The sequence below is a fragment of the Microcaecilia unicolor genome, chromosome 2 (assembly GCF_901765095.1).
Source record: "Microcaecilia unicolor chromosome 2, aMicUni1.1, whole genome shotgun sequence".
NCBI lineage: Eukaryota > Metazoa > Chordata > Amphibia > Gymnophiona > Siphonopidae > Microcaecilia > Microcaecilia unicolor.
The window spans coordinates 486,363,081-486,651,438 of record NC_044032.1 but is presented as its reverse complement, the minus strand read 5'-3'; the positions used below and the strand labels follow the sequence as shown (position 1 = coordinate 486,651,438).

The window sequence follows — 288,358 nt, the reverse complement described above, 5'->3', positions numbered from 1 at the left end:
TCACCTGGACCAGATGGCATGGATCCAAGAGTACTGAAAGGACTCAGATGTGAAATTGCTGGTTAGTAATCTGTCATTAAAATCATCCACAGTACATGGAGATTGGAGGATGGCCAAAGTAATGCTGATTTTTACAGAGGGTTCCAGAGGTGATCTGAGAAAAAAAAGACCGGTAAACTTGACTTCAGTGCCGGTAAAATAATGGAAACTATTATAAAGAATAAAATTATGGAACACGTGGAGGGGCATAATTGAACGGGGACGACCATCTCTAAGGGCGTCCATTTCTAAGGACGTTCCTGCGAAGGGGTGGGGAAACCCATATTATCGAAACAAGAAGGACGTCCATCTTTCGTTTCGATAATACGGTCGGGGACGCCCAAATCTCAACATTTAGGTCGACCTTAGAGATGGTCGTCCCCGGTTTTCGGCCATAATGCAAACCAAGGATGCCCATCTCAAAAACGACCAAATCCAAGCCCTTTGGTCATGGGAGGAGCCAGCACTCGTAGTGCACTGGTCCTCTTCACATGCCAGGACACCAACCGGGCACCCTAGGGGGCACTGCAGTGGACTTCGCAAATTGCTTCCAGGTGCATAGCTCCCTTACTTTGAGTGCTGAGCCCCACAACCCCCTCCCCCCCAACCCACTACCCACAACTGTACAACACTACCATAGCCCTTAGGGATGAAGGGGGGCACCTACATGTGGGTACAGTGGGTTTTGTGTGGGTTTTGGAGGGCTCACATTTACCACCACAAGTGTAACAGGTGGGGGGGGGATGGGCCTGGGTCCACCTGCCTGAAGTGCACTGCACCCACTAAAAACTGCTCCAGGGACCTGCATACTGCTGTGATGGAGCTGGGTATGACATTTGAGGCTGGCATAGAGACTGGAAAAAAATGTTTTTTATTTTTATTTTTTAGGGTGGGAGGGGGTTGGTGACCACTGGGGGAGTAAGGGGAGGTCATCCTCGATTCCCTCTGCTGGTCATCTGGTCAGTTCGGGCAGCTTTTCTAGGCTTGGTCGTGAAAAAAAAGGGACCAAGTAAAGTCGACCAAATGCTCGTGAGGGACGCCCTTCTTTTTTTCATTATCGGCCGAGGGCGCCCATCTCTTACCCACACCCCTGTCCCGCCTTCGGTACACTGCTGACACGCCCCCGTGAACTTTGGTTATCCCCGTGATGGAAAGCAGTTGAGGACGCAAAAAATCGGCTTTCGATTATGCCGATTTGGGCATACTCGGGAGAAGGACACCCATCTCCCGATTTGTGTCAGAAGATGGGCGTCCTTCCCTTTCGAAACTAAGCTAGATAGATAAACATGGTTTAATTGGACAGAGTCAGCATGGTTTCAGCCAAGGGAACTCTTGCCTCACCAATTTGCTTCATTTCTTTGAAGGCGTGAATAAGCATGTCGATAAAGGTGAGCCAGTTGATGTAGTGTGTCTAGATTTTCAGAAAGCTTTTAAAAAAGTTCCTCATGAGAGACTCCTGAGAAAATTAAAAAGTCACGGGACAGGAGGCAATTTTCTGTTGTGGATTATGAATTGGTTATTTGCCAGAAAACAGAGGGAAGGCTAAATGATCATTTCTCTCAGTGGAGGAGGGTGAATAGTGTTGTACCAAAGGGATCTGCACTGGGACCTGTGCTATTTGACATATTTATAAGTGATCTGGATATCGAAAGGAAAAGTGAAGTGATTAAATGTACAGATGACACAAAACTATTAACAATTGTTAAAACACATGCGGACTGTGAAAAATTGCAGGAAGACCTTAGGGCATTCATATGGCAGATGAATTTAATGTGGACAAATGCAAAGTGATGCACATTGGGAAGAATAATCCAAATCGTAGTTACCTGATGCTAGGGTCCACCTTGGGAATCAGCAACCAAGAAAAAGATCTAGGTGTCATTGTAGACAATACGCTGAAATCTTCTACCTAGTATGTAGCAGCGGCCAAAAAAAGTAAACAGGATGCTAGGAATTATTAGGAAAGGGATGGAAAAAAAGACCGAGAATACTATAATGCCTGTGTATCACTGCATGGTGTGATCTCACTTTGAGTACTGTGTTCAGTTTTGGTCACTGTATCTCAAAAAAGATATAGCGGAATTAGGAAAGGTTCAAAGAAGAGTGACCAAAATGATAGAGGGGATGGAACTCCTCTCATATGTGGAAAGGTACGGCTGAGGGGAGATATGATTGAGGTCTACATAAAACTGAGTGGTGTAGAATGGGTAGAAGTGAATCAATTTTTTACTCTTTGAAAAAGTCCAAAGACTAGGGGACACTCAATGAAGCTACATGGAAATACTTTCAAAACAAATAGGAATAAATATTTTTCACTCAACGAATAGTTAAGCTGTGGAGGATGTAGTAACAGCGGTTAGCATATATGGGTTTAAAAGAGGTTTGGACAAGTTCCTGGAGGAAAAGTCCATAGTTTGCTATTGAGATAGACATGGGGGAAGCCACTGCTTGTCCTAGGAATGGTAACATGGAATGTTGTTACTATTTGGGTTTTTGCCAGGTACTTGTGACCTGGTTTGGCCACTGTTGGAAACAGGATACTGGGCCAGATGGACCATTTTTTTGACCCAGTATTACTATTCTTATGTTCTTATCACCTCTCACATACGCAACATGGGCCTCTATTAACTGTAAGTAAAATTTATCACCCTACCGAGTCACAGAATCAAATGTAAAGGAACATAGGGGTCCTTTTACTAAGGTGCACTAATGGATTTAGCACACTCTAATGAATTAGCATGCATTAAGTGCCATGCACCCTATTTTATTCCTATGGGCTTCTTGCATTTAGTAAGTGCTAAATCTGTTAGTACACCTTAGTAAAAGGAGCCCATAGAGACTTACTTGTAAGAAGTTCAGGGCTGATGATGTTTTTATTAATGGTAGTTGTGCTATTTATTCCCTCAAATAAAAAAAACAATGGAAATTAATTATTTGAGGGAGAAGTAAATCATCTGAAAGTCTTCGTTTGCTAGAAGTGGTCTTTGGACCTTTCCTAAAAAGCCAGAGAGAAAAGGTTTGTGTCTTTCATGAACTGTGGCCCCCAGGCCTTCCTGTGCTTTCTTAACAGATTCCCCAAGGACTCCCAACATGAAGTTTCTTTGCCTTATTATTTTTATGACTTGCTTGTTTAAACCACTTCAGTAAAAAAAGAATATAGTGAAGTAAGACAACCTGTCCAATTAGTTTAAGGTTTCCATTGAAATGATTGCTGAAGAATATTCTAGCCAGTGTTCTTCATTGCAAGGTCCCATCAACCCTAAGTATGGTTCCATGACTCTCTTCCTTTAATGCACAAATTTTGTCAGCCTCTAAACACTGTTCTCTCTAAGCTGAGCAGGAATCCTCCAGCTGCATTCCTACCAGTGGGAGGTGGTGTTTCAATACTGTATTTTCAATTGCTAGGGGACAGGCGGGATCCATGGAGTCCTGCAGAGCTTGCCTATAATGTGATAGTGAAACTGCACCTTCCACTGGTAGGAATGCTGTTGGAGGATTCCCGCTCAGCTTAGAGGGAACAGTGTTTAGAGGTTGACCGAATTTCAGTTTTGTTTTCCGTTACAGTGCTAGAGGAGTGTGGTAGCCGTGTTAGTCCACTCTTAAGGTTATTAATAGAAATCAAACAAAATAAAACATGGAAAAGAAAATAAGATGATACCTTTTTTATTGGACATAACTTAATACATTTCTTGATTAGCTTTCGAAGGTTGCCCTTCTTCGTCAGATCGGAAATAAGCAAATGTGGTAGCACCTACCAACACCCATCCTGTTAGAATATCAATGAAATGCTTTGATGTCCCCATGCATACCCCCACCCTCCCACCCTGTCAGACTGTCAAAGTAATGCTTGGATGTTTCACTTATATATACTATCTGCTACCACATTTGCTTATTTCCGATCTGACGAAGAAGGGCAACCTTCGAAAGCTAATCAAGAAATGTATTAAGTTATGTCCAATAAAAAAGGTATCATCTTATTTTCTTTTCCATGTTTTATTTTGTTTGATTTCTATTGATAACGTTACAGTGCTGAAACTGGCTTAAAATCCTTTTCCTGCACAGTTTTAGTTTCAGTTTGTAGCCTCCCTCTGCTGAGAGCAGAAACTCAGTCTTACTTTTCCGTTTGTATTATTAAATAGCCAAGTTACCTCAGACTGATTCAGCTTTCAGGAAGGAGGTGATGCAAAAGAAATTACTTCATCCAATCAAATTTAAAGATGGATGAAAACTAGAATAAACAGATTTGAGTGTGTGTGTATTCTTGGTGTTCAAGAGAATCAATCAATGTTACAAAGATTTTGGAGTTTCTGATGTAAATATATGCACACTGTATTAAAAGCCAATCCAAATAATATAATTTAATGCACAAGTATTTTTAAAAGTTTAAAAAGTATAATAAATATTTTAAAAACAGATTAAAAAGACTTCCTACTGATCAAGTTAAATACAATTCTAAGTTTATTTAAATCAGTAGTAAAGTGAAGATTACATCAAATATCAGGTAAGTATAATCTATTTTTTGTTTTCTTATTCAGATACGTATATGTTCTAAGAATTGTTACATAAAAATAATTTTTATCTTTTCTTTTTACAGAGTTTCAATAAGTTTCTCTATGTGCAGTGAGTAGAATTCTAGTTATTAAAAATAAAACTAAATGTAAGTTTAGAGTTTGAATTTGTTCCTTTTTCTTTCAGGATTGTCTAACAACACTGAATGGTACGTAGAGGTAAGTATACCATCCACCTTATAATTGAAAGAGAAAAACGCCTAGATTTCGACCCAAATCGGGAGATAGACGTTTATCTCACAAAAACGAATAAATCGGTATAATGGAAAGCCGATTTTGGACGTTTTCAACTGCACTCCATAGCGGAAGTGTACAAAGTTGACGGGGGTGTGTCGCAGGCGTGGCGAAGGTGGAACTGGGGCGTGGTTATCGGCCGAGGAGAGATGGGCGCCTTTCGCCGATAATGGAAAAAAAGTATGCGTTTGTAGCTAGAATTTAGGGCACTTTTCCTGGACCCTGTTTTTTCACGAATAAGGCCCCAAAAAGTGCCGTAACTGACCAGATTACCACCAGAGGGAATCGGGGATGACCTCCCCTGACTCCCCCAGTGGTCACTAACCCCCTCCCACCACAAAACATGATGTTTCACAACTTTTTATTTTCACCCTCAAATGTCATACCCACCTCCTTGGCAGCAGTATGCAGGTCCCTGGAGCAGTTGTTAGGGGGTGCAGTGGACTTCAGGCAGGTGGACCCAGGCCCATCCCCCCCACCTGTTACAATTGTGCTGCTTAATGCTTAGTCGTCCAACCCCCCCAAACCCACTGTACCCACATGTAGGTGCCCCCCTTCACCCCTTAGGGCTATAGTAATGGTGTAGACTTGTGGGCAGTGGGTTTTGAGGGGGATTTGGGGGGGGCTCAACACACAAGGGAAGGGTGCTATGCACCTGGGAGCTCTTTTACCTTTTTTTGGTTTTTGTAAAAGTGCCCCCTAGGGTGCCCGGTTGGTGTCCTGGCATGTGAGGGGGACCAGTGCACTACGAATCCTGGCCCCTCCCATGAACAAATGCCTTGGATTTATTCGTTTTTGAGCTGGGCGCTTTCATTTTCCATTATCACTGAAAAACAAAAACGCCCAGCTCACAAATTGTCGAATAAAACATGGACGTCTATTTTTTTCGAAAATACGGTTTGGTCCGCCCCTTCACGGACCCGTTCTCGGAGATAAACGCCCATGGAGATAGACGTTTTCGTTCAATTATGCCCCTCCATATGTATTTTCTCTTTTTAAAGAGTCAGAGGGCCAGATGCACTAAACCTAATGAGCCAGCAACGTGGTTTTTAAACTAGTTCTATCCGGTTTAGCGAGCAAGGAGTTAAACGCGGCATGCACAAAAGGGCTCTCTCCTATCACGGTAGTAGCTAACGAAAACGGAATGCAAAGCTATTATAATGAGCTAATTACTATACAAATGTGCTAGCAAGGCAATGCACAGCCGTTTTCTGACTGGATGCACAGAAGCAAACCCTACCTTCAGCGCTGAAATCGTAACGTGAGGTCTGGAGCGGTCCTGACAGTTCCACACCCACCTTTGCCACTCTGCAGGAGGAGAAGGACACTGGAGAGAGGAGACACGACGGAGCAGGGAAGGCAGGTACAGTGGGGGAAATAAGTATTTGATCCCTTGCTGATTTTGTAAGTTTGCCCACTGACAAAGACATGAGCAGCCCATAATTGAAGGGTAGGTTATTGGTAACAGTGAGAGATAGCACATCACAAATTAAATCCGGAAAATCACATTGTGGAAAGTATATGAATTTATTTGCATTCTGCAGAGGGAAATAAGTATTTGATCCCCCACCAACCAGTAAGAGATCTGGCCCCTACAGACCAGGTAGATGCTCCAAATCAACTCGTTACCTGCATGACAGACAGCTGTCGGCAATGGTCACCTGTATGAAAGACACCTGTCCACAGACTCAGTGAATCAGTCAGACTCTAACCTCTACAAAATGGCCAAGAGCAAGGAGCTGTCTAAGGATGTCAGGGACAAGATCATACACCTGCACAAGGCTGGAATGGGCTACAAAACCATCAGTAAGACGCTGGGCGAGAAGGAGACAACTGTTGGTGCCATAGTAAGAAAATGGAAGAAGTACAAAATGACTGTCAATCGACAAAGATCTGGGGCTCCACGCAAAATCTCACCTCGTGGGGTATCCTTGATCATGAGGAAGGTTAGAAATCAGCCTACAACTACAAGGGGGGAACTTGTCAATGATCTCAAGGCAGCTGGGACCACTGTCACCACGAAAACCATTGGTAACACATTACGACATAACGGATTGCAATCCTGCAGTGCCCGCAAGGTCCCCCTGCTCCGGAAGGCACATGTGACGGCCCGTCTGAAGTTTGCCAGTGAACACCTGGATGATGCCGAGAGTGATTGGGAGAAGGTGCTGTGGTCAGATGAGACAAAAATTGAGCTCTTTGGCATGAACTCAACTCGCCGTGTTTGGAGGAAGAGAAATGCTGCCTATGACCCAAAGAACACCGTCCCCACTGTCAAGCATGGAGGTGGAAATGTTATGTTTTGGGGGTGTTTCTCTGCTAAGGGCACAGGACTACTTCACCGCATCAATGGGAGAATGGATGGGGCCATGTACCGTACAATTCTGAGTGACAACCTCCTTCTCTCCGCCAGGGCCTTAAAAATGGGTCGTGGCTGGGTCTTCCAGCACGACAATGACCCAAAACATACAGCCAAGGCAACAAAGGAGTGGCTCAGGAAGAAGCACATTAGGGTCATGGAGTGGCCTAGCCAGTCACCAGACCTTAATACCATTGAAAACTTATGGAGGGAGCTGAAGCTGCGAGTTGCCAAGCGACAGCCCAGAACTCTTAATGATTTAGAGATGATCTGCAAAGAGGAGTGGACCAAAATTCCTCCTGACATGTGTGCAAACCTCATCATCAACTACAGAAGACGTCTGACCGCTGTGCTTGCCAACAAGGGTTTTGCCACCAAGTATTAGGTCTTGTTTGCCAGAGGGATTAAATACTTATTTCCCTCTGCAGAATGCAAATAAATTCATATACTTTCCACAATGTGATTTTCCGGATTTAATTTGTGATGTGCTATCTCTCACTGTTACCAATAACCTACCCTTCAATTATGGGCTGCTCATGTCTTTGTCAGTGGGCAAACTTGCAAAATCAGCAAGGGATCAAATACTTATTTCCCCCACTGTAAGTGTTTGGAGCCCGGAGGGATAAAAATGCCTGCTAAAGACTGCCTTCCATTTGTGTTTAGCATGCATTTCTGTTTGCTGCCCCTCAAACACATCAGTTTAAAAAAAAAAAGTTTTGCACGTCTCGGCTACAAATTCCCCACTTCGAAACTCTCCTGCGTGTTCTAGCTCCTCGTGTTCCAGCAGCCAATCACAGCAAGTTCAGCTACAAATTCTACAAATCCCCCACTCTGGAGCTCTCCTGCTTGTTCCGCCTCCTCGTGTTCCAGCAGCCAATCACAGCGTGTTTAGCTTCTCTGGTGTCAGCTAAGCTTGCTGTAATTGGCTGGCAGCAGGATCTTCTCATAGTAACTGGAGGAGTGATTTGCTGCCTCGTCTCTTTGCTGTATGCTGCGCGGCACAGTTTTCAAGAACAAAGAAGGAAAAAAGAAGTTTTATACGGCTTTCATATATGCAGCTTCTGTGCCTGTATGAAAGACGCTCTGAGCATGCGCAGATCAGCTGCGCTTAGCGATTGGTTGATCTGCGCATACTCAGCTGACCGACTGGCTACCCCCTCAAAGAAGGAAATTGCATTAAAGTGAGCTAACAGCGAGCAGCTCATTTGCATGCGATTTCCTTCATGCATGCCTGGCTTTTTTAAAATTGGTTCACAGCAACGAGGATCGCTAAGGTAAGAGCTTTTTGCAGGGGTTTTAGTGCATCTGGCTCAGAGTGTCTAATCTTCTTTACTTATCTGTTCAAGCTTTCTTTAATCTTCAGCACTTCATCTATCTTGGTTGACTTTCTCTGTATCTTCTTCCATCCTGTAAAGAATCTTCCTCCCTGTGTGTGAGTGTTACTAAAATATAAGCCTGCCTGTCACAGGATACCTATACCGAAATGGTCAAACTAAGAAAAATAAAAATTGTTTCTCAGATAAATTCTGTCTATATGTTCTTACTATACTATTTCAATACTTTCCCTATGTTAAGTAATAGGAGAGCAGGCTAGCTTTTTTTTGAGTTCTGGATTGTCTTCAGGGATAACATACTTAGATTCATACCACATTCATTTCTTTAAATAGATTAAGAAAATCTAAATAAAGAAAGATTCTCTATAGTACAAAGGAATCTCTTTTATCTTTGAAAATAAGAAGCTCCTTTGTTTTTAGGAAATCAGTTTCTCATAACTTTCAAAGTTGATTAATAAAATAAATTCTTTCTTAGTGTTTTTATTTTTCTTCTGAAAATGAATTCTCTTTACTTAAACATTTAGGGCCCTGTTAACTAAGCAGCGCTAAGGGCACGTTGGCGTTTTTAGCGAGTGCTAATGATGAGCATGTGGTAAACGCTAAGTTGCCCATAGGAACATATGGGCAACTCTAGCTTTTAGTGCAACTGATTCTCATAACACGATATCTGTTTTGGTGGCCCTTTACTAGATGAAAATATCTCTGCACCAATACAGTGCCTGCTAGGGTGTCTGTATAACCAGCCCCTCAAAATGACACACTGATTACGATTTTGAAGTAATTATTACTCTAACCAATGATAGGTTATTCTGTTCTGACAGATCCTTTGTGTACATCCGTTTGCTGCACAAGCTGACATGTTTCTGTAACTGAGATGAAAAAAAAAAGTACTACCAACAAGCATGGAGCAGAGCATAGCTTGTTTTGGTGTATCCAATATGGCGGCTGTGCGGGGAAGGGGGGCAGCTTCAACTTTTTGATGTCATGCGATCTCCTGTCATTAAACCTCCATGAGTTTAACATTCTTACCCTCCCCCCTATGCTTACTAAGCCACGCGGCAATGCCAACCAGGGGCGTAGCTACATGGTGCCATGGGGGCCTGGGCCCCTATAGATTTGGCCCTGGACCCCCCCCCTGCAGATGACCCTCTCGACCCCCCCCTTCCGCCGTCAACCTGCCGTCACCTACCTTTGCTGGCGGGGGACCCCAACCCCCGCCAGCCGAGGTCCTCTTCTTCCTTCGTTCTGTTTCTGAGTCTGACATCCTCAGAAACAGAACGAAGGAAGAAGAGGACCTCGTCTGGCGGGGGTTGGGGTCCTCCGCCAGCAAAGGTAGGTGACGGCGGATTGACGGCGGGTGGCGGGGGGGGGGGGGTGTCGGCAGCACCGGGGGGGGGCTAAAATGTGCCCCCTCACCTTGGGGTCTGGACCCCCCTCCCGCCGACGTCTGGCTACGCCCCTGATGCTAACACAGCCCATTCAAAGTGAAGGCATTAGCACACGGCAGCTGGTAGCATGGCTTAGTAAACTTGTGGGTTAAATTGTAATAATCTACTATTGTAAAACTCACCCTCAACGTTCTGAGGACACTGACGTCAGTGAAGCCAAGCTCTGACTTCCTTCAAAAAGGTTCGAAGGTTCGTGGTGGTGAAGCCACCAAAATCGCTCCAGGCCCTGCCCTTGAGGGTGGAGCAATGGCACAACGAAGGGGTTGTCAGGGAGGGAGGCAGGGAGGCGGGGTGGGAAATCGCTCCGGGCCCCGCCCTTGAGGGCGGAGCAATGGCAGAACAACGAAAGGGTTAGCAGGGAGGGAGGCGGGGGGGGGGGGGATTGATGGGTTGGCAGGGAGGGAGGCGGGGGTGGGTGGGAAATTGCTCCAGGCCCTGCCCTCGCATCAAACGTTATGACATTGGGGGCGGAGCAATGCCAGAACAACGAAGGGGTTGGCCTGGGGGGGGGGGGGGGTGTTGGCGAAGAAAACCTTGCTAGCACCCGTTTCATTTGCTCTGAAACGGGCTTCTTTTACTAGTGTTTCATAATGTATGAACCTTGCCCGTGTATATGCTGTTTTGAATACTGAAAATCAGATATCTCTGCAGGAAAAGCTGCTGGGTCAATTCCATTGTTTTAGATTTAAAACCTTCTAAAGTGGAATACACATGCCGTAAATACTGACTAATTGGTAAGCTAGCCTTCAGTTTGCATGGATGATGCCTATGAAATTGAAAATAATTGTTTTGATCTACTTCCTTATTGAAAAGTATTGTTGCAATACTATTACCATCCTTAACGATCCAAAAGTTCTACAAATGCTGGTGTGGTGAAAAGTGATAATGAATTGCAAATTAGGTTCAATCCATTTAGCCAATTTGTAAATTCCATTAACTTGTTCTTTGATGCAGTCCAGATACAAATCGAAATATCCTTTCTATGGTAAAATATATTGAAGCTATTCAGATACAGTAGTTGCTTTTCTTCTAGACTAGCTCACTACCAAGGACTGTCACTGCAGTAGCTAAGCCTTAGGAGAGAGTTAGTGGTTATAAAATAAACATATACATTAAAAAAAATTCTAGGATTAATTTCCATTTAATGTTAACGTGTTTTGCAAATTTTAAAATTTTATCTTTGTGTACATCTATTTACAAAGATAATGTTCAGTGTAACTCTAAGAAAATAAATGAAGTATTCTCTAATCCCCAAATTCTATATTTGGCGTCTTAAGTTGTGTGTGCTAATTTGGCCAAATTGCATGCACAACTTAATTAACAAAGCAATCAGCACCAATAATTGGTACCTAACAACCAATTAGAGGCACTAATTGGCTTTAATTAGAATATATATGCTCACAACTTTCTAGGCATATTCTATAACGCGGCGTGAGTAAAATCTCATGCGCACAGTTGAAAGGGGGCGTGGCCATGGGTGTGGAATGGGTGGGTTGTAGGCATTTAAAAAAAACCTATTCGCACTATTATGGAATACACCTGATCTGCGCCTAACTTAGGTGCAGGTATTTAGTCCTGGTTTTAGGTGGCCTAAATGGGTGCGCCTAAATTTTAGTCGCAAGAGCGGTGCGTGATCATATTTTGTAAACTACGCCTAACTTTAGGTGTCATTTATAGAATCACGCTAATCATGTGGGTTTTTTTGGAGCAGATTTTTAAGGCACCATTTATAGGATTTGATCCTAAGTAAAATGACAGTTAAGGTTCTGTGTCTTTAAAGACATTTCTACACTCTGCTCTGGTTCTGAATGCATTTGGCCTCTGCCTTCAAGCATCAAAATGCACTCAAGGCATAGAAGTATAATATGGCAGTTTTAAAGACACCCTGAGCTCCTGGCATTTGAGAATAGCAATATCTTTCAGGTACCTCATTTTAAGGAGGCATAGGCCTCCCAGTCAGCCTAATTCCAAAGAACTGCACAATAAAAGTACTAAAAATATAAGCAACTGTAAAATGGCTATTTGATATAAATATTTTCTAAGGTATGCAATCTGTCTCCAGCTTTCTTCATAATTTTGGTTTCTGTTGGCTCTATTTGACACTACATGTTGCTCCTGTGGCCATATTTCCTACTATTTTCCATGGAACATGGCCATAGAACAGGCAGTGCTGAATGGAGCCCTATGTTGGTAATAAATTTATGCTTGTGAAAAGTTCAGGTACCGTGTCAGAAATGAGCCCTGAATAACGCTGTTTTTATTCTGCTCAGCTCAGATGTTCATCCGTGCGTGCCTGGTAGCCAAATACACTTATGATTTGTTTTTATTCTTGTTCAAAATTAAAGATGAATCAGTGCCTCCCCTGAGGCTGTGATTAAATGTTAAATTCAGAAATGAGAAGTTAGCAGTTGCTTGAGTTGATAATTAAAAATGTTTTCCAAGCCAGAAGAGCCACCCAGTCCTTCAAGGAAAGGAAAGCAAGCACAGGTCAGAACAACTTGGGACTTAAACACTTTAACTGATACACCATGCAAAGAAAAGAATGTTTCTGCTTCCTTTTAAACCTACACATAATTTCTGAAATGAAAAATACACAGGCCCTACCATCTGACCCACATCAACCCTGCCAAGCTGAGCTAGTTCTGGTTTAACTCCCATTACACCTATGGATTTGTTCCCATTTCTCCAAGAAAAATAAGACTCTAAGTTGACAGATGAAATTGAGCAAAACTAAGACTGAACTAGCCTGTTAGGGATAACCTAGATCAAGCTGCATTCATACAGCAGTAAAATGCATTCATGCTATAAAATGGTATGCTGGAATCTGTTCACTCTAGTTTGCATTAACCAGCTGTTTAGTGTTGACTGATTTGAATGAACTGGACCAGTGAAGAGAAGATTAAGTAAAATCCCTTTGGTTGGTGTAGACTCTTCATACTTTGACTCCAGGACCAACGTTTATCTTATCTCAGGTAGATTGTGCAGGTCCTGCCTCCACCCATAGGAAAGGAAATTGTGGGAGGAAGTTTCCTCTCAGCAGATACTATACTACTGTACTACATTCAGGTTTATATTCTGCTTATTCCAGATACAATTCTAAGCGGATAACACCAAGGTGGTCATGTCAATCGATAGAAGATACCTTAGTATATAATTTTAACAAAGAAATTATATTAGTCAACCAACATTATGTCCGGGAGAACAAATATGTTTTAAGGCTTTGCAAAAAAGATTGTAAAATGGCAACATTCTGGACTAAAATAGAAAGTTATTCCAAATTCTTACACCATAGAAAGGAAACGTTTCTAAATGTGTTTTATACATAACTAGTAAAAAAGGCCCGTTTCCGAAACCAATGAAATGGGCGCTAGCATGTGGCTTTTTTTGTGTGTGTGTGTGTGTGTATGTGTCACAGAGTTATTTTGTGTGTGTGTGTGTGTGTGTGTGTGTGTGAGTGTGTGAGGGTGCGGTGTGTGTGCAGGTTGTTGATGTGTGTCTTTTTTTGTTTTGTTTTTTGCTTGGGGGTTGTGGGATGTGCTGTGCCGGTCTATTTTTGCACATACCCACAGCAGGAATATTCTTCTCTCGTTCCAGCGGTGGTTCTGTGCTTTCCGTGCTGCACATATAATGAGCCATTCTGCTGGGGAATGCTCCTCCCTTATTGTCACGTAGTTTCCTCTGATTGGTCCGTCTTACGTTGCCTAGTGTTGCCTGGGAACGGTGTTGTGATGGTCCTTTGTGTTTCAGAATGTTGAGGGTGGTTTTTCTGATTGGTCCATCATGTGAGGGCGGGGCAGAGAGACATGGTCAGTGTTGTGGCTTCACCACCATGAATCCATGAACCCTTCAGGGAGTGACTGAGTGACTTCAGAACGTTGTCTTCAGAACGTTGAGGGTGAGTTTTATTATAGTAGATACCCTGCACTGTTGGACAGTTAAGCTTCAATGTCTGGGTGGGTATTCCTTGATGTTAGCCAATTATCTGTCAAAGATAACAGCTCAGGCCTTCAGAATTTAAACCATAAAAGGCTTTACAAATTAAACAATTTTGAAATTGACTCTTATCTACTGGGAGCCAGTGCAAGGCAACCAATAATGGAGAGGTTTGCTCAAACTTGCCCAAAGAGAATATCAACCTTGCAGCTTGTATTCTTTAGAAGTTGAAGCCTTCCCTGCAATCTAGAGGATATAGTCCTGTATAACGAATTGCAATAGTCTAATTGTGGAAGTAGTACAGATTGAGCAACAAACCTGAAACTATTTTTTTCTGAGTGAGGATCTGATCGCCCTAATTTTGCTAGATGTCAATGTCTATGCTTTAACTAGTGTGGAGGGGCATTATCGAACGTCGCCGGCGATCTATTTTGGTGGCGGTGCAACAGCTGCCCGGAACCGTATTATTGAAAAAAATGGCCAGCCATCTTTTTTTCGATAATACGGTTTACGCCTGCCAAATGCCAGAGTTTACCGGGTTTGAGATCGCCGGTTTTGTGTTTCAGCGATAATGGAAAAAAATGCTGGCCATCCCGAACCCGGCGAAATCCAAGGCATTTGGTCATGGGAGGAGCCAGCATTTGTAGTGCACTGGTCCCCCTGACATGCCAGGACACCAACCGGGCACCCTAGGGGGCACGTCTAAAAATTAAAAAAAAATATACAAATAGCTCCCAGGTGCATAGCTCCCTTACCTTGGGTGCTAAGCCCTCCAATTCCCCCCAAACCCACTCCCCACAACTCTATACTATTACCATAGCCCTTATGGCTGAAGGGGGGCACATATATGTGGGTACAGTGAGTTTTGGGGGGGGGGGGTTGGAGGGTAGCACCACAAGTGTAACAGGTAGGAGGGGGTGGACCTGGTCTGCCTGCCTGAAGTGCACTGCACCCATTAAAAACTGCACCAGGGACCTGCATACTGCTGTCAGGGAGCTGGGTATGACATTTGAGGCTGGCATAGAGGCTGGCAAAAAAGTGTTTTATTTTAATTTTTTTTAGTGTGGGAGTTGGTGACCACTGGGGGAGTATGGGGAGGTCATCCCCCATTCCCTCCAGTGGTCATCTGGTCAATTGGGGCACCTTTTTGAGGCTTGGTTGTGAAAATTAAAGGACCAAGTAAACCCGGCGAAATACTGCTTAACGCCGCTGTTTTTTTCCCATTATTCGCGAAAGCCGGCCATCTGGTAGCCATGCCTATGCCCGCCCTTGTCCCGCCTTTGCTTCACCGCCGACACACCCCCTTGCACTTTCGCCGGCGTGGCGACGGGAAAGCGGCGATGGTGTCAAAAATGTGGCTTTTGATTATACCGATTTCGCCGCTTTTGCGAAATCGCTGACTATCTCCCGATTTATGTCAGAAGATGGCCAGCGATCACTTTCGAAAATAAGTGTGATTGACTCATAATCCCCAAACCACAAGATCTTAGTCTTGGATTTGTTTAACTTCAAAAAATTCTCTTGGGACCAAGATTCTGAGATATTTTGTCTTAAGCTTAGAAATGTATCATTGTAGGAGTTCTGTTCTGGACAGAGCAAAAATATGTCATTGGCATAATATATAAGTGCTCAGGTATGGTGACAGCTCATTCAGCAGCTCCCATCCTCCACAATATGGGCATTCTGCCTACAGCTACCTGTGGCACTGTCTGTGTTACACCTGGGCCAGGGACCTTTACCATATTGAGAGACCTTAGACATGAGCTATACATAGACAGGGAGTCCATGGTGTATGGATTTGACACTGCAGTGTTACGTGCCTGCACCTCCAGCTGGTGTCTTGCCCCCTGCACAAAGTCCTGCTTGCGCTGCCACAGGTACCAATTTCCTTAAGTCTTATGTCTGTAGGGAAAGAAAGGGTAGAGAGGGAGAGGGAGATTGAGTGGCAGGTACATGCAAATGTTTCACAATGCTACTTAACTATTAAACAGTGGGGACTGACATAACCATATTAGGTTACTCCTCCTGCCTACACATGCCATGCTGTTGTAGATATATTTACCACCTGGCATGGAGGAAGAGGCTGTTGTGGTGGCTCCAGTATTCAGTTTCAGGGCATGACATATATGGCAGAAGTGGTATATAAACAGTGGGTTGTTGTAGGTTAGAACAGCTAAGATTACATTTAAGGGTGGCAGGTTCAAACCCCACTAGTGCTGCCCTTCACTTCACCCTCCATTGCTACAGATTCAGCAGTGTCCTGCAAATAATGGTTTGTTGTGCTGGAGATCACAACTGGCTGATGCAAGCAAAATTTGTACTGGGCACAGTACGCTGCTTATATGTTTACTTACCTACATAAGTACATAAGTATTGCCATATTGGGAAAGACCAAAGGTCCATCAAGCCCAGCATCCTGTTTCCAACAGTGGCCAATCCAGATCACAAATACCTGGCAAGATCCCAAAAAAGTACAAAACATTTTATACTGCTTATCCCAGAAATAGTGGATTTTCCCCAAGTCCATTTAATAACGGTCTATGGACTTTTCCTTTAGGAAGCCGTCCAAACCTTTTTTAAACTCTGCTAAGCTAACTGCCTTTACCACATTCTCTGGCAACGAATTCCAGAGTTTAATTACATGTTGAGTGAAGAAATATTTTCTCTGATTCGTTTTAAATTTACTACATTGTAGCTTCATCGCATGCCCCCTAGTCCTAGTATTTTTGGAAAGCGTGAACAGACGCTTCACATCTACCCGTTCAACTCCACTCATTATTTTATAGACCTCTATCATATCTCCCCTCAGCTGCCTTTTCTCCAAGCTGAAGAGCCCTAGCCACTTTAGCCTTTCCTCATAGGGAAGTTGTCCCATCCCCTTTATCATTTTCATCGCCCTTCTCTGCACCTTTTCTAATTCCACCATGTATACCTCTCTAGGGAAGGAGGCTTGCTTATTGTAGGTAACAGTGAGGCACTGCCAGGCCCTCCTATATGAGTTATAGCTCCTCCTCCTGTGGCCTGCCATGATAAAATATCATTGCTTTTTCCATGGAAGAGTCTTGCCAGGAAGAGAGTGTCTGGCTCAGTGAAAGTTTGCTGCCTCCCTTCTTGATGCTATATTGCCTACTGTCCCCACGCGGATGACAGCATCACGCATTGGTGTGCCAATATCGGCACAGAAATAGTGCACATTTTTAAAGCAGCCTCTGGAATATGCATGCAAAAAAGATTGGAGCTGAAATTTATTCTATAAACGGGGTACTCTGTGACTTTCTGAGCCTATCCTATAAAGGACTCAGAACTCTGTCTTATATAGAATGCCATTCAGTGCCGAGGTTTTTTTTTTTGTGCCAAATTTTGAATGCCATATATAGAATCTGGCCATGAAAGTAAAGCTCTCCCGATTATCATCAAGAGGTTATCTCTCTGTGAGTATTCTGGCATTGGTTTTCCTTGAAGAACATTTTATTCTTTTAGCATGTTATTTTTGTTCCTGCAGAATGTGTCAACCAAAGGGTTTAGCCCTTGCCTGTAGTGTGGGAGAAAGGTCCAGAATTTTAGTGCCTGCTCTAAATTTATAATCTATTTTGGCTCCAACCATAACCAAGCTAACTAGAAGCAATATGGTCATATGTCTCCATGAGACTGGAAAGACCACCTTAACTAACGTTGAGAACATTGTGAGACAGAAAAAAGGCTGCTATTAGCATGAAAGCAAAAGAAGGTCTTTCTTGGAGACAATTATCCAAATAAGTTAGTTTTATGAATGCCATGACAGGAATGAACCTCACTCCTATGTCAGGGTATGTGGAGTATGATCTCAGTTTCTTAAACATAAGTACATAAGTAATGCCATACTGGGAAAAGACCAAGGGTCCATCGAGCCCAGCATCCTGTCCACGATAGCGGCCAATCCAGGCCAAGGGCACCTGGCAAGCTTCCCAAACGTACAAACATTCTATACATGTTATTCCTGGAATTTGGGAGTTTTCCAAGTCCGTTTAGTAGCGGTTTATGGACTTGTCCTTTAGGAAACCGTCCAACCCCTTTTTAAACTCTGCTAAGCTAACTGCCTTCACCACTTTCTCCGGCAACGAATTCCAGAGTTTAATTACACGTTGGGTGAAGAAAATTTTTCTCCGATTTGTTTTAAATTTACTACACTGTAGTTTCATCGCATGCCCTCTAGTCCTAGTATTTTTGGAAAGCGTGAACAGAAGCTTCACATCCACCTGTTCCACTCCACTCATTATTTTATATACCTCTATCATGTCTCCCCTCAGCCGTCTCTTCTCCAAGCTGTATAGCCCTAGCCTCCTTAGTCTTTCTTCATAGGGAAGTCGTCCCATCCCCGCTATCATTTTAGTCGCCCTTCGCTGCACCTTTTCCAATTCTACTATATCTTTCTTGAGATGCGGCGACCAGAATTGAACACAATACTCAAGGTGCGGTCGCACCATGGAGCGATACAACGGCATTATAACATCCTCACACCTGTTTTCCATACCTTTCCTAATAAAACTGACTGCTAACGTTTGCCATGGTACTTGCATTATACTAAACAGAGTTTTTTTCTGGAGTTCATAAGATGTAACATGTATAGGCAACTTATCCAGGTACGCTTGGAAGTTCTTTTCAATCAAGCTGTAGCATGATATGTCAGTTCAATTGTCAGAATTCAATATGCAGCAGAATTAAATATGTAGAATTGTGCTAAATCAGGTACCAATATAAAAATACAGTTTTAAAGGACTGCAGCAGAGAAACTGGTCTGGCTTTATGGTCTGGCTTTCATCTCCCCCCTTCCTCCCCCTAACAAAAGACTACTGATCAAAACCATTGTGGGTGTAAATATCAACACAGCAAAGGATCAAAGATGGATAGCAGAAAACCAGACCCAGGAGTTACTACAATAAACTCTCTGCTAGGATGCTTGCAATAAACCAACAGGAAGCCATAAAAACTTTTTGCCTGCTTGCTGGCTACAGACAAAGGACCCAGCACACATGTGCAGAAGATAAAGACTTATCATGTTACAACTACACACCAACCAATGAAACCAGGACCATAATGCTTTGCAAATACCCAGAGTCCAGTACAAACCAGGAAGCAAATGATCCAGGGCATGCACTCATTTCTCCCTGCAAACTAAGAATATAAAAGGAAGAAGTGTTCCACACAACAGAGATTTCTTCTCTTCAACTGCGACTCAGATCCATCTCTGCAGAAGCTGTGAGGATGTCCAGCCTCCTGCTATGCCTCTGCCACCTGGCTCATCACTCAGCTGAATAATGGAACTTTTCCAAAAGACTTTTTTTCTCTCAGCTGCCATAATATGGACTTGTAAGTAACTTGTGATTTAAGTCTGTTGTGTTGTTTCCTAAGCACAAATTCTTCTGTTCTAAGATCCCTAAGGTAGCTCTTGCTTGTAGCATAACTAATTTTGCATTATAAATAAAACTTTTGAAATTAAACGAATGGTCGTTTTTTATGTCCTGAGCACATGTGTTTTAAAAACTTGTTATGCAGATTAAAGCAAGATCGCCTTAAAACTCAGTGCTGTACTTGGAGCAATTTCCCCCTGTTCTTAACATCATATTAGAACTGTGACATTTTTGTAACATTTTTAATGGATATTAAGAACATTTAAATTATATCCGGTAACATTTTAATTGTGGAGAATGCGGGCAGAAGATATTGTGCTTAGCGCAAAATAGCAGATTTATTCTTAAATTGTATTTTTGATTTTGCTGTTTTATAATAGAAAATAAATTTCCAAGTGATAAATTGATAAGGTTTTCAGGGCATTTAGAATATTTAGAATGCTGTGCTTGTTGTGTTTTTAAAACTTGTTATGCAGATTAAAGCAAGATTGCCTTAAAACTCAGTGCTATACTTGGAGCAATTTCCCCCTGTTCTTAACATCATATTAGAACTGTGACATTTTTGTAACATTTTTAATGGATATTAAGAACATTTAAATTATATACGGTAACAAAGCCTGTGGCACCCAAAATGATGGGAAATGTTTCTGTATCTTTCTGCCACATGTCCTTAGTTTCAGACTGCATTTCTTGGTACTTGAGGATCTTCCCTCTCTCCATGCAATTCACCGAGTAATTGCTTGGGATTGACACCTCTATAATCAATGTTGTTCTGCTGTTTTTCTATTTTACTACTATATCCGGTCTTTCTCTGTGCAGAGATTAACTTGACTCAGCACATTCCAGCAAATTCTCTTTGGCTGAAGTCCCATGCATCTCCTCGTGAAGTGACTTCAAAAGTCCCACTGAAAAAAAGCAGCTCCAGAAATTACAGTGCCAAAAAGTTCCTTGGATGTTGCCAGGCCTAAAGCAAAGTCATCCTCCGAATTCTCGTAAAGGCGTGAAGTGAAGGCATCTTCCATGACCCTTTACAGGATAAGCACAAACACTGAGATGCCTCAAGACGTACAATATTCTGTTTTGGGGATATTGATTGGTTAGAACTTTGTTCACAGGTGTCTGTAGGGAATACTTATGTTATAATTCTATATGTCAATTTTATGTCTTTTTATTTTATATAATCTCAAGATATCTTCCTTTCTATTTATGCATTTATACTGTGTCAAGATATAATTATGTTTCATTGATCTGTTTTTAAATTTGATGTTATTTATTATTTTTTATATACATGTATTTTTTAGACTCCTGAGGAAGGCCTTTTTTGGCAGAAACATGACTTGTGTCACATTTCGGATGTTGTGATAAAGCTCCAACACAGTATACATCGTCTGCTGTTCCCATCATTTGTCACCCTTAATGTGTTTGACTTGTCTGTGTGAATGCAAGGTTTGCTGTTCTTCTGTCTTTTGCCTGGAATATAATGTTGCCATTGGTTGCATTTTTGAAGATTTTAGGAGTGATTTTAGAAGATGATGGGATTGATTCACACCAAACATTGCAAGTAGTAAAGCAGGTATATTTGAAGAATGTAGTTAGGAAATTAAAGTCATTTTTGATTGAGGATTTATTTAGAACAGTTATGTAGACAATTGTTTTATGCTCTTTATTATTGTAATGCATTGTATATAGGACTTGCTTAGAAATTATTAAGGAACCTTCAGGTGGCCCAGAATGCCATGGTATGGTTTCTTATTATGAATAAGAAGGGATGAAGTGCAACACAGTTGCTATATTGGCTGCATCAGTTAACTATGTGAGAACGAGGTGTTTCTGAAAACTATGATGTCAAACCTGGGTTTCAGAAAAGACTTTAAAGTTTTATTTATTTTTTCTAAGAGAAATATTTGTAATTTTAAAGTGATTGATTTTGATTTATTGCCGATTGTTTTTTTTTTACACTTTGTACACTATCTTGAATGGTGATAACCAAGAAAAAGGATATATAAAGGTTTATAAATAAATATAATAAAATAAAAGAAATAATGTCATGCTTGCACATCCATCTTCAGCACAGTCGATTCCATCAACAAGACAGTGCAAGGTCAGTATTGACATATTCTGGTCTCTGTTAGTATAACTTTTCAACCAATAGATCATACACAGCTAGATTCAGCACAGGAGTGCTTTTGTTTTTAAAAGCAGGTAGTGTACAGGACTTTTTTGGCTTTCCAATATTGCCTCAAGCCTTTCCTGTGCAATGGCTGCTAGATGAGCCTCCGAACCCTGCATAATATAATCTCTAACTATCTGTAACAAATTGTATTTCCAACATTCAAATCATATTGTAAGCCACACTGAACCCGCAAAAAGGTGGGAAAATGTGGGATACAAATGCAATAAATAAATAAATAAATAAACAAACTCCAATACTAGTTACAGTAGTGGACAAGGCATCTCCATCAGCTTCACTGATTCTTATGGAACAACCTCATTCGTTCATAAAAAAGATGTTCCAGTCAAGACCAACACATAAAACATTCTTCAGCTTCTCCAGATTGCTTCTCATTCTGGCTAACTCCCTCAGGCATATCCATTCTATTTCCATTCCTTGGGTCATCCATAACAAGACAGTTCTTTCCCTTTTAATACCCTTTGCAATGTCGCTTACAAAGCCATCCCTGCAAGGCGGATCCATGAGGCACTTCACAAATCATCTTTATTTCTTCGGAGTGAATTCCATTTCCCACTATCCTCTCTTTTCTATCAATCAACAAGTTTCTAATTCAGACCACCACCTTAGGACCCAACCCAAAGCTGCTCAGTCTATGTCTGAGTCTCCTATGAAGGCCAGTATCCAAAGGTTTGCTGAAAACTAAGCAAGTCACTACTTTTGTTCTAATTCTCTAGTCACCCAATTGAAAAAAAAAGAAAGAAAGAAAAAAGAATCAAGTTAATTTGACTTGATTTTCCTCTGGTAAAACTGCTGTCTTGGATCCTGCAACCTGTTTGCTTGTAGATATTTCACTATTCTATCCTTATTCAATAAAGTCTTCTTTATGAAGGCAATTGTAGGAGAGTTACGTGCCATATTTACATGCAGAAGTTGGCAAGCAGGTGTAAATAGTGTTTTTAGAGGGACTATAATAATATATACGTTGTAATATACATAAATTTCAAAGAGGTATAGCCTGGGCGATCTTTCCAAGTATTCATGTATTCTGTGTTTTATAACGGCAATACATGTACAGTGGGGGAAATAAGTATTTGATCCCTTGCTGATTTTGTAAGTTTGCCCACTGACAAAGACATGAGCAGCCCATAATTGAAGGGTAGGTTATTGGTAACAGTGAGAGATAGCACATCACAAATTAAATCCGGAAAATCACATTGTGGAAAGTATATGAATTTATTTGCATTCTGCAGAGGGAAATAAGTATTTAATCCCTCTGGCAAACAAGACCTAATACTTGGTGGCAAAACCCTTGTTGGCAAGCATAGCGGTCAGACGTCTTCTGTAGTTGATGATGAGGTTTGCACACATGTCAGGAGGAATTTTGGTCCACTCCTCTTTGCAGATCATCTCTAAATCATTAAGAGTTCTGGGCTGTCGCTTGGCAACTCGCAGCTTCAGCTCCCTCCATAAGTTTTCAATGGGATTAAGGTCTGGTGACTGGCTAGGCCACTCCATGACCCTAATGTGCTTCTTCCTGAGCCACTCCTTTGTTGCCTTGGCTGTATGTTTTGGGTCATTGTCGTGCTGGAAGACCCAGCCATGACCCATTTTTAAGGCCCTGGCGGAGAGAAGGAGGTTGTCACTCAGAATTGTACGGTACATGGCCCCATCCATTCTCCCATTGATGCGGTGAAGTAGTCCTGTGCCCTTAGCAGAGAAACACCCCCAAAACATAACATTTCCACCTCCATGCTTGACAGTGGGGACGGTGTTCTTTGGGTCATAGGCAGCATTTCTCTTCCTCCAAACACGGCGAGTTGAGTTCATGCCAAAGAGCTCAATTTTTGTCTCATCTGACCACAGCACCTTCTCCCAATCACTCTCGGCATCATCCAGGTGTTCACTGGCAAACTTCAGACGGGCCGTCACATGTGCCTTCCGGAGCAGGGGGACCTTGCGGGCACTGCAGGATTGCAATCCGTTATGTCGTAATGTGTTACCAATGGTTTTCGTGGTGACAGTGGTCCCAGCTGCCTTGAGATCATTGACAAGTTCCCCCCTTGTAGTTGTAGGCTGATTTCTAACCTTCCTCATGATCAAGGATACCCCACGAGGTGAGATTTTGCGTGGAGCCCCAGATCTTTGTCGATTGACAGTCATTTTGTACTTCTTCCATTTTCTTACTATGGCACCAACAGTTGTCTCCTTCTCGCCCAGCGTCTTACTGATGGTTTTGTAGCCCATTCCAGCCTTGTGCAGGTGTATGATCTTGTCCCTGACATCCTTAGACAGCTCCTTGCTCTTGGCCATTTTGTAGAGGTTAGAGTCTGACTGATTCACTGAGTCTGTGGACAGGTGTCTTTCATACAGGTGACCATTGCCGACAGCTGTCTGTCATGCAGGTAACGAGTTGATTTGGAGCATCTACCTGGTCTGTAGGGGCCAGATCTCTTACTGGTTGGTGGGGGATCAAATACTTATTTCCCTCTGCAGAATGCAAATAAATTCATATACTTTCCACAATGTGATTTTCCGGATTTAATTTGTGATGTGCTATCTCTCACTGTTACCAATAACCTACCCTTCAATTATGGGCTGCTCATGTCTTTGTCAGTGGGCAAACTTACAAAATCAGCAAGGGATCAAATACTTATTTCCCCCACTGTATATCTTTAAAAAATTTCCCCATCAGCATTTACACAGCATTCACAGAAAATGAATGATATAAAAAACAAAACTTAAAGGGTTGTATATGTATTTGCTTAGATGGCAACTCTGGCTGTATCAACTAAGGCTGGTGCTGGGCTGCCTTACACGGTTTGAGTCACGCATATAGCAATGTGATTGTAGGATAGGCTGGAGAGAGCTTTGACAGAAACTACAGTAATTTGGAATGTGAGGACAGTGCCGGGCAGACTTTTATGGTCTGTTTCCTGCAAATAACAAGATGAATTTGGATAGGCTGGAGTGGGCTTTGACAGCAACTCCAGTAGTTGGAACATAAGGACAGAGCTGGGTGGACTTCTACAGTCTATGTCTCAGAAACACCAAAAGAAATACTATGATCAGGTATATAATATCACGTTCATTGTTGATTTAATCTAGAATTGAGAATGAAAGTGATTGTTGGGCAGACTGGATGGATCATTCAGGTCTTTATCTGCCATTACTCACTATGTTACTTGCTTCGAGTTATTTTTGGTTAACTTTTTCATTTGGACATGGGTTTAGGAGAGCTTGCAGTGGGACTAGTGCTTTCCTTTCTGGCTTCAAAACCACTTAGAGCTGTCAAACGTTTGAGTTTTGGAGGGTGGTTTCATGCACATGCAGATATCCAAAGTTTGCTACTTGTACAGGCGAATGGCACCATGTAGATATTTCAGCAGCAAATTTTCAACTTATATTCATGTAGAAATACTTACATATGTAAAATCAACAGGGGTCCTTTTACTAAACCATGGTATAAAGTGGCACACTATGGTCATATTTACCATAGCATCAAAATGGCCAATTTTTTTCAATTAATGGCTATGCGCTTATGTGATATGTACCAGAAGAATATTACAACCACAAAAATCAAATCACACAATAAAATAAAAAATGCAGTAGATGAGGACTCCACAACTGTTATTAAAAAATATTGAAATATCAAAAATGTGGAGAAAAAAAAGAGAAACCTCAGTAAGACATAAGTTGATTAAAAAAACAAATGCTGCTAAACCATCACAGGTCTCCCAGAACTCCACACATCTTATTAGAGTAACGCCACTCTCAACATATACTGACACCAGAACAGTTCAAGAGCTGTCCATCAATTCACTGTCCATCTCCAAATAAATGCCTGCTGCCTGAAGAGTCTATAAACATTTTAATTCCTCAATGCCTGGCAGAAAGATGCATTCCTTGACCCAGCCTCCTCTCAATTTTAGAGATTCCTTACAATAGTGATTTGAGTATGGTAATAATACTACATCAGGGTTTTCCTTGTTAACATAAATGAAAAACTTTTAATAATTGGATGATTCATCACATTCATATTCAGAAATACCACCGAATTTAGATATAGGCATCCTTCCCACATACACTTACTGTTGTGATTTCCACACCCACATTTAAATCAAATTTTACGCAGCTGGTTATAACATAAGCCAATATAGCATTGTTTTAGAATCAGCAACCAACATACCCCAAGTGTCTGCAATGTTTGCAATTGAATCCTCTCAGAATAAACTATAAACTGTAAGATTACCCTAGAGCAAACAGGCCCCGTGAATTGAATTTAGAAGACTTGCAAGAGGAATCTGTTATCCAACCTCTTCTTCCTATTCTCTACATTCCCATGAAATACTGTAGTTGCTCCTAATAGGTTGATAAACTTGAATCTAACAATAAGGAACTTGTGCCTCAAAACTCACACTAAAATACTTGGAGCACAGTATTACTTAAAATTTCCATGAAAATGTTTGATATGGAAACAATGTTAAGTACGTCTTTTTTGAGCCTTCACAATTAACTTTCTTATTGTCTTCTAAAAGCCCTGGGACACCCTTGTTGGAAAGTGTATTTCTGAGTGCCTTCCTGATATAGATAGATGACTTGGTGGCATCATTTTCAAAAGCGAAAAATGTCCAAAAAGTGTCATAAAGCATCACTTGGACGGATTTCTTCTCTAAACGTCCAAATTGGCATTTTCGAAACCTGTTTTGCAGACATTTATCTATGCATTTTGTCCGCAGTGCATCCAAATCACAAGAGGGCATTTCAAAGGACAGGCTTAGGGCGTGCCTAACACATAGATGTTTTACAGCCATAATGGAACAAAACAAAATTGTCTAGGGTGAAAACTTCAATGTTTTCAGAATGAATAAGGCACAAAAAGGTGCCCTAAATGACCAGACAACCACTGGAGGGAATCAGGGATGACCTCCCTTACTCCCCCAGTGGTCACTGACCCCCTCATACCCCCCAAAAATGTGAATAAAAATAGTACTCACCAGCCTCTATGACAGCCTCAGATGTTGTAGCCAGGTCCATTAAAGCAGCATGTAGGTCCCTAGAGCAGTGTAGTGGTACCTGTTACACTTCTGGTAGAAACTGTGAGCTCTCTAAAACTCACCAAAAACCCACTGTATCCACACACAGGTGACCCCTTCACCCATAAGGGCTAGTGTAGTGGTGTACAGTTGGGGGTAGTGATGGGTTTTGGAGGGCTTAGCCGACAAGATAAGGGAGCAATGTGTACCTGGAAGCATTTATATAAAGTTCATAGCAGTGCCCCCTAGGGTGCCCTATTGCTCTCCTGGGATGTCTGGGAGACCAGTCTACTAAAAATGATGGCCCCTCCTACATCACAATGGCTTGATTTTCTATATTTTTCACTTGTACGTTTTGTTTTCAAAAATGGCCTGAAAAGATAAACATACAGAGCACAAAACCTTGTTGCAAATGGTATGCTCGGAAAAAAAAGTTAAACGTTTTTTCTATTCGGATTTGGGACGTTTAGTGCAAAATATCCAAAATCCGACTTAGACATGTCGAAAATGCCCCTCAAGGATTCCAGCTAGTAGTCTGTATTTTTCCTAATATTTTTTCTTTTTTGTTTTACTCAGTCTCCTGTTTAATATTTCTCTGTCCCCTTTATTTAGTGGACTTAGTAAGAACGTGTTATTTTCCTGTATTTATTTTACTTCTTTTTTTATGTTTTTAAAAAAATTATCTATTATCGTACTCTCTTTTTCTTTACAAACTGATGCTTGGTTGTATTACTAGAAATTGCATAACTAATAATAATAATTAAAAAATACATTTACTGGTTAATATTCAGCCTTAGGTGGTGAGGATTTTGTTAAACATTTACCATTGCTGGTGTAAACCCCCTGGTGGCAGAGCAAGGTATTACAATGATGGTACCAAATATGTCACAGTGTTTCCCCAAAATGACTCAACACCAACCAGGGAGTTTAACAATAAAAAGAAAATATTTTTTTATTATTTGAATTTTATTTAAATGTTAATGAAATTTTACCAACTTGCAAATTTAACATATGTATTTCAATTACAGGTTTGCAACACAAATCAGTTTAGAAACATTGGGAGCATTTTCAGATAAGTATAAATATTAGGTACATAAATCATTTAAGCACATTCAATTTTACAAAACACAAGATTCTTTAACATTTCTTTTCTCCTGTCTTTCAGATTTCCATAGACCCTCAAGGATCTCAACATGCAACTCTATTTTTTTTCCTTAGTTATCTCTCACTTATTGTTCAGGTTTCCTTTACTATTTTCTCTTATGTGCACTTTTTAAAAATAGTTTCAGTCACTTAGCTGTTCTTTTTGTTTTCTCTCTGGCTCTCTTGAACGGTGGGCGCCTTTTCTTTCAGGTGATGATCTCCAGCATCAACTTTCTTCCAGTCTTATCCTAGTAACATGTTCTCACCAATACAGCTCCTTCCCAACTGCCAGCCTGAGCTGTTTGTCACTCACCTGAGAGTTCCATCAGCATGCGGAACACTCAGCGCATGCACCCAGACTACTCAGTTTCACTGCACTGCTCACTATCTCTACACCAGATCTAGAAGGAGCCAGGTAATCTTTTAAAATTTAACCCATAGGGTTACATTGGCTAAGTTAGACCTGCTTATTCAGTGCTGAGCCATGTGCAGGCAATGACATTGAATACAGGGTGGACTAGATAGAAGGCACTTGCTGGTACTTGGGCGAGTCTCAGCCAATATTTGGCTGGATACAAGACACTTATGTGGGACCTGGCTGAATATCAACTTGGACCAGCATACGGGTTTCTGGTCAGATTCCCTCACCCCTCCCCCTTCCACAAGAACATAGGCTCCTCCAATCTAATCTCTCTTTCCCTTCCCCCATTCCCAAGAGACAAGACTCTAATCCTATCCCCCTTCCCCCATCTCTAAGAACAAAGGCCCCTCCAATCTGATCCCCTTCTTCCTTTCCCAAGAACAAAGGCCAGACCCTGAATCTGGGCAAGTCACTTAACCCTCCATTGCCCCATGTAAGCTGCATTGAGCCTGCCATGAGTGGGAAAGCGCGAGGTACAAATGTAACAACAAAAAAATCTAATCACTCTCCCCTTCTCAAGAGCCCTGTAGCCCCCAACATGCGCTTTGGCCTCTCTTTCAAATCCTTGTTGGTCTAGGGGTCAATGAGGTATGAATGATCCACGTGTGCTCCTACCCAATGTGGCTCCAGATTCAAAATGGCTGCTATGACCTCTAATGGAGGTCTTGTGGTACTAGCAGTTAATGACCTAAGCACTAAGTGGGTAATTGTATAAGGTTTGTTTGCACATAAAACAGTTTTAGGTACAGAAATAGGCACAGATGGAAAGCATGATCCATTGTAGTTTCATGTGTGAGATATCTACAGGTTAAATCCCTCATTAAAGCAGGGGTGGGCAACCTCGGTCTTCGAGGGCCCCAACCCAGTCGGGTGTTCAGGATTTTCCCAATGAATATGCATGAGATCTATTTGCTTACAATAGAGACCGTACATGCAAAAAGATCTCATGCATATTCATTGGGGAAATCCAGAAAACCTGACTGGGTTACAGCCCTTGAGAACCAAGGTTACCTACCTCTACATTAAAGTATATGCTGCCAGTTCACAGTGTATACTTTTATATGGTATATGATAGTCATTTTCCAGGGGTAGAAGTTTGGCAGAACTGGGGTAGAGTTGTGAGATAGGTATGTGGTAAAATGTGTAGATATCCACACATACCTAAGTAGAAAAAGTCATGCCTGCTTTGGAGCAGATGTAAATTTGTGCAGGATCTTTTGGGGAAGGAATTTTATAAGTGCCTTCACATCCTAGAAGACTTCTCATTAGAGTGTACTATACTCTCTGAAGCAACAGCACTTCTGAAGTGTATTAGCTGGACTGCCTGGAAGTCAGATTTTCAGGGCTTAATAAAAGCTTACTGACCTCAGAAAACTCTGCCTTCCTGAAAGGAATACATTGCAAACTGAGGTAAAATTTCTTTTTGCTTTGTTTTTTTTTTTACATCAAATGCTCTGACTTTTTTAAGGGAATTTTTTTAAATTCAATTTTTATATTGCTGAGTTAGTTGTTCAGTTATTTTCTTTAATAGAAGGGGATTTGTTTTGTTTTATTTTTAAGGATTTTATTTGCTGGCTATAGGGCCTCCAGTTCCAAGAGTGAGACAAACTAATTATACTCTTTGGAGCCAGATTTTCTGAGGTGTTGGTTCCCTTCCTTTCAACCTCAACTCCCAAATCTTGCTATGTAGATACACTCATCAGTCTGCTGAATTGAATTAGATTGAAGTGTTTGGTGATGGCTGAAAGGGAAAATCAAGGAATTAAATGGTTAAATTTTAGTTGTTATCTTTTTTATTGCATTATACAATCATTAATAATGAAAGAAAAGATAAGAAAAGACGCACAAGAAAACATGTGAGTCAATCAAACCTAATCAGTTATTACAAGTCCATATTGTGGGAGTAACTTAACTGACAAGGAGGAAATAGAAGCCACAATAGTAACTTGTAGCCCAAAATTCTACTTAACCTTTTATTTACCACATTCAGTTTACCACTAAATCAGGAAGCAGTGGCTGACCATTCGGAAAGGAAGCTTTCCAAATGAACTGGATCCATAAAAACATAGTGATTATTCCCATAAGTAATCAGGCATTTACAGGGAAACTTTAAAAAGAACGCAGCTAGGTTTTAAAGCCAAAAAAAGCTTTCCTTTTAATTTGAGTATGCCTGGCTACACCCGGGCAATTAATAATTCATGGACACAAAAAGCAGCTTTCTTAGGGAAATATTGCATTACATTAAAAAACGTTTCTATCCCACATTAGCCATAAAGTTCAATGTGGCTTACAGAGTTAAACAATAATAAACAAAAGAAATAACTATTGAGCAGAAAGTGTCATGCAATGAAGATTATGGCAAAAACCATAAAACCTCATGATATAGACAAGAACTTTCGAAATAAAAAAGTCTTTAGCTGTTTCTGAAATATAACATAATAATCCAGGACATGTATCTCAAGAGGAAGAATATTCCACTGTTTTGAAGCTAGGTAAGGAAAGTATACTGAATGAAACCGTTTATATACAATTTTTCTGGAACTGGGAAAATAGAGTGTAAGACATTTCCTAGACTGCATAGTTGCATTTCTATCTGACAGATTAAATAAACCTTGCATGTAACTTGGTACAGTACCATAGATTATCTGAAATATGAACTCACAAAGCTTAAAAACTGAACCTGCCTTGACTGGTAGCCAGTGCAATCTTGCCTCTGAAGGCAAAGCCCTTTCAAATTTGGATACTCTGTAAATCAAACGAGCAGCGATATTTTGAACTGTCTGCAGTTTTGCCAACAAGGTTTTCTTACAGCCAGCATAAATAACATTGCAGTAGTCTAAATTAGTAAGTAGCAGAGAGACTGAACTAACATATGATAGCCTTCTTTTGAGAAACAATTTCTTATCTGTCTCAATTTCCACATAGTTCTAAAAACCTGCAGATCAAACATCAGATGAGTATCCAACACACCACCAAGGGGTCCTTTTAGAAAGTTGTGGTAAAAAGTGGTCTTTGGTAGTGTGGGCGTATCTTTTAGGCACACCCTGGGCCATTTTTTACCCCGGCTGGGAAAAAGGTAATTTTTTTAATGGGCTGGGAAATGAGCGTGCACTAATATTAAAACCAGTGCATGCCTATTTATGGCCTGAGCCATTACCACCACCCATTGACCTAGAGGCAGGGTCTCTTGTGCTACCCATGTGATAACCATGCAGCACTCGCCAACGTGGGTGCACTGCTGGTTACTGCCGGGAACGCCCCTGTGGTAGAAAATAGAAAATTATTTTCTACCACGGGATTCGGCATGCGTGAAAATTGGAATTACTGCCGGGCACACATGCTACCCTGGTGGTAGTGCGAATTGGGCGTTAGCCCTCCTGCACTTTGTAAAAGGGCCCCCTAATATTTTTAAACTGTTTTCCAGTTTGTAGGTTACAGCGTCATTGGAAAACTGTGATCAGAAACTGATTGAAATGGACTGCTAACAACTAGAAATTTGGTTTTATCCCGATTTAAGTTTGAATGTTGTAGCTCAGTTTTCCAGGGTATCAAGGCCACATTTTATATCTCTTAGAATTTTATTGACAGTATTATGAAATGGAATGTACAGAGTGACATCATCAGCATAAATGAATGGATGTAGTCCAAGGGAGGCCAACCTTTTCCCCAGTGGGACCATGATGCTATTGAACAAAACTGGGGAAATAGGCGAACACTGTGGTACCCCACATTCTGATCTCCACTTAGATGACAAAGAGCCGGATAATTTCACCCTATATGATCTACTGTTCATAAAACTCTAAACCCACCTATGGACATTTGTCACTATGCCCACATGATCAAAAAGATCTACTAAAATGTTATGATCCACTATATCAAAGGCACTGGACATATCAAACTGTAGGATAATTATTTTATTGCCTAAGCTACTTCCTGCCTCAATTCTGATACCAATGTAGCAAACACAGTCTCTGTACTAAATTTAGGTCTGAAGCCAGATTGACTCAAAGTATATTATGGATATCAAGAAACTCCATTAATTGCTGAGCAACCAGACCCTCCATCACCTTATTTAAAAGGAGAATAGAGGATACTGGGTGATAGTTCGACACATCACTTCATTTTAAATTTGGGTTCTTAGGTATAGGTGTCAACAATATAGCCCCTTTCTCCACTGGAAATAAACCTTGCTTTTAGCATAAAATTTGAATAAAATTCAAATTGTAAAACAATAGACAAATTTTGATGGTGCCGCTTTCAACAAACAATTAGGATAAGTATCCAACAAACAAGACTGGCAGAAAATGGTGTAAATATTGACTTTGTCTGCTGGCATCCTGCCATGTCAGCTAAAGGGGTGTCACAACTGTCAGGAAGTCCGGAGTAGTGAGCCCTTGGACCACTGCCAGTGACTGGCAGCAGCAGGTGAACCACCCAAACAGGAAGCTAGGCTGAACACAGACTGGCTGGTACAAGCAGGACCGGAGCTAGCAAGATTGGAACTGAAGCTGTTGGTAGGCAGGGCTGGAATAAGCAGGACTGGAATAGGATTCAGGATTCTCGAACAGGCCTGGCTGGAACCGGATGCTGGAACGGACTTGGCTTGGCTGCAACCAGATGCTGGAACAGACTTGGCTTGGCTGGAACCGGATACTGGAACAGACTTGGATTGGCCTGGCTGGAACCAGATGCTGGAACAGACTTGGCTTGGCTTGGCTGGAACCGGATGCTGGAACGGACTTGGCTTGGCTGGAACTGGATGCTGGATTTTCAAACAGGGTTCAGGATTCTCAAACAAGCTTGGCTGGAACAGGATTCAGGATTCTCACACTAGCTTGGCTGGAACAAGATTCAGAATTCTTACACAAGCTTGGTTGGAACAGGATTCAGGATTCTTAAACAAACAGGATTCAGGATTCTCAAACAGGGTGGACACATGCAGGGTCAGAACTAAAGCTGAAGGCTTGCAGGGCAGTCACAAGCAGGATGGGAACCGAAGCTAAAGACAAACAGGGCAGACACAAGCAGGATGGGAACTGAAGCAAACACACACAGATGAAAGCTCCTTGAAAGACCTCTGTTGCAAAGGCAAGCCTGAAAGTTCCCAGGTGCTTAATAAAGGCAATTACAGATGAGGTCACAGGTGAGGCTTGGCAGCAGGAACACTAGGGCAAGTCTGGAGTGCTGGAACACCAGAACTGGAATGAACTTTGAAACATTTCTGGGAGACAGGAAGAAGACAGTCCACAGCAGCCATAGTGCCTGGTCACCAGGAAGTGAGGTGAGTATAGACATGGGATAAAGTCACAACCGTGACAGTTGATTTTCTTTGTTTGCTATGATTACTACATTAAAGGACAGTTGGATTAAGAATTGAGGGGCCCTTTTACAAAGAGTCGTTAGAGCTACCTCACATGTAGTGTGTGCCAAATTGACACTACCACCTGGTTAGCACGCCCAAAGTTGGTGCATGCTGTTTACCACAGCAGAAAATATTTTTCTATTTTCTACCACGGGGTTGTTCCTGGCAGTAATCGGCAGTATTCCTGGCAGCCCTCACGGAAATAGGAAGTTACATCAGAGGAGGGCGGGACACAGTAAGGAAAGGCCCACCCGAAGCTATCTGCCGCTTTCACACAGAAGGCGCTGCGCTGCCGATTTTGAGATTTTTTTTTTTAATGAAGGGGGTCGAATGGCAGAGAGAAGGGAGCTGAGGGAAGGTAGGTGGAGACTGGGGACTGCGGCGCCGGTGGCCTTGCAGCAGAAGAGGGCGAGAAACCCTGGTGCTGGGCCCTCCTTGGAGTCCTGGGCCTGGTTTGTCCCCCCTGCCCCCCTCTCGGCAACCCTGCAATGAATATGCATGAAAGAGATTTGCATATAATGGAGGCAGTGTATGCAATCAAGTTCATGCATATTCATTGTGGATATCCTGAAAACCTGACTGGTAAGGGATACTCCAGGACTGGACTTGTGAAACACTGCCCTAAACTGTACAGTTCCCTTGGGGTTTTTTAGCCCAAATGCATGGACCTGCATTTTTTAGCATTCAATCTAAGCTGCCAAATTCCAGACTATTCCTCTAGCTTTGCTAAATCCTTCCTCATGTTATCCACACCATCAGGTGTGTCTACCCTATTGCAGATTTTGGTATCACCCACAAAGCGGCAACCTTACCAGACAGCCCTTCAGCAATATCGCTTATAAAAATACTAAAAAGAAATGGCCCAAGAACCAAACCTTGTGGCACACCACTGATAACACCCTTTTTCTCAGAATGAGCTCCATTTATCACTACCTTCTGTTGCCTTCCACTCAACCAATTCCTAACCCAGTCAGCCACTTTAAGGCCCATACCAAGGGCACTCAGTTTACTTATTAGTCGTCTATGCGGAACCGTGTCAAAGGCTTTGCTAAAATCTAAATACATCACATCTAGTGCTCTCCCTTGATCCAGCTCTCTGGTAACCCAGTCAAATAAATCAATCAGATTTGTCTGACAAGACCAGCCTCTAGTGAAACCATGTTGCTTTCTGTAATCCACTGGATTCCAAAAACTTTACTATTCTCTGTTTTAAAAGTTTTTCCATTAATTTACTTACCACAGAAGTCAGACTTACCGACCTGTAGTTCCCAACCTCTTCCTTACCTCTGCTTTTGTAGAGAGGGTCCACATCTGCTCTTCTCCAATCCTCCGGGACCACTCCCAACTCTAGAGAAGCTTTGAAAAGGTCAGCCAGCGGAGACACTAGAACTTTTCTAAGTTCCTTTGACACCCTCAGATGTATGCCATCTGGCCCCATCACTTTGCCCACCTTTAGTTTAGCCAGCTGCTCACAAGCACGGTCCTCTGAAAATCATTCATAGTGTTGAGAAATGGGGGGGTCCCGAGCCCCCCAAGAAGGCTAGAGTGACCTCAATCTGACTCCATCTGTAAATAACACTAGTACTGGGGTAATCCAGGAGTTATGAGGTTTTGGAAGGAATTGCCACTGAGAGAGACGTTAGGTCTCAAATACCCGCATTAGTCCGCCTCTCAGCACTGGCAAGGAATAGATACCAGCCTTATGACAAACTGGATTTAGGCTACAGGTTATATAATGCAGCGAATGATAGCCTGATGTAGCAAAAGCATTTGTACTTACAGCCTTTCATCATTAAGTGAAGCCCACAAACCATCATTTAGAATGAAGAGTTTATTTGCATATCAGACTTTAATCAGGTATATTCATCAGACAAATTCTGGATTCAGCTGACCGGAGCTCTGCTGCTTCCGAGGCGTTGGAGAAAAGTACTCCCGAGGGCTTGCATGCACCCTGCTTTTATACAATTTGGTCACTATACAAGTCTATGGAGAGGGATTTTTTTCTCTAATATTGCTTAATCTATGAGTCATGACCTCCGGCCAGGTGCTCTTCCGTTTTAGTATTGCAACTTGTTGTGCAACTTCCCTTTTTGTAAACACTTCCTTAGATACGGACATCCAAACATCAAAACATGAACAAAACAACTTTTTTATGAAGATATCTAAATTTGGATATATTAGGTTCATATCATTTTGTGATCTGGGTTAGGATTTTAGCCATCAATTCCTTGATCTTGGCTTTTGCACTGCTTTTGAATGTCACACCAAATTCTAATGAGGCCTAGTCAGTGCCTTTTAGCAGTTTAAGCTGTTTAAGGTATGTAAATTGACCCACCACTATTCCAGTGGATGGATCCCAAGCGGGGACACATATTAACTTACAGGTAAAGCACGTCCTTGCTCAGCCAGTCATAGATTTTTAAACCTAGCTGGTATTTTTACAGCCTGAGTCCTAAAATCTGGCCTTCCACCCTTCCGGTGGGCATCCAGTGAGGGCCTCTTGCTGTAGTATAATTATACATTCCCCACTTGTCACCCCCTCTGGAGAGGGGTGACACAAAGCTCGTCAAGCTCGTCATCATCCATTCCAGAAGGTGGCAAGCTATCAAACGAGAGGGGGAGTTTTGCTTTTATGGATTGCTAGCAGATATTATGCAAGACAGAAAACTTCATTCTTAGGTGGTATATTTTTGGGCATATGGAATTCCCTTTATATTACCCCACCCCTTGGGCTTAATCCTGATGACATCTCTCTTGAGGTTTTATGAATGGGACAAATCCATGAGTTCATCTACAAAATCCCCATGAAGTATAGGTATGCGGGTACTAGCAATTTCAGGTGGATCATACTAATAAATACTTTCAGGTCTTGCTATGACTTCTATTGTATCTGTTGCGTAGTACATGGGGAGATAATCTAATGTATCTATCTCAGTGGTCCTCGGAAGGAATAGTGGTTTTGATTAAGCATTGTTATGGTGGCTCAACAAATATATGGTTAGCACTCAGATTGCAGGCTGTTTTAGGTTGTAGGTATTCAGAATCCTTAAACAAGTCGGAATTCTTGGACCTTACTATTACTCATCATTAGCATCCAATCATGAGCACTAAAAAAGTGGATAGCAAGTATGAGGTTGCCTTATACAGCAAAAATGGTCAATCCTAGGAAAATGTATATTAACAAAGGTCATGCATGGATTTTGACATATGCATAATGACCTGGAAGTATGGGAAGCATTTTATATATCCGTTACCCCACTTGGAGCTTAGTCAAACCTACAGAAAGACATGCAGCTTAAGTAAGACTACACCAAAGTTAAACAAATGCATAACAGGTTGATACTAACAGGGTTTACACCTACATTATGATATCATAGCCAGTATGAGGGTTTGATGTTACCCTTGTGTCTGAGCAATATCAACTTCAATTTAAATTACATAAACAGAAATAACGGGAAAACTCTTAAAAAAACAATTAGAACAATAAAGGAAATAATAGGAAAATAAAAATAAAACCTTTTCAATATCTAGACAGGATTACTGCTAAACTGAAAATAAAACAAAATATGAATCTATAATGTCCATAAACAGCAACAGTAATTCTCAAATGAAGTATCAGTTCTTAATCCTCTTTCATCAATCATGGTTGAGGCGGTGGAAGCGCTGAAGAATCTGGACGGAGATCTGGGTTTTCAGGCTGGCCTGCTGAAGGAAGTGGCTGGTCTTGAGATGGTTAGGCTGGTAACCTCAGGTCCTGTGGCTGAGTAAACCCGTATATCTTTCACATGGACCCAGGACTTGTGGTCCAGTAGTTTGCAAGGTGAAAAGATTATTGCCACAACCTTGGGGAATCTAACATCATTTGGGCCTGGATAGATCTTGAAGACGTACTTATGGTGTACAAACTTGGATTTTTCCATGTCTTTATTCTAGGCATGCACAATCATAATTAGTCCATCAAGAGTCAGAGTTTGGCAAAGGAATAAGCAAAATGACTGTATGCCTGAAGGATACATTGCTATATCTTGGTGGGCATAATCAGCGTGAACTGAATAAGCAAAAATAATATATAGATGTCAAGAGATATGAAAGACAATGTAAACATGGAGAAAACAGTGCTAATTAAGTGCAAAAACAAAAGGGAAACCAATTTACATAAATAGGTAAGGATCAGAGCTTCAAGTTAATTTTACTTAAAATTAAATTTTAAAATTGGGAATTGGGATTTGGAATTGGGATTTGCAATTGGGATTTGGAATTTGGAATTGGGATTTGCATAATATATCCCCACTTCTGGCTTGCATAATGTGCGAGACAGATTGGTAATTATTACGAAGACATGATCAAATAACAATGGTTAAGTATATGGAACAAAAGAAAAGAGTAAAAATTAAAATTTAGAGATGATGGTAAATGTTCAAGTTATTGATGTATGGAGGGCAATGTGTTGCAATCTATTGCCAATAGATATGGAATCTTCACCTGCGATGACTAACATTCACCAAGGGTTGGGCCCTCAGCTGCAGGAGGCCAGCAGGACTTACGAGTTAGATGATTCAGAAAGAAGGGTAGATTAGCAAATAGTCATAGTCAAAGCAGAAGACTAATGTGCAGAAATTTAAAACTTATAAGTAGTCCAGGTGATGGAAGTATCTTCTGGAATCACGATCGCTGTCTGTTGTAATAGAGAGCTCATATGTAAAGTGTCATGTAGGTTCTGGAAAAGAGGAGCCCTCAAAAATATTTAATATAGCAGAATATTTAAGAGCATAACCAAAAAGGTCTAAATTAATGACATCATCTGGACAAAAGAAATTTCCCATTGGAGAAGGTAGCGCTTCTTTTTCTTGTCAGAGGTCAGTTGTAGCAGAAGTACCAAACTGGAATAGGCGGTAGATCAGAAATTGGATTAGCAGTCTTCACTTAACCTACAGGACTTAATAAATAGAGCTAATATAAGAAGTAATATCTAGTAGTCAAATCTCTGCACAGGACCATTAGAAAGAAAAAAGTCAAAGAATGCATTGTTAGTTCCTTGGGGCACCAGTAGGTGGAGCATAGTTTCAATATATAAAATCATAAGTTAAAAGTAGAAAACAATTTTTCTCTGTCGATTAGATGTTGCTGGCACAGGAAGTCAGCAGAGTCTGAGGAAACATTGTGGTCAGAGTGTGCTCTAGGAAAATGCAGACTTTAACATGATATTTTAAAAGATAGAGAAAAGCCACTATCAAAAAAGAAAGATGTAAAAACTATATATTTCTATGAGGCCTCCTCACGTGACCTTTACAAGGTTTAAATAGGTCAAATGAGAAGGACAATAACCTATAGTCCTCTGTAATAGTTCACAGCCAATTTGGAAAATAAAAATTATATTAAATTTTAATTTGATCATTTCTATGCTTTCACAATTTGGGCCCTAAATTATGACAGCATATCAAGATTCACATACAGAGGGATAGCTAGAAATAAGCTTATATATTCCCAAGAATCAATTTACAATTTAGAGTATATTTTCAATACAGAGGAGGAGCCGCTTTATAAGCAGAAGACAAGAAGTAGGAGCATTTTTTTAAACATTTTAGTAACATTCAAAAATCAAGAATATAATAACAATTTTTATTAATGCAATAAATGCACAAATTGACCATTAGGATATGTGCATATAGACCAGTATGATAAATGGAACAGCTTGTAAGCCAACATTGTAAATTGAATTCTAAACAAAGAGTTGCAAGGATAACACAGAATCACAGAAAAACCCATCTAGTTATTAAAAACTTGAAACACGTAATGAATTCCTGTATCATATACTGAGTCCAAAGCATTTGTAAAGATGAACTCTAGAAAAAATAAGAACTACAAGGGTTAATCTCTGTCAATATGTCTTAAGGAAATCACGAAATAACGGTGTTTCCTGTGTCTAATTTGAGTTTACTGCTCACTGAAAGCATTGCATATTATGGTGACTGAAAATAGGGCTATACATCAGACAAAAACTGTAAGTTGACATTTTTATATTAATATTTAATGCTGGTGTAATAAGTCATCATAGAATTAATACTTCAGGAGAGGAAAACAATGTAATTACTTGATCTGCTTCCAGAGGTACGGTTCTCAATAAAAAGGGAATTTGGCAACTGTAGCCAGTCTTATCTGAACATAGCTCTGAAATAATAATAACCTGAATTTCTTTAGTTCGGATTTATCAGTTAGTTATGTTATGCAAGGGTTAATCTCCAAACCCTATTGAGAACCAGAAATGCTGGAACTCTATCGTAAAACTATAAATCTTTAAGAGGCAGGGAAGGAAGTTTGAAAGTAGTATTTAAGACGTGGAAAGAAAAATTAAAACACTTAATACATTCTTACGGAACACATCCCCAATAAAGAGCCAGGAAGTGAACATCAGCACTAGTTATTTTAAACAACGTCACAAATAAACAGTGTTTTTGATGGCATATAATATAGAACCTTTCATAGTAAATACCTGGAATAATTAAGCAATTTTCAAAGAACACATACAAAGACACACACCTATAAAATTAAAACAAAAAAGTGCTTGCATTTCCAGTGAAAGCAATTTACCAGAAGTCAAAAACAATCAGGTATTTAACATCACGTCACAAATCAAACAAACATTGCTCAAATGAAATAATATACAATCCTGAAAGAAAAAACACTCCTTTGAGATTTACTACCACTGCAGTTGATAGGCAATCTCGCAGAGTAACCTTAAAGCATTAATTTAAAACTAAAGAAATGATTCCTTAATAATTAGCTTGTTTAGTTTATGCCATTTATCACAGGACACACAGCAACATATAGACATAAAATTAAAACAGTAACCTAATCCTGATAAGTAGAAAACTCAAAGCTTAGAAGAGGAAGCAAGATATTTCTAAATGTAGTTCAAAACCAATCATTGGAATTGTGTACAGGTAGGGTTTTTAAAACAACAAATATGAAAATAAATATTCCAGTAGCCAATCACAAGTCACAGCACACAGACAGAAAAGGAAAACCACACTCATACACAGACACAGTTATTGTCCCACATAAAGAGGTCCCTCTGTATTGAGGACAAAATCTTAATCCTAAATTTGGTAAAATAAAACATTTAAATTAGAGCTAATCCAACAGGCCATGAAAGTATACAAAGGCAAGCTTAATAGTAACACATACAATAAATGAAAATATACTCACGATTCATGCAATGTAATTTCCAGCGTAGAAAATCAATTGAGAAAGAGAACAGTTGGCAGGATCACTATGCCCTTCCGAACTCTCGGTGGCATAGGGAGGTCAACCGCAAAATAGAAAGGTTTGTTTCGGACGGAAAGTCCTTACCAGAGATCTGAATAGATGTCAGATCACCAGTATCTGGTGTTGGGTGCGGAGAGGAAGATATGATATAATGGGTAGTGAACATCATCACCCAATATGTATAATAACGGGACCTAATGAGCAGGTGGTCTACAAATAAGCTTCAGACCTGTAACATGCTATAGAAAAATGAACTAGATTAGTAATAATATATATTGACCAGACCTAGAACCTGGTACAAGGTTAGTGGTTCAAAAGGCAGCTTCAGAGATAACAAGGAGACCTAGAAATGATAATTTGTTAACAGTTTACAAAAACATGTGATGATTATCCTGATAGTAGAACATGCAGAGACATAACACAATCATACTCACGCATCTGCTAATGTACTCCAACATAGAGACCCAAAAATAAAAATTACCAATTGGCGGAAAGCTCAATGCTTTTACCGCAGGTGACATTAACAGAGAAATAAAAACAGCAAACAGGGAGGTACCCAAAGAGTGTGTGAATAAGTGGATAAATACCTAGTGTCAGCTATTATATATTTATACTACTCTACCCCTAATTAATGAAAACTACTCTCCAGAGTGTGCTTCTAAAGGCATTAAGAAACCCGGTTTCCCAGCCAGCCAAGAACTATCCCGTATACATGGTAGAGCCCCCAAAAAGGGACATTGCAAACACTCCCGAAAAGGACTCACGAAACCAGCGAATAAGGTGTCATGAATCGTAGAGTAGCGGTCCAATGGGTTTCCGCTGATTATTGAACTTCCCGTGTACGATTGAACTTCTCGTATGCGACTAATCACCCCAAAGGACCTGTAGTTTGAGAACTTCTCGTGTACAACAACTCACTCAAAATTTTGTGGTTAGGAAACATCTCGTATATGACTAACCAGTCTAGAACGTTGAAAAGTTAGGAAAACTTCCCGTATAAAACTAACCCTCCAAGAATATTGAATGCCCGAGTCAACCTGTATACAATCTCAACCAATGTCTTAGGCGTCCCTTTATTGTCACGGCGATCATGTATACAAGTAACCCCAATGTGGGCAATAACGCCGAATCCGCAGGCCACTCCGAAAATGGAATGGAATTCTGCTTTAAATCTAATAATTGAGATACCGTCATCCATTGAAGGATCACCTCCAATGGGTGTAAGCCCCAGGCATCGATATCAAACCCAATGGTTATAGCGTGACACTAGTAGAAAATAATAAATAAAAAGGAGGGAAAAGAAAGAACAAAAGTATGACATATCCCTAGGAAGAACCCCTGAAACCTACTTCAGAGGTAGCAAGAAAGAATAATAAAAAAAGAAATAAAACACATGTAAGCTCTTCGGGGAAGGTACTACCATAAAAAAGTCATTAGTTGGAACACATTAGTCAGAACAAAAAATGTGAAAAATTACACGTTCATCATTCGCTAGACAATATGTTTTCCACTCAACAAACCACGAGAAGGAAACTCAAGAGCATTAAAGAGGACACAAGAAATTGAGCAAGGACGGGGCAAATAATAAAAATAAATTCATCCATACAGTTATACCTGTAGTACAACAGGAAAGTATTTTATATGTAAAGATAAAGTGGAGAAATAAAAAAGTTGTGTAGCAATGACCATAAAATTAAAACACAAAACTTGAGCACGAGCATAAAAGTCTGAAAAATATCTGACATGCAGAAAATGGGGAAGTGGGTGGGACTTAGAGATTGATGGACAGGCATTGCGGACCATTAATCAAGCAGCTTTATATTCTCCCTAGTACCGGGGAGTAAAGGAACGAGCAATAAACAAACAAAATAAACATATAGAGTATATATTAAAAAAAAGAAAGGAAACAGACTGTGGGGATAACCATATATGTTATTGAGACACCGATTTCAACAAAAGGCAAGAAAGGCATTGTAACATGTGTAGTCCAGAGCTATACCCCTAGAATAAATGAAATAAAGGAAAATACATATTAAATGCTTTTGGGGCGGGTACCAGATAGATTGGAAGTAGCATCTAAACAGGAAAATATAAGAGAAGCATATAATTCAATAAATTGTGAAACAGGACACCAGAATCGTGGTGCAAATATCACAAGTTAATAGCCATAAATATGACAAATTAATACCCATAAACTCAGAAAAGGAACATAGTAAATAAAATAAACCCGAATGCGATGGCAGGAAGCTTCTGTGCCTAAACAGGTGAAAGGGGGAAAAAAACAAATTAAAGCATGTGCTTCTTACACCAAGAACTTCCAACGATACGGCATAAAACATACATACTAATCAGTGACTGAAATGACTTGTCTAAATGATGACAAACAGAACAGCTGCAGCATTAGAAGGAAAGAGAAGGTGGGTTGGGTTATAAAGAACCAACAGGAAATAACTGAAGAAGTGAAGCAACGCTGTATTCTCATGGCACGCAGGCATCATATTCTCAACCGGAAAGGTAAAACTTATTTTATATACATATCAATTAAGGTAAAAGCAAAGAAATGCTTCTATATAGTACATAATACTTCTACTATCATATAAGTAATATAAGGGGTTATCTAGCTCTTAATGTAACAATAAACCATTGTAATTTCAAGCTACTTTCTGTGTTACATCCTAGTTCACAATGCTGTCGAGCAAAAACAGAAAACTTGTTATAAAGACTTACACAATTTAAATCATTATAGAACCATATTATTTAAAAGTGATTGTCATTCTCAGATATCAGTCCAGGCTGTATGCACTTGGAGGACGAAAACCACAATGCAAGCGAGGAAGTGCAGTATTTCCTGTAGATAACGTTATAATGTAGTCAGACTCACTGATTATTAAAATTATTAAAAAGCTTCATTAAAATGAGACTTAAATATGAGTACAATTTATAATTCTGACAATCTATAATACTGTTCAAAACCAGGATTCAAAAACCCATGTTTCCTGAAGATAAGCAGGCTTGTGGTATTACTTAAAGTCAAACCATAAACTAACACGATAGCACGGTGCAGGGGCTGTTACTTATATGTCTTTTAAACGAGTACACCATTAAGACAGAGCACAAGAAACCAGAACTATATGAGTATCGGAAATGCAAAGTATATGAGAATCTTACCTAGAGGGTGAATAAGATCTCCTCATATTTAGCGCAGTATAACATAAACAGTAAAATGTCCATATATAGTACAAGCAATTGAAGCTGATGGGCGGGGACAGCATAACGCCTAGCTTATAACGAGAGCAGGATATAATCTATATAGTGTTTAAACAGCAAACTGTAAAGATATGTTTCCTAATTATGTCACAATAAAGCCCCATTTCAAACTGCTAGTTCAGGAAAACCTCAGCAATTATATATGAAATTATGCACAGCTTGGGAGAAAGAAACATCGGCTGGCATTGTCAACAATAGGAAACCTTAAAATAAAAGTGAATTCAGAACCGATTACACAAGCTAGAAATGACCAAAAGCAAAAAGCAAATAAGAATAAATGAACAGAATTAATAAAATAAAACCAGGTTGTAAATTAATGTTCTGGAAGGGTTAAAATCGGATAGGAAAATAAATAAAATTATGTAAGAGGAGAGCATCAGAGAGGAGGGCCGTGAGGTGTTAGCCAAAGTGAGAGCCCAAAGCATATCCAAGACATAAATAAGGAAAATAAATGACAAATCTGAGGCATTATTAATTAAAAATATAACATTGTCCCAAAACAAATTATAAATTAAAAGGGTGTGATAACAGCTACTAGGTTAAGTACAAATTTAAAATTACAACTGTAAAAGGAGAAGAAAAAGCATTAATCAGACCGGAAGATGGCCGTATAGTTTGATAGCCAGCCATAAGTTACAGTATAAAGCACTGACAATACATGAAGGAGAAGAGAATGCTTCTGAAGTCCAGATAGCTTAGAAAAACAAGTCACAGAGCCAGGGGACAGGAGAATGCTGTATAATGGACAAGAGACCTTTTGCAAGGAGAAAGTATAGGTGGAAGTGAGATAAATTTAACAGTCTTACAGCCGAGGCTGTGGCAGGAGAGAGGGGGTACAGGAAAAAAAAAAAAAGTGGCAAATTCACTCAGAGAAGCAGTAACAACGGGAGCTTAAGGCAGACAACTGTCAGGATTAGTGCAGGACCTTTGGGACTTTTAGCAAAGACAAAATACAAAGGTAGAAGACTTGGAGCGTAATAACAGTTTCATATATAGTGAGTATGACAGAAAGGTGCCGAAAGTGGCAGAGACAGGGTCTATACAGCGAAAATTAAACCCGGAAATGCAGCTAAAAGTGGCTACGGGGAACAGAGACGGAATACAGACCGGGACTTCTCAAGCGAAGAGTTATAATGTCATGAAAGTTTCAGACGGGGGGTTTCCAAAGCAGGCATAGAAATAAATGTGGTTTATCAAGTATAAAGCTGTATGACAGGAAGGAAGGGGGGGGGGGGAAAGAAAGAGTTATCAAAGCGAAAGATGGTGACAGTCCGTCAAAAGTAATGGCACAAAACATTTACAGCACACGAACGGACAGCAAGCAAGCATGAGACGCACTTGCAAAATAGCCGTAGCAGTAACCAACGGAGGCAAATACAAAGTACAGGGCAAGACATTATTACAAAAGATTATTAGAAATAGGATTTAATAATAGATTCCAGAGCTAAAGATTAGCATATACGAGAGGGAGAAAGTGCAGAGAAGAGGAAGGAAGCGGGCGCCGTCCAAGAAGCCAGGCAGTTACAGAAGAAAAGAGGAAGATAAGCAGCTATGCACTTGTAAATTGAGAGAGTCAGTGAGAGACTTAAAGAATCGGAAGAAATGGGACCGCAAATGAGTGCAAAATATAAAGAAAAGAAATAAAGTGCGAAGAAAAACCACAGCCGTATAGGAAACCGGCATCTCCTTCATAGTCAAAAGTATTAGGCCAATAAGTGGCTAGGATGATGAGCGCCGTTAACAGAAGCTTGCAGTTAACATAGTGACAGTAAAAGGTAACTCAATCTAACACCCGATTGAGTCAGAATTAAGCAGTTGAAGGTCAGACAGAGGTAACAAAAGCGTATAGGCGAGAGCGAGCATCTGGGGGAGCAGGAACAGAGGTGGGGGCAAGCCTGTCAGTGTTGAAGCATAGTTCTAATGCTGCCCATAGAGCTTGGCAATAACAGCAAAATAAGGAAGCAGAAAATAGTGAAGTGCAGCTAAGAAGCTGACAAAGAATTGTTAGGTTTCACAAAGACACATCAGGAAAATTTCTAACAAGGGTGGGGAGAAGTCAATATTGATAGCACTCTCCGTTCAAGATGACAAAACCAAGTACGGAGAAAGGAGCGGAGAAAGCATAGAGTGCACTGCAGGATATGCGAAGGTTATAGAGTTCACTGACAGTAATAGAAAAGTATAACGGAAGAGCAAGTGGCGAGGAGATAACCACAGGAAAAAGTGAAATTATAGAGAGTAGGAGAAAAAAACTTATATAACGGACATGAAGGAACAGAAAGTATACATCAGCAATCCGGGTCAGAGAAACAAGTGTGCCAGTCCAGCGCAGGAGAATAAGGCGTGCAGGGAACAGAGGAAGAAGGCAGAAAGATAGAAAAGTATTTGAGGGAGGGGTTAGAAAAGGAGCGGACTGAATACCAGTTCCCAGTACCCCTCAAATGGGCACTTTTCACCAGGGTATATGCCAGTCCAGTGAAATTAAAGCAGAAGAATAGCGTTAGTAGACATTCATAAGATACATAACGCTAACTACACAAAATAGGCAAGTGAAAGCAGAAGTGAAAAGGTGGGGGCTGTCAGTGGTGAGCTGTCAGTTTTGAAGAACAGAGAAACCAAAATGATTTTAAAGGAGAGATATAGGATTTCAGGGAACTGCAGTGAATCACAGTTACGGGTACGGGGGGGGGGGGGGGGGGGGAAGAAGGGACTCCGGGACGACTAAGAGAGCTCATCAAGGACACAGGTAGAGGCAGAAAAAGTTAGGGTGAAGGAGAACAGAGAAAGGGATGGGGAAGGGGAGTAAGCCTGGCAAAAGAAGAAAGAACATCCGTAGGGAGCCAGAAAGAAAGAACAGAATACATAGAACAAGAGAACAGGGATTCAAAAAGGAGGGATTAAGACAGAGCGTAGTGGTGGGAAGGAAAAATAAAACAACAGAATTTTAGTCAAGAGCTAGAATCAACCCCCACTTTGACAAAAATTCTCATGGCGTGTTTAAATCGAACGGAGGGGTCACCAATGTTGAGAAATGGGGGGGGTCCCGAGCCCCCCAAGAAGGCTAGAGTGACCTCAATCTGACTCCATCTGTAAATAACACTAGTACTGGGGTAATCCAGGAGTTATGAGGTTTTGGAAGGAATTGCCACTGAGAGAGACGTTAGGTCTCAAATACCCGCATTAGTCCGCCTCTCAGCACTGGCAAGGAATAGATACCAGCCTTATGACAAACTGGATTTAGGCTACAGGTTATATAATGCAGCGAATGATAGCCTGATGTAGCAAAAGCATTTGTACTTACAGCCTTTCATCATTAAGTGAAGCCCACAAACCATCATTTAGAATGAAGAGTTTATTTGCATATCAGACTTTAATCAGGTATATTCATCAGACAAATTCTGGATTCAGCTGACCGGAGCTCTGCTGCTTCCGAGGCGTTGGAGAAAAGTACTCCCGAGGGCTTGCATGCACCCTGCTTTTATACAATTTGGTCACTATACAAGTCTATGGAGAGGGATTTTTTTCTCTAATATTGCTTAATCTATGAGTCATGACCTCCGGCCAGGTGCTCTTCCGTTTTAGTATTGCAACTTGTTGTGCAACTTCCCTTTTTGTAAACACTTCCTTAGATACGGACATCCAAACATCAAAACATGAACAAAACAACTTTTTTATGAAGATATCTAAATTTGGATATATTAGGTTCATATCATTTTGTGATCTGGGTTAGGATTTTAGCCATCAATTCCTTGATCTTGGCTTTTGCACTGCTTTTGAATGTCACACCAAATTCTAATGAGGCCTAGTCAGTGCCTTTTAGCAGTTTAAGCTGTTTAAGGTATGTAAATTGACCCACCACTATTCCAGTGGATGGATCCCAAGCGGGGACACATATTAACTTACAGGTAAAGCACGTCCTTGCTCAGCCAGTCATAGATTTTTAAACCTAGCTGGTATTTTTACAGCCTGAGTCCTAAAATCTGGCCTTCCACCCTTCCGGTGGGCATCCAGTGAGGGCCTCTTGCTGTAGTATAATTATACAATAGACTACCACCCCTCTGTTCCTATTTGTGTTTGTCTTCTGCGGTCCTACTCCCAGTCCTTCAGCTATGAACACAGAACAGAAATATTCCATCTTACCTTTATCAGCTTCTACATATTCCCCCACTTCACCTTTGAGTCTCACAATGCCACTTTTGCACTTCCACCTATCACTAACATATCTAAAAAATGCCTTATTTCCTGTCCTCCCATTTTGAATCTTTGCTTTCCTGACTACTCTACAGCTTCTTTTAGCTTTTCCAGGTATTGCCGCCTGTCTTCCTCTTTCTGTGATCTCTTGTAGTTTATAAAGGCTAACCTCTTTTTCCTTACCTTTTCAGCTACTACTTTTGAGAACCAAAATGGCCTCCTTTTCCTCTTACTTTTATTTACTTTCCTTAGAAAAAGGTTTGTTGCCCTTACAATAGCTCCTTTCAGTTTTGCCCACTGCTTTCCATCTTCTTCCAGATGCTTCCATCCAGACAGTAATTCCTTGAAGTAATACCCCATCTGAATAAAGTTAGTTTTTTTTGATGTCTAGAACCTTCATTTTTTTTAATGAACTCTCTCCATACCTATCTTAATATTAAGCTACACCATCTGTTGATTACCTACTATAACATCAGAAAAACTCTAACCATTAGCAAGCACTAAGGGGTCCTTTTACTAAGCCGCGGTAAAAAGTGGCCTGCGGTAGTGTAGGTGCGAGTTATGGGTGCTCGCAGAATTATTTTTAAGCGCGCCTGTAAAAAAGGCCTCTCCCCCCCCCCCTGAAAATGGATGTGCGGCAAAATCAAAATTGCTGCGTGTACATTTTGGGTCTGAGACCTTACCGCCACCCATAGACCTAGCAGTACAGAATTTGTGCGGTAATGACCTGCGCGCGTCCGCTGCACGCGGCAGAAAATAAAAACTATTTTTCAGACGTGCGTAGGGGACATGCACCAAAAATGAAATTACCGCAAGAGCCACTTGGTAGTCGGGCAGTAGGTCCGTTTTGGAACTCGTTGGGCACGCGTAGACGCTTACGCAGTTTAGTAAAAGGGGCCCTAAGTCCAGTACAGCCCCATCCTGCGTGGGTTCTATTACCAACTGTTAGAACATTTCTCCCTGTAGAGAATCCAGGACCTCCTTGCTTCTAAAAGACCCTGCAAATAGAGATACCCCAATCAACATCTGGCATATTAAAATCACCTATTAGTAGTACTTCTACTTTCACAGTTATAGTTTGAATGTCTTCAATTAAATCTCTGTCCACTTCTGTCCATGAAGGAGGTTGGTATAGCACACTAATGTAAATACATTTACTATTCTCTCTTTCCAGAATGACTCACAGTGCCTTTGCCTTACCCTGTAGGTCCAGCAATTGTGTGGCTTTACATATAATGCCACTCCCCCGCCCTTTCTTCCTACCCTGTCTTTTCCAGGTTCAACTATATCCCAGTCATGGTTCTCTATGAACCATGTCTCTGTGATTGCCACTAAATCCAAATCAGCCTCTTCCATCACAGCACCTTATTTCCCATACCTCGGGCATTTGTATATACTATATTCCAGTGATGTCTCTTTTTCCCATTTGTGTAGAGGTATTTAATGCTTCACCTTCCTGAGGGCTTGTACTTACCTGGGAGCTTTGATCACCCTGCCCCAATGATTCTAGTTTAAAGCCTAGAATCATTGGGGCAGGGTGATCTACTACTACTACTATAAATCATTTCTATAGCTTTACAATTGAACTTGAAGAAAAGACAGTCCCTGCTCCCCCACCCCCTGGGCAGCAACAGTTCCATGAAGGGTCTCAGTACTGTCTGAGGCACTGGAAGAGTCCTCTGTCACCATGTCTGCTACCCTAGAAGCTTGAGCAAATGGTGGGACCACCAGAGGGGATGTTGAGGGTCCTGTCTCTGTAATAATGTGCATTTCCTTGCTGCCTGTGTGTCTTGGATGTCCCCAGGAATCCTCAGCATAAGCTCTTCACTTGTGACAGTGAATGGCCTCATGGAGGCAGTATGGCTCCCCTGCCGTTGCCATGCAGCCATGGGATGGGTAGGTGGTGAGGTATGGCTGGTGGTCGCTGTGCTGTCAGGAGGGTGCAGGCCCATAGTGGTTTTACATGGGCTAACCACTCATTCATTGTTTCCATCCTGCAGCAAAGGGTCCACATAATGCCCATCATGCCACATCTCAGCTCCATGTGCTCTGTGCTTTCTGCTACCTGCAGATCCATCATGTTCACTTCCTCAGAGGAGAGCTTTCCCTTGCAGGACATGAGCTGCTGTTTTGGAGCCATTACAAGCCTTCCCTATGCAAGTACTTGCAGAGATTGTAAAATTGTAAGCTGTTTGTTTAAATATGTGTTATAAAGACACCTAGGTTTAAACATTGAGAGTTTGTACTTTAAGGTTTCTGAAATTGGCAGCCATTGAAAACGTTTAGGGCTGCAAAATGTCAAACATTTAGGGGAATTACTGGCAGGTTTAAACGTTTTCTGAGTAAATAAATATCTATGCCTGCCATTTGACAAGGAACTGGAGCAGGACCGCGATGGACTGGAAAAAGTACAAATGAAAATGGAGTGGATACAGCATCATTTACAGAAGAGAGTGTGTATGAACAACTTGTAAAGCTAAAGGTGGACAAAGCCATGGGACCGGACGGGATCAACCCCAGGATAATGAGGGAGCTCAGAGAGGTTCTGGCGGGTCCTCTTAAAGATTTGTTTAAAAAATCCTTGGAGACGGGAGAGGTTCCGAGGGATTGGAGAATGGCAGAGGTGGTCCCTCTTCACAAAAGTGGTGATAGGGAAGTAGCTGGAAACTACAGGCCGGTAAGCCTCACTTCGGTTATTGGAAAAGTAATAGAAGTGATGCTGAAGGAAAGGATAGTGAATTTCCTGGAAGCCAATAAGTTGCAAGATCCCAGACAACATGGTTTTACCAAAGGGAAATCGTGCCAAACGAATCTCATTGAGTTTTTTGATTGGGTGACAGAAGAATTGAATTAGGGACGAGCTATGGATGTAATCTACTTAGATTTCAGCAAAGCTTTTGACACGGTTCCCCACAGGAGGCTTTTAAATAAACTGGATGGGCTGAAGATAGGACCTAAAGTGGTGAACTGGATTAGGAACTGGTTGATGGACAGACGCCAGAGGGTGGTGGTGAATGGAGTTAGCTCAGAGGAGGGAAAGGTGAGTAGTGGAGTGCCTCAAGGATCGGTGCTGGGGCCGATTCTGTTCAACATATTTGTGAGTGACCTTGCCGAAGGGTTAGAAGGTAAAGTTTGCCTATTTGCGGATGATACTAAGATCTGTAACAGAGTGGACACCCCGGAGGGAGTGGAAAACATGAAAAAGGATCTGAAGAAGCTAAAACAATGGTCTAAGGTCTGGAAATTAAAATTCAATACCAAGAAATGCAAAGTGATGCACTTAGGGAATAGAAATCCACGGGAGACGTACATGTTAGGTGGCGAGAGTCTGATAGGTACGGACGGGGAGAGGGATCTTGGGGTGATAGTATCTGAGGATTTGAAGGCGACGAAACAGTGTGACAAGGCGGTGGCTATATCTAGAAGGTTGTTGGGCTGTATAGAGAGAGGTGTGACCAGCAGAAGAAAGGGAGTGTTGATGCCCCTGTATAAGTCATTGGTGAGGCCCCATCTGGAGTATTGTGTTCAGTTTTGGAGGCCGTATCTTGCTAAGGATGTAAAAAGAATCGAAGCGGTGCAAAGAAAAGCTACGAGAATGGTATGGGATTTGCATAACAAGATGTATGAGGAGAGACTTGCTGACCTGAACATGTATACCCTGGAGGAAAGGAGAAACAGGGGTGATATGATACAGACGTTCAAATATTTGAAAGGTATTAATCCGCAAACGAACCTTTTCCGGAGATACGAAGGCGGTAGAATGAGAGGACATGAAATGAGATTGAAGGGGGGCAGACTAAAGAAAAATGTCAGGAAGTATTTCTTCACGGAGAGAGTGGTGGATGCTTGGAATGCCCTCCCGTGGGAGGTGGTGGAGATGAAAACAGTAACGGAATTCAAACATGAGTGGGATAAACATAAAGGAATCCTGTTCAGAAGGAATGGATCCTCAGGAGCTTAACCGAGATTGGATAGCAGAGCCGGTAGTGGGAGGCGGGGCTGGAGGGGATAGTGCGGGGCAGACTTATATGGTCTGTGCCAGAGCCAGTGGTGGGAGGCGGGACTGGAGGTTGGGAGGCAGGGATAGTGCTGGGCAGACTTATACGGTCTGTGCCCTGAAGAGCATAGGTACAAATCAAAGTAGGGTATACACAAAAAGTAGCACACATGAGTTGTCTTGTTGGGCAGACTGGATGGACCGTGCAGGTCTTTTTCTGCCGTCATCTACTATGTTACTATGTAATAAATGCAATTGTTACATTGGAGAGAATTTATTTATTTATTTGTAGCATTTGTATCCCACATTTTCCCACCAATTTGCAGGCTCAATGTGGCTTACATTTGCCGTAATGGCGGTTGCCATTTCCGGTTAACATGATTACAGATGGTATTGCGTTAATGTGCATACATTCATGGTAACATACATGGAACATAATATATATGGAACAGATCATGGTATATATATATATACCATGTGTGTACATACATGGTAAAGAAGAATACATTATGGTATTGCAAGAAGGTTCCTGAATAATAAATTGGGTTGTAACATACATTAGGTCATCGGCTATAGAGAGACCCTATTCGACATAAGGTTTAAAGTGGTAGTGCTTGATCATTAAAAGCAAAGAGGTTAAGCAGTCAGGCGATAAAAGTTCGGTTTTGTATAGATCGTATATAATGGTATCGCTTAGTATTTAAGATGGATGTTGATGGTATGCCTTCTTGAAAAGATCTGTTTTCAGTAGCCTTCGGAAGATGGTTAGGTCTTGCGTTGTTTTTATGGCCTTCGGTAGAGCATTCCATAGCTGCGTGCAGATGTACAAGAAACTGGTCGCGTATGTGGATTTGTATTTGAGCCCTTTACAATTAGGATAGTGGAGATTGAGGAATGTGCGTGATGATCTTTTTGCGTTCCTAATAGGCAAGTCTTTAAGGTCTGACATGTAGGTTGGGGCTTCCCCGTAGACGATTTTGTGGACCAGGGTACAGACTTTGAATGTAATTCATTCTTTTAGTGGAAGCCAGTGTAGTTTTTCTCTTAGGGGTTTGGCGCTTTCATATTTCGCTTTCCCAAATACGAGTCATCCCAAGTCTGGCATTGCAGTAATCTAGATGACTTAACACCATTGATTGTACTAGGCTGCAGAATACTTCCCTTGGGAAGAAAGGTTTGATTCTTTTGAGTTTCCACATTGAGTAGAACATTTTCTTTGCTGTTTTTTTCACATGGTCTTCGAGTATGAGGTTTCGGTCAATTGTGACTCCCAGGATTTTCAGGCTATGTAGACCGGAAGTGTGTAGTCCGGAGTGTTTATGGTCTTGGGTTTGTTTGCGTTGTATTGTGAGGACAGGATAAGACATTGTATTTTTTCTGCTTTTAGCTTTAGTTGGAATGCGTCCGCCCATGAGTTCATTATTTGGAGGCTGTGTGTGATTTCATTTGTGATTTCGATTATGTCCCCAAAGTACACCAACCAAACAAAGCAAAACAAAAGAAGCACAAATGGACCTTCAGGAACAAGACAATTGAAGATTCTTTATTGAGAAGACGCGATATGGGCCATGTTTCAGCGATGAATCGCCTGCATCAGAGGTCACATAATCACGATCCCACTACGAATGTCGATATATGCACTGAAAAAAACATATAAACGCAAGAAACCATGGGTTTTTTTCAGCAAGCGCTTTTTAGTACTGGCGGGGCTTAGGCAGTTCTTTACATTTATATGCTTCTTCAGTGCATATATTGACATTTGTAGTGGGATTGTGATTATGTGACCGCTGATGCAGGCGATTCATTGCTCAAACACAGCCTGTGTTAGGTTTTCTCAATAAAGAGTTCCTGATGGTCCATTTGTGCTTCTTTTGTTTTGCATTGTTACATTGGACACATAACCTGTATGAAGCAGCATTGGTGCCTAGACCATGTGCTTACTTACAAGATTTGCTATCCCCCAATAGCTTGGCCAATGAAGCATACCTAACAACTTTATGCACAGCTGTAGGGCACTCTGATTGCCATGACTCACCTGGGAGCTTTATAGGCATTATGGTGGAGGATGTACCTCCATGTGTATTTGTTCCCAGAACTTTGCCAGTACTAGATGTGATTTGATGACACCATCAGGTCACCGTTGTCAGCATTCGTTGCCTAGGTATGGTCCCGGGTCCAGACCGTAGAGGCAATGGGTTCTCAATAATGCACAATCCACATGGGTTTGGATAGAAAGTATATTATATTTGCATATATATATAGGCTCACAGCACTTAGTACAGATAAATATTGCAATTCTGTATCTGGGTGTGTGTTTAGATGAGAATCAATGAAAGAAAAGTAAGGGTAGGGGTGTTCAGGGGAAAAGAGAGGGGGAGAACGGCTAAAGATGTGGGTGTGCAGAGAAAGAGAGAGAGAGCAGAGAAAGCAGAGCCATGTGCTCTGAGAGAGAAAGAGAGAGAGCTAAGAAAGCAGAGCCATGTGCTCTGAGAGAGAAAGAGAGAGAGAGAGAGACGAGCTTCGGGGTAGGGCTGAAGGAGAAGAGGGGCTCTGGTGGCTGGAGATGGGGGTATGCAGAGAAAGAGAAAGGAAGACCAGAGCAGAGCCATGTGCTCTGACTTTTATATACCTAACAGGCCCAGAGAGGGATCAAATAACTTTCTTTCCCAGCCTTTGTTATCAGCTCTTTCCTTTGCAAACTCCAGTTTAATTTCTTGATGTAAGGAAGGTGAGCATTTTCACAGGTTTTAGTCTTTGAAGTCCCTAGTTTTGAAGCCTCTCTGTCTGGCTTTCATTATTCTCAGAGAGCCCTGCTCCCAGATGCCCAGAGAGGACAAAGGTATGTTAATTAGGGGAACTTGCGAAAACAAAGGGCTAGCAGGCAGCTGGGCAACGTTTTGTACATTTGCCATCCTCCGGGCTTCCTGAGGGAGGGAGGAGTTATCAGAAGCTGGTTTCATATTAATCTAAGTATGTGCGGCAATCCTGACAACCATCAGGTGAGACATTTTCTCTAAAAATACTTATGTCTGCCTTGTCCTATTTCACAGATCCCAGAGTGGAGCAAAGGGTCCATTGGACATCTGATAGCTGTACTGACCAATGCTAGGCAGGACTGGACAGAGGTGGTGATGGGGATGGGGGGAGGGAGGGAGGGAAGTGTAAATAGTTTTTCAGTGTTTAGTTTGTAATGTTTCCTACAACCAGTGGGAAAATGTGGGATATAAATTGTGAAGCTGGCCACCCTTCCAGGACCCGGCCAGGGCTGACCCTGCTTAGCTTCTCTCACAGACAGTCACTGCTGGGTTCTTCCCTGCTCAGCCACACACCAGGACTCGGCCTCACACACTGGGGAGCTTGCTGCCTCCTCTTTTCTCTTCAACATAAATGTTCACCAACACCAGGCTTCTTAGAGTTAAGGGTTTTATTAATGGCCATTTAACACACTCCTTATGGCTTGTTGCTTCTTTAACATAAACATTTTCTCTTTAACTCAAACACAACAAAAGGGCCCTTTACTCAGAGCCTGCTGGATAAACCCTTCTCAACTTAAGACAGTTTCTTAAACTCAAACAGTCAAACAGAAGTCTTTACTTTCCTTCTCCAGTTGTCAGCGTTTCCAGAGAGAGCTGCTCCAGTATTTCCATCTACTCCAACTCCTTACAGCTTTCCACCCCTCTCTTAATGAAGCTGCCTCAAACCCTCTCACAGCTGGTTCAATTTTCCAATTAACTTCTGGCTTTACCCTCTCCTGCCTAGAGTCCTCCCCCCTGACTCTGGCTCTCTTGCTGCTGCAGTGCATTCTGGTCCTTGTAGTTGCCTGCTTCCTCACAAAATGCTTTAAATAAATAAATAAATGTTAGTATGTTGGTTTGGGGTGGTTTGTACATAGCTGTTTAGAGTTTACATGTTAATATTAGTCTGTAGGTTGGAGGGGGGGGGGCCTTTCAATAGGACTTAGTATGTTTCTTCTTTGATTTTATCAGTTGTGGGTTGTTAATTCAGGACAGGTAGCGTGATGTGCTACCTGGGGATGGGATGCCTACACTATGTGGAATGGTAGATGGATAGCAGCAGAGTAACTCATGGTTTAATAATGGGGCTGCAGATTTAAAAATGAGGAAACATGCACTCAGGTGTATGGCATAACATGTATAACATCTGTATTGTGAAAAATAAACGTATGTATCCCTTACATTAGTGTTTCCCAAGTCCAGTTCTGGAGTACCACTTGCCAGTCAGGTTTTCAGGATATCCACAATGAATATGCATGAACCTGATTTGCATACACTACCTCCATTATATGTAAATCTCTTTCATGCATAATCATTGAAAATATTCAAGAAAACTATTGAAGAACTATCCTGCTTATTGTCGAACGAGAAGGCCGGCCATCTCCTGAAGCCGGCGAAATCGGTTTAATTGAAAGCCAATTTTCACCAGCTTCAACTGCTTTTTGTCGCAGGGCTGGCCAAAGTCCAAGGGGGCGTTTCGGCAGGGTATGGAAGACGGGAAGGGGGCGTGGTTATGAGATGGCTGGCTTCGGCCGATAATGGAAAAAAGAAGGCCTGCTCCTCTTCTTCCATTTATTTTTAGGACCAAGCCTCCAAAAAGTGCCCGAAATGACCAGAGGACCACCGGAGGGAATGGGGGATCACCTCCCCTTACTCCCCCAGTGGTCACTAACCCCCTCCCACCCAAAAAAAAATTAAAAATTATTTTTTCCAGCCTCTGTGCCAGCCTGAAATGTCATACTCAGCTCCATGACAGCAGTATGCAGGTCCCTGGAGCAGTTTGTAGTGGGTGCAGTGCACTTCAGGCAGGTGGACCCAGGCCCATCCCCCCCTACCTGTTACACTTGTGGTGGTAAATGAGAGTCTTTATTGGTAAATTAAAAGCTCCCAGGAGTTCAACCTACAGTGCCCGACATGGCCATGTTTCGCCAGAATTACAGGCTGCATCAGGGGCAATGGTTATGGTAAATATAAAATTACAAAGAACACTCAGACATTGACCATAAGAGTAAAATATAAACATGAATCAAATAATTAAGAGGAACTCCTTCAAAAACATCTCAAAATATGCAACTCAGCACTAAAACAGAGCATCTAAATAATAAAAACAGTAGTGTAAAAGAGAAGGGACTGTGAAAACTTCATAGAAACAGTTAAAATGAGAGGCTTACCTAACTGGTGAAAAACTTCAAAAGTCACCTGGGCTGGTCCAACTGATAAAACGTGACAAACACTACAGATGTAGAGATAAAAATGTCCTCCATTGTAATAAAAACCAACACTAGGCTAAAAGACAACTTAAAAAGAGATATGAGCCATAAAACAAGTCGTGTACTCATATGCTTCTGTTCCTGGAAGCATTCAACTTAAATCACACTGATGTCATGCATGCATAATGAATGTAAAAACATATAATGCAAAAAACATCTCAAAAGAAGTATTTAAAAGTACAAAAACATCATGTAAAGTGATGTTAAAAACCATATTGGCAGCTTAAATTATGACATAAAAGTAGTGCTGGCAACTGATTTGCATCGCTAAAACTGTTCAAACCCATAATGTAAAATAAACATCTTGAGATGTTCCAGGATCCATAACAACTAAAATTGGTGTGAAGAAACAACTAAAAAGTCCTTACAAACAATAAAAACAATAAAACACGTGGTGGAACTCATTGGAGGCGATTCTATGCATTCTAATGACCTCAATGCATTTCAATGATGTCATCAATGCATTCCAAGCACGGAAGAAATCTCAAAGTGTAAAAAAATCCATAAAACACATGAGGAACACCTTAAAAACATCTACAAAGGTAATGGACCTACTAGAACAGAATCAAATGACCTTTTCACCACTACTCAATTACCTCCCCTTGTTCCTTCTCACCCTGTACTTCCCTCGCCCTTAATTGTCTTGTCTGTCTGTATTATTTTTAGATTGTAAGCTCTATTGAGCAGGGACTGTCTCTCTATGTCAGGTGTTCAGCACTGCGTGCGTCTGGTAGCACTATACAAATGTTAATAATAATAATATTATGGATTCTACCAGACCATAAAGGTTAAAATAAATGACTAGAAAATCACAGTTAGAATCTGGGTAAGCCTCCCCTTAAAAATCATTCAAATCAGTGTAAAAGTGATGTGGTTTTGATAAAAAGCAATGTAAAAGTATAAAAAAACAACAGGAATAAACTCAAAATACCCACATGCACATACAACACTGGTATAATACAGGATCCAGATATTATCTTAAAAATAAAGCACAGATAGACCATAAAAATTACAGGAAGACTGAGAAATCAAGGTCTTGATTCAGCCCATGTATTAAGCTTCTATACAAAATTTTGTTCTGTCTGTAGTAAAAATTTGTCAAAATCACCCCCTCTCCATGAGGGATGTGGAGGGGCATAATCGAACGCGAACGCCTATCTCCATGGGCGTCTATGTCCAAAAACGGGTACGTGAAGAGGCGGGACAGACCGTATTTTCGAAAAAATGGACGTTTTTCAGCTGGGCGTTTGTTTTTTTTTTTTTTGCGATAATGGAAACTAAAAACGCCCAGCTCAAAAACGTCCTAATTCGAGCGATTTGGTCATGGGAGGGGCCACGATTCGTAGTACACTCGCCCCCCTGACATGCCAGGACACCAACTGGGCACCCTAGAGGTCAGTGCGGTGGACTTCAGACAATGCTCCCACATGCATAGCTCCTTTACCACAGGTGCTGAGCCCCAACCCCCCTCCCCCAAAACCCACTACCCACAAATGTACAACACTACCATAGCTCTTAGGGGTGAAGGGGGTACCTACATGTGGGTACAGTGGGTTTTGCAGACCTCCCATTTACCAGCACAAGTTTTACAGGTAGGGGGGGATGGGCCTGGGTCCGCCTGGCTGAAGTGCACTGCGGTACCCACTAAAAGTGCTCCAGGGACCTGCATACACGCAGGCCTCTAGGACTGGTTGCTGCTATATAACATTGGCACACCAGTTGACACCTGAAGACTAATCTCTCCGAAAACGTCCTTTATTGGAATAAGCACGCTTACTCACAATTAACTGCAGATCAGAGGTTGTGCCCCACTGGCAACGAGTCTCTCTGGTACTGAGATGAGCAGTAGGTCAGAGCTGGCAGAATGGTGTACAATGCCCTCTTTCAGCCACATTCAAGGTAAGAAACGTGGCTAACACGTGAAAGGGATCTAAAACTGGCTTACAAAAATGGTCACTACCTCATGGACTACCGGAAACGAAACAGGGCACACTCTGACCCAGTAAGCAGGGGGAAAAGCACCATGGGAGTAGAGCCTACCAACTACCAACATCGTGAGCATGTGGCACAAGGTAGTGGAATCATGGAGCCCAATACCCTACACCCACAACAATGCATTGCTGATGTGACTCTGCAGTGCGCATAACAGAAAAGGTGTCACACTCACCCGAGAGCCACATCAGAACCAGGGAAAGGCTGTCACAGGATAGAACACATTCTGCTGTTATGGAGGTGGGTACGGCATTTGAGGCTGGCATAGAGGCTGGAAAAAAAGTTTGTAAAGTGGGTTTTTTTTGGTGGGAGGGAGTTAGTGACCACTGGGGGAGTCCAGGGAGGTCATCCCCGATTCCCTCCAGTGGTCATCTGGTCAGTTGGGGCACTTTTTTGGGACCTGTTCATGAAAAAAAAGGGTCCAAAAAAAGTGACCCAAAATCGCGGTAAAAATGCCTTTTTTTCGATTATCAGCTAAAGACGCCCATCTCTCCTCGGCCGATAACCACGCCCCAGTTTCGCCTTCACCACGCCTCCAACATGCCCCTGTCAACTTTACCCGTTTACGCGACAGATTGCAGTTGGAAACGCCCAAAATCGGCTTTCGATTATACCGATTTGGGCGCCCACGGGAGAAAGACGCCCATCTCCCGATTTGGGTCGCAATATAGGCGTTTTTCTCTTTCAATTATAAGCTGGATAGCATGTTAAGAACAAAAAAACAGTAATCTCTTTTTGTTTGGAGTGCTGTACCAGCGGTTTCTCCAGTACTTTTCTCATGAGTGCACTTTTGTGCTCCAAAATGCATTTATTCAAAGGTCATATGGTTTTACCTATATAAAGCAAGCCACATGGATACTTTGAAACATAAATAATGCCTGAGCTCTCACACTTAGTAAAGCTCCTCAGTTCATATCTACAGAGCTACCAAGGGGTCCCAGTTTTTGAGAGGGAGATTTTTAGTACACACCTCCACCCACTCTGCCTTGGCTCCACCTACTCTACATGGCTCCGCCCCTGACACACCTCAATCCCACAGCCATTTCAGAAAATATATTTTTTTAATAGCCTAATACCCTTTTCAGTTAGCTTTCAGAGGCCAAACCTTCCTGCCTCAGGTCAGGTGAGGACACTCTGTCCAGATTTAATTCATTCTTTCTATCCATTCTTTAATTTCCCTCTTTTTACTTCATCTACCTATGACTTTTCATTTTTTCCTCACTTTTGTTCTCCCCATGCTCCTTCCTCTTATTCTCCAGTCTTTCACTAACTCTATCCTCTCCCCCTTTCCATCCAGCATCTCCCCTCTTTCTCTCCCCATCCTTCCATTGTCTCCCCCTCTCTCTCTGCATCCTTCCATCCAGCACCTTCTCTCTTTTTCTCGTACCCTTCCATTCAGTGTCATCCCTCTTTCTCTCTCTGTCCTTCCATTCAGTGTCATCCCTCTTTCTCTATCCATCCTTCCATTCAGTGTCATCACTCTTTCTCTCTCCATTGCCCTCTCCCAATCCTTCCATCCATTGTCGCCAGTTCCGGTATGAACAAATACAAGGTGTTATTGTGGTAGAATAAGGTTCATGTGTGGTAGATATATCGGGAAACTTAGAGAGGAAGAGGGAAGTTGGATGTGTCCGTTACGATCTATGGTTTTGTTGTGTTGCAGGTACTCAGACTTTTATGTTGGGTCGGTGGGATATGCCTTCCTGAACAGGTTTGTTTTTAGTTCTTTCTGGAAATTTAGGTGGTCGTACGTTGTTTTTACTACTTTTGGCAGAGCGTTCCATAGTTGTGCGCTTAAGTAGGAAAAGCTGGATGCATATGTTGATTTGAGTGGAGGAGTGGCCTAGTGGTTAGGATGGAGGAGTGGCCTAGTGGTTAGGGTGGTGGACTTTGGTCCTGGGGAACTGAGGAACTGAGTTCAATTCCCACTTCAGGCACAGGCAGCTCCTTGTGACTCTGGGCAAGTCACTTATCCCTCCATTGCCCCAGGTACAAATAAGTACCTGTATACAATATGTAAGCCACATTGAGCCTGCCATGAGTGGGAAAGTGCGGGGTACAAATGTAACAAAAATTTGTATTTGAGTCCTTTGCTGCTTGGGTAGTGAAGATTTAGGTATGTTCTTGTTGATCTTGTTGTGTTTCTGGTTGGCTGGTCTATGAGGTCTGTCATGTATCCCAGGGCTTCACTGTAGATTATTTTATGAACCAGGGTGCAGATTTTGAAAGCGATATGTTCTTTGATTGGGAGCCAATGCAGTTTTTCTCGGAGGGGTTTGGCACTTTCAAAACGCGTTTTTCCAAATATAAGCCTGGCTGCTGTGTTTTGAGCGGTCTGAAGTTTCTTTATAATTTGTTCTTTGCAACCCGCATAGATTCCATTGCAGTAATCTGCATGGCTTAGTACCATTGATTGTGTTAGGTTGCGGAATATTTCCCTCGGGAAGAATGGTTTCACACGTTTAACTAGTGAGAGGTTCCGGTCGATTGTTACTCTGAGAATTTTCAGGCTGTCTGCGATAGGGAGGGTGTAACCTGGAGTGTTGATGTGTGTGGGTTTATATGTGTTGTATTGGGATGATATGATGAGGCAGTGTGTTTCTTCTGTGTTGTTTTAGTTGGAATGCATTTGCCCATGAGTCCATGATGTTTAAACAGCTTGATTTCATTGGTAATTTCTGCCAGATAGTGTTTGTATGGGATATATATTGTGACGTCATCAGCATATATGAATGGGTTAAGGCCTTGAATGGATAAGGACTTGGTTAGTGGGGTCACAATGAGGTTGAAAAGGATTGGTGATAGTGGTGATCCCTGCGGTACTCTGCAGTCTGGTTTCCAAGGTGATGATATGTTTTTGCTAGCTTTCACTTGATATGTTCTTGTGGTTAGGAAACCCTTGATCCATTTGAGTGTATTTCCACTGATTCCGAAGTAATCTAGGAGTCGTGAGTAATATATTATGATTGACCATGTCGAATGCACTGGACATGTCAAATTATAGGAGAAGTATACTTTTACCTATTGCTATTTCCTGCTTGAATTTAGTTAAGAGAGTAAGTAATACTGTTTCGGTGCTGTGTAGGGGGCGGAATCCTGATTGTGATTCGTGTAGTATTGTGAATTTGTCTATGTATTCATTAAGTTGTTTGGTTACCAAGCCTTCCATTAATTTGACTACCAGTGGAATAGATGCTACTGGATGGTAGTTGGTAATGTCATTTGCTTTTTTCTTGGTGTCTTTTGGTATTGGGGTGAGTAGGATGTTGCCTTTTTCTTTAGGAAAGGTACCTTGTCGAAGCATGAAATTTAAGTGGGATGTGAGGTCTGTTATGAAGCGGTGGGGGGCGGATTTTATTAGGTAGCTGGGGCAGGTATCCAATTGACAGTGACTGTTGGAGTACCTCTTAATCGCCTGGGTAACTGTATTGGCTGTGAGGAGAGCAAAATTTGACCAGGTGGTGGGTCCAGTTTCTTGATGAAGTTTTGGATGTCTGTGTTGTACTGAGGTAGCGTTTTGCATAGGTTTGCAATTTTTTCGTTGAAGTATTTAGAAAGGTTGCCCAAAAGTTGGGAAAGAAAGGAGAGGTGCTGTTGCTGGGAGATTTCAATCTGCCAGATGTGGATTGGAACGTTCCATCTGCGGAATCAGAAAGAAGTAGAGAGATCGTGGATGCTTTTCAATGTGCTCTGCTCAGACAAATGGTGACAGAACGCACGAGGGAGGGAGCAACACTGGATCTGGTGCTCACAAATGGGGATATTGTGTTAAATGTCCGAGTGGGTGCCCACCTGGGCAGCAATGACCATCAAACAGTTTGGTTTGATATAACAGCTGAAGTGGAGGGCAGCCACTCAAAACAAAGTCCTGGATTTCAAGCATTCTGACTTTAGTAAAATGGCAGAATACCTGAGGAAGGAGCTGATGGTCTGGGAGGACATATGAGAAGTGGAAGGGCAGTGGTCCAGGCTGAAAGAAGCTATAAATATGGCCACAAACCTTTATGTAAGGACAGTAAATAAAAGCAAGAGAAAAAGGAAACCAATATGGTTCTCTAAGCAAGTGGCTGAGAAAATAAAGTCTAAAGAGTTGCCATTCATGAAATACAGAAAAACTCAAGAACACAGAGAGGAATACCGAATGAAACTGAAAGAAGACAAGAGAGAGATACCTCTGGCGAAAGCGCAAGTGGAAGAACAAATGGTTAGAAATGTAAGGAGGGGTGACAAAAATTTCTACAGGTATATTAGTGAAAGGAGGGAGACTAAAAATGGAATTGTGAGACTGAAAGATGCTGCGAACTGCTATATGGATAATGATGAAGAAAAAGCAAATTTGCTAAACAAATACTTTTGTTCTGTTTTCACTGAAGAAAATCCTGGAGAAGGACCACGATTGACTGGCAAAAGAACATATGAGAATGGAGCAGATATAGCACTGTTCACCGAAGAGAGTGTGTATGAACAACTTGAAAATCTAAAGGTAGACAAAGCTATGGGACCGGACGGGATCCACCCCAGGATATTGAGGGAGCTTAGAGAGGTTATGGCGGATCCTCTTAAAGATTTGTTTAATAAATCCTTGGAGACTGGAGAGGTTCCGTGGGATTGAAGAAGAGCGGATGTGGTCCCTCTTCACAAAAGTGGTGATAAGTAAGAACCTGGAAACTACAGGCCGGTAAGCCTCACTTCGGTTATTGGAAAAGTAATGGACGCGATGCTGAAGGAAAGGATAGTGAATTTCCTGGAAGCCAATAAGTTGCAAGATCCGAGACAACATAGTTTTTACCAAAGGTAAATCGTGCCAAACGAATCTCATTGAATTCTTTGACTGGGTGACCAGAGAACTGAATCAAGGACATGCTATAGATGTAACCTACTTAGATTTCACCAAAGCTTTTGACACGGTTCCCCACAGGAGGCTTTTGAATAAACTTGACAGGCTGAAGATAGGACCCAACGTGGTGAACTGGATTAGGAACTGGTTGACAGACAGACGCCAGAGGGTGGTGGTTAATGGAATTCACTCAGATGAGGGAAAGGTGAGTAGTGGAGTGCCTCAGGGATTGGTGCTGGAACTGATTCTGTTCAATATATTTGTGAGGTAAAGTGCCTTTTTGTGGATGATACCAAGATTTGTAACAGATTGGACACCCCGAAGGGAGTGGAAAACATGAAAAAGGATCTGCAGAAGCTAGAAGAATGGTCTAATGTTTGGCAATTAAAATTCAATGCAAAGAAATGCAAAGTGATGCATTTAGGGAGTAGAAATCCACGGGAGACGTATGTGTTAGGTGGTGAGAGTCTGATATGTACAGACAGGGAGAGGGATCTTGGGGTGATAGCATCTGAGGACTTGAAAGCAATAAAACAGTGTGACAAGGCGGTGGCCGTAGCCAGAAGGTTGCTAGACTGTATAGAGAGAGGTGTGACCAGCAGAAGAAATGAAGTGTTGATGCCCCTGTACAAGTCATTGGTGAGGCCCTTCTTGGAGTATTGTGTTCAGTTTTGGAGGCCATATCTTACTAAGGATGTAAAAAAAAAAATTGAAGCAGTGCAAAGAAAAGCTACAAAAATGGTATGGGATTTGCGTTACAAGACGTATGAGGAGAGACTTGTTGTCCTGAATATGTATATCTTGGAGGAAAGGAGAAACAGGGGTGATATGATACAGACATTCAAATATTTGAAAGGTATTAATCCGCAAACAAACCTTTTCCATAGACGGGAAGGTGGTAGAATTAGAGGACATGAAATGAGGTTGAAGGGGGACAGACTCAAGAAAAATGTTAGGAAGTATTTTTTCATGGAGAGTGGTGGATACTTGGAATGCCCTCCTGCGGGCGGTGGTGGAGATAAAAATGGTAACGGAATTCAAAAATGCGTGGGATAACCATAAAGGAATCCTGTTCAGAAGGAATGGATCCTCAGAAGCTTAGCAGAGATTGGATGGCAGCACCAGTGGTTGGGAGGTGGGGCTAGTACTGGGCAGACTTCTACGGTATGTGCCCTGAAAATGGCAGGGACAAATCAAGGTCAGGTATACATATAAAGTAGCACATATGAGTTTATCTTGTTGGGCAGACTGGATGGACCATACAGGTCTTTCTCTGCTGTCATCTACTATGCAAACTATGTAAAAGCACGCTGCCTTTGTGCGTCCCAAAAGCCTTCTCTCTGCAGCGAGCAACCTGCCTACACAGAAACAGAAAGTCGCAATAGAGAGAAGGCTTCCGGACTGCGCAAAGGCAGCATGCTTACATTGCTACCGCTGCCGGCAGCCTGGAAGATGGAAAGGCTGCAGCAGAAGAAGAGTAGAGACGAGAAGGAGTGACACCAGAACCTGCAGGAAGGAGTTGGAAGGAGAGAGAGACAGATGCCGCCATGCAAGCTGTTTGGGGAGGGGGGCAATGCCCCACTCACCCCCCCCAAACTACACCCACGAAATAGCTGCATATTATCACAGTGGTATGTGCTGTTTTTTTCTTACTACATATGCTTTGTAATGCAGCATTCATTTGCATGCCATTAATTTACTACATTGAGGAACAAAATTGTGTGTTCAGCTTGCGTTAGAAGCCATGAGTGCATGGCTCTAACGTAAGCTTTCTGCATTAGCTCCAGAGCTAGAAGGATGTTGAATGCTATTCACTGAACAATCAGATTTTAACATAGGAACATATTATATGATAGCATATAAAGACCAGTATGACCATCTGTGAAGAAACAGTGTGTTTTAAGCCAGTAAAATGTATTGAATATTTTCCTGTCTTAAATATGTCTGAAGTGTATTTCTCCTGTTTGGCCAGCAGGTGGTGCAGGTGCATGTTTATATGAAAGTTGGCACACAGATAATAGGAAGTGCCTGTAGTGATGGAACCAGTTTTTATTTGAAACTTGACTGTTCTGGGCTCTGATTGGCCTGGATTTTGAAATTTATTTATTTATTTATTTATTATTTATTTATTGCATTTGTATCCCACATTTTCCCACCTCTTTGCAGGCTCAATGTGGCTTACAATACATCATGAGTAGTGAAAAGTATATAAGAAGATTGACATTTGGTATCGCAAAAGGATCTTGGGTAACATGATAATGATAAAACATGATACTAGTGTAACAAGCAAATATTGTAAGACAATTCTGGATATGTGTGTAGGAGTTCACATTTGTTGATCTTCATGGTATGCCTTGTTAAAGAGATGGGTCTTCAGTAGTTTGCAGAAGTTGGTTAGTTCGTAGATCGTTCTTAGGTTGCGTGGCAGCGCGTTCCAGAATTGTGTACTTAAATAGGAAAAGGTTGACGCATGCATTAACTTGTATTTTAGCCCTTTGCAGTTGGGAAAGTGAAGATCAAGGAATGTGCGGGATGATTTTTTAGCATTCCTAGGTGGTAGGTCTATCAGGTCCGACATGTAGGCTGGGGCAGATGCTGGCTGTTGCTTCAGTTTCAGCCCAGGAGAAGGAGCGAGAGATCTCTTTGCTGAAGCTCTGTGAACAGATATATGTCCTGATCTCCCTAGGTACTTTCTAGGAAATATGCAAATGTTTAGTTAGTTTTCTGATTGATCCATTTTTCAGTTACTTGTTACTGTTTGCAAATTTTTTTTGTTCCACTGTCCAATATTTTTAAAGAGAATAACATAATTGTTTGTTCGCCCTGTTTGTCTGGACTGATAAAGAATCCTGGTGGTTTGTGTGTTAGGTCTGTGAATGCTTTCTGGGAACTGTGGAACCATTGGGAGTATGGCCCCAGTAACCTAGAAATCACAGGGGATAATTTGAGAGTGGGAGACTCTCCCAGAGGCGGTTGTGACCCAGTCGGTGGGAAGAGGGTGCTAGTGTAGAGCACAAGCGGTTGGTGCAGGTGGACCTGAGCTATGCTGGGGATAGACCCTCTAAATGGCCACGGGGTAACCCCAGGAAGGTGGCTAGGCATTTCGTAACACTGTCCTAGTCTGCCTAGTAAGACAGGTACGGTTGTAAATGCTGTTCCATGCAGGTCATCCCTTCCATGCCTTTTATTTTGAAGTGAAAGTCATTTCAATTTTGCTTAGAGTGGAAATGCTCTATGCTTTGATTTCATCCTAATGCTATAGAGATTCCACACCTTTTTCAGCTCCACTACTCTTTTTGTCTCCACCACCTCCACCAGGTAGGCATTTCAGACATTTGTCACCCTTTCTATGAAAGAGTATTTCCTAGTATTGCTATTAAGTTCATCTTTTTGAAGCTTCATTACATGTCTACAGCTCCCTAGTCTTTGGAAAAGGTTCATTATTTCATTAATACTTTTCACCAAGTATTAAAACACCATTGCCGGACCAACAGAGCCTGGCAAATCAGTGGGAATTTCTTAATGTTAGATTGTACTTTGGGCAATTAGAGCATGCCTGTGGCATGAGACATGCTTTTGGAGTAAAACTGTCACAAGAACAAGACCTTGAAATTCCTAAACTACTTAATGAATTGTAACCCTGGATGGCTAGTGAACAGCATTTAGTAGAACAATACAGAAAGAGAAAATGATGAGGTGAAAATCAAAAGCAATTTAATTAAAAATTGATTTCTGTGGTTCTTTGAAGCAGTGAATCATGCTTAAATTCTGTTTGTGAAAGCCAAATGACCATTAGTTTTAATTAGACTTATTTAAGATTGTTTTCTTCCTTACTCATGCTCCTGGTACCTGAATACATCAAAGATTTTTTTTTTAATTTAATGGGTTTCAATTGACTCTTGCTTGATACTTAGAAATGTAGAGACTCCTACGACTCTACTAGGAGAAATTTGGGTATTTGCTGAACTATTTGAAGAAGAAAGGTTCCCTGCTATGAGAAAAATGTTGAATGATTGGCAGGCCATCCCCAAGGTCAGAGGTAGAGTATAAAGGATGGCTCCATGAGTCACAGAGTAGGCCCAAGGAGCTTTGGTTGAAAGGAGTTGAGACAGCAGAATGGCGTGGGCTACTGGTGTCATGGTTCAGTCAACGTTTTGCCCCACACAGTATCAGTATCTAGGAAGCTTGGGGGAGAGCAGGTGTGGAGATTAGTTCTGGTGTCTCCAACCAAAGTGTTCCACTTCCCCTGAGCTCTCCAGGCTCCAACAGGTTGAGAAGCAGCTGTGAGCTGTGCCTTCCTGTCCCGCTGTGTTGGTGAGCTGCTCAATTTTACGTTGCTGAGAAAGGCTGGAGGAGCTCCAAGAGACACTCATCTGCTCAGTGTAGTCTTGAAGCCAGGCAATACAAAGCGCTGATACACATTAGTTTGTCTAGAGATGAAGAATGGCAACCAAGGTTTTTACTAAGAATTCTGTCTATAGAAGACTGGGAGACAAGAATTTTCAGAAAGGGTTCTAGTATAATAGAGTCCTAAGGGAACATCAGGGAGTGAAGGAGCAGCCCACTGGTTAGTGCAGTGTACTTTGATCCTGGGGAACTGGGTTCAATTCCCACTGAAGCTCCTTGTGACTCTGGGCAAGTCATGTAACCCTCCATTTCTCCAGGTACAGATAAGTACCTGTATATACTATGTAGTTGCAAAAAAAAAAAACAACAACCCCACAGAAAGGCAGTATATCAAGTCCCATTCCCTTTCTCTAATATTCTTAAGTAGAGGAGTGTGGAAGCTTTCCTAAGAAGGTTGAGAAGTACTATAGTGTGGATCTGATATTATTATGCTATTGAACTGTGTACATCCGTGAACTTTGGATTAAGTAAAACTGTAAACTTCTACTATTCAATTGACTTTCTCTGTACACCTTTTGCTGATTTTAGACTTTGGTAAACTTTATTTTATTTTCTTTTAAGTTTTCGAATAAGGCTCAAGTGTATGAAGCATTTTTATGGCGTCTGAGTGAGCGATCCTCTAGGACTTCACAATGTATGCTGTTTATCAGTCCAGTATCCTTGACTCTGCAACTAGTTGTTTTTAGACTGTAGCCTCTGAAGGTGTCTTCTAGGTTGATAAGAAATACCCTGCAACAGGGGAGTTTGCCATCTCCAGTGTTTTGAAAGGCTGTTGAAGTGCTTCACAGAGCACAAAATCAGGCCTCATAAAATGTGTATAATGCTTGTGAGCAGATTGTGAGGAGTTGAAAAAGGACCTTGTAAGACTGAAAGATGGGCATCTACATGAGAGATGAAATTTAATGTGGACAAGTGCAAAGTTATGCATATAGTTGTAACTCCACCCAGGGTTGTGAGCTCTAAAATGATAGATTCCCCTTCTGCTAATAGACTTATGAGGATTGTTGTTCCTGACATGAGCATTCCAGCAGTATAACTAACACCTGTAACTGAGAGCTAGTGAACATACTAAGGTAAAAACAATATAATTGTTTATTTCAGAATGCATGGTTGGAATAAAAGAGTTGCACATAAACAGTTAACCATCGACAAGTATGAACATCAATACACAGTGCATAGCAATCTACATTATACCCGGCCCTTAGGACAATAAACTATGAATAATATATAGCTATCTTATATTTACTGGTATAAGGCCTGGTATGAAGTAAACAAAAGAGTGGAAGTAAAATGTTCCAAGATCAATCAGGCAAAAAACAGAAGTCCAAGCTTCTAAAAGTCTATTTATTTTATTTATTTATTTGCTGCACTTGTATCCCACATTTTCCCACCTATTTGCAGGCTCAATGTGGCTCACAAAATGTTATAGCAACATGTACACATTATAGGATAAGAATTTCAAAATTTAGATACAGGTGGGTACATAGAATATCAAAGCAATCATAATAACGGAATAATAATTTTACAATTATTACTGTTATTCTTAATAGTAGTACAATCTTGACCCGCCACAGGCGCAATTAAACTTGATTCAATAGCAGTAACAAATCGGTGTTGACATAGGAGCCGACTCTGTGGGTGCTGTGGGTGTTTGAGCACCCCCAATATTGAGAAAATTCCTTGTATGTGTCCAAGGAAGGGTTATTTCCACTGGGCTTAGCACCCCCAATAATTTTGAAAAGTTGGATCCTATGGGTGTTGAACCTTTGTAAAACTATACCAAAAAACACTTGGAACACCAATTACTTATGCTCCATAGTCATGGAATTCCCTTCTATCTATACTTTATTTTTATTTATTTTTTGTTAAGGGAAAAAAAGGAGACCTCAGAGATCCAAGGGAAAACCCTTCGGACAAGAACCAGTTTGACTTATACTGGCTTATACTTTCTTTCATCGGTCTCTAAAAAACTTCCCAGGACCGGTTTATTTAAAGCAACCTGGTATCAAACAAGATGCTTACAATTGCAGTACTTTGCTTAAGTTCAAAGACCAGCACTTAGCTTAAGTTCGACGGGGTCTCTGTTTCATCCCCCTGTGGCTTCTTCAGGAATCCATTAATTCAGATTTGACAACTTAATTCAAAGGAGGCGCCATCTTTGAATTAAGTTGTCAAATCTGAATTAATGGATTCTTTCTTTCCACAGATTGAATTAAGCCGGAGTTCTTACAGCACGAGTTCCTGAAGAAGCCACAGGGGGGTGAAATGGAGGTCCCGTCGAACTTAAGCTAAGTGCTGGTCTTTGAACTTAAGCAGAGTACTGCAATTGTAGGCATCTTGTTTGATACCAGGTTGCTTTAAATAAACCGGTCCTGGGGAGTTTTTTGGAGACCGATGGAAGAAAGTATAAGCCAGTATAAGTCAAACTGGTTCTTGTCCAAAGGGTTTTCCCTTGGATCTCTGAGGTGTCTTTTTCTCCGTTAACAAAAATAAAAAATAAAAATAAAGTATAGATAGAGGGGAATTCCATGACTATGGAGCATAAATAATTGGTGTTCCAAGTGGAATTAAACCTCACACAACATGGGCCGTGTTTCGGCAAAAAGCCTTCCTCAGGGGTCAATAATGTCAAATACTGACAGATTATGCTTATATAAAAAAAAGCACCAGTCTTGGGGTGAAAATGGTAGTGAGCTTCAAGCTGAAACTTCCTAATAAATGTTGCTAGTATTGTATCACTTTCCCAACTCTGCTAAAGAATTTGCAGCATCTCAAATCCAATGTCAAGAACACAGAAAGCGCTCAAATACCATGTATGCTGCAGTTGCCTGCAAACACTCTATAAGGCTGCAAATATCAGAAATACTATATTTATTTTAAAACTGATGAATGCTATATGGTCCAACAAAGAGGTCATTTATGTGCATATGAGGCCGCATATGTGCTGAAATGACTTTACACTTGTAAAATTACCTCCCTAATGGTTGGATGTATTATCCCACTTTGTTTCATTGTATTGTCCATTCCAAACCAATGGAATGTCTCTCTCTCTCTCACACACACTGCATGCTTTCTCCAACATGTTTATTTATTGGGATTTATTAACCACCTTTATGAAGAGATTCACCCAAGGCGCTGTACAATTTTTGTAGCTAATCTATACGCAGCATATGTTCCACACATTGGGTTGTAATTATAAGCATGGACCCTGCAGCTGATTAAAGTGCTTCCAAATTGTGCTGCAATTCTGCAATACATTTTCATATATTTGCATATATTTACATAACAAATTAGATATATGATATTTCATTTAAAAAGCCATTTTCTGGCATTTTGTACCTTCCCAGTTATTTTATCAGGCCTTTTTTTTTGAAGGGGAGGGAGAAGAGATTTGACTGATTGATGCTAAAAAGAGAGGAGGGGATAGAAAATAGGGAAATGGGGATCTGGGGGGAAAGGGAGACAGGAAGAAATCTCAGAAGGAAATAAAAAAGGGATCTCAAACAAGGGATATGGGGACAGAAGGACAAGGAGAATCAAAGAATAGGGGAAGGAGAAAGAGTGGAGGGAGAGAAGGAAAGCATGCTGGCAAGCATGACCAGCCATGCTGCCTCCGACATGTAGTCTACATTGAAGGGGCCAGGAAACTGCAGGCCTGGAGCATACATGGACACCCAAAGGCCCTATGCTGTATTTCCTGTGCAAATGTTGAGGGTTTCTCCTGATTTGTAGGACACTGGGGCAGATAACTGTTTCATTGTGTGTGCAATGAATAAGTATGTAGATTGAAGTGTGGGCAGGCATTATTGGCTTCTTGTTTTTAATTTGTACTAACATCACAGCCTGAATATACTCAGTGTATTTCCTCACCTTTTTCTGTATAGTGAAAAAGGGTTAATGACGGTCATGTACATTGTAATTCGTCTGATAATATATTCCACAGATGGGCTTGCAATTATATGCTCATTAGTGGTGTGCAGCCCAAAAAGTTTTACTTCATATTGCTTCTCATGTGGTTTACAGGAATTCTTGTCTCATTCAGGGTTTTTGTTTTGTTTTGTTTTTTGTTTCAGGAGCAATATCATTAATTAATTATTTTATTTTATTTTATTTTATTTATTAGGATTTATTTACCGCCTTTTTGAAGGAATTCACTTAAGGCGGTGTACAGTAAGAATAGATCAAACATGAGCAGGAAGCAATTAGAGCAGTAAAAATATTCGAACAGCATTACAAAGTATGGCAAGGTATACTACTTGCAATGACAACACTATATGTACTAGAACATTATAATTGGTAGTGAGGGGTAAGGCAAAGTTGTAACATATAGATGAGTAAGAAAGTAGGAAGAATTAGAGAGTAAGGTGACTGATTTGAAGAAAGTTAAGAGTGCCTTTTTCATAAAGAGTGTGCACTCTTTCCCAATAGTGCATGCATGCACAACCGTTTGCATATGTGTACATTATTAAGAAAGAGCCTGTACTTTTTTCTGGAAAGAGTACACTATTCATGACCACTGTTCCCTCTTAGCTGAGCAGAAGTCCTCCAACTGCACTGCTACCAGCAGGGGGTGCTGGTTCAATATTGTGTTGTCAGTTGCTCTAGGGATAATCTCTAGAATACTGCAGCTCTTGCCTGTCCCTCACTATTGAACATATGATAGTGAAAGAGCACACCCCCCCCCCCCCCCCCCCCATTGTCAGGGCTGTAGGTGGAGGACTCCTGCTCAGCTTAGAATGTTGGGTTTGTACTGTCATTTTGGAAAAAAAATGACATGAAACTACAAGGGAAATGTCATTTCAAAGAATGCATATCCGTGGTGCTCATTATCACCCATTTTGTTACTAAACACCTCCCAAACAGTTTTAAATTTCAAATATTTTTATTTCAACATTGGTGTGGAATCACAAAATCTTACAGGGGGCAGCCATAAGAAGTGGAAGTGCTGTCCTCATATAATAGCCCCGATAGTTTGGACTCTGAAGCAGCTAAGCGAAATGCTGGCCATTGTTGGTACAGGGTGTTTGGAGAATGGTTGAAGAAGCAGGCTCTATATTTGCTGCTTAAAGATAAGTGCATTTGATATTTGGATCAGTAAAGCTGATGGTTTTTCACTGAATATAGTAGAGCCGTGGATTGCCTTTACTGAACATATGAAAGAAGTGACTTTAATATTGGTATATATTGAAAAATGAAAAAAAAATGTTGTATGGAAGGTTTTTACCGATGATGAACAGTAGATCTTAGGGGTCCTTTTACTAAGTTGTGCTGAAAAATGTCCTGTGTTAGTGAAGACGCAGGTTTTGGGCGTGCGCAGAATCATTATTCAGCACACCTGTAAAAAAGGCCTTTTAAACATTTTTGCCGAAAATGGAGGTGCGGGAAAATCAAAATTGCCGTGTGCCTGTTTTGGGTCTGAGACCTTACCGCCAGCCATTGACCTAGTGGTAAAGTCTCACGCGGTAACCGGGCGGTAATGACCTATGTGCAACAAATGCCACTTGGCATGCGTCCGATACGCACAGCAGAAAATAAAAATTATTTTTCGGCCGCGCTTATTGGATGTGCTTCAAAAATGAAATGACTGCAAGAGCCACACGGTAGCTGTGTAGTAACTCCATTTTGGTGCACGTTGAGCACATGTAGATGCTTACTTATGCTACAAATGCTCTCACTCTGCTGCTCCTCCTTACCTCTCCACCCTCATCTCCCCCTACATTCCTACCCGGAATCTCCGCTCACTGGACAAATCCCTCCTTTCTGCTCCCTTCTCCACCTCTGCTAACTCCAGACTCCGCCCTTTCTGCCTCGCTTCACCCTTTGCCTGGAATAGACTTCCTGAACTGATACGTCAGGCCCCATCCCTTCCCATCTTCAAATCCTTGCTCAAAGCCCATCTTTTTGACTCTGCTTTTGGCACTTAACCTAACCATTGCTCCTCTATTGAATACCACTACCAATTTGTCTGTATTATGCATTTGCATACCTTAATCGTCTTTAGCTGTTTAGATCTATTAGTCTGTCCCTATGAACTATTGTGTAATCAGATGCACTAAGCTGTCCTAATTTGATTGTCTCTGTTGTTATGTCCTTTAGATTGTAAGCTGTTTTGAGCAGGGACTGTCTCTCTTCATGTTTGACTGTACAGCGCTGCGTAAGTCTGGTAGCGCTTTAGAAATGTTGAGTAGTGGTAGTAGTACATGGCTTAGAAAAAGGGCCCCTTAGTCATCACACTTAGCTGTATCAATGTTTGGATTTGAAGCTCTTTGAGGCTTTTCCTTCTTTTTTTTTTATATAAATCTCTATTTTTGAGTGGATCATTTTGTTTGTAAGCTATCATCAAATATTTTTATTTGCCACCTTGTGGGAAGAAATATTTGCTGCTGCTTTCTTTCTGGCCTCCACTGGGAAGAACTTGAGCCCAGGACAGAGAGACGAGGACATGCAAAGGAGATTTGGCTAGACCTTACAAACCATTCCTGTGTTTGGTTTTTAAATATACAAAAAAGCAGACAACCAACTATGCAAAGTGGATCTGTAGAGGGTGAGAGGTTCTGGATCCTGGGTATAGAATTTATTTCACACTCTTCTGGCTATATTATCCCACATTGTTGACCGTGGGTTTCTGTATTTTTCCATTTGTAACCATGTCTGTTTGCTTGTTTTTGGTGTGCGTGTTTTGACTGGGGAAATGGGTGTAACTATGTATGAGTTAGGGAAGCATAATTTATTTCATTTAAACCACATTCATTTACATTTAAAAATAAAGGCAGATTAAAATAAATGTCTGCCCAGTTTATGTTCCTCTGTTTAATCCACTTATTACAGGAAACAGGGCTCCTTGTTTACAACATCTTTTCAATCACTGTCTCTCTCTCTTTTTTTTTTTTTTTTGCTGGGCCCGCTGTTAACTAACACTAAGGAAATTAACATAGGCAAGGTATACATTAAATATTACTGGCTTGGTTTGTCACAAAAAAAATCATTTTTCTTACCATTAGCAGTGAAAATAGGTGTGTATAGGGCAAGCAGCATGTACTAAATAGCCCTCTAATAAGATCTGGTAACCCCTTTCCATTTGGATGAAGAGCCACATCCTTTGCACTCCATTGCTCAGTGGATCTGGTTTGCATCAGTACAAAACTAAAAAAAAGTACAATGAAGGCTTAGAATTTTCCAACACAGCAAGCATCTGTGAAATTTTACTCATACAAGATGGAACTTTCTTAATTTCTGGTGGAATGGCCTAGAACACAGTCCCACCATTTCTTTCCAGAGTAGCAGGGGGTGTTTTGCTCTAGCCCCTGCCTTCCAAGCATCCTGGCTTGCCAACCCCCTCCCCTGTCTTCACAGTTCACCTCCTTCAACTCCGGTCACACTATATAGAATCCCGGTGTTAGTGTGTGAAAAACACGTTTTGTGATATTTTGCCTGCTAGCACACACTAACTCACATGTTAGCTATTGTATCAAAATATTTTGGGGGCAGGGCATGTCATGGTTAGAGAATGAGCGTGGCAGTGTTAACCAGCTAGCACGTTCACATTAGCATGTGCTAACTGGCTAATGAAGAGTTAACACAGCCAGGAGCACTTAGCACCTTCTAAATAGGAGATGACAAGTGCTCATATATTAACTTTCTACAGGTAACACTTGCTAATGTGAACATTAGTGCACAACCTGAAAAGAAATGATTAAAAAATGCCTTAAATTATGCTGCTTTGAATTTGGGCTTAATGTGTGGGGAAAGTCCTGCTTTAAGACATACTAAGCCCAGATTCTAACACCCTTTAGAAAAAGGGCCCCTGAGTGGAGGAGTGGCCTAGTGGTTAGGGTGGTGGACTCTGGTCCTGAGGAACTGAGTTCAATTCCCCCTTCAGGCACAGGCAGCTCCTTTTGACTCTGGGCAAGTCACTTAACCCTCCATTGCCCCAGGTACAAATAAGTACCTGTATATAATATGTAGGCTGCATTGAGCCTGCCATAAGTGGGAAAGCAAGGGGTACAAATGTAACAAAAAAAAAAAAAAATAATGAGTTCTCCCAGTTGGTTGAGACAGTGGATCAGATAAGTAATGTGGTGTCAAGGGTGAAAAATTGGTTGCGGGTCCTCTGATTTTTGTTAGGCACCTTCCAGATAAAGTTACCTTCATAGTCAACTCCCTTTTGGAAGAGGACTGCTTGCCAGAAATATTGAGAAAGACAATTATCAGGCCATTAAAGTCAGATGCTATTCAGGATAATAAGCTTAGAAGCCATAGGCCAATTGTAAATCTATCATTCTGAAAGCAAGTAATTGAGCAGTTAGTGTGGAAGCAAATCCAGGAGTTTCTGGAAGATCAGGGGATTTTGGATGCTTATAAATCAGGGTACTTAGTACAGAAACACTGCTATAGTCCCTCATGGACATTGTTGTGGGGGATGGATACTGGCAAAACCTATGTGTTATTTATGTTGGATGCACTGATCGTAACTGCATAGATATGGATGGGCTGGAGTGTAAATTTTAAGGGGCTTCGATGTTAGCTTCAGAACTTTTAGTACAAGAACAGTGCTGGGCAGACTTCTACAGTCTGTGCCCTGAGAATGGCAAGGAGAAATCAAACTCGGGTATACATATAAAGTATCACATACCATGTAAAATGAGTTTATCTTTTTGGGCAGACTGGATGGACCATACAGGTCTTTATCTGTCGTCATTTACTATGTTACTATGTAATTGCAACACTTTACACTGTCAAGCACAGGCTATTGCAAACATAGCATGAATATGCAGTACAAACAATACAAAAGAGAGGAAAATAAGGTGATACCATTTTTATTGGACTAACTCAATACATTTTTTGACAAACTAATGTAGGTAGATCCTTTATCTTCCAATCACGTATGAACAAAAGATGACAATAATCAGAATCTATACAAGTAGAACAAGAAAAGCATTCCAAACCCATACTGCCCATACCATTGTCTGAATGTTGGATGTAACAGTCAGGTTTAGAACTGGTTTGATTCAAAAGAACTCAAACATGAAATTGCTGATCTGCTGAACTTGAACATGAAATTGCAGATACTACTACTACTAACATTTCTAGAGCGCTACTAGGGTTACGCAGCGCTGTACAATTTAACAGAGAGAGACAGTCCCTGCTCAAAGAGCTTACAATCTAATAGACAAGTGAACGGTCGGTCCGATAGGCTAGAAAACAAACCAAAACAATGTATCAATGTTATTATGGTGAAAATGCTAAAACAAAACTTTAAGACAATCCAGGAACGCAAGACCTTTGAAGTCAGAATGATTAAATATTTTGACACCCACCAGACAGGACTTAACAAAGATCTTAGGGGCCCTTTTACAAAGGCGTGCTGAAAAATGGCCTGCGGTAGTGTAGATGCGTGTTTTGGGTGCGCGCAGAATCATTTTTCAGCGCATCTGTAAAAATAGCCTTTTAAAAATTTTTCCTGAAAACGGACGTGTGGTAAAATGAAAATTGCAGCACATCCATTTAGGGTCTGAGACCTTACTGCCAGCCATTGACCTAACGGTAAAGTCTCACGTGGTAATAATTGGGCACTAATTATTATTGGCATTAATTGCCAACAATTTGTATTTGTGCACACATCTTGCTAAGTGCTATTCTAGAAAGATCCATGCACAAATCTTACATTGTGAAGCTCAAAAGGGACATGGCCATGGGAGGAGCATGGACATCAAGATTTACACCAGGTTTAAGTTGGAGCATTGTTTATAAAATAGCACTCTGCGCTCATTTTTTTTTTTGGTGCCCAAATTTAGACACCACTTACTGAATCTAGTCCAGTATGGGTATGGTGTGGGTGGACATTCAATAAATATGCATATTTTACATTTTAGAAAGGGGCTTCACATGTATTTCAAAAGATTTCCATGTCAGCATTTACACCTCCTATAAATCAAGTATACAGTACATGCTCTTCAGTCCCACAGACTTCTACCTGTCCTTGAACCTTGGATTCCTATACGAGAGAAAGAGAGAGAGAGAGAAAGAGAGAGAGAGAGAGAGAGAAGATTTCTACTACTTGGGTGCCACACCTTAGGACATGTCTAACACCACAGTCCTTCGATGGTCTCATAGGCACATGCTTGCTATTAAAGAACTTGTGGGTACCCTTACAGATTTGAAAACAGACTTCTAGGGTCTAATGCCACTTTAAAGAGCATGAGTCCTGGTGTGGACATAATTCGCATACTGAAGCCACACTATGAATGAATTGGTTTTGTTTCCAGCTGAAAGTATCTTTTCCTATATGCTTCCACTATTTATGATGTATTGTAAGCCACATTGAGCCTGCAAAGAGGTGGGAAAATGTGGGATACAAATGCAATAAATAAATAAAATAAATAAATAAATAAATAAAGTGACTGCACAACTGTTCAAAGTAATCATGAGCTGGAGGCTTGGTGATCTTCTGAAGTAGAGCCTAGAGGATAGCACATCGTTCCTTAGTGACTACTTTTACTTGAGCAGAAAGCCACTACAGTTTGGGCCAAGGCTATAATAATGAGCTTCTTTAAATTCCTGTGATGTTGACTAGGTTGAGACAAATGTGGAGGGGAATTTTCAAAATGACATCCAAGTGGCAAAAAAAAAAAAAATGTTTATCGGAAAACATGCAAAATATCAAGTCCATAATGGAAGAGGTAAATACACATTTTCTTATATTTGAAAATATACTAAAAAATGTTTAATAAAAAAGACTCACCGTAAATGTCGTAGACATTTTGAGATAAACATCTCTGCCAATCGGAAATACACTATGCAAAGTGTGCAAAGGCAGTACCGGTCCCCGCATTGAGAAAATATCCATGGCAACGGCAGGACGTTCTCTTCACATGCAAAACGTGCATATATACCTGTTCTCATAGGAGACAGTTCCTCAGTATACACAGCAATGTTTCTGCGAAGGGAGCCAAAAAATCATCCAGAGACTTTCTTGTATTGCACTTCCCTCAATGTAATAAAATCAAATATAAAACTATCAATGCTGGATTTTCATACCAAAGTACAACCAGATGGAACTCTTTACCCAAGAAACTCCGTCAAACTGAAGATTATCTCATGTTTCATAAACTACTGAGAATTCACTTATATCTAACAACAGGGGCGTAGCCAGACTCTGGCGGGAGGGGGGTCCAGAGCCCAAGGTGAGGGGGCACTTTTTGACCCCCCCCCCACCGCCGCCACCACCACCACCATCACCAACGTACGTGCAGGACGTCAGACTCACAGAAACAGAACGAAGCCTTGCACCGGAAGAAGAGGACCTCGGCTGGCGGGAGTTGGGGTCCCCGCCAGCAAAGGTAGCCGATGGAGGCAGTGGGGGAGGGTTGGCGGCAGGAGGGGGGGTCGAGAGGGTCATTGGCAGGGGGGTCCAGCACCAAATCTACAGGTGCCCAGGCCCCCGTGGCCCCACGTAGCTACGACACTGTCTAACAATAGAAATAACTAACCCCCTAACTAAACTGCAACAACAGTTCTGTCCACATTCACATTCTATGCTATGTATTACAAACATGCTATATGATCAGAATTTCATGTTTTGATGTTATTAGTAATTTTGTGTATAGATAGATAGATAGATAGATAGATAGATAGATAGATAGATAGATAGATAGATAGATAGATAGATATAGTGAGCCTGGAAGCTTGGAAGCCTGCAGAGTGGGGCAGGGGTGGAGAGAGGAGGGAAAGCAATGCCAGACCACAGGGGAAAGGGAAAGAGGGGTGGAGATAGGACGATGCAATGCCAGATCAAAGGGGAAGGGGTGGATAGGAGGGAGAGTGATGCCAGACCACAGGGGAAGGGAAAAGGAAAGGGGATGGAGAGAGGAGGGAGAGCAATATGATGCCAGACCACAAGGGAAGGGGAAAAGGGTAGAAAGAGTATGGCGAGCGATGCTGCACCAAAGGGGAAGGAGGAAGTGAGAGCAAGAATGAAGAGAGAGGAGGGCGGAAGCTGGATCCACTGGGAGTGGTAGGGGAGGGGAGGGGAAAGGTGGGACGCATGAGAGAGGGGAGACTGGGAAGAAGCTGGATCTGTGGAAGGGGAGAACGAGATGCAGAACTATGGGCGGGGAGAGAAGAGGGAGAGATGCTCCTCATTCCTTCTTTCTTCCTGGCTCCTATACTCCCACCCCAGTGCCAGCAACATGGGAACAGAGAGGGGGAGGGATGGGAACACAGAAGGCAGATGCTGAACATGGGGGGGATAGGAATAGGGGCACAGAGGGGAGGTTATGGACAAGAGAGATAGGGAGCCAGAGGGGATGATGGTGGACAGGAAGAGAGAAAAAAGTCAAATAGACAGGAGATACTGGAAAGCAGAAGATGGAACAGAGGAGAGATAAAGATGAATAGAGGGGGAGATGCTGGAATGCATCGTGTAAAAAGGAGAGAGGGACACAGGCTGGATGGAAGGGAAAGAAAGGGCAGGCAGTGGATAGAAGGAGAAGAGAAATCAGGCAGACACCATATGGAATATGGAAAGGGGGAGAGGGCAGACACAGGATGGAAGAGAGAAAGGGCAGACACTGGGTTGAAGGCAGAGAGAGAGAGAGAGAGAGAGAGAGAAGACGCTGGATGGAATGGAGAGAGAGAAATAGGGCAAATGCTGGATGGAAGGGAGAGAGTTAACAGAAGATGAGGAAAGCAGAAACCAGAGACAACAAAGGTAGAAAAAAGATATATTTTTTTGATTTAGGATAAAGTAGTATTGTAGCTGTGGTAATAGAAAATGAAAATAAGGTGATCTTTTTATTGGACTAATTTTAATACATTTTTGACTAACTTTCAGGGACCAAAACCTCCATCCTCAGGTTAGGACAGGATACCGTAATGACAGTATACTGTACTAACCTGAGGAAGGAGGTTTTGACTTCTGAAAGCTAATAGAAAAATGTATTAGTCCAATAAAATGGTATCTCAATTTCCATTTTTTGTTTTATTTCTGTTAATTTTTAAAGTGGTGATTGGAATTTGATAGTATTTTTATTTTCAAATTTACATCTGCATTACTGTTTCTGTGGTGTTACATTATATGCACAATTTGGCTTCTTGGGGGAGTCAGTAATATTTTTCTATATATTCCTATTATTAGTTTGTGGTTACTTATTCTATTACTGGGTGAGGATGTATCTGTGTTCTATGTTTGTGAAAAAGACATGGTTTTCTGTTGGCAGGATCATCGTTACTAATCTGACTTGTTTAGTTTTACAGTGGGTGTATTGATGTTCTAGTGCTCACTGTAATGTTTAATATGCTGCCTTTTCCTAGGTACACCCTTGTTGTGTCACTCATGGATTATTGCTAAAAATTATTTTTTCATATAGAGGAGGAGGGTGTTAAAAAATGATCACCCCCGGGTGTCAAATATGCTAGGTACGCTACTGGCAAAAAGCACTCACTCTCCCAGCACCAACAAACAAGTCTTCACACACACAGCAGCACGAAGCACTCACTCTCCCAGAAACAGCACAGAACCATCACACAAACAGCAGCAGCACAAAGCACAGTGACAAACTGGAACTGGACAAACAAAGCAACAATGAGAGAAAGATGACAAGCAGGAAGGGATATAGAATGGGAGGTGTGGGGATTTGGGGACAGTTAGGGTTTGGTGGGGGAAGGGGGGCAGATACAGAGCAAGGGATGGGTGTGGCTGGGGGGCTTGCAGGTGTGGGCAAGAACTTAAGGAGGTGAGACAGTGATAAGGCAAGGCAAGAAATGTGAGGGTCAAAAGGTTCAGACTGGGACAAACAAACAAATGTAACAAATCACTCAGCATCTCTCCACTATTTCTCACAACCAGTTCAACCTCTCTACTCTCCAGCTCAGCAAATTCACAAGTAGGTCCAAAGATAGGTTTGGCCTTGACCTAAATGCTTATAAAGCAGGTCTAAATCATGACGTTTTCCTTTCTGACCCCAGAAAATTGTTTTGCTATCCATTATCACAAAAAAAAAGTCTATCATGTAATGCCGCTGTCATGTCCCTGAAACTCCCTTTCTCAAGATCTTTTGCTTTTGGCGAATATCAGACTTTTTTTTGTATGTTTGATTATATGATTTAATACTACTACTATTTAGCATTTCTATAGCGCTACAAGGCGTACGCAGCGCTGCACAAACATAGAAGAAAGACAGTCCCTGCTCAAAGAGCGTACAATCTAATGGACAAAAAATAAATAAAGTAAGCAAATCAAATCAATTAATGTGAACGGGAAGGAAGAGAGGAGGGTAGGTGGAGGCGATTTGTTACGAGTCAAAAGCAATGTTAAAGAGGTGGGCTTTCAGTCTAGATTTAAAGGTGACCAAGGATGGGGCAAGACGTAGGGGCTCAGGAAGTTTATTCCAGGTGTAGGGTGCAGCGAGACAGAAGGCGCGAAGTCTGGAGTTGGCAGTAGTGGAGAAGGGAACAGATAAGAAGGATTTATCCATGGAGTGGAGTGCACGGGAAGGGATGTAGGGAAGGACGAGTGTGAAGAGATACTGGGGAGCAGCAGAGTGAGTACATTTATAGGTTAGTAGAAGAAGTTTGAACAGGATGCGAAAACGGATAGGGAGCCAGTGAAGGGTCTTGAGGAGAGGGGTAGTATGAGTAAAGCGACCCTGGCGGAAGATGAGACGGGCAGCAGAGTTTTGAACCGACTGGAGAGGGGAGAGGTGACTAAGTGGGAGGCCAGCAAGAAGCAGATTTCAGTAGTCTAAACGAGAGGTGACAAGGGTGTGGATGAGGGTTTTGGTAGAGTGCTCGGAAAGAAAGGGGCGGATTTTACGGATGTTGTAAAGAAAGAAACGACAGGTCTTGGCAATCTGCTGCATATGAGCAGAGAAGGAGAGAGAAGAGTCAAAGATGACCCCAAGGTTTCAAGCTGAGGAGACAGGGAGAATGAGAGAGCCATCAACAGAAATAGAAAACGGGGGGAGCGGGGAGGTGGGTTTGGGGGGGAAAATGAGAAGCTCGGTTTTGGTCATATTTAATTTCAGGTGGCGTTGAGACATCCAGACAGCAATGTCAGGCAAGCACGCTGAAACTTTGGTTTGGATGCAAGGTGAGATATCAGGGGTAGAAAGGTAGATTTGGGAGTCATCAGCATAGAGATGGTAGGAAAAGCCATGGGATGAGATTAATGAACCAAGGGAAGAAGTGTAGATAGAAAAGAGGAGGGGACCAAGAACAGAACCCTGAGGTACGCCGACAGGCAGAGGGATAGAAGTAGAAGAGGATCCACCAGAGTGAACACTAAAGGTGCGGAGGGAGAGGTAGGAAGAGAACCAGGAAAGGACAGAGCCCTGAAATCCAAGTGAGGACAGGGTATCGAGAAGTATGCTGTGATCGACAGTGTCAAAAGCAGCGGAAAGATCAAGAAGAATGAGGATGGAATATTGACCTCTGGATTTAGCCAGTAATAGGTCATTGGAGACTTTAGTAAGCGCAGTTTCGGTTGAGTGGAGAGGGCGAAAACCAGATTGTAGTGGGTCAAGAACAGCATGTGAGGAGATAAACTCAAGGCAGCGGCGGTGAACAGCACGCTCAAGTAATTTGGAGAGAAAAGGAAGGAGGGAGATGGGTCGGTAATTAGAGGGACAAGTAGGGTCGAGTGAAGGCTTCTTAAGGCTTCTTAAGGAGAGGTGTGACCACAGATTTAATGTTTTTTTGTGAGAAACAAATCCATCTGCCACTTAAACCATATTTTGGATGTTCTTTTCCTTTTGATTATGAGCCCCACAATATATTCCATAAAATTTAATTTTTCAAGGCTGGTTTTGGAATTTTAGGTAGAGCAGATCAGAATCAGAAAAATTATAGGTCCCTTTTATCAAACTGCAGTAAAAGGTTGCCTCAGCAAACTCATACGGGTCTGTCCCACGCATTGAGGCCATTTTTATCACAGCAGTAAAATAGCTGAAAATCCTATTTTCTGTATTAATAGCGACATGCTAATTTTCCTATTAATAATGGTCATTAGTGCTTGAACCCTTACTGTCACCTATTTTGTAGGTGGTAAGGGCTCACATGCTAATCCCACACTAATTGGTTAGCACACAGCAATATAGCTGTGCTAACTGCTAACTGATTAACACAGAACATGCCTATTCTCCACCCCTGACTTGCCCCCAGCGTTAAAAAATAAAGTTTGTATTTTAACGTGTGGGAAGCGAATGCAGAGTGCAAAATTACTTTAGGGTGCCTGAGTGTTCCATACAGTAAGCACTTTTTTTACTGCTGTACGCCTGCACTAGTGCTTACCGTAGCTTAGTAAAACAGTCCCTAAATGTAACCTTTGAAAGGAAGGTGCACAAATTTATTCTCCTCCCCCGCTCCCCCCCCCTCTCCATACTGGCATGGGACAGTACAGGGAAGTTAGGTAATCTTTCATTTCCATTTGTCAAGTTATTCTAAGACACACATTATCATAAGCTCATAATTTATCTAGGAGGAACATTTAGCTTCCCGTTTACTTTCTCGAATTTACTTGCCTGGTCGTATGACAAGGAATTCAGAGACTAGTATGTGCCAACAACATAGTTTGCATCTTTTGAACAGCTGCCACCAAAATAGAAAGCTTTATCACCATAACAAGGTTTTATTTGCATGCCATGACAACTCATTTACAATTTTTCAGCTTTGCTTGGAAAACACTCCGGGGAAACTACTACATGGAATATGTAGGTGCAAGTTCACAAATATTGCGAAAGAAGAAAGTAAATTGCTCTATTTGTTTTTTACATTACGGCACACGGTGTTGTATTTCAGTTGGATTGAAATGGTACATACGTGATGTGTTAGTGGCACGTATCCTTTTCCTGCTATTATTTTTCTTTAGTATTAACTTGACATGTCTTTCTTTCTTTGATTGTCTTCCTTTGACTTTGATGAATATTTTAGGAAACTATGCAGACATGTGTAATGCTAAGAAGACAAGCAACACAACAAACCCACGCATGTGATTTATGCTTCAGTGCTTATGTGATAATGATCTATATCCAGAAGAGTTTAAGAAAAATGAATTAATAGGACATCTGCGCTATGATTTTACTAGACGTGACAGAATTTGAGTAACTTTTGATTCTGGATTCCTGGACCCCTATCCAGTTTTAGGCTCTTCACAATTAAGGAGTAAGTGGGATAGGACGTAATGAGGCATATTTTCAAAGCACTTAACCTTCCAAAGTTCCATAGGTTTCTATGGAACTTTGGAAGGCTAAGTATGTGGATTAAAAACTGGTTAAAAGAGAGACAACAGAGAGTAGGGTTAAATGGTCAGTATTCTCAATGGAGAAGGGTAGATAGTGGGAGGGGTCTGTGCTGGGACCGCTGCTTTTTAACATATTTATAAATAGATTGCAATAACTAGTGAGATAATTAAATTTGCTGATAACACAGTTATTCAAAGTTGCTAAATTGCAACATGCCCATACTTTAAAAAATTACCCTCAAGTTGGCACCTTTCTTTCTTCGCCTTCTATTCTACCACAACATTATGCCTATGAGAAGATTTTGCTGATTCATATGAATTGAATGTGAAGGAAGGTTTGGAGTTTGGAGTTCCCACTACTAGCCAACTTCAAAAAGAAAATCTCAAAAAGAAAAAACATCCTCCTCCTACAGTTCGACATGTCAAGTGCATTTGACATCGTCGATCACCAAATCCTTTGACGAATACTCAACAAAATTGTCATTGGAAGGAAAGTACTCAAATGGTACATGGGATTCCTGACTGTCAGATCTTACCAAGTAAAGTTAAATTCCATAATCTCCTCCCCATGGAAAGTGGACTGGGGGATCTCTCAGGGATCACCACTGTCACCCATATTGTTCAATTTAATGATGGCTCCCCTGACATGATCATTGGCCAAGCAAGGCTTCAACACCTTCATATATGCCAACGACGTGCCTCTCTACATCCCTTTAAACAAGGACCTGTTCAAAATAACAACCAGGATCACTGACGACATAAACACCATGGAATCCTGGGCCTCAGCATTCGAGCTGAAATTGAATAGAGAAAAAACACACTGCTTGATACTCGCATCACCACACAACATCACATGCTTCACAAATATCAATACTATGGGAACGGACAATACTAGGAGTCACCATAGACCGCTACCTAACCTTTGACAATCAGGTCTCAAATACTAAGAAAAAAATGTTTTACACAATGTGGAAACTGAAACACATTTTCAGAAATGTCCTCACTCATGTAGATTATTGCAATGGAATCTACACATGATGCAAAGAAAAAACACTAATGAGGCTACAAATAGCACAAAATACAGCAGCAAGACTGATATTCAGAAAAAATCAATTTGAAAGTGCAAAACCACTACTTCAAAATCTACACTGGCTCCCTATCAAAGTATAACCTTCAAGTTATGTTCTTTGGCCTACAGAATAATCTTTGGCCTCGCACCAGAATATATGACAAACCTGATAGAATTGTCAGCGCGCAACGCAATTAAGGGCCCAAGAACCTATCTCATCCTTCATTTCCGCAGATGTCAAGGGCTGAAATACAAATCAATCTATACAACTAACTTCACACAGTGGCTTACCTAGGGTAGTTGACACCCGGGGCTGGTAATTTTTTAACACCCCCCTTCAAAATCCAGTACTAGGCATACCGAGAATACAAACACTCAGGACCTAAAGAGCAATTCTACCATACCATAAGCAATCATTTCTACGAGTCACACAAGGAAAAGGAAAGCATTTAAACACTACATTGAGCACTAGAACATCAATTCACCTATTGTAAAACAAAACCAGACAGTATAGCACAGATCGTTGATCCTGCACAGTCAATGCCAACTGAAAGACATATCTTTTTCACAAATACAGATACATCCTAATCCACTATAGAATAAGTAATCATAAACTTTCTATTTAGACAAAAATTAAACTGAACCCCCAAGATGCCACACTCTGCATACAATGCAACACCATAGAAACAGAAAATGTCCCCTAGTACTGTGCAAAATATAGAGACAGCAGATGTAAATTTGAAAAACCTAACAAATACCAATCACCACTTTACAAATTAACAAATAGAAATAAAATAAATATAGAAAATAAAATAATACCATTTTATTGGACTAATACATTTAGCTTTCAGAGGCCAAAACCTTCTTCCTCAGGTCAATACAGTATAGTGCTGTTACAGTATCCTATCCTGACCTGAGGAAGGGGGTTTTGTTCTCCGAAAGTTAGTCAAAATGTATTAAAAAAGATTACCTTATTTACATGTTCTATTTATAAACATTTATTAACACATTTACAATACTACTTTATCCTAAAGCGAAAAAATAAAAAAATATATTTTATTTACAATTTGCTGTCTCTGGTTTCTGCTTTCCTCATCTTCTTTTCACTGTCTTCCTTCCATCCAGCATCTGTCTTCGCTCTCTCTCTCTCTGCCATCCAGTGTCTGCCCTCTCTGCTGTCCCCTCCATCCAATGTCTGCCTTCTCTCCCTGCCCCTTCCATCCACTGTCTGCCCTCTCTCTCCCTTCCATCCAAATCTGCCCACTATCTCTGCCCCTTCCATCCACCATCTGCCTGTCTGCCCTCTCTCTCTCCCCCTTCCATTCACTGTCTGCCCTTTCTATCCCTTCTATCCACTGTCTGCCCTTTCTCTCTGCCCCTTCAATCCACCATTTGCCCTCCCTCTCCCATCCATCCAGGGTCTGCCCTCCCTCTTGCTCCCCCTTCCATCCAGGGTCTGCCCTCCCTCTCGCTCCTCCTTCCATCCAGGACTTTCCCCTCTCTTTCTCTCTCTCTCTCTACCTACTCTTTTCAGCCCCCAGTTCCAGCCCCATTATCCCACCTGCCTCTAGTTCCAGCCCCAGCCCACTTCTCCCACCTGCCCCCCCTATTCAGCCCCACTATCCCACCAGTCCCCAGTTTCAGCCCCAGCCCTTTTCTCCCACCAGTCCTGAGCTTCAGCCCCAGCCACTTTCTCCCTGTCCCCTTTTTAGCCCCCAATTCCAGTACTAGCCCCCTTATCCCACCTACCCTCCTTTTCAGCCTCCAGTTCCAGTCCCCGTCATCCACATGCCTTGCATTAGGGCCCCACTTTTCAGCCCCAGACCCATTCTCCCACCTGCCCCAGGCATGGCCCCATTCTCCCTCCTGTCCCCTTCTCAGACCCCAGTTCCAGCTCCAGGCCCCTTCTCCTAGGGTTACCATATGTCTGGATTTTGAGGACATTTCTGGGCGTCTGGGTGGGTTTTGCCAGTCCGCCCATTTGTCCGGATTTCTGGACAAATGGGTGTGCGGGCGGACTGACCTATCCTAGCCTCCCCTTCCCTTACTTACTATCTACTGCCCTGGTGGTCTAGTGACCTCTTAATTGGGACAGGAAAGAGCCCCCTCTTTCCTGCCCAGAGCGCTGCCCTTGCCTCCATCCTGTTGCTGTGTGATGGTGTTGGGATTCAAAATGGCCACCGAGAGTTGAAGCAGCCTCGTGAGACTTCAACTCTCGGTGGCCATTTTGAATCCCGAGACCATCACAGCAACAGGATGCAGGACAAGGACAGCGCTCTGGGCAGGAAAGAGGGGGCTCTTTCTTGCCCCAAAGAGGTCACTAGACCACCAGGACAGTAGATAGTAAATAAGGGGAGGGAAGGGGAGGTGACGGGGGCAGGGGAGGGGAATATGTGACAGGGGGCAGGGTGAGAGCAAGAAAGGGTGGGGCGAGGATGTGAAAGGGGTGTGGTATGGGCGTGGGCTGGGCAGGGGGCGTGACATGTGTCCTCTTTTTCAGAGGACAAAATATGGTAACCCTACCTTCTCCCATCTGAGCCCCCCCCCAGTCCCAGTCCCCACCTGCCTACCAGCTCCGTCGACAGACGGCCCTCTTCTCCTGCCACCTGGCACCCAGCCTTTAAAAAAAATTTGTGAAGTGGTGACGCTGCGCCTCGTGTCTACTCTGCATGTAAAAGAAGCAAATTGCCTCGTTGTGTTGGCCCTTCCCTCAATGTGTCCCGCCCTCTGATGTAACTTCCAATTTCCGCGAGGGCGAGACATAGTGAGGGAAGGGCCGATGCGACGAGGTGATTTGCTTCTTTTACATGCAGAGCAGATGCGAGGCGCTGTGACGCTGCTTCACAGATTTTTTTTAAAGGCAGGGTGTTGGGTGGCAGGAAAAGAGGTTTGTCTGTCGATGGAGCTGGTAGGCAGGTGGGGACTGCGGCGCCAGCGGAGCACCCCCCCCCCCACCTGCTGACACCCGGGGCAGACCACCCCCACCGCCCTTCACATACTTATGCACCAGAGCCTGGAACACATTCCCAAAAGACCTAAAATGCACAAACAACTATCTAACATTTAGAAAACTCCTGAAAGGCCACTTCTTCAAGAAATTCTTCTTCAATGAATCCACTTAATCGAGTTCAACACCAGCCAACACACCACGATCTAGAAATGCTGACAGAATTGAACATTGTCTATATACGATCCTAAAATGCTATGTAACATTTCCAAAATAACCCAACTGTAAGACACATTGAATTAACTGTAAGCCACATTGAACCTACACTAGTTGGAAAGTGTAGGGTACAAATGCTGAAATTAATACAATTTTACAAAGCCTTATCTCAGAGAAAATCTCCAGGCTTTGATGGGTTTACCAATGCTTTTAACAAGACCTTTCAATATCAATTAGTATCTCTATTAATCCGGGTATTTAATTCCCTATCTAAAGGGCAGAGCTTGGCACCTGCTATGAACACAGCTGGCATTACTATCCTTTGGGAGCCTGGATGAGATCCCACATGTTGCGAATCTTATAGACCCATTTTGTTAATTAATGCAGACCTGAAGATCCTGGCTAAACTCTTAGGGTCCCTTTTACTAAGCTGTGTAGGTGCCTACGTGCACCCAACGTGTGTCAATTTGGCATTACCACCCGGCTACCGCATGGCCTGGGCAGTAATTTCATTTTTTACGTGTGTCCACTACATGTGCCAGAAAATTATTTTTATTTTCTGGTGCGTGGTGCTACCGGGCAGTAAAAGGCATTCTATTACAGCCTGGTTAACACATGACACCCTACTGCTAAGTCACTGGGTGGCAGTAAGGTCTCAGACCCAAAATGGACGCATGCCAATTTTCATTTTGCCACACGTCCATTTTTGGCTAAAATAAAAGTATTTTTTTACAGGTGTGCTGAAAAATGGATCTGCTCGCATCCAAAACACGCACTTACACTAGCGCAGGCCATTTTTCGGCACACCTTAGTAAAAGGACCCCTTAGTGAATAGGTTAGGCCCACAGATGCCTAAACTGATAAATTCAGACCAAGATGGATTTATTTCAGGGTGGCAGGCTATGGATAATATTAAAGTTGCCTAGAGAGAATGCATTCCATTTCTGCTAATAGCGGTGGATGCAGAAAATACATTTGATCACATACCTTGGGCATTTATGTTTGCCGTACTTCAGAAGGTGGGGGTGGGACCCATATTTCTATCCTTGCTTACTTCTCTTTATATCCGTCCAGTGACTTGTATTAAAATTAACGGGATATATACAAGGAGCTTTGTTCTGGGATGAGGTACTTGCCAAGGTTGCCTGTTATTGCTGCTTCTATTTGCCCTGGTGATGGAGCCCTTTGTTCAGTGGATTTGGGATGCAGTAGATATGGGGGTGGGGGGTGTGGGACTGATGACTCATAAGATTTTTTTTATTTGCTCAGGATGTTATCTTGTCAGTTTAGGTCACATCTTTCCCTCCTGTCGCTTCTGAAGGCAATTAAACTTTATGACTTTATCTCTGGATTTGAAGCCAACTTAGATATGACTGAGGTGCTTAGTATTAATCTTGAGGGTGAGGAGCTGCAGCGCACTAAGGACAATTTTCCCTTTAAATGGGTGCATGCTCATCTGAAATACCTGGGGTTAAGATTTCTAATGATCTTTGTAACCTGTATGATCTTAATTATGTCCCTTTGCTTAAAAAGCTGCAGGAGGATCTCAAGAGTTGGGCTAAAGGAACTCTGTCTTTATTGGGGAGATTTGCTATCATAAAGATGAATATCCTACCTAGATTACTTTTGGACTCATTTTTGAAAGAGAAGGACGTCCATCTTTCTACATAAATCGGAAGATGGATGTCCTTCTCCCAGACAATTCCAAATCGGTATAATCGAAATCCAATTTTGGATGTCTCCAGCTGTAGTCCGTAGCAAGGACGTCCAAATTTCAGGGGGGCGTGTTGGAGGCATAGCAAAGGCAAGACTTGGGTGTGCCTAACACTTGGACATCTTTGACGCATAATCGAAAAAAGCAAGGACTTCCCTGACGAACACTTGGACGTTTTCTCCGGACGTGTTTTTTCTACGAATAAGGCACAAAAAGGTGCCCGAAATGACCAGATGACCACCGGAGGGAATCGGGGATGACCTCCTGTTACTCCCCAAGTGGTCACTAACCCCCTTACTATGATCTGGCAGTAGCCTGTTCAACTCTGACTGGTTGAACTTGTGAAATTTCTTTGATAATGGAAGAGTCCTCAGAAACCAAAGTTGTGTAACTTGGTCTAAACACTTCGACAATTTTAATCTATAACAGATTTTGTCAGTGTTTGATTTCTATCATAGGACCTCTGTTTCCATGAACAATTATATGTTTGTCTTTTTCTTAAATAATAACTGGACTTCTTTTAAAGCATTTAAATAACAATTTTCTAATCCGCAGCAAAAAAAGAAGAAAGTCACTTAGCTTACAAGATTCAAGCAGCGAAAACAACGCTGTGTTCAAGAGGCACCCGATTTAAAGTTTTACGGGGCCCAATCGTTTCACCCTTGTCCGGGCTTCTTCAGGAGCAATGTGCTTCAATAACGCCGCTCAAATGATCTAGTTTTAGAAAATTGTAACAGTTAATGCCTATCCACTCACAAAACACCACTCACAAAACACTCAGTTGACTCACGTATAGCATTTACTGGCTTATCTTCTCTCATTCAAAAAATGGCTCTGCAACGTCACACGCCATGAAGGGTGGATTTATATGGTGTCATCAATCATTACAAAATTTAAAGGTATAGTGTAACAAGATTGGTATTGGTCTCTTCATGATAATTTCTAGGAATACATTAATAAAATACATGCCAATCTATTGAACTGTTTAACCCCCTAGGTTCCAAAGTTTGAAGTCAGTAAATCCATTTGACTTCTTTGTGCTGTAATAATAATTTTCTATTACTTCCTCTTCTTGACGGCTCCACCTTGTCAATAACACAACATTGCAGTTCATCAAATGTGTGTTTGAATTGTATGCAGTGCTCAACTAAAGGCTCCTTCCTAACTAATCTACGGATATTAGATCTATGCTCTAGAATCCTGACTTTTAATGATCTCGTGGACATGCCCACATAAATTTTTTGACATGGACACAAAATTGTATAAACCACATAATCGGACAGGCAATTGGAAAAAAACTTAAGATTATATGTGGTATCAGTACTAGCATTGTAGAAAGTTTTTGTTTGATTCGTAATTCGACAAACCTGACATGTTCCACACTTATAGTGCCCAACAGTTAGTCTTTCTAGTTTCTTACTGCCTATATCTGCAGGACTGAGTTTTTCTTTTAGATTGCTCCCTCTCGAGAAAGCAATGTGAAGCATTTTGTTCTGAAATCTGGGGACAGATTGCAGAATGTCCCACCGTTTTTTAATGATGTTTGCAATGTAATGGCCTGCCTCGCTATACTGCATTACCATTGTTAAATGGTCTTTATCTGTTTCTCTGATATTTGTACTTGACAATAAGAGCTCTCTATTGTTATATTTAGCTCTTCTATAAGCTCTTTTTAGTATTCTATTAGGGTACTCATGTTCCTTCAACTTAGACATAAGGTGATTTGCTTGTACTTTAAATGTTGACATGTCCACACATATTCTGCGTATTCACAACATTTGGGAAAACGGAAGACTGTTCTTCAAATGAACCGGGTGGCAGCTCTTATGATGTAAAATGGTGTTCCTATCCGTGACTTTATTGTACACCTTGGTTATAAAGTTGTTGGAGGATACAGTGATAGCTACATCAAGATAATTAATATTAGTGTAGGAATATTGTGCTGTGAATTGGATCTTACAATCACAGCTATTCAGCCAATCCAAAAATGAATGAAATTGTGATATTGTCCCTTTCCACAACATAAAAAAAGGCATCTCAGGTACATAGTTGCCCACCCCAGTGTAAATATGGCGAGGTGCCTGTCCCAGGAATGCATGGTAGAGTTCTCCTTTGCTCCTCTCGTAGTATTATTTCCACACTGTATATAAGACCATGCCATTATGGCTAACAATTGGAGGAAGCAGAGGATTGTTCAGGTTTCTCAATTGATTTCAGGGGGTCAGCTGATTATCTTCGAGTTCCTAAACAGGCATATGGGCTGGGTCAGTGGCAGCCCTGCCGTTAGGCCAACTGAGGTGGGGACCTCAGGTGGCACTCTTCAGGGAGCAGCATATCTCCCCACACCGGCCGTTGTCTGGCTTTTCTCTTCCTTCTTCAGTCCTCTTCCCCAAGCCTACATTTGTTTACTAAAAGTCATGGTCAGCTGCGATTCCCATAGGCTGCCCTGCTGCTGGCACCGGCCTCTTCTCTGTATAGCGACCTGTCTCTCTGATGTAACTTCCTGTTTTCTCAGAGGTGGGCCACTGTAGAGAGAGGAGGCCAGTGCTGGCGGCAGGGCAGTCTATGGGAATCGCTGCCGCTGTTGTCTTTTGGGAAACAAAGGTAGGCTTTGGGCCGCCCCTGGGCTGGGTCATTCTGATTTTTTATTTTATCTATAATTTAGGCACAGTCTATTGAGTGGACTATTTAAAGTGATTTTAACTAGGGAGATAAGCTCCTTTGAACTGTTATGGGACCAACGCACTGAGGCAAGGGGACTGAATTCTGGTTTATATAAATACCTCAGAGGGCATGAGATGATAAAACTCCCATATATGAGCCAGTGGGAAGGGGATCTCCATCATGTCCTGGATCTATCTAGCTGGATGGAGATCATTACCAGGGCCTCTATATCTTGAGGGAATGTAATTATAAGGGTCTTATGCACTGATATTTGACCCCTGAGAGACTTCATAAATTCTTTCATATGTGGTGGTCCTGTTTCAGGGTACAACCCTTATAGCTCCACTACCAGAATTATTTCTGTTGCTGGGAGTGGGGGTGGGGGCTTGGGCACTATCCTGAGCATCAACAAAAAATTGTTACTGCATGCCTCCTAGCGGCAAAATATGCTGTAGCACGGGAATAGAAGTCTTTTGCTCCTCTGACTGTTGGAGCTTGGCATTTAAAGCTCAGATTTGTGGTCCTGATGGAGAGGCTCGTGGCACAAAGGAAGCAAGCTACACAGAAGTTCCTAGAATGGGGAGCACTTCTTCAAAAGTATTTGGATTTAGCTTAAGCCTCTTCATTGGTTATTAAATGCTATTGGATGTTTAGCTCTTGGGATATACGGACTTTGTATTTTCTATATCCTCACTAATTTTCTATATTTAGATGTATAGCTTCCTTGGGAAAGTGCCATGGGGGGAGGGGCGGTGTTCAGGTGGTAGAGGGAGTTATTCTTTTCAGAGTTATTTACTGTCATAGTATAACATACAATTGTCCAAATAGGTACGCTCTCCATTCCATTTATTAACTTTCTATACTGCCTTTGCTGACTGGCAGACCAAAGCGGTTTATAACCTAAAAATTACAATAAAAAAAACAAAGAATGAAAGGAACTACAATATTGGATAGGAAAGGAAAGGTGCAGTTATAATGAGTAATTGAAAAAGACATAGAACCAACAAACGATGTGAAAGCAAGATGAAAGAACCAAGCCTGAAGGTCAATTTTAAATTCTTTTAGCGAGGATTCAGCATGAAGAGATAGGGGCATTGAATTCCAGAGAGCAATAATGTAAAAGCAACAGTCAAATGCAAAGTATAAAATTTTAATACTCATCTGGCAGTCACCCCGTAGCAGACCAGTGACTGCCAGATGAGTATTAAAGTTTTATACTTTACATGTGACTGCTGCTGTTACAAATTGTTCACTGTTTATTATTGTGACTGACCATATGCCTTTTGAAGTGGCATGAACATTGTCCCAATGTGATGTCGAATTGCTTTTTCTGGATTGATTTTTTGAGTGGAGTTTTTTTTCTGACCTATGATTATTGGAGAGCATACCTATGTGGACAATTATATGTTGCTGTGGTATGACTCCCTGTTGACTGAGGTCTTTCTTCTCCACTATATTTGAAGATTTCACCATCCTAGCTTCACATTGGAAGAGAGTGGAGTATAGAGAATAGAGTATTTTGATTTCATTTGCACCAATATTGATTGCATAGATGCTACATCAGGGAGTTAAATTCTTATATGTAACGAATAAATGCTTCTTGGAGCAACTAGTCCAAGAATCGACATGAAGGGGAGCTATTTTAGATCTAGTCCTTAGTAGGATACAGGCAGTGCTTTTTTTGTAGAAAAAAAAGGTGCTGGTACTCATTATGGGTGGGGTCACCACATATGACCCCACCCATATGATAGCCACACCCACATTAGCCACATCCCTTATACCAGCCATGGCGCATATAAACAGACATCATTGAAAATATTATACTAGTATAGGAGAAAAAAAATAACGTGATTTTTTTTTTTCATTATAAATAATTTCTGTAAGCTGTTACAGCTCCAGTATACCCAGTGCAAAATAAGACAGCAGATGTAAATTCTCAAAATTGGACATATTCCAAACATTAAAATGAAAATAAAATGATTTTTTCTACCTTTGTTGTCTGGTGACTGTTTTTCTAATCATGTTGGTCCCAGTCTCTGATTCTGCTGCTATCTGTTCTCTTAACTCCGTTTCCAGGGCTTCCTTTCCACTTATTTCTTTACTTTCCTCCTTTCTTCTTCAATTCTTGCCCTACATCCATAAGGAAAAGCTGAGTACTCCTCCGTGGAATTGACTGGAGGAGGTATAATGTGGATCCAGCATTTGCCTATTTTCTCCATCCATGTGCAGCTTTCTCTTCCCTTTCCCTCATCTCCATCCATGTGCGACTTCTTTTTTTCTTTCCTCCCCTCCATCCATGTCCAGCACTTCTCCGCTCTCCTCCCCTCCATCCACATCCAGCATTTCTCCTCTCTCTTCCCTCCCCTGTATCCTTATAAAGCAATAATTCTCTCTCCCCTCTCCTCCGTCCAAGTCCAGCATTTCTCCTCTATCTCCTGCTCTCCTCTCCATCCATTTCCAGCATTTCTCCTCTCTCCCCTGCCCTCCCCTCCCACCCATGTGCATCTCCTTCCTGTCTTCCCTCCCCTCCATCCATGTCCAGCATGTCTCCTCTCTCCCCTGCCCTCCGCTCCCATCCATGTCCAGCAATTCTCTCTTCCCTGCCCTCCCCTCCCATCCATGTCCAGCATGTCTCCTCTCTCCTCTGTCCTCCCCTCCCATCCGTGTCCAGTGATTCTCCTCTCTCCCCTGCCCTCCCATCCATGTCCAGTGATTCTCCTCTCTCCCCTGCCCTCCCCTCCCATCCATGTCCAGCGATTCTCCTCTCTCCCCTCCATGTCCAGCGATTCTCTTTTGCCCCCTATCCTCCCCCTCCCTTCCATGTCCACTGACTCGCACCAGCCTCCACCTGCCCATGAGATCGTTCAAACCCCAGCCCCACCTGTCTGCCCTCACCTGCCCGCTCCCTTCTGTTTGTGCACCCGGCTGTGCTCCCTATGTTGAAAATCTTTTGTTTACCCAAAATCGCGGTGAACCGGCAGTGAAGGCAGCAGGCAGGCAGGCTCGCTTCCTCGTCGCTTCCCTTCCAGTCTCAGCACATCCCACCCTCGCAGAAAGGAAATTACATCAGAGGAGGGCGGGACGCGCTGAGACTGGAAGGGAAGCAACGAGGAGGCAAGCCTGCCTGCTTGCTGCCTTCACTGCTGGTTCACCGCGACTTCGGATAAACAAAAGATTTTCAACGCAGGGAGCATGGCCGGGTGGATGAACGGAAGGGAGGGGGCAGGTAAGCCGGACCACACAAAAAAGGTGCCGGTACGCTGTACCAGCGCGTACCAACACAAAAAAAAGCACTGGATACGGGGCATGGTACAAGAGGTAACAGTATTGGATACACTGGGAAACAGTGATTATAACATGATCAAATTTGAGCTGATATCTGGAGTGAAGTCACTAAAGAAATCTACTGTAGCAGCATCCATTTTTTTAAAAGGGTGACTTTGACAAAATGAGGAAAATGGTTAAAAAGAGGCTGAAAGGGTCGGCCGTAAAATGAGGTGATTAAATTTACAGATGACACAAAACTATTCAAAATTGTCAAAATGTAAGCAGATTGTGAAAATTTGGAGGAAGACTAGGCATCCAAATGTCAGATGAAATTTAATGTGAACAAATGCAAAGTGGTGCACATTGGGAAGAATAATCCAAATCATAGTGACCTGATGCTAGGGTCCTCCTTAGCAGTCAGCACTCAAAAAAAAGGTCTAGGTGTCATTGTAGACAATATGCTGAAATCTTCTGCCCAGTGTGCAGCGACAGCTAAAAAAGCAAACAGGATGCTAGGAATTATTAGGAAAGGAATGCAAAATAGGACCAAGAATATTATAATGCCTCTGTATCGCTCCATGGTACGACCGCACCTTGAGTATTGGATTCAATTCTGGTCGTTGTATCTCAAACAAGATATAGTAGAATTAGAAAAGGGTCAAAGAAGAGTGACCAGATTGATAAAGGGGATGGAACTCCTCCTCCTTCCTTTCAGCTTGGAAAAGAGACTACTAATACTACTTATCATTTCTATACGCTACTAGATGTACGCAGCGCTGTTCACTTAAACATGAAGACACCGTCCCTGCTCAACAGAGTTTACAATTTAATCAGTCCAGACAAACAGGACAAATAAGAGATAAGGGAATTACTTAAGGTGGGAATGATAAAACAAACATAGGTACTGAACAAGTGAATAGGGTTTAGGAGTTAAAAGCAGCCTCAAAAAGGTAGGCTTTTAGCCTAGATTTGAAGATGGCCAGAGATGGAGCTTGATGTACTGGCTCAGGAAGTCTATTCCAGGTATAAGGGGCAGCAAGATAAAAGGAATGGCTGAGGGGGGATATGATTGAGATCTATAAAGTCCTGAGTGGTGTAGAACGGGTAGAAGTGAATAGATTTTTCACTGTTTCAAAAAGTAAAAAGAGCAGGGGACACTTAATGAAATTACATGGAAATAATTTTAAAACAAATAGGAGAAAATATATTTTCACTCAAACAATAGTTACGCTCTGGAACTCACTGCCAGAGGATGTGGTAACAGTGGTTAGCGTATCTGGGTTTAAAAAAGTTTGGACAAGTTCCTGGAGGAAAAATCCATAGTCTCTTATTGAGATGGACATGGGGGAAGCCATTGCTTGCCTTGGGATTGGTAGCATGGAATATTGTTACTAATTGGGTTTCTGCCAGGTACTTGTTACCTGGATTGCCCATTGTTTGAAGCAGGATACTGGGCTAGATGGACCATCGGTCTGACCCAGTATGGCTGGTCTTATGTTTTTATGCAGGGGAGGTTGATTTGGTCCTGGCTTTACACCAAAGCATGCAAGGGTTTATAATTCTGTTTTGTCTAGTGCATTCTCTAAAAAAAAAAAAAAAAGCAAGATTAAAGGTCCCTGCATGCTGTGAGGTAAAACCAGGTCAGAATCAACCTGTCCTGAAAACCTGGAGTTAGGTAGCAACCCTAAAAGAGATCAAATACAGGGCCAACATAGGAGGATTTTTTCTTCTGCTGTCTTCAGATGTCAGATATATGCCTTCCCTGTGATGTCTTTTGCAGCAGTAGCTTCTTGATTGCTAGGTCTGAGAGATGGTTCTTCCCTTCAGAGTGCTACCTTTAAGCCTGAGAGGGGTACATAATCAAGCAGAGATTACAAAGAGGTTGACCCTGCATCTCTCCCAGGTTTTGTGCAATTACCTGTGACTAGGTTGAAGCCTGGAGTGGAAGAGTAGCCTAGTGGTTAGTGCACTGGACTTTGATCCTGGGGAACTGAGCTCAATTCCCACTGCAGCTCCTTGTGACTCTGGGCAAGTCACTTAACCCTCCATTGCCCCTGGTACAAAATAAGTACCTGAATATATGTAAACCACCTTGAATGTAGTTGCAAAAACCTCAGAAAGGCAGTATATCAAGTCCTGTTTCCCTTTCCCCTATAGACACAGACAGTGTGCTGGAGAGCTTCCAGAGCCAAGAAGTTACCTAGTTCCAGGAAGGAGACTCTCTGGCCATTTCTGATTTTAAATTTACATTCCAAAGCAACATCCCATGTTCTTCCCATTGAAATCAGTGCTCCAGGTCCCATAATGCATCAGTACAAGGTTGTCAGAAATCCAGGACTGGCCCAAAATTTTCCTGGAAATGAGCAGCTTGGCAGCTCTGGAATTTCAATGGTATCAATGATGGCTTAAAGGTGTGCTTGGCAGTGGTTGCAGTTTTAGAAGATTTGGCGTCACAAAATTTGAGAAAGTTGACTTTGGAAACATTTTAATGGGACAGGCAACTGTTGTATATTCCCAGCCAGAGGAAACAACTTTGCAGGCTGTTTAGGTGGTTTTGATGAGAGCGAGTCAGCTGGAAATGCCAATATGAATATAACAAAAATACTGGCTGAAAATTAGAGATTCATTCATTACAACAGATGAGGCAATAGTTGGATTTGAGTAAAGGAATCAGACTCTTGAGGAAAAAACTGATACTTCCAAGTTCCTTTCCAGTCACCTACTTAAAGCTAATCTGGTTATGAAGGGTGAATTTAGAAAATTCTATAAAATATAGGAATCTAAGGATATTAGTTTTTGAAAAGTTAATGTTATTTCTCCAATTAAATTATTTAAATAATATTTGTTAGAAGCTTTATTGATTCTCACAGAGGCCTTACTACCAGTTCAGGCACTATAGTGGTTATTTTAGAAACCCTATTTGCAATTTGGATGTGCAAAAACTGATATTTAGAACATAATTTTAGAAAGTTGGGATATTCACATCCAAATTGAGAATGCGTGTATATGTCAAGAAAACATGGTCTGTGTGTCTTTTGGGTGGGGCTAAAAATACATATATATTCTCCATTTCAAAAGGGTATGTCATCAACATTGCAATTAACATTTTATTTCTTATTTCCTTGTCCCTTATTGTACCCATTTACCCTACCTTACTTGACCCTTTTTCTAATTGTATTTGTTTAATACTTACCGTACTTGGCGTTCACCATTACGGTATTTTATAAGCCACATTGAGCCTGCTAATATGTGGGAAAATGCGGGATACCAATGTTACAAATAAATAAAATAAATAAGTAAATCCGAGAACAAATTTTAGATTTGCAGCTGCTCATGGGGATGTCTAGGATAATTAAAGGTGCACACTTTGATTATTGCTCCACTGCAGAGATTAGGGGAAGTCACCCTTTGTCCCCTCCAAAAGAGATACTGGGAAATGATAGGTTTTGTGCAGGTTGGGGAAACAGATACGCAGGTTTCTAAAATGGAAAACAAACACATGTATTTTCTGAAATACATACACATGTATGTGCTACATAAATACATAAGTATTGCCATACTGGGAAAGACCAAAGGTCCATCAAGCCCAGCATCCTGTTTCCAACAGTGGCCAATCCAGGTTACAAATACCTCGCAAGATCCCCAAAAAATTCAAAACATTTTATACTGTTTATCCCAGAAATAGTGGATTTTCCCCAAGTCCATTTAATAATGATCTATGGACTTTTCCTTTAGGAAGCCGTCCAAACCTTTTTTAAACTCCGCTAAGCTAACCGCCTTTACCACATTCTCTGGCAATGAATTCCAGAGTTTAATTACAAGTTGAATGCAGAAACATTTTCTCCAATTCATTTTAAATTTACTACATTGTAGCTTCATCACATGCCCCTTAGTCCTAGTATTTTTGGAAAGCGTAAACAGACGCTTCACATCTACCCATTCAAGTCCACTCATTATTTTATAGACCTCTATCATATCTCCCCTCAGCCGCCTTTTCTCGACAAGTTCAAGAGCCCTAGCTGCTTTAGCCTTTCCTCATAGGGAAGTCGTCCCATCCCCTTTAACATTTTTGTTGCCCTTCTCTGCACCTTTTCTAATTCCACTATATCTTTTTTGAGATGTGGCGACCAGAATTGAACACAATATTTGAGGTGCGGTCGCACCATGGAGCGATTCAAAGGCATTATAACATCCTCATTTTTGTTTTCCATTCCTTTCCTAATAATACCTAACATTCTATTTGTTTTCTTAGCCGCAGCAGCATACTAAGCAGAAGGTTTCAACGTATCATCAACGATGACACCTAGATCCCTTTCTTGGTCCGTGACTCCTAACGTGGAACCTTGCATGACGTAGCTATAATTCAGGTTTCTCTTTCCCACATGCATCACTTTGCACTTGCTCACATTAAACGTCATCTGCCATTTAGACGCCCAGTCTCCCAGTCTCGTAAGGTACTCTTGTAATTTTTCACAATCCTCTCGCGATTTAACGACTTTGAATAACTTTGTGTCATCAGCAAATGTAATTATCTCACTAGTTACTCCCATTTCTAGGTCATTTATAAATATGTTAAAAAGCAGCGGTCCCAGCACAGACCCCTGGGGAACCCCACTAACTACCCTTCTCCATTGAGAATACTGACCATTTAACCCTACTCTCTGTTTTCTATCTTTTAACCAGTTTTGAATCCACAATAGAACACTACCTCCTATCCCATGACTCTCCAATTTCCTCTGGAGTCTTTCATGAAGTACTTTGTCAAACGTCTTCTGAAAATCCAGATACACAATATCAACCGGCTCACCTTTATCTACATGTTTGTTCATCCCTTGAAAGAAATGTAGTAGATTGGTGAGGCAAGATTTCCCTTCACTAAATCCATGTTGACTTTGTCTCATTAATCCATGCTTTTGAATATGCTCTGTAATTTTGTTCTTAATAATAGTCTCTACCATTTTGCCCGGCACCGACATCAGACTCACCGGTCTATAATTTCCTGCATCTCCTCTGGAACCTTTTTAAAAAATCGGCGTTACATTGGCCACCTTCCAATCTTCTGGTACCAAGCTCGATTTTAAGGATAAATGACATATTACTAACAATAGCTCTGCAAGCTCATTTTTCAGTTCTATCAGTACTCTGGGATGAATACCATCTGGTCCAGGAGATTTACTACTCTTCAGTTTGTAGAACTGCCCCATTACATCCTCCAGGTTTACAGAGAATTCATTAAGTTTCTTCGACTCGTCAACTTTGAGTACCATTTCCGGCACTGGTATCCCACCCAAATCTTCATCGGTGAAGACCGAAGCAAAGAATTCATTTAATCTCTCCACTATGGCTTTGTCTTCCCTGTTCGCCCCTTTTACTCCTTGGTCATCTAGCGGTCCAACTGATTCTTTTGCTGGCTTCCTGCTTGTAATATACATAAAAAAATTCTACTATGTGTTTTTGCCTCCAACGCAATCTTTTTTTCAAAGTCACTCTTAGCCTTCGTTATCAACGCTTTGCATTTGACTTGACATTCCTTATGCCGTTTCTTATTATTTTCAGTTGGTTCCTTCTTCCATTTTCTGAAGGATTTTCTTTTAGCTCTAATTGCTTCCTTCACCTCACATTTTAACCACGTCGGCTGTCGTTTGGTCATCCATCCTCCTTTTTTAATACGTGGAATATATTTGGCCTGGGCTTCCAGGATGGTGTTTTTGAACAGCATCCATGCCTGATGTAAATTTTTGACCCTTGCAGTCGCTCCTCTAAGTCTTTTTTTCACCATTCTTCTCATTTTATCATAGTCTCCTTTTTTAAAGTTAAACGCTAACATATTTGATTTCCTATGTATATTTACTTCAAAGCTAATATCAAATCTGATCATTTTATGATCACTGTTATCAAGCGGCCCCAGCACCATTACCTCCCGCACCCGATCATGCGCTCCACTAAGGACTAGATCTAGAATTTTTCCTTCTCTCATCGGCTCCTGTACCAGCTGTTCTATAAAGCTGTCCTTGATTTCATCAAGGAATTTTACCTCCCTAGCGTGCCCCGATGTTATATTTATCCAGTCAATATCGGGGTAATTGAAATCACCCATTATTATCGTGGTGCCCAGTTTGTTTGCGTCCCTAATTTCCTTTAACATTTCTGCATCCGTCTGTTCATCCTGGCCAGGCGGACAGTCCTATCACTATCCTTTTCCGCTTTACACATGGAGTTTCAATCTACAGTGATTCCAAGAAGTGTTTTGTTTCCTGCAGAATTTTCAATCTATTTGATTCAAAGCTCTCGTTAATATGCAATGCTACCCCTCCACCAATTCGATCCACCCTATCACTACGATATAATTTGTACCCCGGTATGACAGTGTCCCACTGGTTATCTTCCTTCCACCAGGTCTCAGAGATGCCTATGAGATCTAATTTTTCTTTTAGTGCAATATATTCAAACTCTCCCATCTTATTTCTTAGGCTCCTGGCATTCGCATATAGACATTTCAAAGTATGTTTGTTGTTCCTATTTACATGATGCTTAGTACTTGACAGTATTAATTTGCAATCTTTTGTCTAATTTTTATTTGTATTTAAGGACACCTGATCTACTATGGTCTCTTTTGCAACCTCACTATCAGGATACCCTATCTTCCCTGTTTTGGTGATATCTTTGAAAGATACCTTATCCCGAACCATGCGCTTTTGAGCGACTGTCGGCCTTCCCCCCCCCCCCCCCCCCCCCCCCCGTTTCTTGTTTAAAAGCTGCTCTATCTCCTTTTTAAATGCCAATGCCAGCAGCCTGGTCCCACCCTGGTTAAGGTGGAGCTCATCCTTTCAGAATAGGCTTCCCCTTCCCCAGAATGTTGCCCAGTTCCTAACAAATCTAAAACCCTCCTCCCTGCACCATCATCTCATCCATGCATTGAGACTCCGGAGCTCTGCCTGTCTCTTGGGCCCTGTGTGTGGAACGGGTAGCGTTTCAGAAAATGCTACCCTAGAGGATCTGGATTTGAGCTTCTACCTAAGAGACTAAATTTGGCTTCCAGAACCTCTCTCCTACATTTTCCTATGTCATTGGTACCCACATGTACCAAGACAGCCGGCTCCTCCCCAGCACTATCTAAAATCCTATCTAGGTGACGCGTGAGGTCCGCCACCTTCGAACCAGGCAGGCAAGTCACCAGGCGATCCTCACGTCCACCAGCCACTCAGCTATCTATATGCCTAGTGATCGAATCACCAACTACATCAGCTGTCCTAACCTTTCCCTCCCAGGCAGCACTTGGAGACATATCCTCGGTGCAAGACGAAAGTAGCTGCAGTGGGAATTGAACCCAATTCCCCAGGAACAAAGTCTGCTGCATTAACCACTAGGCTACTCCTCCACTCCACATATGTATCTGCATAGCTGCATTCTTTTTGTTGATGTCATCCATGTTCATCTTTATAAAATGGGTGCTCCTGCTGCATGTACCTGGAGCGCACAGGTTTATTCCTGCATGTACATCAGCAGATCCTGTTCAAAAAATACTACTGGAATTATACAGGTTTTGACCTGGATGTTCCACTTCTCTCCAGGTCCAGCATCCTCTTCTCTCTCTCAACCCTTCCTACCAGGGGCATAGCCAGACACCCAATTTTGGGTGGGCCTGGGCTCAAATGGGTGGTCAGAAGAACTCCGCCTTGTCCTACAAGTGATTTGGCTTCTCTCCCTCTCTCGCCTGCATGCCATATGGTCTCTCAAACATCCCCCCCTCCCCATACCAGATTTTCACAGGCAGCAAGCATCAACTAATACACACCAGTGGCGTAGCCACAGGCGGGCCTGGGTGGGCCGGGGCCCACCCAATTAGGGCTCAGGCCCACCCAACAGCAGCACACGTATTAGCGGTAGCAGGTGGGGATCCCAAGCTCCGCCAGCAGAAGGCTTCCCTCTGATGGTAATGAAAACGCTATTCTCCAGGATACCAGCATCTGCGCATGCTCAGTTTTCAGCGTGTGCCTGCTGCAGACTGCTAAGGTGGAAAGAAGCGTTTTCCTGCCAACTGAGATTTTTTTTTGGTGGTGGGTGAAGGGGAGAACACTTGGTGCCCACCCACTTCTTGCCAAGGCCCACCCAAAATCTGTTTTCTGGCTACGCCCCTGATAAACACTGGTTATGTTGGTACCACAGCCTTCCCTCTGATGCAACTTCCTGTTTCCGCATAGGTGGGAATACATCAGAGGGAGGGCTGTGGGGCCGGTGCGAGCAGTATGTATCAGTCACTGCTCAATGCAGGCGAAGATCTGCTATTTACAAGGTATGCAGGAGGGAGAGTTGTTGGGAGTTTTCGGCCGATGGGGCTTGGGGATCCCTGCCAGCCGCATCATAGGTGTGCTGCTGCTGGGTGGGCCTGAGCCCACCCGGGCCCACCCTTGGCTACGCCACTGCTTCTTACCCTCAAGGCAGGACTGGCATCTCTCTCTTCTTGTTCACTCCCCCTACCAAATGGGGGTCTGTCATCTGTCTCTGCTACCCCCCCCCCCCCCCATGTATATCTGGCATATCTCTCTGCTATCCCCTTCCCTGTGCATGTCTGACCTCTCTCTCTGCTCTCTCTCTCCCTCTGCGGTCATCCAGGGTCCTGGCAAGTGACCGGCAGAGACAGTGATTTGATCAGACTGCCTGCGACTGGCCTCTCTGCTGCCACATCCTGCCATTTCGCCTATTCAGAGGCTGCTTCAGGATATATGGGACAAACCAACAGTTATGACAGCTATCTGCTCACCAGCTTATGCTCCTTCATAAATGTTGATGTGTCCCATATAAGCTGTAGCATGAATAGATGAAATTCTGGCCATTGTTGGTGATGGGATTCGACATTTGAATTTTGCAAAGCTTGCCCTTTTGATGCTGTTCTTTAGAATTCTCCATAAATTATTAATGGAGAACTTTGAAGTCGAGAACCTTGAATTTCATATAAGCTTTTGAACATTGAGAGCCATGTTTACTAAGGTGCACTAGCGGTTTTAGTGAGTGCTAAAAATTAGCACATGCTAAACGCTAGAGATGCCCATATATCCTATGGGAGTCTGTAGCGTTTGGCACACACTAATCATTAGCACACACTAAAACCGCTAGCGCACCTCTAGTAAACAGGGCCCTGAATGATTTGAAAATTAAAAATAAACTATTTAAATATTGAACTCTTTTAAAACACTACATTCGGTGGAAGAGATTTGTGCCTACGAGGAGCCTCTTGTTAAACTGTGAGAACTGTTGAGTTCCGGATTGGGGTCTGAGACAGTCTTTTATTTAGGCACGCAGGCGTTTTTAGCGCGTGCTAAAAATAGGCACACGCTAAACGCTAAAGACACCCATAGGAATACATTGGCATCTTTGGCGTTTAGCGCTTGCTTACATTTAGTGTCCACTAAAAATGCCAGCGCACCTTTAGTAAAAGACCCCCTGAGGTTTTTACTTTTATTGATTTAGGGGCCCTTATACAAAGGCACAATGAAAAATGGCCTGCTGTAATGTAGACACGTGTTTTGGGCACGCGCAGAATCATTTTTCAGTGCACCTGTAAAAAATGGCTTTTAAAATTTTTTGCCTAAAATGGACATGCGGCAAAATGAAAATTTCCACGTGTCCATTTTGGGACTGAGACCTTACCACCCGCCATTGACCTAGCAGTGAAGTCTCATGCGGTAACCGGGCGGTAATGACCTACGTGTGTCAAGTGCCACTTGGCGCGCATCCAATACGCGCGCCCGAAAATAAAAATTATTTTTTGGATGCGCAAATTGGACACGCGCCAAAAATGAAATTACCACAAGAGCCATGTGGTAGCTGGGTGGTAACTCCATTTTGATGCACGTAGACGCTTAAGCGGCATAGTAAAAGGGCCCCTTAATTTTATTTATCAATAATTTTTGGTTCACATGCAGTGGTGGTTTTGAGAGTCATTGCTCATCCCTTGATATGAACTATGGGCAATAGATGTATTTTTGCTACTACTACTACTTATCATTTCTATAGCGCTACGAGACTACTACTGCTACTACTACACATTAGAGACAGTTTCTGCTCAACAGAGATTACAATCTATTCAAGGCAGACAAACAGGAATGAATATTTTGGGAACTGCTTGGTACTTGTGATCTCTGACTCCTTTCCTCTTCTGTTCTGGTATGTGTTTTTTTGCGTTCAGGATATTCACTGTTCTGCTGTTTTTCTCTATTTCACCCCTTGCTGTTTTGCACCAATGTCTAGTCTTTGCCTACGTGATATTCCACTTGACATACTGGATTGCAAACTGCCTTGATGTCGAAGGACAACATGATGGTATAACAAATGTACAAATAGATAAATCTGGACTAACAGAGATTGGATACTGTGCACTATAGACCTTGGTGGGAGTCAGCTTGGCTTCTGTGTTCTTATGTCCTCTCTACAAGAGACACATTCTTTTTGTACTCATTGTCTGGATCTTTGCAGTTATTACATTTGATAAAAATAAAAGCTAAAAAGGCCCACTGCCATTTTATTAAAAAAAAAAAAAAACCACACCATATAAATCAAAAAATGAAACTTGTTTGGACAGAAGAGAAAAAAATAATCAACAGAGGAAGCACAGAGCCAAGAAATAATTTGATATTTTGAACGATTGAAATAAGAGATATGACCATAAAAAAAACATGTATCTTCATTTATTGGAAACAGTTCAAACACATATTTGATAAAATATATTTGGAGAAAAATGGGAAGAACTGTGGAAATGGAGACATAAGCCACCAGCTCCCTGTCTTCTGTTGAAGCCTGTACTGTATATAGTTCAGCTGTGGTCTATTGATGTGTCTTGGGCATGTTACAAGCACTTAATTGTCTTCTACCACATAAGACAAGCCTCTCTATAACCTACTAAAATATACATCCTGGTATGTCTGAATAAAATGGTTAAAAAAAAAAAGTTCTGATGTATAATTTGTGAGCGTGTCGGTTGTTGCCAATACCTTTCTTTGAGCAACAGCATTGCATAACTGCCCTTTCTAAAATTATTTTTCAGCTTAAGGTGGTGCTCCCTTCTAATCTATGTAATTAAACTGATAGAAATTATTTTTTTTTCATTCTCCCAGATGTCTCCAGCTACCTCCTGGCTCCCTTTCTGTAATTAATATATATTTTTTTCTCACAGTAGAGAGCCCACAAGAAGCCAGGGCAGTAGCCAGAGGCAACTTCAGGAAGCAGAGCTGTATGTTACGTAATTCTGTAACAGGAGAGCGGCAGGAGCTGATGCACTTATGGAGATTTTTCCTTCCCTCCAGTCTATCATACACCATTAAATGGGAAAACTGCAAGTGCAAAGTTATGCACATAGGAAAGAGGAACCCAAACTATAACTATGTCATGCAAGATTCCACATTAGGAGTCACTGCCTAGGAAAAGGATTTAGGTGTCATTGTTGATGATACGTTAAAACCCTCTGCTCAGCATGCAGGGACAGCTAATAAAGGAAATAGAATGTTAGGAATTATTAGGAAAGGAATGGAAAACAAATATGAGAATATTATAATGCCTTTGTATTGTAACATAGTGTGACCACACCTTGCAATTCTGATCACCACATCTCAAAAAAGATGTAGCAGAATTAGAAAAGGTACAAAGAAGGGTGATGAAAATGATAGAGGGGATGGAACAATTTCCCTATGAGAAAAGGCTAAAGAGGATAAGGTTCTTCAGCTTGGAGAAGAGACGGCTGAGGGGAATCGCTTGTTTACTCTTTCCAAAAATACTGTACAAGGACTTGCGGAAAAGCAATGAGGCTACTAAGTAGTAAATTTCAAACAAATTGGAGAAAACATTTCTACACTTAACTTGTAATTAAACTCTGGAATTCGTTGCTAGAGAATGTGACAAAAGCAGTTAGCTTAGCAGGGTTTTAAAAAGATTTGGACACGTTCCTAAAAAAGTCCATAACCATTATTAAGATGGTTGCAATGGAGAATGTGGAGGGGCATAATCGAACGCGAACGCCCATCTCCATGGGCGTCTATGCCCAAAAACAGGTATGTGAAGAAGCGGGACAGACCGTATTTTCGAAAAAAATGGGCGTCTATCTTTTGTTTCGAAAGTACGGTTTGGACAGACCAAATGCCATGGATTTGGTCCTTTCTGAGCTGGGCGTTTTTATTTTTTTTTGCGATAATGGAAAATAAAAACGTCCAGCTGAGAAATGTCCTAATCCAAGCCATTTGGTCGTGGGAGGAACAAATGTACAACACTGCCATAGCTCTTAGGGGTGAAGGGGACAACTACATGTGGGTGCAGTGGGTTTCAGAGGCCTCCCATTTACCACCACAAGTGTTACAGGTGGGGGGGGATGGGCCTGGGTCTGCCTGCCTGAAGTGCACTGCAGTACCCACTAAAAGTGCTCCAGGGACAGGGCTTGTTGCTGCTGTATAACCTTGGCACACCAGTTGACACCTGAAGACTAATCTCGCTGAAAATGTCCTTTATTTGAATAAGCACGTTTACTCACAGTTAACTGCAGATCAGAGGTTGTGCCCCACTGGCAACGAGTCTCGCAGTAGGTCCGAGCTGGCAGAATGGTGTACAATGCCCTCTTTCAGCAACATTCAAGGTAAGAACTAAGTGCTATAACGTGGCTAACACATGAACAGGATCTAAAACTGGCTTACAAAAATGGCCACTACCTCATGGACTTCCGGAAACAAAACAGGGCACACTCTGACCCAGTAAGCAGAGGGAAAAGCACCATGGGAGTAGAGCCTACCACCTAACATCGTGAGCATTTAACACAAGCTACTGGAATCACAGAGCCCAATACCCTATACCCACCACAATGCATTGCTGATGTGACTCTGCAGTGCCCTTAACAGAAAAGGTGTCACACTCACCTGAGACCCACATCAGAACCAAGGAAAGGCTGTCAGAGGATAGAACATATTCTGCTGTCATGGAGGTGGGTACGCATAGGCACCCCATATAAGAGGCTTGGGGAGGTTAAGCCTCCCCAGCCCGCCACTGCCCCGCCCCCCGCCGTCGTCGCCGCCCGCCGTACCTTTAAATATTATATTTTTGCTGGAGTCTCGGGCAGCGCCGGCATTGAAGGCATCAGCAGGCTCATCGCGGTTCCAGCAGCCTTCCCTCGCAAGTTGGATGATGGCTCCGCCCTCGTAGAAACAGGAAATACGTCAGAAGAGGGCGGAGCCATCATCCGACTTGCGAGGGAAGGCTGCTGGAACCACGATGAGCCTGCTGATGCCTTCAATGCTGGCACTGCCTGCGACGCCAGCAAAAATATAATATTTAAAGGTGCGGCGGGGGGGGGGGGGCAAGGAAGGAAACAAGGGCAGACGGGAGAGGAGGGTTGCTGCACATGGTGGATGAAGGGGAGAGGAGAGGGCAGGGGAGAGGAGGATTGCTGGACATGGGTGGATGGAGGGGAGGGGAGAGGAGGGTTGCTGGACATGGGGAGAGGAGGGTTGCTGGACATGGGTGGATGGAGGTGAGGGGAGAGGAGGGTTGCTGCACATGGTGGATGAAGGGGAGAAGAGAGGGCAGGGGAGAGGAGGGTTGCTGGACATGGGTGGATGGAGGGGAGGGGAGAGGAGGGTTGTTGGACATGGGTGGATGGAGCAGAGAGGAGGATTGCTGGACATGGGTGGATGGAGGGCAGGGGGGAGTGAGGAAGGAGATGAGATGACGGAAAAGGAAGAGAGTAGAAAAACTGCACATGGATGAAGAAAATAGGCAAAAGCTGGATCCACTGGATAGTCAAGTTTGCGGAGGACCCAGCTTTTACTTACGGATGTAGGACAAGAAATGAAGAAGAAAGGCGGAAAGTAAACAAATAAATGGAAAGGAAGCCCTGGAAACGGAGTTAAGAGGACAGATAGCAGCAGAATCGGATACTGGGCCAGCACAATCAGAAAAACAAAGTCACCAGACAACAAAGGTAGAAAAGATCATTTTATTTTCATTATAGTGTTTGGAATATGTCCACTTTGAGAATTAGGTGTTCAACATTAAAAGTTTATTTACTTATTTATGACATTTTATCCCACATTAAACATGAATTAGGATGTTTTGTGGCTCTACATGAGAATTGTGATATTATGATCCCTTGTTTCAATATTGTTGACGGTCTGCATTTTCCATATGGGTGGTATATTGGTGTATTAGGTTCTGCCCAGTGTAATATTTATGGTACAGTAAGGTTCAGAGTGTGTTTTTGCACAAAGTTGTGCATAGTGTTTTGCAGTTGAGCGATTGTGGTTAGTATATGCTTTGAGCAACCACTTTATTCTTTGACATATGATACATAACTAATATCTAAATTTAATAAAAGGTATTAATTGTGACATTTATTTATTTTTTTTCTGTGTGTGATCAGACAATTATGGATTTAAGCTCCACCCCTGGCCCCACCCCTAATCCCGCCCCCTTTAGCCTCCCCAAACAGTTGGGCCACCGACCGCCTATGTGGGTACGGAATTTGAGGCTGGCATACAGGCTGGCAAAAAAAGTTTGTAAAGTGGGTTTTTTTTGGTGGGAGGGGGTTAGTGACCACTGGGGGAGTCAGGGCAGGTGATCCCCGATTCCCTCCAGTGGTCATCTGGTCAGTTGGGGCAATTTTTTGGGACTTGTTCATGAAAAAAAGGGTCCAAAAAAAGTGACCCAAAATCGCGGTAAAAACGCCTTTTTTTTGATTATCAGCTAAAGACGCCCATCTACTACTACTACTACTTAACATTTCTATCTCTCCTTGGCTGATAACCACGCCCCAGTTCCACCTTCGCCACGCCTCCGACACGCCCCCATCAACTTTATTCATTCCTGCGACGGAGTGTAGTTGAAGACGCCCAAAATCAGCTTTCGATTATACCGATTTGGGCGCCCGCGAGAGAAAGACGTCCACCTCCGGATTTAGATCGGAATATGGGCATTTTTCTCTTTCGATTATAAGGTGGATAGTAGACTAGGAGGGGCATTTTCAAAAAAAACATCTAAGTTGAGATTTGGATGTCTTTATAAAATGTCCAAATTTTCGAAACCAAAGACGTCCATGTCTAAAATATCCAAATGCAAGCCATTTGGATGTGGGAGGAGCCAGCATTTCTAGTGCACTGGTCCCCCTGACATGCCAGGACAGCAGTTGAGCACCCTAGGGGGCAGTGCAGTGGACTTCATAAAATGCTCCCAGGTACATAACTCCCTTACCTTCTGTGTTGAGCCCCCCAACCCCCCCCCCAAAACCCACTACCCCCAATTGTACACCACTACCATAGCCCTTACAGGTAAAGGGGGCACCTATATATGGGTACAGAGGGTTTCTGGTGGGTTTTGCAGGGCTTGCTGTTTCTTCCACAAATGTAACAGATAAGGGGGGTATGGGCCTGGGTCCGCCTGTCTGAAGTGCACTGCAGTACCCACTAAAGGTGCTCCAGGGACCTGCATGCGCTGTCATGGACCTGAGTATGACTTCTATGGCTGGCAGGTAATATTTTTAATGATGTTTTTGAGGGTGGGAGGGGGTTAGTGACCACTGGAGGAGTAACAGGAGGAAATCCCCAATTCCCTTCAGTGGTCATCTGGTCATTTCAGGCACCTTTTTGTGCCTTATTCGTAATAAAAACATGTCTGGGTGAAAACGTCCAAGTGTTAGACATGGACATCTTTGCTTTTCTCGATTATGGGTCAAAGATGTCCAAGTCTTAGGAACACCTAAGTCCCGCCTTCACCACGCCTCCAATATGCCCACTTGAAATTTGGACGTCCTTGCGACGGACTTCAGTTATAGACGTCCAAAATTGGGTTTCAATTATACCGATTTGGACGTCTCTGAGAGATGGACGTCCAAGTACCTATTTATGTTGGAAGATGGATGTCCATCTCTTTTGAAAATGAGCCTGTAGGTGTCTTTAAATAAAAAGCAGACAAATTTTCAAGATTGCACATTAGCAATGTCAACTGCTGAGCAAGACGTAAATAGGAACAACGTAGTTTGAAATGTCTATATGTGAATGCCAGAAGCTTAAGAAATAAAATAGGAGAGTTAGAATATATTGTACTAAATGAAAAAATAAACGTAATAGGCATTTCTAAGACCTAATGGAAGAAGGATAACCAGTGGGACACTGTCATACCAGGATACAAACTATATTGCACTGATGAGGTTGATCGAATTGGTGGAGGGGTATCATTGCATGTTAAGGAGGAGCCTTGAATTGAATAGACTAAAAATTCTACAGGACATGAAACATATCTTGGAATCCCTATGGATTGAAATTTCATATGTAAAGGGGAAAAGGATAGTGATAGGAGGCCAGAATGAAGAGACAGAAGTAGAAATGTTATCAGAAATTAGGGAGGCTAAAAAACTGGGGAACATGATAAATGGATAAATGTAACATCAATGCATGCTAGAGAGGTGAAATTCCTTGATGGAATCAAGGACTGCTTTATGGAGTAGCTGGTTCAGGATCCAACAAAAGGAGGAACAATTCTAGATAAAGTCCTTAGTGGAGCGAATGATCTAGTGCAGGAGGTAATGGTGCTGGGACCTCTTGATAATAGTGATCATAACATGATCAGATTTGATATAAGCTCTAGAGTAAGTACACACAGGAAATCCAATATGTTAGCATTTAACTTTCAAAAAGGAGACTATGATAAAATGAGAAGAATGATAAAAAAAAAAAACTTAGAGGAACAGCTGCGAAGGTCAAAAATTTATATCAGGCATGGATGCTGTTCAAAAATATCATCCTGGAAGCCCAGGCCAAACATATATAAATCTTGCCTCACCAATCTATTACATTTCTTTGAAGGGGTGAACAAACATGTGGCTAAAGGTGAGCCAGTCGATATTGTGCATCTGGATTTTCAAAAGGCATTAGACAAAGTACCTCATGAAAGACTCCAGAGGAAATTGGAAAAATAGGATAGGAGGTAATATTCTATTGTGGATTAAAAACTGGTTAAAGGATAGAAAACAGAGAGTAGGGTTAAATGGTCAGTATTCTCAATGGAGAAGAGTAGATAGTGGGGCTCCGCAGGGCTCTGTGTTGGGACCACTGCTTTGTTGATGACACAAAATTATTCAAAGTTGTTAAATTGCAAGAGGATTGTGAAAAATTGCAAGATGACTTTACAAGACTGGGAGATTGGGCATCCAAATGGCAGATGATGTTTAATGTGAGCAAGTGCAAAGTGATGCATGTGGGAAAGAGGAACCCCAAACTATAACTATGTGATGCAAGGTTCCGTGTTAGGAGTCACCGACCAGGAAAAGGATCTAGGGGTCATCATTGACGATACTTTAAAACCCTCTGCTCAGTGTGCTGAGGCGTCAAAGAAAGGAAATAGAATGTTAGGTATTATTAGGAAAGAAATGGAAAATAAAAATGAAGATGTTATAATGCCTTTGTATTGCTCCATGGTACGACCGCACATCAAATATTGTGTTCAATTCTGGTCGCCGCATCTCAAAAAAGATATAGTGAAATTAGAAAAGATACAGAGAAGGGCGACAAAAATGATAAAGGGGATGGGACATCTTCCCTATGAGGAAAGGCTAAAGTGGCTAGGGCTCTTCAGCTTGGAGAAAAGATGGCTGAGGGGAGATATGATAGATGTCTATAAAATAATGAGTGGAGTGGAACGGTAGATGTGAAGCGTCTGTTTATGCTTTCCAAAATACTAGGATTAGGGGGCACGCAATGAAGCTACTTCAGGACCAATTTGGGAAACACTGGCTTAGAGGGAACATTACTCTGAATATCAACTGGTGCATGGTTAGCTTCTGGATCGCTGCTGTGACCTGGATATTTAATGCCAGTGTCACAACATGTCCCAGCATTGAATATCTGGGCTCAGTTCAGCCCTTGGTGGCCAGAAGCTTAAAAACCACTGAGCACTGTATGCTGAATTTTACCCCTAAACCTCCAGATTCTATATAGTGTGACCAAAATTGCGCATGCAAATCTGGTTATATTCTGGATTTGAGGGCACAATTTAATTACTTAACAAGCCAATCAGTGCCAATAATTGCCGCTTAACAAGCAATTATTGACACTAATTGACATTAATTAGAATTTATGCACAGAACTTGCTAGGCATATTCTGTAATACTTGCATTTCTGGAAAGAGTAAACAAGTGATTCATGTCTACCTGTTCCATGCCACTGAGCATTTTATAAACCGCTATCAAAGCTCCCCTCAGCCTCCTTTTCTCCAAGCTGAAGAGCTCTAGACTTTTTAGCCTTTCCTCATAGGGAAGTTATCCCATCCCCTTTATCATTTTGTTGCTCTTCTCTGTACCTTTTTTAATTCCGTTATATCGTTTTTGAGAATCAGTGACCAGAGTTGCACACAATATTTGAGGTGCGGTCACACTATGGAATAATACAAAGGCATTATAATATTCTAAATTTTGTTCTCCATTCCTTTCCTATTTCCCAACATTCTACTGCATTCTTAACCACCACTGCGCACTGAGCAGAAGGTTTCAAAGTATCATCAACAATGACACCTAGATCCTTTTCTTGGGTGGTGAATCCTAATGTGGAACCTTGCATTATGCTAATTGGCATACAATGTGAGGTAGGGGCAAAACTCTAGGCTCATGACTCTTGGGACTGTTTTGGGTTGGACAGAGAGAGATGACTCTCAAGGTCCTACCTTTATGAAGTGCTGTCTTCTTCCTCTGGTTGCATCTATCACTTTCCTCATAGGCACACTACACAATACAAGATCCAGGCCAGTCTCTGAAACTTCTATGAAAACTTAGATACCTTCTCCTTTCTTCTTCATTTTCACTGGCTAGGTGTCAGCTTTGTCTCCTGGATTATCTCCTTGGCGCCACTGGTTCCTCAGATTCTCCATTTCCTTTTCTGTTTTTTTTCTTTGCATCTGCTTTATTTTCCTTGTTCTCTCTTAGGCTCTGCAGACCACTGATCCCCTTTAGTCTCCCTGTTCTCTGCCCCAACTTCCAGCCCAGATACCCTTCACTGTGGGCTTCAGGCACCATTTGTTGGCCAGGGCTGCCTACCAGCAGGGGAAGAATCCTCTGCAGGATTTCCACTCTCCTGTCCTAGGCATTCTAGTCTAGCAAACTAGTCATGGTGGGGTCCAGGTACCCCTTATTGGGTACAATACCTAACACCAGATGGAGGATGAAAAAGAAGACTTTAACCCCTCTTTTTCAGGGACTTTTTAAAAACAGTCCTCTGTTATTTTAATTGGGCCACATCCTCTTGTAGACATGTCACCAATTGCTCTCCTCCTAGCATGCAAATCCTATCGGGGCTCACATGCCTCTCAACCAGTTTCAGACACACTCATCTTGCTTCTCAACTCTCTCCTGATTCCTGAAGGCATACATTGCCAGTCAGGTTTTCAAGATCACCACAGTAAATATGCAAGAGACAAATTTTGATGTATTGGGTCTATGCCAGTGATGACGAACCTATGGCACGCGTGCCAGAGAGGGCACGCGCCGTTGCTGGTCCACCCACTCTCCCTCCCTCCAAGCACCAGGCCACCCTCCCTCCTCTTCCAACCAACCAACCAAGCAAGCAAGCACCAGGCCGCCCGCCCTCCCTCCCTCCCAGCACCAGGGCCCCCTCCTCCTCTGAAATTTAAAAGGCGTACCTCGGGGTTAAGGCGGCATCGGCAGCAGCAACAAAAAGCGCGTTCTTTGCTCGGTGCACCTTCGGCCTTCCCTTCTGTCTCTCAAGCTCTGGTCCCGCCTATGAGGGCTTGAGAGACAGAAGGGAAGGCCGAAGGCACGCAGAGCAAAGAACACGCTTTTCTCTGCTGCTGCCGATGCCACCTTAACCCCCGAGGTACGCCTTTTAAATTTCAGAGGAGGAGGGGGGGAGCCCTGGTGCTGGGAGGGAGGGAGAGAGGGCGGGCAGGCGGGCGGCCTGATGCTTGGTTGGTTGGAGGGCGGGCGGGCGGCCTGGTGCTGGGAGGGAGGGAGGCCTGATGCTGGGTGGGAGGGAAGCCTGGTGCTGGGTGCTGCTGGGTGGGAGGGAGGCCTGGTGCTGGGTGGGTGGGAGGGAGGGAGGCCTGATGCTGGGTGCTGGGTGGGAGGGAGGCTTGGTGGGAGGGAGGCCTGGTGCTTGGTGGGAGGGAGGGAGGGAGGCCTGGTTCTGGGAGGGAGGCCTGCCTGGTGCTGGGAGGGAGGGCAGGGGGGAGAGGAGGGTGGCTGGAGGGGAGGGCAGGGGGGAGAGGAGGGTGGCTGGACATGGGTGGCTGGAGGGGAGAGGAGGGTGGCTGGACCTTTGTGGCTGGAGGGGAGGAGAGTTGCTGGACATGGATGGAGGGCAAGAAATGAAGAAGAAAGGAGGAAAGTAAAGAAATAAATGGAAAGGAAGCCCTGGAAACGGAGTTAAGAGAAAAGATAGAAAGCAGCAGAATCAGAGACTAGGACCAATATGGATAGAAAAACAAAATCACCAGACAACAAAGGTAGAAAAAAATCATTTTATTTTCATTTTAGTGTTTGGAATAAGTCCAATTTGAGAATTTACATCTGCTGTCTTATTTTGCACTGGGTATACTGGAGCTGTAACAGCTTACAGAAATGATTTATAATGAAAAAAAATCATGTTATTTTTTTTTCCTATACTAGTATAATATTTTCAATGATGTCTGTTTATATGCGCCATGGCTGGTGTAAGGGGTGTGGCTATCATAGGGGTGGAGTCATATGTGGTGACCCCCGCCCATAATGAGTACCGGCACTTTGCGATAAATAATTAGATTTTGGGTTGCTGTTTGGGCACTCGGTCTCTGAAAGGTTCGCCATCACTGGTCTATGCTATAAGAAAGTTATCTCATGCATTATGGATATCCTGAAAAGTCAACTGACTAGGTGTGCCTCCAGGACTATGTTTGAGAAGCCTACTCTAATGACATTGACTGCTTTAGATATACAGGGACTAAGGGACTAGGGGACTATGGGGGGTAATGGAAACACCTCCAAGTAAATAAAAAGAAATAAATGGATAAAACTGAAAAAAGACTATTTTCTTTTGGAAGCAGGATGAGCCCCTTATCCCCCTAATTCTATAAAGTGGCACACCCTAGTTATAGAATAAGGTCAATCACGTGTGCAACTTAATTAGCTAATGAGCTACTAATTGGCATTAATAACCAATAATTGGGCAATAATTGGTGTTAATTGGCACTAATTGGCACTAATTAGCAGTTACACATGTAACTGCTCCTATAGCCCGATTATCAGTAGCCCCTCGCTGTTCCAAACAGTGCTCTAAAAATATCACTGGAACAGCATGGGGCTATAATGCCCCTATGATCAAAGCTAATAGCATGAAAATTAAGGCATGCTATTAGTTCTGATTATAGAGTAAAAGTGCAGGAGGATTGTGCCTGAGCATGTGCTCAGACACAATCCTCCCACACTTATTTGACAGGTCCAGGCTGTCAAAAGCCCGGACCTGTCAAACACAGGGGCTGGAGCTCCGTGAGACACCCGGACCCCCTTCCAACTGCATGGCCCTGGTGGCCTAGTGCCCCCCTGAGCCCCCCGGGACAGTGATATGGGGGCTGGAGGTCCACTGGACCTCAAGTTCCCCTGACCCCCTGGCACAAGGGCAAGGGGTGCTGGAGATCCCCTAACCTAAAGTTCTGGTGACCCAGTGGGCCACAAAGCCAAACTCCCCAACCTGGTGGTCTAGTGGCCTCCTCTTCCCCTGTACCTTCTTAGTGGAGGAGGAAGTAGCACACTCCCTCCTCTTCCCGCGCCGCCTTTAAAATGTTTCTCCCTTATATGGTAGGGAAGCCCTGCCCAGCATGCCTTTGTGTTGGGGGGGGGGGGTCAGGGGGACTGGAATTCTGCCTGACCTCCAGCCCCTGTGTCTCTGGCTTGGAGTGGGGGGTCGAGCTCCTCTGTGGGGGTTTTGTTCTGGTTGGGCTTGGGTTTGGGGGTTGGGTTTTATTGGGGGGGAGGCCTGCTAGCATGTAAATGCATGCTGGACTTGGCTCCCCATTCCTCCGCAAACCCTAATGCCAGCTCTAAGCTGGTGTAGGGTTTGCTGTGGGAGCAGCACCAATGTTTGGTGCACTGCCCGCTGAGCATTGGGGAGGCATAGGTAATGCCCTAATTGCGTTCAGTGCTGGCCAGTGCATTGTTACAGCTGCTGGCCAGCTCTGATCATCGGGTGGGAGCAAACACAGGCGCTAGAAGAGCGCTATTGACCTCTAGCGCCTGCATTTGCTTTTGATCATCTGGGCACTAGTCAGTATTCTAATCTAATCTGAGATTTGTAGACTGCACTACTCTCAGCATGAGGTTCAAGGCGGTGAACAAAACAAGAAAACTCAAAACATCATGAGGAGCTACGTAAATTAAAACAATCTAAAATTTATCAAATAAGAACGAATACCTAAAGGAAGTGTGTTCCAAATCGTAATAGCTTGAAATGAAAACTTAGCCTCAAAATGATGTTTCATTCGAACACCATTAAGTGCAGGAAGTTTTAATATAAAATTATCCTGCAACCGAGAAGAAAAAAAGATCTGAAAAAGATGAAATAAGCAACTCAGAAGTACTACCATTTAAAACATGAAAAATCGCTCAAACAGATGTAAAAATAATATGTGCCTTGAGAGAAAGCCAGTGTCATTTTCTAGCATGTTGAGATACGCGTTCATATTTTTTTCAACCTAAAAACCAAACATACAGCACGCACAAATTCCAGAGCGCGGAACTGCGAGTAGGCATGGACCTGGCAGGGGGATGGGTGGGTCAGGGGCATGCCCAGCAGTCACACATGTGGATTATAGAACACTTACATTTACAGTTGCATTTATTTGCATTTACATTTAGACATGAGCGTAAAGCTAGTGTAAGCGCTCGCACCTAAATTTAGGTGCGTAAATGTAGACTTGTGCTGGTGTTTTAATAACAATGATTGCAAGTACAATTGCTGTTACAAAATCCATGCTTAGCACACAGCATCCCAGCATCCAACTTTGGGCGACCTTTTGAGAATTACCCCCATATTTTCTTACAAAACAACATACTGGCACTTCCACATAGCTAGAAGGGGGATTTCAAGCTACCTTCATGCTGCATTGACCAGCACAAAGAAAGATCTGTCAGTAGAGGAAGCAATTAACTCATTGGAGAACAACTTCAGTGATTAGCTTGAAGTAAGACTTTTCATTACTGTGGCCATTTCTCAACAAATTGATTGCAGTGCTTCTGGATTTTCGACGTGGTGTTTTGGCTGCATTCATGTAAAACAGTGTCCTAGAACAGAAGCTCGCTGGATGTTTCCCTTACACATGAAAAATACCAAGATTCATTCCTTATGTTTTGGGATTTTTCTATTTCTATTTTCAAGAGGGAGGAGAGAGATATCGATTCTGGTTGTAAGCATGGTGTGCTGTGGTTTGTGGGATTTGACAGCCTCAGGCACTTTGCCACAAAACACAGCTATGCAGACTTATAACTCTGCCAAACCATGGGTGCCACATTAATCCTTTCTGATGTGGAACTGCAAAAAGACCCTGTCTAGAGACACCGTGATTTAGAATTACCCAGGAGAAGTTCTTGTGACGCACAGCATCCAAATATGCATACAATGCCAAGTGAGACGTCCTACCAAATTTCAATATTTATTACAGCAGAAAAAAAAAAAGAAATGAACGAGGCAGGATAATGGGAAATTGAATCCCAGTGCAGTCTCAACTTTGATCTCACTTATATAATGGTCATAATACATCAGAAGGATCAAAATTGAGATAGACAAATTCAAACTGACCACCAGTACAATCTACCAATACAAGGTATTATACTTTTAGTAAATGTCTGCCTTCAGCACTTAGGGGGCAATTCTGCACAGGTCGCCTAAAATAAGATTTAGGATAATGTGCACTAAGCATGAATTCTATATTGGCAATTAAACATATAATTGCTGTTATAGACTACTACTACAAATAATTTCTATAGCGCTACCAGTTGTACGCAGCGCTTCACAATTAGTGTAAGTTGGCAGTTATGCATATGCTTAGTTCAATGGCTGGTGTAAATGTTTCTGTCTAACTGTTGTCAGTTAGGCATATTACAACACAGCCAGTTAAGTGCTATTTCTGCTTTTCACTGCGATTGTATTTTGCTAATGTGATAGTTTGAACTATATAAGCACATATTCACTGTTTTAAGAGTGAAGATTGTTTATCAGTTTGGTGCACCAATTTTCTATCTTCTCAATATCCAAGTTTTGTTTGTAGTTGTATCCTGAAAATTTGACAAGCTATGAAGTCATCAGGACAGCTTTGAGAAACACTGGCACACTTGTACATTGATAAGCATTTGGTTGCTCCTAATACCTTTCCCATCTCTTGTTTAGTCTTATTTCTTCAGTAGCGCTGCAGTAAGATCTATAGGGTTTAAGGCACTGGTTAAATATGCACAACTAAGAAGCACTGATATCAGGTTTCAAATAAAGATCACAATTACTCAATGACTATTCTGATGCAGGAAATCTCATCAGAAGTAATATAGATGCATTGCTTTGTTCAAAGGTCTCAGTAAGGACTATTGGAGTTGTGTGTGGTGAAAGCTAAATCCTGCCTTCCAAAGTAAGAACTTCATCCCAACTGTCAAGCACAGTGGTGGAGGTATCACAATGTAGAGCTGTTTTGCTGTGCATTGGGATGTGGATGGCTGGTCACTGACAGAAAAGGTATAACAGGAAAGGAGACAAAAAGAAGTCCCAAAAGCAGTCATGGTGATGAACAATACTTTTATTGTGTTGAAAGAAAGAGCCTACACAAATTTGTGTTTCTGCTACAAAGCCTTCATCAGGAATCTGATCTTACAACATCAGCAGATGGTAAAGTATTCTACTGGAAACATAATCATACAACTTCTTGAAGACATGAAACAAATCTCTGCGATGAAAGCGCTAAAGCTTCTGACTGAAACCAGAGTGCTGCAATTGCTAAGTCATCATCAAAACTTACTATCTGATGATGTTGTGAGATCAGACTCCTGATGAAGACTTTGTAGCTGAAACATGAATCCATGTAGAGTCTTTCTTTCAACACAATAAAGTACTGTTCATCACCACAACCACTTTTAAGACTCCTTTTTATCACCTTTGCTGTTGTACCTTTTCGGTTTGCGTTTTGCAAAGGTTTTTTTCTTCTTTTTTGTCTCTTGATCATGGTCACTGACACAGCCATAAATTCTGCTTAATATCAGAAAATTGTAGAGGAGAGCTCCAGGGTATCTGTCCATGAGTGAAGCTGAACCAAAAGTGGACTACAAAGCAAGATGACCCTAACATGCAAGTGACCTGCTTCAGTTGGACTATCCAGGGACATCAGAACCAGAAACTGTGCAAAAGAGCTGTGATGAATAGGACAGCCCTGAATCTGATTTAAAGTGAGTTTTAAAGCCTGTCATGAATCAGTGTGAAATAGCTTCTATGCAGAGATTACAAGGGATTCTAAGGAACAGAAGTGCCTTATTAGATACAGGTCTTTAGAGTTTTTGTTTTTTGTCTTGGTTGCCAAGGACTAGAACCCTAATATCACGGACATGGGATGGAGATGTAGTGAGAGTTTTCCATATTTGGATGGTAACCTTGCTCTTAAAGCTTTCCAGGGAGAAAGGAATCCAAAACTGAAGAGATCAAACTCTTTGATGGTTTATAAAGAGGGATCAGCAAACCAAAACAGTTTATTTTCAACATAGTTCTGAAGCTTAAAAGCACAAAATAATATAGAGATATTCCTTTGCTGTACATGAATTAGCAATTCTGGAGAATTTCAACCTTTGGAAGCAGGCACTTCAAAGGGATTCACCATTCAGCATCAAACAAGACCAAGGAGCAGGGTGGACAGCTGTCAGTCCTGATCAAGAGACACTCAAATTGTGCAGCGTTGCCATCTACCATCTGTATGAATTATAATGCTTCTTAATCTAGCTAGGAGATAAGAAACCAATGTGGCTGCTTACGGTCTACAGAGCACCTCACAATACATCATCTGTGCAAGAACTTCTGGTTCTGGTGATAGAAACCATAAGCTTCCCTAGATTAGTGATAATGGGAGACATTAAAAACATTGAAACTCCAAACATTACCACTGCTGCATTTCTTAATATGATGGCAGCTCTAGGATTCACGCAGGTGATCAAAATTCCTACCCATGAAAAGGGTCATATGCTGAACTTTGTGTTCTGCAAAGAGGTTCACACCTTTGAACACAAGTCTGGTGGCATTGAGATAATACCCCTATCATGGACAGATTATTTTCTAATAAACATTTTCTATAAAGGACCACCTAAAACAGAAGGATCTTACCAGAGTTTGGAAGGAAATTTGAGACACGACAGTTTCCTGCAGGCTTCATCTCACCTCTATGTCTATGGGGAAGAAAAGATGACCACACTATTGGAAAAGGTTAATATCTGGAATGTATACCTAGCAATAGCCTTAGAAAAAAATGGTCCCACAAAAGAAGGTCCAATAATTTTTGCACAAGCACTTCCCGCAGTTCTTCTCAGACCTACAGATTCTTAAGCGTCAACGACATGGCACATCTTGCCTAGACGAAGACAGGCTCAACTGTAGGAAACACATGGCAATGTACCACCAGGCTTTAACGGTAGCCAAAAAAACAATATTTCTCTCAACACAATGAACAATCTGCTATTCAAAATAGTAAACTGTCTGCTGTAACTCCCACATTAGAACCTGCCTTCCTACTCACAACTGACTAGCAATGATTTTGCCAGAAAAGATGCCTGCTAAATTAAAGGTTTTCATCAGGACCTACAGGTAGTTCTATTGCGTATCTATCCCTTACCCGCCTTGCACAGCCATCTGGGACTCATAAAATGAGGTAACAGGGTAATAGAGGAGGCTTTTGAAAAAAATCCTGAAAGATCTATGGCCAATGTCCTTTTCCCTTGCCCCGCTCAGCAAAGACAGTACCGCTAGCAAGCAAGCAAAGGCCTCATTGAAGGAGCCACTAAAATTGTTAACTCCTCTCTTGTGGAAGAGTAGCTGCCAACAACACTAAAAAGGGCAATAGTGCGGCCTTTATTGAAATAGAGCTCCCTCGACCAGGACACATTCAAAAACTACTGGCTAGTATCTAACATCCCTTTTCTGGGAAAACGTATAGAAGATGCTGTCTGCATTCAACTCAGCGACTGGCTAGACCATGTCAATCTGGCTTCAGACCTGGCTACAGAATGGAGACAGTTCTTGTATCCCTGCCTGAGGATCTTACAGAATCCATAACAGGGTATCTACCTTGATACTAGTGTTGCTAGATTTCTCAGCAGCTTTCGACACTGTGGGCCATAATATCATGCTTATACAGCTGGCAGAAACAGGTATTGGTAGCACAGTATTTGTGTGGTTCAAATCCTATTTGTTTTGTTCAAACTGTGACCTATTTTAATTAATATCTATCTCAAACCTATAACAGCTGCTTTGGTTGATGGATGCAAAATTCTATATCTATGCCAATGATGTGCTCATAACCATTTGATCAGATCTATCCACCACTTTAACAAGTCATGAATGGGTAAAAGAAAACAACAACCCCCCCCCCTTCCCAAACTCTGCCCAAACCCATATAAAACAGAGATTTTGTGCATTCCTAACATTAGTGCTCTTCTTATGGGCGAGCGGACCCAGGAGTACTAATCGCATTTAAGTTAAGTACGCTGTACTATTGATATGAGGGAGATGATTTTTTAAAACATTTTCTACAAAGTCAATATTTTGAACCCCCCCCCCCCAAATCAAAATATAGAAAAAGTATAGAATGCTGATAAAAAGAGTTCTTTTTAATTCATTTCTGTTGTTTTTGCAACTACATTTAAAGCAGTTTACATAGTTTATACAGGCACTTATTTGTACCTGGGGCAATGGAAGGTTAAGTGACTTGCCCAGTGTCACAAGGAGCTACAGTGGGAATTGAACCCAGTCCCCCAGGATCAAAGACTGCTGTGCTAATCACTAGGGTACTTCTCCACTCTAATGACCAATGAAGAAGCAAGCGAGCCGAGACCTGACTAGCTCTTGTGAAAAGAGTCACTACTGATGTCTTACCAACAAAGTAGTTTGATTATGCATGCAGATTGTGGGATTGAGGTGTGTTAAAAGGATAACTAGCACTGGGTGAGTTATAGTGTTCCTAACATAAGTGGACAGGTACCTGATGCCAAAATACCATTTGGGAAGTACAAAGTTCCCCCTAAAATCACAGATCAGGAATCTTGGGATACTGCTAGACTCAATGCTTACTTTGACCCTGTAAATTCAAACATAAGTACATAAGTGTTGCCATACTGGGAAAGACCGAAGGTCCATCAAGCCCAGCATCCTGTTTCCAACAGTGGCCAATGAAGGTTACAAGTACCTGGCAAGATGCCAAAACAGTACAATACTTTTTATGCTGCTTATCCTAGAAATTCCCCCAAGTTCATCTTAATAATGTATGGACTTTTCCTTTAGGAAGCCATCCAAACCTTTTTAAAACCCCGCTAAGATAACTGCTTTTACCACATTCTCTGGCAACGAATTCCAGAATTTTTACACGTTACATAAGTACAATTACACATTACAACCTTTACAAACTGCTTCTACCAGCAGGGCCAACTATGAAATCACTTTCCATATAGAAAAGTAGTGTCTGATCATGGTGGTCTATGCCCCGAGAATCCAACAGCATGAATGATAGAAGTTTGCAAGTGGTGTGACCGTATCACACCGTTCCTGCAAAAAACACACTGGCTACCAGTACCCTACAGACCAAATATAAAATTCTATCGTTGATTTCCAAGGCCCTCAGACAAAATGGACCAGAGTACCTAAAGAATAAATTAGCCCCTACATGCCCTTAGAGACCGTTACGGTCCTGTCAAGGAGCTTCACTATATGCACCCTCATCAAAAGAAATTGCACAATGGGATACCTGCCAACAAGCCTTCTGAAGAGTAGCTCCAATATTCTGAAACTCACTCCCAGAGGAACTAGGCTTGTTAAGACTACCTGTACTTCAAAGAAGCAGGTGAAAGCCTGGCTTTTCTCCCAAGCCTTTAATGGCTATGGTAACTGATTATCTTGCCACACACCATGTAAGAAAGTCCAGATTCAACTGTACATATAATTTGCTATCAATGTAGCTACCTATCTATTTATCCTAATGACTTTGTCCTACCTATCTTGTCTGTCTATATGTCTCAACTATAGGTGCCTATTAAGATGTTTCATTGTATCTTACTGATGTTATGAGCATCATATCTGTTATTTGAACACTATAATGCATGCCTATTAGAGTGTAATAACCAAATGGCTCAGGCTCTATTTATAAAGTTCCCCAAATTCCAGATAGTTATCACACCGGCATAGAGCTGGTCGATGAACCTCAGTGGTAATGCGCCATGCTCGATTCACTCATACAACTAGAAACACAACAAAATCAACACGAACATACCTAAATCTCCACTACCCAAGCTGCAAAGGACTTAAATATAAATCAACCTATGCATCCAGCTTCTCTTATATAAGCACACAAATATGGAACGCGCTTCCGACCGCTGTAAAAACAACCTAAGACCACCTAATCTTCCAGAACCTCCTCAAGACTTACCTGTTCAAAAAGGCATACCCAAACAACTCAACCTAAATGCCTAGCCCCACAATACAACAATATAATTGTTCATTTTGGACATAACCTAACCTACGTTTCCCCTAAACCCCCACTATGTCCATCAATTCTGATCATTAGTCTGTCATAACCTCACTTTGTATCTATTCTTGCCGGTATTGGCGACTGCCACTACTGCACTATGTAAGCCACATTGAGCCTGCAAATAGGTGGGAAAATGTGGGATACAAATGCAATAAATAAATAAATACACAGTGTCTTATAGTATTAAAATCTTCATTGGTTCCTGTTATTTATATAAATCTGTTCAATATATACTTATATTTTGCAAATGCTATTTGTAACTGTTTATACTCATCTTTAAATTGTAAACTTTAATCCAGTCTACAAAGGGGCACTCTGTTCCAACACGGCATTTGTTTCGCTGTATTGCTTTTTCAAGGAAAACCCCTAATATTAACCACCGTTCATCTTGCCGACAGTTGCCAAACTTAGACAAAATGCCTATTAAAGTGCACCATTTGTATGGTGCTGACATTGTGTTTATTATATCTCTGTTATTTGAATTTTCTAATATATTGCCTATTAATAAGTTTCATTGTGCTGACATTGTTAACTATCATATCTGTGTTATACGAATGTTTCTCCATGCTGCCTATTATGATGTATCATTTGTATTCTGCTAACATTTATCATATTTCAGTTATATGATTGTTTTACTGTGCTGTTTTAATGTATGTATTTCTGACACTGTATCATGTTATTCCTAGTTCTAGAATTCTACTGGAACAGACTGAAGGTCCATCAAGCCCCGTATCCTGTTTCCAACCATGGCCAATCCAGGTTACAAGTACCTGGCAAGATCCCAAAAGAGTAGAACAAATTTTATGCTGCTTGTCCTAGAAATGAGCAGTAGATTTTCCCAAGTCCATCTTATGACCGGCTTATGGACTTTTTTTGTTTAGGAAATTATCTACACTTTTTAAAACCCTGCTAAGCTAACTGGTTTTATTACATTCTCTGGCAACAAATTCCAGAGTTTAATTATATGTTGAGTGAAGAAATGTTTTCTCCAATTTGTTTTAAATTTGCTACTTCATTGTGTGTCTTTTAGTCCTTGTATTTTTGGAAATGGTAAACAAAGTGATTCATGTCTACCCATTGCACTCCACTCAGTGCATGAAGAACGAAGTGGGATTTCAACCTGGGTCCCTTGGTTTGCAGTCCACTGCACTGCTAGGTTACTCCTCAGATCCCCATTGTCATCTCTAAGTTTACCACATTGATTGTATTTATGCTTACTATTGTTATATGCTGTTAAAATTGTAAGCTTTGTCAGGCTGTAACTGCTGATCATCATCTTGGGGAATCTCTTTGTGAAGTCAATTAATAAACCCCATTAAATACATAGATCTACTAAAGACTGGCCAAGTTCCAACTCAATCCCTGGGTCAGAATAAAGTTTGTGTTTTGGAGCATCTTATCCTGGTATTTTGTTTGATCCCTTGAAGTTGGTTTCTTTTCCACTTCCTTTCGTGCTGTTGAACTTGCATGGAAATTGAGAAACCCACTTGGTTTTGCGGTTGTGGGACAAGATCTGAAGCATGCTGATCATGCAAAGAAACCCACGAATATCAGAGCAGAAACAGTTTGGTCTGGAAGAATGAGCCATTAAGAACGATGTGAGAGACTGAGCAAGAGCTACCGGGGGGGGGGGGGGGGGGGGGGGTTGCTTTTTCATACAAGATTTATTGGTCAGTCCTTCCGTTGAAACATAATCAATATATTATTTTAGTCTGGTTTATTTATTCAATTGAGTTATTTTTCACACAGGGTTTACATTCGGATCTAATGAGTATAAATTGTGCTAAATTACAAATCAGCCAAGGGAGCTCACAAACGTTTTCTTAACACTGTAGGATTATAAATATTGCCAAATATTTTGCATATTTATGGTATAATTATATCAGAATAACCTCAAACTACTCTAAATTGCATTCCCATCTGGAGGAGTAGCCTAATGGTCAGTGCAGTGGCCTGATCACCAGGGGAACCAGGTTAAAGTTCTACTGCAGCTCCTTGTGATTCTGGGCAGATCACACTTAACCCTCTGCTGCCCCAGCTAGCTGTATATAATATGTAAACTGCTTTGACGGTAACCACAGAAAGGCAGTATATTAAATCCCATCCCCTTTCCCAGATGTTCACAGCATATTATAGACACATTTAACAGGTAGCCCCTGTATCTTCTGGGTCTGTGGATTTTTTTTTTTTGGCAGGGGGGAGGGGTTCTTACTTAAACAGTGGGTCTTGTTGCAAGGCCCCATTAAAGTCTTAGGCCTGGAAATAGGGTAGGGTTGCAATAACAGGCAGAGTTCATCTCACCTGTTTTTGTGAATCAAGAAAAAAAATTGTTGCCTTAAAGAGCAAGCTGTATAGAAAGAGCAGATGGAGGGCTGGGTTCTAAATAATAAAGGCCATCAGTATTCAAGTGTCTTGCAGTTGATTGCAATTAGAGGATGTAAGCTGTGCACGTGGCACATTAGACAGATATCTATATACAAACACATACATAAATATGTCACTTCTGAATGCTACATGAAACATTGGTTTAAAACATTTTTTACTTTGAATATGGGGGCCCATAAATAGTATAGCTCACCGGCATTTGTCAAACTGATTTTGACAGGTGACAGGCCCACTTCCGGGTTCTCAGCCAATCAGAAGTGAGGGCACACAAAAGCACATTATACAAGAAGTGTGTACATAAGGCAACATGTTAAATTTTTGAATCAAAACCCATTTAACATATACGACCCTTTTAATTTTTTTGTACATGAAATTTACTGACCCACTGGACCTTGTTTCTATCCCTTTTTGCTGGATAGATGTTGTGGTTTGTTCACCTGGTGGCACCATTGGATTGTAATCCATAACTAGCTCCTTTAGACTGCAAAAATGCATTTTCTTGCTGTTGAGTGCGATTCCTTTTACCTTCAGGTGGGTCTCCCCACTGGATGGAGCTATGATATATTGGTGGCGTTATTGAAAGGGGGCATGGAGATGGCTTGGGCATGTCCTCACTTCTGATTGGCTTCTGTCAAAATCAATTAGTTTGACATATGGCAGTGAGCTATGCTACCTTCCATAAAATATTTTGTTCTGCTGTATGCAGTAGTTTTAAAAGCCATTTCTGAAGGTAAATTGGCTGTCTGAAAATGAACCATATCTGTAGAGCTAAAAGCAGGAGTGGGCATCCACAGCTTGCATACCTTTAACTGGATTAGGATTATAGGTCAGGGGAGAAAACTAGTGCGTGTATTTGCTGTTTTAAAAAGCACAAAGGGTATTTTAGCCTCCTTGGTTACTTGCATGAACTAGCAGGTGTATAATATGCAGGCACTTTTAATGGATATATTTAACACTAATCTTCAAAAGAAAATCTACCTGGCATGGCTTCCCCTTTCTAAAGTTTGTACTAATTTTGAAGTATTTGAGTTACTGTATTTGGAAAATTTCTCACCCCATTGCAAGATCAGTAACAAAGTTTTAATTAATAGTAGAGTACTTGACATGCGACCTGGATACCTACTGTCTAAATGCAGTTAATATACACATACTATCTGAAGGCACAAACTTATGCTGTGTCCAATTTGCAGGGCTGGATTTAGGACAGGATTAGCAGGGTGCTTACTCAAGGCAAGCCTTGAGCATGGTCTGGCACTGGGGAAGGAGAAGATAGCGTGGAAATGTAACACAAATGTGAACTGGAAATATCCACATACACACCCCCACTTTCCTACCTGCCAATGGCTAAATGCCCACCTCTGAATAGACCACAGCCTCTTGCCATTGCTGTTTCTAACCCTTCCAGGTTACAACTACCACCTTTACACATAAAAATATGGTAATCAAGGTTGCAAGAAGGACCCTTATCTTTGAGGATAGAGACCTGCAAGTAAGGGGAACAGCATTATTGCTCCAGACACCAGGATGCACCATCAATATTCCCACCCAGGACCTCACCTGCACCAGAGGTGGTCCTGCTGAGTTGTTTCTAAATTACAAAATATTTGATCTATTTTGAAAAACTTGTACACATCCATTTGAAGAGACAGGCTACATGTAGCAAACAACTACTTTCCACACTGTTATTGTCCCATGCTGTTTGTCTTCTATTTTTGATTCCCCTCCCTGCTTCAAAGAGGCTGTCTGGGTGTCTCTGGGAACCCTTGCTAGCCGAAAGGATGCAGTAGCACCTTCATAAAGTCATGCCCTCAGCCCTGTTCCTTAGGATTTCCTTAGGCCAACCCAACTTGGCCAAGTTTCAACAATAGACCTTCATGAGATGTCATCAGATTGTTCAAAAGTAAAACACAATGGATACATGATCCACAATCAACTGCAATTGCTTCTGTGCAACCATCATTGCATTCACAGATTATGTTAATATTGAAGAATTCAATGAACCCTGATGAAAGCCTGCTGAAACTTGGCCAAGTCAGGTCCTTCATCAATAAAAACATTAAACTTGCATCATTGGTTGTTCTTTTTTCTTGGACCCTTTGCTGTCTTTGTCTCTCTTGTTAAGGGAGCAGTCGTCAACTATCCACCTCCATGCAAAAGTGTGCAGGTCCCTTTTATTTGATTTTTTTTTTTTTTTAAAGGGATAGGCTCACACACACTTTTCCTTTGAAAATTCAGTGTGTACAAATTCCACCGATATTGCAGTGGGAAAAATTTCTATGTAGAATTTGAGTAGACTTGAAAAGAGGCTGTAGGTGCATTTTTGGTCCACCTTTATAGCTTATCACAGGAAATACCTGCCCTTAGTTCAGATACACACTACCTAACCCCAGGCACATTTTTGATAGGATTGAAGGGGGACCATTTTCAGACTGGCCACTTACCCAGGTAAATGGCTTTGAAAATGACAGTTTTGAAACAATGGGAATACAGATGAGTTTGACTGTATGACTAAAGTTTTCAATTGGAATTTTTATTCCAAGATACTACATACACTTTTTAGAAAAGTAAATCTTGCTAGAAAAAAAAAAAAAAGTGTACGCTGCTTCTTTTATTTTACCCAACATGTCTCATCTAGACAAACCTAATTTACAGGCATGTCATGGGTGAGATGATGCCAACAAGCCAAAAAAAACATTTGCTACAGTACTCTTTTACAGTGTATGTGATTGGGTATGACTAGAGGTTAATGCAAGATTGTGCAACATAAGAGATGAAAGGTTTTAAAGTAAAAGAAATTGGTTGGATTAACCACAGAGTGGTAGGAAATCTATCTGAAGCATGTTAACAGCTACATTCCAGTGAAACATGAATAGACACTAGCCAACAGGTCTGAGATTGAAATCCTTCTGATTACTGATGGCCACAGGACCTCTAAGGGCCCAATATCCAAAGCAATTTAAGCAGGCAGGAGAGGCTGAACATCAACACTAACTGGCCATATCAAGTCCAGGACGGGTAGGGGGGGGGGGGGTGGGGGGAGGAAGAGAAGCTATAAGTTATGCGAGTGCTGCCAACATTCCATACTGGTGCCCACATGGCTAACCAGGCATACAGGACAACATAAATATCAGTCCCAACTTTGCCCGGTTAGCTATGTGGGTGCCAGCACTGAATAATAACTTCTGGGTATGTTGTGATCCCCCTCCCTCACTGTAACACCACCTGGTCCCACCAAGGCTCTCCTTACCCCCTGTTAAGGCCACCCCCCCAAGGGCCTACCTTCCCAATCTCTGGTGGTCTAGTGGAGAAAGGGCAGGTGCAATGCCCACATGCTCCTGCCAATCATATCTTCTCCTTCAAAATGGCTGCCACAACCTTTGGTGTGCTGCAACCTTTCAGCTGAAATTCACAAAGTTTAGGAGCCTGCAGGGTATGCGATTACATTTAGGTCCACCATTTGCCTAGATTTAGGAACCTAATTTAGGTGCCTAGTGCTGAAAATCAGCTCTGGGTACCTAATTGCTTGTTTTGTTACATTTCTGTGTGTCTGTGACTATTTTATTGTTTGTGCAAATTTTCACTAAAATGGTATAAACATTTATAAGAGGGCCTTTTAATAAATACTGTTGCACCTTTGTCAGAAGCAGTCACTGTTTCACAATAGGACATGATAAATAGTATTGAATGCAGAGAAATTATAAAGCATTACTAAAACAAACAAAAAAACCCTTATCCAATTTAGATGAAATTCAGCATAAATTTGATATCAATGAAGTCTCACCATTGTGAAATTGAAACATGAATGAAATATATTATATCCAACAATTTTTCAGTTTCAACCAAGCCCTGAAGTTGATTAATGACTACTTTTTACAATACCTTAGATAAAAAAGGTAATGGAAGAAACTGGCCTATAATCATCCAAATTGTTCCCATCTAAATTCTCATAATTCAAAGGTATAATAGTTAGTGGGCTTGAGTTATTATTCAATTGATTAATAATTTTTTTTCAATTTGTTCAAGATTTTTATCAGCGCTCCACCGACTTCTCATCACCTCCACTCTAATAATGACAAATGCCTGACAACTCCCCCTCCGCACTTTTAAAAATTGTAGTCCTCTTGTCATAAGAGTGCAGTATCCTACTAAATTGACTGAGACTATGAGGAGGAAAGGAGGGAGGGTTGGTGAGGGGATTAAACACACAAAAATGTAAGATCTGGTATTTGTTAATAAAAGTTTGTATAGCAAACAGATTAATGGCTATACATCTTTTATATTTGTACCATGAGAACTCAAAAAACGTGTTTTCTTCTCTTGTAATAAAGATTTTTCATAAAAGTAGTAAAGTAAAAAATTAGTCCCGTTATTTGGAACACAAAATATTTTATCTTGGAGCCTACCCCTGCCAAGATTTACTACAGTTTTAAAGACTTAAAACTCAGGCTTTGGAAAGTGCCTGATCTGTCTCTGGTATCTGTGAGGTCTAGCTTCCATCCATTTCTTTAGTTTTTTCTCCACTTTCCCTCTCGATTGTAGTTTTATGAGTTGTATACCACTTTGACAACTATAAGATAATTCAGGGAACAAGTTTCCAATACAGGATAATCCAGTATATATAAGCACTTGGAAACAAATGCTAAAGTAAGCCAAATATACATAAGTGTGTCAGGAGGAAAAACCTCAAGAAACACCTTCTCCCATTTATCACGGGTAGAAGGGCTAGGGCTTCTTCATCATCGGAAAAACCCTCCTGGTGATGTTAACTTCAAAACATCAAACGAGTGTAAATTTTTACTGTTTTTTTACTTGTTGAAAAAATAGAGAAGGTACTTAGCTTAACTTAGCTCAACTGCTACCACCTTAATCTTCTCTAAGGCTCCTCCGTAACTGAGACCGTGGTTAACGGTGGCCTCCGTTTTGCTACTGCTGCTTCAGAACTTCCGGTCCAGTGTTCTACCAGAGGCCAAAAAATATACAAAAAAAATATACTGACATTTTTGTATATTTTTTGTCCTCTGGTAGAACACTGGACCGGAAGTTCTTACTTTAGCATTTGTTTCCAAGTGTTTATATATATTGTATACCACTTTGACATGTATTTGAATTATGGAATATGTGAGTACACACACATGTCCATCAATTCTGGAGCAGGTGTAAAACACACACTGGCATTTGTGCACTACGGAGGTTGGTTTTGGGTACCTACTTAAAAAAAAAAAAAAAAAAAAAAAAAAAAAGCACATATGTGTCTCCTTTGCCTTTATAAAATGGGCACCATTTTGGTCTTCAGTCATCCCATTATAAGGTCCCATATGCACACAGACAGCACAATACTTATTTCTAGGTCTTGTGGATGGGCTCAGCAACACATTTTTGAAGGGGGGGGGGGGGGGGGCAAACCATTATATAGACTAGGCAGTCAAGAGCAAAAGCTACACAATAAGTCCTGATAGCCACACAAACACCAAGGATCATTGGTGCATAATTTTACACTTCTGTATTTTTACAGGATTATAAGATAATTAAGAGTGGCGTTACTGAAGTGATCACAATTCTTACTATCAAAATCTCAGTTGTGTGGGTGGGTGGGGGGGGGGGGGGGGGGGGAGGAGGATCCTACAGCCTTATAAGTTAATTCAGGGGCACATGATTGACAGTTCTCCAGCAGCATCTAATATGACCTGTTGAATATTGGGGTCATGGTGGGGGACAGTGAAAGAAAAAAAACCCAAAGCAAAAACAACAACAATACTTTTAACAACTCAGATTTGTTTTTATTATTTGATAGAAGTTAAGTTTTGTCATGTTAACAAAAGCACAGCATGTTTGTTTCTGGGTTCGTTTCACAACTTTGCTGTTTCTGTCTGATCTAGAAATACAAAAGAACACTCCTTTCCTCAAAGCAAAACAAAATCCAGCTATTGAATGCAAATCTGTGGAATGTAACCTAAACAGTATAAAATATTAAAAAAAAAAAAAAAATCAAATTTTTTCTTTAATATAACTTTTTTTTAAAGGTAACAATTCAGGCTATAAAACTATACAATGTATATGAAAATGTTAAACTGAACAAGTCTACAAGAGATACATCTTGTAAAAACTCAATAAATTATATATTTATATATCTAGTAACATTTAAATCATGCACACATTTGTACAAATTCTTTTTCTGTCTTGGAAAAAACATAAATGCTTTAAGGTACTTGGAATGTACATTAATTAGCAAGCCTTTGTAAGAAAATACTATTATTCTTTAAATTTCCAGAACACCCAACTATAGAAATCTATTTTCTCCAAAAGCACCCAATGAAATAACCTCAAAACTATAAATTAAATTTTATTACTTATTTTCAATAACATAAGAGCTTCATGGCACTACAATCTCGTGGGGCAGAAAAAAAAAAAGGCTTGGGCATGAAACAACATTTTTCTGAATGGACTATGGAGAGTGGAGGTGTTACGTTGGTAGAAAACCACAAGACACCAACAAACAGATCATGTTTACACTAGTAAAGAAAAGAATTAGATTATGCTTGACGATTCTAAACCTGGTTACTCAAGTTTCTACCATACTAGCATCTCTTACATCTGACAACAGTGGGCTTTCCAAAATTTGGCAGAGTGGCATGTAAAAATCCATGTAATTTTACCTTCATTCTTCTTTCCCTAACTTAAAATTATTGCACCTTCCTACAAAACATAATATTATAGCCATCTTTCCTTTGTGCAGTATGTCTTCTTCCTAATTATGTAATGATGTCACTGAGATAGGGAAGTGGGAGGAGTCAACCAGATATCACTTAAGTTCATGTTTAGCACTGCCATGTATGGTACCATATGCTACGTCAACCACAATAAGGAAACCTGAAAATGATGAACAAGCAGCAGGAAAAACTAGTGGAACAATCCTCAATCTAATACTTACTGAAAGTGTATCATTTCACTGCCTGCCCTATCCACTCATTTTAACTGAGCCAGTGATTTATGCACTGAAAAAATAATGAACTACTTTTACTGCAATCCAGAATAAAGCAATATTAAAACGTGTGCACATTACATGAAAGAGTTTTATATAAAGTTACACATTATTTTTCCATGGGTTACCAATGACCTGTTCGCTCACAAATTGGAACAGACATTGACTGGATGGGCATAAATAATGCATCTTTTATGTAATAGTGTTTTTTTTGTTTACACTGTTTTGTTCCTGCCAACACAGTTTTTCCTTAAACACACAGAGCACATTCAAAACTTCTAGCCTGCATGGAGAGGCTTTAAAATCCTGGAAAGCCTTATTGGGGCCTAGTGAGCTGATATTGGCCTATTTAGGCCTTCAGCACTGTGTACTGTGCTAGGTGGCTGAGTAAAAGGATGTGCCGATTTGATATTTATATGTCCACTACTGCAGAGCTAAATATCAACTCTATATCCATATCTAGAGACCAACCAGTTGGATTTGCATAGGGTCAGTGTTTCCTATGAACACAAACAAAAAAAAGATTAATATAGTTTATTCTCAACCATTAATAAGTTAAAACTTAAATTCTGTGAAATTAAGTTTACAGTAATGCTATTCTATTTAAACCAGTCTATAAATAACTTTACAAATATACATGTTAAACCAATTACAATTTTTAAAACAAAACTGTCAAAATATAAACAATTCTTTTAAGACTCAGAACAGCTGTATTCTCGATTGTAACCCTTATCCCCAGGACTCTCTTGCAAAGCCCTAGTATCACTATAAGCCTTCCTTTTTAATTTACTTTTTATATACACACTACGTATGCATATTTATGTATTTATACTGTTTTCTGGAATAAACCTTTTTGAAATAAATGAAAGGTGCTTGCCCTCAGGTACCTGTAGCTTCTGTCTTCAGGACCCCGCTGACTAGTGTAAACCTTTAACTATGAAACAAGAGGAGACAGATACAGAATGACAGTTCTGAACACATTTTATTAGCTCCAGGCAGGGCAGGATTAAGGCCTAGATAAATTAGGCATGTGCATAGGCCCAAAATGTTTAACAGGTGCTTCTCAGAGGTACTAATTTATGGCTTCCAGTGCAAATTTTTGCTCTAGCTGAGTCAGCTGGATAAAAGGAAGGGGATGGGGTGGGGGACCATGGGACCAAAGCCACTGCTGCCCACAGAAATCTCTATTCTCCCCATCCCCTCTACACTGCACTTTTTGCCTGGTGTCTCTTCCTCTGCCAGTTTTGCAATGTACTTATATTAAGGATGGGGGCCCCAATTTGCCTTCTCACCTAGGACCCACCGAAGGGTTAATCCTATCCTGCCCTGCCTACAAGCTCCCATTTCATGAATGAAATGCTCCAGTTCCATTTCTGTGTCCTCTGTGACAGAATACTGCTGAAGGGTGCAGTTGGTGAGGCCACGCCAATCCAGGAGCACCACTCTGGTTTCTTTCCATCCCGCTGAACCACACCCTGAATCCCATGGTGAACTGCAAGGTGCCATCCCACAGCTTCCTCCGGATCATTCTGTTTGACAAGAACTGCCTGTCCGCACCCAAATCAGTCACTTACAAAGGACACCAGCATAGCTTCTGGCCAAGTGGAGATTACTCTACGGGTTTCTCTCCTGCCAGTGTGCCCAATTCATACTTCAAGCTGGCCGAGGTTTTTCAGTTTCCATGTATTCTTTTCCTTAAATAAAAATAAATGCCCCCCTTTTTTTTAAAAACCCTTTGCAAGATGACCATTGTATATTTTGACTTTAAATATATTTATAAATCTACAGCAATTTAGAAAACATTAAATTAAATCACAGAGGCTGGGGGAAAAAAAAAATGTATCCCTGAAGGCAATGAAGCCCTTTAGCTCCATCAAAAGGTTCTTGTACAGATTGCATTAAGGAAGCAGTTTACATTCTCAAAAACTCCCCCCCACCAAACACATATTTCAAAGAAATTCTTCTTTCTTTGCTCTTCGTATTGCAGGCACAGAACGGTAACTCTGAACTCTAATCTACATTACTAGAGGCATGTACCCCCTAGATATAACATTCTGCTTTCAAAAAATATATATATTTACTATATATAATATGTATATAATATATATCTTGGCAAGAGATTAGTTCCTTCAGGCCAAACAGTGCTTCTTGACTTCTTATACAGCAAGTAAAAGTTCCCCCCAAGAATGAAACAAAACCAAAACTACGGCTCAACAGAAAAGTTCATGAATTACTGGGCAGTTTTGCTCCATTCTGTCCTTCACTATGCTCTGTCCAATGGCCTCAACCCCAGATACTGGAGGGTGTTTGTGTTGGTCATCACGTTCGGATGATGCCATTGTATGGCTGGTGCTTGGGAAGACAGGGCTCTTCTGGCAGGAGATCTTGCCCGAAGACCGAGTCTTCGCCCGAAGAGGAGCTGCTGTGGCTGTCTGGGCAGGCAGGTGAGTACTGCTCAAATGGCACAGAGAGGTCCACATACTCCTGCAAGAGAAAATAGAAAATGGCAAATGTATAAAATGGATGCCAAAAGACACTGCAGTCCAACGAAGGATCTCTCAAAATCACCTTATGAACAAATGGGTTTGTATTTGATAGTACTTACCTGGAGACTGCTACAACTACTACTAATCATTTCTATAGCGCTACTAGACGCACACAGCGCTGTACACATTATCCCCTGGATTCTATTTAGCGCACCTAGGGTTCTGTGCCGAAATCCAAGTGTATGCTGTAACAACGCGCTTAACTTAATTGGTTTAACAAGCTGATCAGCATTGTTAACAGCACTTAAGCAATAATTGGCAATAATTTGAATTTACATGCACAACTCCCTCTGTAATGTACTGTGCCTAACTTTTAATGCGCGCAGGGAAAAGGGGCTTGATTATGAGTGGGGAAACGGGCGTTTCGTGGGCATTCCAAAATGTATGTGTGTTAGAGAATATGGCCCTTCTGTGCCCGGATTTACACCACGTTTTCATTGGTGTAAACGGATGCACGCAGTTTTAGGCTCTAGGAGCATATTCTAAATACCGTGCCTAAATCTAAGTGCCGCTTATAGAATACGCTTAGGCAGAAATGTTTTCCATGCGGATTTCTAGGCACCATATATAGAATCTAGCCCCATATGCAGGTACTTTGTCTGTCCCTAGTGGGCTCACAATCTTAAGTTTTTTTTTTACCTGGGGTAATGGAAGGTTAAGTGACTCGCCCAGGGTCCCACGGACCTGAAGTAGGAATCAAACACAGTTCTCCAGGATCTCAGTCTGCTGCACTAAACATTAGGCTACTTCTCTACAACATCCTTATAAAACTGCCTCAACACTATTCTCCCAACTCTATAAACTTGATGCTCATATTTCTGACTAGCTAGTAACTTAATTCAATCATTGGCTGTTAATTCCATTGGCTATAATTGGCCTTATCAGGCACCAATTAGAAGCTGTGTGTGTAACTGCCCATAGTCACTGCTTAAGTATTCCACAGTATGCAACGTCAAAGCGGAGCTTAGACCTGGGAGGGGATCGGTGGGTTGGGGAGTCAGGCAGTTACCCGTGTGGGTTACTGAATACCAGCATTTACATGTGTAACTGCCTACAGTTAGGTGTGAGCAATTATGTCGGCCACTGAATTGGCAAAAGTGCTCATGTCTCAAGTTAGATGTGGAAATGCAGGCATACACTAGTATTCGATAACGGCAGTTGTGTACACGACCTGCCATGCTAGAATTTGTGCGTACTGGCTATATGCAGTCCACTATCCAGAAGACTTAAAACAGCAAAAAGGCATTGCCATGCATTGCAGCACTACATAATGACTTTCACCAATATCTGGTTGATTCCGCCCACCTCCCTATTCCCTTCATGACTAGGGAGCAAAATGGATGGATAGTACTGCTCAGGGTAGCCAGACTTCAGTGGGAGGGGGGGGTCCAGAGCCCGAGGTAAGGGGGCACATTTCAGCCCCCCCCCCCCCGGTCACTGCCGCCACCACCACCAACTTTGACCCTGGACCTCCCTGCTGATGACCCCCTTGACCCGCCCCCCCCCCCAACCAGCCGAGGTCCTCTTCTTCCGGCGCAAGGCTTCATTCTGTTTCTGTGAGTCTGACGTCGTGCATGTACAACGTGCAGGACGTCAGACTCACAGAAACAGAACGAAGCCTTGCGCCAGAAGACAAGGACCTCGGGTAGTGGTGGTGGGGGTTGAGAGGGTCGTCAGCAGGGGGGGTCCAGGGCCAAATCTAGGGGGGCCTAGGCTCCCATGGCCCCATGTAGCTACGCCACTGGTACTGCTATCACCTGGATATGTTCTGGTGTTGAATATCTGGATAGTTTTTTTTTTTTACCATCATGGCCAGTGCTAAAAAAAACCAACACTGCTGATCAGAGTGGCTGAATATTGACTCAAGCATCTGACTGGATCAAAGGCACAGAAATAGAACGACTGTTAAATATCATCAAATACAAATATCTAAAGCCATCTCCTCCCCACCCCTGTCAGTCTACTCACTAGGGATATTATCTGAAGTCAAGCACATAGATGTAAATCTTGGTTCGAGTTCAATTTTTCCACAATTCTGATGGGCAACACTGGCCTACACTTTCTCCAAATGTTCTGAAAATCGGATGCAGCTACTACCCTCTCTCATCACCCTTTTCTGTGCTGAGCCCCCCCCCCCCCCCAACTAGTGAAAGGGAGGAAGGGTGCAGGGCTTGGTGGTACTGGCACAGTGTAGGAGGGAGACAGGGCTTAAAGGCTAGTAGGAATAATAGCTTTTTGCATGTCAGAAATTCTTCTATCCTCTATCCTATCCAGTCTACAGTCTATGCCCTGAAAAAGACAAGGACAAATCGAGATCAAGAAATGAGTTTATCTTGTTGGGCAGACTGGATGAACCCTACAGCTCTTTATCTGCCATCATCTACTATGTTACTCTATTCTCTGCAGAGTTTTACGTAGTCTGGGGAGTGAAATATTTCCAAAAGGTTAATTGAAGCTCTGCAAGCTGGTCCCATGGTTTTGGCCTCGTTACTAAAGGGGTACCGAGATGGTGACTGTTAAGAATCCAGACCTATAGCCATTCATTTCTCTTCTGCTCAAAGAGGCACAGACATACTTACATCAGCTGATGTCACCGACAGTACCCGATCCAAGTCTTCAACCAGCTGCTTGAAGTTTGGTCTTTGTGAGGGTACTGCATGCCAGCACTCCCGCATTATCATGTACCTGAACAAGACAAACACAGCTGTTTAAGCTTTCCACTAGCCTTCCCCGCAGAGCTGTCAGCAGCTTACACTCACAAAGTCAGACTCCTGATGGGTTACTAGTGGCAAAGAAACTCGTGAATAATGCTCTAAATAACAAAAAATATCACTGGTGCATATGTATAAGGTTATATCTTAAAAGATATTAAATAAAGGCCTCACAAGCCTAGGGTACCAACTAAGTGGACACGCCTATAAGGGCTACATCATTATTGCCCTAAGCAGATTTGTTAATTTTTTTTTTTTTTTTTTTACTATGTGGCAAGCCATCTACATCAGCCAAGACTATCAACACATAAGGACAGTTCAATAACAGGTACTCGCATTTATGTGCCACTCAATCGTGTAAATTTACAGACTATTTATCCAGAAAATGATAGCAGGGCGACTTAGTGCTACTACATAAAGGCACGTGCAAGTGGCTTAGGGGGAATTTCTATATAGAGTGCCAAACATTAGATGCTACTTCTGTGCGGAAAAGCATTCTAATGGATGCAAGGTGCCGAAATGGCAGATACGCGCAGAAACAAACACTTAGGCGCTAATCTATAAATGGGTGCGTGTTTCCGCATGGATCTATAAAGGGGGTATAGCTATTGGGGGGGGGGGGGGGGGGGGCACATGACTGGGTCAGGGGCATTCCCTTAAAATGTGCACAGCGTTATAGAATTTGGAGGATCTGTGTCCAACCTGCCTCTGGGATTTATACCTGCTTTCAGTTGGTGTCAACTCCTCATGCCCAAAGTTGAGCACAGATCCTGGTGCTGGTCGCTATTCTATGAAGGGCGCCAATCTCGGAACTTCCATTTTCAGCGCCAAATTCTGAGCACCATCTACAGAAATTCCCCCCCCCCCGGCCGTGCAAATGCAAGGGGGCATATATATATATGGAATACATATGGATGGTGCTCCCCATTAAGCATATAACTTACAAATACTGTATGTTAGTGTGCCCAGCACATTTGCACAACCTGAGTTACGCCAGACCTATGGCTGGTGTAACAGCAGGCTCGTAAATGTAAGGTGCCCCATTGCTGGGTTACAAGACACCCAGATGTTGTTATACAACAAGCTCACACCATGTGGCTTTGAGACGCCTAAAGAAGGCACCCACCATGGTGTCTATTTTAAAAAGGATCTCCTTGTAAATAGCAGCATTACTTGTGTAGCTTGCACGCACGTGTAAACAGTGATTTTAGAAAGCCAGTATTTACATGTGGAGATCCACACCATGCAGTGATTTCATCAGGGTGTCGTCTGGGTGGGGCAAAATTCTGCATCAAAGGGAATATACATCCATGGGGAAAAATATTCCCATATAGTTTTATACCAGCTCAGAGCCGTGTAGAGATTTTAAAGACGTACCATTTTGGCCAGGGCTTTACACAAGGGATTAATGGAGTCATTCTCCTCAACTCCCTATGATGCATTTCCGCCTCCAAAATGAAACTAAATTCAATTACAGCCTCACTACTTATTTGGCAGCACTTACATACGCAGGTTTGTAAAATGGGACACTTACAAGTGGAAGTTGCAAAGTTGACTCTCGTGTGCCAGCTGCTGCATTTCTGCCACATGCATACTTATAAAAGCAGCTATTCCACTACACATTTAGAAATACACAGACAGTCCTGCAGGTGTTTTAGAAATGGTTCACTGTCAGCAGAGCCTTTTCTAAAATACCACAGGAACTGAATACTCTTTAATCTGGATGCCTCCATTCCGATGTACATTATATATAAAATGGACCAATCTGTACATTATATATAAAATGGACCAATCTGTACATTATATATAAAATGGACCTTCACATATATGTAGAGATAGGAGGGGTGTTTATTGTATCTACCGTTCTCTCTCTCTCGCACATACGTCTCCCTCCATACCACCCAAACTCTGTCCCAGGAACACCTGCACATATAAGTCTGCACTAGTTTTGTCTAGAGAGTTGCAAAAGAATGGGGATCAAAGGAATCCTGCGGGGATGAAGTTGCTGCAGGAGTGTAGTCAAAATCTCTGGTGATGCCAGAGTGAGGCTTGGAAGGCCCAGAGGCGAAGCCGGAACACCAGACTGAAGGGACTGTTGAGGTCGAGAAAAAAAAAATTGGAGGGCTGCGTTGACACCTGTGGGTATGGGTGAGGATGGAAGAGATTGAACGCGGGATGGAATGGATCTTGGCAGACACAGGTGGGTATGGGTTCGATTCCATTGGGGACAGGCAGGTGATGAGTGAAATTTCTGTCCTGGTGCAACTCTCTAATCTTGTCACTGTAGCCGTTTATACACCATTATACTGCTGCACAATTTTATAACTGGATTTTCCCCTGTATAAGATGGGCTTCACATGTGGAAAAAGCTTTTATTACCCATTACCCCCCTCTCAACTTGGCACGTACATTTACGTGCAGAGTGCGTAGATTACATAACCGACAGTCACATGTATAAATTCTAGTTGGGTACTAAGCAATATTCTATAAAACTTCAGCTCCCTTGTATTTACTCACTGCGTGCTAAAGAGGAGGAGGAGGTGGGGAGGAGCATGGGCGGCTTAAAGTTGCATCTTAATGAACATCGTTTTAAGGAGCTTTTTAAAGATAGATGGGCAGGCTTACTCAGCTTACAGATCCTTGTTTTAGTGCAGATTGCTGAGGTTCTGAAGTCATTTTCCTCCTCCTCTTTTTTTTTTTTTTTTTTGAGAATAATTGGACTTAGTATTATTTAGATGACTTGTTGCAGTATTATTGCAAAATTTACATATGTAATTTACAGAATATGCACAGACGTGCTGCATTTATGCCTGCTATTGATACGGTGTAAGTAGACATCTAAAACACAAGAATGTTTCTGCTGCCCTTCACTAGTATTCTATAAAAACATTTACACATGTTTTTATAGAACAGCACTCAATGGAGGAATAGCCTAGTAGTTAGAGCACCGGTCACTTAACCCTCAGGTTAACCCCTTTGCCTCAGGTACAGAAAAACACACACAGTGTACCTGAATGTAACTCAACCTTGAGCTACTACTGAAAAAGGTGTAAGCAAAATCCAAATAAATAAAATAAAAAATAAATAAATACGTCTGGCACTTAAATTTCTAATGCTCGGTTATAGAATCACCCTCCTCCCCTCCATCCATTTAGTCCACAGAACTGATGTAAGTGCAGGCGCCTAAAGTGGCAGGTTGAAAGTACTTTACGGGTTCTGTAAAGTATGCACGTACGTGGGAGCTCTGCCTATATATAAGTCCCCCTGCAAATAGACGATATGCAGGATAGTCACGTAATTACACAACAGCACTTACGCAGCAGCGTACCATCCTACATGCACACACATTATTTGGATTATACTAGTATTCCACATTTCTGTGCGTGTAAATGTTAGAGCCTAGTTTATAACTGGCCTTCATATAGCCTAGTGGTCAGTGCAGTGGCCTGAGAACCAGGGGAACTAGGTTCAATTCCCACTGCAGCTCCTTGTGACTCTGGCCAAGTCACTTAACCCTCCAGATGCAAAATAAGTACCTGAATATATGTAAACCGCTTTGAATGTAGTTGCAAAAACCTCAGAAAGGCGGTATATCAAGTCCCATTTCCCTTTCCCTATTTGAGATTCTACATGGAATGTTGCTATTCCACTAGCAACATTCCATGTAGAAGCCTGCCCTTGCAGATCAGCAATGCGGCTGTGCAGGCTTCTGTTTCTGGGAGTCTGATGTCCTGCACATTCAGATTCACAGAAACAGAAGCCTGTGCGACTGCACTGCTGATCTGCAAGGGCAGGCTTCTACATGGACCGCTGCTAGTGGAGGAGCAGCCTAGTGGTTAGCGCAGCGGACTCTGATTCTGGGGAATTGAGTTCAATTCCCACTGCAGCTCCTTGTGACTCTGGGCAAGTCACTTAACCCTCCAGATGCAAAATAAGTACCTGTACATAATACGCAAACCACTCTGATTCTAATCGCAGAAAGGCGGTATATTAAATACCGTTCCCTTTCCCTAAAATGCACCCTGAAAACACTGGTAATTTAACTTTCCTTCTCCTTCCTCCCTCCACGATTTAGCATACACCCAAGTAAGGTTCTCAAAGGAGACAGAAGAGCTACACTTCAAATCACTTATTAAAATGTTAGCTGTTACTGAAGGCAGACGTCATCAGAAGGGCATTTTATACTTCACTTCTACCAGCACAAGCCTTCCATTTGACCCTTACTTCTACGGTGGAGGAGAGCTTTGCAATACACGATTACAGCCCTCTCTCTGTGCACACATCTGCACAAAGACAAAAAGAAAGGAAAACCGGGAGAACACAATCAAATCCAAATTAGCGCTCACATGGAATTTAAGATCTCGAAGGGCGAATTTCTTCTTTCATTGCTTGGAAAGAAGGCTTTTTATGGTGCAAGGCCCCTACACTTCCAATAGAAATACTCCAGGGATTTTCAACCCAGTCCTCAGGACAAACCTAGCCAGTCAGGGTTTCAGGATACACAAAGAATATGCATGAGATAAATTTGCATACAAAGGAGGTAGGGCATGCAAATCTACCTCATGAATATTCATTGTGGGTACCCTTAAAATCTGACTGGTTATAGGTGTCCCGAGGTCTGGGTTAAGAATCCCCGTGTTACACTGATCTGCATTTATATGGCTCCTTTCAGGCAAACAGGGCCCTGACTTTCTATCTGCAACTACAGGGATACATAAGCAGCAAATGACAGGGTGGAAGGTGCCTAGTGTTTGATCTTGGTAAAAGGCTTCAAAGACAGAAGGGAGAAAGTAATTCTGCGTGCCCAGAAAGCAAGTTAGAAAAATAAGAAATTTTTTCTTTTGGTAACAACCTTACAGTACATTCAAGCACAGTAGCCAAGTTTTCAGAATGATTGAGGGTGCTAAACCCACCACAAAATTATTCCTCCTTTGACAAAGTGAAGGCATTTGCTGAATACTGAGGCTGCTCAAGCACCCACAACAAAGCTGGCACCTTCAGGTTGGATCCTACATGAGCTTTCCAACCAGAACTACCAAGGCACACACATACTGTCGCCTGACCACTTCTTGGGTGTCAGCTGATTTCTGTTCTGAGAAACCACCCAGCGGCCACTCCATGACAGAGCAAGAGGCAGAGGAGTTAAGCACCAATATGATAACAACTGACAGACCCATGAGACAGGAGAGGGACACCACACTGTAGGATTCTACCTCTGCCACAACTCAGTTTTCTATCATTATCATTCACTAAATTTGATAAACCCACTTTTTTCACAAAAGCAAATCAAAGCGGAGAACAATAAAATTATCATTTCAGAAAAGGAACGCCATAAAAGTACAGGAGAGAGAACAAGTGTACTGAACTCACACCAAATGAACATTTATATCAGATTGGCTGCAAGCATATCCCAAATACAGAGAACCTCGAAGAAGTGGAGTATAAGTACCTTCTAAGAACTTGTAATTAATAAGCCTCCAAAGGCCAAGCTAAAAAGTGCTATTTTAATCCGGTTTTAAACTTGACAAAAGAGGTTTCAGATCCAAGATGAATGGGTGGAGGAGTGGCCTAGTGGTTAGGGTGGTGGACTTTGGTCCTGGGGAACTGAGTTCGATTCCCGGCACAGGCAGCTCCTTGTGACTCTGGGCAAGTCACTTAACCCTCCATTGCCCGCTGCATTGAGCCTGCCATGAGTGGGAAAGCGCGGGGTACAAATGTAACTAAAATAAAAAAAAAATAAAAAATGGGTAGTTCATTCCAGATGAACGGTAAAGAAAATAAAAAGCACTCTGTGTGTAGACTCCCAATAAGCTTTAGACGGGCAAGGCAAAACTAGTCTATGGTCATTGATGGATTGTAGATAGCATGCCGGAACATATGGGATAGTTAAGGCGGCGAGATACTCAGGTGTACCTGTGTGGAGTGTTTTAAAAAGGTTAATGACAAAATCTTAAAATTTCACATGGTACTCAATGGGAACCAATGAAGTTTAATAAGTAGCGAACAAGTGTGATCTTGTCGAAGAGCACGACAAAGGATTCATGCTGCTGTATTCTGCAGTATTTGTAAACATTTTAACTTGGATTTTGATGAACCAGAATAAGTGATACTGCAATAATCCAAACGCGAACCAACGAAAGCATGAAGTATTATTAAAAAAGCATCAAACTTTAAATAGCTGCAAACGGATCTGAGTTTGTGGAGCGCAAAGAAACCTGCTTTGACCACAGAAGAGATCTGATGGGAGAAGGTTAGCTTTGAATCCAGCCATACTCCAAGATATTTAAGTTTGTCCACTGGGGTAAATGAGGACATCAAAGAGCTGGAGAGATGAAGTCTGAGGAGGTGCAGGCTCTTAAGCCAGCATGCTGTGGTTTTCTCAGGGTGTAAGACTAGTTGGTGGTCTTTAAACCAGTCAGCAACCTTTTCTAGGCAGCCCTGTAATGGTGATCAAGTTTGTCAGAAATGGTGTAGTGGATTAGAAAAATGTCATCGGCATAATAGTAGCCACTTATCTAGTGAAGCAAGAGAATTAAGAAATGAACTGAACATAAGAGATAATATTGATCCTTGTGGAATGCCACAGGAAAAGGGATAAAGTGGCTGAGGAATCTGTGGGTGTGACATGAAACGATCTGCCCTGGAGAAATGACAAACCATTGGTAAACCATACCAGAAATACAAATGGTTGCAAGGCAATGAAGTAAAAAAGAATGATCAATTACATCGAAGACGGCAGAAAGATCTAGCAAGACTGCCAGAGCAATAAAGCCCTCATCCAACTTGTTATACACCTCAACACAGCTGTCAAAACTGTCTTGGTACTACAGCCAGGTCTAAAGCCAGACTGTCAAGGACGAAGGACAAGCATAGACTTGAGATGGGACTGAAGCAGAGGTGAAAGGTTAGAGATTGGGCAATAATCAGAGGAGATAGAGGCATCCAAGGCACTTTAATACTAGGCGTACAATTGTTTTCTTCAAGCAATTGGGTACAAAGCCTTAAGACAGGCTACGGGTTACAAAATGAAGCATTGGAAACAATTCCAAATGAGTCAAGTTAAACCAACTTGATGGTATAGGATCAAGTTTGCAGATAGTAATATTCATCCCTGAGAGTGGCTTAAGGAGTGATTTGACTGAGGGAATATTGATGGTGTCCAAGGAAGAACGAGGGACAGATGGTGGCAGGTTAGCATGAGTGTCCCTAGTGATTTCAATGAATTAACTTCAGTAATAAAATACTGGGCCAGAGAATCGGCAGATGGAGAGAGAGAGAGAGTGAAGGATCGAATGACAGGGGAGGATTCAAGTTTAGAGAAAATATGGAACAACTGCTTACTAGATTACTAAAACTGCACAATTTGGTTAAAATAAGAGGCCCTCTTACCTTTCTTTAACTGAATTATCACAGAAGTGTTGCTGGGTTTTACACAACTGAAGAGCAGGAGTGCACTGAGGACTGGGTTGAAAATCCCTGCTGTAAGTTATGCTCATATCTCCGGCATTTAGGTGCACACATTTAAGCCAATGAATATAACCAGTTACACTGGTGGTACTTAGGCAACCTCAAAATGCCTAATATAGGCTCCTAGATTAGCATTACCCCCCCCCCCCCCCCGAGGGTAATTTTATGAAGTCATGCCTAGTTAATGTGAGTTTTCACATGATTTACTCACTTACTTGGGTTTATAATATATTAGCAGAGGTGTGAAAAATGCGTGTACAGGTAGGCGCTGGTACATACATCAGCTCAAGGGCTGGTGTAAATTCTAGCATGTACTTTATGCACATCCAAGTGTAAATTAAGGTATTTTGGTGCCTATGGCATGTGGGCTCCACCTCTTTTAATAAGCACATAAGAATAGCCATACTGGGTCAGACCAATGGTCCATCTAGCCCAGTATCCTGCTTCTAACAGTGGCCAATCCAAGAAACTCAATAGCAATATTCCATGCTACCAATCCCAGGGCAAGCAGTGGCTTCCCCCTATGTCCATCTCAATAGCAGACTATGGACCTTTCCTCCAGGAACGTGTCTAAACCTTTTTAAAATCCAGATATGCAAACCACTTTTACCACATCCTCCAGCAGTGAGTTCCAGAGCTTAACTGCTCTGAGTGAAACAATACTTCCTCCTATTTGTATTAAAAGTATTTCCATGTAATTTCATTGAGTGTCCCCTGGTCTTTGTACTTTTTGAAAGAGTGAAAATCGATTCACTTCTACCCATTCTACACCACTCAGGATTTTATAGACCTCAATTATATTTCACCTCAGCCGTCTTTTCCAAGCTGAAGAGCCCTAACCTCTTCAGCCTTTCCTCATACAGGAGGAGTTCCACTCCCTTTATCATTTTGGTTGCTCTTCTTTGACGGACAGTGAATGTATGCACCATGACCCATGCATAATTTCAAGCGAGTCAGTATTTATAAAAGTCCACTTACGTGTGTAAATGACTAACACACCAGTATTTACATGTGTTCTTAGCTCTTATTTTAGCTGTATTTTACCGATGGTGATGTATTATGTGCCCATGTGTCTTTATTAAAATAGCCTAACAACAGGGACTTACTACTACTACTATTTAGCATTTCTAAAGCGCTACAAGGCGTATACAGCGCTGCACAAACATAGAAGAAAGACAGTCCCTGCTCAAAGAGCTTACAATCTAATAGACAAAAAATAAAGTAAGCAAATCAAATCAATTAATGTGTACAGGAAGGAGGAGAGGGGGGTAGGTGGAGGCGAGTAGTTACAAGTGGTTAAGAGTCAAAAGCAATGTTAAAGAGGTGGGCTTTCAATCTAGATTTAAAGGTGGCCAAGGAAGGGGCAAGACGTAGGGGCTCAGGAGGTTATTCCAGGCGTAGGGTGCAGCGAGACAGAAGGCGCGAAGTCTGGAGTTGGCAGTAGTGGAGAAGGGAACAGATAAGAAGGATTTATCCATGGAGCGGAGTGCACGGGAAGGGGTGTAGGGAAGGACGAGTGTGGAGAGATACTGGGGAGCAGCAGAGTGAGTACATTTATAGGTTAGTAGAAGAAGTTTAAACAGGATGTGAAAACGGATAGGGAGCCAGTGAAGCGACTTGAGTAGAGGGGTAGTATGAGTAAAGTGACCCTGGCGGAAGACAAGACGGGCAGCAGAATTTTGAACCGATTGGAGGGAGAGGTGACTAAGTGGGAGGCCAGCAAGAAGCAGACTGCAGTAGTCTAAACGAGAGGTGACAAGGGTGTGGATGAGGGTTTTGGTAGAGTGCTCGGAAAGAAAGGGGCGGATTTTACGGATGTTGTAAAGAAAGAAACGACAGGTCTTGGCGGTCTGCTGGATGTGAGCAGAGAAGGAGAGAGAAGAGTCAAAGATGACCCCAAGGTTTCGAACCGAGGAGATAGGGAGAATGAGAGAGCCATCAACAGAAATAGAAAACAGGGGGAGTGGGGAGGTGGGTTTGGGGGGAAAAATGAGAAGCTCGGTTTTAGTCATGTTTAATTTCAGGTGGCGTTGAGACATCCAGACAGCAATGTCAGACAAGCACGCTGAAACTTTGGTTTGGATGCAAGGTGAGATATCAGGGGTAGAAAGGTAGATTTGGGAGTCATCAGCATAGAGATGGTAGAAAAAGCCACGGGATGAGATTAATGAACCAAGGGAAGAAGTGTAGATAGAAAAGAGGAGGGGACCAAGAACAGAACCCTGAGGTACGCCGACAGGCAGAGGGATAGAAGTAGAAGAAGATCCACCAGAGTGAACACTAAAGGTGCGGAGGGAGAGGTAGGAAGAGAACCAGGAAAGGACAGAACCCTGGAATCCAACTGAGGACAGGATATCGAGGAGTATGCTGTGATCGACAGTGTCAAAAGCAGCGGAAAGATCAAGAAGAATGAGGATGGAATACAGACCTCTGGATTTAGCCAGTAATAGGTCATTGGAGACTTTAGTAAGAGCAGTTTCGGTTGAGTGGAGAGGGCGAAAACCAGATTGTAGTGGGTCAAGAACAGCATGTGAGGAGAGAAAATGAAGGCAGCGGCGGTGAACAGCACGCTCAAGTAATTTGGAGAGAAAAGGGAGGAGGGAGATGGGTCGGTAATTAGAGGGACAAGCAGGGTCGAATGAAGGCTTCTTAAGTGACATATTACAAAATTACCCTCTTACTGTGCTTTGTGCATTCCGTGGCAAAGCTTCTAACAGGATGTGCCGAGAAGCAGTAAAAGGGCCAGTAAAGATAACAGACAAACTCAAGAGAAGCTGAAGAAACATCAGCTTCACTCACTGGCCCACACCTTTCCCCTATCCACATTCATGCCCAGTAACGATACATGAAGAACAGAAAATATGGTGGTAGCTAAGGACTGGAAAGACCATTGAGTCTGCCCCATTTCCTCCCTTTTAGAGTCTTTTAGACCCTGGTCTAATTTTGGGTCTTCATGGCACCCACAAAGGAACCAGGTTAATGTAATCTTCAAGCTTATATTCCGCTGTCTCCCCATAGATTCAAGGTGGATCACCTAAAGACAGCCAGCACAGAAGCTAAACAGTAGTTAAAATAAAAAAATAGTTAATAATTCTTATAATATTTCTAGATGTGTAATTAATATTTTACATTAGGATCGCCAAATGTTTAAAAAAAATTTTTTTTGGTTATCGTCAATGAAAAAACGTAAGATTGTAACCTAACAAAGCGGTAAGCTGTCTCAAACTTTAGATGCCTCTCCAGAACCCATTTATACTGACCACCCTTAACAGGGGGAAAACAGAGAAAGTGCAGATCTTTAAAATTAGGGAAGATCACACGGTCACTCACAGCTCATGTGTGCAGTTCGCTGGCTTGTCCATCCTGTGGCCTTCCTTTAAAAGCTTGAAGAGCTCTTCCACTGGGATTCCTGGGTATGGTGAGCCTCCTAATGTGAAGATCTCCCAAAGCAGCACTCCGAAAGACCAGCTGAGAATCCAAAACAGAGATTTCAATAATCAGAGCGCCTCTCCACTCACCAACACCACATTCATTTTGTTTTTCATTTCCATGCAACCATGCATAACTAACAGTCATTAACAGCACAACTAATTGCCTTGGTTATTTGTACTAGTAATTTGGGGATCTCTGCTCATCCGCTCAATAGCAGAATGAAATCCTGGCTACAGAGTCTGAAATTGAAATGAGCATTTAATCAGATAAGTGACGGCCCATTTATTAATCCAAGCTCTTTGTTAGGCCTTCCACCAGCTCCACTCAATGGAACTAATCAAAATTACTCACGCACAGCTTCACTGAGCTGGAAACCTGCAATTTTCCCTGACCCCTCACTGGCTGAACCGATATGAACTGCTGTTTACAGGAAGGCTCAACAGGCCAGGAGGGGGAAAGTAGCACGCAGGTTTTTAGCCCAACAACGAACAGCACAGCAAAAACCATGGGAAGTATGACAATGGCAGACAATCAACATGTGCAATCAATAGTGTGGAAAAAATTAAGAACTAAGACGATTGACACAATTGCTAATGTTGGACAGCACTTGTCCGTATAAATGTACAGAATACCTGCAAGTTCATATAAATGGGTTAGACACTACCATTTTGGATCATGGTGGTGGCAGAGGCCGGAGTGAGTGGGCATTGCTTCTACCTCTTCAATCTAAGTTGGAGGGTGGGGGGTTGTTTGGGGGAAGGGGTACATTACCAGAGATGCCTTTTTTAAAATTATTATTATGTATTTTTTTTAATGTGTGGGCTGGGGGTCAAGGACCTCTAGACTATCAGCAATTGCTTTTTTGGAGGGAGGGTTGGCTAACTTCCGACTGGTTTATGTCATGCCGGGGGTGGGGAGGGGGGAGGGAGGTTGATGCAGAAAACTATTGGATTGGTTGGGTCAAGATGGGTCCTCTTCGTATGCCGTCTCAAAAGTAGCACATATGAGTTTATCTTGTTGGGCAGACTGGATGGACCGTGCAGGTCTCTCTCTGCCGTCATCTACTATGTTACTATGTCTCAGACCTGATGGTATTTTGGTGTTATACTGATGCAGTAAGACATCTTTGCACAACTTTACCTGGCCTGTGGATTACTAAAAAGCAGGGCTTTTTTTGAGGGGGTACTGAATACCGGCACCTTTTCCACTGTCTGCTAAAATTGACCCACAGACCCCACGATAGAGCTCAGGCTCTACACACCAATTCTGTCTTGTCATAGATTCTGTGACTGGTTGCAGGGGGCCTGGCTATTATGGGGTGGATCCCTCAGTGATCACCCCACTCCTGAAGGGTGGCCTAGCATTTGTGTACTGGCACCTTTTTTGCTAGAAAAAGCACACTGCTAAAAAGCATCCTTACCATACATTTTATGTGCTGTGCACTGATGGCTACTGCACAAGTCAGCTCAACACTGGGAACCTTCCTGTATCCTGCAGCTAGTAACATGCATGTAGACCACCTGTTAACTGTGCACTACTGTCTCTGCTCTTAGTACAGTGTAAAATCCCACGGCTGCTTTTATAGCCCTGGGCAAGCAAGTGCTATTGCAGATAAATATTTCCAGTATTAGGTCAAAATTTTCTATCAAAAATAATTCTAAAATTGTTTTTATTTTTTTAAATTGGGCTTCGGCAACACTTCACACGTAGGGCCCATCACTCATATTCGCATGGATATAAAATCTCTAAATTGATTCCCAATTCCCTTAAGGTTGAAGCAGAGGGACAGTTTAAAGTGTTTCAAGTGTAGGAATATGATTCTGTGGTGTCCTTCTTTGTGACAACTGTACTCTTGCCACTAACTAGTACTCAGATGACTTAAACCTGGTTAATTTTCCATATTCACAAAAACCTGTTACATCTGTAAATACCATTTTTTTAAAGTAATGTTTCAGAGTAAACTTGTAAACAAACCTAACACAGATACTTCATCTATGGGAAATCTACATATATAATGAAGCTACAGTTAAAAGCTTTCCTGTGCTTTTAATCAATTTTGAGGCATGAGCTTTCAAGAACCAGATGCATCCGACAAGTGGACTCTGGTCATTGAAAGCTCATGCTTCAGTTAACTGGTCATCAGTCTATGAAGTACCACCTGCTTCTGTCAATTTGGTCACACCAAATTAACACAGTTACCCCTTTTAATTTTTTTTTCTGCAGAGCATAGAAAAACACACAGGAATTATTCAAGAGAACACCAATGAAGAAGCTGAATGGAGCCGATACTTTTGTCAGGCTAACCACTGTTCTCTGATCCATACTTGAAGTGTCTACCTAAGGGGCCCTTTTTCTAAGGTGTGGCTTGAGGTAGCGTAGGCACGGGTCTTGGACACATGCAGATCCATTTTTCGGCATGCCTGTAAAAAAAAAAAAAGGCCTTTTAAAATTTTTGCCGAAAATGGATGTGCGGCAAGATCAAATTTGTTGCGCGTCCATTTTGGGTCTCTGACCTTACTGCCTAGCGGTGAAGTCTCATGCGTTAACCGGGCGGTAATGACCTATGCGCGTCTAATGCTGTGCATCCGAAAGGAGAAATTAGATCTTACCTGCTAATTTGCTTTCCTTTAGTCCCTCCGGACCGGACCAGGATTGGACTGATGGGTTGTGCTCGCCTACCAGCAGGTGGAGACTGAGAAAAACTCTGACTCTAGAGAGCCAATAGGAGCCCTGGCCATGTGACCTTAGCCTCAGTATTTGAATAACAAAGCAGGAAAGAAAGAAAGAAAGACCATCTGTGCCGTATGGAATCCTAGCAGCCACAAAGCACTCGGCAATGCCAAGTATCAGAGCTCACCAACAACTCTTACCAGAGAAGTGGTATGGCCCGATTTGTACTACAGCTCACCAGCAACTCTCACCAGAGAAGTGGTATGGCTCCCTTGTATTATAGCTCACCAGCAACTCTCACCAGAGAAGTGGTATGGCTCACTTGTCTTATAGCTCACCAGCAACTCTCACCAGAGAAGTGGTATGGCTTACTTAAAGTTTCACATATATATACTAGCATGGCTTACTTAAAAGTTCACATATATATATACCAGCAATTGGGTACCCCAGCAACTCTCACCAGAGAAGTGGTATGTCCCTTTTGTAGGAAAGCTCACCAGCAACTCCTACCAGAGAAGTGGTATGGCTCACTTGAATTAGAACTCACCAGCAACTCTCAGCACAGAAGTGCTAAGGACCTCAAAGTTCTATACATATATAGATATATAAATATATACATACATATATAGATATATAAATATATACATACATATATAGATAGATATATAAATACATACATACACATATATTCCAGCAACTGAACCCACCAGCAACTCCGACCAGAGACGTGGCATGGTCCACTTAAAGTCCTATATATGTACAAGCGTCTTTTTTTTTTTTTTTTTTTTTTTAATACCCCGTTGAAAAAGTGACAAAATATGGGAGGGGCCTGGTCCGGTCCGGAGGGACTAAAGGAAAGCAAATTAGCAGGTAAGATCTAATTTCTCCTTCCTTAGCGTCCCTCCGGACCGGACCAGGATTGGACTGATGGGAAGTACCAAAGCAGTAACCTTAAGGGAGGGACCCTTTCAAACCCCTAAGCATCTCCGAGTTGCATAGATCACCTCCTGGCAACAATGAACATGTAGAGTGTATATCAATCAAAAGAGAATGAAGATAAGCTCAAAATGGCACCGTACAAAATGTGCACCTAGTGCACCAAAAATCGCTGTGCGAAGGAACGAACCCCGCTTCTCAAGATGGAGCATATGTTATAACACTCTCAGGAAATTGTCCCCCAGTGAGTAGACAAATAGAAGGTATGAATTCCTTAATACGTCGAGATATAGTGAGGCCGAAACAATGGCAACCTTACCTTGACTAGAAGTACCAAAAGGAAGGACCAAATAGCTTGTAACAGTTCTCTAAATATATAAGATCTGTTTTAATATGTAAAGCATATATAAAGCATATAATTTCCTGTGATCTTGAACGCCAGTAGAAGAGTCCAGACCAGTAAGAAAAAAGTGATTGGAAAAGATGAAAAATGGGAAACTAAGGTAGAGTGAAAAAGAAATACCCAGGTGAAGAAGTACCTCTTACCTAGACGTACTAGCTGATTGGAAAAAAAGAAAACCTGTAAGAGAGAAACTTGCAGTCCTGACCCTGCTAGCTGAAGCCATGGCTACTAACAACAGTGTCTGAAAGGAGAAAGAAACCTTAAAGGAAACAAGATGATTTTGAATCATCGTGCGAAGAATAACACCCTGTCCCTCTGACAATGTCACTAAGGCACAGAGGCTAAAAGCTGAGAAGAGAATACTGCAACTACAAAAGATGCCATCCTGCTTAGCAAGGCTGAATGCCTGTCCCAGACTGAGAGCATGCACCAGCCTGAGCAAGAGAGAAACAAAGAGGCCGGACTGGGGCAGAGAGAAGGTCCTCTAGAGAAAACAGAAAACCCCCTCGGCTCCATAAAAAGTCAAGATGACAACCTAAAAGGCAGCCTGGTATATCTGCAAGGAAAAACAAAAAACATAAGGGTTACGCCCCTGAGATCCAAATATCTAAGCGAAATGCCCGACCTGAAGAGAAGGCCACCATGCCAGAAGGGGATGGCATGCTACAGGGCTGGTCAGATGGTAGATCCATACAAATGACTCCCCTTGAATAAAACAGACATCAGCCATGAAATAAACCAAACGTCAGTGCGGATGTGAACCCACCTAGGAGGCAGGACGATTAGAGTCAGAGTGAGAACCGAAGCTGGGCCTCCCCGATGACATCTCACTGCACTGTTCGCTAGATTACCCCTTAGGCAGCTTACAGAGAAAAGTGAAAACATGCAAAAATAAAATGACATACATGTCAATCGTGTAAAGGAGGGCACATGCAAGCCCTGTAAAGAAACAGAATGACCAGATAGTAGAACTGTCCGAGGAAAGGATGTACCTTCAATACACAAGAAGACCAGAGATCTACCAGGGGCCTCAATACGTAGCCTAAGAAGGCAACAGACCTACCAGGAGACCGAAGACCATTCTGAAAGAACATAAGCTAGAAACAGTCCTGCCAGAGAGCAGGATTGAGTCTTTGAAGTAACCTAAGATGATAACAGTCCTATGAGAGTACAGAAAGAGCATTCCGGACTAACATAACATGGCAACAATGCTGACCAAAGACAGAGTGCTCAGAATAAAACGCTAGCCCTCAGGGATACCTCCTTGCTCCGAGAGCGACTGACAGTCCCCTAGTTGCAATGTAAAGAGACCACATGGTAATCCTGAAAGCAAACCGAATGCCAAGAGCCAAGAAGGAAAAAATTAAGTTGCAAAGTAAAGAGACCACATGGTAGTCCTGGAAGTAAAACCAAATGCCAGGAGGAATGTCCTACTCAACTAATGCCGAAAAGAAGAGCAGCAGTCTCGGGGAAAAAAAAAACAAAAGGGAAGCTGCAAATGCTTCAGAACACTCAAAAAGATAAAGAGCACGGGAGTGCAGCTCATGAGACTGCAAAAGGCAATTGCCCAGGGAAAAAACCTTGCAACTATGTCGCATGTAACCCCAAAATATTGTGGAGACTGCGAAATATTTAGACGACTCTTGACCACCAGTACTAGGCATCCTGAGAACCATAAAAATTGCACTTCTCGGTCTGCGACTTGCTGACTTGTCGACAAGAGGTTTTTTTTTTTTTGTTTGTTTGTTTGTTTTTTTTTTTGTTTGTTTTTTAAATAGCTAGCTGACTCGCCATGAGTGAAGAAGAATCTCCCCTTTTCTGAGGGGTAGCATAACTATGATGAACTTTTAGAGACTGGAAAACAGTGTTGTGAAGGGACATTATTGCACATTGTGAGCTGGTCACCCTTCCAGGACCCAGCCCGGGCGGACCCTGCTTAGCTTCCTTCACACCGGGCTCTATCCTTCTCAGAAACTCTCCTAAGAGAAATATGCAGAAAAGTTTGTATCAAAAAATGTGCTGCACGAAGCTTCACTATGGATCGAAGGCTTTCATGAAAAAGACTTGAGACTTTGAGAGCGCTCTTGACAGCATTTAGAATTGAAATAGGAGGAAGGAAAATTCCTTCTTAGGAACTAGGTTCTTGTGATAAAGATTTGAGACATTGAGAGTGCGGATGACGGCAGTGAGATTCCAAATAGGAGGAAGGGAGATCCATTCTTAGGAACTAGAAATTAAAATTGCATTCGGAAGAATCAAGAGAGAAAATGGTCTAAGATCCAAGAGTCTATGTAGGGAACCCCTACTTCACATGCCTTGCCGTGAGAGCGATAGAGAAAGGAGGCGAAATGAAAAGCATAACCATCTAAAAATAACTGCCGCCGCCAAAACGCAAGAAAATGGAGGAAATTAAATCTGACGAGAAAAATCGCTGTTTAAAGTCACAGATACTGAATTATTTTCTTCTGTTTGTTTTTTTTTTATTTTTTTTTTTTATAACCCCTCAATCATAATAAAACACTGGAGCTGCCTGCTCGTTAGAAGTCTGGGGAAAGAAAGGCTGCTTCTTTGAATTTCCTTTTATTTGATTTAATTCTTTTAAAGCAGCTACCTGTTAAAAGTGGCTGCCTCTCCCAAAGACGGTACACCTTTCCAGAGAAAGGGACGGCCCTTCCCTGCTAAGCCAGGGAGATGGGGAGGAAGGGGGGTGGACTCGAGACACCCGAGTTTAACACCCCCGAGGCTGTCAAAGAAAGAAGAGAAAGGAAACCCTGTCAAGCCTCTAAATAAGATTCCAGGCACAGAAGAATTATCACAAATATCTGTAATATCTAAAGAGAAAAGGAGAGAGACTAATGGGCTCACTTCCTACCTGCTGGGAGACTGAGAAAATACTGGGGCTAAGGTCACATGGCCAGGGCTCCTATTGGCTCTCTAGAGTCAGAGTTTTTCTCAGTCTCCACCTGCTGGTAGGCGAGAAAACAACATTTATTTTTCGGCCGCGAGTCAAAAATGAAATGACAGCAAGAACCACGCAGTAGCCAGGCGGTAACTCCATTCTGGCACGCATTGAGCGTGCGTAAACACTTACGCGGCTTAGTAAAAGGGCCCCTTAAATTCCAAACTAAATGAAGACTCTGAAGAAAATAGGGTAGAAATGGCCAGTGCTGCCATAGGTATTGTGGTGGATGTAGCGAGCTCAGCACTGCTCACTATAAAAATGCTGGCATGGCGACCAGACATGCTCTGCAACTTTAAATTGCTTTTTTAATAAATGTTTTAGTCCATGCTGATTTAGAGACCTTCCTACGCCCCAGGCTAAATGAAAACGATAACGGAATTCAAACATGCGTGGGATAAACATAAAGGAATCCTGTTCAGAAGGAATGGATCCTCAGGAGCTTAGCCGAGATTGGGTGGCAGAGCCGGTGGTGGGAGGCAGGGCTGGTGGTTGGGAGGCGGGGATAGTGCTGGGCAGACTTATATGGTCTGTGCCGGAGCTGGTGGTTGGGAGGTGGGGATAATGCTGGGCAGACTTATACGATCTGTACCAGAGCTGGTGGTGGGAGGTGGGGCTGGTGGTTGGGAGGCGGGGATAGTGCTGGGCAGACTTATACGGTCTGTGCCCTGAAGAGGACAGGTACAAATCAAGGTAGGGTATACACAAAAAGTAGTACATATGAGTTTGTCTTGTTGGGGAAACTGGATGGACCGTGCAGGTCTTTTTCTGCCGTCATCTACTATGTTACTATGTTACCAAGGTCCCAACGCTCAAAAGTAAACACAGCACTGGAGGCCATTATCACCATTCTAGCGCCTGCATTCATTTGCACAGAATGTTCAGAGGCCTGGAGCATAGGAAGAAACGAGCGTGCAGACGAACAACGCAAGTAGCATGCTGATGTAGTCAAGCTCATGTTTAATGAGGTCATTTTGTATTCCTTCCCAATGCTCAGAAAAGAGCGCACGAAACAAAACTGCCTTACCATTGTAAAAAAAAATAATGCCAGGTCAGAGCTGTTGAAGAGGCTCTCTTATGATCCTCTCATGATCTTTCTGCAAAATCTGCTGGTTCTGATTGCTTTTGATAGCAGAAGGAAGCCCGTGCAAACCCTTAAGCTCCGGCCATGAGCAACAGCAGACCCAAGCTAAAGAACACACTGGCATCTGTTTCCTGCGTCTAAATGTAAAGCATCAACGCTAAAAAATAAAATTAAAACTGCCCAAGTGAAAAACACACATTGGCGTTCATTTCCTGTGTCTAAATATAAGCGTCTAAGCTTTAAAAAAAAAAAAAAGAAAGAGCTTATATTAGGCAAAGAAACCAGATGCCAATGTGTGCTTCACATTCGGGTTTAATCAGGTACATGCGCACAAGGAGCCGAGCTTACTGCATTACTCTTCTGCACATCCTCCAAGCACAATTCTCCTGCCGAACTCCCTAATGCTCAATACTTTGAGCGTGCCTATATTTGCATCTCATTGGCATCAAGCATTAGGGTGGTGTTCTGTGCTGTTCCGGCGGTATTTTGAGCAGCACCGGAATTTTGAGCGCTGGGGTCCAACAAAAAGGTCTGCAAATTCTTAAAGTGAAAGGTGCTATATAATGTGTGTCTATATAATTGGATCAGTCCTTTGGACTGAGTTTGGACCATCCTTTCTGAAGCCCTTTTCAAGGCTGCATCAGTTTTGCTACTGTTGTTCTATGATTCCCTGAGGTCTTTTTTTAGGTCCACAGATGGGGACAGGGAGGAGGAGCTGGGAGATTTGGAAAAAGGAATAAGACTTACACATCACTCCGATGATTGTAAACCCGGTCAAACAATGCTTCTGGAGCCATCCATTTCACAGGCAGTCGACCCTGTAATTAGAAAGACAAAAGGGAATGTCCTACCAGCAGAATCACTCAGCCTCAATGGCACCATCTCAATCCTCCATTCTAATCCAGTTTGAAACATTTTCATTAATGGCCACATATGCCTCAGGCTGGGTGGGGGAGGCTCACAGTGCAGGGTGACAGAGGTGCTCTACAGACAGATTAAAAACCTGCATATAAACTTCCCTCTGTACAGTTCCTAGTAAAGGATCTCCACACATCTCCCTGCCTGTTAAAACAGTGTCACTGTACAAATATCTTTAGGTTTAGGCAGCAAAAACTGAATGACAAATGCTGCCCATCTCATAAGAATTCCCATCCCCCATAATTTTTACCACATTTATACCTCTACTCATAGAAAAATGTTATACCGAATTGTTCTCCTACTATTGTTTAGTTGCCCTATCAGTTCCCGTTGTCTCTTTCCATTGTTCTATTCCCTTAACGACACTTTAACTTTATTTTCGCATAACCCCTCACAATGTAATCCATAACCGAGTTGTAACAAACTGTATTTCCACCATTCACAATGTATTGTAAGCCACACTGAACCCGCGAATAGGTGGGAAAATGTGGGATACAAATGCAATAAATAAATAAATAAGACACTGGGGAAGGGGGCAAATCCGTAACGGGTCCAAAACTGGAGTGCAAGCTCTAGGAACCAATTCTACAAAGGAACAAAGGCGTCTGCATTCCTTAATACAGTGTTTCCCGAAGTCCAGCCCCGGAGTACCCCTTGCCAGTCAGGTTTTCAGGATATCCACAATGACTATGAATGAACTTGATTTGCATACACTGCACGCACATCTGTCTCATGAATATTCATTGTGGATATCCTGAAAACCTGACTGGCAAGGGGGTAACTCCAGTACCCAACTTGGGAAACACTGCCTTAACAGAATATTACTGTAACACTTCTAAAATTTAGGTGGGCACATGGATCCTCAGAAGCTTAGCTGAAATTGGGTGGCGGAGCAGGTGGGGGGAAGAGAGGGTGGTGATTGGGAAGCAAGGATAGGGGAGGGCAGACTTATACGGTCTGTACCAGAGCCGGTGATGGGAGGCGGGACTGGTGGTTGGGAGGCGGGAAATACTGCTGGGCAGACTTATATGGTCTGTGCCCTGAAAAGGACAGGTACAAATTCAATTCAAGGTAAGGTATACACATATGAGTTTGTCTTGGGCAGACTGGATGGACCATGCAGGTCTTTTTCTGCCGTCATCTACTATGTTACTATGTTACAGCTTTACAGCTGGCGTGCCACAGGAACATGCGTAATTACAGTATTCTATAGATTAATCACGGAAGTGGGAACTCCACCCATATGTACACCCCCCTGCGCTCTGCAAGTTAACACAGGTTGGTACAGAATGGCGCTTAGGCGGCATCCTACATGATTAAGGGGTCCTTTTACTAAGCTGTGGTAAAAAGGGGCCCTGAACTAGCAGCGAGGCCATCGCCTCACGCCGAGGCCTTATTTAAGAACAGTGGGTAAAAAGGCCAAGAAATAGCCATACGGCAAGTTTTCACTTACCGCCTGGCCATGCGGGGGGAGCACTTGCCACCTGAGGTGGCGGTAAAGGCTCCTGTGCTAACTCAATGGTAACTGGGTAGCACGAGGCACTGCCCAATTACTGCTGGGTAACTACTACGCTAAAAAATATGGCCCTATTTTCCCTACTGCAGGAAATGGCATGTGCTGGGCTTTGGGCTAGTGGTGGTTCCAGACTGGGGTTCAGTAAGCCCGTGCTGGGTTTACCGCCATTTTGTAAAAAAAAAAAAAAAAAAAGGCTCTTAAGTGCGCGCATATATATTATGTTAGCACCTAGGTCAGTGGTTCCCAAACCTGGTCCTGGAGGCACCCCAGCCAATCAGGTTTTCAGGATATCCACAATGAATATTCATGAGAGAGATATGCATGCAATGGAGGCAGTGCATGCAAAATCTGTCTCATGACTATTCATTGTGGATATCCTGAAAGCCTAACTGGCTGTGACGCCTCAAACACCAAGTTTAGGAACCACTGGCCTAGGTTATAGAGTTTTCCCACTGATGGGTATAGTATACCCTGCTTTCACACACTTATCAGTGTAAGAACACCATAGCCGCCGCCCCCGCCGGGGGGGAGGTGGGGGAGAGACAAGATTCCCCGGGGCTCCCTGCATTGAATTCACAGTGCCTCTCACCTCCGTGAGAAAGCGCTGCAGGCAGATCGCCTCCCTTTGGCCCTCCTTCCCTCCATGTCCTGCCCACGTCTGACGTAACTTCCGCGAGGGCGGGACACAAGGAGGAAAGGAGGGCCGAAGGGAGGCAATCTGCTGCCCTGCAGCGCTTTCTCACAGAGGTGAGAGGCGCTGTGAATTCAATGCAGGGGGCCCAGCCCTAAACAACACCCACTGGTGGAATTCTACACCTACGGGGGCTGCAAAAATCATTCAGATAGTCACTTCAAGGCTAGGCAATTTAAATACTGTGGGTTAGCTACTGTGTATAATGTGAGCATATCTATGCTTGCTAAGGTTTGCCTGGTCCTAAATTTGTCCACAAATTTCATTTACTGTATTTATGTTTATATAGTTGATCATTTTTACTATTATGTTAACAAAATTATAAGTTTTATGTTAAATGAATCTTTTTCATAAAGACTTAATATTCCCAATAAAGGGCAAAATTTATGGAATGCATATATGGGAGTAATTCTATATCATGGGCGCCAACATTTATTGCTGCATTACACTCATGTTTAGAATACTAGAATGTATGTGCGTACACGCCATTCCCGTCTTAAGTGATATTCTGTAAGATAGCGCACGCATCTTTCATAGCCTATGTTTTGCGGGTGGACATAACACATGGTGGGACTCACATTTGTGCGACACCGACACGGAGTTCAGTAGCCACTTAGTGCCAGATTCTATATATGGCGCCTGAAGAATCCACGTGGATTTAAGCGTATTCTATAAGATTTAGGTGCAGCTTATAGAATACGCTTAGTTGATACCGTAGCGCCTACATCTACATGCACCCATTAACGCCAATAAAAACTTGGTGTAAATCTATGCACATATATTTAGGCACACTGACCTGTATTGTAATTATGAGCGGAATCTTTGGTACGCCTATAAACATGCCCCTTTTAAACTACGCACGTTTATTTTGAACTGTTCGCTTTTCAATTTAGGCGCACTTCTTTATAGCATACGCTTAGTGATTTCTGCGCATAAATTCTGATAATTGCCAATTAGTGCTTGTTAAGTGGTGTTATCAGCACTCATTAGCTTAAGCCAATTAAGTTATGTGCAGTGTTATAGAATACGTGCCTATTTCGGCACCTAAATCTAAGCGCACTATATAGAACCCGGGGTAAGCCACATTGAGCCTGCAAACAGGTGGGAAAATGTGGGGTACAAATGTAACAAATAAAAAAATATAAATATAGAACACTAGTGTAACAGAAAAGTAGGTGGCTACTTCCCATTATAAAATAGGCTCTTACGAAGCACTTGGTTACATTAGTGCCCTCAATGTCAGATTTAAGAACGTGTTAGAGAAGCCTGATTTGCTACATTTGGATTAAAAAAAAAAAAATTTCTTGTACTTACGTTTGTTGTTTTCTTGTAGTAGTCTATATTGTGTACATCTCGCGCCAGGCCGAAATCAGCAATTTTCATCACGTTATCATCTGTCACTAGCACGTTCCTCGCTGCCAGGTCTCTGTGAATGCACTACACAAGAGAGGGTGACAAAAGGCAGGCACCCGGGGTTCATTAAAACCACTCACAAGAAGCTGCAAATAGGTGGGAAAATGTGGGGTACAAATGCAATACATAAATAAATAAATAATATTTCTGTTGTATGATTGTTCTGTAGTACTGTTAAATGTTTATAATGTTATAATGTTTATAAATGTTATAATGCCGTTGTATCGCTCCATGGTGCGACCGCACCTGGAGTATTGTGTTCAGTACTGGTCTCCGTATCTCAAAAAAGATATAGTAGAATTGGAAAAGGTACAGCGAAGGGCGACGAAAATGATAGTGGGGATGGGACGACTTTCCTATGAAGAGAGGCTGAGAAGGCTAGGGCTTTTCAGCTTGGAGAAGAGACGGCTGAGGGGAGATATGATAGAAGTGTATAAAATAATGAGTGGAATGGATCGGGTGGATGTGAAGCGACTGTTCACGCTATCCAAAATACTAGGACTAGAGGGCATGAGTTGAAGCTACAGTGTGGTAAATTTAAAACGAATCGGAGAAAATTTTTCTTCACCCAACGTGTAATTAGACTCTGGAATTCATTGCCGGAGAACGTGGTACGGGCGGTTAGCTTGACGGAGTTTAAAAAGGGGTTAGATAGATTCCTAAAGGACAAGTCCATAGACCGCTATTAAATGGACTGGAAAAATTCCTCATTTTTAGGTATAACTTGTCTGGAATGTTTTTACGTTTGGGGAGCGTGCCAGGTGCCCTTGACCTGGATTGGCCACTGTCGGTGACAGGATGCTGGGCTAGATGGACCTTTGGTCTTTCCCAGTATGGCACTACTTATGTACTTATGTACTTATTTATATTGTACCATGTTAGTTGTTACTAGGTTGCAATTTGCCATTTCCAAGCTTACCTCATTGTCTATCTAGATTGTAAGCTCTTTGAGTAGGGACTGTCTTTTTTGTGTATGGTGTACAGCGCTGCGTATGCCTTATAGCGCTATAGAAATGTTAAATAGTAGTAGTAGTATTTATGCTTATATTTGCTCATTTTAATACTGTTATGCTATTAACAAAATTTTAACTTTTATGTTAAACTGTACACTGCATTAGGTGAATCTCTTCATAAAGGCAGTTAATAAATCCCAATAAAGACACACAAAGCAGTGGCGTACCTACAAGGGGCCATGGGGCCTCGGCCCCCTGGTTTGGCTGGTGGGGATCCCCAACCCCCGCCAGCTAAAGCATTTGTCCTGCGCTGGTCTCACATTGCCTTGCGCCCTTGTCCTGTTTTCAGTCGCTGTGCACGCTCATTTTAATGAAACTGAGCTCAGTTTCATTAAAATAAGCATGCACGGTGAATGATAACAGAACAGGGCACCAGGCAATGTGAGACCAGCGCAGGACAACCCCCACTACATCTTGGCTCCTTGACTGGTTGGCTGTTTTAGGCTAGTATTTTATTTTCTTGTTTGTGTGTCCTGAATGGCTTTATCATACAGGAGGAAGCGTTCACATGTACTCAGCACACTCATGCTCGACACCCTCAAACTGCACAGTACTCCACAACACTGCTTGTGCAGTGTGGCAGTTCAATGGGTGTTCTATGGGAAACCAATTTCCGTGAGTCCCCCCCCACAGCATACCCGTTAGCACTGCAATGGGCCCTGCTTCATTCACTGTCTTCAAACTTTAAATTAGATTATCCTGCAGCAGGACCTTCCCTAGAAGGATGCTGATGTATTGTCTCACTGCTGGGGATCTCTGTGCTGACCTTGGCTACAGCTTTGGAAATCGATTCACGGCTGGTTGCCTGAAGGCTGCAATTATCCCGGACTCTGGGAGTTCCTTTGTTGCCAAATGTTTTGTTCTCTTTCTGAGAGATCAGTAACTCTAGAGAGACTCTTCACTTACCGCCTTGTTAAGGCTTGTGGCAAGGGAAACCAATGTTTCAGCAGTTTTATTCTGTATGTCAAACTCCTCCCTGCCTTAAATTCTAGGGGTTTCCATTAGGAATCAGCTTCTTTCTGACTTCTGCTTAAAACCCAGGCTGCACATACAGTAGTAGGACATATTTATCCGCTCCTATCTTGACATAATATTCAAGCACCTTTCTGACCTCATGCGCAACTTTCTTTAAATTAGTGCTCTAATTTTCCAACTCCTGTTAGTCTGTCTTATCTATATGTTCCATCTTTGCTTACACCCTATGCTTTCTATAAAGTTATTTTATTGTATATTGTGTTGACACTAATGTAGCATACTATCCCATACTTTGTATGGTTATTTAATATTTTAACTTCTGTAATTGTCTATTGCCTATGTTTGATTTATTCTTGCTGTACACTGCCTTGAGTGAATTCCTTTAAAAAGGTGGTATATATATCCTCATAAAAGAAACACATTTTTAAAAACCCTAAGTATTTTTAAAAGCTTACAAAGAAATAAAAAAAATATTGTCCCTCACCGACATTTTTTTTTCCAATAGATTCAACCTCTGCAATGTGTAAGAAAGGCAAGCATACTGACAGGCGGTGATATATAATATGCAAACAGGTCTAGAGGCTTCTAGCAGTTGCATATTTCAAAACAGCACAACCCCAAAGTAAAAATGTACCAGATTCTGTTGGCTATATATTGCAAGGACGGTACTTGTCTCCCCCCCCCCGCCCCCAACATCTGCTTTTTCTCGGCTTTCCCTCCTGATTCCTCTCCTGTCTTAATTTCTGTTAAGGGCCCTCTTTCATGCTTTGGACATTTCTCTGCACTCCCCAAAAGCAGCACTAAATCCTTGTTAAAAATATATTCTGATGAGGGCCATTCCAGTGGCTAACTACAATGCAAGAGATCCACAGCTCTATCCTTGAATCAGGGCTTCTAGCAACCCAGGTCAGACAAGAATACAGTGGAGACAATGATCACTGCCCTGCTGAAGGAGGGAATAGGGGGCGTGGCCATTGCTTAATGGAGACACCTAGTGGCTGAATGCAGCTCCTTGTGACCTTGGGCAAGTCACTTAACCCTCCATTGCCCCAGGTACAAAAACTTAAGATTACGAGTCCTTTAGGGACAGAGAAATACCCAGTGTACCTGAACGTGACTCACATGTACAGCGCTACGTATTTATTTATTTATTTGGATTTTGCTCACACCTTTTTCAGTAGTAGCTCAAGGTGAGTTACATTCAGGTACACTGGCTATTTCTCTGTCCCAGGAGGCTTCACAATCTAAGTTTGTACCTGAGGCAATGGAGGGTTAAGTGACTTGCCCAAGATCACAAGGAGCAGCAGTGGGATTTGAACCAGCCACCTCTGGATTGCAAGACCGGTGCTCTAACCACTAAGCCGCTCCTCCACTTCTATGTCTAGTAGCACTATAGAAATGATCATTAGTAGTAGTGGTGGCATAATGGTGGCACTTAGTGGCTGGACTGCAGGATCTACAACATGGCCCCCACCAAAGACAGTTACTTTGCTGGGGTGGAAAAGATGAGGGTTATAAAACGGGGGGAAAAAAATCTCCGACAGTTGCAACCCTACCAAGTTGCAAGCATGTCAGAAGAAGGAAATTGCTGTTTCAAAAGACAAAATCTTTGGAATGAAAGGATCTTAACAAAAGTAACTTGAACAATTGATTTAAAACAAACAAACAAACCAACCCAAAAAACCCTTACAATTTCCAGATTATATAAACAAATACAAAACAGAAAGCTTCTGGTAAAGACCTACTCACCTTTTGGGAAGCAAGGTACTCCATCCCTCGGGCCACCTGGTATGAGCAGGAAACCAGGTCTTTAAAGGTGAGCTGCTCCTCCGGAAGCTTGCAGGTATCGAATGAGTAGTCCATGCCAGGGGGCCGCCGAGCTCGCAAGTATTCCCGCAGGTTTCCATTAGATGCATATTCAACCAACACATAAAGGGGACCTTAAGAGGACAAACACCCATGAAAACACACAAGTAAGTAATGCTGAGCAAGTGCAGCTTGCATTTTGCAGATTAGAAAGTGAAAGAGAAGATTCAGCTACTCTGATAGCTCGCATTGCCATCAACTCTGTGTTCATGCCCTCGCCTAAGTCAGTGCCAACACTTCTGCTATGAGCCCGGGAACAGGATGTTACTATCTCGACTCACATAGGTCACTTAACCAGGATTTAAATTGGTGGCTCTGAGGTTGAAAAGTGAGTGCCACCAGCCCGATGAAAAAAAAAAAAATTTCCACATGCATTTTGATACATTACCAATGTATATTGGGGTGAATTCAATATAGGTCACTAAAAGTTAGATGGGCGCTAAGCTAATCTTCTGTAATGGAAGAATCGCATGCCAAATCTGCTACAAAATACTAGCTTAAGTCCGCGGTTACGTGCCTCACTTTAGGGATGACCACTTGTGCCACGTCTATGGCTAGCACAAATGGCGGTGGCTAAAAAGTGGCTGTTGGGAATACAAACGCAACTGTTCTACACAAGAATAGTTGAAATACCCCTCCCCCCCACACCTATGCCCTTCCCACTTTAGTGTCCAATATTCCCATCAATCTGTTCCCATATGGCTTATTACAGGAACATTGCACACTAAAGGGTTAACACTCCTTTGCACTTGTACACGAAGTTAGGCCCCCTGAACACAGAATAAAGGTGTAAGTCTGTTAAGTATGCAACAGCAAATTAGTACTTGTTAACACCAATTATTGGTATTTATTGTCAGTTTAGTGCATGTCCAATTTGTATTGCTGCTCTGCTTTCGTAATGCTCCAGGATTTGTCTGGATTTCTTAATCTGCAAGCCACATAGAATGTTGAGGTTATTGCAGACTATAAGAATTGCATTGTTTGTACTATATTTGATTAGAAGGTTGGAGTTTTTTCTTCTGTCTGCGATTGTGCTTATGACAGTAAAAGGACTTTGTCTCTATGCAGTGCTGTCACTTGTCTGAGGCTTTTTTTCTCCACTTTTGTTTTGTTATGGTGTTGGTTTGCAGCTGGACACATTGAGGCCATCCCAGGCAACAGCGATATAAGCTTTTTTCTGTTGTTCCCTTTTGATTATATTTATTTATTTATTTGCATTTGTATCCCACATTTTCCCACCTATTTGCAGGCTCAGTGTGGCTTACAATACATTGTGAATGATGGAAATATAATTTGTTGCAATACGCTTATGGGTTACATTGTGAAGAGTTGTGGGAAGATAGAATAAAGTCAGGATATCATTTGGGAATAGAACAATGGAATATAACAGTGGGGAGTTGAGAGGGCGATGAAACAGTATCAAGGGAACATAAAGGTCTAATAATTTTATCTGTGGGTAGAGTTTTAAGAGTGGTGAAGATACGGGGGAAGGGAATTCAGACGAGAGTGTATTGGTGCGTATTTGTTGGTGTGTATGGACTTCATGTGTTTTGATCCTTGCCGTAGATTTTCTCAAAGAGATAAGTCTTCAATCGTTTGCGGAAGTCAGTTAGTTCGTATCCAGAACTAACCCATTTGGAGACATTACCCTACCTGAAAAGCTTTGCGAGCTCTGACCATTTGCACTAGCAACCACACACCTTGTAAACAGGGGTAGGGACTAAATACACTGGGGCCCAGGATAGACATTCAAGAAGAGGCACACCCCCCTCTCCAACAGCAGCAGACTGTGCATCCTTCAGCTCTGGGCAAGCTTGGCAAAGGGGCTCAGGGCAACTGCCTCAGTTGCCCTCCTCCCCTACTCAACACCGGCCATGCTTACACAGTATGTTCCATTGGAGTGCACTGGCAAAGAAGAACCGCAATCATACTGAAGGGGAAAAGAGGACTTTAACTCTCTCTTCCCCCTCCTCCCCCCCCCCCCCCCCCGAAGGTGGTTGTTTTTTGCTCCTCTGCAGTCCATATACTACATATAAGCTGGTGTTTTGTGATGTGACAGTGCCCATATCAGCAATCCTTACTGTGAGATAACATCTCTTGGCTGCCTGATCAAGTCTGCTGCCCAAAAGCACTATGATCTTCCCACTATTGCTCTCTCCTCTGCTGTTTCTTGATGCTCTCCCTCCCCCTCTCCTCCACTACGATTCCTGCAGGCCAGGATTCAATCTCTGGACAGATTTTAGTAGCAAGTAATGCTCTTTGGAGCATCAACTCAGCATTCCAATCCTTGCAATAAGCTTAAGTCTGTCATACTACAAGCATGCTCGTTAAGTCTAAAATGTGTGCCCTCAAACTAATCGCTCAAAACAAAACAGTTAATTAAAAAAAATAATAATTAGCATTTTTTGGAGGGGGCATGGGGGAGGGGAGAGGGCCTTCAATAACAGGCATTCAGCTTAATTTGTAGCAGAGCCTTGTGGCCTCTTCAGGGTCACCAGCTGCTGGGGAGCCGTCTGCTGTGTCGGCTGCTCTGATAAATGCTAAAAAAAGAGAGAGACCTTCCTTGAACATTTTGATTTATAAAAGAAATAATGAAACAAGAAAGTAGCGTTGCTGAGCTTGTGCTTGCACTGAAACACCTCAGACCATGAGTATTGTTTATTGAAATGCATGTCTCGACTCTTTTGGTCTCTGAGCTAAGCTTCTGGAGCAAGGAAGTGACATGAAATGTGAAATCTCACACAACAGTTTTATATAAAGTAAGCCAATAAAAAGGATCAATTGTTATAGAAAAAAAGTTTTGACCCCTTCTGATTATTTTAATTCTTATGTTGGATTTTTTTTTTAAACTTTGGCATGGTGTTAGACATTTAATAACCCCATCAACAGAAGAGATTTTTGGAACCTACCGTCTTGCGTGCAGGCTCCCAGGAGATTGATGATATTTTTGTGCTTCCCAATCATCTTCATCATTTCCATTTCAGAGACTAGGTCGGAGAGATCCTTCTCGGTGGCATCATCTGCAAGTTAACAGGGAGGAGAATGTGGAGAAATGACATAAATAATACTTGCTGGCCATTTCCACATTGCAGGCTCACAGAGGAGCAGTCAGCTCCTGCTGGTAATGGTCAGTGCCTCTGGCACAAGGAGGCAACCCTCCGCTTAATTTCTTTTGACTGCTTAAGCAAAGAATTAGATCAAAGGAGAGCAGTGAATATGGCCTATCTACTCTCACAGTAAGGCCTTTGAAACTGTTCCCTACAGGAATCACATTAACACCTTGGGGGGGGGGGGGGGGGGGGGGAGGCAGGAGAGGATGGAGAAATGGCTTACAACCTGGCTCAGACAGGTCCTATACACACAGTCCAATTCAGTTTTTCCTACATAAGCACACAACTGTGGAACGCCTTACCAAAAGCCATGAAAACAACGCATGACCACCTAAACTTCCGGAAATCACCAAAAACCAACCTGTTCAAACAGGCAAAACCTACCGATCCAACCTAAATGCTTGAACTCTGCAACACAATGAAACCAAAGCACGTTATCGTCCACAACATAACTCTTCTGTTCTACAATTCCTAATGTGTCTTTTCACATGAACCTTATCCTACAACAACATAACATTGTATTTGTTCATACCAGAGTTGGTGAACGACCCTCCGGTACTATGTAAGCCACATTGAGCCTGCAAACAGGTGGGAAAATGTGGGATACAAATGTAACAAATAAATAAAATGACGGGGAAAGGCTAAAGTCCTACAGCTAGTTCTATACAATGCTTTCCTGACAATTCCAGGGAAAGAGAAAGGATTTAAGAATGCTTGCAGAGTGGTCAAGAGTGTGGCAGACAAGGTGCAACAGAAAATGAAGCGCACATCCGATGGGGCTAAGCGTATCAAACTGCCTGCCTTCATTATCTCTGATTAACATTGTTTTTTCTCTTCCTTTATAAACCGGAAAGGAGTAAAGTCAATAACAGTAATTTAAACACTTATCTTCAGAAAGAACAAAGTTAAGCCGAAAGTTACATTAGCAGCTGTGAGCTTAGATTATCCCACTCTCCCCCACTGCCGTATTTTCTGCAGGAACACATTCCATGGCTGCCGCTACGTCTAACCTACCTTTCAGCATTTTGACAGCTACCGTGATGGCCTGGTTGGGCTTCTCCTTGTCAATGCCGATAGCTTCTGCCATCACCACTTGACCAAAACAGCCTTCCCCAAGTGGTTTTCCCAGAGTCAGACTAAAAATATAAAAATAAAACAAAAATTCAAACTCAAATGAACAGGAAAAACATAGTATCAAACCAAATCATAGAAAATCAATCCAAAACTTATTTTTGCCACATGAATGCAGAGTTTTTAGGAGCAAAAATTAGAATATTTCCAGATCTAGCCAGGGAAACACAAAAAAGAAGAACTGAATTCCTGGGTTTAAAAACAAGAATTCTTAATCTGGGTGGTACATTTGTGTTAAAGTTCCCCTGTAAATGTTTAATCTCTGTAAATGCAAATGATTATGTCTTTTTTGACCCTAAGAAACTGCTGGAATATATTAATTCTAAAGAGGGAGCTAGAGATACCTTGATCTCTCCTAGTAATTGATTGCGCTATATAATCGGCTGCGATTATCCGGCTTTCTACAGATAATATTCTTACCTATTTTTCTATAATTCCTAGTACTTGGATCAAATAATGTGGACAAAGTAGAAATAATAACTTTTCTTTCCTTTTGTGAAATTTATTCATTTTCTTGTTAATTCATTTGTGTTATTAAACATTTATGTAAATTTAAATTACATAAATGTAAAATAAAAATATAAATGGTAAAAAAAGAAAATCAATCCAAATAAGTGGTAGAAAAGTCAAAGGGCGGGGGGGGGGGGGGGGGGGGGGGGTGAGGGGGATTTGGATATAGCTCAGATACCAGGAAATTATACAGTGGTATCATCAAGAGAATAATTTTCAAACTGTAGATTTACATGTATAAATTGCAAATAAACCACATTGATTTGTCTTTGTGCACCCCCACCCAAGGAAAAATATTGGGGGTAGATATGAGAGCCACAAAGATTTCTGGGGAAAAAATGCACTTAACAGGGCACGTACTTAAGTGCTTGGTGTCTTTCCATTCACATTAGTATTTCCCTTTTGACTTCCCTACCATTAGTTTTATGCCACCCAAACCAACCATGAAACAGAAAAACGGTAACGGAGAGGGGAAAACAGGAAACGATGCACCCTCGCATTTGTACATGACAAGATTACTGACCGTGATCGGGGCAACTCCCATTTGGGATCAGCAGGTAGTTCAAGCTCCAACACGTTGGCCAACATTGGTCCGTCACCAGAGGAGAGACGGTTGATTCTCACCAGTGGGGTGTTGGAATTTGTTGAAGAGTTGGATTCCAGTGACACCTGCTTAAATAAAGCAAATAAACTTTGTTATTGCCTACTGCCATTGCTTTATATAAGAAAGACAGGGCAGGCAGACAGACCTGAACTGGATCTCACCAAAAAGGTCACTAATCAATATATTAGGGCAGCAATTCTCAAACTGTCCATGCTGGTGCAAGGTTTTTCACATGTGGTCTTTCCTATCAAGAACTGCCATGGGTCCAAGTTACTTGTGGATCCTTATTCTCCCTTTGTGTAGGTTAGAATTGGGCATGGACAGCACATGCACAGTCTATAAATACCAAGTGGCGTGTTCTCCTCCTGCCCTGCCCTTAACACTCCCCTAATCACCTCCTTTCCAAATGCCCAAAGAATGCATGTGTGTGTAGCTGTGTTGATGGAACCAATTTTTAGCAAGATAATTAATATGCTTTTTTTTACCCAACTGACCTCTAATAACATCCTCACATTCTACTCTGATGGCAGGAATAAGGTAAAGGGAGGGAGAAGAGTTGAAGTGTTAAAAAGAAACGACTGCCTTGTTTGCTGGTATTAGAACCAATGGCATGCATCCCAGGCCTTGAGGCACCGGAGCAAAGGGATGGACCTTGGAGGAGCCTATCAGAGATCACACATCATACTGACCACAGGAGCCATTTCTGTAGGTGCCTGAGCACCCACAATATTGAGCAAACTCCTCAATAGGGAGGGGTCATTTCCATTGGGTTTAGCATTCCCAACCATTTTGAAAAGTTGGCTGCTATGATACCGAGCACCTACTTGTCCATTCCACGGGTTTCTGGGACTTACATCCCCTAATTTATTTATTTTATTTATTTAGATTTTGCACACACCTTTCTCAGTAGTAGCTCAAGGTGAATCACGTTCCGGTACACTGGGTATTTCTCTGTCCCAGGAGGGCTCACAATCTAAGTTTGTACCTGGGGCAATGGAGGGTTAAGTGACTTGCCCAAGATCACAAGGAGCAGCAATGGGATTTGAACCGGCCACCTCTGGATTGCAAGACTGGTGCTCTAACCACTAGGTCGCTCCTCCACTCCACAATTATATGCAAAAGTATGCATAGCCGCCGAGAGGGGAGGGCAGGGGGGGACAAAATTCCCAGCATAAGTGCACTTTAGTAAATCTAACCCTTGGTGGAATACTTTGTTTAAAAGTTTCCCACTTATGGGGAAGGAGGAAAATGAGTGGAGGGGTATAACTGTCCTTGGTACAAGACTTGCTTTATTCTTGGGTTGATTGCTTATAGCCTGGTTTATTTGTAAATGTTATTTAAAACAAAAAAAAACCCCAGTTGGTAGACAAGCACAGGGGAGGTGACACGAAAGATGATGCAGAGTAAAAACCAACCACTACGTAACAGTGCCTCGGCGTTCCTTCATGTTCAGTTGTTTTTATATTGTCTACCCACGATACTGAGTGGAGTATTGTACAGTTTCTATCACCACATACAGAGACTCCTGAGGCAGGCCCTTGTGGCCGAAAAACGATTTGCTTGTCGAGTCCATTTTAATGTGAATAAAACTTCTGATGTGAACTTTTAGTCCATTGGTTGTTTTTACTCTCCGTCATGTTTCATGTCACCTCCGCTGTGCGCTTGTCTACCTTGGATTACCCGTGCGGAGGATTCCTTGTTCTTCTGTGGCTGTCGGTAAAAAAGGGTTGTACAAGTGTTCCTCAATAAAGATATTAAAAAAAAAACAAGTTCTTACTTATAAAGAAACATTTTAAAAATAATAAATACAAACAAGGGAAAACAGAAATCAGTGTAAGGTTGTAAGAATCTTGCATCTACTTTCTGTTACCTGTCTCTTGAGTGGGAACTTGGAAATCTTCTGAACAGCTGGCATGTTCATGGCTTTCTTCGATGGCACTTTCATCCTGTATCTGATCACGATGACGATGACCACTATACAAACAATGAAAACGGCCACCGAGCTGAAGATGCCAACGGAGATTGAGCCGGGAGCATCAAATTTCTCTATATGCTCTGTTGTGGAGTGAGAGCAGATGGATCTTAATATAAATTAGAGCATGTCTCTTCCCCCTCTGCAAATCCCCTACATTTTCCACTCTATCATACCTGACTAGATCTGAGTATACCTACTGCCTAAAGAATATAATTTAATGTTTATTTTTTAAAATAGTAAAATGTTGCAGCCACTAAATTCTGAAGTTTAATGCTGTGAATTTTAGAAGTTTCTACCTATTAGAAAGGGGAGACACAGAATTCATTATGAAAAAAGTTTTAAATTAAGAAAAATAAACTTGACCTCAACTTCCAATAGAGTAGATTAGGAAATGCTGGATTCCATCTAGGGGTGAATTTCAAGCAAATCTGCCAATATAACTACAACTAATTCTCAGCAAAACAACTCCTTTAAATTAAATCTAAAAGGCAATCTTGCCTCACTCAAGGGCAGATGATCAAAGTCCCACGCTGTTCCAAACAGCGCTCTAAAAATAGCGCTGGAACAGCGCGGGGCTTTACTGCACAGATGATCAGAGATAATGCATGCAAATTTCAGCGCAATTATCTCTGATCATGGGGTAGAAGTGCGGGCGAATTTTGTTTGACAAAAGCCCAAGCCTGTCAAACACAGGGGCTGGAGGTCCATGGGACCACCAGGCCCTGACTACCCCTGCCCCGAGCAAGGCAAAACGGGGGCTCCGGTCCCCCCAACGATCCCACCCCCCCAGGTTCAGTGAGGGCGGAGATCCAGTGGGTCTCCAGCCCCCCCCACCCCTGAAAATGGTCCCTGGTGGTCCAGTGGCCGCCGCAGGCTGCCCCCCCCCAACCCCCAGCATTGGCAAGGGTCCACTCTGCCATCCGATCCTACGCCCACCCTCCCTCTCTGCCTACCCGCCCGCCCGCCCCCCTACCTTGGTTGGAGGAGGGACGCAGCCTGCCTCCCTCCTCTTCCTTCGACGCCGCAAAATGGGTTATATGTGCCTTGCATGCACAAGTGAAGAGAAAATTAGTCCTTAGCACTTATCCCCCCGGATCCTATATAGCGGCCTAGTGATCCGCACTGACATCTAAGCGTATTCCATAACAATGCACGTAACTTAACTGGCTTAACAAGTAATCAGTGTTAATACACTGAAGCAATAATGAGCACTAATTGGCAATTAGAATTTACGCGCATTAACTCACCAAGTGTATTCTCTAATGAGCTGCGCCTAAATTCTAATGTATCCAGTTCAAAAGGAGCGTTGTCATAGGTGGGGAAATGGGCATTTTGTGGGCATTCCCAAATTTACACGGCTCCCAGTACACAGGAGAGAACAGAGCGAGGGGAGCAGTGCAGCAGTGACTCAGAGACAGTAAGGGAAGGGGCGCGAGGCGATCCAGTCCTGCCCTGGCGGCCCTGAATGGAGGCACCCAGTTATAGAATTGCCCTCAATAAGCATATGAACACACCCTTTGAAACAATTACTGAAAGAACTGAGACAGCAAAGAAACCAAAATTCACAGCATTTGACAGCAAAACTAGTGGCATTCTAACAGTTTCTACTTCCATAGGTGGAACTTGCCTCAAACCCATTTACAAATCATTCATACTTATTTACAAAACCTATCAAAATCAGTCACACTGCTCAAAGGGCTTTGCTTTCCTCCCCAGAAGGCCAAAATAGGGAAAGTGTCTTCCAGAATAGGGTAATTGGTAACAAATCTCCATTTACTCAAAACAAAGGTGATTTAATGAAAGAAATTTATCAGTTCAGTTCATTCAGAAATGCCAAAGTCTTAAAAAAACATGGTGTCTTTTACTTGCTCTCTACTAGACTTTTTCTCATGGTTAAAACAAAACATCTGTGACTATTTTCTAAGCAGCTGAAGTGGAAATTTTAAAAACTGCTAAGTTTCCAGTTAATAAGAGCTTACAAAGTGAATATCACTTTGAACATGTTAATTCTTTTTAAAACTATACTGGCTGGTTAAAACAAATTTCACATGGTCTTTGCAATAGTTCAAAGGCACACAAGTGGTAGAAAACTGAACATGTTTTGACTGTTGTGAAGTTAAATAATTGGAAAAATGATTCAACTCCTTGAAGCTTTTTGGGAGCAGCCATATTAGGAAGCAAAATCATGAATTTTAGTGGTTCAAAGAAGGAAAATGGGGGTCAATGTTAAATTTAAATCCCATCAGGAGAGAGACTTGACTACCGTTTGTCTAACCAATTTCATTGCCTTAATGAAAGCAAATATTCTGGTGATCAAAAACAAACAATTGTCACCACATGGACACACATTAATCTTAAGACCTATTAAAAAAACGGCAAAATAAAAATTTCAGAACCTGTGGCTATAAAATAAAAAGCTGTCATACCAAAAGGCTTATTTTTCCAAATGTGAGAGCAAGTTTAAAGCCAAATCATAAATCACTATTTTCTCCATGACCTTCCTTTCAACTTCTTGTCTATCAACCAATGGGTCTGGATGAAGCACTGTAGAGTATGTCCACTTCTAATGGAAGTGATCCACTGGGAGAAATGCCAATACGCAAATGGGAAGATCTGGGTGCCCCCTCTTGCATCTCAGCCAAATACTTGTCAATTCAGGGCTTCATGGAGCCATGTCTGACACAGGGCTTTGCAGCAGAGCACGGGCCAGTGGACTGAAGTCTGTACCTTAGGAGCAACATTTCACTCAGCACACCATGCCCCTGTCTGCCACCCAAGTCACAAGGGCTGGGAGTTTTAGCTCAGAGGATAGTGGGTTCTTGTGCCTTGTCTGTTGGAGGACAGCTAACCTCAAGAAATCTCGCAGTACTGCCAAAGACAATTGTGTGGGACCCAGATGCTACAAACCTCGTCATGTGGCCTCAGGACTTCTTGTAGGTGGAAGAGAGTTGCTTCACAGGCCTTGGCTACACCACAGATGGAATGAATTAGGTGGTGGTACTCTGGTACTTTTGCTGCCTCCTTTGGTTGTCCTTCCTTTGGTCAAACCGGCAGAAATAACTTTAAGTCCATCTGGTCAGTGGTGGAATCATGTCACCAGGTCTACTGTTCTTTTGCTCAAATTCCTACTTCAATTTCTTCTAACATACAAGCTTAAGAGACTTTGTCTACTTCTACAACCCAGAAATTGGAGGAACTTGATAAAGACCTTGCTCAGGTGATATACCAAGTCCTCCATGGCACTTGATAAGAAAGTAGTCCACAGAAGGATTGAAAACTTGGAAAATGTGACTAAAAATCTGAACCCTTGAGTTCTGAAATATCCTCAAGTTTGGAATCTCTCGCCCCAAGATCTTTTTTATAAATACCTGAGAGAGCTCTCAGACACGACTTTGGCCCCTTCTTGATATTTACTACCTCCCTGTTGAGAAAATGTCTAAGGGGGCTGATGAAGGATGACCAGGAAACCTTTCAAATGATAAGTTTAGATCTGACTGGACTTTTAGGAGGCATTGTTTGTGTTTATTTGTTGCATTTGTATCCCATATTTTCCCACCTCTTTGCAGGCTCAATGTGGCTTACATAGTACCGTAAACGGAGTTAAGTGATTCCGGTGTGAACAAATACAAGGTGTGAACAATATCAAGGTGATATTTTATTTATTTATTGCATTTGTATCCCACATTTTCCCACCTATTTGCAGGCTCAATAGAAGAATGAGGTACATGTATGGTAAAGACAATTGGGGAGAGCTTAGAGAGGGAGATGAAGAGTTAGGATATGTCCATTATGGTCTTTGGTTGCGTTCTGTCACAAGAAAGAGGATCTAGGGCCTTGCTGTCACACCAGATTGCAAACTTCCTCCATTTAAAAGAGTAACACCTCTTTGTAGAATCTTTCCTGGAAGCAAGCAAGACTCAGGCGACACCCTCTGAAAGACCCAAGGCTGTGAGAGCCAGAGACTGGAGGTTGGGATGTAGAAGCGACCCCTCGTTCTGAGTGATGAGGGTTAGAAAACACTCCAATCTTCACGGTTCTTCGGAGGACAACTCCAGAAGAAGAGGGAACCAAATCTGACGCGGCCAGAAGGGTGCAATCAGGATCATGGTTTCCGCAGTCTTGCTTGAGTTTCAGCAAAGTCTTCCCTACTAGAGGTATGGGAGGATACGCATACAGAAGGCCTGTCCCCCAATGCAAGAGAAAGGCATCTGACGCACCTGAAGCCTGGAACAGAACTGAGGGACCTTGTGATTGATCTGAGTGGCAAAAAGATCCACTGAGGAGGTGCCCCACGCTCGGAAGATCTTGCAGACTACGCTCATGTTTAGAGACCACTTGTGAGGTTGCATTATCCTGCTCAGTCTGTCGGCCAGACTGTTGTTTACACCTACCAGATAAGTGGCTTGGAGAAACATGCCGTGACGGCATGCCCAAAGCCACATCTGAACGGCTTCCTGACAGACTCAGTAAAGTGCTTTTATTTACGTAGAACGAATGAATTTCCCTATTGCTAGGCCATAAAGGAGAGGCAAGCAAGCTGACGGGAGTGCTGAAAGCAGGAGGACTGGTGGTGAGCTAAGACTGGAATCAGATATAGAGAGAAGGGGGTGGGGAAAGCAAACACACCTGAAATGAAAACCAAAATGAAACTAAGGGCAAAAAACAAGCAAGCTAATAATTAAAGAAGTTAAAGGAAACAAATCCTTGTGTCCTAAAAATGCAAAAAATTTTTTTTGATTTCCTAAATACTGTTTCATGCATATTGGTACCTTGGTAACTGCTTTTAGGATTTCCCGATTGTGTCTGTGCATACCAAATATCTGATGGCATCCAGCAAAGCAGGTCTTGTTGTGGAACGTCACAAAAGTATATATAGTCTCAAAAAGCCTGGCCCAGAAAGGCATTTAAAATTCTCACTATATTCAAGAGCTCTCACAAACAGAAAAGGATTATACTAGGAAGAGGAGGAACTAGGAGAGTCTTCAACCCCTTCTCCAAGCTCAGATGTCAGTTGATCTCTAGGAATTAAGGCTTCCTAACAATGCTAGCTTGCCACGCATGCCATGATCAGGCAAAACAATGGTGCTTCTGTGTCAGATGCCTCTGCAATAGATAATATCCTACAGACTCCTTGAAAAGGAGGAAGTTCTAAACACCTCTTAATTTGTGGCTTTCTGGAGGTCAAAAGAGCATCCTTGGCTTTAGCATGATCCATTATGGCCATTTCCACCTTCTCCCCTCCAGTGGGGCCCATTTTACAATGATTCTGGAGCACGTACACAGCCACCTGCAGGAGAGAACCATGTAGCCTGAAGCTGCTGTTAAAAAGCTGCATCCACCTATCTTTCCAGTCCTTCAGCGAGAGTTTGAAACCAGAACTACTGTGTGCTTGGAGAGCTCCAATGCTTGGGCTGTGTTGTAAGCTGCAGCAGGCATGCAGGTCTGCATGCATGTGAACTCAGAAGTATGTGTGTGTGTGTGGAGGGGGGGGGGGGGGGGGGGAATCCTCAGAAGAACCTTTGCTTTGAGTGCTATTTTTCCAGTAACTGCTCTTCAACACTAAGCACTCTATACTTAATACTTTTAAGCACTTTTTTTTTTTTAACAAGATAGAGGGAAAGGTTGAGCAGGTATTCATGGTTTGTGTACAATTATCCAAGGTTAGAGCCCTTAGGCAAACAGGGGTAGAATATAAAATACACTTAATCCACTCCCTTTTTATTTAAGCTTCACAGCAAATACATAGTTTCACTGTAAAAAACAAACAAAACAAAAATTGCATCAGACCCATGTAAATAAAACCAGAACTGGTTTTAAAAAGGACTAGCTAATAAAGGCAATTTGCAGACATCATAGAAAAAAAAAAAAAAACAGTATAAACTTGGCATTTCTGAATTACTTATAAGCACCACCAGCGAGAAAAGAAAACGGACAGTGCCGAAGGAAATACCTGGTAGAACCGTCAGCCAAGCAGAATGATGTGAATACCCAATAGAATTCCCAGCCAGACAAGTATACTCCCCTGCATCCTCAAAAGTTATATTTCGCAAGCTCAGAACTTCTAGCTCTTTATCCGTTGTGTTAACACCTGCTGTCTAAAAAAAAACACACACACATACATATACAGAAAGAAGGGACACAGAGTAAGCCAGATTCCCAGCACACGCAAAAGGCACCAAAAGACCCAGAGGCAAAAAATTCGTAAGCAGGCAAAGGCGTTCAATGCTTTTTCTCCACATTGGTTTCATTTCCCTTTCATAACCTGTAATAAAAAGTGGGAAAAAAAATAAAAAAGGTTCCCTTCACCAGGCTCTTTACTCTGTCCCACTAATGAGGCGTGCAAGCAAAAGCATTGAGAAGAAAAACCAGCCCACAATATGGCATGACTGACGGTTGGTTAGTACAATGATTAAGTATAGGAGGGCAGAAAGGGGAAAAGGGAATCATGAAAAGGACGTATTCAGTTAAAGAGGATATATTTACTCGAAGTTTAGATGTGAGCAGTTTTTCTCCAAGGCAGAAAAAAAAAAAAAAAAAAAACATGCTCCAGGCAAAACTTTAGATCAGGCGTTAATAATGTCGAGTGTGAAAATCTGACCGAATTCTCAGGCAATGGTCAGAGGGTATCTTGTTGATACATTTACACACGGCAGCTCAGGTCTGCATTGCTACAGTGAGAAAAATGGCATTTGCATTATAAGGAATTTTGAAAAATGTGATTCACACTCCTTGAATCTCCACAAGTATTTTTGTGCCAGTCAAATTCTGCATAGAAATCTCCCAAATGTGTACCTATAAAACACAAGGATCACTGCTATGCAAACCGGCGTATTTCAAGTCTTGTCAAAATAGTTAAAATACTTTGAATGTCCAAGGGCATTGCGTTTTCAGTCTTGCATGTTTTTTCTGCCAGCGCTCACTGTAAAGAAAAAAAAAAAGGTACAAAGATCTCAAAGCAGGGAGGGGTAGGGGGAAGGAGAGGAGAGGATTTTGCAGTCATGCCATTGTGGGAATTTTTCTGTTGCAATTGGTGGGAAGGCGGAGGGGGAGGGGAAAGCCATTCAGCATCTGTTGGAAAGGGTATTTGATGGAAATTAAATAAAAATCAAGCAGCTTCTTAAAATGCTAAGCAGGTCCTTCTTGCATTGGCTAGGGCTTTGGGACAGAGTCTGTTGTTTACCTGGTGTTGGTTTGAGAATGTGGAACCAAAATGGTTTTTCGGCTATGCCTACGAAATTCTTGGCTCTACAGATATATTCTCCTTCATCTTGCTCTGTCACATTGAACAGATTTAGCTTAGCATCTGTTTCAGCGTTTTTACTGATCCAAGACTGCAGGAACAGACAGAAACCTGAACTTCAGTAAAATCGAACAGTATTTGTAAGGAATCGCACCTCAGCTCCCTTCTAGGCACCACTTACTGGGGACATGGTCAATGGTGACAGTTCTCTGGCAACTAAGCCTACACCACAAAGCTCAACTGGGGTGCTGTATATTGGTACAACTGTCCAAAAATTGGTTTCATGTGGAGGAAGTATTCACTTACCTTGAAACTTCTGATGTAACAGAATGACAATCCAAAGGGGGGGCACAGTATAGCTTATTAGGAAAGATCATATTGCAGGGGGACTGTCACCATTATATGTCACCATTAAGATGGTTGCATATTTTCAACAGTTTTTATCCTTCAGTGCAACCACTTGTCCCTCCTTTTTTTGGGGTACCTGGGAGACTGATTTCACTTTGGTTTTCGAGTCACACGACACAGGCGCACAGGTTTAGACTATCAATGTTTGTTAATAGCTGTGTAAGACACTACACCAGATGACGAGTTTTGCCTCAGATCCATGTTCGCAGCTCAACTCGGCAAATGCTGTTCCAATTATCAGGACTCCAGCATAGGGTCTGGAGACAAAATATAAGCACTGGGGTCTGAAGCTGCTGCTGACTCTGCCTTTTACAAATTAGCAGTAATGTTTTCCATCACATTGCGGAGACATCTTTTGCTAAATAAAAAAAAAAAAAAGTGTGTGTGTGTGTGGGGGGGGGGGGGGGGGGGGGGGGGAGAGGGGGGCATGCACAAATCATATGAGCTAACTTTTAGCTCTTCCCTCCAAAGCTGCCATCGAGGCTTACTGGTTATTTCTAAACAGATGTTTTTCGTTTCTAGCTCGTACTTGTCAGTCACTCAAGATGCCCTGCCCAAAACCACATAAATAGAAACGGCTGCCATAATACGAGAATGAAATAATTGGGGGTGGGAGGGGTGGGGTGAGGAGGAATCACAGTATCAAGCGACAATTTTCATTTATTTTCTTAAACCTGAAGGGGTTTAAAATGAATAGGGTGCTAATCTGAGGAAGGGGGTAGGAGGGGGACTGCTCTATTATTGTTTCTCCATGGACATTTGCTCCAACTTTCAGTCTGTCTAGGATGATGACGGGGTTGTATCATTAAAGATTGCTGCCACTCCTCTGGCTGCAGAATAAAGCGGAGTGTGTATGCATCCTTGTGTGCAGGACTCTCCAAGGAGCATTTGAATCCCTGCCTGGCATGCAGCTTCCATTCCACTACACAATCTTCTTAAAGTCATCATCTTCCTTAAACCTGGCTTTGTTCCGAGATTAAACTAGCTTTGTGGCAACACATCCAAATGGACGCTGGGGATTTGTCAAGTGATTTTAAAACAGATTAAGGACTATGTCTCTCTTCCTGCAATTCAAAATAGGTGGAATTGATGGTAACAAGGACCAGCACTAGTTTAGGTTAATTAAGCTAGTGGCAGCACTATTAACTATAATAATAGAAGGAAATCAATAGATGGACTTTAATATTGTCAATTTTTGTTTTCTGCAGTTCAGTCTAATTAAATCACACAAATGTTTAATATGTGTGAGGTTTAACCACCAGTCTCCTTCTAGGACTTGTTAGCAAGTTTAATACTAATCCCCATGGCCACAAAGGTTATGTGGTTCAATGAAAAAAATATTTTAACATGATGTTAAACGTGAGCTTTTGTTGCTGTCTTCTGCAAATCACATTTTGAACACTCTTTGGACAAAGCTAATCTCAGTCCAAAAGAAAGTATCAATCTAAATAGAACAAAGTTTTTATATGAAGACATCTGGATAAAAAGTCACAGGTTTGACAGCTGGCCATATCTAGGAAATCAGTTCATGGGTAGAGGTGAGCCTATGGCTACAGAGGGAGGATTAATTTTGCTAGTAGATAAGCAGTCCAAAAGAATACTAACTTTCAGCACTGTGACATAAGGTGTGCCATCTACTCCAGTCTTGCTTCCATTCACCTCCACGTGCTTCAGCCACTGAATGTGGGGCTGAGCATCGCTAAACACTTTGCAGTGGAACTCCACGTCACTCCCTGTCATAGCGGTCTGGTTAGCAGGTAACCCAGCTTGGAGTATAGGCCTGTGAGGTGACCTTTCTGAAAGGCAAATATAGAGATGCAAGATTATTAAAAGAAACAAAAATGAGAAACTTACTGAATACATCATGTTTGCTTTGATTAAAGAAGGGGATTACAGAAAGTTATGCAAGCTATGAAGTTCCATTAACAAAAAACAAACAAAAACAACTCACCAAGGACATCAAGCTGATATGTCTGCCTAATGCTTCCATATTTGTTTTCTACTACACAGGTGTAATTTCCACGGTCTGAAGGAACCACACTCTCCATCACTAGACTCCACTGTTGATGTCTTAACTGGAAAGGGGGGAAAAAAAAGCCAAGAAAAAAAGCCAAGTCTTAGAACATCCAGCACAAGAGGAAGCATACAGGGCAGGAAGCAATCAGACCCCCCCCCCCCCCCCCCCCCCCCCCCAAAGCAAATTATTTATTTGCACTTTGTATCTTAACATATTATATTTCATGTAGGAGTAAATGAGAGATTTTGTCTTAAAACGTTGCTATGACGGTGCACAACATCTCGAGTGAAGACACTCTATAAACAGAGGTTCTGGCCGATTCACAGCCCTGTTTCTTATCTCCTTATTTATAACACAAGTCCTACTTTTCTCGTCTTAGATGTCACAAAATCAGCTGGGAGGTCATCTGAATAGAGGAAAATACCAAAGAGATTAGCAAACCTTTTGTGCTAATTTTCTTCTTCCGTACAGAAATTTGTACATGATGTGAAAATATTTTTTTTGTGAACTTGTATGACAAGTACATGAGTAAAGAGCAGAGATGTACTCCTCCCCCCCCCCCCCCCCCCAATAAGAAACAGGCTAAGAGGTGGTTAGCTGGTAACCACAGACACTAACCAATGGCAGGGGAAATTTCAAAAAAAGTCTATGAAGTTATAATCTGCTTGGATGTTACCAATATTTCAACTAAACAGAGTTCTCTCATGGAAATTCAAATGGGGATTTTAAGGTTCACAGGCACAAAGGGCATAAAAAGAACATGAACTGTAGGTAAGCGGATGCTCTGCTATCTGTGGCACATGTCAAGAAAAGCGGGAAGAACAATTCAAAAATCAATTGGGGGAAGTACCAAAAAGACCTTCTGCAGGGGGTCAGAAGACCATTTGGAGTTCCTCAATAATTTCATGCTTTCTATAATACATTGATTTATCACATTTATACCCCGCATTTTCCCACTTGATTGCAGCCTCAATGTGGCTTACAATATACCGAAAAGGCTATCGCCAGTCCAGTAGTTATACAAATACAATAAATTGTGGTAGTCAGAGAGGATAGAAGGAACAAGGTATAAAGGGAAAAAAGGGTAAAGGTAAATAAATAGAGTCCAAAATGTTCCATTTATATGCTTTTTTGAAGGACTTTAGGTTTTATGTTGGACCCTGGAGATAGGCCATCCGGAATAGGCTGGTCTTGAGTAATTTCCTAAAGTTGAGATGGTTTTGAGTAGTTTTGACAGCTTTTGGGAATGCATTCCATAATTGGGTGCTGATAAAGGAAAAAGAGGAAGCATAAGTGTGGATTTATATTTGAAGCCGTTGCAGGTAGGATAATGGAGATTTAGGAATGAACGAGATGTACTTGATGTATTCCTGGCTGGAAGACTGATTAGAGTATTCATGTATCCTGGGGCTTCTCTATAAAGAATTTTGTGGACTAGGGTGCATATTTTGAAGTTAATTCGTTCCTTTATTGGGAGCCAGTGAAATTTCTCTCAAAGGGGCTTTGAACTTTCAAATTTGGATTTACCAAAGATTAGTCTTGCTGCTGTGTTTTGCTCATGTTCTTTACAATTTGTTCTTTGCATCCTGCGTATATTCCGTTACAGTAGTCTAGGTGACTTAATACCATTGATTGAACTAAATATTGAAATACTTCTCTAGGGAAGAAATGTTTTATCCGCTTAGAGCTTCTGACCCTTGCTTTTTATAAATTGTAAATTTAGGTTCTTTCCAGGCTATTTGGTGTTGTTGGAGAGTACTTAAAATAGTTGTTTATTGGTACTGTATTTTCATAGTGCAGAGAGTACTTCTATGTACATGTTTTTGAAATATTTGTGAGAACTATATGAAAGGGAATGATCTCTGTTTGTCCATCTCTCTGTAAGCACAATACATCTCCAAACAAGGGAAATTCAAGAAAGCTGGCATGCACAAAAAACCAGGACTCAACAAATTTAAACCAGAAATATCACATCAGCGTGTTCTGTTCGGAAAACACCCCCCCCCCCCCAAAAAAAAATAAAAAATGTGCAATGTAGTATACTTAGATGTTGTAAAATATAGAATGTTCTGCTGTCTGCTGGTATTTTCAATCTTAAGAAAAAAAAATGTTTTTGTAACAGTGTGGAGGGTAATTTTATAACAAGTCGCTTAGGTACGGGAGGCAGGCAGGCTTTTATTTCGGGATGATTTTTATTAAGGTTGCAAGTTAATTGTGATTAATGCATTAATTTAGTAAATCACTATTTTTAAAAAAAATTGCTTTTCCCCCTGCTTGCAGACACCATTGCATTTCATCATGACAGGGCAGCCAAGCAGCTTCCTAACTGGCTCCTTTCCCAGCACATAGTATGGGTGGGGGGGAGGGAGGAAGATGCTGCCACACTCACAGCCTGTGTGGCTACATCTCTCTTCCCTCATATACCCCAGTCCTCCAATCTTCCTTCCCACAATTATCCAGTGGCTCATACCAGCAATCAAAAGCACCGATATGTGCTTGAGAGATGTTGGCCATGTTCTTGCTGCCAGCTAAGGCCATGCTGATGCTGCCTGTGCTTCAGAAAGCAGGGCCTGCAGGACCTTCAAGGGCTGCCTCCCCCCCCCCCCCCCCCCCCCCCCCCCAGTAGCACAGTCACCCTTCTGATCCTTCTTCCCCAAAGAGACAAATTCCCCCTCCCCCCCCTTCTAATACCAAAGTACCGCAAGAATGCCCCTATCGTCTGTGGGGTAGAGGATCTTGCCTCTTAAACACTGACCATTGTGGGATGAGCACCTTCCACGTTTTAATGTATAAATTTGGAATGTCTAACCTAATACCTTTTACCTCAAGCCCAACTTGATTGAATTTTATCTTCCCTATCCCACTACAACATTTTTTTGTACTTATCCCCTACTGGACTTGGCAAATGCCTTTATGGTATTATGTAAGCCACATTGAGCCTGCAAATATGTGGGAAAATGTAGGATACAAATGTAACAAATAAATAAATATTTAATTTGTGTACACTATTGCATATGGTTATGTTGTATGCTGGGGGTGGGAAACGCAACTATAATTTGATAGTCGACTCTTGCCAAATTTTTTGAATTTTTTTTTTTACCTAGCTCAATGGAAGCAAAAATGAAGCCACTGCTCAATGGTCAATTTACCTTCAAAGATCGGCAAACCACAATTTGTAACTTTTGTAAAGGCAAATTCAAGTATCGTCGCAGCATGTCATCTCTATCCTAATATGTCTGCTCTTAGCATGCGTTTTCTTCATACCAACAAATCGAAAGCTTCTACTTCTTGTCAACATCAGCCTACTCTACTCCAGTTACAAGAAAGAAAAGGAAAAAGAAAAAAAAAAAAAAAGGCAGACGCCGCCTATGGATCCAATTAAAAATGAAAACCTTAGAAATGCTTTCACCAGGTGGATAGCCAAGGATGGTCACCCTGTTAGCACTGATTCCGATAATGGCATCCAGGAAGTTCTGAGGGCTGCAATAGGATATTAAACCTACGCACTTCAAAAGCAGACCACAGACTGATGTGGATAAAAGAGCAAGGTTCAAGCACTTGTGGACAAAGCAAACCATGTTGCACTTACAGTGGATGACCTCAGTAATGATAGCTAACTGAGAATTGTGTCACATGCTGGAGCATACTTGGACTCTGCTGTCTTTTCCACTGTCTACCATGTGGCAGAACACATACTGCCTTTTGAGCATATGTTGTACTTTGCCCACACTCTCCAGCAGTCTTAACAAAGGAATGGGCGAGTGTGGCTTAGAGGTCGTCTTGGTGAAACATAGAAAAGCTGATGGCCACTTCAAACACGGCCCTTCAAATCAAGTGGAGCTGGAAGAGCAATAGCAAACACAATGTGAATTCTGAAATGCTTGTTCAGGATGTGTCCATGAGGTGGAATTGTACCCTAGATATTATTGATAGACTGGTTCGGACCAAAGAAGCAGTGAAGGCAGCTTTAACTCGACCTCGGCATAAACACACAAATAGCCTCTGAGTGTGAGAAGCTTCATTTGATGCAGAACATTCTCAAACGCTGCAAAAGTCTAACAAGAGTTGTTGGGTGGAGATCGATAAATCTCATGATCTGTGATACTGGCAACCATATGTCACCATCATGCTATGATGGTGTCCGACGATGATCCAGCATATGCGGTTCACTTCAAAGAAGTATTTAATATATATCTAAAAGGCTGACAGCTAAACTAGTCCTGGCTGAACCCTGCAACTGTACTGGACCCCCAACTTCAAACTCCTCAAGTGTTATGCCAAAGGAGCAGAGAAGCAATGTCTGGAAGGAGCTGCAGAAGGAGTCTAGTGTTGCGTGACAGAATGGATGCAGAGACTGAAACGCCATGTACAGAACCACCAAAAAAGGTTTGCTTATACACTGGGTACTCAGATTCTGAGGACGATCTATTACTAGAATCAAGAGTTATGCCCACTTCAGTGGTGGAAGAAACATGAAGCATCATATCCGGTCATTGCTAAACTGGCTATGAAATACTTAGGAACACCAGCTACAACTGTCCCTTGTGAACACTTGTTTTCCTTATCAGGACACAGTAAAAAAAAAAAAAAAAAAAAAATCAGGCAGCTCTTTCACCAGGCAATGCTGAAAAACTTTGAGTGCCTCAGCAACTGGGTGAAACACTAAGATAATACATAGGATGTTTAATGTATATGTGGAATGTGTTTTGCTGTTCTTAAAAGTATGTACAGTTTACTTATGATGGAATGCATTTTTTAGCTTTTTGTTCTTATGATTATTTATTAATACATTAAATACAATATTGTTATTTTAAGTTTTCCTTGTTTCAAATGCAATTTAAAAAAGTTGTAATCAAAACACAGTCCTTGATTTTATAAAGCAGCCACACAAAATCTCCAGATATTGCAGCTATACAGAAGCCAAGTACATTTATATGTGCTTGGGAGAAGGTGAAGTATACTCGTGATGATATTTATAACTGTGCGTGTATTTTCTGACTCTACCCAAACGCTTACAGACATACTAGTCACATAAACGCACACACCTTCTTGTGCTTAATTTTTTTCTTTGGGGGGGGAGGGGATGAGGATTTTTTTTTTCTTTTTTAAAAGAGGTCTTTTAATGCACAAAAAAGCTTTTCTAAAAAGGCCTCTTAAAATTCCACAGGGGATATACACATGAGAATGTGCATGGTGTGTGTAAGAGTTCCCAGGAGCATAATTCGAACACAGTATGTGCGTCAAAAATCTTATAAAACACGTGCACAGTGGAGGAGTGGCCCAGTGGTTAGGGTGGTGGACTTTGGTCCTGGGGAACTGAGGAACTGAGTTCGATTCCCGCCACAGGCAGCTCCTTGTGACTCTGGGCAAGTCACTTAACCCTCCATTGCCCCAGGTACAAATAAGTACCTGTATATGTAAGCCGCATTGAGCCTTACATGAGTGGGAAAGCGCGGGGTACAAATGTAACAAAACAAAATGTGCGTATATCACCACTTACTCCCAAGCAACTGCAAAATGTAGCAGCTTCATTTGAGGTCCAAAGCACAAGCAGGAAGAAGCCTCTAAGAAGTACAAACAGGAACCATGGAGAAGTAGAGGATGACACAATGATGACCACCAGGGAGACCTATCTTTAAAGTTCTTTAATGAAAGCAGCAGAAATAAAGACCTGACCCAGGCCATGTTTCGGTGGACTCAGCCGCCTGCCTCAGGGGTCACAATAAAACTCTAATAGAGCCACTGGATATGATGCCTGGTTCAACAATGCAAATCAATGTAGCGACACTGTCATCGGGCTGTACAGAGTGTGGAAAGTGCAAGCTCAAGAGCACAACATTGTTCCGTCGAGAAAAAGGAACTTTATATCTCCCTGGTAGTCATCATTATGTCATCCTCAACTTCAGTGTTTCCCAAATCCAGTCCTGGAGTACCCCCTGCCAGCCAGGTTTTCAGGATATCCACAAAAAATTGATTTGCATACACTGCTACCATTATATGCAAAATCTCTATCATGCATATTCATTGTGGATATCCTGAAAACCTGACTGGCAAGGGGTACTCCAGGACTGGATTTGGGAAACACTGCTCTATTTCTCCGTGGCGGCTTCATTTGAGCCATGATTTCTGTGGTTTTGAGAGGCACAGAGCTGCAGCCTGGGCAAAACAGGGTTGCTATGTACACGTATTCTAAATATATGCACACACGCATTTACAGTGCTTTGGCGTTTGTGCACTACAGGGGTTTGTTGGACTTACACAGGAATCTTATTCTAAAAAATCAGGCCCTAAACGCGGAAAATGCTTTATTACTTCCACTCAGTTCTCTCAACTTCGTTTGCTGAGGCAACAAGAACAATCTATGATTGCGACTCAGGACACGAACATCTGCAGCTAGTATGAGGTACTGAAGAGCCCTGAACACGCTTGTGAATAAACATGCACAGGAGGGAGTCAAGATGGCGGCACGCTGTCTCTGCGGCTGAAACATCTCGAGCTGATCTGTGAGCAAGTTTTTCCTCTGCAATATGCCGCACACCAAGCGGAAAGGTCTGCTCAAAGCTGGAGCCTCGGCAAACAGAACCTCTTCTCCCTCGCAGCCCAGCATTGAGAAGTTCGCCGTGAGGAAGCCAGACCGGGAACCCGAATGGAGTCCCCGCTGTTACAGGAGGAGGAGAACCCTGTGACTTGGGACTAAATACTACCTTATCTCCCCCCGGAGCGCAATCCACCGCCTCCGCCCAAAAGCTTCTTTCCCCCGCCAGGAATGATAGAACCGCAAGTCGGTGAAAAGCGCTCCTGGATGAGAGGCCCGGAGGAAAATCAAGCTAACGGAGGTCCGAGGCCTTTGGGCCTACGGGCTGAAAGGAAATCTTCAATAACAAGACCGGAGTCGGTTACTTTGGAGAACATATGGGAAGCTCTCCAAAAGTTAGATGCCAAGCTGACCAACTCTATGGCAGAAATAACAACGTTTGTGAGTACTGTTGAAACTCTTTCTAAATCTTTTGAGACTTTTAAAACAGATTCTACTAATCAAATGAAAGTTATAAATGAAGACGTGAAAAAACTTCAAGATACTTCTACTATGACTATTAAGGATAAGAATTTGACTGATAGAAGAATTGAGCAAATAGAAAACTTTAATCGCAGATTAAATTTACACTTTTTGAACTTTCCCTATACATTTGGAATTACACCATTAGATGCCTTTAAAAAATACCTTATAGAAATACTGGGATATTCCCCATGATCATATACATCCAGTTAATCGCATTTTTTGTGTGCCTACAAAAAAAAGACCCCAGATGGAGATTTGGAAATAGCGTCTCAACAACTTCAACAAGTTGACGAAAGAGAATCAAATTTAAATTTGTCAGAGATTCTAGACTCATCCATATTTGAAAACTCCGAAAGAAAGACTCTAATAGTCTCATTAGTTTTTGAACAAGATGTAGAAGCTATAAAACACCTTTTCTTTCGGAAATCAAAGACTTTATTCTAAGGGAAACAGATATGGATGTATCCGGACGTCACTAGGCAAACACATGAAAGAAGAAAAGCGTTCTTAGCACTGAGGAAAGAAACACTCGCAATAGGAGCCTCCTTTTATTTAAATTATCCTTGCAAATATGTTATCAAGTACTTAGGGCTTAAATATATTTTCTTTCAACCAGAACATTTAAAAGTTTTTGTTGGTGTCAAAAAGTTGGGACCAGCTTGATAGCTTCTTAAGTTTGATTGCTAATATGATGTAAATAGTCAGGCTTAAAGTGTGCTAAACTATATTTAATATTCAGCTCTTATTCTTCTATATATCTCCTGATAACGTGACTCTCTCCCCTCATTTTGTGGTCTAAAGAAGGCTTATACTTTTTCTTCTATTGTCACATATTAATAAGTGAACTAACTCAGTAACCAACTTGATAGCCTGTATTGCCTATTCAAGTATTTGTGCTTGTAATAATAGATTGTTAATAAATAAAGCAAATAAAAAAAAACATGCACAGGAGAGCACAATGCTGTGAGACAAGTAACTTGACCTAACCCAGAATTCTCAACTGACTGTACACGATCAATTCTTAGCTTTTCTAAAACACTGATACACAAAATCTCTGTAATAAAATATGACCATCTCTGAGAAAAGGTAACTAACAGGGGTGGACTGACCACAGGGGCAACCGGGCAGTGCCTCTCTCCTCCCCCTGCACACTACAGCCCTCCCCGAGTCTCACTGGGCCCCTTCCCAGGCCTACTTTGAAGGGCCCTAGTGGTGTCTTCGGGGGCAGGAAAGAACCCCACTCTTTCCTGCCTGCCTGCTGCCATTGCTCTGTCTGGCACCGTCACATCTTTAAAATGACTGCCGAGACCCGTGAAACTGCCAGAAGAAGAGTAGTAGGCAGCCATTAAGAAGCACTGGTGGGCAGGAAAGAGTGGGGCTCTTTCCCGTCCCCAAAGAAGCCACTAGACCACCAGGGTTCTTCAGGGTAGGCCGGGGGAGGGGGGGGGGGGCGCTGAAACAAAAATTGATGTTTTAATGAATTCTGTTTTTGTAATATAACAGTTATTTTAGCCATTTTTTCCCCAGAGACGGTCACAAATATGACCTGGACGAACATATGGAGACACACGTATAGACTGAACTGCACCAATCAGGAAATAAATCTGTTAAAACAGGTCTGAGAAACTTTGTATTACTGCTTAATGGGGAAAAAAAACCCCCGCAAAACTTCTGTGCTCTTACAGAACAGCATACATAGTCCACAGTCACCTCAAGCCAAGGACGAGGGCTGTGAACCATCAGCTAGAAAGTTCTGGAAGCTCAAGGTCAACAGACATTAACGTAGTCAAGCAATAGGCTGGAAATCCCTGGGGTTTATTAGTTTCTGTCGTTCTCAGATCTCTTAAGAGAAACATTTGCAGTCACACTTGGAAACTCTGTCAGTGTTTGCTAGTCTGGAATGTAAGTCAGCTCGGGAGTCTGGGAAGGGATAATCATTCTACATTCTCTCTTTATTCCTCGTAGAGTTACTTAATGTACACAGGCTGATGATAGAACAAATTCCAACAAGAGTTTCAACCTTGGGGCTCTTTGTGAAATTTCATATGATAAATCATATGAATTTTGCCACACTGCCCGCGAGGATGAGCCAAAATTAATTTCATTTAATATAGCAGGGCCTTCACATGCTAGAGGGGGCAAAAAAAAATTCCAAGACAAAACCAAGAACCCCCCCCCCCCCCTTTTCTTTTCAGTTCTAGAAAGAAGATACACTGAAGAGTTGTCATTTGTTTAAACAGTACCCATGGAAAAAGAATGGAAGAAAGTTAAGTGTGGCCCCCCACCTCAAAACAAAAACAAAGCATACAACCTGAACATTGCAGCGGCTAGATATGTTCTGTTTAAGAACCTCAGGGCCAAATTTAAGAATAAGATAGAAGGCTGGTCAAAGTGTGAAAGGCCTGCAAATCCATTTGTGTGTACAATTTATCTTCCACCCCCACCTCTTTAAGAATTTGGTTTCAGATAAGGAATACTCACAGAAAAGTGACCAACCCCAGGAAAACATTAACTCACTGTATGGATTCAAGGAGCATCGTTTCACAAATTATCCTGAAAAGCAGAGGTAACTGTTCCAGATGTTTAGCAGCATTTAACCTAATACCATTCTGGAACTGGTCATAAGTACAGTACAAAATACGAGGATGAATCCATGCTTAAAAATAATCCCAAACTTAATTCCTTTATCAAACCAGGACTGGTAATAGAAGCCATGTGACAGGCACTACGGTTCATCCCCCCCCCCCCCCCCCCCCCCCCCCCCGCCCCCCCCCCCCCCCATTCTTTGACTACCCCAGCTTTATCCCATTGAAAATTTGGGAAACATGAAACATTTGGCAAATCAGGACCTGGAGACAGCCACAATTCTGGCAACCCAACCCAGTTACTTCAAGTGTGGACTAGATGAATAAATAAAAAAAGGGGGAAAAAAAACTCACAGAATTTCAAAACTCATGATTCAGTCTGTGCAAACCCTGAATTCTATATATTGCGCCTAGCGTTCCATGCCAAAATCCAAGCGTATTCTATAACATGCGTTTTTAACAGCACTTAACAAGAAATGAGCACTAATAAGCAATAATTAGAATTTACGTACAGTGCCTAAATTCTAACATGTGGAGCCAAAAAGTGACATGTTATGGGTGGGGAATGGGCATTTTTTGGCCATTCCAAAATTTACTTGCACCGTTATAGAATATGCCCAAATCTATGCGCCGGTACTTACGCCACATTTCCCTTGGTGTAAATGGAAACAAGTACTTCTAGATGATGGGATTATCAGCTAAGCTTTTTCTATATACTGTGCCTAAATCTAGGCACCACTAATAGAATATGCTTAGGCGGAAATTTATTCTACACGGATTATTCAGGTGCCATATATAGAATCTAGCCCAAAATGTCTAACTCACAGGCTTGATGATGCACAAGTTATGAAGCTAAAAATCATAGCACAATCCAGTGTTTGTTCACCATTATTACAGGGTTAGAGTCAGGTTGTTCTTGTCTGTGAAAGTATGCTTTGGTACCTTAAATGTGGGATATAAATACCAATAAAATAAAATCAAACCAGGTGATTAACTTTCACTAGGTCTCAGAACCCTGTAACCTCACAAGACTTAAGTATTGCTATTAAACATTTACAGCTTGCTGTATCTATCATAGCAGGTTACAACATTACATACACACTATAAAAAAAATTTCAATAAAGACAATACAAAGAAACAAAAATGTAAAAATAATTATATATTAAAAAAAAAAATATATATATATATATATATATATATCAATTAGCACTGTGCCAGGCTTTGGTTGTACACATACTGGTTTCTGAAAAACCACAAATCCATGCATACCCTTGTAAATCTCCCTTCTCCACCTGATTTAGGGAAAGGATAGGAACCAAAGTTCAGTGGTTTGAGGACGTGCTCATTTGGAAATTGTGGCCTTCTCTGGTCCTTTTAGGGCACTTTTATCACAGGGCAGAAAGCTCACCATGCCATACAGAGTTGGGAGTTATAAATTGAGAGGGGAAGGGAAGTTTGAATGGAAGCGCATGGCAGTTGCGAATTAAGATTCATGGCACTGCAACCCGGTATGAGACAGTTCTAAATGAACTGGAAAATCAAAAGGTAAAAATGCCAGGCCAAAAATATATTAGAAGTATGTTAAGCTTGCCAAGAATATAATTACAAGAAGCCCAATAGCACAGTTCATTGGAAAGGAAACCTCCATAAGGATTATAGACCTTACTAGACACAAGCTACGCAAACAAATTCTCCCTAAATCTTCTCTGTACGAGTAGCTGCCGAGGGTCCAGGAACCCAACCAAAAAAGTAACTTTTCTTAGAGCTAGTGTCCTTAATTACAATTTGTGAAGTCTTCAACAATGAATTAGATTCCAAATGTTGGGGCACAATGGAAGCCATGACAAGGAGAGGGCTCTATTCTGGGTCTCTGCAGGGTTGTGCTGATGATACTCTCTGTCTCTAGAGCATCAGCTCCAGGCACCCAAAAGCCACACATGCAGCCACCAAAACAGTTAAGACATTTTATTTACCCCCTCAAGGATTTCAGGGCTCCAGGAGGAGTCTGCCATGGTCCTTCCCAAATAAAGGCTGGTCTTGGGAAGGGCGAGAGAAGCTTTATGTAAAGTTACACTGTCTGAAGTTACCTGGGTACAGCTATTGGTACCTTCCTGAGAGGCAGAACCCATCGTAAGTGTGACTGCTACCAAGACACCATTTTATGTATTCTTATCGTGAAGAGAATTTAAGAAAAAACAAAGGGCAAATTTGGCTCTAGGCTGGTAGATAAATTAATGGAGGGTGAAAAACCGGCCTGGATAGTTATTCAGTTATTGACTGGATCTCAGTACCCGGATAACTACTGATGGTCACCAAATAAGCAGATATTTAGTGCTGGTAGCTGGATAAGGCTCAGTGCTGACTATTCAAGTCTAAAGTAGCCAACAAGAGCTGGTGTTAAAAATGCTGACTACCACAGGCTGAAAATTGGTGGATGTTTATTACACGTTTTCGAAAACCGAAGAAAACAAGGTAGATGCCCTCACAAAATGATAAACATTTCTCCTTAGTGACAACTTTCCTATGTTTCTCTTTCTCCTTTTATGTATGAGAGTCACTGTGCAATCAAATTTCAGATGATGCAAAATTATTTAAAGCTGTTAAAACAGCATAGGATTATGATGAATTGCAGAAGGATATTGTGAGACAAGGAGACTGGGCATCTAAACAGCAGATGAAGTTTAATGTCAATGGTACTAAGCCACGTAGACTACTGTAATGGAATCTATGCGGGATGCAAAGACCAAATCATAAAGAAACTTCAGACCGCCCAAAACACAGCAGCCAGGTTAATATTTGGAAAACTGCATTTTGATAGTGCCAAACCACTCCGAGAAAAACTGCATTGGTAACCAAAGAACGTATCACTTTCAAAATCTGCATGACCGTTCATAAAATACTCTACGGCGAAGCACCGGGATACATGAGAGACCTCATCGACCTGTCAACCAGAAACAGTACAAAATCCACACGATCATATCTAAACCTCCACTACCCAAGTAACAAGCGCACAAATATGGAACACATTGCCAAAAGTAGTAAAAACTACTTTCGACCATCTAAACTTCAGGAAAGCACTAAAGACGGAACTGTTCAGAGGAGCATACCCCACCAACCCAACATAAAAAACCTGGACATTTGCGACACAATGTAACCAAAGACCGCAATTGAACTCTACTTGTACCTCATTCCATCACATTATCACTTTGTATTCATTCATATCATGTATTTGTTCTGACGGGAATCGGCTAACGCCGCTAACGGTAATATGTAAGCCACATTGAGCCTGCAAATAGGTGGGAAAATGTGGGATACAAAAGCAACAAATAATAATAATAATAATAATGTGGTCACATGCATAGTGATGCAGATAGGGAAGAATATTTCTAACTACAAGTATAAAATGCTGGGTTTTGAGTTAGGAGTCACCAACCAAGAAAAAGGCCTTAGAGTCATTTTAGATAACACATTGAGGAAACAATTATCAGAAACAAAAAGGCAGGTGCTAGAAGCTATTAGTGCCATACTAGCACTTGTGTTTGCTCCTGCCCCATGATCAGAGCCGGCAAGTGCGTGAAACAACCTCGCTAGCTCTGACCGCCAAGTAGCATGCAAATGCATGCTAAACAGGGCATTACATATTCCTCCCCAATGCTCAGTGGGCAGTGCGTCAAACAAGGGAGCTGGCATCAGGGCTGCAGAGCATTGGGAAGGAACGGGAAGCACTATCCAGCACACATCTACATGATAGTAGGCCTCCCCATCCCACCCTGGACCAAGAAGCGCCCCTCCCCACAAGCCACCTGACAAGGGGGGGGCTAGAGGACCGGTGAACTTCCACCCCCCCACCAATGGTCTAGTGCCACCAGAATCTCAACTCCCCCCCCCCCCCCCCCCAGGAAGAAGCAGCACTCCCTTCTCCTTCCAGCACCGCCTCCAAAATGGCAAGTACCGTTCCCAATTGATCCCAGCCCTCTGTCTGGGGGGGTGGGGGTGTCTCTGTTGAGGAGAGCTTCTTGGCCCAGGGTGGCATGGTGAGGCCTGCTAACATGCAGATGCCTGTAGGAGAGGGCTCCCCATTCCTCCGCAAACCCTAATGCCAGCTCCGAGCTGGCATAGGGTTTGCCACGGTAGCAGCACCCTGTTTGGCATGCTGCCCGCTGATCATTGTGGAGGAATATGTAATGCCTTTTAGCCCTTTGGGGGGGGGGGGGGGGGGGGGGGGGGGGAGGTACAATCCTTTTGCAGGATGATCAAAACTAATAGCGCATAAATTTGCATGCTATTAGTTTTGATCATCAGGGCTTTAGTTCCCTGCGCTATTTTTCAGCACTGTTCGGAACAGCGCAGGGAATTTGGAGCCTGAAAGTTTCAACCCAGGTGCCACAGCTACTAATACACAAATGTTAGGAATTTGAGAAAGGGATGGAGAACAAAACTGAGAATCTCATTATGCCTCCAAGGGTATTGTGTCTGAATCTTATCTCGTTCTAGTTCTGGTGACCCAACTCAAAATGAATATGGTCGAGCTAGAAATGGTTTGCGATAACGGGGATAGAACACCTTCGTTATGAAGAGAGGCTACAAAGATTAGAGCACTTTAGCTTGAAGAAGAGATGACAGAAGGGATATGACAGAAGTTACAACTGTGGCGTAATCTGCCCCCCCCCCCCCAAAAAAAAAGATTTGCTCTAGGCCCCTGGTTTGCCTGGTGGAGGTCCCCAACCTCTGCCAGCTGAAGGCTTTGTCCAGCGCTGGTCTTCAGCTAGCAGGGGTTGGGGACCCCACCAGCCAAGGTATTTGCAGCGGTGGTGCTTCAGCTGGTGGGGGTTGGGGACCCATGCCAGCCAAGATGTACAGCAGCAGAAGTGGGTGGGGAGTAGCAGGATGATGGAACCAAAATGTGCCCCCCACCTTGGGCTCTGGCCCCCTCCCACCTTGAGGTCTGGCTACGCCCCTGGTTTATGAGTGGGAAGAGGACACTCTAGGAAACCAACCACCATAATTAATCTGTGGCTGGAGGACAGGGTGACTAATGTAATGGGCTTCAAAAGAGGTTTGGACAAAGTTCCTGGAGGAAATGCCATAAAAAAAAAAAATCATCCCTAGAAATGAACAATGAAAAACAGATCTACTTTGAGACTTGCTGGATATTTTACCCAGGCCAGCCACTACTGGAGATGAGAAGTCTGGCTCAGCAGACATTGATCCAACCTCAGTTCTTATGTTAATTATTTTGGGGACATTTTTAAAGTGCAAACATCAAAAAACAAAGGAACGATGAGGTAGGTTACTCAGTCACATGATCCAGATTGATCCTGAATAGTGAATTCCTTATACATCGCCCTTCGTTTTCTCTCTGTTAACAAGCTCGGCCTGAGAGCTCTTAGAATCTTGGCCCCTTTTAGCACCTTGCGGTGAGGAGGATTCTATAAGCAATTCAGGCCCCCTTGCTTAGTGCTAGGCAGAGCAAAAGGGCAGGAACACTTGACCAGAGGTCAATAATTTCCCCGTTGATTAACACTAAGGAATGTTAATGGCAACAGAGAATTTGAGCTTTGAGTGCTTACATTTGTGAGGGGTGAAAAGTGGCCAGCACTGTACTTTCTAATAATCAGGGAGCAGACTCAACACCATGCCAACAGTATGTACCCACCGTTCATTGTTTTTGAAATAGTGTCCCTTGGGCTTTTGTTTTTCCTGAAGACTAACAGTATCTCTGCAAGGCCAACAGCTAGTCTAAACAAGATACCAGTGAGAACCGTAACTATGCAGGCTAAAAATAACACTGCTCACTCATGTTTGAAAAGAGCAGAAACCTGCAGTGATTGATGTTTATGTGGAGCACGGAGGGAATTACATCTTCTACACAAACACCACAGGAAAGGGAGACTAAAACTAACAGGCCCAGAGGAGTGACCTATGGGAGGGAAGAGTCACCTGGAGACACTTATCCTCACAGTCTAAAGCACGTTAACCTCTCAACTTCTGAATCTTATTTTGCATTTGATTGCTTTAACAATTATTTTACCCTGTTATACTTCTCCCACTGCTCTGAAGCCAGACTGTGCCAGCTCCAGGCGGCCATTTCTGTCTTGCCTATGAGAAATGGCTGAGACAGTACCTGTGAACAGCTGCTGTCTGCCGCTGCCTCCCATATCACAGAATTAGAAGTGACAATATCCACTGTTATTAATTAGCAGCTGAAAGCATTTTTCTAATTAAGTCACTCTTCACCTCCTGACTGGTATTTTTCTGCCAAGACCACTGAAGACCCATTGCCATTCCAGTGCCTATAGCAGTCATGTCCAGCATGTAGCCTGAGAGCCAAATATGGCTTACCGGACCTTGAGATTTTTTTTTTTTACAAAAATTTTTACCTAATTAGCTAGCACATATAACTGCAAAGCATTACAAAGCTATGAAGTCATAGTCACACATTTTGGTGTGTATAAATCATGCTCAGAATAGGTGAAATTATTCATGCAGCCACACAAACATGGATTTCTAAATTATGCGGCTTCCGCGTCCATGGATTTCTGATCATGTGACCCATTGCTGAAAAAAATCTGGATGAGCACAATCTAACATCAGAATGGATCTGGAGGTCAGATTCCAATCCTGACATAGTCCTAATTCAGCAAATCACCCTTCCAAAGTGGAAAATGCATAGCAATGTGTCACAAGAACTCTGTATCTGTTTGTAAGCTACTTAGGGGTCCTTTTACAAAGGCATGCTGAAAAATGGCCTACGGTAGTATAGGCGCAGGTTTGGGGCACGCGCAGAATCATTTTTCAGCGCACCTGTAAAAATAAGGCCTCTTTTTTTCCTCCCCCCTCCCCCTGAAAATGAACATGCGGCAAAATCAAAATTGCTGTGTGTCCATTTTGGGTCTCAGACCTTACCGCCAGCCATAGACCTAGCGGTAAAGAATTTAGGCACCAAGGACCTATGCGTGTCAGATGCCATTTGGCACGCGTCCGAAAATAAAAATTATTTTTCAGACGTGCGTAGCGAACGCACACCAAAAATAAAATTACCGCAAGAGCCACGCGGTAGTCGGGCGGTAAGTCCATTTTAGCGCACGCAGGCGCCTACGCGGTTAGTAAAAGTGGCTCTTATGCACCTCAGGATGGGGAATCCTGCCTAAGTGTAATACCACAGCTATTTCTTTTTCTTAAAAAAAAACAAAAAAAAAATCAAGGAGCTCATTAAGTGCCTTACTTTGATGCCCCCAATTCGATGCTCGCCCTTGAATTCCTTGCCGTTTTTAAGCCAGTAGATGGAGGGCGTGGGATTTCCTGCTGCAGGGCATCGGAAGCGGACGGTGCTTGCTGCTGGCACTGCCAGAAGTTTTCTATCCATCTTATCTGGGCGTGTCCAGTAAGGTGTTCCTGATAACGAGAGAGGAAAAGAAAACAAAGAACATTTGTTTTACGATATGTTTATTTGAAATTCAGGTTTCATAGCTACTGCTGCACTATAGAAATTCTCTTCTGCTGATAAAAAACCTTCTCTTGCTTGATGTACTGTATTTGCTGTGGCCAACGCCCTGAAGCAACAAAGATTAGTGCAGGGTTACCCTTTCTCTGATTCACTCAAAAATCAGAATCAACGACTGCCTGCATAACCCTCGATATCTGTCCTAAGAAAAATAAAATTTTATTCAAGCAAGCATAGGCTTTCTAGACTTTTCAAATATTTCATGAGAATCACAACCTAGTGTTCAGGTAAGGTTGGGAACAAGTGCTTAAAGACACACGGAAAAGGGGGGGGGGGAGGGGGAATTAGGAATAGAGCTTATGGAGGCTGGAGGTAAAAGTAAATTCTAAACAGAGTCACTGATCTAAAGATATATTTCTTTATTTGGATTTACATGACACCTTTTCATTGGCAGATCAGGTACAGTAGGTACTTTCCTGTACCCAGAGGAGTTACATTTTAAGCTGAATCCGACTGGCAACTGGTAGCCAGAGTAAGTGGACAAATAGAGCAGTCACATGAACAAACTTATGCATATTAACACCAGGTCCACAGCCGTATTTTAGACCTCAGGGTGAAAGTGTCTGCAGATGTAATGGTGAGGAAACACCATAATAAAGTGGTGGCCATAGCCAGGGGGATGCTGAGTTGCATAGAGACGAGTAGCCAGAAGAAAAGGGGAGGTAATAATGCCCCTCTATGGGTGACTGCTGAGGTTGCATTTGGAATACTGTATTCAGTTTTGGAGGAATCTTTCAAGAAGAATAGAGAGGTTAGAGGTGGTCCAGAGGGAAGTAACCAAAATGGTGTGAAGTCTGTGCCAGAAGACATGAGAAGACTTTAGGACTTAAATATGTATATCCTAGAGGAGAGAGGAAGGACAGAGGAAATGTGATGCATATGGTTCAGTGGTATTGCCAGGAATTTGCAACAGGGGTTGCATCTCATGCTGCATTTTCCCCTTCCCTTCCTGGCCCTGCAGAGCTCTCAATTCCCCCCCCCCCCCCCCCCCCCCCCCCGTTACCTCCAGTCTTCACCTCTCATAAGCTGGTTGTAACCTGCACTGGGGCTCTCACTCTCTGAACCATCCTGCCCTTTAGAAAAATGTTACATCAGAAGGGGCAGGGTTGTTCAGAGAGAAAGCTCTGGTGCAGGCCACTGCCAAACTTATAAGTGCTGCTGCCACTGGCACTGCCCAGGTGAAGACTGGAGGCAATTTTCAGACATGGAGTGGGGGGGGGGGGGGGGGGGTGGACTGCAAAAACTTTGTGAGGCTGGGAAAAGAAGGAAGGGACTGACAGGGGGTGGGTATGCAATACACACCTTGAATGGATACATATAAGAAAGGTGTTGAAATAGTGAACCTTCTCAAAAAGAAAGGAAGCACTAGAATTAAGGGTCTTATGATATAACGCTGCAGGGGGGTAACCTCAGAAGCAACAGAAAAAACATTTACTCACAGAAAGGGTGATGGAATAGTGATCTGGAGGAGATGGAGAGACAAAAACTATGATGGAGAGACAAAAACTATGATGGAATTCTAAAAGTGAGATATACAGTGGGGCTAATGCAGAAAGCAACCGCAGGCTTTGCCGTTGGGTTTCAGTGGGCTGAACATGGGCTGTACACACCAAGTGTTACAGAGAAGAATTCTGTGGTGGTATTTGCGTATATGAGAAGACAGTGCAGGTTGTATTAAAGTGTAAGCCAACGAGCTGATTAAGGTATATAGTGTAATGCAGAAAGGACGGCGACCACTTCTCACAAGTGAACGTGAAAATTTTTCTGAAAGGGTCCAGGGTGGCATAGGTGGTTTTGTGGACAAGAGTTTGTCACTTTCACATTTAAGTGCTGGTTTTGTCTTGTTATGCAAACAGAAGGAAGCCCATACAAGTTTAAAAGGCAGATGGTAACAAAAAAAACAAAAAACAAAAGTGAAAGCACATATCAGCGCCTGTTCTTAAATATGAGCTTCTCAAAAATTTCAAGTGTAAGGCTCATTTAGGTACAGAAAACCCAGCACCAATGTGTGCCAACGCTTTTCGGTTTGGAAACGTGGACAAGAAGCCATACTTACTGCGAAACCTTGTACGCATGCACTTGCAGCAAGTTGGCTGCACATAAAATCTGCATGCAATGGTACTATGCTCACAGTAAAAGCCTCGGGTGGCTCCACTGCCAGACTTTCTGCATCGGCCCCAAAATGCCCAAGTTCAAAAAACAGCATTTGACTTTCACACTTCTTACGCGAGAAAAGAGGGAGGCGAGAATAGGCAAAAGGCTATAAAAAAAATAATAATCCACCCACCACAAAAAAACAGCACCCTAACCCCTCCCCAAAATGTTAAAAGAAAAACATGCCTTCCCTCCCCCCACCCCCCAACCCCCCGAGTGGCTGGTGCCCAAGTGTTCTAAATAACTTTGCACCCCCGATTAGGATTCAGACGTACCAACATGTGTATTTGCTGACCGCTCTAGTTAAAACGATCAATGTTTAGTTGTGAAGCCAATGGTGCTACAGCCAAAGCGACAACAGAAGACTCCCTCATTTGAGCTGTTATTTACCTAAAGTTTAGGTGTCCAATACGTGTAGGCAAAATGTGTTCCACCTGACCTTGGGGTGCGGCCTGCATGAGAATTTTAGTTTATTGCTGCAGTGCATGCAAGCGTTCACTTCTCAGCTGTGGTTCAGCGATGTCTTGGAACTGCACATGCTCCGTACTGCTACACAGCACACACATTTCAAACAACATTGCACCACACACCACAACAAAAAAAAAAACTGCCACCGTCTTCCGTTCTGCTTTTTTTTTGGTTACCCACTCTGCCTCATGTGGGACCTGCCAAATAGAAGTTAGAAAGAATTATACAAAAGGAGTCATGAATGCGTCTGAGGGCAAAAACTCCAAACTTTTAATAGGATGAAATTTGGCATGTGGCAAACTACATATCACGTAGCTGCCTTACTACCTCACAAACTGCCTCTCCCCTACAAGTACCTTACATAGGCACAACACATGCAGAGCATGCCACATGCTGCTTTATGCCACTTTATAGATGTTTCTCTCTTCCGAAAATGAGCCCCTAGTAACCTTAGGATCCTACAAGTAAGCCTGTTTGGGATTTACAGGCCTTCCTGGAACTAGGGCCTTCTATCCTGTAAACCTTTCTCCAAAGACAGTCCTTACTACTAGGCAAATAAATTGTGGTAGAACAGGACTCGGCTCCATGACACTTCTCTACAATCAGACAACAGAAGAAATTACATCATTTCCTGGATCTGACAAGACTTCAAAGGCCAAATGCTCATACTATGCCTCATCCAGGTCAAGTGCTTCATGGGATTGAGAGAAAGACCGACCCCAAAACAACCTACCTGCTCTGTCCCACCGGGATAAGTTGGGATCTAACTCAGGGTTACCAATGAGCTCTATCTTTCCAGATTGGGCTGATCCTGTTCCAATTGTACTGTGCATCTATGGGCCTGTAATCTTGGTCCTCTCTTTAAGGGAACCGAACTACAAGCCCATGTGTGCGATGAGAAAAAATTTAGGATTGGAGCAGATGGATCTGAAAATGCACAGAGTCGCTTGATAGTCCTGACCTACCAATTTAAAGCTCTCAAATTCTTCCTAGTCCTCAACTATTACTTAAAGCACAACAGGACAGCACAGGATACTTTCTACGGATACATATGGTTCATTTAATGGGCCCATTACACTCTTCTGAAGCACTATACAGTTTTAAAACAACGTGCGATGTAAGAGAAAATATAAAAAAAAGTTTTAAAAGTTCCTGCTTTCTTTGTACTAAGTAAATATCAGCTTAATATTTTTCAGGCTTTTCCCTTTTCAAATCACATGACTCAACCATATCAGCTAAAGATTAACTTTCAGTTAATCTGACTCAGTGGTGTAGGAATTTGGGTATGTAAAGGCCACACGTCCCCAAAAGGATGAGCAATTTCACCCTGTGCCAGCGACTGGAACCCAGCCAAGATCTGCACCAACGTCTGGATGATCTCTGTGGAACTGGTTGTTAATGGCAGTCAAGATTCTATACGGCAGAACTACTTCATTACAGCTGGAGATCAGAAGAGATGTCAAGGAGTGACAGAGGACACAGACAGGACGACCCGCTTCAACAGCCTCTATACTGATCACTTCAGAACAGCACAGTTACACAGAGCAAGGTTTGTGCAACGATTCTTGCTTAGTACTGTAGCTACATTGGAATTAAAGTTTCTAGATCTTCTCGTTTGTTGAGCATAGAATTCTCTAATATAAAGCCATTAAAAAATACCAAACAATCAAACCTGGGCTGTGTGGAGCCAACCTTGCTTCTCTTTTCTAGTTAAAAGCCCACAACCGGACAAGGCTGGACCAGAATCCAACAAGCTATCTGAATGCACCAGACCAGACTGATATAAGATGTGTCAAAGTTTAGGTCCTTCAAGGGATCTTGGTGAAGAAATTTCACACCGTCTGTGACCAAGCCAAAATGTTCTTTTTAAATTGGAATTAATAAAGGTCTGTTTTTCACATCTTTTAGCACATGGACAGTCACCTGTTGGATCCGGATCTGCTTCCCCATCTGTGACTCTGAGCCCTGTTCATTCTAATTTATTTACCACTCATATATGGTACCCAACCAGATGGTATATAGTCCACTTTACAGAGAAACCTTGCTTTGGTTTTACAGAATCAGCAACACCCTAATTGAAAAAGCCAAACAATTAATCACCGCTGGAGCTGACCTAATGGGCCGTGTCATGTTCTGTCCAGTAATGGAGTAAATAACATATTGTTAGACTTCGCCAGGTAACATTATCCTACCAGAACTGCTCCATTTTGGGGCTGGCAGTTTGTTAGGAAATACACAGTCTGTCTTGTAGTGTTCCAAGAGAAGCCAAGTCCTCTGTTAAAAAATCAACTGTTCCAAATCCCTCTGGAAGAGCTGATACTCTGGAAATCTGTTTTCTCTTGTTAACATTTTATGAAGTTATCCTGTCAGTTTTTTTTTTTAACAGTAAAATACTATTTAACAAGAGTTTATTTTAAGAAAGAAAGAGAAAGACCAAGAACCTAAAATCCAGAAAAGTGACTGCGCTGCTCAGTTGCAAAAGAGAAGCCACTGGCATATATTGTGAGGGTGAAGCCGTGTGCTCTTGTTTCAGGCTGAACACGTTATCAATTCTTAGACCTCAATAAAATTCACATCCACTGAACAACTCAATTTATACCTGGATTAAAAAAAAAAAAAGATAAATCAGAAAGTTGGCTGACACTTGGTCTGCACTGAGATGTCTCAAGATTTGCTACAAATTAAATTAAATCTTATGGGAGCCTTCAACACACCAAAATGCAATTTCTCAAAAAGAAAGAATCAGGTCACACTTTTTAAGCACTTTATAAAAAAAAAAAAGGGTTCTATGGGAAGCTCTGCAAGCTGATGCATCATACCACAGTCTCTCATGTTGATCTTGGCCCAGGGAAAGATATCACAAGTCAATAGAAGTGATTGCAATAGAGAGAGAGACTGACTATTTATTAGAATAATGTCAGTTTCATGAGAGAGAAAAAAAAGCAATCCTGCTCAAAACACATCATTAAAACCATCTTCTTCCGCTCCGCAGCTTACATCATTGAAGAAAAGTTCCTGGTTGAGGAGTGAGCTGACTCCATTTTAACCCTACTATTGCCAAAGAACAGGGTCTCTCACAATGAAAATGAATGCACTTTGTGAATTTATGAATTCTAGTTTATCCCAGGTGTTTCAGGGGGGTGCTCATAGCAAGGTCCAAAACAAAAACCAACCAACACTCCCCCCCCCCCAACTTTACTTGTGCAAGGAGTTTATTTTTCACAACAGACACACATTTAGGACTGCTACATCAAGGGATTCAGTTGGGTTTTCCATCGGTATAGAAATTAAGGGCTGGATTCACTACAAGATGCCAGCTACAGTATCGCAGATCCTAATTACTAATAATGGGGTCCTTTTACTAAGGTGCGCTGAAAAATGGCTTGCAGTAGTGTAGGCGTGGGTTTTCGGCGTGCACCGATCCATTTTTTAGCTCACCTGTTAAAAAAAGGCCCTTTTTTGCCGAAAATGGATGTGCGACAAAATCAAAATTGCCATGCATCCATTTTGGGTCTGAGACCTTACCGCCAACCATTGACCTAGCGGTAAAGAATCCGGGCGGTAATGACCTGCCTGCGTCCGTTACATGCACCCGAAAATAAAATATATCGGATGCGCGCCAAAAATGAAAATTAACGCAAGAATCATGCGGTAGTCAGGCAGTAACTTCATTTTGGCATGCGTAGACACTTACGCGGCTTAGTAAAAGGGTCCCGATATGTATTAACAGCACTTGCATGCCCTAATGCAGTAACATACTTAGTTAAATCTAGTCCTAAGCAGCATTTGAAAAAGGTTCACCTAAGACAATTTGGCACTAGATCAGTCTTGTCCAAGTTTAGTCCTCAAAGGCTGCAAGCAGACCAGGTTTTCAGGACATCCCTAATGAATATGCATGAGAAAGTTGCATTTAACGAATACAGTGGGCATGCAAATCTCTATCATGCATATTCATTAGGGATATCCTGAAAATCTGGCATGTTTGCAGCCTTCAAGGACTGAATTTGGATAAGACGGCACTAGACAAAACACTTGAGAGAAAGGAAAAGAAAACCGGTATGTTAAAAAGAAAATTAAAAAAAAAAAAAAAAAAAAGACTTGAAAATAATTGAGTAGGACACTGGTGTAAGCATTAAATCCACCTCTTAGAGACACACGTTCAAGTTTCATGTTAACTTTCCAAAATTCAGCAGTCGCTCACAGTAATTGTCCGTGAAGTTTGGTGTGAGGAATCCCCTCTTCTCCTCTGTCCCTAAAATGTCTTATGACCTTCGGAAAGAAAAGCCCTACTTTTTCCAGTAGTAGTTCCACATGTCTGTATTACTTTCCCTGAAAACCATCGAGTTAGGCAGCTATTACACAGCAAAAGTTTAGTCATCTCCAGGGAACAAGTCCGTCAGCTGAAGACACGATTCCTCTGTCTGGAAGCACTTTAGTGCAGTTAAGCTTTCAACCCCCCCCCCTCCCCACCACCACCACACAAACACACACCACCCCTCTGGGAAAGGAAATTCTCCTTCCCCCCACCTCCCCAATTCCTGTTCTATTAACTCCCATAGCACTTCTGTAGATGGAGAGAAAGACCGGCAGGTTCAAGCTAGAAGCTGCGGCACTGCATCTCCCCTCCTGCCTCCCAGCCGAGATGCCTGCTTTTTTGAGGGAGAACCCAAACCACTGTGTTGTATCTCCCTGAAACTCTAGGAGAGGGGTTTCTCACCCCAGTGCTTGGGGCACTCCTAGCCAGTCAAGTTTTCAGAATACCCACAATGAATATGCATGAGACAGATTTGCATACAATGGAGCCAGTGAAGGTGAATCTCTCTCATGCATTTTCCTTGGGGATATCCTGACTGGTTGGGAAGTGTCCCAAAGACTGGGTTGAGAATCCCTGCTATAGGGACACAAACATGCATATATCATTCAGAGCATTTCAAAACCTTGACTGCAATTTCACTATATTTAAATTCCACACAGCTCCACCTCTGCGCAGACATCAAATGCATCTGCATAGATTAATCACATTCATATGTTGGGTCATCTGAAATGGTACACCAGATATTCAACAGGTAAGTGTTTGAAGCAATTTTATTTCCACACGGGGAGAACACCAATAGCTTTTTTTAATTTACAAAGGTAGATGATATGTAATTATATAACTAAGCGTTAACAGATGCATGTGATTTGCAATAGGCAGCCAGACCTCAGTTTCTGGGCGGGGGACAGCACATACATTTCCTCTCGGCCCACTACTACCCCTCCCCCCCAAGGTGGTAAAAATAATTACTACTTTGGCTGGCGGGGATCCTCAAACCCCACCAGCTAAAGAGTCCTCTCCAGAGCCCCCCCCCCCCCCCAAGATGTCTCAACCCCCAGGGAAGTCAGTGGTGCATTTTCAGCCGCCAACACCAGCAGCCCCTGTGCACATGCTCAGTTTATTTATTTATTTATTGCATTTGTATCCCACATTTCAACTGGCATCCCCCTTGCACACACATATTAATCATCTACAATCTTAAGAACCAATTCTACATCTCCATTAAGGTGGGACAATTAAAAGTAACAATGAAGACTGTTCCTGCAATCCTAGAGCAGAGGGAACCAGTTGTCAAGTTGCTCAACTGAGGCCATCAAGTGCAGGGTCTGATTTAACTGCATGCCCTTAAAGGTGTTCTGGCTAGTTAGCAGGGACGCCAAACAAACAAGATTTTTTTTTTTTTTTTTTTTTTTGGGGGGGGGGGGGGGGGGGGATAGTTTTGCTTTACAGTCAGAACAAAAGAAAAAAAACCCAAGACACAGAAAAATAAATAGCTGAAGTAGAGAATAGCCCAGTTACAATTTGTGCTGGCTCTGTCACTGTTTCTTTTTGTCCAGAGACTAAACATTAAGAAAGCTCATCTCTGTTCCCAGTGTTGGAAAAGTGGCCAATTACACAAACATTTTCTCAAGAAGCACAAAAGATGTGCAACACAGTTGAAGTAATATTGATTTGGGGGTTATGTTTATGATTTGAATGACTATCGTGTGTCAAGAAGGGAACAGAATAAGCTACTAGGTAGAATCATCATCAATTAAATGGCAGCAAGAACTAAGGCATAAATATTACAGTCAAAGAGAGCACAGAATGCCCCCCTCCCCCCACCTTTTAATTAGTTCAAGAGGCCAGTCGATCATTCTTGATCTTGGCAAATTCACTCATCTCAAAAAGGCACAACCCTACACACCCCATCCACTTTGGTTCTTTTTATTTTTCAAAATAGCCAGAGGCTGAATTATATTTGATAAGGAAATGTTTTACACCGGTGTAGCAGACATTCTACAATAAGGAGTGTTACAGCCACAGAATCTCAAATTCAGGCTCAACATTATCAAGTCTAACTTCCTGTATTTTCAAATTACATATACTCCCCAGTCTTATGAAGTCATCTGCTTTGCATAATGTAGTAACTAATCTCAAAAATTGGAGGCTAATACCTGAAATGAAAATATGAATACCATCAAATGTTGATGAGATAAGCTAGAACCAATAGAACTTGCCTTTGGCTCAGTGCAGCTAAGTAGAGGACCTGGGTGGGATTTCCAGATCAAGTCCTCCACTCCCAGGCACAACTAGTGGGGGTTGGCTGGAATTGTTATGAGCTTTGCACAATACCTATTGATTGAATTTATAGATCATGATTGTAGGATCCTCAAAGCTCTAGTGTACACCTCTCAACCTGGTCTACTGCTGCAATGACTGGACTATGAGTTGGGAAAGGAGGTGAAAAAAATCCTCAGGTTCCTGCACATGAAAGCTTATGGGTCACAGTTGCGCTGAAAGCCCAAAAAGGAACAGAAGGAAATGGCAGGATTAAAAAAAAAAAGAACATACTGTGCAACCAAAGATGCGCAATGCTAAAAGACAAAACGTTTGATCACTGCAGCCAACTATCACCCCATGAGACAGTGCAATATAGTGGTAAAAGCAGTTAGCTTAGCAGGGTTTAATAGAAGGTTTGGATAATTTCCTACAAGAAAAGTCTATAAGCCATTATTAGGATGGACTTGGGGAAAATCCACTGCTTATTTCTAGGATAAGCAGAATAAAATCTGTTTTACTGTTCTGAGATCTTGCCAGGTACTTGTGACCTGGACTGACCACTGTTGGAAACAGAATACTGGGCTTGATGGACCTTTAATCTGTCCCAGTATTGCAATGCTTACGTTCTTATCTCTCTTACCTGTATCCTCAGACTCCTCCTCATCATCTTCATCATCACCCGATGATGGAGAATCTAGAAAAAAAAAGCATACATATACTAGCATTAAGTATGCTTGTGGCCTGATAAACAACAAGCATTAATATGTGCTATGGCGTTATCAAATGCTATGTATCATAGGGAATGTATTGTACATTACTCTAACAGGCTGGTGATGTTTCAACAACTGCTGGTTTTAATAACTCTTACCAAGACACTGCAAATTCATTTATTGCCTAGTTCAGTCTGTGAAATCATCATTTTATAGAATATATATTTGCTCGTTACAAAGATCTCATACAATGGTCTCTTGTATTGCTGTCTACTTCCAAAAGATGGGCATAGCCTTCTTTCCCTCCCCAGGTTGGGGCTCATCATCTTTTCCTTCTTTAAAAGAAATCATGGCAGCAGAAAAGAATCATACAGCCCACCTACTGTGCTCACTTTCATTCCTGTTGCATTTTGCCATGGACCCCCCAGGTCATCTCTCTATGTACCTTCACATCTGTTTAACTGCTTGCCTCACGCTTTCATGTATTCCATTACTGCTTTTGTCTAAACCAGTGGTTCCCAAACCTGGTCCTGGAGGCACCCCAGCAGTCAGGTTTTCATGATATCCACAATGATTATTCATGCGAGCAATGTGCAGGCAGTGCATGGAAATCTCTCCTATGAATATTCATTGTGGATATCCTGAAAACCCTACTGGCTGGGGTGCCTCCAGGACCTGGTTTGGGAACCACTGGTCTAAATTGTTTCCACTAGGGGGCAATTCTACCACAAGGCATCTCCATTTAAGATGCCCCGCTAACATACAATAGGACAAAGATTTTCAACCTTTTTCATCTCACTGCACACTTACATGGCGCTAAAATTGTCAAGGCACACCTCCATAAATGGTCCAGCATTTTCCCTTCTCCCCCCCCCCCCCCCACTAAATAGTCCAGCATTTACCTTCTTTTCCACCCCTTCCATCCTCACAAATTGTCCAGTATATCTCCCTCCTGTTTCCTCTCCAGCCAGTGACGCATCATCCCTCTCTGAACCCCCTCCCACCCGTCTACCTTTTAAGAGTTTTCTTGTCTCCAGCGGTTGACGGCAGCCAGCAGCAATTCATACAGGCTGTTTGTGCCAGCCCTGGAGCCTTCTCTCCAACGTTAACTTCCTACTTATGTGGAAACAGAAAGTTACGTCAGAGGTAAGGCTCTGGGGTTGGAGCAGGCATGCTGTAGGAATCGCTGCTCGCTGGCACCGACTACTAAATCGGTTCGGGCACAAATTAAGCTGGCCCGACTAATAAATGACCCTCACCTCCTGCGGTCCAGACGCGACACAACAATGTGCCACAGCACACTGGCTGAAAAACGCTAGAATAGGATGTTATTTATAATAGCACCTGGACACTAGGTGTTAACATGCCATTAACACACCTAATCTTTTACATGTCCTCTGTTATACCAGCCAAAGACCTGAAGGCTTATTTTCGAAAGAGAAGGGCGCCCATCTTTCGACACAAAATCGCAAGACGGGCGTCCTTCTCCAAGGGTCACCCAAATCGGCATAATTGAAAGTAGATTTTGGCCGTCCCCAACTGCTTTCCGTCGCGGGGACAACCAAAAGTTCACGGGGGCATGTCAGAAGCATAGCGAAGGCAGGACTGGGGCGTGCCTAACACATGGGCGTCCTCAACCGATAATGGAAAAAAGAAGGGCATCCCTGATGAACACTTGGACGACTTTACCTGATCATTTTTTTCTTACAAACAAGCCACAAAAATGTGCCCTAAATGACCAACGGAGGGACTCCCCCTTACTCCCCCAGTGGTCACAAACCCCCTCCCACCCTCAAAAAAAAAAAATAGAAAGTATTAAATATTTTTTCCAGCTTCTATGCCAGCCTCAAATATCATGCCCAGCTCCAGGACAGCAGTATGCAGGTCCCTGGAGCAGTTTTAGTGGGTGCAGTGCACTTCAGGCAGGCTGACCCAGGCCCATCCCCCCCTACCTGTTACACTTGTGGTGGTAAATGTGAGCCCTTCAAAAGCCACCACAAACCCACTGTACCCACATATAGGTGCCCCCCCTTCACCCATAAGCGCTATCATAGTAGTGTACAGTTGTGGGGAATGGGTTTTGGGGGGGCTTGGGGGGGGGGCTCAGCACACAAGGTAAGGGAGCTATGTACCTGGGAGCAATTTCTGAAGTCCACTGCAGTGCCCCCTAGGGTGCCCGGTTGGTGTCTTGGCATGTCACGGGGACCAGTGCACTACGAATGCTGGCTCCTCCGACGACCAAAGGGCTTGGATTTGGTCGTTTCTGAGATGGGCGTCCCCGACCGTATTACCGAAATGAAAGATGGAAGCCCAACTTGTTTCGATAATACGGGTTTCCCCGCCCCTTCGCCGGGACGTCCTGCGAGGACGTCCTCAGGAAAACTTGGGCGCCCCTTTCAATTATGCCCCTCCTGGTGTAACCCAGTGTGTAAATGTTATGTGTAACTGGGAGCCCTGCCTATGTGTACACACCTCACATTTACACCCTATGCAACATCTTATAAAAGCGCACTCGACTGTTCATCAATGTCTTTTTTTTTTTTTTAAGAAAAGGTTACTTTTATTTTGGCCTCAGGTTCTGGCATCTTGCTTAGAATTTCATTTCTTCTGAAAACGATATCAAAAGACTTAACAGGGAACTCGGAGCCTAAGTAGCAAACCTTCCATACTAGACTATCTTCTCCCTCAATGCAGATAGCAATGGCAGTGATTGCAGTCACTGAGAAGGGAGTGACACCCCACATTTATGGACCAAGCTGGTAGCAGTGATCGTGGTAACAGGATGGAGCAGGATTCAGCATTTCCAGCTCAGGCTGGTGGTAGCTGTGATCATTGGGAATGTAGGGAATGCAGAATTAGGGAGCGATGATAGGAATTTCAAATACAAGACTCTTGTGTTGTACTCTCTCCAGCCTGTAAGGCACATGTGGTTAAGGAAAGCTTGTGCTTGTTGTCTGTATCAAATTTTTGGTGGCACACTGATCAAGAGCCACTGCCCTAGGAGCTGCTTCACCCACACTGTAAAAGAGGTATTTTCACATACTTTGATTACTAGTTATTCCTCTTTCTATAAAAACTTAACATTCCTCTGGCCCTGGCCACCACTCTGCTCCATTTTCATTAACTCAAGATCAAAAATGATCATCCCAAGGTTTCTGATTTGCTCCTTAGTATCTCACCCCTCTCCCAGTCATATATTGGTCCATTGCATTTCTGTAGTGCAGTTTCAATGGAACAGCCTCAAATGACCCTTGCTGTACCCTGGAAATTGGCTGGTATATCACATCCTTATGCAAACATTTTTCAGGCAAAAATCTATCACTAAAAGTGGTCCTACTACCTGGTGTAATTTGCCATTAAGTTTCTATAATCACTACATGGTTCAATCACACCTTGAATATGACATATAATTCTGGTCAGTGAATTAGCGTATGTGGGTATTTAAAAAAAAAAAAGTTTAGACAAGTTCCTGGAGGATAAGTACTTGTGATCTGGCTTGGCCACTGTTGGAAGAAGGGTACTGGGCTAGATGGATCATTGGTGTGACCCAGTGTGGCTACTCTTATGTTCTACATATGGGAAGGGAGGGGGAAAGGGAAAGGGACTTGATATACCGCCTATGTTTTTTGCAACTACATTCAAAATGGTTTACATAGTATGTACAGGTACTTATTTGTACCTGGGACAATGGAGGGTTAAATGACTTGCCCAGAGTCACAAGGAGCTGCAGTAGGAATTGATCTCAGTTCCCCAGCATCAAAGCCCGCTGCACAAACCACTAGGCTACTCTACAGAGAAAGGTGACCAAAATGAAGGGGATGGAATGAATCCTCTAAGAGTAAAGGCTGGAGTTTAGCACTCTTCAGCTTGGAAAAGCCGGCTGAGAGGAGATATGATAGAGGTCTATAAAAATCTTGAGGGAAGTAGAACAGCTAGAAGCTAGTCACTTGTTCACTCTTTCCAAAAAAATACAAAGACCAGGCAGCTTGCAAAACAGCTACTAAGTAATACATTTAAAACAAATTGGAGAAAATATCTCTTCACTCAGTATGTTAAGCTCTGGAATTCGTTGTCACAGAATGTGGTAAAAGAGGTTAGTGTAGCAGGGTTACAAAAGAGTTTGGATAAGACAAAAGGCCATAAACCATTAAAGAGAACATGGGGAAAAATCCACTGCTTATACCTGCGATAAACATGGGGTCCAATTTTCAGCCCATGGTGGTAAGCAGCTGTAAGCCACTCAGAGCCATGAGCTGTGTTAACCCAGGATATTCAAAGCCAGGGCATCTCTGGCTTCCAGGAGTGAATATCCAGGTATCTATGGTCACTGGCAAATATTCAGACCGGTGACTTGTTAACTCTGTGGATACAGTTAGGACAGTTAGAACCTGACCTAGTTGGTTAGAGGGGACATTCAGTGACACTACCCAGCAGGAGTCTTTTGCCCTGTTAAACCCTTTTTGAATATTGGGCCCATAGAATCTATTTATTTTGCACATCACTGGAGAAGCAACACATTCTAAAAGAAGGAAAAACATCTTCAAATGTTTAGTATTATACATTTAAACTGGTAGACATGACATGCCAAAAGAAAAAGTTGCTTCTGATCCATAAGGGGCATTAATGCGTTCAAATGTGCATTTTACCCCTCCCTCATACTCGCTCTTACCAAAAATCCTCAAATACAAACACATATGCAACTCACGTACAAACTACATACAAACTATGTCCCCACCCCCTCATCCCGCTGGGAACTTAAGCTTAAGATGGTAGTGGTACATATTTGAACATTTTTCTACCATATCAGCAGCAGCTAAGAACATATGTCTTCAGAAAACTAATCCATTACTCTTTTAGGATCCTACCAGCTACTTGTGACCTGGGTTGTCCACTGCTGGAAACTAGTTAATGGGCTTGATGGACCCTCTATCCCAGTACGGCAATGCTTACATACTTAAACATGTGGCTTAATGATCCATCATGCTTTAATTTTGTGCATGCCTTCTGCTCCAAAAGGTGCTGAAATGCCCCCAGCTTTAAAAACCTTTAAAGTGATTTCTATTCCATCTGGCAACGGATCTCTTAGAAGTGTGCTTACTCTGCTTGCCAGTCTCAAAACAAGTGATCTGATGTCTGAAATTATTTTTGACGTCTCAAAATAAAACTGTTATATACCTCAACATCCAATCCAGACAGTGTAACTTTCTTCAAATGGAGACTTGGGCTCTGGGTATAAGGCAGTCTAATACTGCCTCCTGCTTCAAATGAAATGCTAAATTCAACTCAAGAACAATGTCTACTTTCATTCCTATCTTAAGAAGGCGAAGGAGGGGGGGGGGGGGGGGACCCTACAGAGAACACATGGTATGTAATCTACTGGTTCTTCTCAATGAGCACACTGCTACCAGGAAAACAGGTTTCCCTGTCAAGAAATAAGGAAACTGAGGCTAGCTGTTTAAAAGATAGATTTGTTAATAGATTCAGAATGCCAACTTGGCAACAAAATTTGTAAATGGGGGCTTTAACAGCTTAGCTGCCCTCAAAACAATCTTTATAACATCTGGGCAAAATGCACTTCAAGTTGGTTCTCATCATGCTCACTGGGTTGCTATTTATAGATACTATCAAATGTTTATTGAGATGACCAAATAATACTGTAACTTCATATAACTGCAAATTGTAAGCTACTTTGAACCGAAACTTGTTTTTGGAAAACAGTAGGATACAAGAATGCATAAATAAATAATAATCCTAAAATCAATTCTTAGCAGCACTAGTGGTGGTTATATTTATCTATGCTTAGGAAATATATCTCTCCTGATAACCAAAAAAACATTTCTATAAATAAGCACATTTATTTGTGGAAGTCCTATTCTGTTAAAAAAAAACCTCTTAGCTTACAAGTTGATAGAGACTGTCATTCTGGCTTTGGATCAACCGTTGGCCGAGTATATCCTTTTGAGAGGAAGTCTAACACTCCACAGCCCACATTTCCTCATGGTTTGGAAACTGGGGCTTTCTTGGACAGTAAGGTGCTATCCTTGGCAGACACTCTATGTCACATTGTCTTAGTTGATACTGCTATAGCGTCGAGGATCATGTCTTCTAGAAAAAAAAAAAAAACTAGTCACTGGTGCTATCCAAGGCTGAGGAGACATCTTTCCTTGCTATCCAGTTGTCTTTTTGGCTGCTGAATTCTACTTTCTGCATATGCACAGCTTGTAATATGGCCTAATTACTTCAAAATGCCTCTTCTACACCCTCCAATCTATCCACAAGCATACGAGACCTACTTTTGTATGAATCCAACTTAGCACACCGATGCAAACACTTGTCCCTCTAATTACCGACCCATCTCCCTCCTTCCTTTTCTCTCCAAATTACTTGAGCGTGCTGTTCACTGCCACTGCCTTGATTTTCTTTCCTCACATGCTATTCTTGACCCACTACAATCTGGTTTTCGCCCTCTCCACTCAACCGAAACTGCGCTTACTAAAGTCTCCAATGACCTATTACTGGCTAAATCCAGAGGTCAATATTCCATCCTTATTCTTCTTGATCTTTCCGCTGCTTTTGACACTGTCAATCACAGCATACTTCTCGATACCCTGTCCTCACTTGGATTCCAGGGCTCTGTCCTTTCCTGGTTCTCTTCCTACCTCTCCCTCCGCACCTTTAGTGTTCACTCTGGTGGATCCTCTTCTACTTCTATCCCTCTGCCTGTCGGCGTACCTCAGGGTTCTGTTCTTGGTCCCCTCCTCTTTTCTATCTACACTTCTTCCCTTGGTTCATTAATCTCATCCCATGGCTTTTCCTACCATCTCTATGCTGATGACTCCCAAATCTACCTTTCTACCCCTGATATCTCACCTTGCATCCAAACCAAAGTTTCAGCATGCTTGTCTGACATTGCTGTCTGGATGTCTCAACGCCACCTGAAATTAAATATGACCAAAACCGAGCTTCTCATTTTCCCCCCCAAACCCATCTCCCCGTTCCCCCCGTTTTCTATTTCTGTTGATGGCTCTCTCATTCTCCCTGTCTCCTCAGCTCGAAACCTTGGGGTCATCTTTGACTCTTCTCTTTCCTTCTCTGCTCATATCCAGCAGATTGCCAAGACCTGTCGTTTCTTTCTTTACAACATCCGTAAAATCCGCCCCTTTCTTTCCGAGCACTCTACCAAAACCCTCATCCACACCCTTGTCACCTCTCGTTTAGACTACTGCAATCTGCTTCTTGCTGGCCTCCCACTTAGTCACCTCTCCCCTCGGTTCAAAACTCAGTTGCCCGTCTCATCTTCCACCAGGGTTGCTTTACTCATACTACCCCTCTCCTCAAGACCCTTCACTGGCTCCATATCCGTTTTCGCATCCTGTTCAAACTTCTTCTACTAACCTATAAACGTACTCATTCTGCTGCTCCCCAGTATCTCTCCACACTCGTCCTTCCCTACACCCCTTCCCTTGCACTCCGCTCCATGGATAAATCCTTCTTATCTGTTCCCTTCTCCACTACTGCCAACTCCAGACTTCGCGCCTTCTGCCTCGCTGCACCCTACGCCTGGAATAAACTTCCTGAGCCCCTACGTCTTGCCCCATCCTTGGCCACCTTTAAATCTAGACTGAAAGCCCACCTCTTTAACATTGCTTTTGACTCGTAATCACTCGCCTCCACCTACCCTCCTCTCTTCCTTCCCGTTCACATTAATTGATTTGATTTGCTTACTTTATTTATTTTTTGTCTATTAGATTGTAAGCTCTTTGAGCAGGGACTGTCTTTCTTCTATGTTTGTGCAGCGCTGCGTACGCCTTGTAGCGCTATAGAAATGCTAAATAGTAGTAGTAGTAGTAGGAAGCAGCAGGAGAAGCAATTCTGGGACGACGGAACCAAAGAACTCTTTCTAAGAAGAATGGCATTAGTCTGTCAGGCCTTTAGGTTGCACTGTACACACTACATTGGCAGAGACAAACCAGAGCCTTTAACAGATAATATGATAATGTGAGACATCTACTGTAGAAAATGAAAATACAAGACAACTATGTATGAGAAATTTAGGAAGAAAAGTTTATTGCAGGAAGTACTTCACTAACCTATTGAATGTTTAAACTTACAGAACAGTCTTGTGTAAGACTCCTCCCTTAAAACAGTATAAAAGACCCTAGCAAATGGGGGGAGGGGGGCTGGGACAAAAACCTTCTCGCAAAGGCAGTCATCTTTTGACCTCCCAAAGAAAACTAAGATGTCCTGGGCTACATCCAGTTTTCCTGTCAACTATTTCTCATTTCCAAAATGCACTGCTTTACTGGAGGTTAGGTTGTTCAAAGAGATGGGAGGTTACACTGGTATTCAGGATCTCTCTGTGAAAAAGCATCGACAAGCTCAAGGTAGTCTAATATGGGCCAACAAAGTGGTGTGGGGTCAAAACCATATCAGATGTGACTCAAAGACCAGGATGTACACACCCTACTGGAAAGGGCAGGGGGACAAAATCAAGAGTTTGAACTTCCTTAAAGGTGGTTTCCTGTGGCGGGCATATAACTTCTCTAATAATAAAGACTGCTCTAGAACAAGTTACCATATAAAGCACTGTACCAGGGAGGAGGGGTAGTTGATGCAAGAGCAACGTCAGAAATACTACTACTACTACTACTACTACTTAACATTTCTAGAGCGCTACTAGGGTTACGCAGCGCTGTACAATTTAACAAAGAGAGACAGTCCCTGCTCAAAGAGCTTACAATCTAATAGACAAGTGAACGGTCGGTCCGATAGGGGCAGTCAAATTGGGGCAGTCTGGATTCACTGAACGGTAAGGGTTAGGTGCCGAACGCAGCATTGAAGAGGTGGGCTTTAAGCAAAGACTTGAAGACGGGCAGGGAGGGGGCTTGGCGTAAGGGTTCAGGAAGGTTGTTCCAAGCATAGGGTGAGGCGAGGCAGAATGAGCGGAGCCTGGAGTTGGCGGTGGTGGAGAAGGGTACTGAGAGGAGGGATTTATCCTGTGAACGGAGGTTACGGGCGGGAACGTAAGGGGAGATGAGGGTAGAGAGGTAGTGAGGGGCAGTAGACTTCACAGAAAGGCTGATGGATGCCTGGAACAGCTTGCCAGTCAGGGGAGGATGATAAAACAGGAATGGATTAAAGAAAGTCTGGGGTTAAGTGCACAGAAGGTTCCTTGTTGTGAAGAACTGAAGGTAAAGCTAGAGATTAACCTATGGCACTGCACCAGAACAAGATCAGGCAGCCTAATGCACCTTCCGTATCTGCCATCATATTTGATGTTTCTACGGAAAACCTCTTGTTTTAAAAGTTCTGTTTGGCCTTATCAGTATAAGAGTTCTCCTTTGTTGATAGAGGAGTGTGGTAGCCGTGTTAGTCGACTCTTAAGGTTATCAATAGAAATCAAACAAAATAAAACATGGAAAAGAAAATAAGATGATACCTGTTTTATTGAACATAACTTAATACATTTCTTGATTAGCTTTCGAAGGTTGCCCTTCTTCGTCAGATATTTCCGATCTGACGAAGAAGGGCAACCTTCGAAAGCTATTCAAGAAATGTATTAAGTTATGTCCAATAAAACAGGTATCATCTTATTTTCTTTTCCATGTTTTATTTTGTTTGATTCCTTTGCTGATTAAATAATGTTGTATCCACTAGGAATGGTTTCTAGCATACTTTACTCCATACAATCCAATCTCTCTCTGACCAAGTTCCATCTAACCTGGCACCAACCTTGAGGCTCAAGAAGATACATCCCAGAATTTTCCACTGAAGAAAGAAGGAGGGAGAAACGTATCAAGATTGAAAAGGGCACAGGCATGGCTTTTTTTGACAATGGGAACACTTGTCAGTTTCTCTTTCCTGCTTTGGAATAACCTGGAGATAGTTTTTTCTTCCTTCAAGCTATACTAAAAGGGCATATGTGTGCTAAGGCACAAGTTACAGGCTGCTGCCAAACAGACACCTCTCTCCCTCTATTAATAAGTAAACAAGTAAGAGCTGCTTGTCCTGGGTTTGGTAGCATGGAACGTTGCTACTGTTTGGGTTTCTGCCAGGTTCTTGTGACCTGGAATGGCCACATTTGGAAGCAGGATACTGGGCTAGGTGGACCATTGGTCTGACCCAGTATGGCTATTATGTTCTTATCCGATCCACTAGGATAGGAAGTCAGCATACATGATTATGTGGTCAGTACCATGTGTCACCAGAATTCTTCTGCGTTGTCTGCTTGAATAGGTAGGAATGCTTTGGGCATGATGTCTGCTACGTTGTGTGTTCAAGTTACCATCAAATCTTCTACAGTGAAGACTCCCACATCTAAAACCCAGTACACTAGGAAAAAAATGAGATCCTATTAGTTTAAGTACCCCTAAATCAAGTCTTCTGACTGACCTGGAAAGAGCTATATTAATGGGTCCATTTAGCTCTAGTATCCTGTTCCCAAAAGAAGACAATCCAGGATCCCAAAATGTAGCAAGGAGTCCATGCTATCAATCCCAGGGATAAGCAGCGATTCAAGTCTATCTTAATAATGGTTCATGGACTTTTCCTCCAGAAGTTAGTCCAAACCTTTAAACTAACTTTTTATCACAGGAAGGATTTCTACCTAGTCCTCCAGTGGAACAGATGGCAGCATACTTGATTTTGTTTTTGCAACCAGCTGCAATTTTCTTTATAGCGCTTCAAAGCCATAAGCAATTCTATTATTTTGGCTTGTCTGTTTTGTGTAGTTTCTCATTTCTCTCATTATGTATCTATTTTTTTTTTCTTCATTTGTGTATACAAGGGACATAAACCAACCTCTGGAATATGCAAATAGAAAAAAAAAAAGATTTTAAGATCTAATTGTAATTTAGTTCGAAGGTGTTGAGGGAGGAAGTTTCAAAGAGCTGGTGCCAAATCAAAGTCAACTCCCTAGTAGAATCTAACCTAGAACAACATGGTAAAAGTGGAATTACCAACCTGTCTTGATTTTGAGATCGTAATGTACATGAGGGACAATAGGGAATTAGTCAGCCAAGTAATGGGGGTGACCTAAATAAAATGCCTTACATGAAATACGAGATCTTGATCTTAGCTGATGATACAGACACTGTAACCACCCCTTTCAAAAGTGGTGCGACATGGGCAAAGTGGCTAGCTCCAGCAATAAGTCTAACAGACATCGTGAATAGACTGTTCATAAGAACGTAAGAGTAGCCATACCGGGTCATACCAATGGTCCATTTAGCCCAGTATCTTATTTTCAACAGTGGCCAAGCTAGGATACAAGTACCTGGCAGAAACCCAAATCATGGCAACATGCCATGCTACAAATCCCAGGGCAAGCAATTGCTTCCCATATCTGTCAATAGCAGACTTTTCCTCCAGGAACTTGTCCAAACTTTTTTTTAAAACACAGATATGCTAACTGCTGTTACCACATCCTCCAGCAAACAGTTTCAGTGCTTAATTATTCGTTGAATGAAAAAAATATTTCCTCCTGTTTTAAAAGTATATCCATGTAACTTCCTTAATTGTCCACTAGTCTTTGTACTTTTGGAACAAGTAAAAAGAATTGATTTACTTCTACTCATTCTACACCACTCAGGATTTTGTAGACCTCAAATCATATCTCCCCTCATCGTCTCTTTTCCAAGTTGTAGAGCTCCAACCTCTCTAGCCTTTCCTCATATGAGAGGAGGTTCCATCCCCTTTATCATTTTGGTTGCTCTTCTTTGAGCCTTTTCTAATTCTGTTATATCTTTATTGAGATACAGCAACCAGAAATGAATGCAATACTCAAGGTGTGGTCACACCATGGAGCGATACAGAGGCATTATAGTATTTTCGGTCTCATTCACTATCCTTTCCTAATAAATCCTAGCATCCTGTTGGTTTTTTGGCCGCCGCTGCACACTAAGCAGAAGATTTCAGCGTATTATCTACAACACCTAGAATTTGTTTTGACTGCTGACCCTCCAAGGTGCACTTTAAACAACAATCTCCTGTTTTATGTGGGACACGAAGTTGGCTTTCGGAATACGACTTGGTGACGTTCTTTTCAGGGAAGAACTGCAGGGAAAAGGGAGACAGAAAATAAAAGAAGTACCAGAGCCAACAGCCAAAGATGAAAGAAGCAGAGAGGCAGAACTCAGTGGCTCCATATGAGATGCCCGAAGAGCCTCCCAACCCAGACCTTGGCTCTGAGAGGATGGGGGCTTCACTACCTCCAGCCTAGAGAACCTGCCTGCTTTTAAGGAAAGCAATTATATCTTAAGTAGTAGAAAGATTCTTGACTCAACTGTCTCCTTGATCAAAACACCTGCCACTGCCTGAGCTCAAAGGGAGATCATCTTAAAGGAAGCAACAGAGAGTTGCCAGAGAACGCCAGCTGGCTCAGAAGAGAGAGGACATAAGCCTGTAGCTTCCCCCTACAACACCAGCAGCAAGAGAGGTACTGGGCAGGAATTTGAAAAAAAAAAATCAGCTTATCCTGGAGCGACTTAGATGCAGTGCACTGAGCACAAGTTCCAACACGAAACCAAGAAACATAATAGCGTATGTCAGCATTTATGTGCTTAAAGACCAATCTTACGTGAAATTCCAGTTCAAATACACTTGTTATCCACTCACATTGACTCACCACATAGGAGGAGGGGAAAAAAATAATTGGATTATGACAATAATTGACAAATAGCTAGGTAAGCGTAGAATTGGCTCTATTGGAGAGGTTAGTGCAGCAGGTACAAAACTGAAATTTTTTTGAAGCAGCTTCTGATGAAGTATCCAGTGAAACGGGCAACTCTGTTGAGGAGATGAGAACAGCTTCAAAGAATAAAAAAAGTGTTGAGAAATTTTTGCACTGCATTTCATTGAAAACCTCTTGGACTGAAGGTGCAGTTTTGTTGACATTGTATTTGAAATGAGCCATTAAGCTCTATAATATAGAGTGAAAGAATTAAAAGGAAAAAAAAAAAGTCTCACCTTTAAATTAAATGAGGGGAGGGCTTTTTTTTTTTTTTTGTTTAGACTAAGAGGCAGATGCAGCAACCAAACGTAAAAAAATCTAAATCGTTAAAGTCCCTAACGATTTTAAAATAACGAAAAATGCACCAAAAAAAAAAGTCACACATGCTGGAATCGGTATTGAAACGTACAATGTATCAAAGAATCACAATACACATCGTTAATCGGCCCCCAAATCATGCGCAGAGCAGCCAAGCGTTATGTTAGCTGCTCTGCGCATGCCACAAACAGTCAAATCACAAGCACATGGCAAATTGAATTGACACATAAAAAAATAAAACTAAAAAAAGGATCGGGAGGGGGCAAGGGCGCTCATCAGGAGCGTCCTGTACGGACGGCCTTGCCCCCCCCCCCGCCGCTGCTCCCCACTTTCCGCCGCTCCCCCCACCCCGAAAAAGCAAAATTGTAGCAGCCCCTGCCCCCCTCCCTTCCTCACTACTCTCAGCTCCGCCTCCCGACATCCTCCGTCTGTGCCCCGCCCCCTTTGGGGGTCGTCGCCGCCATTCCCCTTCTCCATCGGGCCCCCCTCCCTCTTACCGGGCCCGTGCAGCGCCTCTCTCCTCTGTCCGAAGGCGCTGCACGGGCAAGAAGAAAGCTGAATCAGCTGATGCCTGCCTTCGCGATGGCGCGTCTTTCTCCTGCTGCGCCCGCCCCTGTCTGACGTCAGTAACCTACGTAGGTTACCGACGTCAGAAAGGGGCGGGCCCAGGAGGAGAAAGACGCTCTATCGCGAAGGCAGGCATCAGCTGATTCAGCGTTCTTCTTGCCCGTGCAGCGCCTTCGGACAGAGGAGAGAGGCGCTGCACGGGCCCGGTAAGAGGGAGGGGGGCCCGATGGAGAAGGGGAATGGCGGCGACGACCCCCAAAGGGGGCGGGGCACAGACGGAGGATGTCGGGAGGCGGAGCTGAGAGTAGTGAGGAAGGGAGGGGGGCAGGGGCTGCTACAATTTTGCTTTTTCGGGGTGGGGGGAGCGGCGGAAAGTGGGGAGCAGCGGCGGGGGGGGGGGGGGGGGCAAGGCCGTCCGTACAGGACGCTCCTGATGAGCGCCCTTGCCCCCTCCCGATCCTTTTTTTAGTTTTATTTTTTTATGTGTTTTCTGAGGTCCTTTGGACCAATCACAGCGCTTTTAGCTCTGCTAATGCGCTGGGATTGGCTCAAAGTTTGTTTATTTTTTCACTTAACACTTTTTCCTGGCACAGAGCTGTCCTAACGAGAGGTCCAGACCTCTCGTTAGTTTTCCTGCCTTTTTCCTGCGTAAAGGCAATCGGAAAAGGTTAGTGCATGTCGTTTCAATGGGGTTTTCACACTAATTGCTCATCTCCATTCCGTTTTCGTTAGCTGCTACTGTCGTCGGAAAATAGGCTTAAGTGCATGGAAAGGATCGGAAATTCTTCCCCGAGGGCTCATTTAACGATGAAAAACGTTTAGTGCATCTGCCTCTAAGGATGTATCAGCAGTGAGTCTATTTGGTAATTATAGTCATAAGCCAATTCAGCCACTGAAGTCTTTTCTTCCTTTTTTGTGGTGAGTCAATGTGAGTGGATAACAGTGTACTTTTTTGTGCTTTCATTCAGGAACCCCCCTCTTATTCAATGTCAAGAGCAGGCATAAATGCGTGTGCCTAGATGCAGCACTTCAGCATATAATTTCAGTATATAAATATATATATATAAATTCAGTATAATTTCAGAAACACAATTAGAACATCATGAACATACCTAAATCTTCACTACCCTAGCTGCAAGGGACTCGAGTACAAATCAATTTACGGATCCAGCTTCTCCTATATAAGCACGCAACTATGGAACGCATTACCGAAAGCCATAAAGACAACGCAGGATCACCTCAATTTCCGGAAATCACTAAAGACCGATCTGTTCGAAAAGGCATACACTACTGATCCAACTCAGCAACACAACAAAGCCATAAACTGCAATGAACAATATATCTCTCTTCTTCTTTTGATGCTCTAATGTTCTGTATCAACATCACTCTGTATTTGTTTCATCACCGGAGGTGGCTAACACCTCACGGTACTATGTAAGCCACATTGAGCCTGCAAAGAGGTGGGAAAATGTGGGGTACAAATTCAACAAATAAATAAATTACATACAAATAAATATTACCCATGTAAGTGTTGGTCCCACCCTCATTCCTTCCTCGTGAGCACCCCCTTGCATTTATGCAGCAAGTAAGTTGAACACATCATTTTTAGGATAGCACTGAACGTGCACTTAGTGCTTACGCATACAAGTATACACTTAGCACACAAGTGATGGTTTTAGACATGCACAAATGGCATTTAAATTTAGGTGTGAAGTTACAAAATAAGGGGGATAATAGTGTTGGAAAGAAAATTTATAAGCCCTGCTGCTCCACATGCTTGTAATCTTGAAAAAAACATTACTAAGGAGGAGCTGTTTCATTTTGAATTCTTACTATAAAATAATAGACACTAATACCCTCATGATCAAAAGCAAACACCGGCGCTAGAGGCTGTTAGTGCCATACTAGCGCCGGCGTTTGCTAACCCCGCATGATCAGAGCCCTCGAGCGCGTGAAACAACGCGCTCGAGGGCTCTTTCCGCAAGTAGCATGCAAATGCATGCTAAACGGGGCTTAACGCATTCATCCCCAATGATCAATGACCAGCGCGCCAAAGATTGGGTCGCTGGTCGCGACAAACCCTACGCCAGCTCCGAGCTGGCGTTAGGGTTTGAGGATCATTAGGGAGGAATGGTGAGCCCTGTCCAGCATGCATTTACATTCTCCCCAACGACACAAACCATCCCCCCCCCCCCCCCCCCCCACCGGCGACAGGGGACTGGAAGTCCAGCGGACCTCCGGTCCAGCCCTCCCAAACCCCCCCCGAAAATGGTCCCTAGTGGTCCAGTGGCCGCCACTGCCCCCCCAAACCCCACCATTGGCAAGGGTCCGCTCTGCCATCCGATCCAACACCCACCCTCCCTCTCTGCCTGCCCGGTGCCCGCCCCCCTACCGGATTTCCAGTCCTCCCTGAACCTGGGGGGTAGGATCGTCGGGGGGACCGGAGGTCCGCTGGACCTCCAGGCCCCGTTTTGCCTTGCTCGGGGCAGGGGTAGTCAGGGCCTGGTGGTCCCATGGACCTCCAGCCCCTGTGTTTGACAGGTTTGGGCATTTGACAGCCCAGACCTGTCAAACAAATGCGGGAGGATTGTGCTGAGCACATGCTCAGGCACAATTCTCCCACACTTCTACCCCATGATCAGAGATAATTGCGCTGCTTAAATTTCCATGCATTATCTCTGATCATCCTTGCGGTAAAGCCCCGCACTGTTCCAGTGCTATTTTTAGAGCGCTCTTTGGAACTGCGCGGGGCTTTGATCATCTGCATGTAAGTTATGAAAAACAATATAAAAACCAACTGCCTTCCCCACCCAAAAAGCCCCCAAATGCTTCCATCACAACTGCCATAATGAACTAAAACCTAATAGCTTCAAGTTTCAAGCATATATTGTTAGTATAAAGTTTATTTGCCTCTATTTAAAGCTAAAAAACACTGCTTCCAGAGCCTTAATTACAAAAATAAATACCCCCCCCCCCCCCCCCAAAATGCATAATTTTGTCAGAATTAGCATTCTGCAGACATCGCTAAGTTTTCTTAGGCCAGGAAAAATGAACACCTCAGACTCTGAAAGCAAATAATTGAGAACAATTTATTGCCCTCCTCCTGGGTGGGACAGCTGGGGTACTTTTATAGACTACCAGCTGCCCCCCTCAGATTCTGACAGCATTTAAATGCCATTTCATTGACACAAAAGCCCCATTTCTAAACCCCCAACCTTCCTTTAGCCTTTTCACTTATTACCAGTAATCACACATACTTACAGAAGAAAAACCCTTTCAGCAAGGCAAAAGACTTATTTAACTCATCTGACCTTGAAACAATTACTGCGATTCCCCCCCCCCCCCCCCCAAATTAAAGCAATTAAAAGCAGACATTTTTTTTGTCACAGCTGTACTGAAGAAAACTAGAGTGCCTTAGTTTTATAAATTGTTTTTAGAGGGGATGGTGAGGGAGTCTGAGCTGACCAGCCGCCCTGTCATGAACCCAGGTTGTGCCACCTCCCCAAATAAGGTCTGTTTTGCTATGAATGTTTCATTTCAGCACAAAAATACCTCAGAATACTTTGTCTTCGTCTTTATTTATTTTTTTTAAAATGATTTCCTCCCCCCTCCTCCTCCAGTCACAGACAATTAAGATGGGGACTAAACTGTTATCCTCTCTCCAGCTGTTTTTAATAATGAGCCTCATTTTTAGCTAATTACTTTGTAATTAGATGTCAACAGTGGACTGGTTTGGCACCCTGTGGTTTACTAATATGTCAAGGGCACTTCCTGGCTGCCCAGGCAAAGTGCCACAAACTTTCTGCTGGAAGCCTTTGTTGCCTGCAAATGATGATACTTAAGCCATATTATTCATGCTGCTTGTGCGTGAGCATTTTGTTTGAAGCTAGCAACTTAACTGCATTATTGGAAAACAACACACATCAACTCCACCCCTTAAAAACAAAGCACAAGAAATATCCTCCACCAACATTTTACAGCATTTGTCCTCGACACAGCATTGAAAATGTGTGCACTGAAAAGGGAGAGGCAGAGGTCTGATCTCTTATTCATTTAACCTCTACAAATAATATTAGCTCAGGGTGACTAGATTGCTACAGGTAATCACTGACAAGGTCAGCCACTCCTGGCTGTGCCCCACTGTCTGCATGGTGATATAGCACTACATTTCATATATATATATAGAGGAAATGTAAATTATAGTTCTGTACAGGCAATGGGGGAGAACCATGCCTGAAGCAGGTGCTCTGGGTTGATCTGGAGAAGCAACGTTCCCTAGCTCATAATCTGAAGCAACAGCAATGGTAACAAGAGGAGAAAGCATGCAGAGCATGAGTCACGGAGTTCCTTCCAACCCTTATGCATATATATATATATGTCTGTGTGCGTCTCTGATCTAGATTGCAGAAGGGAGGGAGGGGCACTTCCAATAGAGCACGGTTCCCAAACATTGCATTGGTTTGGTAAGAATAAAATGACCACTGTCAACAGATTTCAAAGAATAAATAAAAAGGGTAAAGGGTCATGGATTTGATACACTGCCTCTGTGTTACAACCAAAGCAGCTTACATATTTATTATACGCAGGTATTTTCTCTGTCCCTAGTGGGTTCACAATCTAAGGAGTCCTTTTACCAAGCTGCAGTAAAAAAAAAAAGGGCCCTGCGGTAGTGGCAAGGTCCGTTTTTCCCATGTGCCAGGAACCTTTTTACCACAGCAGGTAAAAAGCCTGAAAACACATGACCATGCAGTAAGATTGCACTTAGCGCATGACTGTTGGGGGGGGGGGGGGGGGGAGCACTTACCATCACCCATTGAGGTGGCAGTAAGGACTCCTGCACTATCCTTGCGATAACCCCATGCGGTATTTTTTTTTTTTTTAATCTAGCTGCGCCGGAAATGGTGTGCATTGCAGGCAGAACTACCTCCGGCGGCCTCATTGGAGAGAGAGAGAGATCTACAATCTATATCTGGCTGCATTAAAAAAATGCATGTATTTGGTGTGATCACAGTGAGGACAGCCATTTTACAAAGAAACACCGGGGGGGGGGGGGGGGGGGGGGCAAGAGCAGCATCCCTCAAGGCTTTGCGATACAAGTGCAAAAGCTGGCACATGAAAAAGGAGGACATTTTGCCACTTGAACGCATTAACTACTGGATTTAGCAAAACTGCATATCCAAGCTCCAAAAATCAATGTCTGCGCTGTCCGAGGTATTTCTGAATACCAGAGAAGTATGGTAACTACAATTCCATTCTCAATCGCTCCTCCAAATCCCAGGTCCAAAACGAGCAGTTAGCTGACAGTTATGTCTCACGTCAATGCATAACTGAACATGAACACAGAAAGCTGTTATTTTCAAGCATAGGCTACTCTGGTAAAGGAAAAAAAAAATCACCTTGAACTTGAGAGCCAGAAACTTAGCCAAGGGAGAGCCTCTAAAAGGATGTGACCAGCCAGGCTGCTTGGGGTACATTCAGAATAACTTGTGCTATTAAAAAGGACATTTGTTCCCCTCCCCCCTCATGAGACAAGACTTTCTTCCCCTTTACCCACACAGCCCTTTGCCCTTGACATTTTTCTCTACATCATCTTACCCCTCCTCCACACTTCCCAAACCCCAGTCACAGGCAGCCTCAATCTCCAATTACTCTCCCACCAGTCAGTCCCCATCAACCTGCCCCACCCTCATTCCCTCCAGCTTCCCCCCCACCCCTTTCTCTGAAGGCTTGCTGCCATCAAGAGAAGCTTTTCTGCTTTTTGATGTCACCCCAAGGCTGTCACTCAGAGTAGTGTGACATTTTGGACACGGTATGGCTGATCACCCACTGAAAACTGTGGGTTGCAAGTATAAAAGAACAGCAGCGTCAGCACCTGAGGCAGAGCCAGGCTACTGGAGAAAGAGGGTGTGAGCGCATAATGGGGTGAAGAGTGCTGGGGACCTGCTGCTAGCTCCGGTGCCATGAAGAAGATTTTCTCAGTCTATGTGAAAAACCCTTGGCAAAGGGGATGTGATGTTGGTGATTTTGTACCCTGATAATACACTTCCCTCCAAGTTAGTACACAACTAAATACTCCAGGTATAGTGCTTTCGGAGTGGAGGGGGTGGGGAGCTAAGCTGCCAAGGATGGCTATTGTATTCTACACACAACACATATATACTTTTCATGTAAACAGTTATTCAGGTCATTGTCATGGTTGCATTACAGAGGCTGCTTACGGGCTGAAATTCCTTCCACGAACAGAGACTCAATAGTGAGAAGTCTTTACCCTCTTTCCAGAATTAATACAGAGGCTGACAGTCAAAGCGATTTAAGCGGGCAGATGCCTCTCCTGCCCACTTAAATAGCTTCCCGCCACGTAACCGGGGATATTCAGTGGCACTTAACCGGACAGTGCCGCTGAATATCCGGAGACCACCCCCCCAAAAAAGTGGGCAGGTCAGTGGAGGTGCTGGGAGCAGCACTGGAGAGGAGCCCCAGGTTATGCAAGTGCCGGCACCTGAATAGCTAAGCAGCTTCCTTTATGACAGCTCAAGAGTAGGGGGAGGGTGTCTTGCGAAGGGGGATCTTGATGCGGGCTGGAGGGGGGGGGGGGGGTGGAAGTGGACAGTGGCGCAGGGGAGAGCAAGACGGGGTTTGGGGCTTAAAAAAAAACCAAAAACACACACACACAAAAAAACAGAAAAAAGATTATGTGGGTTCCATCCCAATATTCAGCCGTGCAAGGGGAGGGGTCTTGATGCAGGCTAGGGAAAGAGAGGGGACAGTGGTGTGGGGGAGATCAAGATGGAGCTCGAGGCTTAAAAAAAAAGGCAAAAACAAATGAAAAAAAACAAACAAAACAGAAAAAGGTTATGCGGGTCCCATTCCAATATTCAGCCATGCAAGAGCAAAAGGGAGGGTGTCTTGCGAGGGGGGATCTTGATGAGGGCAGGGGGGCGGGAAGGAGGGAAAGAGAGGGGACAGTGGCGCGGGGGAGATCAGCTTGGGGCTTAAAAAAAAGGCAAAAACAAATGAAAAAAAAAAAAAAAAAAAAAACAGAAAGGTTATGCGGGTCCCATTCCAATATTCAGACACGCAAGAGCAAAAGGGAGGGTGTCTTGCGAGGGAGGATCTTGATGTGGGCAGGGGGGGAGGGAAGGAGGGAAAGAGGGGACAATAGCGTAGGGGGAGAGCAAGACAGGGCTCAGGGCTTTTAAAAAAAACCACAAAAACAAAAAAGAAAAACAGAAAGGTTATGCGGGTCCCATCCCAATATTCAGCTGAATATCTGCTGGACCTGCATAAGCTCTGGGTGGCCAGGCCGCCAAAAGTTATCCCCAATATTCAGTGTTGTGTCCAGACATGGCTCGGAACTGAATAACGGGTGAGAGTGCGCAGAAAGAAAATGAGACAGTTATGTTTTCCCGATTCCACCCCCGGTATGCAGATCACAATGCAGCAGATCACACACAACTCCTAAAGAACATTAGCTCACCTGTTACCCGCACTGTGAAGTTATTGAGAGTCTCATGGGAATGCCAAAAGTTGCAGCTGTACACCCCCGAGTCATTGTACGAAACGTTGAAGATCTTCAGCAGTCGTCGTCCCATGTGCGTTCGGTTTGTCAGCACAACCCCGATGCCATCTTTAAACCACTGCACAGGCATAGAAGAGCCCTGAGTGTTACAGGCCAGATCAATTGTGTCTCCAGCGCCCAGAACAAGATCTTCAAGGAAGGTGGTTTCACTCATCAAGTAATCTGGAGGAAAGAAAGAACTCTTACTGCACTTTCTGAATACAACAGTTTCTACTTATGTTAAAAGAAAAAAAAACTGCTTATCTTCCAGGACACAAGAGGTCACCTAAAAGTCAGAAGTTGGGAAAAAAAAAAAAAGTAAACTTACAAAAGATGAAAGAGGAAAAACAAAAGAAACACGCAAAAAATAAAAATTTCCAGATTTTAGCTGGTTCCCAAGTTTATTTCCACCCCCAAGATTCTGCATTCTTTTCCATCTATTATGGGCATCTGTGCACCTATAGGTACAACATTCTGGATTCTGAGGAGCACTTTTACTAAGCTGCATGGCTTACTGTGGAACGCTCAGGCATCCTGTTCCAAATTGACACTTCATTTTTTTTGTTGCTTTGTTCTTGGCGGGGGGGGGGGGGGGGGCATCTGGGGTGGAAAGTAGGCATCCCTGTGCTAATCAGTTAGCACATCTACATTACCCCACACTACCACAGCTCAAAAAAGATAGAGCAGAATTAGAATAAGATACAGAGAAGGGCAATGAAAATGATAAAGGGGATGGGACGACTTCCCTATGAGGAAAGGCTAAAGCAGCTAGGGCTTTTCAGCTTGGAGAAGAGACAGCTAAGGGGAGATATGATAGGTTGTCTCTAAAATACTGAGTGAAGTGGAATGGATAACATGAATTCCTTGTTTACTTTTTTCCAAAAATACTAGGACTAGGGGGCATGCAATTAAACTATTAAGTAGTAAATTAAAACAAATCAGAGAAAATATTTCTTCACTCAACATGTAATTAAACTCTGGAATTCACTGCCAGAGAAAGCGACAAAAGCATTTAGCTTAGCAGAATTTTAATAAGGTTTGGATAATTTCCTAAAAGAAACGTCCATAAGCCACTATTAAGATGGACTTGGGGAAATCCACTGTTTATTGCTAGCATAAAGCAGCATAAAATCTGTTTTACTGTTCTGGGATCTTGCGACCTAGATTGACCACTATTGGAAACAGGATACTGGGCTTGATGGACATTGTTCTGTCCCAGTAGGGCAACAAATACTTATGTTTTAACTGGTTAGCATACTGCATGAGCCCTTACTGCCTACAAAATAGGTGTCAGTAAGTGCTCATGTGATAATTTTCTTTTGAATGGCTGTGCATTGATGGGCAACCTTAGCACATGTATCAAGCACACTCGCACATGCACTAGAAGTAACGCCATCATTAATTTATACTGGTAATGGACCATCAGCAGTAATTCACATCTACAATGAGATGCTGAACTGTATAACCAATCACTTATCTTCATCAATTCATATGCAACTCATTTAAGAGGTCTTTTACTAAGGTGCGCTAGAGTTTTTAGCTCACGCTAAGTCAGTGTGCGCTAAACGCTAAGACATCCACAAGAATATACCCCCGAATTCTATATAGGACGCCTAGAGATCCGCACATATTCTATAAAAACGCATGTAACTTGGGGGCCATGTTTACTAAGGTGCACTAGCGTCTTTTAGCACACAATGAAAATATAACATGATAAATGCTAGAGACACCCATATACTACGGGGCATCTCAAGCATGCGCTAAAAATGCTAGCGCACCTATAGCATGGCTTAGTAAACAGAGCCCTTAATTGTCTTAAGTTAATCAGCGTTGATAACAGCTCTTAACAAGCAATAATGAGCACCAATTTATATATACAACTTGAAAGCATATTCTGTAACGAAGTGCACTGAACTTCTAACACATGTAGGCAAAGGGTGTGGTTATAGGCAGGGAAATGGGCGTTTTGTGGACGTTCTAAAATTTACATGTGCAGTTATAGAATATGGCCCAGTGCACATAAATCTATGCACTGGGATTTACGCCATGTTTTTGTTGAATGAATGTACGTAGTTTTAGGCGTCAAGATATCAACTAATCATATACTATAATTGGCACCTAAATCTAGACACCAATTGGTCGGGGACCTGCCGCTAGCTCCTACTACTACTTATTTCTATAGCGCTACTGTGCCATGAAGAGGATCTTCTCAGTCTGTCTATGTGAAAAACACTTGGCAAAGGGGATGTGGATGTTGGTGATTTTGTACCGTGATAATACACTTCCCTCCAAGTCAGTACAGAGCAAAATACTTCAGGTATAGTGCTTTGGGAGTGGAGGGGGTGGGGAGCTAAGCTGCCAAGGATGGCTATTTTACTCTACACACAACACATATGTCTCCTATACTTTTCATATAAACATACAGTAATTGACGTCATTGTCATGGCTGCATTGTCAACAGAGGCTGCTTACGGGCTGAAATTCCTCCCGCTTACAGGCTGAAATTCCTCCCACGAACAGAGACTCATTAGTGAGAAGTCTTTACCTCTTATCAGAATTAATACAAAGGCCAATAGTCAAAGCGATTTAAGCGGGCAGGAGCCTCTCCTGCCCACTTAAATAGCTTCCCACCACGTAACTGGGGATATTCAGTGGCACTTAACCGGACAGTACCGTGAATATCCCGAGACCACCCCCAGAAAAGTGGGCAGGTCAGTGGAGTATAAAGTAAAAAAAAAAAAAGAATTTGAAGATCAGATTAAATGAGTTGCATATGGACTGAAGATTGGCTCACATTGTAGATGTGAATCACTGCTGCTGGTCCACTACCAATATAAATTAATGGCGAAGGGAGTTATTTCTAGTGCACGTGGGAGTGTGTTTGATACAAGAGTGGCACTGGTGATAGTTTAATTTAGACACTGGCCAGTCAATGACTTTCTAACTTTAGCATATGGACATTTCAAATACTAAATGGCACCATTAATAAACTTTACCTCAAAGAAACATTAAATATGAGGCAAGCAACTATCTCAGGCTACACTTCCCAAACTGCAAAAAAAGTGATCTACAAAACTGTCCACTCTGCAGACTTCACTTACCTAGGAACCAAATGGTGGAACTCCTTACCACCCAAAATAAGAAATATACAGGAATATACTAAAAGCTACAAGAATGGTATGGGATTTGCGTTACAAGACGTATGAGGAGAGACTTGCTGACCTGAACATGTATACTCTGGAGGAAAGGAGAAACAGGGGTGATATGATACAGACGTTCAAATATTTGAAAGGTATTAATCCGCAAACTAACCTTTTCCGGAGATGCGAAGGCGGTAGAACGAGAGGACATGAAATGAGATTGAAGGGGGGCAGACTCAAGAAAAATGTCAGGAAGTATTTTTTCACGGAGAGAGTGGTGGATGCTTGGAATGCCCTCCCGCGGGAGGTGGTGGAGATGAAAACGGTAACGGAATTCAAACATGCGTGGGTTAAACATAAAGGAATCCTGTTCAGAAGGAATGGATCCTCAGGAGCTTAGCCGAGATTGGGTGGCAGAGCCGGTAGTGAGAGGCAGGGAAAGTGCTGGGCAGACTTATACGGTCTGTGCCAGAGCTGGTGGTGGGAGGCAGGGCTGGTGCTGGGCAGACTTATACGGTCTGTGCCCTGAAAAAGACAGGTACAAATCAAGGTAAGGTATACATAAAAAGTGGCACATATGAGTTTATCTTGTTGGGCAGACTGGATGGACCGTGCAGGTCTTTTTCTGCCATCTACTATGTTACTATGCTATACTAGATTCGGCAAAATCCTCAAATCGTTCCTATTCAAACAAACCTTTACAAAGAACAACCATCTCTCAAACAATTAAATTACCTGAATTAGTTATTACTCTATTTACCATTAACTTTCTCTTTGCTTCATGTACAATTTCTCATTCATAATAGATTTTCTAAATGTTAAACATCCATAGCTATCCCAGTATGTTTATGATATTGTATTGTAAAATTGGATTCTTACAACAAATTACTTTTTTATGCATCCTATACTGTTTATTGTAAACCACACTGAACTCAAACTTGTTTGGGATAATGTGGAATATAAACAAACAAATAAATAATAAATAAACTAGGCCTGGAGTGGTGAGGGATGCTGTCACGAAACGTATAGCCACCTGCCTGAGTTTATCCCGCGGCTATTTAGAGGGTCTATCCCCAGCGCAGCTCAGGTCCACCTGCACCTGCCACTCGCGCTCTATACTAGTACCCTCCTCCCACTGATTGGGTCACAACTGCCTCTAGGCGAGTCTCCCGCTCTCAAATTATCCCCAGTGATTTCTAGGTTACTGGAGCCATACTCCCGGTGGTCCCACAGTTCTCAGAAAGCACTCACAGACCCAACACACAAACCACCAGGATTCTTTGTCAGTCCAGAGAGGCAATAAATATTGTTTACTGTCTTAAAAAAAAAATTGAACAGTGGAGCAAAATAGTGCAAGTGCAATTAGCAAACAACAGGTAACTCAAATATGGATCAATTATAACACTAACTAAACATTTGCATACTTCCTAGGAAGTACCTGGGGAGATCAGGGCATATAGCTGTTCACCAGTTATCAAATATTACCTGTTTTTGTTTTTTTTGTTTTTTTTACAGGGCTTCAGCAAAGAGCTCTCTCTCTCTCTTCTGCTGGGCTGAAACTGAAGCAACAGCCAGCAACAACTGCTGTGTAATTTCAAATTCCAGGCCAATCAGAGCCCAGTGCAAGTTTTAAAAACATACTGCTCACAGTACTGTAGATTCACTTCTTCACTAAGTGAACTGAAAGAGAGCATGCAATTTTCTATAACAGCTTTAACATAAAACATGCACCCCCTGCTGGCCAAACTAGAGAAATACACTTTAGAGTTAATTTGGGCAATTTACAGGCTTAAAACACACTGCTCTGCCACAGATGCTTTAGTCCCTCTATCTGCCTTCTTTCTTTTAATCTGTAAACTGCATAAAAGCCATTTTATGGTCTTCTGTGGTATATCAAAGAATTGTAAACAAATTAAAATTATCCAAAAAGGAATGGAGAATACAACTGAGAATAGCATTATGCTTCTGGTGTGTCTGCAGCAGTTCTGGTTGTGACACCTCAGATATATAGTGTAACTAGAAAGGCTCCGAAAAGGGAGAAGAAAATGATAAAGGAGATAGAGCATCTCTTTTTAAGGGAGACTAAACAGATTAGAGCTTTTTACTCTTAGAATATATATTTTTATTTTTTATTTTATTCTATACTGCCTGCAAGGCCAAACTGAATTCTGTGCAACTCCACAATACAAAATTTGTGCACAATTCCCCACCTGCTCAGAATTCTGCACTAGCCATGATTTCTCTATAGGGAGAACAAGGAGACATGGCAGCTATGACAACTGAAATGGTTCCCTTCTTCTCTCCAATCCCCATACATTGACCATACATGAGGAGGAAGAGGAAAATGGCTGTACTGGCCTCCTTCCACTTCCTCCTCTGCCACCTTGGGCTTGTCTGCAGATACATTACTTCTTATATTCCACATCTACCCAAAGAGTTCAATGCGGATCACAAAGAAGAATAAATAGGCAAACCCTGCAAATTAACAACCATTGAGAAGCAGACTGGAATTTAAAATATTTAAAAAAAATACTACACAACATCGAAGAAATATTTTTACAACTTCTCTCTTTTTTTTTTTAAAGCAGTTTCCTAAATTCTAGATAATTTTGAGTTTCACTCACACCAAAAGGAAGTGAATGCCATATTGTAGGTGCTTGATACATAAGCATATCCAAAAAAAAGGTCTTATATTTCAGCTAGAGAGCTGCATGGGAATCTCACGGTTCCCGCAGGGGATCTCCTCCAGGTCCACAAGGAGAGACACAGGTTGTTCCCACTGAAGTGCAGTGCCAGGCCAGCTTGTCTATCCTTTCCTTGTGATTCTAAACTAGCTTAGCAATTATAATCTAATATAATAAAATGCACCGTGAACGTTCTGAAGACAACGTTCTGAAGTCACTCAAACACTCCCTGGCTGTAGGGTTCATGGATTCATGGTGTGAAGCCAGCCAGCAGTCTCTGCCCCGCCCTCGCGTCAAACGTCATGACGTCGAGGGCGGAAAAAAACAAAACAAACGGATCGCACCCACGCACGGTGCGTTCTATTATATTACATTTACCTCCGTGGTGGCGGTTCCGGCAGCGCAGCATCAGGGAAGGAGGCGGTGCTCCCGACGTCTCTAGCCTTCCCTTCGCTGTGTTCCGCCTTCTTCTGACGTCAAAGATGACGACAGAAGAAGGCGGAACACAGCGAAGGGAAGGCTAGACGTCGGGAGCGCCACCTCCTTCCCTGACGCTGCGCTGCCGGAACCGCCACGGAGGTAAATTTAAAAAGAAAAAAAAAAGGGGGATGTTGGGGGGAGAGAAGAGGGTGGGCAGTAAAGTTGAACAATGGGAGCGGGAGGGCAGGGGAGAAACGACAGCATGGATGCGAAGGGGGGGGGAAAGAGGGCGGGCCAGGCTGGGACATGGGAGAGGAGCATGGATGCGAGGGGGGTCATGGAAGGGAGAGAGGGGAATTGCTGGAAAAGGATGAATGGAGGGGGCAGGGCTCAGGGGACAGAGGAGCATGGATGGGCATGGATTGGCAGGGCAGGGCTCAGGGAGAGAGGGGAATTGCTGGATAGGGATGAATGGAGGGGGCAGGGGACAGATGGGCATGGATTGGGAGGGCAGGGCTCACACTCTCTCTCTCATATACAATGTCTTTCTGACTCACACTCTCACACACTCTGTCTCACACTGTATCACATTCACTCTATGTGCCACACAGTCACTCACACACTCGCTTGGTCTCATACACTCACTCTCACAGAGAATCTGTGTCTCGCACACACTCTCTCTCTCTCGCACACACACACACACTCTCTCTCACACTGTCTCACATACACACTTGCACACACTCATTCTAACACACACACTCTCTCACAAACACACTCACACCGACTCACTCTCTCTCTCACACACACACACTTTCACTCTGTCTCTCACACAGTCACTCTCACATACACTCTCCCAAACATACACACTCCGAGGAAAACCTTGCTAGTGCCCGTTTCATTTGTGTCAGAAACGGGCCTTTTTTACTAGTAAACACTAAAAAAAAAAATGAATGGATATGGTGGATAGCATTGAAATCCTTATAAGCACTGAGAGGGGAAGTTATCAACATGGGCTACTGTTAAACTGGGTTATTTTACCACAAGTCAGTTTATTTTAGTACAGGGGACGGGCAGGGAAGGGTGAAATTTGTGTGTGTGTGTGCGCGCGCGCGCAACTCTCTACCCTAACCCAAGCAGACTGAAACTAATATAACAATAAATTATCATGAAGTCCCCTATCCTTACTGGTAATCTGGGCCCAGTTAGACTGCAGATAATCCATAAAGAATCTTATAAACCATTGTGCAGACAAACTGAACAAGTGGAGGTCTCACAACAAAGGAGAGTATCATTGTTGAGCTGAAAAAAAAAATTAATCGAGCTGCTGTGTCCTGGATTGTTTGAATTTTCTTCAGACATTTTCAAAGCAGCAATTTGACACCAGGCAGCAGAAGAGGGAGATGAGACCAGTATGCCACCGCTTCCTCCTCCTCTTACAAAATGTCTGGATCAGGATGACACCAAGAAGCATGAGGGCAGGGAAAAGAACTGGAATTATGTGCCTGGGGAACCATGGGGACAGAGCTAGGAGTCAGTGGCAGTTAGAGACAACTGGGGAAATAGGTTTAAGAGTTCAGGGGGCACAGGGAAGCAGCAAGAGGAGTGGGAGAGAAGCAATTGAGAGGAAGTGAGGTCTGTGAAGTCAATTCACCAAATCTTCAACTCAGACGCCTCTATATTTTTCTACTGTCCCGACTCAACTCCTACAATGTACAGTAAATCTAAGAGAACTGTAATTACAGAAATATAGGAAATTTCTTTAAGTATAGAATTAGCACTAATAGACCACAAAAGTTTGAACAAAGTTTGAACAAAGAACATACATATTTTCCTTTGACAGCATTTTTTTTGTTCAATACACTGTTAAGTACATAAGTATATAAGTGTTGCCATACTGGGACAGACCGGAGGTCCATCAAGCCCTGCATCCTGTTTCCAACAGTGACCAATCCAGGTCGCAAATACCTGGCAACATCCCAAATCAGTACATTTTATGCTGTTTATCCTAGAAGTAAGCAGTGGATTTTCCCAAGATTATTTTAATAATGGCTTATGAACTTTTCTTTTAGGAAATACTACTACTACTTATTTCTAAAGCGCTACTAGACCCCCGGCCAGCTGAAGCCTACTTCAGCGTTGGTCTCCAGCGCCGCCTGCTCTTTCTTCCTGTTCACATCCTGCATGTTCCTTTAAGTGGAAACTGGAGCTTCAGTGGCACAAACTTAAATGTGAACTGCACCAGAGTCTATGCAAGGATTTGTGCTCAGCTCTTGCACAAAACAAGTCTCTGCATTGTGTACCCATAAAATTGTGCACCAAAGCAGAGCTAACCGATGTAGGAAGCCTGATGAATCTTCCTGCATCGACAATGGCATGGCAAATGCAGCCTGGTCTGGTGTCTATCCATGTGGTTAAGGAGTGATAATTACAGCCCAACACAGAGTGCTACAGGTGCTCAACACACAATGAAAGGGACTAACTAATGCTCAAATTAGCCCTCTGCTCAAGTCACTTAATTAGCTCCGGTTCTGCATACAGTTCAAACTCCTCTTATTGACTTACAATTGCATTCACTCTGCAGCTCCTCAGTACCTCTCCACTCTCATCGCTCTCTACACTCCTTCCCGAGAACTCCATTCACTGGGTAAATCTTTCTTATCTGCACCCTTCTCCTCCACTGCTAACTCCAGACTCTGTTCCTTTTATCTTGCTGCACCATATGCCTGGAACAGACTTCCTGAGCCGGTACGTCAAGCTTCATCTCTGGCCATCTTCAAATCTAGGGTAAAACCCCACCTTTTTGATGCTTCTTTTAACTCCTAATCCTTACTCACTTATTCAGTACCCATGTTTTATCATTCTCACCTTAGTAATTCCCTTATTTGTCCTGTTTGTCCTAATTAGACGAGCAGGGACTGTCTCTTCATGTTCAGTGTACAGTCCTGCGTACATCTAGTAGCGCTACAGAAATGATAAATAGTAGTAGTAGTAACTGTTCTGTACTGGCAACCTAGTGAGAGAACCAGGATAAATCACTTCACCACCAGATAAAGAGAAACACATAAGAAACAGTGTACCAATTACCTCGGAAAACACTTAGCTAAAGTATTCAGGCCATGGAATTTAAATTCTCTTTTCTTTTGTGGATGGCGTGGGGGGAGGTGGAGAAGGAGAAGATAGGACAGAGTGTACAGAGAACCAGAACACCTCCAGAATAAAACCCTTTTTCAAAGTCAAAATTAATTACCAGATCCTTTCCCACAATGGAAGTTTTTGAAAAGGGATTTCAGGAATGGGGAGCACGGGACCAGCTGAGGGTACAAGAGCCAAGAGACCTGGCCAGTGGCCACAGTTTGGCTGTAACTCGAGCAGTGAGGCTGGGATGAGGCAACTTGGATTTCAGCAGGCTCGCTTCAACAAAGAGAAAGGATTTCAGCGAGGCCTGGCCTCTGTTCTGTGGCAGATATTTCATCACTGGCCGAGACACCAGTTTTCCTACTGTCAAACCAGTACATGTGTGGAAGGTTTGCAGTGTATGACAAAATATGTCTAACATTCAGCAGGAAAGCATGAGATGGAATGGGCAGCTGCATAGTCACTGGGTCCATAAATGTGGATAAAATTTGGGCTTCTCCTGGCTTATAACTGCTGCTTAAAAGAACATGATTTAAGCGTGTCCACTAATACATAGCAGACTCCTGCCCTCTCGGATACTGGAGATTAAATTATGGGAGCGACTGCATGTAGACCAAGAGGTGCAGGTTTAGGAGTACTGAGCAAGTTGTCAGTTCTGAGCACTCAGACATCAATGACACTTCTAATCTCCATCAGTCACCACTGCACTTACAGCGTAGCAACAGCCATGCTCGGCAGAGAAAGAGAATGTCTTGGGCCAGTGGAAACACGAGAGGGCCCCAGTGCTGTTCATGTTACGCCTCTATGTGTCCAAAGCAGCAAAAACATTCTATACTTTGCCCTGGGAAGCAGTCTTAATTCTCTCCATACTGATAAGTACAGGAGGAATTGGAGTGGACAGAGCAGCACAATCTTGGAACACCATTTGCCAACTGCCCATAGAAGCCGGCTATTTAAAGGTACAGATGCAAATAAAAAGAGGGTGAGGGCTCAAGTTTCCCCCAGTTTATTAAAAATTTGATATACTGCCCAATTAGAAAAGCCTAGGCAGCTCACAAAATTACAAACATTTTTAAAGTCAAAGAAATAGGAATGCCATTATTTGATAGGACAGAAGGAAACAGAAATTCCAGGGAGGAAAAATAAAAAAGTTCTAAATTGCAAAGGTCTATACTACTAAAAAAAAAAATTAAAATTAAAGTAAATAGACAAGCAGGTCTTCAAATCTGGCAGTGTCACACTAGCACCCAGTTCCCAAGATGCAAAGGGAAGATATTCCAAAATATTAATGCATCAGTAAAGAGAAGCTTTTAACTGTTTCTTGAAAATAGAAGACGACGCTGGGAAAGACCAGAAACATTAAACATCTTAGTCTGTAATGAAGGAACAGCTAACATTATTTACCATGGACCTAAGTAATCCGGTGGGAACATAAAGGTACAAGTAATCTTGACAGATAGGATGGAATTCCTGAAATAGTTAACCTTATGAACCAGATAAAGAATCTTAAGTGACCCTGTAAGCAATGGGAAGCTAATGTTCCTTGCGCAATAAAAGGTGTAACTATCATATTTCTTGGATTTTTTTAAATTTTTACTATTAAAATTTTGAATAATTTGAAGTCTATCTAACTGACAAGCCATTATAAAGACCATTACAATAATCCAATTGGCAAATTATGAACGAGTGGATCAAGACACGAAGAGCTGGAATTGGAGATTACAAACTAAACAGTACTCCAGGGTGAGGCTGCAGCTTAGTAGATACTTAAATTGAAGTTGGAGTACATTCAGCACCCACCCCTTTCCATCAACCTACAATGGCTTATTTACGTTAATAGTAACATAGTAGATGACAGCAGAAAAAGACCTGCAAGGTCCATCCAGTCTGCCCAACAAGATAAACTCATATGTGCTACTTTTTGTGAATACCTTACCTTGATATGTTCATTAACAGGCTCATTTTCAAAGCACTTATTTACAAAGTTCCATAGGTGGTCATAAGACATATTTTCAAAGCACTTAGACTTGTTATGTGAAGGGGCATTTTCAATACGACATCTTAAGTCTCTGGAAGTTTTGCGCCGAATCTGGGATTCTATATATTGTGCCTTAATTTCCGCATGGAGCTTGAAGGTTATTCTATGACAATGCACATAACTTAATGCTGTTAAAAAGCAATTATCGGCACTAAATTGGCATTAAGATTTACATGCACAACTCACAAAGCGTATTCTGTGATGTGGTGCGTCTAAACTCTAAGTTGTATAGTTGTACATTGTTATACAACATACCTACTCTGCGCCTAATTTAAGCATTGGTATTTATACCAAGTAAAATGTGGCGTAAATGGCCATGACTAAATTTGGTCACATGGAGAGGCACTCGGCCTAATTCTATATGCCGTGTGGAAAATTTAAGCCTAGTCTATAATGTTTAGGCATACTTTAGAGCATCCCTGATTAAATGGATAGCACCTTTGAGTACATGAACAACATTAAGTGCCAGTGCTCAACTTTATATGTCTGACTGTAGGATGTTTCGCCTACAGTCTAGAGAAGCATTTTAGAGGTTGACCATTTTCTGGTGCACAGTGCTCTCAGCAATGCTTCCTGCCAAATTCCAGGCTAGAAACAGATAATAGCTTATTGCATATTGTTCTGCAGCATTTGATTCAGACAACACTAGGAGACTCCCAAGGCAGGCCAGTTGGCTGAAACGCAGCCATGTCGAGTCTTTGTTGTTGGACAGTAAATCTTTTAGACCATTGCAGCATAGACTATTTATTTCCAAGTCACCTTCACTGTTTTCTGTGTGAACCAGCTAAGTATCAGGCCCTTTTGAGATCAAGATGTGGAATTATACCACAGACCTTCAACTCTGCAAAGTACAACTCTATAGCTTCAGCAGTGTAAATACTAGGTCGCAGAGACAATCTCTTAAAGCACTTCACTTCATATAAGGACACTTAATAAGGAGGGAGAGGACAGTGGTTCTGAAGATAATTAACCTCTCTTATGATCTCTTAATAGCATTCTGTGAAGCAGAGGTGAATTGGAAGAGCCACATATTTAGGATGGAACAGCAGATGCGATTCTAAGGGACCAGATAAGCCTCTTGTCTTCATTGAGCAACTGTGGACACCACTTTGCAAATGGTGATTTACATCTGCTTGAAAGGGTTCAGAGATTAAATGGTATTCGAGGAGAATATTAACTTTCCTCACTACCTCCAATCAGCCTTTCAATGCATTTACTACAAGCTATTAGCTTTCTCTTAACACCAGTCAAGTAGAAAACCTGCAAGGCATTCTGCCAAAGTTGGATATTCTCTCTTTAAGGAAATAGCTAGTTCCTTCAAAGCTATCACGTTCTAAGCTGTTCTATGGTTACATTTATGGTTTCTTAAGAAATGCTTAATGCAGATACCAACAGGTGGGCAGGGGAAGACTGTTTAAAACCCGACACAGAAAGTGACCCTAATCCCCAATGCAAAACTTTCAGGAGCATGCCAGCTTTCTTTAAAGAAGACTACCATTCCCCTAAAATTGTTCTGTCTCCATAGAAAGCAAAGTATTGATTACAGCAGTCACCTTTTGCTTTAAGAAGCACTTCATTAGGGCTACCAAATACATCAACACCCAACCCTGTTCATTATACAGTGGGCCCACATCCTGTAGCCTTACGTCACATGACGTCCACCATGTTCCAATACACTGAGCAACAATGTCACGACAGACTGATGTTACGTTACTTCCTTGTTACAACAGAGCTTTCTTAGTTTCCGTTTAGCTAAAATAATTACCAAAATCAGTGATGTATTCTTGTCAACAAGAATTTAAGTGGAGTGTTTTTTTTATTTTATTAGTAGGTTGAATGGAAGAAGGGGCAGCTGGGAAATGGATAACATACAGCAGGGATTTGCATTTTAATATGGTTATCTTATTTTGCAATTATTATACAACAGGATGCCTATTTGAAGCATTTTTATAAAAAGCAACATGGATGTCAATATGGCTTTATAAAACAGACTCCCAGAACCAGACCCAGTAGTGCACAAATGCAATAGTGTACAAATGCAGAGTGGAGGACTGGCCTAGTGGTTAGAGCACTGGTCTTGACATCTAGAGGTGGCGGGTTCAAATTCCACTGCTGCTCCTTGTTATCTTGGGCAAGTCACTTAACCCATTGCCTCAGGTATGAACTTAGATTGTGAGCCCTCCAAGGACAGAAATACCCAGTGTACCTGAATGTGACTCACCTTGAGCTACTACTGAAAAAGGTGTGAGCAAAATATAAATAGACATATTAAACAGTTGCCCTGAAGGTGAAAGCGTGTGCGTCCACTCTGTGCATGTACTTACATATTTTAATGCACATGTTGTATCTCCGCCTCTGCTCCTCCCAAACTTTGCCTCAAGTTGTTTTAAATAAAATTACCCCATTACTAACTCATTTGAAGTTATGTTTGATGGTGTAATCAAATACCATCGAGAAATAAATATCAATTGGTTATAAAAAGCATGCTTTGACCGGTTCTGAAAACTTCAGATTCCTGGAGGACACTGCTTCTGCTGCTCCCTACAAATCTTCCAGGGGTGCAGCATGCCAAATTATCTAATATAAATACATGTTAACACTTGAAAGTGTAGACATTTCCAAACCTCTACTGTCTCCCTCTCATCCCCAAAGCACATAGGCTAAGGCAATAGTAGTTAGTGAAGAGCCCAAGGCCTATCAGGCCCCCAAGCCAGTAGCACAGTAGAGAATGACACGAGGACCTGCGGTAACCGCGGTCCCTGTGTCATTTTCTACTTTGAAGCTTGTTAATGAACTGGACAGTTTTGAGTGATGCAGACAATATTTTGATTTTTTGGAAAACAAGCAAACATGCTTGCCACAACTAGCAAAATTTGCATGGGGGATCTTGTACATTCCTGCTACCAGCATGACTTACCAGCACATCTTCTGAGAAGTCAAGTTGCCAGTTTTAATTATTGTTTTCTATTTGTGATTTATAAACAACAGCTGCATAGCATATTGTTCCTTTTATACTTTAATAAAAATATTTAAATATAAAATCATAAGTGTTTGAGGCTTCAGCAGATGAGGACAAAACCTGCTGGGTGGGGATGAGGACATAGCCCAAGGGGACAAGGACAAACTCTGCCCCATATTATTCTCTACAGCATAGGTTTATGGTATAACAAGGAGAGGATGAGGCCTGTAAGTGCACAATGATTCACAGAATTACTGTTAAATGCTACTGCTGCTGCTGGTGGCAGGTCAAATAGAACGAAGGTCTATGAAAAGTAGGGGCCGACCTTGTTTCTTTGACCCCATTCTCACATTTTGTGACCGCATTTAGAGTCAAGACTCCTGTTTGGTAAACACCACCCTAGATCATCCCGTTGAGAGAGCTGTACCGAATAGCATGTTTTACTATTCTGCCAATGAAAAATATTATTTGGCCAAATACGAATAATGAGCATTGAGCTTTAACATAAAGACGCAACATGAAAAGGGAAAGGGAAATGGGACTTGATATACCACCTGAGGTTTTTGCAACTACATTCCAAGCGGTTTACATATATTCAGGTACTTATTTTGTACCAGGGGCAATGGAGGGTTAAGTGACTTGTCCAGAGTCACAAGGAGTCACAAGGAGCTGCAGTGGGAATCAAACTCAGTTCCCCAGGATCAAAGTCCACAGCACTAACCATTAGGCTACTCCTCCACTCCTCAGAGATCAACTGTTTATTTCAGTAGGATTTAGCATGGTAGAACCAAGATCGTTTGTATTCGAATTTAAATCACTATTCAGCTGAATACAAATGTATTTGGGGCCGACTCAAATCCAAATAGCCGGTATAGCCTTAGTTGGGATTAATGTAGTAGTAGTAGTAGGTTGTGGTAACAGCAGTTAGTGTATCTGGGTTTAAAAAAAGGTTTGGACAAGTTCCTGAAGCAAAAGCCCATAGTTTGCTATCGAGACAGACATGGGGAGGCAGCTGCTTGCCCCGGGATTGGTAGCATGGAATGTTGCTAATAATTGGGTTTCTACCAGGTACTAGTGGCCTGGCTTGGCCACTGTTTGGAAACATGATACTTGGCTAGATGGACCATTGGTCTGATCCAGTATGGCTACTCTTATGTTCTTAGTAATAGTAGTGTGAATATGACACATACAAATACATACATACATACAATAAGGACTGGACCAAAAGATTTTGCCATAATAATTTCTATATTAACTCCAATTCTTATGGCTTCCTGGTGACAGCTCTGCTTCTAGGGTTCCATGAACAGAACAGGAAAATCATTGCTTATTCTACAGTTCCTAGAAACTATGGTGAACAAAGATGTGAAAACAGTTTGAAGACTGCACTGAAACCAAATTTCAACCCAGAGTATTATCTCTCCTGCATCAGTTGGTTTCTTACTGGCAGATGTGAAGGGGCAATCAAAAGAAGTTAAGTAGGTTTCAATAATTTCCTTCAGATTTCTTTGAAAAATCAAAACACACAACCTGACAAAATCCCCCTCAATTTTTTTGTAAAACCCAATGCAAATTTCTTCAGGAAAATGTTTTGTGTTTATTTAATCCACCACCCCTGTCCCCATCCAGAGATTTCTGGAGCGTTGCAACTTGCAAGCAGTTTCAGTGTTTCAAGAAAAGCTCTGGGTCAGCTCAGTGGCAACTGCTTGTAGACACCAGGTTACCTTCCCAGACAGCAGACAAAACCATAAAGCCCTTTTCAAAAACACACACATTTTCTTAACCTTGTAAACACTGTCCAGAGGCAGGGGGAGGGGGAGAGTTTTGGAATGTTCTGTGGCAGCAGGGTGTGATAAATCCACATATAGGCTCCCCAATGGCCAATGACTTTATGGCTGTCTGGTTATCTCTTCCTTAACCATCTGCTGACAGGAGGCGAGTTTCAGCTTTCCATATACCACAACTGGTGCAGCAGAGAGCTGTACACCTTCCACCACTATGACTAGAGTCCTTCCTCAAGCCCATACTCTTCCCCCATTCTTTCAATGCACCCCCACACCCCTCTCAGCTTCACTCTAAGGAGTTCATTCGAGCTCTGCTGGTACAGTACAATTCCCGTGCTGCTTTAAACACCTGCAAAGCAGTAGAGAGGCTGATGTGTGGGAAACACAGGCAAACACGTTTCAAATGCCAAAACAGCAACCACAGCAGCGGGGATGGGCTCCTGCTACACTGACTTGGGGGGGGGGGGGGGGGGGGGGGGAGTGAGAAAGGCCATAAAGAAAAATAGGAATCTGCCAGGAATTAAAAGATCACAAGGATAAGTCAGGTAAGAAATGAGTAAAATTTTAACTAACAAACAAAAAAGAACAGATTACAAAAGAAAAAAAAAAAAGGCACAAAAGCCAGGACTAGAAATGTCAGACTTCTTGATTAATTACCATGGCTTGTTTGAACAAAATGTCACAGAAAAGGGAAAATTATACTGAAACACACCAGTGTTTTGTTAAACAAGACAGCAGGGTCTTATGAAGCAGTAGCTACCACACAGTCAGGGTCAGCACAAGCGTACTGTGCTTCCCCCCCCCCCCCCCCTCCCAAGTTAACTTTCAGGAGATTTGGGCCTCCCAATGATCAAAATCACCTCAACCCCACCTCTTTCAGTACCCTCTGCTTCTGTTACATTGGATGGTTGTCAAGATCCCATTTCACTTTAACTGCAAAAGCGCTTTGGCATACCCTTATCCCACCCCCTGAAGCTCCTACCCTAGGCAACTGCCTAGTCTTGTCTAATGGATTGGGCTGGTACTAGATAGGGTGGAATTATGAATACCTCCTAGTAAATGAAACTAAGGGGAGGGGGAACAAAGCACACTTTACTGGAATATTAAGAGGTGAAAGAGGGTTCCCCCCTAAATAGTTTCAGAAACAGTAACAGCAGCTACGGATGCCACCATCAATGATTAACTGCCTGACTGAACACAGTTCAGGCAACTATCTACAGGGTCACTATGAGCTGACACCAACTTAATAGTACTTACAAAACCAAGTTTCAGAAACATGGGAAAATCCAATACAGACAAAAAAAAAAAAAAAACATGTGTCATGGCATTTCCATTTTGCTGTGCTGCCTGCATTTGTGATCTGAAACAAAGTGCTACAGAGGGCCTTCTCTTTGCCTGCAGCACTGGTCCCCAAGAAACCACCAAGGAATGTGGAAAGAAGCTATGTGCATGGCTGGAGGTGGCACAACTGTTCCTTTATCATCCTTCACTGCTCTTTGCTTGGCACTTGGAAACAGCACTAGCAACTCTACCAGCTTGGCTGGCACTGGCGAACCTGCACACCAGGGCCTCCAACCCTGCACCTTCAGCTCAATCAGACAACAGATTCCAAAACCCTCAGCTCATCTGAATTTCCTCACAACATGATCTGTTTAATCTGCTTTTAATGCAGGCAGCTGACTGGAAAATACCCCTGGAACAAATTGCTTTAATCCTGAACATCCTGGAAAGCCTGCGCGCTTATGAACCGACAAAAAAAAAAAAAAAAAAAAAAAGGCACAACCTTAGCATGGCAGCAAGAAAAAAAAATCTACAATGGAGATCAAATTTTGCCTGGCTGGCTAAATAAAAACGGAAGCGAACACTGCAGTCTACTGCCCATATTTTATAGAGAAAAAAAAATAAACATGCTATCTATTCAAAACCAGATTCCAAGGGAGACTAAAAGCAGGCAGCATTAATTGTCATTCTGATTACGAGCGGCCTACTTTCAAATAAAAGCCTTTGCTGAAGTAGCTAAAGGGAAAAAAAAAAAAGAAGAGGGACAGTACTTTCTGTGCAGGAGCTGTAACATTACCCTATGAGGATCCTGTCCCACACCTATCCTCAACCAACAGGCTCACCAGAACACCAATGCCAACAAACCTTAAAGATGTGCAAAGGTTATAAAAATTATGTACAGAAAAATCTGGGAACCAATTCACCAATCCAAAACTAAATTAACAGCAAATTCAAGTAAATTCAAAGAGACACTGAAGGGGGTCGATATTCAGCTGCCAGCTTTACGCTCAGAAATTCAGGGTCCATTTACTAAGCTGCAGGACAAAGGGCCCTGCGGTAGCTGCGTGGACTGTTTCTCCTGCATGAAAGGGCCCCTTTTATTACAGCAGGTAAAAAGCCTCTAAGAAAAAATAAATAAAAAAATGGTCATGCGGTAAGATAACTCTTACCGAGTGGCCATGTGGTGGGGAGAACTTATCGCCATCCAATGAGGTACCAGTAAGGGTTCCCGTGGTAACCTGGCAGTAACCAGAAAGTGCGTGGAAATACCTGATTACTGCCGGGTTAGCACCGCGCTATAAAAAGAACACTTTTTTCTGGAGCACCGGAAGTGGCACACGCTTGAAAGGGCCCCTCAATGCCGAGCCACATCTGGGCTTCGGCACTGGAAGCAATCCTGTAGCCAGGACCAGCACACCAGGGGATGCACAAAGGATGTGTCTCCAGAAGCTTCTGCCCAGGAGGAAGGGTTAGGATGGCTTTTATAGTTGGTGATTCGATTATTAGGCATGTAGATAGCTGGGTGGCTGGTAGATGTGAGGATCGCCTGGTCACTTGCCTGCCTGGTGCAAAGGTGGTGGACCTCACTCATCACCTAGATAGGATTTTAGATAAAACAAATAAATAGTGCTGGGGAGGAGTCAGCTGTCCTGGTACATGTGGGAGAGAGGTTCTGGAAGCCAAATTTAGGTTCTTAGGTAAAAAGCGAACAAAAAGTGAGATGAAGGAAGCTATTAGAGCTAAAAGAATATCCATTAGAAAATAGAAGAATGATCCAACTGAAAATAGTAAGAAACAGCAATAAGGAATGGAAAGTCAAATGCAACAAGCTAAGGAAGGCAAAGAGGAAGACAAACAGGGACTTTGGGGAAAAAAAAAAAAAAAAAAAAAAAAAAAGATTGAACTGGAGGCAAAAACATAGTAAAAACATTTTTAGGTACATTAAAAGCAAGATGGCGGCAAAAGAATCAGGTGACCGCTAGATGACAGAGGGGTATGGGGGCAATCAGGGAAGACAAAGCCATAGCGGAGAGATTAAATGAATTCTTCGCTTCGATCTTCACAGAGGAAGATTTGGAGAGATACCAGTACCACAAATGGTATTCAAAGCCGATGCATCAAAGAAACTGAATGACAGCTCTATAAATCTGGAGGATGTAATGGCGCAATTTGACAAACTAAAGAGTAGCAAATCACCTGGACCGGATGGTATTCATCCCAGAGTACTGACAGAATTGAAAAATGAACTTGCAGAACCACTGTTAGTAATGTGTAATTTATATTTAAAATCAAGCATGGTACCAGAAGATTGGAGGGTGGCCAATGTAAAGCAGATTTTTAAAAAAAGATGCCAGAGATGATCCGGGAAATTATAGACCGGTGAGCCTGACGTCGGTGCTGGGCAAAATGGCAGAGACCATTATAAAAAACAAAATTACAGAGCATATTCAAAAGCATGAATTAATGAGACAAAGCCAACATGGATTTAGGGAAGGGAAATCTTGCCTCACCAATAAGATTTCTTCGAAGGGGTGAACAAACATGTGGATAAAGGTGAACTGATCAATACTGTGAATCTAGAATTTCAAAAGGCATTTGACAAAGTACCTAATGAAAGACTCCAGAGAAAACTGGACAGTCATGGAATAGGAGGTAGTGCTCTATTGTTAAAAGATTGTAGGGTTAAATGGTCAGTATTCTCAATGGAGAAGGGTAGATAGTGGGGTTCACCAGGGGTCTGTGCTGGGACCACTGCTTTTAAACATATTTATAAATTATCTAGAGACTAGTAAGGAAGGCCCGTTTCTGAGGCCAATGAAACAGGCGCTAGCAAGGCGGTTTCCTTCCCATCCCCCTCCCCTTTTTGCTGGCCTTACCCTCCGTGCTTCAGGGTCTTCGACCCACCCCCACAGTGCCACATGGAGACTGGCTGGCTGGCTCCCTCGCTGCCTCAGACCTTCAGGCTGCCTGCCTCAGTCCCTCTGTTCTTCCGGGCTGGCTGGGTGGGTCCCTCGCTGCCTCAGACCTTCAGGCTGGCTGCCTCACGCCTTGCGTTCATCCAACGTTTGTCGTTTCGGGCGAACAGCTGACTCCCCGTTGGCCGACGGCCCTTCAGGCGAAACGGCACCCTCGCGTCAAACGTGTTGACGTCAAGGGCGCAGCAATGCGATTGGGAGAGTATCATTTGTCCACCCTCGACGTCATCACGTTTTACGCGAGGGTGGAGCAAACAGTCCTGGGGAAAAATTCCGATCTCTGCTGCCTCAAGAACCGGAAGTTGCAGCTTCATTAGAACGTTGAGGTAGGGAATTATGTGCGGAAGGGGCGTGGTTGCGAGCAGGTCTATCAGTGAGTGGTGCATGAGTGACAGTGAGAGGTGAGTGGTGACAGCCTGAGTGGTGACAGCCTAAGTGCAGGGCTTCAGTGTTTCCCTGCCACAGAGTGAGCTTCAGAATGTTTGAGGTGAGAATTATTTATATAGACGGGAGTAACTAGTGAGGTTATTAAATTTGCTGACAAGACAAAGTTGTTTAATCGCAAGAGGATTGTTAAAATTTACAAGAGGACCTTACGAGACTGGGAAACTGGGCATCCAAATGGCAGATGACGTTTAATGTGAGCAAAGTGCAAAGTGATGAATTTGGGAAAGAGGCCCTATGTGCTATTCTATAAACTGCACCTAACTTTAGGTGTGTCTTACAGACTAGTGCTAATTGGGGTTTTCTTTTGTACCCATCTACATTTGGACACCATTTATAGAATCTAGCCCAAAAGTCTATTTTTGCAGCACTACTTTTCATGAGACCTAGTATAGAACTAGAGGCAGCATCAACATCCACACAGCCTCATGTTCACCTATATTAACCTCCAGCACCACCAAAAAATAGTTCTTATGCCACAGGTAGGAAATAAAATCATTTGTGTCATCTGTCTTGTAGTCTTCCCTTCAAGTTCAAAGTTTACAGCAGAATGCTGAGTTGACACTTTTTGAACGACAGTGGAAGAACAGGTTTTTGTATTGTCTTGGGAACATATATTTAAATTTATTTCAACATTCACCACTGAATTTCAAGTTGAGGTACAAATAAACAAAAATACAATTTAAAACAGATATTACCCCCTCCGAAGGGACACCACCTTGTAGTGGTGGAGGGGCTTCTGTGTTTCAATGACTCAGAGGGCTATACTGAAGGGTTACCCATATCAGACAGGCCTCTGAGGAGAAACCAGACAAAGAGTGTCCACCAAACTGGGAGAGTGGTAAGATGGAGACCTGTAGTTCGTATGCCCAATGGCCTAGCTGCCCTCTGAAGTTTTATCTTTACGTAAATTTCCTCTCTGCAATTGCAGTTACCTTAACTGAGAGGAAGGGGACAACTGGCAGTCAGCCGCCGATGGCCAGCATTTTGTCCCCTGAGCAGCAAGTGCGGGACAGCTGCGCGACAAACTGCCCACAGATAAAAGGGTTGGCGAGTCCTTTGATTAGCGCCAGCGAAGGAGCGTCGACGCTCTTGGACCTGGAAAAAACAACTCCATCGCTCCCGAATTATTCAACCACCATGTCCAAAGGAGTGGAGGAGTGAGTTAGAGGCATATGCTGAAACGGAGGACGTTTACAGCAGAACCCGAATCGGCAGAACCACTCCTAAACACCTAAGAGAAATCAGCTTGGAGTTTTTGGCTCCCGTGGAGGTTACATTGAATATCATCTGGAAGGCCCTTCGGGACCTAACGGTGGCAGTAAATAATTTTGTTTCAGATAATCTTATTAGAGAGTTACATGGATAATTTAACTGAACCCTTTGAGAGTGAAAAATTGATATAACAAAAGTTCTACACTAGCAAGAAGTGGTTATGATCTTGAAAATGATAATAGACCAGAAACTTTGAATAATAAAATGAATATTATTATAGATGATTAATATCGAGATTATTGTTTTTCCCAGAGTTCCGGGTATGACAGTTTTCCTCAGAAATATTTCCTTAATTATTACTTTAAAAGAAGTGAAGCCTGTGAAAACTGGGATTACTTTAATCAGTGGGATCTGAATTAGAGACTAAAGTATATGTATTGTTAAATAACTTCTGGTTTTTTAAAAGAGAAAGAATGTAATCAGATGTATTATTTCTAACTAATATTGGATAATAAGTATGTTTTAAATGAAATGAATTGACTATATACCATATTGGGCTTGAAGAAGCCAACCAGATGATCAATGTGGAATAATGAATTAAATGAGTAATATATGGGGAAAAACAGGTTAATACCACGGGTTTTTTTTTCTGTATATTGTTTAATTGCTCTCCTTGTCTTGTTTCACTCTCCCTATTTAGTGGTCTAAGGAAGAGAATAGAATTACCTGATTGAAATAATTCATATATATTACCTTCTCTGCATTTCTGGCAAGTTGTTTTATCGCTTGTAAAAATTTAAATGGTTATAAATAAAAAACATTTTTTAATTTTTGTAATGGATTAAATTAAATGTCAGTGATAATCGTGTTAGACAATTGTTTTCAGTTGTAAGTGAGCCTACTAGACTGAAGCAGACTAACATCAATACACAAGTTCCATCTGCAACTTCCATGGGAGATTTTGAATCTAAAATAAAAATGCTTTACGAGCTAATTTTGAGATAGGAGTGAAGACTCAAGACTTTATGAAGGATACAGAAGCAGATGCTTTTATGGTAAACATGAGTTTTTGAACCATGTACTCATCTTCTCCAATATAGTGACTAAGATTTTTTTTAAACTTCTGTGAATTATTAGACCTTGTACCAGTTAAGTGGTTAAAGTTGGATAGACATGGATTAATCCCTGTGTTGCTAACTATGGTTAATCAGAGTTTAGCGAACAGAACGGTTCCTACTTTGTGGAAACACCTCTTTTATACACCCCAATTTGAAATCCTCAAAAGCAGACCCTCTGGCGGTACAAAATTATGCCTTACCTGCTGATAATTTTCTTTCCTTTAGTAGCAGCAGATTAATCCAAAAACTGGTGGGTTGTGTCCATCTACCAGCAGGTGGAGATAGATATTACAAAGCTGAAGGCAGTGATACCAGACGGCCAGCTCCTCCTTCACCTCAGTACATATTTCATCACCAAGCAGAATCAGACAAGAAACCAGGAAGCCTTCCTCACCAACCATACAAAACAGAAACTTGTCAGTCTGACTTAAGAGAAACCACAACTGTGATAGGGTCCTCTTCAGTGGTTTCTGTTCTCTTTCCTCTTCTCCTTTTTTTTTTTGTAAACTAAAGACCAGAACAAAGATAGGCAAAACAAGTGAGGTTGACAAAGGGTAGGAATCCTGGATTCATCTGCTGCTACTAAAGGAAAGAAAATTATCAGCAGGTAAGGCATAATTTTACCTTACTTAGCGTATGCAGCAGATGAATCCAAGAACTGGTGGGATGTACCAAAGCAATCTCTAAGTAGGGTGGGAAGTCGCTGCTCCCCGAGATAGAACCGCCACTGCAAAGGCAGCATCTGAATAGTGAAAGCACACCCGTTCCACCCAAATAGATAGCAAACTCGTGAAAGGCGCCTGGAATGCCATCGGCGGGATGCAACCTTTCCAAGTAATCCATAAATTATCTGCAATCTAACGAGAAAAAAAATCAGACCAGAGGCTGCTGTCCCACAGCAAGAACCAGATACAAAGACAAAGGAAGATCTGAATGCTAAAAAACATGCAACATTTGCAAATACAGGAGAGCCCTCTGAACATCCAGAAGACGAAGTGCCGTGTACTCTGTGTGAAAATCCCCCTCCCAAAAGAAGGGAAGAGAGAGAGGCTGAAAAAGAAAAGCCAAACCACAGCCGGAAAAGAAAGAAGGAACCGAAAGCAAGGTCACTCCAGACTCAGCGAATTGCAGAAAAAACAGCTCGGAATGACTGCACTTAAAATTCAGACACTCTGCGTGCCGAAGAATTCCTAAGCGACGCATTCTGCAAAGGAACAAAAGGAGTCCGAAGCAATGCTCAGTAGACAAGGAACCCCAAGCTAGAGTCTGAGAATACTAACGAGGTTTCAGGGAGAAGAAGGTCGCAGCAGTGGAAAAGCAAAGCACTCTGCAAGAAATGCACCACCTCCGAGTGCAAGGCCAGGCCAGGCCAGGCCCTTCTGCAACCCATGCTGCAGAAAGAATTCAATCGCTGAGGAACAGACGCCCACAATGAAGACCAAGCATGGGCCGCAACCAGCCTCAAAAAATCCTCAACACCTGAGAATATGTGGTTGCAGTGGACCATGGACCACATACAAGATCACAACAGAACAGTAACCATAGCGTCCAAAGAGCTCTGTTCCTCAGAGTCGACCTCTCAAAACACCAGGCCGTAAGACCAGAAGCGGACCCAGAACGAAGAGCCCTGAGTCAAGCGGATCCAAAACGAAGGCACCACCAGGAGCCTCACTCTATCTGCATGCCAAGGGCGTCGTGGTTAATCCAGAGCTACCAGAATGACTCGACCCCGGTGGAGAGCCGACCTGAAAAGAACTCGGCCGCAAAGAGGCAACGGAGGAAACACTATCGAAGAACATCCTTCGGCCAAGGATGCAATAGGACAACCAGCCCTGCCGAATCACTCTCTCTCCGATTACAGAAGAAAGAAAGCATCTGGGCGTCCAGCCGGGACGCCATCAGATCTAATTATGGAGCTCTCTACTTGAGGCCATGTTGGAGAAGCACTGGTGCGGCATAACCATTTCTGCCAAGACCAGAAGATGGCAGAAAAGAGAACTCACCGTAGGAAAAGCCCGCAAAATGGGCCGTACAGAAGCGGAACACGAGGTCCTCTGCCCATTCAATGAGGGCGACACGCCCTGATGGCCACAGTCTGACTCCGACTCCCACTCTGTCTAAGAAACAGTCACCGTCTCATCTTCTCCGACGGCAGAAGCACCGTCTAGCCCGCAACGTGTCCTGAAGTGCTAGAAGACGAACAGCACCAAAAGTAGGTCTGGGCGAGGGGAGACGGCACAAGCAGCGTTGCCAGATGGGCGGTTTTCCGCAACCCGCCGCGGGAAACTTTTGCCCGCGGCAGGTTGCGGTTTTTTGGGCTGGTTTTGTTTTTTTGTGCGGGTTTTGGGGCGGTTTTTCGGCTGGCGGGGGGTGGGGCTTGTGACGTTTTAGGCGGGGCGATGATGGCGGGGGCGGGGCTGATGACGGTAGGGGCGGGGTTGGGGTGTGTGTGGTTCTTGGGCGGGTTTTGGGCTGTTTTGTGTGGGAATTTTTTTTTTATATGGCAACCCTGGGCACAAGCACCGCCTGGACTGCAATGTGTCCTGAAAGGCTAGAAGACGAACAGCACCAAAAGCAGATCCAGGCGGGTGATCAGTTACACCTGGAGATGGAAGGAGGCGGCAAAGGGCTTTCCAGTCCGAGAGACTCGCATCCGTGACCACCACCATCCACTGCGGAGGCGCCAAGGCATCCCTTCCACAGGGAGGAATTGCGAAGCCACCAGTTCATGCACCGGCGTACCGAGAACAGCCACAGAAGACACTGCTGACACTCCTGGAACACAGGAGACCACCCGTCGAGAAGCAAGAGCTGTAGATGTTGTCTATGAGCACCGCCCACAGCACTTCTTCCAAAGTGTCCACCACAGAGCCCAAGACATGAATGCATAGCCAGACCCGAGGACTCAGCGCCCTGAGCAGACTGCGCACCCAAGTCTGAACCTAGATCCTCCAGTCCTCGGTCAAGAAAAAAAATCGTACCAGAGCTGTCTGGAATGGGACGAGGTGGCTCAAGGATTCCAAGAAGACCCGGGAAGATAAACTCTCGGATCTCATCTAGAGTGAGGTGCACTCTGATGCTGTCCTTGCGGAGAATGCAACAAAATTCCCAAACCTATAAAAAGGTGAATGGAGCCATAGCCATGCTGACAGGCAAAGTATGGAACTGAACATGAGGGCTCAGAACGGCCAAACAGAGAAACCGCAGATGATGGGGCCAAAGAGGAAAGAAAAGCAATGCTTCTTAAGGGAGAAGTGCAGGCTAAATTGAAGTAGCTCTGAATATAGCTTGCTGTCCAATATAAAGAAAAAGTGCAATAAAAGCCTTAGAGACACTGCAACAAACAGCTAAAAGTGCCACAGATACAGTGGAAGCTGGAGCTGGAATGCAATACTTTGATCAGAGTCCGACAGCAAAACTAGAAGAGCAGAACTGCTATGGGAAACCACCACTGCAGCCTAGTGTAAACTTTACCAGCTATGGAAAGGAAAGAAAAATATGCCCCATAGAAAAAAAGCTGAGGGCCAGTTTCTAATATGATGCATAAACCAACCTTAAACATGTGACCTTCAGGCTGAAAGCCAACCATCTTCCAGAAAAACAACTATATTGCTGAAGCTATTGCACCTGGAGGAAATGCCCCCATGACAACAGCACTGAGGTTCCATGGTTACCATGGAGACCAGAGCACTAGCCCCAGAAAATAACAATATGTAACATTTCCCACAGAAAGGTGGAGCCAAAGGCATTAAGCCTAGAAACTCCCACTTGTAATTTTAAAGGAGCAAAAGGTGCAGAAAAAAAAAAAAAAAACTAGAAAATCTACTGCACCTGGTATTCCTTTCCAGGCAGTATCCCATCCAAGTAGAAACCAACCAGGCCCAATCCTGCTGAGCTTCCAGGAGCAGAGATCAGACACACTCACAGGCAGATGATCAAAAGCAAATGCCGGCGCTAGAGGTTGTTAGCGCCATACTAGCGCCGGCGTTTGCTACCTCCCTATGATCAGAGCCCTAGCGCAAGTAGCATGCAAATGCATGCTAACCAGGGCTCTTAGCGCAAATAGCATGCTAACCAGGGCTCTTAGCGCAAGTAGCATGCAAATGCATGCTAACCAGGGCTCTTAGCGCAAGTAACTTACAAATGCATGCTAATCAGCGCTTAACACATTCATCCCCAATGATCAGCGTCCAGCGCACCAAAGATTGGGTTGCTGGCCGCAACAAACCCTACGCCAGCTTCAAGCTGGCGTTAGGGTTTGCAGATCATTGGGGAGGAATGGTGAGCCCTGTTAAGCATGCATTTGCATGCTGGCAGGCCCCCATTCCCCCCTACAGCAAACCTGCCAGCGAGGGCAGTTGAGGATGTCCAAAATTGGGACTTTTCTGATACGGGGCAGTTGAGGACGTCCAAATTTTGGACATTTCTGCAATGGGCAGTTAAGGATGCCCAAAATTGGATGTTTCTATGAGAAAGATGTCTTTCTCATAGAAACATCCAATTTTGGACGTCCTTAACTGCCCATTGCAGAAACGTCCAAAATTTGGACGTCCTCTACTGCCCCGTCGCTATACCTCAGACACCCCCTTGAAATTTGGCCGTCCCTGCAACAGGGCAGTTGAGGACGTCCATCTTCCGATTTAAAGATGGGTGTCCTCTTTTCATTGGTCTCCAGCACAGAACTGTCAAACAAGTACGGGAGGACTGTGCTGAGCGCATGCTCAGGCACAATTCTCCCGCACTTCTATCCCATCAGAGATAATTGCGCTGCTTAAATTTGCATGCATTATCTCTGATCATAGGTCTAATAGCACCCCGCGCGGTTCCAAAGCTATTTTAGAGAGCTGTTTGGAACAGCGCGGGGCTTTTGATCATCTGCTTGTCAGGGTGGTGTGCTCATACGCAATGTCTGTACGGCCAGTATAAAAAGGGTTTCACAAAGGAAGGAGGGTAACTTCCAAGCTGTTCAAGCAACTGCCCTCAGAAAAAAACTGAGTGGACAGAAAAGTCTGTAAATAAAAATACTAAATAGGCACTTTCACAGGCCTAACATATGCAACCTCCCCCACCCCTGCCAAAAATGAACACCCAAGGTAGTTTAAATTTTACTAAAACAATATAATGAAGTGAGTGTTATTTGTCATACCCAATCTTTACTGAATATTGACAAATTTGTTAATAAATTTGAAAATTTAATAAAAATCTTTGCTATTAAAACACACACTTAAGATGTATCAAAACTGTACTTCTAGTGCAAAATGTTGCTCTAGATTACTGAAGGAAAACATCTTAGCATTCCCACGGGAAATGTGCCATGCCAAGTGTGCGCTGACCAGTGGAACATGAGACTTGGATAGTTAAAAAAAAAAAAAAAAGTCAGAGGCAGATGCAGCAACCAAACGTAAAAAAATCTAAATCGTTAAAGTCCCTAACGATTTTAAAATAACGAAAAATGCACCAAAAAAAAAAGTCACACATGCTGAGATCGGTATTGAAACGTACAATGTACCAAAGAATCACAATACACATCGTTAATAAGCTGATGGCTGCCTTCGCCCAGCTTCCTACGTAGGTTACTGACGTCAGACAGGGGCGGGCCCAGCAGGAGAAAGACGCGCCATCGAAGCTGGGCGAAGGCAGCCATCAGCTTTCTTCTTGCCCATGCAGCGCCTTCGGACAGAGGAGAGAGGCGCTGCACGGGCCCGGTAAGAGGGAGGGGGGCCCGATGGAAGAGGGGAATGGCGGCGACGACCCCAAAAGGGGGCGGGGCACAGGACGGAGGATGTCGGGAGGCGGAGCTGAGGTGACAGAGTAGTGAGGAAGGGAGGGGGGCAGGGGCTGCTCGAATTTTGCTTTTTCGGGGTGGGGGAGCGGCGGAAAGTGGCGAGCAGCGGGGGGGGGGCAAGGCCGTCCGTACAGGACGCTCCTGATGAGCGCCCTTGCCCCCTCCCGATCCTTTTTTTATTTTTATTTTTGTTTTTCTGACGTCCTTTGGACCAATCACAGCGCTTTTAGCTCTGCTAATGCGCTGGGATTGGCTCAAAGTTTGTTTATTTTTTCTCTTAATGATTTTTCCTGCCACAGAGCTGACCTAACGAGTGGTCCAGACCTCTCGTTAGTTTTCCTGCCTTTTTCCTGCATAAAGGCAATCGGAAAAGGTTAGTGCATGTCGTTTCAATGGGGTTTTCACACTAATTGCTCATCTCCATTCCGTTTTCGTTAGCTGCTGGCTTCCTCGGTAAAAGCCCTTTGATGCATGCAACGGATCAAATTTTCCTCGTTGGAGAGTCATTAAAGGCTCATTTAGCTTTAGTGCATCTGCCTCTCAGTGTGTTGTCCTTAATTAAAATGTGATTGTGAGGGGAGCTTGCCTCCCTTATCTGGAAGATTAATTGGAAGGTCAGCAGTCTGGTGCTTATCTGAGGCACAGAAGGTCCTCTTTTAGGAGAAGGCAGATAAAACCTGCTGTGAAAAGCAGAGCAAAGACTGCATTTTCAGACCCCTTAATCTTCTGGACCCTGACCTCCTCTTATCTCTGAGTCTATCTTCTTCCCTGCACTGCAGACCCCAATTGCTAACCTCAGTGGTTTTGAAGTCAGAAGCATCAGCCTTTATGTCTTTAAATTCCAGTTTAAAATTTTTTTTTTTTTTACAGAGACACCTTAAAATGTAATGAATACCAGAACACACTGCTAGTGGAACAGTGGAAAGTCATCACCCTGTGTACTCTACGCCAGTGTCACCTTGGCTGGTAAATTTAAAACGAATCGGAGAAAATTTTTCTTCACCCAACGTGTAATTAGACTCTGGAATTCATTGCCGGAGAACGTGGTACGGGCGGTTAGCTTGACGGAGTTTAAAAAGGGGTTAGATAGATTCCTAAAGGACAAGTCCATAGACCGCTATTAAATGGGCTGGAAAAATTCCTCATTTTTAGGTATAACTTGTCTGGAATGTTTTTACGTTTGGGGAGCGTGCCAGGTGCCCTTGACCTGGATTGGCCACTGTCGGTGACAGGATGCTGGGCTAGATGGACCTTTGGTCTTTCCCAGTATGGCACTACTTATGTACTTATGTACTTATGTATAGGCTGAAGGGTAAAACCTTTGAACTGAAGAACAGTTTTCAGATTCCAGTTCTCGATTTGGGCTGCCTCATGCACTCCGCATGGTCCTGGCTGATGCAACAGCTGCTCTTTGAACAGTGCTCGGCAGGAATGACTAGTTCTCGTACTAAGAAAAGCACATTTCAAATGCTCCAGGTTCTGAAAGAAAAAGCCCACCAATAAATACCCTTCATCTCATAGGCAAGGTGGAACAGCTGTTGCTACCTAAGTTCAGGCCAACTTTCTATACTAATCCCACCCCCATAAAATTCACAAGAATTTCAAGTATGGCAGCCCCTTTCAATTTCTTTCCAACTTCTCCCAACTTAAATAAGCTTTCATTTTATTTGTTCAAACCAGCTTTGAGTAGAGGGTGAAAAACTGCCTTTTTTTTTTGTTTGTTTCGGCCAAAACCAAATCTGCAGCCACAATTCGCCATGCGGTTTCTGCTGAAGCTGAAAATGGTACCAGCATGCACCACCACCCCCTCCTCCAAACAAGAGCTGGTCTCACTCTACTCCTCCCTGGGCCTACCTTGCAAACCCTGGTGGTCTAATTGCCTTGTTGGTGCAGGAGCAATTCCCAGTCTCTCTTGCCCATTTTGGCTCCAAAGTCAAAATGGCTGCTGTGACTTTCCATGGGAGGCTGTGGCAGCCATTTTGAAATTGGAGCCAGCATAGGCTTGAGCAGCTAGGGATCGCTCCTGCCAAGACAAGGCCATTAGACCACCAGGGTTTGAAAGGTAGGTAGGCTGGGGGGGGGGGGGGGGGGGGGATTTTGTTCAGGGGGTCAGGAATGAGGCCTGCTTTTGGCCGGGGGAATTTTGTTTTCAGATGAATTCATAAGTACTGCCATATGGGACAGACCAAAGGTCCATCAAGTCCAGCATCCTGTTTCCAACAGTGGCCAATCTATGTCACAAATACCTGGCAAGATCCCCCCAAAAGTACAAAACATTTTATGCTGCTTATCCCAGAAATATTTCACCCAAGTCCAATTTAATAATGGTCTATGAACATTTCCTTTCGGAAGCAGTCCAAACCGTTTTAAAACTCTGCTAAGCTAACCACCTTTACCACATTTTCTGGCAACAAATTCCAGAGTTGAATTACACGTTGAGTGAAAACTTTTCTCCGATTTGTTTTAAATTTGCTACTTTGTAACTTCATTGCATGCCCCCCAAGTCCTAGTATTTTTGGAAAGCATAAACAGACGCTTCACATCCATCCGTTCCACTCCACTCATTATTTTAGAGACCTCTTATATCTCCCCTCAGCCGTCTTTTCTCCAAGCTGAAGAATCCCAATTCAGATTTCAAGCTGGTTTCAGCGTCAAAATGGTTACATTCGGAGATAGAGGCTGACCGAATTTCAAACTGTTAGATGGTTCCGGAAGACTGGAGGTTGGCCAATGTAATGCCGATTTTTAATAAAAGGTTCCAGAGGAGATCTGGGAAATTATAGACCGTGAGCCTGACATCGGTGCTGGGCAAAATGGTAAAGACTATTATAAAGAACAAAATTACAGAGCATATTCAAAAGCATGGATTAGTGAGGCAAAGCCAACATGGATTTAGTGAAAGGAAATCTTGCCTCACCAATCTACTACATTTCTTTGAAGGGGTGAACAAACATGTGGATAAAGGGAGTCGGTTGATATTCTTTTTTTTTTTTTTTAAATCTTTTATTTATTTGCATTTACATTATACTTCAAGTACATACTCTTGAAAAAGAAAAGATGATTACAAGTCAATATATGTATTAGGAAATTAATATCAAATATTAATTTGATCTATTTACTCATCTTTAGCCCACAATAAGGAGGCATTATACAATTACAGCAGCAACCTTCAAAATATCCCTAAAAAGAGAAAAAAAAAGGCAGTAGAAAAGAGGTGCGAGTGATAACTACTTATTATGGTGTAGAAGTTATCACATTCTTTGATTGTGGCATAGGTGAGCTAACTAGCTTAGCTTCCAAAAAAGAATTCAATTGTTTAGCATCAAAGAACAGAATTAAGTTTCAATACACATTTACAGGGAAAATTTTACCAAAATAATGCGTCCAATTGAAGAGCCTTTGGGCGTAATTTAAGAAACTCGGGTGTATTCTATAATACTGTGCATAACTAATTGGCTTAACAAGCTAATTAGTGATTAATGAGAGACAAAGTCAACATGGACTTAGTGAAGAGAAATCTTGCCTCAACAATCTACTATATTTCTCTGAAGGGGTGAACAAACGTGTGGATAAAGGTGAGCCAGTCGATATTGTGTATCTGGATTTTGAAAAGGCGTTTGACAAAGTACCTCATGAAAGACTCCAAAGGAAATTGGAGAGTCATGGGATAGGAGGTAGTGTTCTATTGTGGATTAAAAACTGGTTAAAAGATAGAAAACAGAGTAGGGTTAAATGGTCAGTATTGTCAAAGAAGAAGGGTAGATAGTGGGGTTCCCCAGGGGTTTTTGCTGGGACTGCTGCTTTTTAACACATTTATAAAAGAGGCAGGAGTAACTAGTGAGGTAATTAAATTTGCTGATGACAAAAAGCTATTCCACGTTGTTAAATCGAAAGAGGATTGTGAAAAATTACAAGAGGACCTTACAAGACTGGGTATCCAAATAGCAGATGATGTTTAATGTGAGCAAGTGAAAAGTGGCACATGTGGGAAAGAGGAACCCAAATTACAGTAATGCACGGTTCCACATTAGGAGTCACCAACCAGGAAAAAGATCTAGGCGTCATCGTTGATGATACACTGAAACCCTCTGCTCAGTATGCAGCGGTGGCTAAGAAAGCAAAATAGAATGTTAGGTATTATTAGGAAAGGAATGGAAAACAAAAATGAGGACATTATAATGATTTTGTATCGCTCCATGGTGCGACCGCACCTTGAATACTGTGTGCAATTCTGGTCACCGCATCTCAAAAAAAAGATATAGTGGAATTAGGAAGACACAGAGAAGGGCGACAAAAATGATAAAGGGGATGGGATGACTTCCCTATGAGGAAAGGCTAAAGCGGCTAGGGCTCTTCAACTTGGAGAAAAGACGGCTGAGGGGAGATATGATAGAGGTCTATAAAATAATGAGTGGACAAGGGGGCACACAATGAAGCTACAAAGTAGTAAATTTAAAATTAATAGGAGAAAATATTTCTTCACTCAACATGTAATTAAACTCTGGAATTCTTTGCCAAAGAAAGTAGTAAAAGCAGTTAGCTTAGTGGGATTTGAAAAAGGTTTGGGTGGTTTCCTAAAGTAAAAGTCCATAGACCATTATTAAAATGGATTTGGGGAAAATCCACTGCTTATTTCTAGAATAAGCAGCATAAATATACTGTTTCGGATCTTGCCAGGTTCTTGTGACCTAGACTGGCTACTGTGGAAACAGGATGCTGGGCTTGATGGACCTTCAGTCTGTCCCAGTATGGCAATACTTATGTACTTATATGTACTTATGAATGTTGGGAAGTAACTCCGATAAGCAACTATTCTTTTGGTATACAGTGACTGTATAAAATGCACACACCCTCCCTACAGAAAATTTCAAAAATCCATTTGCCCACTTGCTTGGAATGAGTAAATTCTTGCAGATGGTAAGACTACCACCACATGCTTCCCAGGCCGTGTCTTTGGCCTCAATATGGGAACTGAAGAGGAGGCATCTTTGGCCGTGTCCTTAAGTTGAGGACACGGGGGCAACAGCAGCAGCAGTTGGCCGAACAGGCAGCTGCAGCAGCGCTTCAGTCTCAGGGACTTCACAGGGAGAAGGAAGTGTTTCCATCTTGGCAAGCAACTGCAGAGAAGAGGGTGAAGAGGAAAGGGCTGCACAGAAGATAGGGGCCTGCAATGGAGATGAGGGAGTATGGAATGAGAATTCTGCACAAGGGAGGTGGGGGGGATTACCAGAAAAGTGAATGTATTCACTCTAGAGAGTTGCAAAGGAACAGAAATCCAACCTATTCCTGCTAGAATCCAACCCATCCCCATTCGTCCCCGTAGGGAATCTAACCCCATCCCCACTAGAATTTAACCTGTCTGCGTTTTTAAATTTCATCACCATTTGCATCTCTACCACCTCCTTAATAGAGACTTTCCGCATCTGTGCTGTTAAAGCAAGGAGGAGGAGGCAGCACTCAAAGAACTTGGTACTTGGTAGGTGAGAGGTTGGCACAAGTGCAGTATATACTTCCATGGGAACCCCGCAGAAACTTTTTCCACGGGATCCCCGCAGGAACTGCTTCCGTCCCCATGGGATCCGCAGGATTCCCTCGAACTCCGTTCCCATACAGGTCTCTAATTCACTCTTACTACTCTCCCCTCCTCCAACAAAAGCAGAAAAAAAGCTTAGTTGGGGTCAGCGTGAAGAATGTCCGAAAAACTTCTTGTGTTGTAATCCAGGTTGAATCAATCAATCTTGATTAGGGCAGAATATTAGTTGATAAAATCAAAATTTCAAAAGCTGTATGTACATTTAAGTAAATTGGATCAATGTCACAGCTTCACACCATGGAGTAAGGGTTCAAGATTCATAGATGAGGGTTTGTAGTCTTCTGCCAATATCAGATATTCCATATCCTGAATTATCTGAAGAGATCTATTTTTCAATTGTGAATCGCTGTGTACGACTGGTAGCACTATAGAAATGATTTTTAGTAGTAGTATTTAAACTTAAAAAAAGATGATATTTGAATCCCAACCCCTGATGCTGCCTCTGGACACATGCTAGCCAACATCAGGGAACAGCTTCATCATTAAAAAGCAAAAAAGGGAAATTTTATGACTGTATGCCAGCAATTAGATGCCACATGTGCATGTAAACCGTGCCTTTTGCCACTTATGTTTAATGAGAATTTGAAATAACATTAAAAAAAAACTAAACGTGAAGATATCTATTCAATATTCTGACTTGATTAGGTGTATGAGTAGAACTTAGACTAATAACTGGAATTTCTTAATTTAAATCTGTGCATTTAGATAATCCAGTCAATCCTCTCAAAGTTTCTCCAGACACAGTGAAAAATACAATTTCAACAGTAAGGCTGTAGCACCCTGGGAGCAGGGATGAGATGGAGTGAGAATCCCAACCATCACTCAATGGCATCACCTACTGGCAAGACTCAGGGCACACATGCAACTAGGTTCTGTAGTTACCAGTTAAAGGATTATCACGGATCTGAATGGGATATCACAGGAGTTAAAGCCCAGGCAGCGGCTCAAACTACTGCAGCCTTTGGAGGAGCTGCTTTCACTTAAGAAGGAAGTCCAGAGATATGGGAGAATGTCAGGTTCCCCTTGTGCAAACATGGCTACCAGTATACCACACTCTCATCCCATTTAAACCTGAAGTTCCTAAACAAGCTAGAGGAAGATAAGGGATCGAGGCTCATTACGGAAGCAGAGCACATCTTAGCTAAGCAAGGAAATTTTTCACATAGCTTTTTTTCTAAGTGTGTCTTCAGGAAACACTACAGCTGACACCTTCTGTTCAATCTGGTGCAGAAGCAAACCCTATTAGCATATGCGCATGCTACAGAGAGGATCTGTTCCTGCTGTCCTCAGAAAACCAGAGCGCCAGCTTTCAGCTCATGCCAGCCAAAAAACAAAATCCCCTACCATGTGAGCATTAAGCTACAGTACACTCTTACAACACACATCAGAACGACTCTCTTTCACAGAAAGTAGAAAAAGAGTTCTGTTTTTCCCTGAAACTAGTGAGCTGAAGTCCTAGCTGTGTCCAGTTTGGCTTTGATCTGCACCTTGACCATTCCCACTGCTCTCTCCTGGGGCAATCAGAGACTGGCACTCCTGGGGGGGGGGGGGGGAAGCTTCTCCTGGGACAGGAATCCCAACTCATTCACAACAAAGCTTTACTTGGGATTTTAACATTTCAACAGCAGTAGTAGGTGGGATGGAGAATTATAAAGAATATAGAACTTAACAAAAGCCATAAAATATCTAATGTTTTGGCTAAATATACCTAATTTTCATATACATTTCAGTACCTTAACTAGTAGCAGCAGCAGCAGCAAACTGGCACTGGATTCACAGTCAGAAATGAAAAATAAGAGCCTTTGACTGGGGCAGTCTGGAACAGACATAACCACAGCAAACCATGCTCGACTTGAAGCACAACTAATGCTTGAAAGAGTGGTTCTCTAGAATCTGGCCTTAGTTGCTCTATAGACTAGCTGGAATGGGCTGACATACGAAAGCACCTAGACTAGGCCCCTGTAACACTGGGACAAGCAAGAGTTGACTGGCGCCTTGATGTATGCATAGAGAATACTTATGGCACATCTCACTGACCACAAAACTCTTGTGGGACGCTTGCAGACAGGGATTTTTTCTTTGCTGAGCCTGTGCACAGATTTTTTTTTTTCACAAAAGCACAGCAAATCAGTCACTGAATGCTCCACCATCACCAACACATCTCCTGCCAAGACAGGCAAGTTTACTGGCACTGGAATACCTTCCCGAGATGCAGTCCACATCAGGCGTTGCCAGACCTCAAGGTGGGAGGGGGCAAATTTTGGTCACCGCCCCTCCCCCGCCAGCGGAAGCACAGCTGCCGCAAATACCTTGGCTATTACTATTACTAGCAGAAAAAACAAACAAAAAACAAATTAAAATTACAGGCGAGAGACAGCAGCTTGAAATATCCTGCAATTGAACATGTCTGCCTCAAAACCCATGCCGCATATCCCCACCCACCCCACTGTATCAGGGTGTGCAGTCAGATTTGGCAGTGTATCAGGGCAAACACATCAGAAGGCAGAAAATGTGAGCTGTTCTCCCCCCTCTTACAGTCGTGTCTCCCTGTCGGGTGGGTGGTACAGATGAAACCACAGATTAATAAAACTGAAATCAAAACCAAAAAAAAAAAGGGGGGGGGGGAACACACCAAATCTCCTCCCAAAGGAGTCCTGTGGAACTCGTTTAGTTAACAGCTGGTCACAATCAGCTATCAGGCAGATGAGAGAGAGCGAGAACACGAACAATGCAGGAGAGCTGACAACCTAACCCAGTGGTTCCCAAACCCGGTCCTGGAGGCACCCCAGCCAGTCAGGTTTTCAAGATATCCACATTGAATATTCATGAGAGAGATTTGTATGCAGTGCAGGCAGTGCCTGCAGATCCCTCTCATGAATATTTATTAGGAATATCCTGAAAACCTAACTGGCTGGGGTGCCTCCAGGACCAGGTTTAGGAACCACTGACCTAGCCTATATTTGAGCTTGACCTAGCCCTATATTTGAGCTTTGGGGGGGGGGGGGGGCGGGGGAGAGAGATAGCACACCACTGCTAACACCGATTTTTTTTTTAAGCGTTTAATGCAAGTCACAAAAGTCGTACCCTCTCAGTGTCTCATTTCTGGTTACCCATTCTAAGAGATGTATGCAAGCTTCACTGCCCGCCAACAGAAACGCGCTAAACTCAAAAGTGCTGTCACATGCCACCCCCATGAGATTGTCACTGCAGTGCAGACTCGGGGCCTCAAGATGCCCCACTCTCCGCACCCTGGCAAAATTGGAGCTGGTGCAAGGACATCAGTGTCCCAGGCAAAACATCAGCCATATGCTCCCCCCATTAGTATTTAGGCCTCATGCCCCTATCCCAACCATCGTGATTACTTCAAACACTAATCCTTCCAGAATAATCTGGTAAATGGGTAAAACCATCCACCCTCCCTAAACAAGAAATACTTTGAGTGTGTCAGGCCCTATTGGTTTGCTTTGACCGTAACTGCTCTTTGGGACCACCTCTCCCACCCACCCACCCCAAAAAGCTGTTGCCTTAGGTGGCTGCCTAATAGTTTCTCCAGCACTGCTAGAAATATGTCTTCTAATTTAGTGAAATGTGGCAGGAGGCAGCAAGGACTCCCTTTACCTGCTTCTACCACCCTGTTAAATTTATGAGTCACTGAATATGCTAGACCTGGCATGCAAACTTTATTTGGCTCTAGGTTTCCACTGCTGCTACCTGTAGGACAATTAGTGCATTTTACTTCTGCAACTCAACCTTCAGGCACTGATTACAACCGCACATGTACTGTATGGCACAAAGCCATTAAGTTCACAGCCTGCAACTCACGATCATGCATTCATTCTAATTAGAAAAATTATACTGCAACTCCCTTTCATGCTATTTACTCTGAACATTAATACATAATTCCAAAATTATACAGCATCATTTACACTGTATTTGAATAATCACTGGAATTAAAAGTGCAGCCACCTCTGGAGTGCATGATCAGCATATCTGGCACCTGAATTGCAAACACTTTAAAAGGGAGTGAAACAACTTGTTAGATACACCGTTGATTTTCCACAAATGGGCTAGCCAGAAGCATTCTGAGAAACTGATACAGAAGACTGACCACAGAAAGAGCGGAGAGAAAGGAGTCTATACCAGCACCTATTCCAACCTTTCACAGTCTCACACTGGCATTTATGGAAAATGAGACCTGAGATTGTGAAGGCAAAACATACAAACACAACCTCCAGAGGTCAGTGCACTACACATCCAGTCCACCTTCATGCTTACATACACATCCCACTGGAAGGGCAAGGAGGAAGAGAAACCTGATTAAATAAAAATCAAGCCCGAATCTTCCATGTCAGAAATTCCTAATTCCCTGCCTTTCTCCACTGGTGGAAAGTCACAGTGGCCACTTGGACTCCGCTGACCGGCCAGTGAACCTGCATGCTGTACGGTTTGCTCCTGTGGGCTCTGCTAGTGTATCACTCTGATCCTACATTTCTATATGGGGCTCCAGCCAGAGACATTAAACTTCGCATAACATAGTAAACCACGGCTGATAAAAGACCAGTACGGTCCAGTCTGCCCAACAGTCACATTCATTATCAATTCATTATTGAACCAACAATCCAATACTATAACATTTTACTTGCTAAGTTCCTCTTTATGATGTCTTCCCCCCCCCCCCCCCCCCCCGAGAGATACAGGACCTGCACTCTCATAGCATACAATATGAATGTGGTATAAAAATACTCACTTGATCCTGACCCGTCCTTGCCATTTTCAGGGATCAGACAGCATCAGTCTGCCCAGCACTGGCCCCCACACCTCAACTACCAGAGTTGCCGCTGAAACCCACTCTAGCCCATCCTGATCTATGGTCTGTCATACATATGGCAAGACAGAAGCCCCTCTGGCATTGACCTCACTCCCCTACTGCTGGGGTTGCCATCTAAGCACCACTCCAACCCTTCCCAAATGTTGCCCCTTGAACCAAAACATGAAGGCAGACCTGAAAACCACAAATTTTTAATTTTGCTTCCACGGTTATTACGAGAGAGCCATGCTCTTCCCCCATCACCGCAGAGCCTTCATTAAGTGAACAGATATTTTAACCAACTCCTGGCAGACTGCTGTTGACGGCCCAAATCTGTTCCGACACAGCACCTATTGCACATTGTGTTTGGACAAAAACAGGTTTGCAGGTGGTATTTCCTCTCTTCACAGGTGAGACTTGAAAGAGGAGCCGCTAAATATTACAGTCCCAGTTCTAAAAGTCACCCAACGGACTTAAGTTTCCCATGAAAAGAAAAGATCTAAACAAAAGTTCTGAGAGCACTGCCAGCCCCATGCACCTTATTTTTAAAGTACTACAGAAGATAATTATTCAGCAACGGTTAATCTCAGCCTAGAAGAGCTTACAAACAGATTGGTCCAGGTTGCAAGGAGTGATCCTAAGAGAAGCAGGATTTGAACCAAGTTTCCCCATTTCCCAGCCCACTACTCTAACCACTAGCTGCCCCCCCCAACCTGCATTTCAAAAAGCAAATTTACACAGTGCCAAGCAGCCTACCCTACAGAAACACAACTAAAGAGCTTTAATTGACATTCACAAGTCATCAAGCATAAATATCTTTATCTGAATACCAATGCCCACTGGAAAACTGGTGATGGGAGGGGGAGGGGGCTCCTTGTTTTACATACATTGATATCTATTATCCCACTTGCTCAATAGAGTGACTGCATGCACAAGAAGGTAAAAGAGATTGTGAAGCCCCTAATCATCTGTCATAGCCTGTGAATGACACACATTCAGACTGAGCCTTTCATTCATAAATTTAAATAAAAATAAAATCCAACATTGTTCTCCCTGCAGCAGGCCCAAGAGACAGAGAAGCAAGTTTCTGCCCAGAGGAGAGTTCCCCCACTGCAAAAAAAGTGTTAAAAAAAAAAAAAAAAGTTTAGAGCATCTATTCAGTAGCAGCCCAGCCATCTGCCTTCTTCCTGCCAGTGTCAGAACACCTCCCTGTGGAGATCATGAAACCTGCACCCCCTTCCCCTCTAATAGCCAGCATTCATATTTGCAAACACAGGCATACCTCAAACCGCTGCTCCTCAATGTGTGTTTTATGTAAGCGGCTGTGGACACAAAGCAGCGCCTGTTCCAACCTTTCACAGTCCCACACCGGGAAAAGATCCTAGCAATCTCCCCCTCTATGGAAAAAGAAAAAGTCCCTAGACTAATGGCAACACTGATACACAACCTCCAGTAATAAGCTAACACCCCGTGGCCTATTTCACTATAAGTTACTTGGGAAGGGGAAGCAGAGGTTTGGCTATTCAATTTTAAATATGACTTTTTATAAACTGTACCCTGATATGCCCTTCACACACAGTTTATGTTAGAAGATTTCTCTTTTTTAAAGGGGAAGGCATCTTGCACTGGAAGCTGCCTGACTAGGGCCAGATGCACGAAGCACATTTCTCTGAGACACAAAGTGGGAAAGACCCTTCAAAACTCATTCTACCCCCCCCCCCCCCCCAAAAAAAAAAACACAAAAATCCAGCTGTTATCTACATCCACATGTCAGCTGAATGAAACAACTGTAGCTTAGATAGAACACAGGAGCGTGCAGAGCACCCCGAGGGGGCTACAGTGAGCAACATTCAAGGGAGGTAGATAAAAATGTACCCAGGAATGGGAAAGTCCAACACAGACACTAGAAGGCGGCCATCCTTTCCTGAAACATACTCTTTTCAACTAGTTCAGTTGAACTTCACTCAAGTGAAGGAGTCGGAACTGGTTAGTATGAGAATGTGCAGCAGGAAGCCTGGGACAGTACAGGAGGTGCTTTTAAGCTAACAAGGTATATACACTCCAGCACCAGCTGACCAACTCTGAAAGAATTTCTCTGCAGGGCCATGACAACGCCAGTACTAAAATTTTGCACAGCAGTTTGAATGCAGCTATGGAAACTTAACTTCTGGTGGTAAGATGATCTCTTGACAGAAATAAGGAAGACGATCTCTTGATAGAAAGAAGGCAAGGAAACACTGTACATCTGTAGGAATCAAGCCACCTTCCCTCCTCCCAGATTAGGGGACCCAACATTTACAATGACCAAAACTAGACCTTAAAAGTAAAGTGAAGTAACTGCAAAATACCCTATATGCCCAAGAGTCCATGTTCAAGCACCTAACTTGTCTGCTTTAACAAGAGGAAGCCTGGATGGCACATTGTAAATCAAATCGTTTGTGAAAAGTGAGCCCAGTGGATTAATCAGAATCTGGTGTTTTTATTAGCACTTTCTTGCTGACAAAAACAAGCCCTAGTGATTTATAGCTGCAGCCAAAAGGGACGCCATGCCCCCATCCCTCTGCCTCCGCAAAGACCATTTATTCCCCCCCCTTTTTTTTTTGGCAGCTTTGCTTCTCACCCTTGCAAATCTTCCTGAACAATAGAAGCTCTCTATTTGGTTCATGGAACCCAGAAAGAAAGCAAGAGAATGGTTTGGGGGGGGGGGGGGGGGGAGAAGAGACTGCCTCCCGTTACAGGGCTTTGAAAAATAAACAGAGAATCAGGTAGCAGCTGAGGCCCGTCAGAGTGACATACCAATTTTTAAACTTAAAGCATATTTTAAGAGCAGCTTGTGTCACTAAACATTCTGCTCTTGCTTTCTGCTTTCCATATGCACTGCATCCTTGAAAACTCTCCACCTCTCTCTCATATATTAACATACACAAAATAACAAAATTTCTATGCAGTCATAAGATGTGGACAACTGAGTATTCTCTGGATGAAAACTGGAACACAATTCTGGTAATCAGAATGAAAACACACTGGTATAAGCAGTAAACACACCTTACAAGATTTCTGGAACAGATTTTGACATCACCCATAAATCTGTCCCAGCCATGTTAAAGGGTGATAGCACATGAGGGGATCTACCATTACTACTCGCACTTCCAAAAATAGTACCTCTATTTGTGGGAGCTTCAGGAGTACCAACACTTTCCAGCCCCCATTCCAGCACTTTGCCCTCTCTAGAGCTGTAGGGCGTCGTAAGATTTCAGCTAGTGTAGTGCATTTTGTTCCTGATAATAAAGCAACTTAAAACATGCAAGCATTTAATATCTTGATCTTGTGCTCAGATTACTTTGGAAAAGTTTGGGAACTGGACTCAAAAGTACTCTTACAACCAAAAGCAGTCAGCTCTGAGTAACCATCTTACATCTATTGGAGCCAAACTTCAACCTCAGGAAAATTCTGAACGTCTAAATTCTCAGGATATTTCATTAAGGAAAACAAACATTGCAAAAACCAGTACTCTCTTTTTTTTAATAAGGACGGCCCCGGTCGGTATTCAATACATTAAAAATACATTAAGTTATTTCAGCTTTTGACCTTAATAAAAAAATATTTTGAATAACTCTGTCAGATTGTATAAGGTGGCCGGTGTGTCTAACTGTTACCTCAGCAAGACTCTTAAGAGCAAAGAAAAAAAAAAATAAGATAGCTCTGCATATGCAATATAAACCAAAGTCTGTGGGTGGCATTCATTTCACCAGTGCAGACAGTAGAGAGCAAAGTTTCACACACGGCGCCTATTTCCTACACACATTCTTCCAGTTTATAAGATTTTAGAAAACCAGGGCTTGTGTTTTTAACTACTCAAAATTCCTGCAACCCCCCACCCCTCCCCCCCATCATACGTCCGACTCCCGGATGCAAACATAACACACGTTCGAGTACGATGAAGGAGCAGAAATGCCCCCCCACACACATATCCCCTGGCACAATTCGCAGACTTTTTTTTTTCCTTTTCCCCAAAGAGATCGGCTACCAAGTGTAAGCTTATTCTTGACGCCATCCCGGTTGTTCCTCCCCCTCCTCCTGTATCTGTTAAACACGCTAGAAAATTCCCCATTCTGAGATGCATTATAATGCTGCCAAAAGCCCCCTGCACCTGCCGCGATCCTGCCTCCGGACCCCAGCACGCTGCTAGTTAGTTAACGCACCTAGCACACAACTTTTCAGCGCAATCGCCGCCAAGTGAAATCGCCCCGCACACGTTTCATCACCATTGGAGCCAACTCTTCAAAACCAATAGAGAGAAACAACACAATCGTCCCCATCCCTAGACACAGTACAGTTTGCACACTAACAGTTGGCACCTACGTTTACCAAGCGTCGTTGCTCTCTCCCACGAGAGGCCACTGCAAAACAACACTAAGAAAAAGAAGAGCTCGCTTAGAAGTAAGATGCTGGCTTAAACCCGGCGGCTCCAGGGTCTCTTACCTGCCGGTTTCGGGGATAAGCTTTCCTCCAGCCGGGCCGTCACCAGAGAAAAGCAGAGAGCGCACCACACGGCAATCATTCCTCTGGCACTCCCCGGGCAAGCGCGAGTCCTCGTGCCCCGTGCAGCCGCCTCAGACATCCTCCGGCCGCATGCTTCTCCCGGGCAGGCTCACAGCACCAGCGCCTGGCCCCGGGCGCCGCTCACACTGCAAGGGAGAGGGAGGCACAAGCACAAGGATCAGCCGCCAGCCAGCACTTTTATCACTTAAGAAGCATTTCTGTGCAACAGACGCCAGCGACTTGTGATCAGAGAGGCCGATCCACCAAGCAGCCTATCTGCTGCTAAATCGGTGCTTGGCCAAAGGACTCTTTTCTCTCGCAAGTTGAAACGTCCAGAGGGTACCTACGTTTTGTGGATACGTTTGCCCGCTGCAAGTATGTGAGGGGAAAATCAACAAACGGCTCTGGGAGTAGTTTTTCCCCCTTGCTGAGGAACAAGCGTCCGTTTAGCCCCGAACAGTATGGACCTTTTTTTTTTTTTTTAAGTTTGACAACAAAGTTAACTTACTAAAATATTAAAAAGTCAAACAGTATATACAAACTCTAACTGCAGCTATAGCCAGAGGCAAGAAAGCAATTAAGCATTCGTCACCATGATAAATAATAATAATAATGCAGGTGATTTAACTATAATATTACTAACGTCCAGAAGGAAAAGGAGACAAGCTTTACTCTTCCACTCTAACAAATATCCTGCGAGTTGTGCACACCCCAGGCTCAGAAGAATGAGGAAGCACATACCTAAGCCTACAGCCCGTAATCCCAGAGTTTGTCCAGCAGCTCGCACATTAAAACCACACCAAACCCCCCAATCCAGCTCAACGAACAACACCTCACAACCGGCCGCAGCTCCACGGAGCCTGCATATGCACTGCAGACACCCACTCCGTCCGCCTCTCCAGCCAGCCTCCACCCCTAAGGCGGAGCCAGAACGCAGCGCCAATTTCAGACCCCGCCCACCCACCGTCCACCTTAGTTAAGCAGGCGGGTCGAAAATGCGGGCGGCGCCAAACAAGTTCTGCCTTTCTCCGCGTAGGAGACAGGACCAGACGGAAACGCCAGGCCGGAGGACTCCGTGAGTCCATCCAGGTTGGGATGCTGGAGAACGTAACCTACCCGGCAGGCTCCACCTCCCAGTGCCAAATTCGGACGTTTGGGGGCGGGACTCTGCGGTGGGGGTGGTCTGCGGTGCAGACCGGCCGCCCCTACCTCCCTAGAATAAGCTGATGGAGAGCGGAGACTTTGGCGTGCGCTTTGGTGTCCCGTGTCGATGTACGATAATTATGGGGAAACCATATCTGTGAGTTTAGGATGAGCCAGCCAGGGATTTAGGACACACCCCCCTCTTTGGGTGAAGCACTTAGCACGTGGAGCTCGCTTGCAGGACATGGCGGGTGCAGCTTGCGTGGTGCAGGCTAGTGGCTCTGTTCCTTTCTGCGCTGCGGGCACAGGAGAGGAACTCCGCCGGTTGGCAACATCAGTGGTGGGCAGCGTCTACCGGCGGCAACCAGTCGATCGCCCTTTCCTTTAGTTTCTCCTTTTGCGTTACGTTCCTCCTGGTTTACTGAATGTTCTGCGTTTCCTCTAAAGCCTCCTTCCCGTTTTTTGCGGCCATAATCAGCTGTAAGGAGTTGGTTGTATGTTTTTTTCTGAGGGGGGGGTTGTCCCTGGGTTGAAGCATCTTAATAGCAGAGTTTGCTGAAATTTACTTCTCGCTACCCTAAGCTAAGTGATTATTTTTCTTAGCAATCCGAAGGGCTTGTTTAATTATTCGTTTATGTAAGGTAAAAGCTTTTACACCGTCTCTAAAAAAAATATTACGTCGCTTAGAAAAATAAATCTCCTTTCTCTAAGGGGAAGAAAATCTGCCACGAACGCCAAGACCCTTCACAGCTCTGCCGATCAGTAATAGATGCAGAGAATTTTTATTTCACATTTTGTCGGCGATGTGGCTTGCCTTGTTTTTTGTTCTGTACCGACTATTAAGCCCCGAGTCCTTTTTCTTGGACTAACATAATACTTTCGTGATTATCTTTCAAGAACTGTATTTATATAGTGCTGTAGCCTAGGATTTTTTTTAAATAATAATTGTGTTTAGGTTGATCAGGTCCCTCCCCTTGAGAGCTTAAAATGTAAGTGGACAGCAGGCAATGGGAAATAAATTGACTTGCCCAAGGTCATGAGAAGCTCTGGTGGGAGAGGCAGGGTTTAAATTATATTCTCCACCTTACTGGAAGCCTTTACTCCCCTTTTACACTGATCCCTTGAATAACTCTCCAAAGCTTGCTGGAAATATATTGTGCTATAAAAGATACGACCTGCAGTTCGTGTGTTCACTTTTATTTCCACAGAGTGAAACACTAAATATGCTAAGCATTTTTTTCTTTACATACAGAAGGGGAGAATCAAAGAAAAGCACACATCAATTCATGTTGCTTTTGTGAATTGAAAAATGATAGATCCATGATCTAATAAGGGTGTATGTGGGAGGGGGGATGGTAATTTGGAGCATGGGGCAGATTGTGGGGAACGATAGGTTAAGGGTGGAAGCAGTTTGGGTGGGGTGGTGCATTTTCTGGGGCAGAAGGATGGTAGTTTTATGGGAGAGGAGAGGAAGTTTGAAAGAAGCTGCTATGTTTCTGTTTGAAGCAGTGTCTCTAATGAGTTAGTTGTGTATGTATCATGAAATGAGAACGCATCAGTACGGTGAAAATACTATCAACTACAACAGAAAGGTTAGTAATTTATACAAGGACGCTGTAGAGCAGTGGTTTTCAACCCAGTCCTCAGGGACCAACAGACAGTTGGGTTTTCAGGATATCCCCATTGAATATGCATGAGAGAGGACTGTCTTCTTGGTATGCAAATCTCTCTGGTGCATATTCATTATGGGTATCCTTAAAAACCCGTTTGGCCAGGTAGTCCCTGAGGAATAGGTTGAAAACCACTGCTGTAGACTCCAACCAAGAAACAGGATGCTCCCCTGTATCCCAGAGAATTTGGAAAAGGCACATACCAAAATTATAGAATGGACTGAAATAGCAAGAGTTGGAAAGCATTAAAACCAGCCCCAGAGCGGAAGAGCCCTGGCTCAGCTTGCATGCCCAAATTTTGGTTCAAACAGTTAACATCCCACCACCAAGTCCTGGCAAACTACAAAAACACAATTTATCAGGCAGCCAGACTTAACACCACAATGGATAATAACAGGAAGAACATTTCTTCCTCCAAAGTGGGAGCCAAGTGTTGTTGCCAAAAATTACAGACCGATGGTTTATCTTGCCTACAATTTATAAATGGTTCACTGCAATAGATGCTGACAGAATCGTATCAATTTCAATAACATGGCAATAGAACAGAAGGGTGATAAAAGGAGAGTATAGGAAACCAAAGACCATCGCGGTCAGTGCTAAGAAAAGCAGAAATTTCAGTATGGCATGGATTGATTATAAGAAACCTTTTGATAGCATCCTGCACTTGTGGACAATAAATTGCCTTGAAATGTACAAAGTCTGGCTTGATTAAGTTCAAACTCACCCAATAGAAGGATTAATTAATGATCAGAGTACCACCAAAATTACTGCTGACACACAGTACTCCAAAATCACTGAATAAATATAATTTATTAAATACCATGCATAATTGTTTAGATCTGTAATAAGCCAGGTATGAATGCTGCGGTGTGAGTGGATGTGAGTTTTGGGACAGTAGGCTGTTTTCTGATTGAACACATGGTATTTAATTGATTAAGTACACCAAGAAAATGTGGCCAAAGCCACACTTCATCTCAAGTATGAAGAAGGACAATTTATGACTCCTAACATCAAGATCCATCAAGGAATTTTCTAGAGCAGTGGTTCTTAACCCAGTTATTAATGCATACCTAGCTAGCCAGGTTTTCATGATATCCACAGAGATCTGCACTAACTGTGAGGATCCTGAAAACCCGACTGACTGGCTAGGGTGTGCCCTGAAGAATGGGTTGAGAACCACCGTTGTAGAACAGTTTCTCCAAATCAGTCCTGGAGTACCCCTTGCCAGTCAGGTTTTCAGGATATCCACAATGAATATGCATGAAAGAGATTTGCATACAATGGAGGCAGTATATGCAAATTAATTGCATGCTTATATTCATTACAGATATCCTGAAAACCTGACTGGCAATGGGGTATTCTAGGACCAACTTGGGAAACACTGCTCTAGAGTAATTTGTTATGGTTGATTATTGCCAAATTTGATACATCATCATTCATAAAACATCAGAGTGGTTTACAAGTGTGAATTGTCACCACTTTTTCCCCTCATGCCAAGTTTCGTCCCATTCTGTTAAACTTTCAGAGACTTATTTTGCCTCCAGACAGATGGACAGACATTCTCAACCCCTTTTTGTATAATTCTTTCCAACTTCTGTCAGATTGGAAAGAATAAAATGCATGGTTTAGAGACCACACATAGCTGTGGAGACTGAAAACCTGCTTTATGTGGCTTTTTGGGTCAACTTGTCTCAGAGTTGCATAATACCTTATGTAGGGCACCATTTACAAAGCAGCGCTACCGATTAGGGCATGCTGAATGCGAAGAAGTCCAGGAGAATAGAATGGGCATCTTCGCATTCAGCGTGCCACTAATCGGCAGCATAGTTTTGTGAAAAAGAGCACCCTGCATAAGAGCCAAAATTGCCCCTCCCTTCCCCCTCCTTCCTACAGCGATATGCTGACTTCCACTGGGCTTCCTGCATGTATTCAGCTATATTCACATCCATGGCTTGGCCCCACCATCAAATGTCATCAGTTAGCCTTGACTGGCGAATCAAGGTGGCCAATCAGATTTTCCCTCCCCCTCTCCCCATTTATGATAGTTGTGCGTTGAAACAAAGGCACAGAGAACAGGGCAGCAAAAAGTTTTTATACTACTGCTGAACATATCTGGTGCTTTACAGTGGTGATAAATATGCAGTTACAGTATATCCCCGCCCTATGAAGTTTACCATCTACAGAGCTGCCAAGTTACCCATTCCATGAGGGAGACTTTTTGACCAGTACTGGTTTAAAACTTACATCCCAAAGCAGTGTTGTATTTGTAGTCCATGATTCTATCTGTTGAAAGCAGTGCTGCAGGTCCCATAATGCACCAGGATGAGGTTGGTAGAAATCCAGAACTCTGGCCATAAGGTCTCCCTCCTAGAATGGGTAATTTGGCAGTTCTGCATCTAAGTGGGCTATTTGAAGTCACAAGGAGTATTAGTGGCAGAAGCAAGTGGAAGACACTAAGAAAAGCATAAACAATTGGGAAGAGTCGCCATCTGAACATGGTAAGAAGCAGTGGATATGACACAAGTCCCTATGTGGAGAGGAAGGAAATATTAGGTGTGCTGCAAGGAGGGCTGGTTTACACAGATTGTTTCCCGTAAACTGCAGAACATGGAAAGACAATATTTGGATAAATTAGATCAGTGCTTCTCAACCCAGTCCTTGAAACACACCTAGCCCCATCAGGTTTTCAGGATATTCAAAAGGAATATACATGAGATAGATTTACATACCATGAAGGCAATGTATGCAAATCTATCTCATGCATATTCACTGTGAAAATCTTGAAAACCTGAAGGGACTAGGTGTGCATCTAGGACTAGGTTGAGAAGCACCGATCTAGATCCTGACCCATCCTAGTCAATGGAGACAGAGGTTCTCAATCCAGTCCTCAGGACACAGCTAGGTCATAACAAATCCAAATTAGCTGTTTCCAAAAATTGCAGTAACAAGGCTAATAATAAGTTAAACAGAGCCAACCTGTGTCTAATCACAGGAGTTGAGGTGATTCAAGAACTCCTGGATGAAGAATCAAGCTTTCTGTTGCATGAAGTGAATTGGAGGCAAAGGTCTAAACATGCTGAACCTGGTTAAAATTATTCAAAAAGTACATAGTGTGGGAAGGCTGTAAGAACATTTCAGTGTGTTTAAATATGCCTTGAGACATTGCTAGGTCCATTATTGTAAAGTGGAAACAGTCTGGCACTACCACAACGTCTTAAATCAGGCCATCCCTCCAAAGTCAGTAATCATGAGTTAAGGCAGCTGCTACCACAAATGTCCCAGGCTGAGACTGGAGAAAATGTTGATTGTTCAACAGTTTCAAGATTATTTCACAGTCACAGGAAGGTGGCAAGTAGAAAGCTACTGCTGGGAAAAAAAAACCCAACCCCATATCATTTCCAAAGAAACAGCGAGGGGATGCTGTCCTGCTAGTTTGGGGGGAGGGTGCTGTTTCACTATCACATTTTCAATAGTGAGGGCTGAGGGATAGGAAAGCTCTGCAGGACTCCATAAAACCTGCCTATCCCTAGTGATTGAAAACACAATAGTGAAACACCACTCCCTACTGGTGGGAATGCAATTGGAGGACTCCTGCTCAGCTTAGAGGGAACAGTGGAGGGGATACTACACTCGTGGGAGAAAGCTTTGTGGTCTGATGCTAAGCAGTGTGTATGGTGTAAAGCAAACTGAGCCCATTACTCTGTTTACACTGTTCTTCCAGGAGTGGCCTAGTGGTTAGGGTGGTGGACTTTGGTTCTGGGGAACTGAGGAACTGAGTTTGATTCCCAGCACAGGCAGCTCCTTGTGACTCTGGGCAAGTCACTTAACCCTCCATTCCATATCATCAAGCTGATCAATCCATAGACTGGTGGGTTGTGTCCATCTACCAGCAGGTGGAGATAGAGAGCAAACTTTTGCCTCCCTATATGTGGTCATGTGCTGCCGGAAACTCCTGTATGTTCTCTATCTCAGCAGGTGGTGGTCACACACAGCAGCAGCAGCTCTGGCTAGGCCTCCAAGCCTAATTTTTAGGTTTTGTTGAGTGCCTGGGGTTGAGGGCTCTTTTGAGCAAGTGCAAACCTGGTGGTGCCAGGTCCCTCCTTTTCTCCCCCCTCCCGCTGGCTCCGTTAAAAAAAAAAAAAAAAAAATTTTGAACGTCCTTAAAGGCGTTTATTTCGACGTTTATTTAAGCGTCTATTGCAGCTACTCACTGGGACACCAGGTCGTTACAACTCGGAGCGGACAGCAGGTAATTTTTACCTTTTTATAGCGGGCAGGGGGTTCCCCGATTCTTCTCCTCGTGGCATATGGCGTCGGAGGGCGAGGGCGCAAAGGGTCGCTCCCCGGGTCGCTTGAGCGCTTCTAGAGGGGATGCGGGGGTCTTAAAGCCTGATTCGCCCTTGTTGGGTGACAGTTTCGTGACCGATGAATGTCCCGGTCCTTCCTCCGGCGTGGCGGTTTTTCCCGCCATAAACGCCCATCCCCCGCTCCTCGCCTCCGCCATCTTGGCCGGCCACGCGGCTCGGACGGCTTCTTCTTGGGCCGCCCTTGAGGTTGGAGACATTAATGCCATGAACGCCCTTAATTTGAGCGACGGCACAGAAGCGGCTAAAGTTAAGAGTCGTTCTTCCCGCGCGGCTCCTTCGCGGAGTTTCGCGCCGGACGCCATTTTGGATGCGCAGCATGTCTCTCCCCCGCTATTGCGAGCGCCGGTTGAGGGTGCGTCTAGGGCTGTTGCCCAGGCTGCGGAAGTGCACAGTCTGGGGGGTTTCTCCCCCGAGTTTGTTTTGCTGCTGCATCAGGCCTTCCTCATGCACAACGTTGCCCCTGCTCCCTCGTCTGGTAAAGAGGTTGAGGTTCCCAGAGGTAAACGCCCTCGGGTTGATTCCCAGGCCTTGGAGGAATTTGTCTCCTCCGATGTAGATGAGGGCAGCGTGTCTGAGGTCTCCCAACGGTCCTTTGCGGATTCCTTGGAGGAGACGGATCCCCGCTCGGATGGAGCGGATGACCCCTCTGCAGCGCGGCTTTTTAGCCCAGAGGATTTGCCCAACCTGTTGTTACAGGCCATGGACACTTTGAAGATTTCCTCTCCGGAGGACGTCTCTCCCTCAGCCCCTGTTGGCTCTGCCATTATGCTGGGGACGAAGCGCCCGCCTAGAACCTTCCACGTGCATGATGCCATGCACACCTTAATTTCGGCTCAATGGGATGTCCCAGAAGCGAGCCTTAAAGTGGCTAGGGCTATGTCCCGCCTCTATCCTTTGGCTGTGAGTGAACGTGAGGCCTATCTGTGGCCTACCGTGGATTCTTTAATCACTGCGGTGACTAAGAAAACGGCGTTGCCGGTGGAAGGTGGCACGGCCCTAAAGGACGCCCAAGACAGAAGATTGGAGGCGGCCTTAAGGTCGTCCTTTGAGGCGGCTGCTTTAAGTTTGCAGGCCTCAGTTTGCGGCTCCTATGTGGCCAGGGCGTGCCTGACTATGGTGCAGCGGGCTTCCCCCTCGGATCATTCCTTGAGGGCTGATTGGCCGGCCCTGGAATCGGGCTTAGCCTATTTGGCAGACTTGCTGTATGATGTCTTGAGGGCCTCAGCGAAAGGCATGGCTCAGACAATCTCTGCGCGGCGGTGGCTTTGGCTGAAACATTGGTCTGCTGACCACGCCTCTAAATCCCGCCTGGCTAGGTTGCCTTTTAAAGGCAAGCTGCTCTTTGGGGTCGAGCTGGACAAAATCGTGACCGATCTCGGCACGTCTAAGGGCAAGAAATTACCAGAGGTCAGGGCTCGGGCTAGTACTCGTCCCGGTACCTCCAGAGGACGGTTGCAGGAAGCCCGTCGGTACCGCCCGGGCAAGTCGGGTTCCTCTGCCCCCTCTTCCTTCAAGAGGAATTTCTCCCCCAAGCAGCATTCCTTTCGCAGAGACCGCCGTCCCGGAGGTGCTCCCTCCGGTCCTCCCCCAGGGTCTCGTACCCAATGACGGGGTCTTGGTCCACGCCCCAGTGCAGATTGGAGGACGGCTGTCCTCGTTTCTGGGCGAGTGGACCACAATAACTTCAGACGCGTGGGTGCTGGAAGTCATCAGAGACGGCTACAAACTAGAGTTCTGCCGACCCTTAAAAGACGGGTTTGTACTCTCTCCCTGCAAGTCTCCGGTCTAAGCTGTGGCAGTGCAGCAGACCTTGGACAATCTGATCCGCCTGGGCGCGGTCGTTCCGGTGCCAGAAAGTCAGCTTGGCAAGGGACGTTACTCTATTTACTTTGTGGTACCAAAGAAAGGAGGTTCTGTCCGGCCTATCCTCGACCTCAAAGGGGTCAATCGGGCCTTGAAAGTGCGGCACTTTCGCATGGAGACTCTCCGCTCTGTTATAGCGGCAGTGAAGGCAGGAGAGTTCCTGGCATCCTTGGACATCAAGGAAGCGTACCTGCATATTCCCATCTGGCCTCCTCATCAACGCTTTCTGCGTTTTGCAGTCCTGGGACGACACTTCCAGTTCAGAGCCCTCCCTTTCGGGTTGGCTACTGCTCCGCGGACCTTTTCCAAAGTAATGGTGGTCATCACGGCCTTCCTACGAAAGGAAGGGGTACAAGTCCATCCTTATCTGGACGACTGGTTGATCCGAGCCCCCTCTTATGCAGAGTGCGGCAAAGCTGTGGACCGGGTAGTTGCTCTTTTGAGCTCCCTGGGATGGATCATCAACTGGGAGAAGAGCCAGCTGCGCCCGACTCAGTCCCTGGAGTACCTGGGAGTTCGATTCGACACCCAAGTGGGCAGAGTGTTCCTGCCAGACAATCGGATTGTCAAACTTCAGGCTCAGGTGGACCAGTTCCTAGTAGCCTCTCCCCTTCGGGCTTGGGACTATGTGCAGCTGTTGGGCTCTATGACGGCCACGAT

The 288,358-nt window shown here is 42.7% G+C and overlaps 1 protein-coding gene across 7 annotated transcripts; it reads right to left on the bottom strand.

The window, feature by feature from the left end:
• Positions 1-137,685: 137,685 nt before the first annotated feature.
• Positions 137,686-279,508, bottom strand: FGFR3 (fibroblast growth factor receptor 3). 7 transcript variants are annotated; one of them, XM_030191097.1, is made up of 18 exons: positions 279,397-279,508; positions 278,596-278,801; positions 234,655-234,918; positions 213,493-213,546; positions 203,375-203,544; positions 186,439-186,562; positions 186,093-186,283; positions 184,020-184,170; positions 176,735-176,922; positions 174,784-174,932; positions 173,634-173,755; positions 172,419-172,529; positions 169,393-169,583; positions 165,557-165,679; positions 161,865-161,935; positions 152,964-153,101; positions 142,035-142,140; positions 137,686-139,393 (listed from the first exon to the last, which is right to left on the bottom strand). In XM_030191097.1, the coding sequence occupies exons 2-18, from the start codon at positions 278,732-278,734 to the stop codon at positions 139,229-139,231; spliced, it is 2,457 nt and encodes an 818-aa protein (XP_030046957.1). In that variant the 5' UTR covers positions 278,735-278,801; positions 279,397-279,508; the 3' UTR covers positions 137,686-139,228. The 7 variants fall into 7 exon arrangements, with proteins under 7 accessions (XP_030046957.1, XP_030046958.1, XP_030046959.1 ...); XM_030191098.1 differs by having other exon boundaries at positions 174,784-174,929; XM_030191099.1 differs by having other exon boundaries at positions 176,735-176,919.
• Positions 279,509-288,358: the final 8,850 nt, after the last annotated feature.

Bases quoted from the DNA above. Each gene is read 5' to 3' on its own strand.
- FGFR3 (XM_030191097.1), bottom strand. From the start codon at position 278,734: ATGTCTGAGGCGGCTGCACGGGGCACGAGGACTCGCGCTTGCCCGGGG. The intron at 203,545-213,492 runs GTAAGAGAGATA...TCTCGTTATCAG, and splicing joins GGAGGAGTCTGAGGATACAG to GAACACCTTACTGGACACGC. The intron at 139,394-142,034 runs GTAAGTATGTCT...TTTCTCTTGCAG, and splicing joins TGTCGGTGACATCAGCTGAT to GAGTATGTGGACCTCTCTGT.